Source organism: Sebastes umbrosus, chromosome 7, assembly GCF_015220745.1.
Source record: "Sebastes umbrosus isolate fSebUmb1 chromosome 7, fSebUmb1.pri, whole genome shotgun sequence".
NCBI lineage: Eukaryota > Metazoa > Chordata > Actinopteri > Perciformes > Sebastidae > Sebastes > Sebastes umbrosus.
The window spans coordinates 14519934-14792841 of NC_051275.1; the positions used below are offsets into that span (position 1 = coordinate 14519934).

Here is a 272908-nt window from a genome sequence, read left to right on the forward strand (position 1 = left end):
TTTATTTTGAAAGAGTCACTTATATTTAAATCCCGAAATACATTTGTGAATCCTTTTGTGTGCATTCATGAATACTGAGACTGATCTGACTCCATAGGTAGTTACTGTAGCTATGGCTTTGAAACTGCGGTAGCTAATTTATTTGAGAGAAAAGATATCTTTTCACCGGAGAATGATTTGGTAACAACTAGACTGAGCTAGCAGAGCTATATTTTGTGTGAAATGTTAGGAATTTCTAAAGTTTGCTCAAGACAGCACTTTATCTCTTGTACAGAGTGAACCTAGAGGAACCTTGGTTGACTGATGTTTGTATTACACATCTGTGTGTTGTGACCGTAATGATGAATGCTGACAATACATTTATTGGCTGCTGAATGATTAAGTAACAACTAGATTGTGCTGGCACATCTGTTTGTGTAAAAGATTAGGAATTTATTAAATTTGCCCCTCTCAGATGTTACAGGGGTGGGGGGGGTTCTTGCTCATTTCTCCAAAGTTGTCCACCCCAGCTTGAGGTTAACTCTTGAGAAGGAGACATGACTTAAACAAGCATGTTGGTGTTGGATATGGTTTCTCTATATACCGGTATTATGCTTTCATTGCAAAATAGGCTCTAATTTGAAATATGGTAGACTGCTCTAGCGGATAAAAAATAGTAATGTGTTTTTTTTTTTTTTTTAAGGTCGAGGTGTGCTTGCTCTGGAGGTTTTCAACAAAGGAGATTTTGTGCTTGAATACTGTGGTAAACTTGTCAAACAGGATCGTCTTCTTCATACAAAAAACTACAACGACACAGAAGCAGTGTTCCTGTTTGATTTCAAATGGAAAGGAAAATGTTGGCTGTAAGTAATAATAAATATGTCCTTGTTTGCAGGTGTAATTATAATTCCTTAAAATTGTTTTAGGAGATGAGCTTGAAATGGCCTGTTAACTTGAAAATATCCCAAATTCTAACAAACCATGCATGTGAATCACCAGCACATCAATACTTTAACGTACCTGTATATTGCTGTAAGCTACCTAAATTGCTCCCTCGGGTGTTGGATGAAACTTTCCCTTCTCTCTCTCCAATCTTTCTTTTTCCAAGTTTTGCATGATTTTCTTTTAACTATATCTTGCTGTGCTTAACACTGTCTAAACAAAGTAGGCAACTTGTATTCTTAACATTGCTATTCTTTTCTTTAAGTCTTGATGCATCTGTTGAGGACAAGTCACTGGGAAGGCTTGTGAATGACGACCACAAGAAGCCTAACTGCAAGATGAAAACTATTGATGTTGGTGGGATGCCACATCTTTGCTTGTTTGCCCTAAGAGATATTGCTCCAGGTGAAGAAATAACTTACAATTACGGGGATGCAGACTGGCCTTGGCGCAAACAGGTAAACTAACTTATCATGGATAACTGAATGTAGAGCAGTGATTTCACAAATGTTCTAGTTTTCCCTTGAAATGATGTGAGTAGCAGATTAATTTGTTTAATGTTAATAACAGTTGATTTTATCTTTTTCAGCAGGTACTGAATGAATCCAAATGAGCTGTGTCAAGATTGACATATTTCTTTTATCCTGCTTTTGTGTTTCCAGCAGAAATTGGCACCTGATATCAGCAAGCAGATTGCCAAAGATAGTGACGAATTTCAGGTAGGGGCCAGTATATAAAATACTACTTAAGCTCTTAGAGATTGGAAGGTATTTGTTCTCAGTGAAGTAAATAGTGGGTCTATGAGTAGGTATTGTTATCCAGTGTTTCAGTCCAAGTAGTCATGGTCTGTCAGGACTTCTCTTGTCCATATATAGTACCTCTTAGAATAGTTTGTGTATTTGGAACAACCCCAAAAGTATTGATAGACTGACATACTGGTGACCAAAGGTTTGACATGGATGAACGTCCCCGATTAGGATTGAGTAGCATGTGTATATGTGTCAAGAAAGACCCCAAAAGTAGTGATACACTGGCGTACTGGTGACCAAAGGTTTTATGTGGATGTCCCTGGTTAGGTATGAGTAGTTGGAATTGTTCCATAAAGTGACAAGAAGGGAGCCTCCTACATCCCCACACACTGAATCGGTTCAAATTGTAGCATGTTATTGTGTCATGACATCTGAGCTGTACAGTATCATGATTGGTTTTCATTTTATCCTATTTTTGTGTTTCCAGCAGAAAATGTCACCGGATGTCAGCGAGCAGATTGCCAAAGATAGTGACGAATTTCAGGTAGGGGCCAGTATATAAAATACTACTTAAGCTCTTAGAGATTGGAAGGTATTTGTTCTCAGTGAAGTATATAGTGGGTCTATGAGTAGGTATTGTTATCCAGTGTTTCAGTCCAAGTAGTCATGGTCTGTCAGGACTTCTCTTATCCATATATAATACCTCTTAGAATAGTTTGTGTGTTTGGAACAACCCCAAAAGTATTGATAGACTGACATACTGGTGACCAAAGGTTTGACATGGATGAACGTCCCCGATTAGGATTGAGTAGCGTGTGTATATGTGTCAAGAAAGACCCCAAAAGTAGTGATACACTGGCGTACTGGTGACCAAAGGTTTTATGTGGATGTCCCTAGTTATGGAATGAGTAGTTGGAATTGTTCCATAAAGTGACAAGAAGGGAGCCTCCTACATCCCCACACACTGAATCGGTTCAAATTGTAGCATCTTCTTGTGTCATGACATCTGAGCTGTACAGTATCATGATTGGTTTTCATTTTATCCTATTTTTGTGTTTCCAGCAGAAAATGTCACCGGATGTCAGCGAGCAGATTGCCAAAGATAGTGACGAATTTCAGGTAGGGGCCAGTATATAAAATACTACTTAAGCTCTTAGAGATTGGAAGGTATTTGTTCTCAGTGAAGTATATAGTGGGTCTATGAGTAGGTATTGTTATCCAGTGTTTCAGTCCAAGTAGTCATGGTCTGTCAGGACTTCTCTTGTCCATATATAGTACCTCTTAGAATAGTTTGTGTGTTTGGAACAATCCCAAAAGTATTGATAGACTGACATACTGGTGACCAAAGGTTTGACATGGATGAACGTCCCCGATTAGGATTGAGTAGCGTGTGTATATGTGTCAAGAAAGACCCCAAAAGTAGTGATACACTGGCGTACTGGTGACCAAAGGTTTTATGTGGATGTCCCTGGTTAGGTATGAGTAGTTGGAATTGTTCCATAAAGTGACAAGAAGGGAGCCTCCTACATCCCCACACACTGAATCGGTTCAAATTGTAGCATGTTCTTGTGTCATGACATCTGAGCTGTACAGTATCATGATTGGTTTTCATTTTATCCTATTTTTGTGTTTCCAGCAGAAAATGTCACCGGATGTCAGCGAGCAGATTGCCAAAGATAGTGACGAATTTCAGGTAGGGGCCAGTATATAAAATACTACTTAAGCTCTTAGAGATTGGAAGGTATTTGTTCTCAGTGAAGTATATAGTGGGTCTATGAGTAGGTATTGTTATCCAGTGTTTCAGTCCAAGTAGTCATGGTCTGTCAGGACTTCTCTTGTCCATATATAGTACCTCTTAGAATAGTTTGTGTGTTTGGAACAATCCCAAAAGTATTGATAGACTGACATACTGGTGACCAAAGGTTTGACATGGATGAACGTCCCCGATTAGGATTGAGTAGCGTGTGTATATGTGTCAAGAAAGACCCCAAAAGTAGTGATACACTGGCGTATTGGTGACCAAAGGTTTTATGTGGATGTCCCTGGTTAGGTATGAGTAGTTGGAATTGTTCCATAAAGTGACAAGAAGGGAGCCTCCTACATCCCCACACACTGAATCGGTTCAAATTGTAGCATCTTCTTGTGTCATGACATCTGAGCTGTACAGTATCATGATTGGTTTTCATTTTATCCTATTTTTGTGTTTCCAGCAGAAAATGTCACCGGATGTCAGCGAGCAGATTGCCAAAGATAGTGACGAATTTCAGGTAGGGGCCAGTATATAAAATACTACTTAAGCTCTTAGAGATTGGAAGGTATTTGTTCTCAGTGAAGTATATAGTGGGTCTATGAGTAGGTATTGTTATCCAGTGTTTCAATCCAAGTAGTCATGGTCTGTCAGGACTTCTCTTTGTCCATATATAGTACCTCTTAGAATAGTTTGTGTGTTTGGAACAACCCCAAAAGTATTGATAGACTGACATACTGGTGACCAAAGGTTTGACATGGATGAACGTCCCCGATTAGGATTGAGTAGCGTGTGTATATGTGTCAAGAAAGACCCCAAAAGTAGTGATACACTGGCGTACTGGTGACCAAAGGTTTTATGTGGATGTCCCTGGTTAGGTATGAGTAGTTGGAATTGTTCCATAAAGTGACAAGAAGGGAGCCTCCTACATCCCCACACACTGAATCGGTTCAAATTGTAGCATCTTCTTGTGTCATGACATCTGAGCTGTACAGTATCATGATTGGTTTTCATTTTATCCTAATTTTGTGTTTCCTGCAGAAAATGTCACCGGATGTCAGCGAGCAGATTGCCAAAGATAGTGACGAATTTCAGGTAGGGGCCAGTATATAAAATACTACTTAAGCTCTTAGAGATTGGAAGGTATTTGTTCTCAGTGAAGTATATAGTGGGTCTATGAGTAGGTATTGTTATCCAGTGTTTCAGTCCAAGTAGTCATGGTCTGTCAGGACTTCTCTTGTCCATATATAATACCTCTTAGAATAGTTTGTGTGTTTGGAACAACCCCAAAAGTATTGATAGACTGACATACTGGTGACCAAAGGTTTGACATGGATGAACGTCCCCGATTAGGATTGAGTAGCGTGTGTATATGTGTCAAGAAAGACCCCAAAAGTAGTGATACACTGGCGTACTGGTGACCAAAGGTTTTATGTGGATGTCCCTGGTTAGGTATGAGTAGTTGGAATTGTTCCATAAAGTGACAAGAAGGGAGCCTCCTACATCCCCACACACTGAATCGGTTCAAATTGTAGCATCTTCTTGTGTCATGACATCTGAGCTGTACAGTATCATGATTGGTTTTCATTTTATCCTATTTTTGTGTTTCCAGAAGAAAATGTCACCGGATGTCAGCGAGCAGATTGCCAAAGATAGTGACGAATTTCAGGTAGGGGCCAGTATATAAAATACTACTTAAGCTCTTAGAGATTGGAAGGTATTTGTTCTCAGTGAAGTAAATAGTGGGTCTATGAGTAGGTATTGTTATCCAGTGTTTCAGTCCAAGTAGTCATGGTCTGTCAGGACTTCTCTTGTCCATATATAGTACCTCTTAGAATAGTTTGTGTGTTTGGAACAATCCCAAAAGTATTGATAGACTGACATACTGGTGACCAAAGGTTTGACATGGATGAACGTCCCCGATTAGGATTGAGTAGCGTGTGTATATGTGTCAAGAAAGACCCCAAAAGTAGTGATACACTGGCGTACTGGTAATCAAAGGTTTTATGTGGATGTCCCTGGTTAGACATGAGTAGTTGGAATTGTTCCATAAAGTGACAAGAAGGGAGCCTCCTACATCCCCACACACTGAATCGGTTCAAATTGTAGCATCTTCTTGTGTCATGACATCTGAGCTGTACAGTATCATGATTGGTTTTCATTTTATCCTATTTTTGTGTTTCCAGCAGAAAATGTCACCGGATGTCAGCGAGCAGATTGCCAAAGATAGTGACGAATTTCAGGTAGGGGCCAGTATATAAAATACTACTTAAGCTCTTAGAGATTGGAAGGTATTTGTTCTCAGTGAAGTATATAGTGGGTCTATGAGTAGGTATTGTTATCCAGTGTTTCAGTCCAAGTAGTCATGGTCTGTCAGGACTTCTCTTGTCCATATATAGTACCTCTTAGAATAGTTTGTGTGTTTGGAACAATCCCAAAAGTATTGATAGACTGACATACTGGTGACCAAAGGTTTGACATGGATGAACGTCCCCGATTAGGATTGAGTAGCGTGTGTATATGTGTCAAGAAAGACCCCAAAAGTAGTGATACACTGGCGTATTGGTGACCAAAGGTTTTATGTGGATGTCCCTGGTTAGGTATGAGTAGTTGGAATTGTTCCATAAAGTGACAAGAAGGGAGCCTCCTACATCCCCACACACTGAATCGGTTCAAATTGTAGCATCTTCTTGTGTCATGACATCTGAGCTGTACAGTATCATGATTGGTTTTCATTTTATCCTATTTTTGTGTTTCCAGCAGAAAATGTCACCGGATGTCAGCGAGCAGATTGCCAAAGATAGTGACGAATTTCAGGTAGGGGCCAGTATATAAAATACTACTTAAGCTCTTAGAGATTGGAAGGTATTTGTTCTCAGTGAAGTATATAGTGGGTCTATGAGTAGGTATTGTTATCCAGTGTTTCAGTCCAAGTAGTCATGGTCTGTCAGGACTTCTCTTGTCCATATATAGTACCTCTTAGAATAGTTTGTGTGTTTGGAACAACCCCAAAAGTATTGATAGACTGACATACTGGTGACCAAAGGTTTGACATGGATGAACGTCCCCGATTAGGATTGAGTAGCGTGTGTATATGTGTCAAGAAAGACCCCAAAAGTAGTGATACACTGGCGTACTGGTGACCAAAGGTTTTATGTGGATGTCCCTGGTTAGGTATGAGTAGTTGGAATTGTTCCATAAAGTGACAAGAAGGGAGCCTCCTACATCCCCACACACTGAATCGGTTCAAATTGTAGCATCTTCTTGTGTCATGACATCTGAGCTGTACAGTATCATGATTGGTTTTCATTTTATCCTAATTTTGTGTTTCCTGCAGAAAATGTCACCGGATGTCAGCGAGCAGATTGCCAAAGATAGTGACGAATTTCAGGTAGGGGCCAGTATATAAAATACTACTTAAGCTCTTAGAGATTGGAAGGTATTTGTTCTCAGTGAAGTATATAGTGGGTCTATGAGTAGGTATTGTTATCCAGTGTTTCAGTCCAAGTAGTCATGGTCTGTCAGGACTTCTCTTGTCCATATATAATACCTCTTAGAATAGTTTGTGTGTTTGGAACAACCCCAAAAGTATTGATAGACTGACATACTGGTGACCAAAGGTTTGACATGGATGAACGTCCCCGATTAGGATTGAGTAGCGTGTGTATATGTGTCAAGAAAGACCCCAAAAGTAGTGATACACTGGCGTACTGGTGACCAAAGGTTTTATGTGGATGTCCCTGGTTAGGTATGAGTAGTTGGAATTGTTCCATAAAGTGACAAGAAGGGAGCCTCCTACATCCCCACACACTGAATCGGTTCAAATTGTAGCATCTTCTTGTGTCATGACATCTGAGCTGTACAGTATCATGATTGGTTTTCATTTTATCCTATTTTTGTGTTTCCAGAAGAAAATGTCACCGGATGTCAGCGAGCAGATTGCCAAAGATAGTGACGAATTTCAGGTAGGGGCCAGTATATAAAATACTACTTAAGCTCTTAGAGATTGGAAGGTATTTGTTCTCAGTGAAGTAAATAGTGGGTCTATGAGTAGGTATTGTTATCCAGTGTTTCAGTCCAAGTAGTCATGGTCTGTCAGGACTTCTCTTGTCCATATATAGTACCTCTTAGAATAGTTTGTGTGTTTGGAACAATCCCAAAAGTATTGATAGACTGACATACTGGTGACCAAAGGTTTGACATGGATGAACGTCCCCGATTAGGATTGAGTAGCGTGTGTATATGTGTCAAGAAAGACCCCAAAAGTAGTGATACACTGGCGTACTGGTAATCAAAGGTTTTATGTGGATGTCCCTGGTTAGACATGAGTAGTTGGAATTGTTCCATAAAGTGACAAGAAGGGAGCCTCCTACATCCCCACACACTGAATCGGTTCAAATTGTAGCATCTTCTTGTGTCATGACATCTGAGCTGTACAGTATCATGATTGGTTTTCATTTTATCCTATTTTTGTGTTTCCAGCAGAAAATGTCACCGGATGTCAGCGAGCAGATTGCCAAAGATAGTGACGAATTTCAGGTACGGGCCAGTATATAAAATACTACTTAAGCTCTTAGAGATTGGAAGGTATTTGTTCTCAGTGAAGTATATAGTGGGTCTATGAGTAGGTATTGTTATCCAGTGTTTCAGTCCAAGTAGTCATGGTCTGTCAGGACTTCTCTTGTCCATATATAGTACCTCTTAGAATAGTTTGTGTGTTTGGAACAACCCCAAAAGTATTGATAGACTGACATACTGGTGACCAAAGGTTTGACATGGATGAACGTCCCCGATTAGGATTGAGTAGCGTGTGTATATGTGTCAAGAAAGACCCCAAAAGTAGTGATACACTGGCGTACTGGTGACCAAAGGTTTTATGTGGATGTCCCTGGTTAGGTATGAGTAGTTGGAATTGTTCCCTAATGTGACAAGAAGGGAGCCTCCTACATCCCCACAAACTGAATCATTCAAAATTGCAGCATCTTCTTGTGCCATATATATATATATATATATATATATCTTAATTTTTTCTCTTTTAGCTGTCATCTGGTCCTTTTGATGCATCTCTCATGGCTGATGATATCAATATCTACAGCAGCACTCCAGTGGCACATAATGTAATCGCTTTATTTTATATATATATATATATATATACTATATATATAGTATATATAGTATATATATATATATATATACTATATATATTATGTAATTACACTATTGCTAATTTTTGGGCTGTGAAATGTTGCAATTCAAGGTTGAATTCACCAACTTTCTTTGCTTTAGTCATTACAGTCTCGCATGACCAAATTGAGACAGCACCATGAGGAATGCTTCAATCGTTACGAAATTGCAGAGGAGGAACGAAATGCTAAAGAAAGACAACACACCATGAATCTGTTAAAGCGTGCACAACTGGTTCAACAACTGGCAGAACTGGATGTGCATGTGAGTAATATATCATCTCGCAGAATTGAATTCTCACTCAATGCAATGCAGTCGAAGCATAAAGGTGTGTTCTTCAACTGGCGGCCTGTGGGCTAGATACCGCCCGCAATATTTTTTTTTACTTGTCTTCTGATTAATTCCCATAAACTGGAGAAAACTTTTCACCCATTATATTTAATCTGTATGCACTATTGAGACGGAGAGTGCTACAATGACTGAAGGTCAATAGTGCGCAGGGTCAGAGAAAAATGTCCTGCCTGCTGTCTCCTGCTGCGCAGGGGGCTAGCTCACAATCCACAACAAAATGTTATCTTGCTAACTTAGACATTAGTAAGAGTAAGGCAATGATGAATTAATTAATGTTTTTTTCCAAATGACCATTGGTCTAACGTTGCTATAAGTTTTGTTCTTGCTCTGGAGCCAAATATCTTGTTTTCTTTCATCGACACTTTCTTAGCTTTTGACATGCCTTTCTTTCTTTTCATCAGCTGAATTCACAATCCCCATTGGAGGCGCACTCTTGGCAGGTATGTTTACAACTTCAGACTGGGGTGAGGTTTAACACTCCATGATCATTGACACGCTCTGCGTACATCAGGCATTATAACACTGATAGGAGTGCAAGTTTTATTTATTGAAATTGAATACTGCACATAATAAGTTGGGTTTTCTTTTTAGTCACCAGTGTCATCAGATACCTCATCCCAGGATGAACCAACAATGACCAGTGACCCATTGGAAGATGGAGAGCCAGCAACAAAAACACAGGTAACACTGCAAGGCTTGCTACATTTAAACAATGGTCCATTATTTCTTTTTCAACAGTATAAGTAGATTCATTGTGGATAATATCAGTATTACCATTTGGCATCATTAATTAAACCATCATGTATCCATTCATTTTCATGATGGTCTTCAAAAATACACCCCATATATAGTTTGTTTGTTCATTTCGAGAATATTATATTATCCCTTATCATCATAATAGGGAATGGAATTTGTCAGAAATCACATCCCCAAAACATCATTATAATTTCAGATCCTTTTCAATCATACCAGTGATACTTTTTAAGCTCTATATTATCTGTATTGTTTTATATAAGGTCAAAAATGCATGTAAATGAACATATTTTTGGCAAGTTATTTGTACTGAATGGAATGCTCCTATCTTTCCTTTTTCTTTTTTCAATTTTTAGACAAGAGCTCCTCTTACATGTGCTACAACATCATCAGCTTGTCAAAGGTCTGGGAATCGTTCAGTGGATGACTTAAAAAGGGCGTCGTCAAGACAAAGACAGGTATCTTCCTGCAGTCTAATAACGGTAAGACATTCACATTTCAGTAGTCATCAACTACTCCCAAAATGTGGTTGAGTAGACAATTAATTTGGAGATATATCACATTTTTTTCACCCAATAACAATGCTCAATTCTCGTCATAAAGGTCTCAAATGCAATAAGTAATGGGTTAGGTTAGGTGGTACCAACCTTGGGGTGGATGAAATAGCAGAGTCCTGGTTTGGCTCTGAGAGGCTATTTACAAATGAGCTGTGATCTGATTGGACTAAATCCCCAGTAGGATATTTTGAGCTGGAAATACTGTTTGACTGCAGTGACAACGTGTGTGCTTTATTGCAGGGATAGGTTAGTGGGAGCCTGTTCTTCTCTAAATTCCTTTAAATTCTGTTTATTTAATGTTTCTAAATACGAGATTCAGCATCTCAGACCAAAACAAATGTGCGCCACCACCACCATGGCTCAGCGGCAGCAGTCTCTTGTTCATCCTGTACACAACATAGTACACAGTGCACCACTGGGCTGATGAACGAGTGAGAGCTACAGTTCAGCTACAGACTCTCGTTCAGTAAAACAGTAGCACAGTACAGCTAAGAGAGGTTGTCAGTCAGTGGTTGTGTACCATAGACCATAGACTATTAACATACATTTTACATTTTAGAGACTTGTCAACAACTACCCACAACACCCCCAGCTGCATACAGTATCTGCTGTAGATGCATCGCCATTGCTTTATTACTGCACTGTGCTAAAACCATAGATAAACGAGTAGTCTACAATGATAGACAGTGTCAACTTGTGGTTTTTATAGTAAACATTTCTGTGAAACCCCTAAATGACAGTAGTGTACATTTGATGTATATGTGAAGTTCTTAATTGTGTGGCTTTTCATTAAATAAACTTGGATAAATTGAACCTTATACACCATATCCCTCAGCTAACAGATAATGTTCTTATAATAAAAGTTCAATGCATCAACACAGTGCATTGTACTAAGTTAAGTAAATGATGACCTAGGTTACTAAACAGAATCTCTGACTTTTTTTCTTTTTCTTTTTTTCCAAGCCTACTTCATATAAGGAAACATCCCCTGATGAGTCCGATTACACTGACTATAGTGATCCTGACTTTGCCCCGGACTCTGAAACAGGAAGTTCCTCTGAAACAGGAAGTTCCTCTGAGCCTAATGAAGACACACCACTGTATCCAGTTGCAAAAAAGCCCCTGCCCTCTCTGCGATATCCCCTTTTATCTCTAGAAAAACAAGATATTGAAGCAGAAAGCCCAGTAAAAAGAAATACAGCAGTCAGCCCTAAGAACACAAACTTGGACACTCCAAGGAAGAAAAAGATCTCATCCCCCAGTCCACTAAAGAACAACTCAAACACTCCAAAGAAAAGCAGAATCGAACAAGTTTCTAACTCAATCCAAGTATTGCCTCACTCAAATTCTGAAACTCGTCGAGTATATAACAAGAAGAACTACTGTCTCTATTGCCTCCAGCCCAGATCAAAAATTGCACGACACCTGGAAGGTGTACATGGGAATGTACCAGATGTTGCCATAGCATTTCAATATCCAAAGAATTCGAAAGAGAGACGCAAAAGGTTAAACCTTCTCAGACACCGTGGAAACTTTGCCCACAATGCCAAAGTTGTGAGGGAGGGAGCTGGAGAGCTGCAGGCCTGCTGCAGACCACACAAGCTTAGACGTGCCATTGATTTTATTCATTGCTTTCATTGTCAAGGACTCTATGCCAAAAAGACATTGTGGAGGCACATGAAAATCTGCCCAGCGAAGACAGAAACTGGTGATGAATCCAGCTCGGCGAGGACGCGAGTTCGATCCAAATGTGCCCTTAAAACTGCCATTGTGCGTGATGTTGGCGAGGGCTTGAAGAGTGTGATTTCCTGCATGAACTTTGATGAGGTCACTCAGATTATCCAGAATGACCAACTTCTCTTGCAGTTTGGACAACACCTGTTTGATCTAAACGGGTCAAGAAAGAACAGACATGACTACATAAGGCAAAGACTTCGAGAACTTGGGCGACTACTTCTAGTGGCTCAGAAGAATACTCCTATCCGGAAGGCAGAGGAACTCATCAATCCTGCAAATTGCAATCATGTGATATCTGCAGTGAGAGAGTTGGCTGGGTACAACCCAGAGAACAACACATTCCGCACACCTTCCTTAAGCCTAAAAATTGGCAACAGTCTGGGTATAATCTCTGAGCTTATAGAAAGTGATAACTTGTCCACAGTCAACAGAGACTGGAGCCTTGTGCAATTTGCTCAAGAATTCAAAACCATTACAAAATTCAGATGGAAGGAATTAATTACAGGAGGCGCAACAACTACTCTGAGAGAGTCAAAGTGGAATGCACCACAGATTCTACCTTTCACTGAAGACGTCAAACGTTTGGACTCTCACATGGAAAATGTTAAACTCATTGCTGATAGAATGCTGAGACTGTGTCCCTCTGCAAACAACTATGCAACACTTGCCAAAGTGACACTTGCTCAGCTAATCGTTTTCAACAGAAGAAGAGAAGGAGAGGTGTCAAGAATGGAGTTGGCCACTTTTGAAGCAAGGAAAAAGTCCGAACTCAATGAGGACATGGCCGTATGTCTTACCCCACTTGAGAACAAGATGTGTGATTTCTTCACCAGAGTAGAAATCAGGGGAAAACGAGGAAGAGGAGTCCCTGTGCTCCTAAAACCATCAATGGTCTCAGCTATGGAGCTCCTAGCTGGCACTCGTGAGGTGTGCGGAGTCTCCAAAGAGAACATCTACATGTTCGGTAGACCAGAAGCATTATCAGCTTACAAAGGAGGAGAATGCATCAAAAAGTTTGCAAGGGAGAGTGGTGCCAAACATCCCGAGGTCTTAACCTCAACAAGGCTCCGAAAGCACATAGCAACAATGTCTCAGGTACTTAATCTTCAAGAAAATGAAGCAGACCAATTTGCAGACTTTCTGGGTCATGACATTCGCGTACACAGACAGTACTACCGCCTGCCCCAGGGAACCCTTCAGCTCGCCAAAATGAGCAAAGTGCTTTTGGCAGTGGAGAAGGGGACTCTCTCACAGTATAAAGGTCAAACCCTTGATGACATCGAGATTGACCCTGAAGGTATGGATATACTGTATGAGTGTATATTGGTATATTATAGTTCAGATGCTGGGGCAACCCATGGTTATTGTCTCATGAGAAATGCATCATCAGTACTTGTTATAGCAGTACGGTACCCTTTATGCTGTGTTTGGTAATTTAAGTCTAGACATAAAGAACCATATCAACCTAACAAACTGTACATTTGCATTTCTCCAAATTGAAACAGATTAAGTATTGTTCCCATTTTTTCCCCATAGAAGATGTTGTGTATGTTCATGTTATGTATAACATTTATATACCAAATTATTTTGATTATTGTGCAACTGCAATAATGTGGGCAATCCATTCAGAATAGACATGTTGGATTTCTACAATTGCTGGGGCTGTACCTTTTTTTCTCTTCTCATATTTTCTCTTCAGAAAAAGTTGATTCCTCACAAGATCAGGATGTGTCAAGTGATGAGGATGAGCCGGATGAGTCGTCCACTGAGGCAACAAGTGAAGACGACCATGAGGCAACAGGTGAAGATGACCATGAGGAAACAGGCGAAGACGACCATGAGGCAACAGGCGAAGATGACCATGAGGCAAAAGGCGAAGGCAGCCATGAGGCACCAGAGACTACATCTCGTCTTCCGACCACTTCTTCCAGAGCTCCTCTCAATAAAGGTAGGAAAATATTGTTTTGGCTTGGGTTAGGTCTTCTTTAACGGGAGAAAGTTGGTATCTGCGACTAGTTGCTCCCTGGTTCCTCCTGCTTGATCAACCTTTTTTTTGGGAGATACATCATTTACAGACGGTAAATATACACCTGGTCCTACACCGGAATAATACTTAGCCCTTACAGAGGCTACTAAATGATAAATGGGCATACTAAAAACATACTGATCACTAATATCTGATCACTGATATGACAGATTAGGATGAATAGGATTAATAATGTATCCTTACCTAGTGACAGTAATGTGTTCAGTACAATCCAGTTTTAGCCTAAAGAAGGGCATTATGCCAGATTCTGCACCGCAGTCATATGGATGACCTTGGTGACGTCCTTGCACTTTGAACAGTAGTGCTAAAAGGTGGTCGAGGCAGATGGCCGCCCACCCTGGTTCTGCCCAAGATTTCTACCCGTTTTTTCTTGCAACTGTTGCACCAGTGCATGCTCATGGGGGATCTGTTGTTGGGTCTCTGTAAATAATACGTATAAGTAAGTTCTAGAGCTGCTCTATATGAAAAAGGTCTTGAGACAACTTCTGTTATGATTTGACACTATATAAAAGTGAATTGAACTGAAAAAGAAAGCAGAGGTTGTGAACTTTGTTTTGGGTAGATTACAAAAAATGCTTTGAGTAATGCGATATTGACACCCCCTCTCTCTTTTCTTCACAGACAACCGAGGTAACTCCAGACGTAAGTGGGAAGACAATGAGGTACGTGCAGTTGAAAGACACATGATGCGCTTCATCCACAAATGCAAGCTACCTCAAAAGAATGACTGCATACAGTGTATCAACGCGGAACCTTATGCGCTGAAAGACAGAAACTGGACTGGAGTGAAAAATTATGTCAGAAATCGAATCACTGCCTTAAAGAGAAAGGCCTGTGCTCAGGAATAGCTATTGGTGCTTTTCAATTCAATGTCAACTTATGCATTTTGCTCATTGCTCTTGTTTAGGGTCTCCTGTTATATTGATGTTTTTCTTCTCTCCTTCAATAATGCCTATTTTAACATACTGTAGATTAAAGGGACTGTTTGTAACTTTTTAAGCATATAAATGAACAGGGTCGGGACACATGCGCGCTCGCACATGCACGCTCGCACATGCACGCTCACGTGTGGCCAGAGCCTCGTCTCCTCTGCTTGCCTTCACTCAGACACACCGCGCGCGTCCTCGTTGTCTCGCTCCATCTCTAGACGTGAATGCGCGCTCACTCCACACTGCAGAAGAGTTAGTTTAGCTCTGAGAATATCTAGTGAATGTCCAATGGACGTTTGTGCTGAAATAACTGCTGCAGCTCCTCCAGACCAACAGAGGTTTCCCGTGCCTTGTGAAGTGACGGAGTTCCGCAGATAGACATGTTATCGCCTCCGACCGGGTGCCGGTGTCTCCCTGCAGGTACAGTCGGGAGACACCGGCACCCGGTCAGGGAGGCGATAACATGTCTATCTGCGGAACTCCGTCACCGACACGCTTTTCCTGCTCAGTCTCCGGTGTCTCCCTCTGTAGAGGGAGACACCGGGGGCTGAGGCAGGAAAAGCCAACACTAGGATCAGCATTGATTCATGGAGAGACCTTCGTCTGGTCAGCTAACATTACTGCCAAGCAGCTGAAATATAGAGTGATATTGTGCTTTTAGCTGACGTGTGTCGCCTCACTGTTTTGAGCGATGCTCGTTCATGTCTATTTAGAGCGAGCAAGCGCGAGCAACAGGACGCTGACTTTAGTTGACTTAACGGACACAGGTGTCGCTGTTAACAAGCATTTATGAAAGTTACAAATAGTCCCTTTAACGGTGCAATTGGGTTCTAAATATTTTGGAATCACGTTTTCTTTGGGCGCTCTGCAGAAATGTAAGTCTGGTTGAACCATTGTTTTATCAAATCATTGTTTTGTCCGCCAGGTACTAAACAGTATATTTTTTTTCAATTTTAATTTTTGTAAAGAGGACTTACATGATGTTCATGTATTTGAGCTTTGGGTTGTTTGTACATGATGTTCATGTATTTGAGCTGTGGCATGTTTGTACATGATGTTCATGTATTGTGTTACTAAAACACAAGTTAACAGCAAACAGAAGTCTTGTTTATTTACATGCAGATTTTCATTGTGGTGCTACTATGACTGACATATTCAGTTTGCCTCTTAATCAGCTTTAATACCCAGCGTTTACTGTAGAAATTTGTTGAAACAACTGTTGTGGTTGGGCACACCTGGGTTGGCGTAACTACATAAGACATGTAGGTATGGGAAGGATTGGCCAGTACTTTAGCCATCATCCTTCTCTTTGCCAGCCGTCTTAATCAGTTTTGCAGGGATGCACTGATACCCGTAGTGTGATTGTTATTCATGATATCTGATATCAATATTATTTACAGTTGGGTTCAGAGACAATATCAGCAGGTTGCATCTGAAAGACTGAATTCCGAGCTTGCAAGAATTTAAACCCAAAATGAGAACACTGACTTGATGCTAAGTTATACATGTATTATTACAGTAAAAGCTGAGGCCTTTGGGAATTGTCTGTGGTGCCGGGAGAGGGTGTCGGCCAGGTCTGTAGCGGGAGGCGGCGGGGATACGTCCAGTCCATTTGTGTTTTAGTCAAGCCAGAGGAGGGTGTTGGACAAGTCCGTAGCATGGGTTGCAGTCTCCAAATCTGCAATTTTGACTGGTGTTTCTGATTCTGATGTCTTGACAGTAGAATCTGGATTGATGATTCAGTGTGTCAACAAGCTGTTCATCTTGGTTTATATAGTAGTGTGAAAATCCTTCCTTCCTTTTCAGCAATTTGCTGTTATAGTTGGAGGCAGCCAGAACAGTTATAAGAGGAGGAGGATAACTCTCTCTCTCACACTTTAACCATTGACATTTTCCCAAAGACAAAAGAAAAAGCAAAATCTTCCTTCAGTATGAGGTCATTTAGGGCTTACGTTGATTGAGTTTAATGTGGGTTTTTTCATGATATCTCAGGAGCTACTCAAGAACAGTGTTACTCGATCAAAGGATGGATTTCATATTCACATAACATGTTTTCCTTACTAAACATAGCTTAAAATACATGCAGATAATCACATGTGACATGTGTCCCCAATTGGAAATTAAGGCACCCAAAGGTGACTTTTATCAGTCTGTGTATTTGTGTATAGCTGAAGACCCCAAATGTGACATTTAAATTATTTGTCCCCAATCGCAAGGTAAAATAACTGATTGAACAAAAGTTCTTTTAAATTAAAATCTCAACCGATTTTAATAATCTGGGCACTCAAAAAATTACTTTGTACATTCCAGAATCTCTCTAAACCATTCAGAAAGGGGTGACCCCTTAGTGGGGGTATTAAAATGTCCGCCCCCAATTGTGACTTAAGCGTGTATGTGTGTGTGTGTGTGTGTGTGTGTGTGTGTGTGTGTGTGTGAGTGAGTGAGTGTGGGGAGGGGTTTGCAAATGGATGTAGAAGCTAGATTAATCATTCAAAACTTTATTATAAGCTCAGGGTCCAGATAAAAGAATATACATTACAAAGAATAAATTACATTAAAAAAAGCACAATAAAAAACTTGTGGTTTAAAAAGAACATAAATCTGTGTCCTATAAAGAGACAATGTTATGTTTACAACCTTATGTTTGATAAGCCCAAGACAGCAAATACAATTTTACAATAGTTAAAGCAGTTTGTAGTGTATCGACTCCTGCAACCACAAACATTTCACTTGCTCTACACCATTGAGACCTGTTCAGTAATATTCTCATAGCATCATTATAATTTACTTGAAGCCTCTGTAAGCATGCTTTTCTGTTGTTTGACCACAAGTGTGCAGTATAGAGTGGTGTACAATATGCTCTGAACAGAGACGTCTTCACTCCATCTGTCACATCCATTCCCCCTTGTCTGACACCATTGCTAACCCCACATGGGCCTGAGACCCTATTGACTCATTTTACTTGCAAAGTCTGGTGGCCAAAACCAGTTAAGTTGTCCAAAGCCAGAATTCTCACTACGTATCTGTGCAACCCTCTTTGACTGGCAGATTACATTATGGTTGTAAAAGAGAAAAAAAACACATTACAACTGATTTGGGAAATGGTTAATAACGTACATCATGATTAGATGTCTTTCCCATTATGTGTTTCTTAGTGTTCTGCTCGGGCCTGAACAAAATGATGTAACATTTTGGCAGAAAAATGCAGAAAAGAAGTCCATAACTGGAGGCCAGAATAGCAAATATCTCCACAGCCACAGTGAACTTCCCAGGAGAGCTGACATAAGCTGGGATGAAGGTGATCCAGACTGCACAGAATATCAGCATGCTGAAGGTGATGAATTTGGCTTCATTGAAATGATCAGGCAACTTTCGAGCCAAAAAAGCGAGTATAAAACATAATATAGCTAGGAGTCCAATATATCCTAACACGGCCCAGAACCCTACTGCTGAGCCAAGACTACACTCTAAGATGATTCTGTCCTTATGGAGTAACATATTATTGAAAGGAAAAGGAGGGTTTATTGTCAGCCAAAGTATGCAAATTAAAACCTGTATGAGAGTGAAAGCCAGGACACTGAGCCTCTGCTGTGCAGGCCCAAACCATTTCATCATATTACTACCTGGAAGTGTGGCCCTGAAGGCCATTAACACCACTATAGTTTTTCCTAGAACACACGAGATACAGAGGACAAAGGTGATGCCGAACGCTGTGTGCCGCAGCATGCAGGACCACTCAGAGGGCCGGCCGATGAAGGTCAGAGAGCACAGGAAACACAGAGTCAAGGAGAAGAGCAGCAGGAAGCTCAGCTCAGAGTTGTTGGCTCGTACTACGGGGGTTTCTTTGTGGCCATAGAAGATGAGCGTTGTGAGCATAGTTAGACAAACTCCCAGCAGAGAAAATAAGGCTAACAGTGTCCCCAGGATTTCATCATATGCTAAAAATCCTATTGCTTTGCGGGTGCAGGCATCCCTCTGCTCGTTGGACCAGTACTCGGATGGGCATTTCATACAGTGTATTGAATCTGCAAAATAAACAAGAATACAGAGAAATGTGGAGTAATATTGATGTTATGCTTTCAAAGGTCAAACTTTGTTCTCCCCCTTATGTCATTAAGTGTAATATATTTGATTGCATTTCAAATTAAATACTGGTACAATGTTTAATTACCTGTTAAATTACTGATCTCGCCTGCTGGACAGGGTATGCAATTATAACAGCATATTGGCTTCCCTTTCTGGAGGACCGTACGGGTTCCTGGGAGACAGCTCTCACTGCAGACTGACACAGGAACCTCCTACACACATAAACACATCAAAAAATGTAAAACTCAACATCCATATCAAAGTTTTTACAATTTTCAGTAATCAATGAACAGTTAAGACGTCCAAACGTCAGTGTCTGCTTTACCTTGGTTAGCCCATTTCCCCAGACAACTGAAATGTTATTCATGATAAACTGATGAATCTCCGGAAGAGAAGCATCATAAATGCCGACTGTCACTCCTTCCATGGTTCCTTTGTTTGTCATTTGTATATTAACAAGTTCATATCTTGCCGGTGAGTCTCCATTAATGTCAAAATAAACTCTCTCCCCTTCCTCAGTTGTGAAATTCACAGTGTTGAGATATTGCAAGACCTATAGTGAAGAAATTATACAGAGATTGAATGACAGATTCATACTGTTATCACTCTGTCACACTTTAACTGACGGTTCCTCACCTGCTGTGGTTGAATATGTTTGGTATCAGCACAGCTCCCATTTGAAAAAGGCCCTTTACCCTCCTCACATTTCATCAGGTTGTCGAGAGCATGGACCACTGCGTAAACTGACTTGTACACATTATTGGTGAATCTCAGCTCAGAAACATCAGTGAACGGTGATTCGACATTCTGCAGGCTCTCAGAGCCGCTGCATGGCTTTCTTTGTGTATTTGCAGTGTCGTTCAGAGCGCAGTGGAACACATCTTCCCAGAAATCTCTGACAAACTGACTGTCAGGAAACTGTGAGGGGTGGAGCTGCCTCAGGTGCTCCTCCAGCCCCGGGATCTCAGCTTTGCTGACAGTGAAGCCTAGCGAGCCCACCAGGATGCTGTGTCCCTCGCTGTTAGTCAGAGAGTGATCTGTGATCCAGGCGTCACTGCCAACCCACTGCAGTCCTGTAATGTTCTGTTTGTACAACTCTTTTGCCAGCAACTTAATTTCTCTGTGAGACATAAAAGCCATGATCACTTTGGAAGTGGCAAGCTTAATGATCTCTATTACTCTCTGCAGGCTATCAGCTGGATCTGATGATGAAAATGCTTCAGAGTACTCAATGCACACTCCATATTCTTGTGCAGCTTGGATGAATGCGGCTATGCCATTGAGGCCATATTCGTTATTCACAGCTAAAGCCCCAATCCATGTCCAACCAAAGTGCTTGACCAGCTTTGCCAGTGCTCTGCTCTGGTAGTAGTCACTGGGAATAGTTCTGAAAAAAGTGGGATACTCTTTCCTGTTGCTCAGACAGGCACAGGTGGAAAAATGGCTGATCTGCAGAAAAAAATGTGCAAATATCTTACTGACAGTGACAGAGCAAAATGCATAATGACATAACATTCTTGCATAATGACCATTTAGAATAAAATTGTGCAGAACATCGCAATAAACGGTAGACATTTCCAACAGCACACTTGACACAAAGTTAAATAACACTTCACACTAACTATGATGACCTTAACTTACCACAGGTATATGAAACCTTCCGACAACTTGTGCAAATGCAATAGTTGGTCTCGATCCTGAATGTCCCAAGATAGCTTGCACTGACTCAGTTTTAATGCAGTTGTCGTCACTGACTTCCCCCTTCAGTCCGCTCACCAGTGCCAGTGCAGCTCTAAGTATGTCCATAGTTCCACAGTTATCATATATCTTGTAGCCAAGTTTAACATTATGGAGCAAATCAGGATCTTTGTTGATCTCATTTATGGCAAATATCACTGCTTGAGCAAATTTGAATTCTCTGAAATTGAAGCTGGGGTGATGAAAGAGAGAATGAAATAATATACCTTTGTGTTAATGTCTCATATGCAATACAAGATACACATACACCATTTAAAACAGGCCTAACAATACAGTACATACTTTTTGCATTTCCGTACTTCTGGAAATGTCTGAAAAGTGTTAATTACATAATCCTGCCCTGTGCGAAATGAAAATATGCCCCCGATAACAAGGTCGCCATCTTGGGCCAGTTCAGGTGGTTGTGCTGAGCCTTGCAGTCGGCACACAGAGGCTCCCTTCCCCATTAGCAGAACCAAGAGGAGCAGCCTCGACAATGGCATAGCTCTGCTCTGCTCTCCAGGCCGAGCCAGTCGGCTCTGCGGCCCACGGCAGGGCTTTATACACCTTCAACAACAAGGGGGAAGTTGTCATGGTTGAACTCATGCCTCAGGAGACCAGAGGAAACCAAACAAATTCAGCCAAAGATGTTTTTGTCTGTGAAAATGGGGATTTATTCTTTGCTTACAATTTTAAAAACGATATTAAATGTTGTAAAATAAGTAAGGTATTAGGCTTTTATATTTATTTGCACTTAAAGGTTTTGTTGATTACATGTTTTTATATAGATTAATCATTTTCAAAAAATAATACATCTACAGAGCTTTTAGAAAAGTCAACTTTTCCTCAAAATAAATATTATGACAATGAATTAATCATTTTAAATTTTTTGACGGGTTCAAAATTAATGTATGCATATATCTGCGGAAGATATTTGATGTTCAGTTCCCACTTCTAACAAGGCTTATAAGCCAATAGTATAACAACGTTGGTATCACGTGGTATCTCTGTTGCAAGTAAATTGTAAATTGTAAGTTAAACAGATTAATGGCTGAGTTTGACACTGGTGTCTCCATCAGGCTGCAGAATAAGTGAATATTTACTGTGGCAACAAGTGACAACTGACGTTAGCACATATAAGCTGTCTTAGCTTCATCATCTGAACAACAATAACCTATAGAATTACAATTTGGCATATTTAAACAAAACCAACAACAACTACCAACAGCCAACAGCCATAGTCCGTACAATCTTAACTAATGTGTTGTCACCAATTAGATTGTCAAAATGAGAAAAATAATAGCTTCAATACCTGAAGAGCTACATTAAGATCTTAGCATTAGTGACGGTTGTGTCCAGTTAACTAATGTTATACAGCAACCGCTTATATGGATCAAGAAGCTTGGGACAGAATCATTTCTATACGCTGGTTAAATAATTAGCTTAGGCCTAGAGTAATCAAGTAGTCTGCCAACAGTGTTCATTTTGGGTCTTTTCATACATGACAACTTATGAAAAAACATTTTAAAACTATGTTAGACTAATGTTAACTACTTGCAGACCGATGCCCGTCTCCGTCCATGCCACTAACGGGTGAGTGAGCGAGGAGCTCCCCCGGTTTCTGTAGCTCAAACAATGTATAAAAGAAGATGCACATCAGAGGTGTTTTAGAAGTGGATGACAGACTGAACCAAAGTTGATGATTGTTGGAAAGACTAACCAAGATGGGTTTTATTTTGTTTCTGTCAAGTCTGAAAGAGCTGATCCCCGAGCTGAACTACAGCCGCGGCGGAGGGGGAGGAGTTGTGTGCGCCACCAATGTAGGCCTATAGCTACATGTTGTAAAATGACTCAACCATGAAAGATTTATCACGTGACATGACTGCTTGTCGGAGTCATTCACTCAACCATAAAATATGGTCGTGTCTAGAAGGTAACCCACAAGTTGAGAAACTTCCGTGAGATGGTTGAGGTTAGGCACTGATCTCAAATAGTTAAGGTTTGGCATTGACCTTGAATAGTTAGGGTTAGGATAGGTCGTCTGGCAGCAAGTCTTGTGAGACTTTTTGCAAATTTCAGATCAGATTTCACAATTTGCGGGTTACTTTCTAGACACGACCATAAGATATGAAGTTTGTGCAACGAACTGGCAACCATATGTTGTGAAGTGAATGCAATGGAACGGGGGAGGGAGTATGCAACATATGCATCTATATATAGTGTATTACATTGTAGTAATTATTGTAGTAGACAGTTTGATTATCTAATTAACACATGTTTATGTAGAAGTTATATGGCACTAGAATGCCTCTCAGAATTATGTTGGTGCCCCCTTTCCCATCATATTCTTTTTTGTATTCTTCTCAGGTTTCAGTAGAATAATATAACATTTTGGAATAAAAATACAAATGAGCAGTCCAAAACTGGAGGCCAGAATAGCAAATATCTCCACAGCAACACTGAACTTCCCAGGAGAGCTGACATACGCTGGGATGAAAGTGATCCAGACTGCGCAGAATATCAACATGCTGAAAGTGATAAATTTGGCTTCATTGAAATTATCAGGCAGTTTCCGAGCCAGAAAAGCAAGAATGAAACATAATATGGCCAGAAGTCCTATGTACCCAAGTACAGCCCAGAAGCCTACAGCTGAGCCCAGAGCACACTCTAAGATGATTTTGTCCTTGAATTCCTTAAAATTCTTAAATGGAAAAGGAGGAGAAATTGTTAACCAGAGGATACATATGATAACTTGTATGAGAGTGAAACCCAGGACACTGAGTTTTTGCTGTGCAGGCCCAAACCATTTCATTACATTACTACCTGGAAGTGTGGACCTAAAGGCCATTAACACCGCTATAGTTTTCCCCAGAACACAAGAGATGCAAAGGACAAAGGTGATGCCGAACGCTGTGTGTCGCAGCATGCAGGACCACTGAGAGGGCCGGCCGATGAAGGTCAGAGAGCACAGAAAACACAGAGTCAAGGAGAAGAGCAGCAGGAAGCTCAGCTCCGAGTTGTTGGCCCTGACAATTGGTGTTTTCCTGAATCTGAAGAAAATGAATGCCACAACAGCAGTGACCCATGTTCCTAATAAGGACGCTGCAGTGAGCAGCGCTCCCATGATCTCTTCATATGATAGAAACTCGGCCTCTTTCTTCACACAGGCATCTCTTCTCTCATTTGACCAGAACTCAGGGTGGCATCGCACACAGGTGATAGAATCTGAGAAATGATATTAAAGCAAGTGTTGTCATTTGTCTTTTGTTTTGTCTGTATGTTTCATCTTTTCTATGCATACACACTACATGAGTACCAGATAATAAATTGAGAGCCTTGTGGCAGTTGCATTTTATCGAGATGAAGAATCGGGATTTCATAAGATACAGTATAAAAAGGTATTATTCATACATTTTTTGTTTGTCTTGTTTCATTTCTTAATAGCTAAACATTATCTCTTTAATCTTCTGCCCGACCGTTTGTTGGAGCACATTTTGAGTCTCTATAGGCTTATGGTAAATATCAAGAATAAATACATGGAATAATATTAGTAGAAGCCTATATTGAAAAAAAAAACAATATACTGTGGGGTCCATTTAACAAGAAAATAAAATAAAAACATTAAGAAATACAAAGAGAAAATGTTTCCATTGCTTTAGTGTTAGTGAGGACATTAAAGGGTTATATATATTTTCAAATGTACATTTTCAATGCTGTTTCACAGATACAATTCCATCCACTCTAAGTGCATTCGTTGCAGTTTCAGAGAGAAAGATGTCACATTAGACCAAAATTATCTGCATACTCAGATACCACTAGGAGGAGGTGAGAAAATACTGTAGGCCTTTTTTTTTGTATTGTGAGTGAACTGATCCTCTGATGACCCTTTTTTAAATAACGTTTTACCAATATAATATTACTACACCTGTAATGTTGCTTATTTCTCCTTCTGCACATCTTAAACAGTCATAGCAGCAGACAGACTTTCCTTTCTGGAGAACCTTGCGAGTTCCTGGAGGACACTTCTCACTGCAAACTGACAAAGGCACCTGCATGAACAAAACGACTATGAGAAAAAATGTATGAGCATTCACTTTGACAAGGCGTTGTCTTTGCAAGCCTCTATTATAAATTGTATGCATCAAAATCAAACATTATTATCATACAGTAGTGTATACAATTATAACAATAGACTGTAATTAACATTTACAGTGATCACATTGCATCTTACCTGTTTTGAGGTCTGTGCCCAATTGAAAGACTTATTTTGCAGATTCAGCTGTTTGTCTGCAGGTAAAAATGCATCATGAAGACCAACTGTGACAAAGTCCACAATGCCATTTTCTGTTGGCTGCCAGTTTATAATTTCATACTTTGCTGCTGGGTCTCCATTCTCATTAAAGTAGACCTCGTCTCCTTCCTTTGTTTTGAACTGAATCTTTTGTATGTGCTGTAAAATCTAATAAGATATGCATCAATGTAGATCATTATTTGACAAACATTTTGTTGGGCTATTCAACATCACGATAGAGAGACTGCCATAATTTATTTAACAAAATGTCAACAATTGTCCTTGTTAATCTGACTTAAAAAAAAAAATCTAATTTAAGGTTGTTGGTTTTCAACTCACCGTAAATGGATCTAGCTGCACCTTGTTGTCACATGTTTCGTTACAGCTCATAATGTTATGAAGCGCGTGGGCCACAGCATACACTCCTTTATAGACATTGTTAAAGATAGGCATGAGAGACATATCTGTGAAGCTGTTTTGCACTCCAGTCAGATCTTCATGTCCAGTACATTTTCTCTGATTCCCTTCTGAAGACTTTGACTGGTTGAATTTACAGCTGAACAATGTCTCCCAAAATTCTGTGAACATTTCATTACTAGATGAACTGAGTGGCTTCACATCCAACATGAACTCTCTCATGCCACTGACATGTGCTTTGGGGATGGACAGACCTATGGCACCATCCAGAATATGATGCCTATCCATGGCTGCAATTTGAGGATCAAAGATCCAGCTCTCACTGCCTACCCACTGGTACCCAGTCAAGTTGTGGTGAGACAACTCATGTAGTAACACATCCATATCCTTGTGGGAGAGGAAAGCGACAATCACCTTGGCAGTAGAAGCCTTGATAATGTCAATTATCTGAAGTATTTTGTCTGGTGGATCTGTTCTAAAGAAAGGTACAGAGTACTCCAGACAGATACCCAGCTGATGGGCGGCTTCTGTGAAAGTGGCCATGCCATTATTGCCGTAATCATCATTTGTTCTAATAGCTCCAACCCAAGTCCAACCAAAGTGCTTAACCAACTTGGCAAGGGCTCTGCTCTGGTAGTAGTCACTGGGTATTGTTCTGAGGAAGGATGGGTACTTAGTTTTATCACTGAGACAAGCACAAGTAGCAAAGTGGCTGATCTAAAAGAAAAATAAATAAATGAGCCTATATCTCAAGATAAACATCTGAAATATAAAACATCCATACAGCCAACAACAATTATTTAAAACCTATTTTGCTATGACAAGTTGGAAGAATTAAATAATATAATAATCAAATTTTACCAATCTTACCCACCATTGGGATATGAAAAGGTCCGATGACAGTAGCTATAGCCATGCAAGGAGAGGAAGAGGTCTCTCCCATAATGGCCTGCACTTGGGCAAGTCTGGTACATGGTGCCTCGGAGGGTGCAGATGCCAGTTCATTACCATTAGCCAAGGCCAGTGCAACCCTCACACCTCTGGCAATGGAGCTACAGGTATCGTAGATCTTATAGCCCAGAGAGATGCCAGGCAGTAGGTCTGTGCTGTTATTAATCTCCTCTATGGCAAAGAGCATCGCCTGGGTAAACTGGAACCCTCTGAAATTCAAACTGGATGCATACAGTTATAAATAGTTGGCATTTGTCCATGAAATAGAAACAATAGAACATCAAATTAATACAGGGACTATTTCTTATTTCAATACTCAGTTTGACTGCCTCTTAGATATTATACATCAATATAGATTAGATACAGTATCATTTACCTGGTGCATTGCAGTGGCAGTGGTTTGTGCATGTAGGTATCTTGTCTGTTTTTCCAGCTGCTGTGTAAAGAGAAGATTCCACCCAACATAATGTCCCCATCCTTAGATAGCTGGGGGTTCTCAGGATCCCCTCTCTGCCTGCACACAGGCACCTCAGCCTGAGAGAAAGATGCCACCAGCAGCAGCTGTAAGAGTGCCCATCCCTGCTCTGGCCACCTCTGTGTGGATGGCATACCGTCTGAGAGAGCTAAACCACTGGGCGGCATCACATGTAGCTTAATGTAAATTCAAAGCTTGCACTGGTATTTATACATTTTGGAGAAGCATGGACAATAATAATAGAACAGTGATGTTTTATGTCTGTGGAGTTACATGGTGGGGCAAGAGGAGGGAGGTGCCCAAACAGAAAAAGGGTTTTGGGCCTTAGCATGAATGGCATGTATGAAAGCGTCCACTAGCAAATGTTATTGGCTGTGTTGGTCCTTGTGTGGTCCAGTTCACTGATATCTGGTCGTGTCCCTGCTCATTTAAAAAAAGCTGTTATTCAACCACTTCTCAAAAAATAAAATCTTGAACCTTCTCTACCCCCAAATCACAGGCCTATTTCCAAGTTGCCATTTATAGCCAAAGCCAGAGTCTCTAATGATATCTTGATGCATGGTGATACAGGAGAGTCTTCTGTTCTGGTACTGTTGGATCTCAGTGTATCTACAGTATATGGATCAAGAAGCTTGGGACAAAATAATTTCTATACCCTGGTTAAATAATTAGCTTAGGCCTAGAGTAATCAAGTAGGATGCTAACAGTGTTCATTTTGTGTCTTTTCATACATGACAACATATGAAAAAACATTTTAAAATTATGTTAGACTATTGTTAGTTGCATTTTTGTTCTGTTTTTTTACTTGCAGTCCGGTGCTCGTCTCTGTCCATGCCGCTACCGGGTGAGCAAGCGAAGAGCTCCCACGGTTTCTGTAACTCAAACAATGTATAAAAGAAGATGCATATCAGAGGCAATTTAGAAGTGGATGGCAGACTGAACCAAAGTTGATGATTGTTGGAAAGACTAACTAAGATGGTTTTGGTGAGTTTTATTTTGTTTCTGTCAAGTCCGGAAGCGCTGATCGCCGAGCTGAACTACAGCCACGGGGGAGGGGGAGGAGGTGTGTGCGCCACCGATGTATAGGCCTATAGCTACATTTACTCAACCATTAAAGATTTATCACGTGACATGACTGTTTGTCTGAGTCATTCCACTCAGTGTCTAGAAGGTAACCCACGAGTTGGGAAACTTCCGCGAGATGGTTAAGGTTAGGCACTGATCTCGAATAGTTAAGGTTTGGCATTGGCCTTGAATAGTTATGGTTAGTATAGGTCGTCTGGCAGCAAGTCCTGCGAGAGATTTTGCCGATTTCAGATCAGATTTCGCAATTTGCGGGTTACCTTCTAGACACGACCATAAAATATGAAGTTTGTGCAACAAATTGGCAACCATTTGTTGTGAAATAAATCAAATGGAACGGGGGAGGGAGTATGCAACACATGCATATATATATATATATATATATATATATATATATATTGTATTACATCGTATAGTCTAATTGACAGTTTGATTATCTAATTAACAAATGATTATGTAGAAGTTATATGGCACTAGAATGCCTTTCACAGAATTATTTCAGTGCCCCCTTCCCCATCATATTCTTTTTTGTATTCTTCTCAGGTTTCAGTAAAATAATATAACATTTTGGAATAAAAATACAAATGAGCAGTCCAAAACTAGAGGCCAGAATAGCAAATATCTCCACAGCAACACTGAACTTCCCAGGAGAGCTGACATACGCTGGGATGAAAGTGATCCAGACTGCGCAGAATATCAACATGCTGAAGGTGATAAATTTGGCTTCATTGAAATTATCAGGCAGTTTCCGGGCTAGAAAAGCAAGAATGAAACATAACATGGCCAGAAGTCCTATGTACCCAAGTACAGCCCAGAAGCCTACAGCTGAGCCCAGAGCACACTCTAAGATGATTTTGTCCTTGAATTCCTTAAAATTCTTAAATGGAAAAGGAGGAGAAATTGTTAACCAGAGGATACATATGATCACTTGTATGAGAGTGAAACCCAGGACACTGAGTTTTTGTTGTGCCGGGCCAAACCATTTCATCATATTACTACCTGGAAGTGTGGACCTAAAGGCCATTAAAACCGCTATAGTTTTCCCCAGAACACAAGAGATGCAGAGGACAAAGGTGATGCCGAACGCTGTGTGTCGCAGCATGCAGGACCACTCAGAGGGCCGGCCGATGAAGGTCAGAGAGCACAGGAAACACAGAGTCAAGGAGAATAGCAGCAGGAAGCTCAGCTCAGAGTTGTTGGCCCTGACAATTGGTGTTTTCCTGAATCTGAAGAAAATGAATGCCACAACAGCTGTGAGGCATGTTCCAAATAAGGACGCTGCAGTGAGCAGCGCTCCCATGATCTCTTCATATGATAGAAACTCTGCCTCTTTCTTCACACAGGCATCTCTTCTCTCATTTGACCAGAACTCAGGGTGGCATCGCACACAGGTGATAGAATCTGAGAAATAATATTAAAGCAAGTGTTGTCATTTGTCTTTTGTTTTGTCTGTATGTTTCATCTTTTCTATGCATACACACTACATGAGTACCAGATAATAAATTGAGAGCCTTATGGCAGTTGCATTTTATCGAGATGAAAGATCGGGATTTTATAAGATACAGTATAAAGAGGTATTATTCAAACATTTTTTGTTTGTCTTGCTTCATTTTTTAATAACTAAAATGATCTCTTTAATCTTCTGCCCGACCGTTTGGTGGAGCACATTTTGAGTCTCTATAGGACTATGGTATATATCTAGAATAAATACATGGATTAATATTTGTAGAAGCCTATATTGAAAAAAAACAATATACTGTGGGGTCCATTTAACAAGAAAATAAAATAAAAATATTAAGAAATACAAAGAGAAAATGTTTCCATTGCTTTGCTGTTAGTGAGGACATTTAAGTGGTTATATATATTTTCAAATGTAAATTTTTCAATGCTGCTGCACGAATACAATTCTATCCACTCTAAATGCATTTGTTGCAGTTTCAGAGAGAGAGATGTCACATGAGACCAAAATTATCTGCGTACTCAGATACCACTAGGAGGAGGTGGGAAAATACTGTAGGCCTTTTTTGTATTGTGAGTGAACTGATCCTCTGATGACCTTTTTTTAAATATCGTTTTACCAATATAATATTACTACACCTGTAATGTTGCTTATTTCTCCTTCTGCACATCTTAAACAGTCATAGCAGCAGACAGACTTTCCTTTCTGGAGAACCTTGCGAGTTCCTGGCGGACACTTCTCACTGCAAACTGACAAAGGTACCTGAATGAACAAAACAACTATGAGAAAAAAATTATGGGCATTCACTTTGACAAGGCGTTGTCTTTGCAAACCTCTATTATAAATTGTATGCATCAAAATCAAACATTATTATGATACAGTAGTGTATACAATTATAACAAATGGAGTGTAATTAACATTTACAGTGATCACATTGCATCTTACCTGTTTTGAGTTCTGTGCCCAATTGAAAGACTTATTTTGCAGATTCAGCTGTTTGTCTGCAGGTAAAGATGCATCATGAAGACCAACTGTGACAAAGTCCACAATGCTATTTTGTGTTGGCTGCCAGTTTATAATTTCATACTTTGCTGCTGGATCTCCATTCTCATTAAAGTAGACCTCGTCTCCTTCCTTTGTTTTGAACTGAATCTTTTGTATGTGCTGTAAAATCTAAGAAGATATGCATCAATGTAGATCATTATTTGACAAACATTTTGTCGGGCTATTCAACATCACGATAGAGAGACTGCCATAATTTATTTAACAAAATGTCAACAATTTTCCTTGTTAATCTGACTTAAAAAAAAATCGAATTTAAGGTTATTGGTTTTCAACTCACCGTAAATGGATCTAGCTGCACCTTGTTGTCACATGTTTTGTTACAGCTCAGAATGCTATGAAGTGCGTGGGCTACAGCATACACTCCTTTATAGACATTGTTAAAGATAGGCATGAGTGACATATCTGTGAAGCTGTTTTGCACTCCAGTCAGATCTTCATGTCCAGTACATTTTCTCTGATTCCCCACTGAAGACTTTGACTGGTTGAATTTACAGCTGAACAATGTCTCCCAAAACTCTGTGAACATTTCATTACTAGATGAACTGAGCGGCTTCACATCCAACATGAACTCTCTCATGCCACTCACATGTGCTTTGGGGATGGACAGGCCTATGGCACCGTCCAGAATGTGATGCCTATCCATGGCTGCAATTTGGGAATCAAAGATCCAGCTCTCACTGCCTACCCACTGGTACCCAGTCAAGTTGTGGTGAGACAACTCATGTAGTAACACATCCATATCCATGTGGGAGAGAAAAGCAACAATCACCTTGGCAGTGGAAGCCTTGATAATGTCAATTATCTTTTGTATTTTGTCTGGTGGATCTGTTCTAAAGAAAGGTACAGAGTACTCCAGACAGATACCCAGCTGATGGGCGGCTTCTGTGAAAGTGGCCATGCCATTATTGCCGTAATCATCATTTGTTCTAATAGCTCCAACCCAAGTCCAACCAAAGTGCTTGACCAACTGGGCAAGGGCTCTGCTCTGGTAGTAGTCACTGGGTATTGTTCTGAGGAAGGATGGGTACTTAGTTTTATCACTGAGACAAGCACACGTAGCAAAGTGGCTGATCTAAAAGAAAAAAAAAAAAGAATTAGCCTATATCTCAAGATAAACATCTGAAATATGAAACATCCATACAGCCGATTACAATTATTTAAAACCTATTTTGCTATGACAAGCTGGAAGAATTAAATAATATAATGATTACATTTTTACCAATCTTACCCACCATTGGGATATGAAAAGGTCCGATGACAGTAGCTATAGCCATGCAAGGAGAGGAAGAGGTCTCTCCCATAATGGCCTGCACTTGGGCAAGTCTGGTACATGGTGCCTCGGAGGGTGCAGATGCCACTTCATTACCATTAGCCAAGGCCAGTGCTACCCTCACACCTCTGGCAATGGAGCCACAGGTATCGTAGATCTTATAGCCCAGAGAGATGCCAGGCAGTAGGTCTGTGCTGTTATTAATCTCGTCTATGGCAAAGAGCATCGCCTGGGTAAACTGGAACCCTCTGAAATTCAAACTGGATGCATACAGTTATAAATAGTTGGCATTTGTCCGTGAAATAGAAACAATAGAACATCAAATTAATACATGGACTATTTCTTATTTCAATACTCAGTTTGACTTCCTCTTAGATATTATACATCAATATAGATTAGATACAGTATAATTTACCTGGCGCATTGAAGTGGCAGTGGTTTGTGCATGTAGGTATCTTGTCTGTTTTTCCAGCTGCTGTGTAAAGAGAAGATTCCACCCAACATAATGTCCCCATCCTTAGAAAGCTGGGGGTTCTCAGGATCCCCTCTCTGCCTGCACACAGGCTCCTCGGCCTGAGAGAAAGATGCCACCAGCAACAGCTGTAAGAGTGCCCATCCCTGCTCTGGCCACCTCTGTGTGGATGGCATACCGTCTGAGAGAGCTAAACCACTGGGTGGCATCACATGTACCTTAATGCAAATTCAAAGCTTGCACTGGTATTTATACATTTTGGAGAAGCATGGACAATAATAATAGAACAGTGATGTTTTTTGTGTGTGGAGTTACAAGGTGGGGGAAGAGGAGGGAGGTGCCCAAACAGAAAAAGGGTTTTGGGCCTTAGCAAGAATGGCATGTATGAAAGTGTCCACCAGCAAATGTTATGGACTCTGCTGTTCCTTGTGTGGTCCAGTTCACTGATATCCGGTCATGTCCATGCTCATTTAAAAAAAGCTGTTATTCAACCACTTCTCAAAAAATAAAATCTTGAACATTCTCTAACCCCAAATCACAGGCCTATTTCCAAGTTGCCATTCATAGCCAAAGCCAGAGTCTCTAATGATATCTTGATGCATGGTGATACAGGAGAGTCTTCTGTTCTGGTACTGTTAGATCTCAGTGCATCTACAGTATATGGATCGAGAAGCTTGGGACAAAATAATTTCTATACCCTGGTTAAATAATTAGCTTAGGCCTAGAGTAATCAAGTAGTCTGCTAACAGTGTTCATATTGGGTCTTTTCATACATGACAACATATGAAAAAAACATTTTAAAACTATGTTAGAGTAATGCTAGTTGCATTTTTGTTTTGTTTTTTTACTTGCAGACCAGTGCCCGTCTCCGTCCATGCCACTACCGGGTGAGCGAGCGAGGAGCTCCCCCGGTTTCTGTAGCTCAAACAATGTATAAAAGAAGATGCACATCAAAGTCGATTTAGAAGTGGATGACAGACTGAACCAAAGTTGATGATTGTTGGGAAGACTAACCAAGACGGTTTTGGTGAGTTTTCTTTTGTTTGTGTCAAATCTGGAAGAGCTGATCCCCGAGCTGAACTACAGGGAGGGTGAGGAGGTGTGTGCGCCACCAATGTAGGCCTATAGCTACATGTTGTAAAATGACTTTTACTCAACCATGAAAGATTTATCACGTGACATGACTGTTTGTCTGAGTCATTCCACTCAGTGTCTAGAAGGTAACCCACGAGTTGGGAAACTTCCGCGAGATGGTTAAGGTTAGGCACTGATCTTGAATAGTTAAGGTTTGGCATTGGCCTTGAATAGTTATGGTTAGGATAGGTCATCTGGCAGCAAGTCTTGCAAGAGTTTTTTCAGTTTCCAGATCAGATTTCGCAATTTGCGGGTAACTTCTAGACTCGACCATAATATATGAAGTTTGTGCAACGAACTGGCAACCATTTGTTGTGAAGTGAATGAAATGGAACGGGGGAGGGAGTATGCAACATATGCTTATATATATATATACATATATATATATATGTATATATATATATATGTATATATATAGTGTATTACATTGTATAGTCTAATTGACAGTTTGATTATCTAATTAACAAATGATTATGTAGCACTAGAATGCCTTTTACAGAATTATTTTGGTGCCCCCTTCCCCATCATATTCTTTTTTGTATTCTTCTCAGGTTTCAGTAAAATAATATAACATTTTGGAATAAAAATACAAATGAGCAGTCCAAAACTAGAGGCCAGAATAGCAAAAATCTCCACAGCAACACTGAATTTCCCAGGAGAACTGACATATGCTGGGATGAAAGTGATCCAGACTGCGCAGAATATCAACATGCTGAAGGTGATAAATTTGGCTTCATTGAAATTATCAGGCAGTTTCCGGGCCAGAAAAGCGAGAATGAAACATAACATTGCCAGAAGTCCTATGTACCCAAGTACAGCCCAGAAGCCTACAGCTGAGCCCAGAGCACACTCTAAGATGATTTTGTCCTTGAATTCCTTAAAATTCTTAAATGGAAAAGGAGGAGAAATTGTTAGCCAGAGGATACATATGATAACTTGTATGAGAGTGAAACCCAGGACACTGAGTTTTTGCTGTGCAGGCCCAAAACATTTCATTACATTACTACCTGGAAGTGTGGACCTAAAGGCCATTAACACCGCTATAGTTTTCCCCAGAACACAAGAGATGCAAAGGACAAAGGTGATGCCGAACGCTGTGTGTCGCAGCATGCAGGACCACTGAGAGGGCCGGCCGATGAAGGTCAGAGAGCACAGAAAACACAGAGTCAAGGAGAAGAGCAGCAGGAAGCTCAGCTCAGAGTTGTTGGCCCTGACAATTGGAGTTTTCCTGTATCTGAAGAAAATGAATGCCACAACAGCAGTGACCCATGTTCCAAATAAGGACGCTGCAGTGAGCAGCGCTCCCATGATCTCTTCATATGATAGAAACTCGGCCTCTTTTTTCACACAGGCATCTCTTCTCTCATTTGACCAGAACTCAGGGTGGCATCGCACACAGGTGATAGAATCTGAGAAATAATATTAAAGCAAGTGTTGTCATTTGTCTTTTGTTTTGTCTGTATGTTTCATCTTTTCTATGCATACATAATACATGAGTACCAGATAATGAATTGAGAGCCTTATGGCAGTTGCATGGTATCGAGATGAAGGATCGGGATTTTATAAGATACAGTATAAAGAGGTATTATTCATACATTTTTGTTTGTCTTGTTTCATTTCTTAATAACAAACATTATCTCTTTAATCTTCTGCTCGACTGTTTGCTAGAGCACATTTTGAGTCGCTATAGGCCTATGGGAAATATAAAGAATAAATACTTGAAATAATATTAGTAGAGGCCTATATTGAAAAAAAAACAATATACTGTGGTGTCCATTTAGGAAGAAAATAAAAAAAATATATTAAGAAATACAAAAATGTTTCCATTGCTTTGTTGATAGTGAGGACATTAAAGGGTTATATATATTTTCAAATGTCAATTTTCAGTGCTGCTGCACGAATACAATTCCATCCACTCTAAGTGCATTCATTGCAGTTTCAGAGAGAGAGATGTCACATGAGACCAAAATTATCTGCATACTCAGATACCACTAGGAGGAGGTGGGAAAATACTGTTAGCCTTTTTTTGCATTGTGAGTGAACTGACCCTTTGATGACCTTTTTTTTAAAAAACTTTTTACCGATATAATATAACTACACCTGTGATGTTGCTTGTTTCTCCCTCTGCACATCTTAAACAGTCATAGCAGCAGACAGGCTTTCCTTTCTGGAGAACCTTGCGAGTTCCTGGAGGACACTTCTTGCTGCAAACTGACAAAGGCACCTGCATGAACAAAACAACTATGAAAAAAATGTATGAGCATTCACTTTGACAAGGCGTTGTCTTTGCAAGCCTCTAATACATTTGATGCATCAAAACCAAACATTATTTGATACAATAGCGTATACAATTATAACAATAGACTGTAATTAACATTTACAGTGATCACATTGCATCTCACCTGTTTTGAGTTCTGTGCCCAAATTAAAGACTTATTTTGAAAATTCAGCTGTTTGTCTGCAGGTAAAGATGCATCATGAAGACCAACTGTGACAAAGTCCACAATGCCATTTTCTGTTGGCTGCCAGTTTATAATTTCATACTTTGCTGCTGGGTCTCCATTCTCATTAAAGTAGACCTCATCTCCTTCCTTTGTTTTGAACTGAATCTTTTGTATGTGCTGTAAAATCTAAGAAGATATGCATCAATGTAGATCATTATTTGACAAACATTTTGTTGGGCTATTCAACAACACGATAGAGAGACTGCCATCATTTATTTTACAAAATGTAAACAATTTTCTTTCTTAATCTGACTTAAAAAAAAAAAAAAATGTAATATAAGCTTACTGGTGTTCAACTCACTGTAAATGGATCTAGCTGCACTTTGTTGTCACATGTTTTGTTACAGCTCAGAATGCTATGAAGTGCGTGGGCCACAGCATACACTCCTTTATAGACATTGTTAAAGATAGGCATGAGTGACATATCTGTGAAGCTGTTTTGCACTCCAGTCAGATCTTCATGTCCAGTACATTTTCTCTGATTCCCTTCTGAAGACTTTGACTGGTTGAATTTACAGCTGAACAATGTCTCCCAAAACTCTGTAAACATTTCCTTACTAGATGAACTGAGCGGCTTCACATCCAACATGAACTCTCTCATGCCACTGACATGTGCTTTGGGGATGGACAGGCCTATGGCACCATCCAGAATGTGATGCCTATCCATGGCTGCAGTTTGGGAATCAAAGATCCAGCCCTCACTGCCTACCCACTGGTACCCAGTCAAGTTGTGGTGAGACAACTCATGTAGTAAAACATCCAAATCCATGTGGGAGAGGAAAGCAACTATCACCTTGGCGGTGGAAGCCTTGATAATGTCAATTATCTTTTGTATTTTGTCTGGTGGATCTGTTCTAAAGAAAGATACTGAGTATTCCAGACAGATGCCCAGCAGATGGGCGGTTTCTGTGAATGTGGCCATGCCATTATTGCCGTAATCATCATTTGTTCTAATAGCTCCAACCCAAGTCCAACCAAAGTGCTTGACCAACTGGGCCAGGGCTCTGCTCTGGTAGTAGTCACTGGGTATTGTTCTGAGGAAGGATGGGTACTTGGTTTTATCACTGAGACAAGCACAAGTAGCAAAGTGGCTGATCTAAAAGAAAAAAAATAAATTAGCCAAAGTTTCAAGATAAACATCTGAAATATAAAACATCCATACAGCCAATTACAATTATTTAAAACCCATTTTGCTATGACAAGCTGGAAGAATTAAATAATATAATAATTAAATTTTTACCAATCTTACCCACCATTGGGATATGAAAAGGTCCGATGACAGTAGCTATAGCCATGCAAGGAGAGGAAGAGGTCTCTCCCATAATGGCCTGCACTTGGGCAAGTCTGGTACATGGTGCCTCGGAGGGTGCAGATGCCAATTCATTACTATTAGCCAAGGCCAGTGCAACCCTCACACCTCTGGCAATGGAGCCACAGGCATCGTAGATCTTATAGCCCAGAGAGATGCCAGGCAGTAGGTCTGTGCTGTTATTAATCTCGTCTATGGCAAATAGCATCGCCTGGGTATACTGGAACCCTCTGAAATTCAAACTGGATGCATACAGTTATAAATAGTTGGCATTTGTCCGTGAAATAGAAACAATAGAACATCAAATTAATACAGGGACTATTTCTTATTTCAATACTCAGTTTGACTTCCTCTTAGATATTATACATCAATATAGATTAGATACAGTATAATTTACCTGGCGCATTGCAGTGGCAGTGGTTTGTGCATGTAGGTATCTTGTCTGTTTTTCCAGCTGCTGTGTAAAGAGAAGATTCCACCCAACATAATGTCTCCATCCTTAGATAGCTGGGGGTTCTCAGGATCCCCTCTCTGCCTGCACACAGGCTCCTCGGCCTGAGAGAAAGATGCCACCAGCAACAGCTGTAAGAGTGCCCATCCCTGCTCTGGCCACCTCTGTGTGGATGGCATACCGTCTGAGAGAGCTAAACCACTGGGTGGCATCACATGTACCTTAATGTAAATTCAAAGCTTGCACTGGTATTTATACATTTTGGAGCAGCATGGACAATAATAATAGAACAGTGATGTTTTATGTCTGTGGAGTTACAAGGTGGAGCAAGAGGAGGGAGGTGCCCAAACAGAAAAAGTGTTTGGGGCCTTAGCAAGAATGGCATGTATGAAAGCGTCCACTAGCAAATGTTATTGGCTCTTTTGGTCCTTGTGTGGTCCAGTTCACTGATATCTGGTCGTGTCCCTGCTCATTTAAAAAAAGCTGTTATTCAACCACTTCTCAAAAAATAAAATCTTGAACCTTCTCTACCCCCAAATCAAAGGCCTATTTCCCAGTTGCCATTCATAGCCAAAGCCAGAGCCAGAGTTTCCTATTCTGGTACCGTTGGATCTCAGTGCATCTATACGTTTCATTTAAGCCTCAACATGTAACAAAATTGCTCCTATGTTGCCATTCTTCATCCATCCACCAGATGCACTCAGATTCTCCCACCCGTCCCAGTAACCCGACTCTCACTTCTACCTGCTCACCTGTCTCCACTTTCCCTCATCAGCCCTGCAGTATATTTTCCGGCCAGTGCCTTGCTTTCTAACCATCTGAACCTGAGCCTGAACCTGAACCTGAACCTGTTCCTGAATCCGTATGCCTGCTTGTTTGCCTGTACTTCTTACCTGCACATTTCCTGTTCTTCAGTGGATTCTCAGTTCCTTCTGTTTAGATGCTGCATGCTGCCCATGCCAGTGAGCTTTTGTATTTAAGTTTGTTAAGACATCTCTGAAGTCTTCCTATCTGCCTGGACTATCTGCATTTGGTTCCTAATTGTGCTCACCTGTGTAACAGTGAAATCTGCCCACACATTCACCAGACAGTCACTAGCCCTGCCTGCCATTTTCTTGGCGTAAGTATGGAATTACCAAGGAACTTTTACTAAATAAAGACCCAAGCTTCTTGAAGTCCCTTGCTGCATCTGGAAATGGGATCCTGATTTTGTCCATGAAGTGGCATTTTTCAGGTGGTAATTTTTTGCAAGCATAGCTTCATATCCTGTTTCTCCTGAACCCATCACTCCAGCCTCCATTGCACCTCAGTTAGCTAACCTCCAGCCTGCACCCGGGGCTGCTGGACTCCAGCCTGCAACCTGGTCTGCTTGTAGATCTAGAAGATCTGGCAGGGCATCGGCGGACATGGCGGACTGAAGATCTGGCTCGGCGTCAGCAGTGATGGCCGATTGGATGACAGAGGTTTCTGGCTGGTTGTAGGCGCTGTGCAGTGGAGGCTCTGTGGTGCTGGGCAGCAGAGGCGCCAAGGAGCTGTGCAGCAAAGAAAACCAATGACTTCGGTAGCCATGGGGAACACGCCTTCTGATCTGCCTGCCTTGAGCCGGCTTTCCACCGCCTGTTTGCGCTGATCCTGTATCTGAACCCTATGAGCCTTCAATGGACCAGTTGACGAGCCACCCTGTTGTCCAGCAGCCATCTCTAATCGGGTCTCACCTTGCCATTTTCGAGGGGTATTGTGGATTCCTTAAAGAAAGGTATGGACCATGCCATCTCCATGGACTCAAGCCACAATCTTTCCATGTAGCCTAACCCCTGGCAACTGCACTAGTACCCCATGAGGTACTGGCATTTTAAACAATAATATACTTACAACTTTGTGGCAACAGTTTGGTTGAGGCCCTTCTGCCTTTCAACATGACAATGTTGTCCTACATAAAGCCAGGTGTATGAAAATGGGAGTTTGGTATAGAAGAATCGGACTGGCCTGCACAGAGCCCTGGCCTTAACCCCATTAAAAACCTTTGGGCTGAACTGAGACTGTGAGCCAGGCTGTATCACCCGACATCAGTGCCCAACTCAGTTTATTCCTATTTCTAATACACTTGTGGCTGAATAGGAGGAAATCCCTGCAGCTAGTTCAGCAATCCTGTGGACTGTCTTCATAGAAGAGTGTCGTATAGCTGCACATCATTTTGGCCATGTCATGTAGATAGATAGGTAGATCGTCTTTAATGTGATAATACACTGTTATATGGACAATAGGAACGTGTGGAGAACAGTCAAAGGCCACAGGGTTGAGTCCTTTCTTTTTGTTTTTGTTTTGATTTTCTTGATGTGAGCTAACCACTCAGCCATTGTGCCGATCCACGTGATATTTGGTGCTTTTTAATTCTTCATTAGAACTAGTTGTCCCAGTTTGCACAACTTTTTGCCTCAAATACAATAAAATGGAAGTATAATTTTGTAGATCCAGAAAAGATATATAATATTCACCTATTCTGATTGACTGGTTTAAATCATATCACTAAAACATTTCATAACATACACATTTTCATGTGCTAGTTATTGTGAAATTTTTGCAAAACTAAACTGTCTTAGTTAGGAATTGATCTGATATCTAACTGGATGTTTTCTGCAAACCATTCAGCACATCACATTAAGAGTTGATCTTCCCACAAAAAACAAAAACTTAAATTGTGTCTTTCTTTCTTATATTCATTATTGGAGATCATTGAGTTCGAAAGGCAACATCATGGTCAAAGGGCACAGTCTTGACAAAGGCCTCACAAGTTCTCCAGTAGAGATCTTAATGGGATCATGATGCAACAGACCTGATGGGAAGTTTCCAGTGTAAGCTGAGAGGACAGGTGTGGAGTGGAGCTAGGCGGGAGACACTGTGAACTCCAGAGGGAGTTTGTTAGTTTGTTAGTTTGTTAGTTCGTTAGAGAGCTTGTGAGCGGGAAGAGCCTGAGGTGTAAGTCATGGTCAGGCCTGAGGCACCTGCACTTCGCCACATGTGCTCTAATCAGCCCACAAAGGACATAACCTCTGGAGAGGTCCAAAGTGTTTCATAAACTAACAGGCATCTCTGCAAACACACAAACAACACTTTCATTTTAATTAAAGAGGGCCCAAGAGGCATATCAGCTGACTATTAAACATCCCTTTGACTGGAAAATAACAATAACACCATATTAAATATCACATGGCCCAATGCCTTGCTAAATCAGGTGTGTGTTAAATTGTTTATTTTGATTAGTTGTCAAAAGTGTAACTTTAATCCCCCTATCCACAAGCAGAAATCCCTAAAAAAGTTTTGACATGTAGGGTAAAATAATAAAAAATTAAATGAATGTGCTAAAATCATTCTTTTCCACATTTACAGAGTTGATTATTTATACAGTTAAAGCTTACTGGCTGGTACAGATATAAGATAAAATTACAAAATAAAAGAAAAATCAGCCCACATTCATGAGATGTTTAAGATGTCTGATCAGACTTTGTGTTAACAAATTTGTGATCGTATTAAACATCAAATGACGATTTGTGGGTAATACATGTTATGGAGTGCAACCTCTAAACCCATTTTGTATGATTTAAAGAACAGATTGCACAAAACAGCACACTTTTACCTTGCCTGTGTGACCTGTTAAACACTGTTTTAAAACTCTGCTGGTGGAAGTTTTCAAATAAGCCTAACCACTCATAACTGGAGTAGGCAGGCATTTAATAACTAATGTTTGTATATACAATTTAAATTTAAAAAATATAATTCAAGAATCACAATTTATATCCAAACACAGACGCATGTACTAATCAGTAGTATTAGTCATCAAAATTGAAAATTTGTATTATTAAGTTTTGAATTGTATCCCTTTTTTCCATTCTCAGCAAAAGTGGGAGTAGCTGATTCATTAATAATATGTGTGTGTAATGTACAATTAACGTACTGTAGGAGCTGTGGTTTACATCAGAATTGTTATTATTGCCAGTACAGAAGTATTGTCAGCAAATTATACCTAGAGCATCCAAAGTGAACTTTTTTTCTACACAGTTGTTAATCTATAACAATGCATATAACAACCATATTTCATAAATTATCATATGTCGTGTACAAAGAACTCTATTTGCAAAGTAACTAGTAACTACACCTGCCATGGCACAATAATTCCATACAAAAATGTCATGGCGAGACCCAATCAAGACTCACTTATCTCTGATTGGTTCGTACACTAAGAGGCCAGTGACCCCTGCCGTCAACCAAGATAATAAAATATCACATTTGACCTGGCTGGGTCGCTCTGCCCCATCAGCATTCGGGGGTGGAAAATGTCACAAGTGATAACAGTGCTGCTTTTTGTGGGGCTCCTGCTTGCATTTGGAGCAGCGGAGGAGGAAGCTCCTTTCTGTCGGATCCTGGGGAGTCTAGAGTTCCCCCTGCTGTCTAAAGAGGGACATGTCATGATCGGGGGAGTGTTTTCCATCCACAGCAAAATCACGCAACCTCTACTTTCCTTTACAGAGAAACCAACACGCCTCACATGTTCCAGGTAATTTTGAGCTTTGTACAAAAATGTTTCCTCACAAGTTCTGTCACAGTGAATACAAGTTTGTTTTTACTGTTGTTGTCTCAGTGTGAACCTCAGGGAGTTTCGATTTGCTCAGACCATGATTTTTGCAATCGAGGAAATAAATAAAAGCAAATTTCTTCTTCCCAATGTCTCGATTGGATACCGTATTTATGACAACTGTGGCTCAACATTATCCTCGATGCGTGCGGTGATGGCCCTGATGAACGGTGATGAGTGGACTTTGGGAAAGAGCTGCTCTGGTCAATCAAATGTTCATGCTATTATCGGGGAGTCTGAATCCTCTTCAACCATTGTGCTGTCACGCACTACTGGACCATTCAAAATACCAGTGGTAAGAGCATAGAAAATGTCTTTCAATGTGTATATTACATGCAAACTCTCCTTTTTCCTTTCTCCATTCTCCTTTCTCTCTCTTTATGTATGCTCAGATAAGTCATTCAGCTACTTGTGAGTGTCTAAGCAACAGGAAGGAGTATCCCTCTTTCTTCCGAACCATTGCCAGCGACCTCTACCAGAGCAGAGCCCTCGCCCAGCTGGTCAAGCACTTTGGCTGGACCTGGGTCGGGGCAGTCAACAGCGACAGCGACTACGGCAACAACGGCATGGCCATTTTCCTCGCTGCGGCCCAGGAGGAAGGAGTGTGTGTGGAGTACACGGAGAAATTTCACAGGTCAGAACCAGAAAAACTCATGAAAGTGGTAGAAGTGATCCGAAAGAGCACAGCCCGCGTCATTGTCGGCTTCCTGGCCCACGTAGAGATGAACAACCTTCTAGAGCAGTTGAGTCTGCACAACATCACAGGCCTGCAGTTTATTGGTGTGGAGGCCTGGATCACTGCTGACAGTCTTGTGACTCCCACAAGCTTTAGTGTGCTGGGAGGTGCGCTGGGATTTGCTGTGCAAAAGGCTAATATCAGTGGCATGGATGATTTTTTAATTAAAGATTTCTGGGAGACAGAGTGTAAGGAGACAAACACCACAGCACCATGCGACAAAAACAAGGATCTAATAAAGTTCAAAGATTACGATGATGATGTGGCAGAGCTGAGATACTCCAGTAACATCTACAAAGCTATCTATGCTGTGGCCCATTCTCTGCACAGCATCCTAAAATGCTCCAAAAGTCAGGGATGTGACAAGACTGCAAAGGTTACTCCCTGGCAGGTAAAAAGAGCAGATTACTAAACTGTTTATTTCTTAGCTCTGTTCATTTATATACTGACATATCATCTTATTGCTTTTTAGGTTGTGGAGTCGTTGAAGCAGGTCAATTTCACCATTAATAATGGGGACCAGGTGTGGTTTGACAGCACCGGAGCAGCTGTGGCTCGGTATGAGGTGGTGAACTGGCAGCGCGGATCAGATGACTCAGTCCAGTTTAAACCTGTCGGCTATTACGACGCCTCCCTACCTCCTGGACAGAAGTTTGTCCTCAAGACTGAAGCCATTATGTGGCCTGGAGGGAAGACAGAGGCAAATATTATGATTGATAGTAAAAATGTACATTTATGTAATGCAAGGGTTTGACATGCAAACCTAACGTCTGTCATTTTCTTTGATTCAAAGTCGCCTGTGTCAATGTGCAGTGAGAGCTGTCGTCCAGGAACATATAAAGTCCTGCAGAAAGGAAAGCCAGTATGCTGCTATGACTGTATACCCTGTGCAGAGGGAGAAATCAGCAACAGCACAGGTATATGCTGCACAGACCTGAGATATGTCAATTTGCATACATTGTTTAATTTCCACACTCTGTGTTTCATGTTAAAGCTCAATATGGTACAGTCTCGTATGTACGTTTTTAGGTTGTAAATTGATAAAATCACAATAATAGTAACGATATTTCTATTCCAGATTCTAATGACTGCAAAAAGTGTCCTGAAGAGTATTGGTCCAATCATAACAGAGATGCATGTGTACTGAAAAATGTCGAGTTCCTCTACTTCACTGAGGTTATGGGTATAATACTTGTATTTTTCACATTGTTTGGCGTGTTCCTTACTTTTATTGTGGCCACTCTATTCTTGATCAATAAGGACTCTCCCTTGGTGAAGGCCAACAACTCTGAGCTGAGCTTCCTGCTGCTCTTCTCCTTGACTCTGTGTTTCCTGTGTTCCCTGACCTTCATCGGCAGGCCCTCTGAGTGGTCCTGCATGCTGCGACACACAGCATTCGGCATCACCTTTGTCCTCTGCATTTCTTGTGTTCTGGGGAAAACAATAGTGGTGTTAATGGCCTTTAGGGCCACACTTCCAGGTAGTAATATGATGAAATGGTTTGGGCCTGCACAGCAGAGGCTTAGTGTCCTGGCTTTCACTCTCATACAGGTTTTAATTTGCATACTGTGGCTAACAATCAATCCTCCTTTTCCCATCAAAAATATGAAACACTATAAAGAGAAGATTATACTAGAGTGTGCCCTGGGATCACCTGTAGGGTTCTGGGCTGTGTTAGGATATATTGGACTCCTAGCTATATTATGTTTTATACTTGCTTTTCTGGCTCGAAAGCTGCCTGATAATTTCAATGAAGCTAAATTCATCACCTTCAGCATGCTGATATTCTGTGCAGTCTGGATCACATTTATCCCAGCGTATGTCAGCTCTCCTGGGAAGTTCACTGTGGCTGTGGAGATATTTGCTATTTTAGCCTCCAGTTATGGACTACTTCTCTGTATATTTGCACCAAAGTGCTTTATTATTGTTCTCAAACCTGAACTGAACACAAGAAAACATCTGATGGGGAAAACAGGATCCCATTAAACTTTGACTTTTTTAATTTCTTGGCTTGTTGAAAGTTAAAAAATGTTTATGTTAAAAAAAATATTTTGCATTTCATATAAAAAAACTTTTAGAAAACATGTTTTGCATTGTCTTACACTTGTTACCACTTTATTGTGCAATAAAAATTAATAAATACATAAATAATTACAATGTAATAATTTTCCATGAACTCTTGTTTATTTATTTTAATTATTAGAATAGGGCTTTCACCATTTACACTGTCATTATACAAGCATGATATTCACATATTTTATAAAAACATATGGGTGAAAAGGCTTTGTCGTTTAAAAAAAAAAAGAACCTGAACTTGACACTAACCTCTCCCACACAGAATATCCTGTCTTTAATATCCCCAAATATACAGAAGTTAATGAAATAACAAAGATCTCAATCTTAATTTAGACTCAACCAGTTACAAACATTCACTCTTTACAACCGGTCAGTGCATACAGTATAGCTCCACTGACTCAGGTTTAAATTTAAAGGCCTTGCTCAAAGGCTCATCAGTCGTTTGTGGAATTGACTGGCGACCAAAAGTCAAAAGCAAACATAAGATATATCATCAATATAATATTTACTGAAGATGTTTTCAGATTTTAATTCAGTAGCCTACACACCAGAAAAGAGTAAGCTACATTAGTACATGCTAAAAACCATTGAATCCTAACATGTTGGTGTTAACATAACATTTAGCATGTTAGCATGCTAAATAAAAGGCTTCTAATCAGTGCCACCTGCTGGACAGCTAATATATTGTAATTGTGATGAATGTATTCAAATAAGGGCAGTCAATAGATTTGAAAATGTAACCCCCATTAATCGCATGATTGTCCCTGATATATCACAAATTAATGAAACATTTTTTATCCATTCAAAATGTACTTTAATGGGAGATTTTTCAAGTATTTAATACTCTTATCAACATGGGAGTGGACAAATATGCTGCTTTATGCAAATGTATATATGTATTATTGGAAATCAATTAACAACACAAAACAATGACAAATAGTGTCCAGAAACCCTCACAGGTACTGTATTTAGCATAAAAAGTATGCTCAAATTATAACGTGTCAAACTCAAGCCCAACAGTCAACAACAGCTGTCAGTGTGTCAGTGTGCTGACTTGACTATGACTTGCACAAAACTGCATGTGATTATCATAAAGTGGGCATGTCTGTAAAGGGGAGACTCGTGGGTACCCATATAACCCATTTTCATTCACATATCTGGAGGTCAGAGGTCAAGGGACCCTTTTGAAAATGGCCATGACAGTTTTTCCTTCGACAACATTTAGCGCCAGTTTGGAGTGTTATTTTGCCTCCTTCGCGACAAGATACAATGACATGGTTGGTACCAACGGATTCCATAGTTTAGTAGTTTCAACCTTGAGTTAAAGAAATTAGTTGCGTTTAAACAAATTTGTTAAGGCGTTATTATCGCGTTAACTTTGACTGCCCCAATTAAAATAAAACTATTTCTTTATAATGTTATTCTATACATAATGTATAAATATGCATCAATATTGAATAACAAAAAACGTCAGTATTTGACGATTCTGTGAAACCCCAGATTAGGTTCAATCATTGTTTTTGTAAAAACGCAGAATCTACAGGTGTCTCCCCCCTCCCTCCACCCCCCGCTCTCTCTCTGTCCCTCTGAAGGAAGAAGGAAAGATGCTGGGTGACGTGTCATGAAAGCGTCATCAGTTACACTGTATATGTTCTAAAGCCTGAGGTGTTAATGCACAGGCTGACCGGAGTTATTAAAAAAAATTCCCGAAGCCGGATCATGATCCAGATCGCCACCACAATCTAATGGATTGTTCATTGTGCCACACCCCAACCCTCCAAAAAATTTCATTCAAATCCACACCACAAACAAACCAACAAACCAACGCCGGTGAAAATATAACCTCCTTCCTAGGCCAAGGCCTAGGAAGGAGGTAATTAAACAAACACATATGATAACACATAGGCACAGAACCACACTCCCAACACACTCACATACAACACACACACAACATATATGGTTGAGCACAGACAGGAAATTGGGTATTGTGTTGGGGAAATGTTCAGTTTGCACTGATCCACCATCTGTCTCTCTACTGATATACATCACCAAAACAATTCATACAACATATTATAAAGCTATATTCTTCATCTCCACTGAACTCTGTCAAAAGCTTTCTTCACTAACACTCTCATGAACTAATTTTTGGTATCTGGGCCTGAAACATTTAAAGTGTACTGCCCCAAAACAAACATGAAAGTGCCTAATAACATTTTTAGTTATGTTGTAACTACAAAGTTATTTAAAAAATGATTCATGTATAAAATTGAAGCACTACCTCAAATTTTGGTTTCCATATTTGTCTGAATAACAATTATTTTATAGTGTTTCTCCAAACCAATTCCTAATTATTGAGTTTGATTTCCAGCATTTCTTTTTTTCTGTTTCTCCCTTTTCATTGTTCATTGTTTCATTGCAAAAAATAATCTTCAGCTTCGAAACAAACTACTTGAAATCCTCAGTTTGCTGCTAAAGTCTGTTTCCTACTCATCACATCCCCCTACAATTTAACTTACAGTAATAATGACGTAATGGTCTTAGAAACAGAATCATCTGAAAGAACAACAAAGTGATATGACATCATTATACAGTGATTTCATAAGAGGACCATCTGCAGAAGTATAAAGCTCTGCCCATGACAGGAGACGCACCTGTTGGTCAGCGGTAGAAGAGCTCATCACAGAGTACAGGTTAGTGTGTGCCTGTTTGTACCAGATGTGTGACTGTGCCTATGTCATGTTACTGTTTGTGCTTTTTGTGGGAGCCTTTGGAGCAGAGGAAGACACGGCGCTCTGTGAGATGCTGGGAAGTCCAGAGTTTCCTCTGTTATCTAAGGAAGGAGATATCACTATTGGAGGAGTTTTCAACATCCACGATCCAATACTGCAGCCTCCGTCCTCCTTTACAGATACTCCAGAACCTCTCATATGCTCTGGGTACTATTTGTTGTCTCCTTTCTCATTTGTTTTGTTTTTTAACAGAAGAAAAGTTGAAAAGCTGTTAGTTAAAACTATTCTCACTCTTTTCAGGATAATTATGAGACAATTTCAATTTGCCCAAACAATGATGTTTGCCATCCAGGAGATCAACAATAGCAGCTCTCTGCTGCCTAATATCTCAATTGGTTATAAGGTGTTTAAAATATGTGGTTCAACACTATATTCAACGCGTGTGGTGATGGGTCTAATGAATGGGCAGGAACGGACTTTGGGTCAAAGCTGCTCAGGCCAGTCATCTGTTCATGCCATCATCGGACCCTCTGCTTCCTCCTCAACCATTGCGATGCTACAAATTGCAGGGCTTTTCCAAATACCAGTGGTAAATATGTGTCATATTTGTATTCATTTTTTGACTGATTTCACCATGTTCCTTTAAAAGGAACATGGTGTCTTCATACTAAGTTGTAAAAGGGAATCCTTTTTACAACTTAGTATGAAGGGAATATAAACAAAACCTGAAATATGGTAATGGTTCATTTCAGGGCTATAAGGTCAGAATTAAGGTTTCCAGGGTTTGCACAGATAGAGCAGATTGAGTGAAAAGTCTACCTTTTGTCAGTTATTACACTTACTCAAATGTTATAAATGTGTTGTTTTGTATTCCTCTTTTTCTTTTCTATTAGATTAGTCACTTTGCCACTTGTGCTTGTCTGAGTAACAGAAAGGAGTACCCCTCCTTCTTCAGAACCATCCCTAGTGACTACTATCAGAGCAGAGCCTTGGCAAAACTGGTAAAGCGCTTTGGCTGGACATGGGTTGGGGCAGTTAGAAGTGATAATGACTATGGTAACAACGGCATGGAAACATTTATCACAGCTGCGAGCCATGAGGGGGTCTGTATTGAGTACTCAGAGGTCATCTCAAGGAATGACCCTAGTGGGCATATTGCCAGGGTGGTCAGAGTGATCCAAAGCGGCAGTGCAAAGGTTTTAGTGACCTTCCTCAGCCAGGAGATAGACATTCTGCTGGAGGAAGCTCTGAAGCAGAACTTAACTGGGCTGCAGTGGGTAGGCAGTGAGTCCTGGATTACGTCAGGAAAAGTGGCCATTAAGAGGTACTCTGGAATCCTGACAGGGTCTCTGGGCTTCGCCATCAGAAAAGCAAAGATCCCAGGCCTGAGAGAGTTTCTTTTGCAGGTTAACCCAAGTCAAGACCCTCATAATAATCTGCTGAGGGAGTTCTGGGAAGCCACATTTGGTTGCAGTTTCCAACCCAGTCTGCATGGTCAGACCCAGTGCTCTGGTTCTGAGAGACTAGAGGACATCAACAATCCTTTCACAGATGTGTCAGAGCTAAGGATATCCAACAATGTGTATAAGGCTGTGTATGCTGTGGCTCATGCCATACATAACATGTTGAGATGTGGACAAAGTGGTGAAGCAGTGAATCAGTCCTGTATCTGGAAATATTTCTTAGAGCCAAAACAGGTTAGAGTTCGCCTTCAAGAATTAAGTAAATGATCTGAAATAATAATCCTGTACTTGTAAATTATTCACCATTGTTCTCTCTTGGTAGGTTGTGAAACACCTCCAAGATGTGAATTTCACTCTTCATTCAGGAGAAACTGTGGGTTTTGATGAAAACGGAGACCCTGCATCAACTTATGAGCTGGTGAACTGGCAGAGAAACCAAGCAGGAGATATTGTATTTGTGGCTGTAGGGAGCTACGATGCCTCACTACCGAATGGAAAGCAGTTTATCATGAAGGGAATAAACATAACATGGGCTGCCGGATCCCAAAAGGTATCAAATAAACATATTATATATGAAATAGGTTACACATTGTGGAGGTTGATTTTAAAAGTAATAAGTGCAATTCCGATCATTAAACATAGGGCAACTCTGCATCATTAAGGAAGTCATCAAAAAGTAAAAAGAAATATATATATATATATATATATATTGCAGACTGACATGCCAAGTTCCAATAGGTTCACTTCTGATGTAGATTGCTGTGTAAAATTGAGGTATAGCGCTTAAACTAGAGCTTTTAGAGACCCTAAAAAATACCCTAATGCTGATTAAATTATACCAATTAATTAAAGCTTATTAATAGATAATTCCTGATAATTACTGATATATTTGACTTCAGGACATCTCTTACAGATGTGACATGAAAGAAAAGCCATGAAAAACAGTTGAGACAATACCAAGCACCACCCACTAGCTGGAGCAAACTTTCTCAATTTGTTGCCTAGTTTGGCAGTTTGATTGGAGGTCGCGAGTTTCGCAAGCAGTGATTGGCAGCTGCTCTAGAGGCTCCTCAGCTCTGATTGGCTGTTTTCCTTCGGTGCTGTGAAATCTTGCAGATGCCATTAGGACTACAGGAGGACACAGAGAAACATGACTTTTTTTATAGATTATCTGTCTCATGCACTACTGTCAGGGTATAGTGACCGTTTTATAAAAAATAACTTTTTTTATCATATTTGCTCAAAGTTACCGACTTCAGTTTTCAGTATTCAGATTACAGGGGCAACAAACTATGAGTAACTGAGGAGTTGTGGTGTTGTTACAGAGGCCACAGTCTGTCTGCAGTGAGAGTTGTCTACCAGGTTTCCGGCAGGCTGTGATTAAAGGCAAACCCATCTGCTGTTTCTCCTGCATCGCCTGTGCTGATGGAGAGATCAGCAACTCCAGCAGTGAGTAGAGATGGAATTTATTATGTGATATTTGTACGAAATCAATGCTTTACAGTATCTTTATAAGTCACTAAATACAGCCAGTGCTTATTTTAATATGAGCTCTGCTCTCATAACTCGCAGCATGACCACATTTCAGCGTTCCATGTTTTCCATTCAGATTCTGCCAAGTGTTTGCGGTGTCCACTGGAGTACTGGTCAAATGAAGATCACAGCCAGTGTGTTCCAAAGGTGATCGAGTTCCTATCTTACGGAGAAATCATGGGCGCCCTCCTCGCTGCTTTCTCCTTGTTCGGAGCAAGTTTAACACTGGTGGTGTCATGTGTCTTCTTTCGCTTTCGTCACACACCTCTCGTCAAAGCCAGCAACTCTGAGCTGAGCTTCCTGCTGCTCTTCTCCTTGACTCTGTGTTTCCTGTGCTCTCTGACCTTCATAGGCCGGCCCTCTGAGTGGTCCTGCATGCTGCGACACACAGCATTCGGCATCACCTTTGCCCTGTGCATGTCTTGTAACTTGGCTAAAACCATGGCGGTGGTGAACGCCTTTAAGGCTAATAGGCCATCGAAGACAGTCCCTCAGTGCTCTGCTTCGCTTCAGAGAACAAGCGTTCTCAGCTTTACTTTAATGCAGGTGTTAGTTTGTGTGCTGTGGTTAACTCTTGCCCCGCCATTCCCCTACAAAAATACAGCTCATGCCACTGAAAGGATTATTCTAGAGTGTGATTTAGGTTCACCTATCGGGTTCTGGGCTGTGTTGGGGTATATAGGACTCCTGGCTGTACTCTGCTTCGTCTTCGCTTTTCTTGCTCGAAAGTTACCTGATAATTTCAATGAAGCTAAATTCATCACCTTCAGCATGCTGATATTCTGTGCAGTCTGGATCACATTTATCCCAGCGTATGTCAGCTCTCCTGGGAAGTTCACTGTGGCTGTGGAGATATTTGCTATATTAACCTCCAGTTATGGACTACTTCTCTGTATTTTTGCACAAAAGTGCTTTATTATTGTTCTCAAACCTGAACTAAACACAAAAAAACACATGATGGGGAAATCAGGACATACTTGAAATGACAATCTTTTTATTTTACGGCTTGTGGCTTGGCTTTAATTTTGAAGTGACCCCAGAATACTATTCATTAAGTTAAAAATGAAGTTAAACTCACACTTTAATTTTAGTTAATTGCATGATGCAGTTAATCCTACCAATCGGGTGCTACAATAGAAAGTTAAAAAAAGGCTTGCATTAAAATAATAATAATAATAAAAATAATAATTAGCATTTCATATAAATAAATAAAAAAATGTTGTATTATCTTACACTTGTATTGTTTCCACTTTATTGCACAAAAAACAAATTTAGAAAAAAATATAAAAACTACCCGTGACTTTCTGTCTCTTCATTTTAATTTGTATAATAGGTCCTTCACCATGTACACTGTCATCACACAAGCATTATATGCACATATTTTATAAAAACATGTGGGTGAAAAGGCTTTGTCATTATATAAAAATACTTGAATAGAACCTGAACTTGACACTAACCTCACACAGAATATCCTGTCTTTAATATCCCTAAATATAGAGTAGCTAATGAAATAACAAAGATCTTAATTCATTCAGGGAAATTCCATTGCAAACCAGGTTCTCATTTTCAGGGATGCCCCCCTGTTCACACTCAACCAGTTACAATCATTCACACTCTGAACTCTGCTAATGCATATACTGTAGCTCCACTAGAATAGCTTAAGAGTTAAAGGCATTGCTCAGGGGCACATCAGTAGTCTGTTGATTGAACCAGACACCAAAAGATATGTAATAAAATATTTGATAATTACTGAGCATGTTTTCAGTGTTTCATTCAGTAAACACCAGAAAAAGAGGAGGCTACATTAGTACTTTAACATGCATGTTAACAACCATCGACTCCTAACATGCTGGTGTTAGCATAACATTTAGCATGTTAGCATGCTGAATAACAGGCTGTTCTTCAGTGCCACTTGCTGCACAGTTAATTAATTGTAATTGTGATGAATGTATTCTAATAAAACTACTTATTTAATATGTATATATACAAATAAGCTATAGTGTATACCAGTGGAGGCTGGTCCATAGTGGCAGAGGAGGTTGCTCCTCCTCAATGTTTTGAGAGGAAAGAGGGGGAGATGAAAATATTACAAAGAGTAATTAGCTGAAATAAGGCATTACCAAATCTCGGTATCATTTCTAAAATATTTTTCTCTCTTCTTTGCAAAAAATCCATTATTTAGATTCTAATTTAAATGCCTCAACAGCGACGCCTGCAGGGCAGAGGGGAAAGGGCAGCCTGTGTGTGTGAAGTGGTTGTGGGCATCGTGGGGGCATGTCAAGCACCCTCTGTCCTCGCTTAGGTCGGGATCTCTCCTATCAACTCAATGCATTTTGTTTTTTCATGCTTGTCTGTGATTGGCCAAAATACGTAAAATTATGCTCCAAGGAAGGATAACCTCCCTTGGTTCTTTCCAATCAACAACCAACAGAATAAAACATTGACAGCAGGTTAATCCAATGATGATGTCCAAGCTTCATCTTCAATTTTCTACCACTGTGTGTGTACGTGAGTGGGACCGAGTGGGACACACTGGGAGTAAAGCGATAGATGAATACAGTAGCATATTAGCTAATGCAACAGTTAGTAACTTGTTGTAGCAGACCTGAATGACTGTAAACTAATGGAGAAGGATTTGGACTGGAGGGTGTTGCAGTAGCAGGACGGTGCCGGGGAGAGAATGGAGAGCTCCTCTCTGACGGTGCAGACCTCGGGCCCCGCTGCCTCAGCTGTCCGGGCTGGACTGACGGCGGGACTACGGTGGGACTGTCGGTGTCCCGTTCTGACGAGTGCTTCTGTAACTTACTCTGCGCACCCCTGAAACGTACTGGGTGCCGCATCACCGCTTGTTGGACTGACAGGCTTCTAGTGACAGACGCATACACAAAGTTCATCCCCTTTCAGAGACTGCAGTGATTGTTTATTAGAAATCTTGTAAGTCGTTGTTTTACTGCTTGATAAGAAAGTAGAGACGAGCCCAACCCAGCTAACTCCCCAGTAGGAAGAATATCTTTCTCACTAATATGTTTCTCACCACATCTCCAAAATAATAATAGAGTCATAACTGCCCTGTTTCAAAAAGATGTTCATATGTCATCATGGCATATTGGAATCGGTTGGTAAATGATATATAGGCCATTGGAAGAAGGTCCGGATTCTTCCACATAAATACCTAATAGTGAATAAGGATAAGAATTCAGGACTCATTTTTGGCATCTGGGTCTGAAACCTATAAAGTGCACTTCCCCAAACAAACATGAAGGATCTAATAACACTTTTAGCTCAGTAGACACCTTCATCAAAAATACATTTATTCAAGTGTTCTATTAGTATAATACGTTAAACCTTCAAATAAGAGAGTACACGTTCAGTTTATTTTTTATGTACTTATCAGAGATATACTTAACAAAAGTCTGTATAAGTATACTTGGCTCATACTGAAAAGACTACAAACAAGTCTAAGTATGCTTGGCTCATACTGAGAAGAATACAGACAAGTCTAAGTATGCTTGGCTCATAGGTCTAATTGTACTAAATCTTTTGATTGAGATATACTCAAGTGAAGTATAATTAAGTATTTTTGTTTTATAGGCCTACAGAAAGGTATACTTGGCTTGTAGTTGTGCTTAATTTTTGATGGAGTAGCATATTAAAATGTGTGAGTTGTAACTATAAAACTACTTAATATTTGGTTACCATATTTATCTGAATAGCAATTATTCTGTAGTGTTTCTCCGAATCCTCTCCTGATTATTGAGGTTGATTCCCAACTTTCTTTTCTGTTTTTCCCTTTTTATTGTTATAGATTTGGCAAATAAAATAAAATCTCCAGCTTCGGCCTGCAGCTTAAGTATGTTTCCCCCTCATCACATCCCCCTAGAATTAGACTTACACAAATAAAGACGTAATGGTCTTAAAAACAGAATGTACCATCTGAAATGAAGAACAGCAAAGCAATATGACATCATTATACAGTGATTCGATAAGAGGACCATCTGCAGAAGTATAAAAGCTCTGCCCATGACAGGAGACGCACCTGTTGGTCAGCGGTAGAATAACTCATCACAGAGTACAGGTTAGTGTGTGCCTGTATGTACCAGATGAGTGACTGTGCCTATGTCATGTTACTGTTTGTGCTTTTTGTGGGAGCCTTTGGAGCAGAGGAAGACACGGCGCTCTGTGAGATGCTGGGGAGCCCAGAGTTTCCTCTCTTATCTAAGGAAGGAGATATCACTATTGGAGGAGTTTTCACCATCCACGATCCAGTATCGAAGCCTCCTTCCTTCTTCACAGATACTCCAGAACCTCTCACATGCTCTGGGTACTGTTTGTTGTCTCCTTTCTCATTTGTTTTGTTTTTTAACAGAAGAAATGTTGAAAAACTGCTTGTTAAAACTCTTCTCACTCTTTTCAGGATAATTATGAGACAATTTCAATTTGCCCAAACAATGATTTTTGCCATCCAGGAGATCAACAATAGCAGCTCTCTGCTGCCTAATATCTCAATTGGTTATAAGGTGTTTAAAAGCTGTCGTTCAACACTGTATTCGACGCGTGTGGTGATGGGTCTAATAAATGGGCAGGAAAGGACTTTGGGTCAAACCTGCTCTGGCCAATCATCTGTTCATGCCATCATCGGAGCCTCTGATTCCTCCTCAACCATTGCGATGCTACGAATTGCAGGGCTTTTCCAAATACCAGTGGTAAATATTTGTCATAGTTCTGTTCATTTTTTGACTGATTTCACCATGCTCTTTTTTACAACTTAGTATAAAGGGACCATCAACAAAGACTGAATTCTGGTAGTATTATGGTTCATTTCAGGGCTACAATGTCAGGATTTAGGTTGCAAGGGTTTGCACAGATGCAGCAGATTGAGTCAAAAGTCTACCTTTTGTCAGTTATTACTTATACTCACATGTAATAAATGTTTTGTTTTTTTTCCCTCTTTTTCTTTTCTGCTAGATCAGTCACTTTGCCACTTGTGCTTGTCTGAGTAACAGAAAGGAGTACCCCTCCTTCTTCAGAACCATACCTAGTGACTACTATCAGAGCAGAGCTTTGGCAAAACTGGTAAAGCACTTTGGCTGGACATGGGTTGGGGCAGTTAGAAGTGATAGTGACTATGGTAACAATGGCATGGCAACATTTATCACAGCTGCAAGACAGGAGGGGGTCTGCATTGAGTACTCAGAGGTCATCTCAAGGACTGACCCCAGTGGGCATATTGCCAAGGTGGTTAGAGTGATCCAAAGCGGCAGTGCAAAGGTTTTAGTTGCTTTCCTCTCCCAGGAGATAGAAATTCTGCTTGAGGAAGCTCTGAAGCAGAACTTAACTGGGCTGCAGTGGGTGGGCAGTGAGTCCTGGATTACCTCAAGTTACCTGGCCACCAAGAGGTACTCGGGAATCCTGAGAGGGTCTCTGGGCTTCACCATCAGAAAAGCAAAAATCCCAGGCCTGAGAGAGTTTCTTTTGCAGGTTAACCCAAGTCAAGACCCTCATAATAATCTGGTGAGAGAGTTCTGGGAAATCACATTTGGTTGCAGTTTCAAACCCAGTCTGCATGGTCAGACCCAGTGCTCTGGTTCTGAGAGACTAGAGGACATCAACAATGCTTTCACAGATGTGTCAAAGCTAAGGATATCCAACAATGTGTATAAGGCTGTGTATGCTGTGGCTCATGCCATACACAACATGTTGAAATGTGGACAAAGTGGTGAAGCGGTGAAAAAGTCGTGTATCCGGAAAGATTTTTTAGAGCCAAAACAGGTTAGAGTTCACCTTCAAGAATTAAGTAAATAATCTGAAATAATAACGCTGTATTGTACGTTATTCACTATTATTCTCTTTTGGTAGGTTGTGAAACACCTCCAAGATGTGAATTTCACCCTTCAGTCAGGAGAAACTGTGGGTTTTGATGAAAACGGAGACCCTGCAGCAACTTATGAGCTGGTGAACTGGCAGAGAAACCAAGCAGGAGATATTGTGTTTGTAGCTGTAGGGAGCTACGATGCCTCACTACCGAATGGAAAGCAGTTTATCATGAATGGAATAAACACAACATGGGCTGCTGGATCCCCAAAGGTACCAAACAAACATGTTAGTTATAAAATAGGCTACACATTGTGGAGGTTCATTTTTAAAGTAGTAAGTGTGATTCCCATCATTAAACATAGAACTCTGCATCGTTTAGGAAGTCATAAAAAAGTAAAAAAATAAAAAAAAATTAAAAAAATATTGGTATTTAGCAGACTGCCATGCAAAAAGCCAAGAGTTTCACTTCTGATGTAGATTGATTTGTAAGATCGAGGTATAACGTGTAAACTAGAGCTTTTAGAGACCCTAAAACATATCCTAATGATGATTAAATTAAACCAATTAAATTAAAGCTGCTGTCAGAAACTTTGAGCAAATATGTTAAAAAGTCACTATATTCTGACAATAGTACATGAGACAGATAATCTGTGAAAATAAAATGTTCCTCTGATTCGTCCTAGTGCTTTTAATGGCATTTGCAATTTCTCAACGTGCCCGAACAACAACAACAAAACAGATCAGAACAGTCTCTGGGCAGCTATCAATCAGTGCTCGCAAAAGTCATGAACTCCGATCAAACTGTCAAACTAAGCAGCACTGGTCAAATATGAATCGAAATTTTGTTACTGTTAGGCCTATTTCTCTCCTCAAATGATTTCAGAAACATATTTTAGTGTACTGTTTAGTATGGGTGGGAAAGAAATCGATTCACCTATGAATTGCGATTTTTTTTTTACCACTTAGAAATTGATTTTTAAATTCAAGAATCTGTATATTTGCTTCATTTAAGTCTATGTTGAGGTTGAGGAAATTCCTTTTATTGTTTGTCAGAATAACGTGACGTCATATCTGTTCCGTATCCGTCAACCAAAACAAACCATAGAAATTAGAAAACGGTGGAGGGTGCGCATGGATAAGACATGCACTCTCACATTTTAAATCCAAAGTGGCAAACACTACACATACAATAAAGTAAGGAAAGACTTTGGGTTTCACACATTGCCAGGAAAAGCATAGCTAGACATCATGGCTAAAGCTGCATGCTAACTCTGTCACGGAAAGGAAACGTTAACTTATTGCGGTAACGGGCGGTCAATCCAGCTGTCTCTCCAATCTCCGTGGTCAAATCAGACAATGCTACAACGGAAGAGCATAAACTTGGCAAAGTTAGTGGAAGTACACACATGTGACCACGTCCTGTTTTCAAAATAAGGTGTTAAGAAAGGGAACTGTATATACAAAATACATATATGAAATAATTGGAAATGATTGGATTACATTATGTGTACCTTATAAATTAAAAAGAAAGACCACTAATTTGTGAGGGAAATGTCTTTATTTTTTGATTTTTGAGTTACTATACTATGACTTTTTAAAATTATTTTTCGGCATAGTATGCTATTATGCTTTTGTCGACATAATATACTATGACTTTTTTTGTTTTTTTTCGACATACTATACTGACATTTTCATGAATAAATAATCCCTGACAATTACTGATGTATTTGACATCAGGATATCTCTGACTACATACATGCTGAGAATCAAATATTTTTTACTGTATTAATTTAGAGATTTTACAAAGTAAAAGTCCCTAGAAGTGCATGATTCAACTTTTTCCCATGGTCTAGTGTCAAAAAAGTTAACAAATATCGCAATAAATCATAATATTGAATCGCAATACTTGTTATAGTTAAAAATTGCAATACATATTTAATCAGCACCCAAGTATGATAGTATTGAATTGGGAGATAGGTGTATCATCCCAGCCCTACTGTTTAGCTGTGAAATGAGAACCATGAAAGAAAAGCCATGAAAAAACAGATGAGACAATACCAAGCACCGCCCACCAGCTGGAACACACTTTCCCATTTTGTTGCCAAGTTTGGCAGTTTGATCGGAGGTCGCGAGATTTGTGAGCAGTGATTGGCAGCTGCTATAGAGACTACTCAGCTCTGATTGGCTGTCTTTCTTCGGTGTTGCGAAATCTTGCAGATGCCATTAGGGGTGCAGGAGGATACAGATTATCTGTCTCATGCACTACTGTCAGGGTATAGTGACCGTTTTATAAAAATATATATCTTTTTATCATATTTGCTCAAAGTTACCGACTTCAGTTTTCAGTATTCGGATTACAGGTGAAACAAACTACGAATAACTGATGAGTTGTGGTGTTGTTCCAGAGGCCACAGTCTGTCTGCAGTGAGAGTTGTCTGCCAGGTTTCCGGCAGGCTGTGATTAAAGGCAAACCCATCTGCTGTTTCTCCTGCATCGCCTGTGCTGATGGAGAGATCAGTAACTCCAGCAGTGAGTAGATCTGTAATTTATAATGTAATATTTGTATGAAAACAATGCTTTCCAGTATCTCTATAAATCACTTAATGCGGCCAGTGCTTATTTTAATATGACCTCTGCTCTCATAACTTGCAGCATGAACACATTTCAGCGTTCCATGTTTTCCATTCAGATTCTGCCGAGTGTTTGCGGTGTCCACTGGAGTACTGGTCAAATGAAGCTCACAGCCAGTGTGTTCCAAAGGTGATTGAGTTCCTATCTTATGGAGAAACCATGGGAGCCCTCCTCGCTGCTTTTTCATTGTTCGGAACAACTTTAACACTGGTGATATCATGTGTCTTCTTTCGCTTTCGTCACACACCTCTCGTCAAAGCCAGCAACTCTGAGCTGAGCTTCCTGCTGCTCTTCTCCTTGACTCTGTGTTTCCTGTGCTCTCTGACCTTCATAGGCCGGCCCTCTGAGTGGTCCTGCATGCTGCGACACACAGCATTCGGCATCACCTTTGCCCTGTGCATGTCTTGTATCTTGGCTAAAACCATGGCAGTGGTAAACGCCTTTAAGGCCCAAAGGCCATCGAACACAGTACCTCAGTGCTCTGCTCCACTTCAGAGAACAAGCGTTCTCATCTGTACTTTGCTGCAGGTGTTAGTTTGTGTGCTGTGGTTAACTCTTGCCCCACCATTCCCCTACAAAAATACAGCTCATGCCACTGAAAGGATTATTCTAGAGTGTGATTTAGGTTCACCTATCGGGTTCTGGGCTGTGCTGGGGTATGTAGGACTCCTGGCTGTGCTCTGCTTCGTCCTCGCTTTTCTTGCTCGAAAGCTGCCTGATAATTTCAATGAAGCTAAATTCATCACCTTCAGCATGCTGATATTCTGTGCAGTCTGGATTACATTTATCCCAGCTTATGTCAGCTCTCCTGGGAAGTTCACCGTGGCTGTGGAGATATTTGCTATATTAACCTCCAGTTATGGACTACTTCTCTGTATATTTGCACAAAAGTGCTTTATTATTGTTCTCAAACCTGAACTAAACACAAAAAAACATATGATGGGGAAACCAGGACATAAATGAAATGACTGTCTTTTTATTTTACGGCTTGTGGCTTGGCTTTAATTTTGAAGTGACCCCAGAATACTATTCATTAAGTTAAAGATAAAGTTAAACTCACATTTTGAATGTAGGTAATTCCATGATGTAGTTAATCCTACCTATCAGGTGCTACAATAGAAAGTTAAAATAATGATAATAATAACAATAATAATTAGCATTTCCTATAAATAAATGAAAACTTTTGTATTGTCTTACACTTGTATTTTTTCCACTTTATTGCACAAAAAATAAATTTAGAAAAAAATATAAAAAACTACCTGTGACTTCCTTTCTCTTTATTTTAATTTGTATAATAGGTTGTTCACCATGTACACTGTCATCACACAAACATAATATGCACATATTTTACAAAAACATGTGGGTGAAAAGGCTTTGTCATTATATAAAAATACTTGAATAGAACCTGAACTTGACACTAACCTCACACAGAATATCCGGTCTTTAATATCCCTAAATATAGAGTAGCTAATGAAATAACAAAGATCTTAATTCATTCAGGAAAATTCCATTGCAAACCAGGTTCTCATTTTTAGGGATGCCCCCCTGTTCACACTCAACCAGTTGCAATAATTCACACTCGGCTAATGCATATAACTCCACTGAAATAGGTTAAGAGTTAAATGCCTTGCTCAGGGGCATGTTAGTAGTCTGTTGATTGAACCAGCCACAAAAAGTTGCCTAAGATATATCATAAAATATTTGATAATTACTGAGCATGTTTTCAGTGTTTCATTCAGTAAACACCAGAAAAAGAGGAGGCTACATTAGTACTTTAACATGCATGTTAACAACCATCGACCTCTAACATGCTGGTTTTAACATAACATTTAGCATGTTAGCATGCTGAATAAAAGGCTGTTCTTCAGTGCCACTTGCTGCACAGTTAATTAATTGTAATTGTGATTAATGTATTCTGGTAAAACTACTTATTTAATATATACATATACAAATAAGCTAGTGTCTACCAGTGGAGGCTGGTCCATAGTGGCAGAGGAGGTTGCTCCTCCTCGATTTTTTGAGAGGAATGAGGGAGATGAAAATATTAAAAAGAGTAATTAGCTGAAATAAGTCATAACCAAATATCGGTATCATTTCTAAAATATTTTTCTCTCTTCTTTGCAAAAAATCCATTATTTAGATTATAATTAAAATGCCTCAACAGCGTGCAGGGCAGAGGGGAAAGGGCAGCCTGTGTGTGTGAAGTGGTTTTGGGCCTCGTGGGGGGATGTCAAACACCCTATGTTCTCCCTTAGGTCGGGACCTCTCCTATCGACTCAATGCATTTTGTTTTTTCATGCTTGTCTGTGATTGGCCAAAATACATAAAATGACGCTCCAAGGAAGGACAACCTCCCTTGGCTTCCTTCCAATCAACAAACAACAGAATACAAGATTGACAGCAGGTTAATCCAATGATGATGTCCAAGCTACATCTTCAATTTCAAACCGCTGTGTGTGTACATGAGTGGGAACAAGTGGGACACACTGGCAGTAATGTGATAGATGAACACAGTAGCATACTAACTAATGCAACAGTTAGCTTGTTGTAGCATCCTTAGCATAGCATAGCATAGTTATTAATTTAATTATTAATCAAAGTTACAAATTGATAGTTTTACAATATTTAATGAGACTTATCTATGAGACTACATTAATGTGCTATAATTTTTCTCTTTCTTTCAAAGAGTGGTGCCCCGAGGATGATTTAATGTACATTAAATCATATTATTCAATATAATTAATAATTATTTTGATAATTAGGGCCCGAGCACGAAAGTGCCAGGACCCAACGGTGTCCTGGCACGAAGTGCAAGGAACCTATTGTTTTTGTCAGTATTATTATTATTTATCCGCTGGTAGATCGCGTTTTTGGGACCTTAGCCATCCCCAAAAACTCACCAAAAGTGGAGTATGCGTCAGAACTGGTGGGAAATTCAATGTTCTGGAGTGACTGGGCTCGGGTTTCTCCAGGGGGCTCCATAGCGCCCCCTAACGTACGCAGTTTTTCCGAGAAAGTTTCTTCGATCTTCACGAAATTCAAGTATGTCATTGCTCACGCCCTCATACCTGGATTAAATGATTTTGAGATTTCTTCGGCCAACAGGAAGTCAGCCATGTTGGACTTCCTGCGTGATTTTAAAATTTACGAACGCATATTTGAAGACTTTAGGATGCACAAAAAATAATGAAACTTTACACGCACATCCAAACTCGTAATTAGTTTATTTTAGTGGTGAAATTTTGCTTGGGCGTCGCATGTTGGCTCTCTAGCGCCCCCTTATGTCTTTCAGATTTTGAACATACCTTTAGGTACTCGAAAACTCATGAAATTTGGCAAAATGATAGACACCTGTGAACTTTATTTAAATGTATAGCCATTAGGCTCAGTGTGTTTAGCCGGCTCTATAGCGCCCCCTAACGCGTTGAAATTTTAACTTTGTCAAAGTTGATTCGATATTCATGAAATTTGGTATGCATATCCCACTCATCATTTGAAACATATTCCTCATTGGGTTTCATTAGCTCCGCCCACCCAGAAGTCGGCCATATTGGATTCCATGTCATTTTTAGCGTTTTATAGGCCGCGTACTTTAACGAACTCCTCCTACAGATTTAATCAGATCGAGTTGAAATTTGGTCAGGACCATCTTAAGACGTTGAGGATGAAAAGTTATTAAAATCGTGAGTTTTCACTTAACGACCTAACCGTGGCGTGGCGGCCATTTTGAGCCATTCGCCATGAAATGGAAAAATTGATATCCGCGCTCTGGTTTCACCTACAAGTACAAAATTTGGTAGACAGATGTAAGATGTGGAGAGAAACAAAAAAGCCTCTCGGAGGTATGCCCAAAACTCAACAGGAAGTCAGCCATATTGAATTTTATGTGCGATTTTGCCCATTTTTCGCCCATTTCTGGGGGTTTTTGTAGGCCGCGTACTTTAACGAACTCCTCCTACAGATTTCATCAGATCAAGTTGAAATTTGGTCAGGACCATCTTAAGACCTTGAGGATGAAAAGTTATTAAAATTGTGAGTTTTCACTTAACGACATGACCGTGGCGTGGCGGCCATTTTGAGCCATTCGCCATGAAACAGACAGTTATTGTAACTCAACTGTACACAGTCCGATCTGCCCCAAATCTCTCAGGTATGATGGTGGACTAGTACTGATGACATGTATATGAAAAACTATACTCATAGCCCCGCCCCAAGACGTTAGCCCCGCCCCCTTTCATATCTCATGAACCGTTTATAGTAGAGTATTGCGGGATGTGTCATATCACTCAGCAGAGAGTGGGTTAACCCTAACTCAACTGTACATAGTTCGATCTGCCCCAAATTTCTCAGGTATGATAAGGGTCCAGTCCTGATTATATGTAAATGCAAAAATATAGTCATAGCCACGGCCCCTACACATTAGCCCCGCCCCCTTTCATAACTCATGAACCGTTTGTCGTAGAGTCTTGTGGGAGGTGTCATATCACTCAGCAGAGAGTGCCTGTTTCATTGGTGAAGGGTATGCCCGCCCCCTACACATTAGCCCCGCCCCCTTTCATAACTCATGATCCGTTTGTCGTAGAGTCTTGTGGGAGGTGTTATATCACTCAGCAGAGAGTGCCTGTTAAGTTGGTGTTGTTATCCCCGCCCCCTACACATTAGCCACGCCCCCCTTCATAACTCGTGAACCGCTTGTCGTAGAGCCTTGCGGCAGGCGTCGTTGCGCTCGTCAGAGTTTCGGTTTCACGGTGCCCGGCCGCGTCGGTCGGCGTCCCGCCAGCATCCCCGACGCGCAAGGGGCGAGGGCCCGTTCATCGCTGCTTGCAGCTTTAATTATCATTTACTTTTGATAGACATTTTAATGCATTTTGAGCATATGTACCAATGTAATTTGGTGCTCTGTTATTATTAACATATATTCATGTATTAATATTAATTTTATTAATATTGATAATTATCTTTAATATTTTTTAATAACTAGACCAGCTCCTATCTGTGTCCCCAACATTATGGTGCCCCGTGTGAGGCATGGTATTATTGTTGGCAAATTGTTCATAATTATGCAATATTAATTTTCAGCATAATTTTTGGTCAAAACCAACAATTTGGTTTCCATTTCTAAACAAACCAAAGGTGTTTACATTCTACACCACTAGTCTTCCACAGGAGTAGACGTCCAGCTGTACTTTTGAACAAGTACATTGTGTTTAGAATTATTGTTTGAGAGACTTTGATTATTAACACTTTAAGCCTTCATAGTGTTAATTTTAAGAACTTGCTTTTGCTGCTAATTCAAGTTAACCTACGCTGTAGAACTTGAAAGAATTTTGGTTCAGCATTTGAATACCAAGTATTCAGTGCAATCTAGTCATGTTGTCTTAATTTGCTGTTAATATAAGTGTTCCTTTAATGACACAGCGTGCCATCGGTCCTGTGTAACATAGAGAACTTGTACCTGGCTGTAACTGCCAAGCATTCCAGTCTGAGTTAAATTGAGCCTAAATTAGAGCCACAGTGTGCTTCCAGCCCTTTGATATAAGTTTGCACCTAGCTGTTACTTCTACATGCTCCAGCTTGAGTCACCTTTAAGAGACATCATCACAACTGTTACTGCCCTGCATCTCAGTTAGTGCATGTTGTAAGTGTAAGCAAACTTCTTTGGTAAACCTGTGTTTACTTTACTGGCCCCTTTTGTTTGATGCCCACTAGAGTCACTAGTTGGTGCTGTAGCTACCCCTCCCCCACAGGAAGCTACCCCCCATAGTGTAGGCCAGTACATTATTTAGGCTAGTGTACCTCCCAAACTACACTACAAGGTGTCTTCCAACGCAACACCATAGCCAACCACATTGTTTTTGTTTTCTACTAGACATCCTGTTTAGTTTCACCCTCCATTCCAGGTTTAACAATGGAGAACCCCTGAGTAGAGCATTTTATTTCTTCCCTAGCACAGAACCTAAACCCTGGCTGCCCTGAACTCATCAGCAGGTTGAGTTTCAGTGAGTGCAGGAAAGAAAAATAATTGCTCCTCACAGACAGGCAGAGCAGCCTTGCCATTCAGTGTAAAGCAGCCCTGGAAAAAGAGGTTGACAGCCTAAGAACGCAAAATGCTGATCTCCTCCATGAAATCTCTCTCTCTCTCACACACACACACATGCTCACACAATGTGTTTGGTTTGTTTAGTTCAGTTATTTAGTTAGATTAATATTGTGTTTTAAACCTTTATTATCTTGTAAATAAATGTTTGTGGATTATACATGCTGGTCTGTTTAATGTTGTACAAGAGTGAATAATGCCAACCTCTGCTATGTCAAGAACTCCAATGTCCTTCAACCTTTACTATCTAATTTGGTTATAGTTATTCATTTAATTACTAATCAAAGTTAGCCAAGTAGTTTTACAATATTTAATGAGTCGTATCTATAAGACTACATTAATGTGCTATCATTTTTCTCTTTCTTTCAAAGAGTGGTGCCCCGAGGATGATTTAATATACATTAAATCATATTGTTCAATATAATTAATAATTATTTTGATAATTATCATTTACTTTTGATGGACATTTTAATGTATTTTGAGCGTATGTACCAATGTAATTTGGTGCCCTGTTATTATTAACATATATTGATAATTTATTCATATTATTTTATTAATATTGATAATTATCTTTAATATTTTCTAATAACTAGACCAGCTCCTATCTGCGTTCCCAACATAGGCCATTGGAAGAAGGTCCGGATTCTTCCACATAAATACCTAATAGTGAATAAGGTTAATGAAGTAAATCACTACATGCAGAAATTAAAAAAAAGACAAAAAGGCCTTTGCAGATTTGTAATTGATCATATCTTTAAAAACATTAAAATGGGAAAGTGTGGTGTTTGGTTTCTTCAAAAAAAAAAAAACAATATTTTGTTATGATAAATTTGATATGTTTTCTTTTAATCTTTTATTCATACATATACATTTAACATTAAATACCTTATATTGTATATTTGTTTAGTGTGATATACCTCTGACTCTTTTGTTATTGTAATACTGAATGTGAATTATGTTCTTATGTTTAATAAATAAAGAAAGTAGAGATAAGTATCCAACTAGTGTAAAATAACATGATGCCATGGGTTGGTTTTCCACCCATCCTCCACAATTTTTTGAGTCACCAGCTGTCACTGGTGTATACATATGCAACTCTATCAAATAACAAGAATGTCGGTATTTGATGATTCTGTGAATCCCCAGATTAGGTTCAATCCCAAAGTTTTTAAAATTTTCGCGTCATACAATATCTGCAAAACTATGTTAAGGTTAAAGTTAAGGCAAGATCATGCTTTTGGCAACTGAATGTTGAATTATGGTTAGAGTCAAGCAGCTAAAACACTATTTGAAGTTTGGGAAATGGTAGACAGGAATCAAACTGCAGTCTCATGCCACCACCATAACCTACCACTAACTACGTCCTGCATTGTCACTTAAAATATTCACTGTACTTAATAATGAGATGTAGTAGAATCATCCGATATAGACGTAATTCTTGGAAATACTGGGCTGGCATGTTATATTTTTTCGGTATGTGTTTTTATACATTAGTACACATTGTTTAATATTACATGAACACATAATGATAACACATATACCCACAACCAGACTCCCAACACACACACACACACACACACACACACACATAAACACACACAATGTATAATGTTGAGCACATTTATAGCTCAGTAGAAACCCTTACCAAAAATACATTTATTCAAGTGTGCTATTAGTAAACTTTGTTTAACATTAAAATAAGAGAGTATACTTTACATTTACTTTATATGTACCTATCAGAGATATACTTAACAAAAGTATGCATAAGTATACTTGGCTCATACTGACAAGAATACAGAAAAGTCTAAGTAAGCTTGGCTCATAGGCCTAATTGTACTTAATGTTTTGATCGAGATATACTTGAGAAAAGTATAATTAAGTATTTTTGTCTTATAGGCCTACATAAAGGTATACTTGGCTTGTAGTTGTGCTTAATTTTTGATGGAGTAGCATATTAAAATGTGTGAGTTGTAACTATAAAACTATTTAATATTTGGTTACCATATTTATCTGAATAACAATTATTCTGTAGTGTTTCTCCGAATCCTCTCCTGATAATTGAGGTTGATTCCCAACTTTTTTTTTTTCTGTTTTTCCCTTTTCATTGTTGCAAATTTGGCAAATGAAAAAAAATCTCCAGCTTCAGTCCCCCTGATCACACGCCCCTACATTTTAACTGACAGTAATAATGACGTAATGGTCTTAGAAACAGAATGTACCATCTCATATGAAGAACAGCAAAGCAATATGACATCAATATACAGTGATTCGATAAGAGGACAATCTGCAGAAGTATAAAGCTCTGCCTATGACAGGAGAAACACCTGCTGGTCAGCAAAATAAGAGCTCATCAAAGCGAACAGGTTAGTATGTGTGCCTGTTTGTTCCAGATGTGTGACTGTGCCTATGTCATGTTATTGTTTGTGCTTTTTGTGGGAGCCTTTGGACCAGAGGAAGACACGGCGCTCTGTGAGATGCTGGGGAGCCCAGAGTTTCCTCTGTTATCTAAGGAAGGAGATATCACTATTGGAGGAGTTTTCTCTATCTACGATGCAATATCGAAGCCTCCGTCCTCCTTCACAGATACCCCAGAACGTCTCATATGCTCTGGGTACTGTTTGTTGTCTCCTTTCTCATTTGTTTTGTTTTTTAACAGAAGACAAGTCGAAAAGCTGTTGGTTAAAACTGTTCTCACTCTTTTCAGGATAAATTTGAGACAATTTCAATTTGTCCAAACAATGATTTTTGCCATCCAGGAGATCAACAATAGCAGCTCTCTGCTGCCTAATATCTCAATTGGTTATAAGGTGTTTGACAGCTGTTTTTCAACACTGTATGCAACGCGTGTGGTGATGGGTCTAATGAATGGGCAGGAAAGGACTTTGGGTCAAACCTGCTCCAGACAGTCATCTGTTCTTGCCATCATCGGAGCCTCTGAATCCTCCTCAACTATTGCATTGCTACGAATTGCAGGGGTTTTCCACATACCAGTGGTAAATGTTGTCATATTTGTATTCATTTTATGACTGATTTCACCATTTTCCTTTTTACAATTCCCTCCTTTTCTTTTCTTTTAGATCAGTCACTTTGCCACTTGTGCTTGTTTGAGTAACAGAAAGGAGTACCCCTCCTTTTTCAGAACCATCCCTAGTGACTACTATCAGAGCAGAGCTTTGGCAAAACTGGTAAAGCACTTTGGCTGGACATGGGTTGGGGCAGTTAGAAGTGACAATGACTATGGTAACAATGGCATGGAGACATTTATCACAGCTGCAAAGCAGGAGGGGGTCTGCATCGAGTACTCAGAGGCCATCTCAAGCACTGACCCCAGTGGGCATATTGCCAGGGTGGTCAGAGTGATCCAAAGCGGCAGTGCAAAGGTTTTAGTTGTCTTCCTCGCCCAGGAGATAGAAATGCTGCTTGAGGAAGCTCTGAAGCAGAACATAACTGGGCTGCAGTGGGTGGGCAGTGAGTTCTGGATTGCGGCAAGTTACCTGGCCACCAAGAGGTACTCGGGAATCCTGACAGGATCTCTGGGCTTCACCATCAGAAAAGCAAAGATCCCAGGCCTGCGAGAGTTTCTTTTGCAGGTTAACCCAAGTCAAAAACTTCATAATAATCTGCTGAGGGATTTCTGGGAAACCACATTTGGTTGCAGTTTCCAACCCAGTCTGCATGGTCAGACCCAGTGCTCTAGTTCTGAAAGACTAGAGGACATCAACAATTCTTTCACAGATGCGTCAAACCTAAGGATTTCCAACAATGTGTATAAGGCTGTGTATTCTGTGGCTCATGCCATGCATAACATGTTGAAATGTGGACAAAGTGGTGAAGCGGTGAATCAGTCCTGTATCTGGAAAGATTTTTTAGAGCCAAAAGAGGTTAGAATTTGCCTTCAACAATTAAGTACATAATTTGAAATAATAACCCTGTACTTGTAAGTTATTCACCATTGTTCTCTGTTGGTAGGTTGTGAAACACCTCCAAGATGTGAATTTCACCCTTCAGTCAGGAGAAACTGTGGGTTTTGATGAAAACGGAGACCCTGCAGCAACTTATGAGCTGGTGAACTGGCAGAGAAACCAAGCAGGAGATGTTGTGTTTGTGGCTGTAGGGAGCTACGATGCCTCACTACCGAATGGAAGGCAGTTTATCATGAACGGAATAAACACAACATGGGCTGCTGGATCCCCAAAGGTATCAAACAAACATGTTCTGTATGAAATAGGTTACACATTGTGGAGGTTCATTTTTAAAGTAATAAGTGTGATTCCCCACATTAAACATAGAACTCTGCATCGTTTAGGAAGTCATAAAAAACTATACACGTCAGAATAACGTGATGTTATATCTGTTCCGTATCCGTCAACCAAAACAAACCACATAAAGTAGAAAACGCATGGATACAACCTGCACCGTCACATTTTAAATCCAAAGTGCCAAACACTACACATATAATGAAGTAGGGAAACACTTTGGGTTTCACACATTGCCAGGAAAAGCAGAGCTAGACATCATGACTAAAGCTGCATGCTAACTCTGTCATGGAAAGAGTTATCTTATTGCAGTAACGTGCGGTCAATCCAGCTGTCACTCCCATCTCTGTGGTCAAATCAGACAATGCTACAACTGTAGAGCACAAACTTGACAAAGGTAGCGGAAGTACACACGTGTGACCCCTTCCTGTTTCAAAATAAGGTGTTAACAAAGGGAACTGTATATACAAAATGCATATATGGAATAATTGGAAATGATTGGATTACATTACATGTACCTTATAAATTAAAAAGAAATAACACTAACTTGTGAGGGAAATGTCTTTATTCTTTGATTTTTGAGTTACTGGAAAAAAAACATTTAATAAACATTTCCTGACAAGGACTGATATTTGAATTCAGGACATCTCTGACTACATACATGCTGGAAATCAAATATTGTAATGAAGAATTTAGAGATTTTTCAAAGTAAAAGTCACTAGAAGTGTATGATTCAACTTTTTCCCATGGTCTGTTTTTAAAAAAGTTATCAAAAATCGCAGTAAATGGTAATATTGAATTGTAATACTTGTAGAATCACAATAGTTTCAATATATATTCAATCAGCACCCAAGTATGATAGTATTGAATCGGGAGATAGGTGTATCATCCCAGCCCTACTGTTTAGCTGTAAAATGAGAACCATGAAAGAAAAGCCATGAAAAACAGTTGAGACAATATCAAACACCGCCCACCAGCTGGAGCAAACTTTCTCATTTTGTTGCCTTGTTTGGAAGTTTGATCGGAGGTCGCGAGTTTCACGAGAAGTGATTGGCAGCTGCTCTAGAGACTACTCAGCTCTGATTGGCTATTTTCCTTTGGTGCTGTGAAATCTTACAGATGCCATTAGGAGTACAGGAGGACACAGAGTAACATCATTTTCTTTTTTTCAGATTATCTGTCTCATGCACTACTGTCAGGGTATAGTGACCGTTTGATAAAAATAACTTTTTTTATCATATTTGCTCAAAGTTCCGACTTCAGTTTTCAGTATTCGGATTACAGATGCAACACACTATGAGTAACTTATGAGTTGTGGTGTTGTTACAGAGGCCAACGTCTGTCTGCAGTGAGAGTTGTCTGCCAGGTTTCCGGCAGGCTGTTATTAAAGGCAAACCAATCTGCTGTTTCTCCTGCATCGCCTGTGCAGATGGAGAGATCAGCAACTCCAGCAGTGAGTAGATCTGTAATTTATTATGTGATATTTTGACGAAATCAATGCTTTCCAGTATCTTTATAAGTCACTAATACAGCCAGTGCTTATTTTAATATGAACTCTGCTCTCATAACTTGCAGCTGATAGCATGAACACATTTCAGCGTTTCATGTTTTCCATTCAGATTCTGCAGAGTGTTTGCGGTGTCCACTGGAGTACTGGTCAAATGAAGATCACAGCCAGTGTGTTCCAAAGGTGATCGAGTTCCTATCTTATGGAGAAACCATGGGTGCCCTTCTCGCTGCTTTTTCATTGTTCGGAGCAGGTTTAACACTGGTGGTGTCATGTGTCTTCTTTCGCTTTCGTCACACACCTCTTGTCAAAGCCAGCAACTCTGAGCTGAGCTTTCTGCTGCTCTTCTCCTTGACTCTGTGTTTCCTGTGCTCTCTGACCTTCATAGGCCGGCCCTCTGAGTGGTCCTGCATGCTGCGACACACAGCATTCGGTATCACCTTTGCCCTGTGCATGTCTTGTAACTTGGCTAAAACCATGGCGGTGGTGAACGCCTTTAAGGCCAAAAGGCCAGCGAACACAGTTCTTCAGTGCTCTGCTCCGTTTCAGAGAACAAGTGTTCTCAGCTGTACTTTACTGCAGGTGTTAGTTTGTGTGCTGTGGTTAACTCTTGCCCCACCATTCCCCTACAAAAATACAGCTCATGCCACTGAAAAGATTATTCTAGAGTGTGATTTAGGTTCACCTATTGGGTTCTGGGCTGTGCTGGGGTATATAGGACTCCTGGCTGTGCTCTGCTTCGTTTTCGCTTTTCTGGCTCGAAAGCTGCCTGATAATTTCAATGAAGCTAAATTCATCACCTTCAGCATGCTGATATTCTGTGCAGTCTGGATCACATTTATCCCAGCGTATGTCAGCTCTCCTGGGAAGTTCACTGTGGCTGTGGAGATATTTGCTATTTTAGCCTCCAGTTATGGACTACTTCTCTGTATATTTGCACAAAAGTTCTTTATTATTGTTCTCAAACCTGAACTAAACACAAAAAAATATCTGATGGGGAAAACAGGATCCCATTAAACATAAATTAAATGACAGTCTTTTAGTTTGTTAATTCACGGCTTGTGGCTTGGCTTTAATTTTGAAGTGACCCCATAATACTATTCATTAAATCATACATATGATTTAGCTTGCTTTTTCTGTATCAAAATCCAGACAAAACCTACAAAGCAACAGTTTTTTTTTTTCAAAGTAATTTCAACATTGTTGACTGTCAGTTAAACTCCCATTTTGATTTTAGGTTATTCCATGATGTAGTTAATCCTACCTATCAGGTGTTACAATAGACAGTTAAACAAATGCTTGCATTAAATGATAATAATAATAATAATTTGCATTTCATATGAATAAAAAAAAGGCTTTGTATTGTCTTACACTTGTATTGTTACCACTTTATTGCACAACAAAATACATTTAGAAAAAATATAAAAACTATCCATGACTTCCTGTCTATTCATTTTAGTTTGTATAAAAGGTCTTTCACCATGTACACTGTCATCACACAAAAATAATATGCACATATTTTACAAAATATATGTGGGTAAAAAAACCTTGTCATTATATAAAAATACTTGAATAAAACCTGAACTCGACACTAACCTCTCCCACACAGAATATCCTGTCTTTAACATTCCCAAATATACAGTAGCTAAGAAATAATAAAGATCATAATTTATTCAGGGAAGTTCAATTGCGAACCAGGTTCTCATTTTCAGGGATACCCTGTTCACACTCAAACAGTTACAATCAATCACACCCTGAACTCAACTAATGCATATAGCTCCACTGAAATAGGTTGGGAGTTAAAGACCTTGCTCAACGGCAGATCAGTACCCTGTGGATTGAACCAGCCACCAAAAGTCGCCTAAGATATGTCATAAAATATATGATATTTACTGAGCATGTTTTCAGGGTTTCATTCAATAAACACCAGAAAAAGAGGAGCCTACATTAGTACATAAATATGCATGTCAACAACCATCGACTCCTAACATGCTGGTGTTAGCATAACATTTAGCATGTTACTATGCTGAATAAAAGGCTGTTCTTCAGTACCACCTGCTGGACAATTAATATGTTGTAATTGAAATAAAAATATTAAAATATTAATACTATTTAATTTATATATATATATATTTACCATACATATATATAGTGTATTCACATCTAACGTTAACAAATATCATGACCGTTAGTATTTAAAGATTCTGTGAAACCCCAGATTTGGTTCAATCTCATTATTTTTGAATTTTTCGCTTCATAAAATTTCTGCAAAACTATGTTAAGGTTAAAGTTAAGGAAAGATCATGCTTTTGGCAAACGAATGATGGTTAAATTATGGTTAGGGTCAAGCAACTAAAACACTGTTTGAGTTTTGGGAAAGAGTAAACTGTAACAGGATCCAATCTCCAACCCAGATTTGCTAAATGCTCTTTCACCAACATAACCTCCACACCACTAACTACGTCCTGCATTGGCACTGAACATTGTTCTTAATCGTGAGGTGTAGAAGAATCGTCCAATACAGACATAATTCTTAGGAATACTGGTGCTGACATATTATGTCTTTTTTTATAATGATTTTTTTAAACACATTGTTTAATATTAAATAAACACATATGATAACACATATGTCATCAACAACACTCCCAACACACACACACACACATAAACACACACAACGTATATGGTTGAGCACAGACAGGACTTGAAGGATTTAAATGTTCGGTTTGCACTGATCCACCACCTGTCTCTCTACTGATATACTGCACCAAAACAATTCATACAACACAAACCTATTTCTTTGGTATCTGGGCCTGAAACATTTAAAGTGTACTGCCCCAAACAAACATGAAGGGCCTAATAACATTTTTAGTTCTGTTGTAATGATATCATTATTTAAAAAAAAATATTCAACTATAAAATCAAAGCACTACCTCAAATTTTGGTTCCCATATTTGTCTGAATCACAATTATTTTATAGTGTTTTCTCCAAATCATCTCCTAATTTTTTTGTTTGATTTCCAGCTTTACTTTTTATCTGTTTCTCCATTTCATTGTTGTGGATTTGGCAAATTAAAAAAGATCACCAGCTGCAAAATACACTTCTTGATATTCTCATTTTGCAGCTAAAGTCTGTTTCCCCCTCATCACATCCCCCTAAAATGTAAATTACAGTAATATTGACATAATGGTCTTAAAAACAGAATATACCATCTCAAATGAAGAACAACAAAGTGATGTGACATCATTATTCAGTGATTCAATAAGAGGACCATCTGCAGAAGTATAAAGCTCTGCCCATGACAGGAGACACACCTGTTGGTCAGCGAAAGACAAACTCATCACAGCGTACAGGTTAGTATGTGTGCCTGTTTGTTTCAGATGTGTGACTGTGCCTATATCATGTTACTGTTTGTGCTTTTTGTGGGAGCCTTTGGACCAGAGGAAGACACGGCGCTCTGTGAGATGCTGGGGAGCCCAGAGTTTCCTCTGTTATCTAAGGAAGGAGATATCACTATTGGAGGAGTTTTTGCCATCCATAATCCAATATCGAAGCCTCCATCCTTCTTCACAGATACTCCAGAACCTCTCACATGCTCTGGGTACTGTTTGTTGTCTCCTTTCTCATTTGTTTTTGTTTTTTAACAGCAGCAAAGTCAAAAAAATTTTGGTTAAAACTCTTCTCACTCTTTCCAGGATAAATATGAGAGAATTTCAATTTGCCCAAACAATGATTTTTGCCATCCAGGAGATCAACAATAGCAGCTCTCTGCTGCCAAATATCTTAATTGGTTATAAGGTGTTTGACAACTGTGCTTCAACACTGTATTCTTCGAGTGTGGTGATGGGTCTAATAAATGGGCAGGAACGGACTTTGGGTCAAAGCTGCTCAGGCCAGTCATCTGTTCATGCCATCATCGGACCCTCTGATTCCTCCTCAACCATTGTGTTGCTACGAATTGCAGGGCTTTTCCAAATACCAGTGGTAAATATGTGTTACATTTCTATTATTTTTTTGAATCATTTCATCATGATCGTTTTTACAACTAAGTATGAAGGGACAATCAACAAAGACTAAATTATGGTAGTACTATGGTTCATTTCAAGGCTATAAGGTCAGGATTAAGGTTGCCAGAGTTTACACAGATGCAGCAGATTGAGTCAAAAGTCTACCTTTTGTCAGTTATTACTTGTACTTACATGTTATAAATGATTTTTTTTCCCCTCCTTTTTTTCATTAGATCAGTCACTTTGCCACTTGTGCTTGTCTGAGTAACAGAAAGGAGTACCCCTCCTTCTTCAGAACCATCCCTAGTGACTACTATCAGAGCAGAGCTTTGGCAAAACTGGTAAAGCACTTTGGCTGGACATGGGTTGGGGCAGTTAGAAGTGACAATGACTATGGTAGCAACGGCATGGAAACATTTATCACAGCTGCAAGCCAGGAGGGGGTCTGTATTGAGTACTCAGAAGTCATCTCAAGCACTCACCCCAGTGGGCAAATTGCCAGGGTGGTCAGAGTGATCCAAAGTGGCAGTGCAAAGGTTTTAGTTGTCTTCCTCTCCCGGGGGGTAGAATTTCTGCTTGAGGAAGCTCTGAAGCAGAACTTAACTGGGCTGCAGTGGGTGGGCAGTGAGTCCTGGATTACGGCAGGTCATCTGGCCAACAAGAGGTACTCAGGACTCCTGACAGGGTCTCTGGGCTTCACCATCAGAAAAGCAAAGATCCCAGGCCTGAAAGAATTTCTTTTGCAGGTTAACCCAAGTCAAGAACCTCATAATAATCTGCTGAGGAAGTTCTGGGAAGCCACATTTGGTTGCAGTTTCCAACCTAGTGTTAATGGTCAGACCCTGTGCTCTGGTTCTGAGAGACTAGAGGACATCAACAATGCTTTCACAGATGTGTCAAAGCTAAGGATATCCAACAATGTGTATAAGGCTGTGTATGCTGTGGCTCATGCCATGCATAACATCTTGAAATGTGGACAAAGTGAAGCAGCGAATCAGTCATGTATTCGGAAAGATTTTTTAGAGCCAAAACAGGTTAGAGGTCGCCTTCAATAATTAAGTAAAAGATCTGAAATACTAATCCCGTACTTGTAAGTTATTCACTATTGCTCTCTGTCAGTAGGTTGTGAAACACATCCAAGATGTGAATTTGACTCTTCAGTCAGGAGAAACTGGGTTTTGATGAAAACGGAGACCCTGCAGCAACTTATGAGCTGGTGAACTGGCAGAGAAACCAAGCAGGAGCTATTGTATTTGTGGCTGTAGGGAGCTATGATGCCTCACTACCAATTGGAAAACAGTTTATCATGAACGGAATAAACACAACATGGGCTGCCGGATCCCCAAAGGTATCAAACAAACATGTTAGGCATGAAATAGGTTACACATTGTGGAGGTAATTTGTTTAAGTATTAAGTGTCACATCCATAATTAAAAATAGGTCAATTTTGCATAGTTTAGGAAGTCATATAAAAGTAAAGAATTTAAAATATACACATATATGAAAATATAATGTATTTTGCAGACTGACATGCCAAATGCCAAGAGTTTCACTTCCGATGCAGATTGATGTCTAAGATCAAGGTATAAAGCTTAAACTACAGTTTTTGGAGACCCTAAAAAAGACCCTGATGCTGATAAAATTAAAGCAATTACATTAAAACTGCAGTCGTTACCTTTGAAAAAATATGATAAAAAGTTATTTTTATAAAACTGTCACTATATCCTGACAATAGTACATGAGAATATAATCTGTGAAAAAAAATATGTTCTTCTGCATCATCCTAGTGCTCCTAATGGCATTTGCAATTTTCTACCATGCCCAAACAAAAACAACCAATCAGTCGAACAGTCTCTGCTGTCAATGACTGCTCGCGAAACTTATGAACTCTGATCAAACTGTTAAACTAGGCAGCTCTGATCAAATATGAATCAATATTCTGTTACTGTAATATCTATTTCTCTCTTCAAATATTTTCAGAAAGATATTTTACTCTACTCTTTAGCTGTAAAATGAGAAAGTTGGTCAACCGGCCTCCACGAAAAAAACAGTCTAGACAAAACCAAGCACCGCCAACCATCCAGAGAGAACTTTCTCAATTTACAGCTAATCAGTACACTTTGTGTGCCCCAGTGATCCTGGGAGTTGTGTTGTCGGGGGGATTAGCACCTGGCAGGGTCTCCCAAGGCAAACTGGATGGATGGATGGATGAATAGATGGATGGATATTTGCTCAAAGTTACCGACTGTAGGTTTAAGTATTTGGATTACAGGGGCAACAAACTATAAGTAACTGATGAGTTGTAGTGTTGTTACAGAGGCCACAGTCTGTCTGCAGTGAGAGTTGTCTGCCAGGTTTCCGGCAGGCTGTGATTAAAGGCAAACCCATCTGCTGTTTCGCCTGCATCGCCTGTGCTGATGGAGAGATCAGCAACTCCAGCAGTGAGTAGATCTATAATTTTTTATGTAATATTCGCACGAAATCAATGCTTTCCAGTATCTTGATAAGTCACTACATATAGCCAGTGCTTATTTTAATATGACCTCTGCTCTCAGAACTTGCAGCATGAACACATTTCAGCGTTCCATGTTTTCCATTCAGATTCTGCCGAGTGTTTGCGGTGTCCACTGGAGTACTGGTCAAATGAAGATCACAGCCAGTGTGTTCCAAAGGTGATCGAGTTCCTATCTTACGGAGAAACCATGGGCGCCCTCCTCACTGCTTTTTCGTTGTTCGGAGCAAGTTTAACACTGGTGGTGTCATGTGTTTTCTTTCACTTTCGTCACACACCTCTTGTCAAAGCCAGCAACTCTGAGCTGAGCTTTCTGCTGCTCTTCTCCTTGACTCTGTGTTTCCTGTGCTCTCTGACATTCATCGGCCGGCCCTCTGAGTGGTCCTGCATGCTGCGACACACAGCATTCGGCATCACCTTTGCCCTGTGCATGTCTTGTGTCTTGGCTAAAACCATGGCAGTGGTAAACGCCTTTAAGGCCCAAAGGCCAGCGAACACAGTCCCTCAGTGCTCTGCTCCACTTCAGAGAACAAGCGTTCTCAGCTGTACTTTGCTGCAGGTGGTAGTTTGTGTGCTGTGGTTAACTCTTGCCCCGCCATTCCCCTACAAAAATACAGCTCATGCCACTGAAAGGATTATTCTAGAGTGTGATTTAGGTTCACCTATTGGGTTCTGGGCTGTGCTGGGGTATATAGGACTCCTGGCTGTGCTCTGCTTCGTCTTCGCTTTTCTGGCTCGAAAGTTACCTGATAATTTCAATGAAGCTAAATTCATCACCTTCAGCATGCTGATATTCTGTGCTGTCTGGATCACATTTATCCCAGCGTATGTCAGCTCTCCTGGGAAGTTCACTGTGGCTGTGGAGATATTTGCTATTCTGGCCTCCAGTTATGGACTACTTCTCTGTATATTTGCATCAAAGTGCTTTATTATTGTTCTCAAACCTGAACTGAACACTAAAAAACATCTGATGGGGAAAACATGATCCCATTAAAGATAAATGAAATGACAATCTTTTTTTTTTTTTTTTATTTCACGGCTTGTGGCTTGGCTTTAATTTTGAAGTGACCCCAGAATACTATTCATTTAAACATACATATTATTTATCTTTCTTTTTCCTGTATCAAAATCTAGAAAAGGTAAATGCTACAATACGCAGTTAAAAAAATGCTTGCATTAAAATAATAATAATTTTCATTTCATATCATTGCAAAAAATGTTAACAATATGTTTTGTGTTTTCTTACACTTGGATTGTTACCACTTTTGTGCACGATAAAAATAAATTTAAAAAGAAAAAACTATCCATGACTTCCTGTCTCTTCATTGTAATTAGCACAATAGGGCCTTCACCATGTACACTCTCATTACACAAGCATAATATGCACATATTTTACAAAAACATACAGGTTAAAAGGCTTTGTTATTATATAAAAAAAAACTTGAAGAGAACCTGAACTTGACACTAACCTCTTCCACACAGACTGTTCTGTGTTTAGTATCCCCAAATATACAGTAGCTAATGAAATTACAAAGATCTTAACCATAATTTATTCAGCTAAATTCCATTACAAACCGGGTTCTCTTTTTCAGGTATGCCCAGTTCACACTCAACCAGTTACAGACATTAGCACCTTGAACCCGACCAGTGCATATAGCTCCACTGAATCAGGATCCAAACTCCAGTATGCTGCTTGAAGAAAGGGTTGTTACATGTCCATGTAACCAACGGTTAAAAGAAATGTTATTAATTAATTAAAAAGCTGACCGGCTCAGAGGAGCGGCTTGTCACTTTAAAGAGAAAAGCTGGTCCACCTTAGAAGCCCACCTTAAGAGGCGGAGCCGGAGTTGCAGGATACAGGAAGTTGACCCCTGTCTCTCATGCTTGCTTGAGCCAAGCCCCGAGGAAGAGCGCCGGGCGTCGATCCGGATTTTCGTAGTGGCCAAACGGCGGTACTGCAACTTCCGTGTCAGTCACGTGATGCCATTGGGCCCAAAAAGACTTTTTACCATAGACTTACATTGGGAAAGAGACGTCTATAACTCAGCGGATATTTTTTTTTAGGTTAATCAACTTCCCAGTACAAACACCTAAGCACCCCTTATTTAAAAAATATTTTTTTAAAGTAGTAAAACACACTAATAGGCAATCCAGAGTTATCTCCCTTCCTCTGTTCATGTGAGTGAGACCCAGACCGAGGCTGGAGCGCAAGCCGTGACGACGGCGTGACGAGCAGACACTACTCCGCCAATCATCTCGGACGCTACTCCGCCAAGATCCGAACACTTTTCCAGACGACAGTGGAGCCATTTAGGCTTCATATACCAATGAGCAACTCTCATAGGAATGACCGGGGCCCCGCTTCCAACGCTGTATCCAGTTCTTTTAATACATCCATGGCTTGAGCGGAACGGAGGAGTTGTAGTTTCGTTGTATTTATTCACCAACAAATAAACTGTGCACACACTGCTACACCTATGTTCACAGCTATAACGTCACCAACAACCTCACACTCCCCGCCAACCCACACACACAGTCTGTCGGAAACTCGCTAAAGTTACGCAGACTCTAGCCTACGTGTGTGGCGGCGGTGAGCACGAAGCCTCCGGCAATGATAGAGCTGCTAACGTAGCACAGATACACACACTGTCGGTCACTCGCTAAAGTTAATCTGGGCAGACAAAGTATCATTACGGCGGTCAGACACACAGCTGACAACCTGCTAAACTAAACTAAATGTGCGGTGGAGACGTTTACTGGGAAAATGGCAGCATGTCTGCAACACTACATGCAACACAGTGGCTGCTTAGTTAAAGCTCCCGGACGGGGGAACTGGGGACTCAGTTGTCTGTTGTGCTCCTACACAACAGCTGGCGCACTGCTGCATGCGAGGCACAAATCTTGTCGGTTAACGGTTAATAAACGGTTAACGAGGGTCAGTTATCGGATAAGAATTTTTTTTCAAAATAGCATCCCTAGTACTACACATTGGAACTGTCCTTCACCGTGAGGTGTAGTAGAATCATCCAATATACATATAATTCTTAGGAACATTGGCCTGGAATATTATATTTTTTTTCTGTGTTGATTTATTTAATATAAGTACACATTGTTAACCCCCTTCCCCCTCCCCCATATCATTTAGTAGTAGAGACAGAGACAGTGAAGGGGCATGGGGGTTGTTTTGTTTAATATGTTAGTCTAGTCCACCTGACTCATTCATCCTTTATCTGACTGACGATTGCTTTGGATTTGTAATTGAGAGTTTTTCTCTGAGGCTGTTCTGTTTTTCCATTTTCATTGTTGTAGATTTGGCAAACAAAAAAAATTCCATCTTCAAAATAAACTTCTTGATATTCTAAGTTTGCAGCTAAAGTAGGTTTCCCCCTCATCACACCCCCCTACAATTTACCTTACAGGAATAATGACGTAAAGGTCTTAGAAACCGAATATAGAATCTCAAATGAAGAACAACAAAGCGATATGACATCACTATACAGTGATTCGATAAGAGGACCATCTGCAGAAGTATAAAGCTCTGCCCATGACAGGAGACACACCTGTTAGTCAGCGGTAGAAGAGCTCATCAAAGTGAACAGGTTAGTATGTGTGCCTTTTTGTTCCAGATATGTGACTGTGCCTATGTCATGTTACTGTTTGTGCTTTTTGTGGGGGCCTTTGGAGCAGAGGAAGACATGGTGCTCTGTGAGATGCTGGAGAGCCCAGTGTTTCCTGTGTTATCTAAGGAAGGAGATATCACTATTGGAGGAGCTTTCTCCATCCACAAACCAACATTTAAACCTCCGCCCTCCTTCACAGATGCTCCAGAACCTCTCATATGCTCTGGGTACTGTTTGTTGTCTCATTTCTCATTTGTTTTGTTTTTAACAAAAAAAAATGAAGAAAAACTTTTAGTTAAAACTGTTCTCCCTCTTTTCAGAATAAATTTGAGACAATTTCAATTTGTCCAAACAATGATTTTTGCCATCCAGGAGATCAACAATAGCAGCTCTTTGCTGCCTAATATCTCAATTGGTTATAAGATTTTTGACAGCTGTCAATCAACAGTGTATTCAACGCTTGTGGTGATGGGTCTAATAAATGGGCAGGAACGGACTTTGGGTCAAAGCTGCTCAGGCCAGTCATCTGTTCATGCCATCATCGGACCCTCTGATTCCTCCTCAACCATTGCGATGCTACGAATTGCAGGGCTTTTCCAAATACCAGTGGTAAATATGTGTCATAGCTGTATTCATTTTTTGAATAATTTTACCATGTTCCTTTTTACAACTTAGTATAAAGGGACCATCAACAAAGACTGAATTCTGGTAGTGTTATGGTTCATTTCAGGGCTACAAGGTCAGGATTAAGGTTGCCAGGGTTTGCACAGATGCAGCAGATTCAGTCAAAAGACTACCTTTTGTCAGTTATAACTTATACTCACATGTTATAAATGTTTTGCTTTTTTCCCTCTTTTTCTTTTCTGTTAGATCAGTTACTTTGCCACTTGTGCTTGTCTGAGTAACAGAAAGGAGTACCCCTCCTTCTTCAGAACCATCCCTAGTGACTACTATCAGAGCAGAGCCTTGGCAAAACTGGTAAAGCACTTTGGCTGGACATGGGTTGGGGCAGTTAGGAGTGACAATGACTATGGTAACAACGGCATGGAAACATTTATCACAGCTGCAAGCCAGGAGGGGGTCTGCATCGAGTACTCAGAGGTCATCTCAAGGACTGACCTTAGTGGGCAAATTGCCAGGGTGGTCAGAGTGATCCAAAGCGGCAATGCAAAGGTTTTAGTTGCTTTCCTTTCCGAGGAGATAGAAATGCTGCTTGAGGAAGCTGTAAAGCAGAACTTAACTGGGCTGCAGTGGGTTGGCAGTGAGTTCTGGATTACAGCAAGTTATCTGGCCAACAAGAGGTACTCAGGACTCCTGACAGGGTCTCTGGGCTTCACCATCAGAAAAGCAAAGATCCCAGGCCTGAAAGAATTTCTTTTGCAGGTTAACCCAAGTCAAGAACCTCATAATAATCTGCTGAGGAAGTTCTGGGAAGCCTCATTTGGTTGCAGTTTCCAACCTAGTGTGCATGGTCAGACCCTATGCTCTGGTTCTGAGAGACTAGAGGACATCAACAATCCTTTCACAGATTTGTCAAAGCTAAGGATATCCAACAATGTGTATAAGGCTGTGTATGCTGTGGCTCATGCCATGCATAACATCTTGAAATGTGGACAAAGTGAAAAAGTGAATCAGTCATGTATTCGGAAAGATTTTTTAGAGCCAAAACAGGTTAGAGGTCGCCTTCAATAATTAAGTAAAAGATCTGAAATACTAATCCCGTACTTGTAAGTTACTCACTATTGCTCTCTGTCAGTAGGTTGTGAAACACATCCAAGATGTGAATTTGACTCTTCAGTCAGGAGAAACTGTGGGTTTTGATGAAAACGGAGACCCTGCAGCAACTTATGAGCTGGTGAACTGGCAGAGAAACCAAGCAGGAGATATTGTGTTTGTGGCTGTAGGGAGCTATGATGCCTCACTACCAATTGGAAAGCAGCTTATCATGAACGGAATAAACACAACATGGGCTGCCGGATCCCCAAAGGTATCAAACAAACATGTTAGGCATGAAATAGGTTACACATTGTGGAGGTAATTTGTTTAAGTATTAAGTGTCACATCCATAATTAAAAATAGGTCAATTCTGCATAGTTTAGGAAGTCATATAAAAGTAAAGAATTTAAAATATACACATATATGAAAATACTGTGTATTTTGCAGACTGACATGCCAAATGCCAAGAGTTTTACTTCCGATGTAGATTGATGTCTAAGATCAAGGTATAAAGCTTAAACTACAGTTTTTGGAGACCCTAAAAAAGACCCTGATGCTGATAAAATTAAAGCAATTACATTAAAACTGCAGTCGTTACCTTTGAAAAAATATGATAAAAAGTTATTTTTATAAAACTGTCACTATATCCTGACAATAGTACATGAGAATATAATCTGTGAAAAAAAATTATGTTCTTCTGCATCATCCTAGTGCTCCTAATGGCATTTGCAATTTTCTACCATGCCCAAACAAAAACAACCAATCAGTCGAACAGTCTCTGCTGTCAATCACTGCTCGCGAAACTTATAAACTCTGATCAAATATGAATCAATATTCTGTTACTGTAATATCTATTTCTCTCTTCAAATGTTTTCAGAAAAATATTTTACTCTACTCTTTAGCTGTAAAATGAGAAAGTTGGTCAACCGGCCTCCATGAAAAAAACAGTTTAGACAAAACCAAGCACCGCCAACCAGCCAGAGAGAACTTTCTCAATTTACAGCTAAACAGTACACTTTGTGTGCCCCAGTGATCCTGGGAGTTGTGTTGTCGGGGGGATTAGCACCTGGCAGGGTCTCCCAAGGCAAACAGGATGGATGGATGGATAGATGGATGGATGGATGGATGGATGGATGGATATTTGCTCAAAGTTACCGACTGTAGGTTTAAGTATTTGGATTACAGGGGCAACAAACTATAAGTAACTGATGAGTTGTGGTGTTGTTACAGAGGCCACAGTCTGTCTGCAGTGAGAGTTGTCTGCCAGGTTTCCGGCAGGCTGTGATTAAAGGCAAACCCATCTGCTGTTTCTCCTGCATCGCCTGTGCTGATGGAGAGATCAGCAACTCCAGCAGTGAGTAGATCTGTAATTTTGTATGTAATATTCGCACAAAATCAATGCTTTCCAGTATCTTTATAAGTCACTACATATAGCCAGTGCTTATTTTAATATGACCTCTGCTCTCAGAACTTGCAGCATGAACACATTTCAGCGTTCCATGTTTTCCATTCAGATTCTGCCGAGTGTTTGCGGTGTCCACTGGAGTACTGGTCAAATGAAGATCACAGCCAGTGTGTTCCAAAGGTGATCGAGTTCCTATCTTACGGAGAAACCATGGGCGCCCTCCTCACTGCTTTTTCGTTGTTCGGAGCAAGTTTAACACTGGTGGTGTCATGTGTTTTCTTTCACTTTCGTCACACACCTCTTGTCAAAGCCAGCAACTCTGAGCTGAGCTTTCTGCTGCTCTTCTCCTTGACTCTGTGTTTCCTGTGCTCTCTGACCTTCATAGGCCGGCCCTCTGAGTGGTCCTGCATGCTGCGACACACAGCATTCGGCATCACCTTTGCCCTGTGCATGTCTTGTATCTTGGCTAAAACCATGGCAGTGGTAAACGCCTTTAAGGCCCAAAGGCCAGCGAATACAGTCCCTCAGTGCTCTGCTCCACTTCAGAGAACAAGCGTTCTCAGCTGTACTTTGCTGCAGGTGTTAGTTTGTGTGCTGTGGTTAACTCTTGCCCCGCCATTCCCCTACAAAAATACAGCTCATGCCACTGAAAGGATTATTCTAGAGTGTGATTTAGGTTCACCTATTGGGTTCTGGGCTGTGCTGGGGTATATAGGACTCCTGGCTGTGCTCTGCTTCGTCTTCGCTTTTCTGGCTCGAAAGCTGCCTGATAATTTCAATGAAGCTAAATTCATCACCTTCAGCATGCTGATATTCTGTGCAGTCTGGATCACATTTATCCCAGCGTATGTCAGCTCTCCTGGGAAGTTCACTGTGGCTGTGGAGATATTTGCTATTCTGGCCTCCAGTTATGGACTACTTCTCTGTATATTTGCATCAAAGTGCTTTATTATTGTTCTCAAACCTGAACTGAACACTAAAAAACATCTGATGGGGAAAACATGATCCCATTAAAGATAAATGAAATGACAATCTTTTTTTTTTTTTTTATTTCACGGCTTGTGGCTTGGCTTTAATTTTGAAGTGACCCCAGAATACTATTCATTTAAAAATACATATTATTTATCTTTCTTTTTCCTGTATCAAAATCTAGAAAAGGTAAATGCTACAATACGCAGTTAAAAAAATGCTTGCATTAAAATAATAATAATTTTCATTTCATATCATTGCAAAGAATGTTAACAATATGTTTTGTGTTTTCTTACACTCTGATTGTTACCACTTTTGTGCACGATAAAAATAAATTTTAAAAAGAAAAAACTATCCATGACTTCCTGTCTCGTCATTGTAATTAGCACAATAGGGCCTTCTCCATGTACACTCTCATTACACAAGCATAATATGCACATATTTTACAAAAACATACAGGTTAAAAGGCTTTGTTATTATATAAAAAAAACTTGAAGAGAACCTGAACTTGACACTAACCTCTTCCACACAGACTGTTCTGTGTTTAGTATCCCCAAATATACAGTAGCTAATGAAATTACAAAGATCTTAACCATAATTTATTCAGCTAAGTTCCATTACAAACCGGGTTCTCTTTTTCAGGTATGCCCAGTTCACACTCAACCAGTTACAGACATTAGCACCTTGAACCCGACCAGTGCATATAGCTCCACTGAATCAGTATCCAAACTCCAGTCTGCTGCTTGAAGACAGGCTTGTTACATGTCCATGTAACCAACGGTTAAAAGAAATGTTATTAATTAATTAAAAAGCTGACCGGCTCAGAGGAGCGGCTTGTCACTTTAAAGAGAAAAGCTGGTCCACCTTAGAAGCCCACCTTAAGAGGCGGAGCCGGAGTTGCAGGATAGAGGAAGTTGACCCCTGTCTCTCAAGCTTGCTTGAGCCAAGCCCCGAGGAAGAGCGCCGGGTGTCGATCCGGACTTTCGTAGTGGCCAAACGGCGGTACTGCAACTTCCGTGTCAGTCACGTGATGCCATTGGGCCCAAAAATACTTTTTACCATAGACTTACATTGGGAAAGAGACGTCTATAACTCAGCGGATATTTTTTTTTTAGGTTAATCAACTTCCCAGTACAAACACCTAAGCACCCCTTATTTAAAAAATATTTTTTTAAAGTAGTAAAACACACTAATAGGCAATCCAGAGTTATTTCCCTTCCTCTGTTCATGTGAGTGAGACCCAGACCGAGGCTGGAGCGCAAGCCGTGACGACGGCGTGACGAGCGGACACTACTCCGCCAATCATCTCGGACGCTACTCCGCCAAGATCCGAACACTTTTCCAGACGACAGTGGAGCCATTTAGGCTTCATGTACCAATGAGCAACTCTCATAGGAATGACCGGGGCCCCGCTTCCAACGCTGTATCCAGTTCTTTTAATACATCCATGGCTTGAGCGGAACGGAGGAGTTGTAGTTTCGTTGTTTTTATTCACCAACAAATAAACTGTGCACACACTGCTACACCTACGTTCACAGCTATAATGTCACCAACAACCTCACACTCCCCGCCAACCCACACACACAGTCTGTCGGAAACTCGCTAAAGTTACGCAGACTCTAGCCTACGTGTGTGGCGGCGGTGAGCACGAAGCCTCCGGCAATGATAGAGCTGCTAACGTAGCACAGATACACACACTGTTTGTCGGTCACTCGCTAAAGTTAATCTGGGCAGACAAAGTATCGTTACGGCGGTCAGACACACAGCTGACAACCTGCTAAACTAAACTAAATGTGCGGTGGAGACGTTTACTGGGAAAATGGCAGCATGTCTGCAACACTACATGCAACACAGTGGCTGCTTAGTTAAAGCTCCCGGACGGGGGAACTGGGGACTCAGTTGTCTGTTGTGCTCCTACACAACAGCTGGCGCACTGCTGCATGCGAGGCACAAATCTTGTCGGTTAACGGTTAATAAACGGTTAACGAGGGTCAGTTATCGGGTAAGAATTTTTTTTCAAAATAGCATCCCTAGTACTACACATTGGAACTGTCCTTCACCGTGAGGTGTAGTAGAATCATCCAATATACATATAATTCTTAGGAACATTGGCCTGGAATATTATATTTTTTTTCTGTGTTGATTTATTTAATATAAGTACACATTGTTAACCCCCTTCCCCCTCCCCCATATCATTTAGTAGTAGAGACAGAGACAGTGAAGGGGCATGGGGGTTGTTTTGTTTAATATGTTAGTCTAGTCCACCTGACTCATTCATCCTTTATCTGACTGACGATTGCTTTGGATTTGTAATTGAAAGTTTTCTCTGAGGCTGTTCTGTTTTTCTATTTTCATTGTTGTAGATTTGGCAAACAAAAAAAATTCCATCTTCAAAATAAACTTCTTGATATTTTAAGTTCGCAGCTAAAGTAGGTTTCCCCCTCATCACACACCCCTACAATTTACCTTGCAGGAATAATGATGTAAAGGTCTTTGAAACCGAATATACCATCTCAAATAAAGAACAACAAAGCGATATGACATCACTATACAGTGATTCGATAAGAGGACCATCTGCAGAAGTATAAAGCTCTGCCCATGACAGGAGACACACCTGTTGGTCAGCGGTAGAAGAGCTCATCAAAGTGAACAGGTTAGTATGTGTGCCTGTTTGTTCCAGATATGTGACTGTGCCTATGTCATGTTACTGTTTGTGCTTTTTGTGGGAGCCTTTGGAGCAGAGGAAGACACGGTGCTCTGTGAGATGCTGGGGAGCCCAGAGTTTCCTCTGTTATCTAAGGAAGGAGATATCACTATTGGAGGAGTTTTCTCTATCTACGATCCAATATCAAAGCCTCTGTCCTCATTCACAGATACTCCAGAACCTCTCATATGCTCTGGGTACTGTTTGTTGTCTCATTTCTCATTTGTTTTGTTTTTAACAAAAGAAATGACGAAAAACATTAAGTTAAAACTGTTCTCCCTCTTTTCAGAATAAATTTGAGACAATTTCAATTTGTCCAAACAATGATTTTTGCCATCCAGGAGATCAACAATAGCAGCTCTTTGCTGCCTAATATCTCAATTGGTTATAAGATGTTTGACAGCTGCCGTTCAACACTGTATTCAACGCTTGTGGTGATGGGTCTAATAAATGGGCAGGAACGGACTTTGGGTCAAAGCTGCTCAGGCCAGTCATCTGTTCATGCCATCATCGGACCCTCTGATTCCTCCTCAACCATTGCGATGCTACGAATTGCAGGGCTTTTCCAAATACCAGTGGTAAATATGTGTCATAGTTGTATTCATTTTTTGAATCATTTGACCATGTTCCCTTTTACAATTTAGTATAAAGGGACCATCAACAAAGACTGAAATCTGGTAGTATTATGGTTCATTTCAGGGCTATAAGGTCAGGATTAAGGTTGCCAGGGTTTGCACAGATGCAGCAGATTCAGTCAAAAGTCTACCTTTTGTCAGTTATAACTTATACTCACATGTTATAAATGTTTTGCTTTTTTCCCTCTTTTTCTTTTCTGTTAGATCAGTCACTTTGCCACTTGTGCTTGTCTGAGTAACAGAAAGGAGTACCCCTCCTTCTTCAGAACCATCCCTAGTGACTACTATCAGAGCAGAGCCTTGGCAAAACTGGTAAAGCACTTTGGCTGGACATGGGTTGGGGCAGTTAGAAGTGACAATGACTATGGTAGCAACGGCATGGAAACATTTATCACAGCTGCAAGCCAGGAGGGGGTCTGCATCGAGTACTCAGAGGTCATCTCAAGGACTGACCTCAGTGGGCAAATTGCCAGGGTGGTCAGAGTGATCCAAAGCGGCAATGCAAAGGTTTTAGTTGCTTTCCTTTCCCAGGAGATAGAAATGCTGCTTGAGGAAGCTGTAAAGCAGAACTTAACTGGGCTGCAGTGGGTTGGCAGTGAGTTCTGGATTACAGCAAGTTATCTGGCCAACAAGAGGTACTCAGGACTCCTGACAGGGTCTCTGGGCTTCACCATCAGAAAAGCAAAGATCCCAGGCCTGAAAGAATTTCTTTTGCAGGTTAACCCAAGTCAAGACCCTCATAATAATCTGCTGAGAGAGTTCTGGGAAGCCTCATTTGGTTGCAGTTTCCAACCTAGTGTGCATGGTCAGACCCAGTGCTCTGGTTCTGAGAGATTAGAGGACATCAACAATTCTTTCACAGATGTGTCAAAGCTAAGGATATCCAACAATGTGTATAAGGCTGTGTATGCTGTGGCTCATGCCATGCATAACATGTTGAAATGTGGAAAAAGTAGTGAAGCGGTGAATCAGTCGTGTATATGGAAAGATTTTTTAGAGCCAAAGCAGGTTAGAGTTTGCCTTCAACAATTAAGTAAACATTTTAAATAATAACCCTGTATTTTAAGTTATTCACCATTGTTCTCTGTTGGTAGGTTGTGAAACACCTCCAAGATGTGAATTTCACCCTTCAGTCAGGAGAAACTGTGGGTTTTGATGAAAATGGAGATCCTGCAGCAACTTATGAGCTGGTGAACTGGCAGAGAAACCAAGCAGGAGATGTTGTGTTTGTGGTTGTAGGGAGCTATGATGCCTCACTACCAAATGGAAAGCAGTTTATCATGAATGGAAAAAATACAACATGGGCTGCCGGATCCCCAAAGGTACCAAACAAACATGATATATATGAAATTGGCTACACATTGTTGAAGTTGATTTTGAAAGTAATAAGTGTGATTCCCATCATTAAACATAGAATTGTGCATCATTTAGGAAGTAATTAAAAGTTAAAAGAAAATATTACAAAAGTATGTATATTTTGCAGACTGACATGTTAAGTGCCAAGAGTTTCACTTCTGATTTAGGTTGATGTGTAAAACCGAGATATTAAGTATAAACTAGAGCTTTTATAAAAATAGCTTTTTTTTTATCATATGCTCAAAGTTACAGACTGCAGCTTTAAGTATTGGGACTACAGGGGCAACAAACTATGAGTAACTGAGGAGTTGTGGTGTTATTACAGAGGCCACAGTCTGTCTGCAGTGAGAGTTGTCTGCCAGGTTTCCGGCAGGCTGTGATTAAAGGAAAACCCATCTGCTGTTTCTCCTGCATCGCCTGTGCTGATGGAGAGATCAGCATCTCCAGCAGTGAGTAGATCTGTAATTTATTATGTAATATTTGTATGAAAAAATGCTTTTCAGTTTCACTATCAGTCACTAAATACATCCAGTACATATTTTAATATGACCTCTGCTCTCATAACTCGCATCTGACAGCATAAACACATTTCAGTATTCCCTGTTTTCCTTACAGATTCTGCTGAGTGTTCACGGTGTCCACTGGAGTACTGGTCAAATGAAGATCACAGCCAGTGTGTTCCAAAGGTGATTGAGTTCCTATCTTACGGAGAAACCATGGGCGCCCTCCTCGCTGCTTTCTCGTTATTCGGAGCAAGTTTAACACTGGTGGTGTCATGTGTCTTCTTTCACTTTCGGCATACACCTCTCGTCAAAGCCAGCAACTCTGAGCTGAGCTTCCTGCTGCTCTTCTCCTTGACTCTGTGTTTCCTGTGCTCTCTGACATTCATCGGCCGGCCCTCTGAGTGGTCCTGCATGCTGCGACACACAGCATTCGGTATCACCTTTGCCCTGTGCATGTCTTGTATCTTGGCTAAAACCATGGCAGTGGTGAACGCCTTTAAGGCTAAAAGGCCCTCAAACACAGTTCTTCAGTGCTCTGCTCCGCTTCAGAGAACAAGCGTTCTCAGCTGTACTTTACTGCAGGTTTTAGTTTGTGTGCTGTGGTTAACTCTTGCCCCACCATTCCCCTACAAAAATACAGCTCATGCCACTGAAAGGATTATTCTAGAGTGTGATTTAGGTTCACCTATTGGGTTCTGGGCTGTGCTGGGGTATATAGGACTCCTGGCTGTACTCTGCTTCGTCTTCGCTTTTCTGGCTCGAAAGTTGCCTGATAATTTCAATGAAGCTAAATTCATCACCTTCAGCATGCTGATATTCTGTGCTGTCTGGATCACATTTATCCCAGCGTATGTCAGCTCTCCTGGGAAGTTCACTGTGGCTGTGGAGATATTTGCTATTTTAGCCTCTAGTTATGGATTACTTCTCTGTATATTTGCACCAAAGTGCTTTATTATTGTTCTCAAACCTGAACTGAACACAAAAAAACATCTGATGGGGAAAACATGATCCCATTAAACATAAATGAAATGACAGTCTTTGACTTTTTTATTTCTAGACTTGTGGCTTGGCTTTAATTTTGAAGTGACCCCAGGATACTCTTCATTAAAACAACAATATTATTTGGCTTGCTCTCTCTGTATCAAAATCTAGAAAAGGTCGGTGCTACAAAACACAGTTAAAAAATGCATGCGTTAAAATAATAATAATTTGCATTTTATATCAATAACAAAAATATTAACAATAAGTTTTGTATTGTCTTACACTTGTATTGTTACCACTTTATTGCACAAAAAATACAATTAAAAAATATGTAAAAACTATCCATGACTTCCTCTCTCTTCATTTAAATTTGTGTAATAGGGCCTTCACCATGTATATTGTTATCACACAAACCTAATATGCAAATGTTTTACAAAAACATGTAGGTGAAAAGCTTAGTTATTTTATTAAAACTACTTGAATAGAACCTGAACTTGACACAAACCTCTCCCACACAGAATATCCTGTCTTTAATATCCCCAAATATACAGTAGCTAATGAAATAACAAAAATCGTAATTCATTCAGGGAATTTCCATTGCGAACCAGGTTCTCATTTTCAGGGAAGCCCTGTTCACACTCAACCAGTTACAATCATTCACACCCTGAACTCAGCTAATCCATATAGCTCCACTGAAATAGGTTGGGAGTTAAGCCCTTGCTAAACGGCAGATCAGTACCCCGTGGATTGAACCAGCCACCAAAAGTTGCCTGAGATATATCATAAAATATTTGATAATTACTGAGCATGTTTTCAGTGTTTCATTCAGTAAACACCAGAAAAAGAGGAGGCTACATTAGTACATTAACATGCATGTTAACAACCATTGACTCCTAACATGCTGATGTTAACATAACATTTAGCGTGTTAGCATGCTAAATAAAAGGATGTTCTTCAGTGCCACCTGCTGGACAGTTAATATATTGTAATTGTGATGAATGTTTTCAAATAAAACAACCTATTTAATATATACATATACCATAATGTATTCATATGTAACTGGATCAAATATCATGACCCTCAGTATTTGACGATTCTGTGAAACCCCAGATTAGGTTCAATCTCATTATTTTTTTTAATTTTCGCTATTTTGATAAATTATGGTTAGGGTCAAGAAACAAAAACACTGGTTAAGGTTTAGGAAAGAGTGAACTGTAACAGGATCCAATCTCCAACCCAGATTTGCTACATGCTCTTTCACCACCATAACCTCCACACGACTAACTACGTCCTGCATTGGCAATGAACATTGTTCTTAATCGTAAGGTGTAGAAGAATCGTTCAATACAGACGTAATTCTTAAGAATACTGATGCTGACATATTTTATTTTGTAAGGATTTTTTTAAACACATTGTTTAATGATAAATAAACACATATGATAACACATATATCGTCAACAACACTCCCAACACACACACACACACATAAACACACATAACGTATATGGTTGAGCACAGACAGGACTTGAAGGATTTAAAAGTTCGGTTTTGCACTGATCCACCACCTGTCTCTCTACTGATATACTGCACCAAAATAATTAATACAACATATTATGAAGCTATATTTTTCGTCTCCACTGAACTCTGTCAAAAGCTTTCATCACACACACTCTCATGAACTCAGATTTGGTATCTTGGCCTGAAACACTTAAAGTGTACTGCCCCAAACAAACATGAAGGCCCTAATAACATGTTTAGTTCTATTATAACAACATAATTATTTAATTGCCTGCATAACAATTATTTTATGGTGTTTCTCCAAATCATCTCCTAATTATTGAGTTTAATTTCCAGCTTTTTTTTTTCCTGTTCATCCCTTTTCATTGTTGACAAATAAAAAGTCTCCAGCTTTGAAAGAAACATAATGGTCTTAGAAACAGAATATACCATCTCAAATGAAGAACAACAAAGTTAAATGACATCATGATACAGTGATTCGATAAGAGGACCATTTGCAGAAGTATAAAGCTCTGCCCATGACAGGAGACGCACCTGTTGGTCAGCAGTAGAAGAGCTCATCACAGCGTGCAGGTTAGTGTGTGCCTGTTTGTACCAGATGTGTGACTGTGCCTATGTCATGTTACTGTTTGTGCTTTTTGTGGGGGCCTTTGGAGCAGAGGAAGACACAGCGCTTTGTGAGATGCTGGGAAGCCCAGAGTTTCCTCTGTTATCTAAGGAAGGAGATATCACTATTGGAGGAGTTTTCTCCCTCCATAATCCAATATCAAAGCCTCCGTCCTCCTTCACAGATACTCCAGAACTTCTCATATGCTCTGGGTATTTTTTGTTGTCTCCTTTCTTATTTGTTTTGTTTTTTAACAGAAGAAATGTTGAAAAGCTGTTTGTTGAAACTCTTCTCACTCTTTTCAGGATAATTATGAGACAATTTCAATATGCCCAAACAATGATTTTTGCCATCCAGGAGATCAATAATAGCAGCTCTCTGCTGCCTAATATCTCAATTGGTTATAAGGTGTTTGACAGCTGTCGTTCACCACTGTATTCAACGCGTGTGGTGATGGGTCTAATGAATGGGCAGGAAAGGACTTTGGGTCAAAGCTGCTCCGGCCAGTCATCTGTTCATGCCGTCATCGGACCATCTGATTCCTCCTCAACCATTGCGATGCTACAAATTGCAGGGGTTTTCCAGATACCAGTGGTAAATATGTGTCATATTTTTAATAATATTTTTACCATGTTCCTTTTTACAATGTAGCATAAAGGGACCATCAACAAACACTGAATTCTAGTAGTATTATGGTTCATTTCAGGGCTATAAATTCAGGATTAAGGTTGCCAGGGTTTGCACAGATGCAGCAAATTGAGTCAAAAGTCTACCTGTTGTCAGTTATTTCTTATATTATAATGTTATAAATGTGTTTTTTTTGTATCCCACCTTTTCTTTCCTATTAGATCAGTTACTATGCCACTTGTGCTTGTTTGAGTAACAGAAAGGAGTACCCCTCCTTCTTCAGAACCATCCCTAGTGACTACTATCAGAGCAGAGCCTTGGCAAAACTAGTAAAGCACTTTGGCTGGACATGGGTTGGGGCAGTTAGAAGTGACAATGACTATGGTAAAAATGGCATGGAAACATTTATCACAGCTGCAAGGCAGGAGGGGGTCTGCATTGAGTACTCAGAAGTCATCTCAAGCGCTGACTCCAGTGGGCATATTGCCAGGGTGGTCAGAGTGATCCAAAGCGGCAGTGCAAAGGTTTTAGTTGCCTTCCTCTCCCAGGAGATAGAAATTCTGCTTGAGGAAGCTCTGAAGCAGAACATAACTGGGCTGCAGTGGGTAGGCAGTGAGTCCTGGATTATGGCAAGTCGTCTGGCCACCAAGAGGTACTCGGGAATCCTGACAGGATCTCTGGGCTTCACCATCAGAAAAGCAAAGATCCCAGGCCTGCGAGAGTTTCTTTTGCAGGTTAACCCAAGTCAAGACCCTCATAATAATCTCCTGAGAGATTTCTGGGAAGCCATATTTGGTTGCAGTTTCCAACCCAGTCTGCATGGTCAGTCCCAGTGCTCTGGTTCTGAGAGACTAGAGGACATCAACACTTCTTTCACAGATGTTTCAAAGCTAAGGATATCCAACAATGTGTATAAAGCTGTGTATGCTGTGGCTCATGCCATGCATAACATGTTGACATGTGGACAAAGTGGTGAAGCGGTGAAACAGTTGTGTATATGGAAAGATGTTTTAGAGCCTAATGAGGTTAGAGGTCGCCTTCAATAATTAAGTAAAAAATCTGAAATAATAACCCTGTACTTGTAAGTTATTCACCATTGTTCTCTGTTGGTAGGTTGTGAAACACCTCCAAGATGTCAATTTTACCCTTCAGTCAGGAGAAACTGTGGGTTTTGATGAAAACGGAGACCCTGCAGCAACTTATGAGCTACTGAACTGGCAGAGAAACCAAGCAGGAGATATTGTATTTGTTGCTGTAGGGAGCTACGACGCCTCACTAGCGAATGGAAAGCAGTTTATCATGAAAGGAATAAACACAACATGGGCTGCCGGATCCCCAAAGGTATAAAATAAACATGTTAGGTATGCAATAGGTTACACAATGGCAGGGTTATTTTCAAAGTATGAAGTGCCATACCCATCATTTTAAAAATAGGTCAATTTTGCATAGTTTAGGAAGTCATATAAAGGTAGAAAAAAATTAAGATGAAAAATACACATAAATAAAAATACTGTGCATTTTGCAGACTGACTTGCCAAGTGCTAAGAGTTTCACTTCTGATTAGAGATTCACTAAAATGATACAAAAGCATATTTTTCCAAACTAAATATTGTAGTACAACTATGAGGAGACCATTGATGTGCGAAGTAATTTTGGTGGTACTGCACTGTATAACAGTGAAGTTATTGAATATTTTCATAGCATCTCTTTTTGGCATTGCACTTTGTAGATGGTCCCTGACCACTCGTCTCACAGCCGGCTGCGCATAGAGACCAATGTTATGTGTCCAGGTCGGAGGACGGCTCGTCTTGATTAAAACAAGGTTGTAGCTCGTTGTCTACCTTACTATGGTTACTATGGTGTGGGGATACTCACGAGCCCCCAGCTAAGTGCCGCCCAGCTTTCTCCCCAGAGAAAAAGAGGGCGGCTGCGAGTCTCTATTGAGGAAGTCTCTGACTGTTGTTGGTGCTTATGCACCAAACAGCAGCTCAGAGTACATGACCTTCTTGGAGTCTCTGTCTGGTGTCCTGGAAAGGGCGCCGACTGGGGACTCTATAGTTCTGCTGGGGGACTTCATTGCCCATATGGGCAACGATGGAGAAAGCTGAAGGGGGGTGACTGGGAGGAACGGCCTGCCTGATCCGAACCCGAGTGGTGTTTTATTGTTGGACTTGACTGCTGTTGTTGAATCCATGACTGCTAGTCATGGATTGACCATAACAAACACAATGTTCAAGCATAGGGTGGTTCATAAGTGTACTTGGTACCAGAACACCCTAGGCTAACGATTGATGATCGACTTAGTGGTTGTGTCATCAGATCTTATGTCTTGGACACTTGGGTGAAGAGGAGCGGAGTTGTCAACTGATCACCACCTGGTGGTGAGTTGGATCAGATAGCGGGGGAGGCTGCTGGACAGACCTGGGAAACCAAAACGTGTATTGAGGGTGAACTGAGAATGTCTGGCTGAGGCCCCTGTACGCGAGGTCTTCAACTCCCACCTCCGGAAGAATTTCTCGCACTCGATTTACAAATCTTTCTATGTTCAAATCCTCACATATGGTCATGAGCTTTGGGTAGTGGCCGAAAGAATGAGGATACAAGCGGCCAAAATAAGTTTCCTTCGTAGGGTGGCTGGGCTCAGCCTTAGAGATAGGTTGAGGATTTCAGATATCCGGAGGGAGCTCGGAGTAGAGCCGCTGCTCCTTTGCGTCGAAAGGGGCCAGCTGAGGTGGTTCAGTTATTTGATCAGGATGCCTCCTGGACACCTCCCTTTGGAGGTTTTCCGGACACGGCCAACTTGTAAGAGGCCCATGGATAGACCCAGAAAACGCTGGAGAGATTATTTATCTCGTCTAGCCTGGGAACGCTTAGGGGTCCCTGAGGAAGAGCTGGAAACGTAGCTGGGGAGACGAATGTCTGGACCTGCTTCCCCCCGCGACCCAGCCCCGGTTAAGCGGGAGAAAATGGAGGGATTGATGGATGGATGGATGGATGGATGGATGGATGGATGGATGGATATTTGCTCAAAATTACAGGCTGTAGCTTTAAGTATTTGGACAACAGGGGCAACAAACTATAAGTAACTGATGAGTTGTGGTGTTGTTACAGAGGCCACAGTCTGTCTGCAGTGAGAGTTGTCTGCCAGGTTTCCGGCAGGCTGTGATTAAAGGTAAACCCATCTGCTGTTTCTCCTGCATCGCCTGTGCTGATGGAGAAATCAGCAACTCCAGCAGTGAGTAGATCTGTAATTTATTATGTAATATTTGTACAAAAACAATGCTTTCCAGTATCTCTATAAGTCACGAAATGCAGCCAGTGCTTATTTTAATATGACCTCTGCTCTCATAACTCAGAGCTGACAGCATAAATACATTTCAGCGTTCCATGTTTTCCATTCAGATTCTGCTGAGTGTTCACGATGTCCACTGGAGTACTGGTCAAATGAAGATCACAGCCAGTGTGTTCCAAAGGTGACCGAGTTCCTATCTTACGGAGAAACCATGGGCGCCCTCCTCGCTGCTTTCTCGTTGTTCGGAGCAAGTTTGTCACTGGTGGTGTCATGCGTCTTCTTTCGCTTTCGTCACACACCTCTCGTCAAAGCCAGCAACTCTGAGCTGAGCTTCCTGCTGCTCTTCTCCTTGACTCTGTGTTTCCTGTGCTCTCTTACCTTCTTAGGCCGGCCCTCTGAGTGGTCCTGCATGCTGCGACACACAGCATTCGGCATCACCTTTGCCCTGTGCATGTCTTGCATCTTGGCTAAAACCATGGCGGTGGTGAATGCCTTTAATGCTAATAGGCCAGCGAACACAGTCCCTCAGTGCTCTGCTCCGCTTCAGAGAACAAGCGTTCTCAGCTGTACTTTGCTGCAGGTGTTAGTTTGTGTGCTGTGGTTAACTCTTGCCCCGCCATTCCCCTACAAAAATACAGCTCATGCCACTGAAAGGATTATTCTAGAGTGTGATTTAGGTTCACCTATCGGGTTCTGGGCTGTGCTGGGGTATATAGGACTCCTGGCTGTGCTGTGCTTTGTCTTCGCTTTTCTGGCTCGAAAGCTGCCTGATAATTTCAATGAAGCTAAATTCATCACCTTCAGCATGCTGATATTCTGTGCAGTCTGGATCACATTTATCCCAGCGTATGTCAGCTCTCCTGGGAAGTTCACTGTGGCTGTGGAGATATTTGCTATTTTAGCCTCCAGTTATGGACTACTTCTCTGTATATTTGCACCAAAGTGCATTATTATTGTTCTCAAACCTGAACTGAACACAAAAAAACATCTGATGGGGAGAACAGGATCCCATTAAATAAAAATGGAATGACAGTCTTTTACTTTTTTTTACTCCACGGCTTGTGGCTTGGCTTTAATTTTGAAGTTACCCTAGAATACTATTCATTAAAACATACATATTATTTAGCTTTCTTTTTTTCTGTATAAAAATCTAGACAAAAGCAACAAAGCACTTTTGTCAAACCTAATTCAACATTGTTGACTGGCAGTTAAACTAATATTTTGATTTTAGGTAATTCCATGATGTAGGGAATCCTATCTATCTTTTGCTACAATAGACAGTTGAAAAAATGCTTGGGTTAAAATAATAATAATAATAATAATAATAATAATAATAATAATAATAATAATAATTTGCAATTCATATAAATAAAAAAAAGTAATTTTAAAAAAAGAGGTTTTGTATAGGTTTATACTTGTAATGCTACCACTTTTTTTGCAAAATAAAAATACATTTAAAAAAGTAAAAACTATCGATGACTTCCTGTCTCTTCATAATAAATTAGCATAATAGGGCCATCATCATGTATGCTGTCATTACACAAGCATACTTTGCACGTATTTTACACAAACATACTGGTGAAAAGGCTTTGTTGTTATGTCAAAAAAACTTGAAGAGAACCTGAACTTGACACTTACTTTTCTCACACAGACTGTTCTGTCTTTAGCATTCCCCAATATACAGTAGCTAATGAAATAAAGATCTCAATGATAATTCATTCAGGGAAGCTCCATTGCAAACCAGGTTCTCTTTTTCAGGGATGCCCTGTTCACACTCAAAAAGTTACAGACATTCATACCTTGAACCTGACCAGTGCATGTAGCTCCACTGAATAAGGATTCAATTTAAAGGCCTTGCTCAAGGGCTCATCAGTGGTCTGTGGATTTAAATCAGCGACCAAAAGTCAGAAGCAATCATAAGCTATATCATCAATATAATATTTACTGAACATGTTTTCAGGGTTTCATTCAGTAGCCTACACAGCAGAAAAAGAGTAAGCTATATTGGACATGCTATCAACCATTTAATCCTAACATGTTGATTTTTGCATAACATTAAGCATGTTAGCATGCTAAATAAAAGGCTGTTTGTCAGTGCCACCTGCTGGACAATAAATTGTAATTGTGATGAATACATTCAATGCATATAATAAATAATAAATCCAAGGTGCTGTCCATGGTGCTGAACTGGCATATGGATTTTTAATTGAGACTTTATAATTTATATGAGTCTGTTCTGTTTTTCCACTTTTCATTGTTGTAGATTTGGCAAACGAAAAAAAAATCACCACTTTCAAAATAAACTTCTTGATATTCTCAGTTTGTAGCTAAAGTAGGTTTCCCCCTCATCACATCCCCCTACAATTTAACTTACAGTAAAATTATATAATGGTCATGAAAACAGAATGTAATATCTGAAATGAAAAACAACAAAGTTACATGACATCATTATACAGTGATTCGATAAGAGGACAACCTGCAAAAGTATAAAGCTCTGCCCATGACAGCAGACACACCTGTTGGTCAGCAATAGAAGAGCTCATCAAAGCATACAGGTTAGTGTATGTGCCTGTTTGTACCTGATGTGTGACTGTGCCTGTCATGTTACTGTTTGTGCTTTTTGTGGGAGCCTTTGGAGCAGAGGAAGACACAGCGCTTTGTGAGATGCTGGGAAGCCCAGAGTTTCCTTTGTTATCTAAGGAAGGAGATATCACTATTGGAGGAGTTTTCTCCAACTACGATGCTGTATCGAAGCCTCAGTCCTCCTTCATATATACTCCGAAACCTCTCATATGCTCTGGGTACTGTTTGTTTTCTCCTTTCTCACTTGTTTTGTTTTTTAACAGAATAAATGTCGAATAGCTGTTGGTTAAAACTGTTTTCACTCTTTTCAGGTTAAATTTTAGACAATTTCAATTTGTCCAAACAATGATTTTTGCCATCCAGGAGATCAACAATAGCAGCTCTCTGCTGCCTAATATCTCAATTGGTTATAAGGTTTTTGACAGCTGTCGTTCAACACTGTATGCAACGCGTGTTGTGATGGGTCTAATGAATGGGCAGGAAAGGACTTTGGGTCAAAGCTGCTCTGGCCAGTCATCTGTTCATGCCATCATCGGAGCATCTGATTCCGCCTCAACCATTGCGATGCTACGAATTGCAGGGGTTTTCCAAATACCAGTGGTAAATATTTGTCATATTTGTATTCATTTTTTGGCTGATTTCACCATGTCCCTTTTTACAACTACCTCCTTTTCTTTTCCGTTAGATCAGTCACTTTGCCACTTGTGCTTGTCTGAGTAACAGAAAGGAGTACCCCTCCTTCTTCAGAACCATCCCTAGTGACTACTATCAGAGCAGAGCCTTGGCAAAACTGGTAAAGCACTTTGGCTGGACATGGGTCGGGGCAGTTAGAAGTGACAATGACTATGGTAACAACGGCATGGAAACATTTATCACAGCTGCAAGCCAGGAGGGGGTCTGCATCGAGTACTCTGAGGTCATCTCAAGGACTGACTCCAGTGGGCATATTGCCAGGGTGGTCAGAGTGATCCAAAGTGGTAGTGCAAAGGTTTTAGTTGCCTTCCTCTCCCAGGAGATAGAAATGCTGCTTGAGGAAGCTCTGAAGCAGAACTTAACTGGGCTGCAGTGGGTCGGCAATGAGTTCTGGATTACCTCAAACTATCTGGCCACCAAGAGGTACTCGGAAATCCTGACAGGATCTCTGGGCTTCACCATCAGAAGAGCAAAAATCCCAGGCCTGAAAGAATTTCTTTTGCAGGTTAACCCAAGTCAAGACCCTGATAATAATGTGCTGAGGATGTTCTGGGAAGCCACATTTGGTTGCAGTTTCAAACCCAGTCTGCATGGTCAGACCCAGTGCTCTGGTTCTGAGAGACTAGAGGACATCAACAATTATTTCACAGATGTGTCAGAACTAAGGATATCCAACAATGTGTATAAGGCTGTGTATGCTGTGGCTCATGCCTTGCATAACATGTTGAAATGTGGAAAAAGTAGTGAAGCGGTGAATCAGTCGTGTATATGGAAAGATTTTTTAGAGCCAAAACAGGTTCGAGTTTGCCTTCGAGATTTAAGTAAATAATTTGAAATAATAACCCTGTACTTTAAGTTATTCACTATTATTCTCTGTTGGTAGGTTGTGAAACACCTCCAAGATGTCAATTTCACTCTTCAGTCAGGAGAAACTGTGGGTTTTGATGAAAATGGAGATCCTGCAGCAACTTATGAGCTGGTGAACTGGCATAGAAACCAAGCAGGGGATATTGTGTTTGTGGCTGTAGGGAGCTACGATGCCTCACTACTGAATGGAAAGCAGTTTATCATGAACGGAATAAACACAACATGGGCTGCCGGATCCCCAAAGGTATCAAATAAACATGTTAGGTATGAAATAGGTTACACATTGTGGAGGTTCATTCTTAAATGAATAAGTGTGATTCCCGTCATTAAACATAGAACTCTGCATCGTTTAGGAGGTCATAAAAAAGTAGAAAAAAATTAAAATTAAAAATACACATAAATACAAATACTGTGTATTTTGCAGACTGACTTGCCAAGTGCCAAGAGTTTCACTTCTGATGTAGATTGATGTGTAAGATCAAGGTATGAAGCTTAAACTAGAGCTTTTAGGGACCCTAAAATACCCTAATGCTGATTTAAATTAAACCAATTAAATTAAAGCTGCTGTCAGTAACTTTAAGCACATATGATAAAAAGTTATTTTAACAGAACTGTAACTATATTCTGACAATAGTACATGGGACAGCTAATCTGCGAAAAAAATCATGTTCCTCTGCTTCGTCCTAGTGCTTCTAATGGCATTTACAATTTCTCACCGTTCCCGAAAAACAACAACCAAACAGATCCGAACAGTCTCTGGGCAGCTATCAATCAGTGCTCGCAAAAGTCAAGAATTCCAATCAAACTGTCAAACTAAGCAGCGCTGTTTAAATGTGAATCAAAATTCTGTTACTGTAAGGCCTATTTCTCTCCTCAAATGATTTCAGAAACATATTTTAGTGTACTGTTTAGTAGGGGTGGGAAAGAAATCGATTCACCTATGTATCTCAATTTTTTTTTTTTCCTAATTTGAAATGGATTTTTTAATTTCAGAATCGATATATTTGCTTCATTTAAGTCTATGTGGAGGTTGAGGAAATTCCTGCTTTTATTGTTTATCAGAATAACGTGACGTCATATCTGTTCCGTATCCGTCAACCAAAACAAACCACAGAAATTAGAAAACGGTGGAGGGTGCGCATGGATAAGACATGCACCCTCACATTTCCAATCCAAAGTTTCAAACACTACACATACAATAAAGTATGGAAATACTTAGGGTTTCACACATTGCCAGGAAAAGCAGAGCTAGCATCATGGAAAGGAAACGTTATGTTATTGCGATAATGGGCGGTCAATCCAGCTGTCTCTCCCATCTCCGTGGTCAAATTGGCCAATGCTACAACTGTAGAGCACAAACTTGACAAAGGTAGCGGAAGTACACATGTGTGACCACGTCCTGTTTTCAAAATAAGGTGTTAAGAAAGGGAACTGTATATACAAAGTATATATATGGAATAATTGGAAATGATTGGATTACATTACATGTACCTTATAAATTAAAAGAAATACCACTAATTTGTAAGGGAAATGTCTTTATTCTTTGATTTTTGAGTTACTGGAAAAAAAAAAAAATGTAATAAATAATTCCTGACAATGACTGATATATTTGACTTCAGGACATCTCTGACTACATACATGCTGAGAATGAAATATTTTTACTGCATTAATTTAGAGATTTTCCAAAGTAAAAGTCCCTAGAATTGTATGATTCAACGTTTTCCCATGGTCTAGTGTCACAAAAGTTAAAACAAATATCGCAATAAATCGTAATATTAAATCGCAATACTTCTAGAATCACAATAGTTAAAAATTGCAATACATATTTAATCAGCACCCAAGTATGATAGTATTGAATCGGGAGATAGGTGTATCATCCCATCCCTACTGTTTAGCTGTAAAATGAGAACCATGAAAGAAAAGCCAGGAAAAACAGTTGAGACAATATCAAGCACCGCCCACCAGCTGGAGCAAACTTTCCCATTTTGTTTCCTAGTTTGGCAGTTTGATCGGAGGTCGCGAGTTTCGCGAGCAGGGATTGGCAGCTGCTCTAGAGACTACTCCACTCTGATTGGTTCTATTTCTTCGGTGCTGTGAAATCTTGCAGATGCCATTAGGAGTATAGGAGGACACAGATTATCTGTCTCATGCACTGCCGCCAGAGGATAGTGACCGTTTTATAAAAACAATATTTTTTATCATATTTGCTCAAAGTTAACGACTTCAGTTTTCAGTATTTGGACTACAGGTGCAACAAACTATGAGTAACTGAGGAGTTGTGGTGTTGTTCCAGAGGCCACAGTCTGTCTGCAGTGAGAGTTGTCTGCCAGGTTTCCGGCAGGCTGTGATTAAAGGCAAACCCATCTGCTGTTTCTCCTGCATCGCCTGTGCTGATGGAGAGATCAGTAACTCCAGCAGTGAGTAGATCTGTAATTTATTATGTAATATTCGCACGAAATCAATGCTTTCCAGTATCTTTATAAGTCACTACATATAGCCAGTGCTTATTTTAATATGACCTCTGCTCTCAGAACTTGCAGCATGAACACATTTCAGCGTTCCATGTTTTCCATTCAGATTCTGCCGAGTGTTTGCAGTGTCCACTGGAGTACTGGTCAAATGAAGATCACAGCCAGTGTGTTCCAAAGGTGATCGAGTTCCTATCTTATGGAGAAACCATGGGCGCCCTCCTCGCTGCTTTCTCCTTGTTCGGAGCAAGTTTAACACTGGTGGTGTCATGTGTCTTCTTTCACTTTCGTCACACACCTCTCGTCAAAGCCAGCAACTCTGAGCTGAGCTTCCTGCTGCTCTTCTCCTTGACTCTGTGTTTCCTGTGCTCTCTTACCTTCATAGGCCGGCCCTCTGAGTGGTCCTGCATGCTGCGACACACAGCATTCGGCATCACCTTTGCCCTGTGCATGTCTTGCATCTTGGCTAAAACCATGGCAGTGGTGAACGCCTTTAATGCTAATAGGCCATCGAACACAGTTCTTCAGTGCTCTGCTCCGCTTCAGAGAACAAGCGTTCTCAGCTGTACTTTACTGCAGGTGTTAGTTTGTGTGCTGTGGTTAGCTCTTGCCCCGCCATTCCCCTACAAAAATACAGCTCATGCCACTGAAAGGATTATTCTAGAGTGTGATTTAGGTTCACCTATCGGGTTCTGGGCTGTGTTGGGGTATATAGGACTCCTGGCTGTACTCTGCTTCGTCTTCGCTTTTCTGGCTCGAAAGTTACCTGATAATTTCAATGAAGCTAAATTTATAACGTTCAGCATGCTGATATTCTGTGCAGTCTGGATCACATTTATCCCAGCGTATGTCAGTTCTCCTGGGAAATTCACTGTGGCTGTGGAGATATTTGCTATTCTGGCCTCCAGTTATGGACTACTTCTCTGTATATTTGCACCAAAGTGCATTATTATTGTTCTCAAACCTGAACTGAACACAAAAAAACATCTGATGGGGAAAACAGGATCCCAATAAACATAAATGAAATTAATCTTTTACTGTTTTATTTCACGCCTTGTGGCTTGGCTTTAATTTTGAAGTGACCCCAGAATACTATTCATTAAAAACATCATATTATTTAGCTTGCTTTTTCTGAATCAGAATCTAGAAAAAAGCTAGGTGCTACAATAGACAGTTAAAAAATGCTTGCGTTAAAATAATAATAATTTACAATTCATATTAAAAACATATATTAAAAACATATTTTGTATTATCTTACATTTGTATTGTTACCATTTTATTTCACAAAAAATAAATACAAAAAACATATATAAACTATCCATGACTTCCTGTCTCTTCATTTTAGTTTCTATAATAGGGCCTTTACCTTGTAAACTGTCATCACACAAACATAATATGCAAATGTTTTACAAAAACATGTAGGTGAAAAGCTTAGTTATTTTATTAAAACTACTTGAATAGAACCTGAACTTGACACAAACCTCTCCCACACAGAATATCCTGTCTTTAATATCCCCAAATATACAGTAGCTAATGAAATAACAAAGATCATAATTTATTCAGGGAAGTTCAATTGCGAACCAGGGTGTCACTTTCAGGGATACCCTGTTCACACTCAAACAGTTACAATCAATCACACCCTGAACTCAGCTAATGCATATAGCTCCACTGAAATAGGTTAAGAGTTAAAGGCCTTGCTCAACGGCATATCAGTAGTCTGTTGATTGAACCAGCCACCAAAAGTCGCCTAAGATATATCATAAAATATCTGATAATTTTCAGGGTTTCATTCAGCCAACACCAGAAAAAAAGGAGGCTACATTAGTACATTTACATGCAGGTTAACAACCATTGACTCCTAACATGCTGGTGTTAGCATAACATTTAGCATGTTAGCATGCTAAATAAAAGGATGTTCTTCAGTGCCACCTGCTGGACAGTTAATATATATGTAATTGTGATGAAATGATTCAAATAAAACGACTTAATATGTACATATACAATACATACATAGTGTATACATATGTAACTCTATTAAATATCATGACCTTCAGTATTTGAAGATGCTGTGAAACCCCAGATTAGATTCAATCTCATTATTTTTGAAATTTTCACTACATAAAATTTCTGCAAAACTATGTTAAGGTTAAAGTTAAGGAAAGATCATGCTTCTGGCGAATGAATGGTGGTTAAATTATGGTTAGGGTCAAGCAACAAAAACACTGGTTAAGGTTTGGGAAAGAGTGAACTGTAACAGGATCCAAAATCCAACCCAGATTTGCTACATGCTCTTTCACCACCATAACCTCCACACCACTAACTACGTCCTGCATTGGCACTGAACATTGTTCTTAATCGTGAGGTGTAGTAGAATCGTCCAATGCAGACATAATTCTTAAGAATACTGGTGCTGACATATTTTTTTTTTGTAAGGATTTTTTTTAACAAATTGTTTAATGACAAATAAACACATATGATAACACATATATATACTGCACCAAAATAATTAATACAACATATTATGAAGCTATATTTTTCGCCTCCACTGAACTCTGTCAAAAGCTTTCGTCACACACACTCTCATGTTCTCAGATTTGGTATCTTGGCCTGAAACACTTAAAGTGTACTGCCCCAAACAAATATGAAGGCCCTAATAACATGTTTAGTTCTATTATAACTACATAATTATTTAAAAAAAAATGATTCAAGTATAAAATCAAAGCACTACCTCAAAGTTTGGTTCCCATATTTGCCTGAATAACAATTTTTTATGGTGTTTCTCCAAATCATCCCCTAATTATTGAGTTTAATTTCCATCATTTTTTTATCCTGTTTATCCCTTTTTTTGTTGACAAATAAAAAATCTCCAGCATTGAAAGAAACATAATGGTCTTAGAAACAGAATATACCATCTCAAATGAAGAACAACAAAGTTAAATGACATCATGATACAGTGATTCGATAAGAGGACCATTTGCAGAAGTATAAAGCTCTGCCCATGACAGGAGACACACCTGTTGGTCAGCGAAAGACAAACTCATCACACCGTACAGGTTAGTGTGTGTGCCTGTTTGTTCCAGATGTGTGACTGTGCCTATGTCATGTTACTGTTTGTGCTTTTTGTGGGAGCCTTTGGAGCAGAGGAAGACACACCGCTTTGTGAGATGCTGGGAAGTCCAGAGTTTCCTGTGTTATCTAAGGAAGGAGATATCACTATTGGAGGAGTTTTCTCCATCCATAGTGCAATACATCCTCCATCCTCCTTCACAGATACTCCAGAACTTCTCATATGCTCTGGGTATTTTTTGTTGTCTCCTTTCTCATTTGTTTTGTTTTTTAACAGAAGAAATGTTGAAAAGCTGTTTGTTGAAACTCTTCTCACTCTTTTCAGGATAATTGTGAGACAATTTCAATTTGCCCAAACAATGATTTTTGCCATCCAGGAGATCAACAATAGCAGCTCTCTGCTGCCTAATATCTCAATTGGTTATAAGGTGTTTGACAGCTGTTTTTCAACACTGTATTCTTCGCGTGTGGTGATGGGTCTAATAAATGGACAGGAAAGGACTTTAGGTCAAACCTGCTCTGGCCAGTCATCTGTTCATGCCATCATCGGACCATCCGATTCCTCCTCAACCATTGCGGTGCTACAAATTGCAGGGGTTTTCCAAATACCAGTGGTAAATATGACATATCTGTATTTATTTTTTGACTAATTTCACCATGTTCCATTTTACAACTTAGTATGAAGGGACCATCAACAAAGTCTGAATTATGGTATAATTATGGTTCATTTCAGGGCTATAAGGTCAGAATTAAGGTTTCCAGGGTTTGCACAGATGCAGCAGATTCAGTCAAAAGTCTAACTTTTGTCAGTTATTACTTGTATTCAAATGTTATAAATGTGTTTTATGTTATGTTTTTTATGTATCTCTCCTTTTCTTTTCTATTAGATCAGTTACTATGCGACTTGTGCTTGTCTGAGTAACAGAAAGGAGTACCCCTCCTTCTTCAGAACCATCCCTAGTGACTACTATCAGAGCAGAGCCTTGGCAAAACTGGTAAAGCACTTTGGCTGGACATGGGTTGGGGCAGTTAGAAGTGATAATGACTATGGTAACAACGGCATGGAAACATTTATCACAGCTGCAAGGCAGGAGGGGGTCTGCATCGAGTACTCAGAAGTCATCTCAAGCACTGACTCCAGTGGGCATATTGCCAGGGTGGTCAGAGTGATCCAAAGCGGCAGTGCAAAGGTTTTAGTTGCCTTCCTCTCCCAGGAGATAGAAATTCTGCTTGAGGAAGCTCTGAAGCAGAATTTAACTGGGCTGCAGTGGGTAGGCAGTGAGTCCTGGATTATGGCAAGTCGTCTGGCCACCAAGAGGTACTCAGGAATCCTGACAGGGTCTCTGGGCTTCACCATCAGAAAAGCAAAGATCCCAGGCCTGCGAGAGTTTCTTTTGCAGGTTAACCCAAGTCAAGACCCTCATAATAATCTGCTGAGAGAGTTCTGGGAAGCCACATTTGATTGCAGTTTCCAACCCAGTCTGCATGGTCAGTCCCAGTGCTCTGGTTCTGAGAGACTAGAGGACATCAACAATTTTTTCACAGATGTGTCAAAGCTAAGGATATCCAACAATGTGTATAAAGCTGTGTATGCTGTGGCTCATGCCATGCATAACATGTTGACATGTGGACAAAGTGGTGAAGCGGTGAATCAGTTGTGTATATGGAACAATTTTTTAGAGCCTAAAGAGGTTAGAGGTCGCCTTCAATATTTAAGTAAGAAATCTGAAATAATAACCCTGTACTTGTAAGTTTTTCACTATTGTTCTCTGTTGGTAGGTTGTGAAACATCTCCAAGATGTGAATTTCACCCTTCAGTCAGGAGAAACTGTGGGTTTTGATGAAAACGGAGACCCTGCAGCAACTTATGAGCTGGTGAACTGGCAGAGAAACCAAGCAGGAGATATTGTATTTGTTGCTGTAGGAAGCTACGATGCCTCACTAGCGAATGGAAAGCAGTTTATCATGAACGGAATAAACACAACATGGGCTGCCGGATCCCCAAAGGTATCAAACAAACATGTTAGTTATGCAATAGGTTACACATTGTCAGGGTTATTTTCAAAGTATGAAGTGCCATACCCATCATTTTAAAAATAGGTCAATTTTGCATAGTTTAGGAAGTCATATAAAAGTAGAACAAAATTAAAATTAAAAATACACATAAATAAAAATACTGTGCATTTTGCAGACTGACTTGCCAAGTGCTAAGAGTTTCACTTCTGATTAGAGATTCACCAAAATTATACAAAAGCATATTTTTCCGAACTAAATATTGTAGTACAACTATGAGGAGACCATTGATGTGTGAAGTAATTTTGGTGGTACTACACTGTATAACAGTGAAGTTATTGAATATTTTCATAGCATCTCTTTTTGCCGTTGCACTTTGTAGACGGTGCCTGACCACTCGTCTCACAGCCGGCTGCGCATAGAGACCAATGTTATGTGTCCAGGTCGGAGGACATCTCGTCTTGATTAAAACAAGGTTGTAGCTCATTGTCTACCTTACTATGGTTACTATGGTGTGGGGATACTCACGAGCCTCCAGCTTAGTGCTGCCCAGCTTTCTCCCCAGAGAAAAAGAGGGTCGCCTCTTTGCGGCTGCGAGTCTCTATTGAGGAAGTCTCTGATTGTTGTTGATGCTTATGCACCAAACAGCAGCTCATAGTACATGACCTTCTTGGAGTCTCTGTCTGGCTTCCTGGAAAGGGCACCGACTGGGGACTCTATAGTTCTGCTGGGGGACTTCATTGCCCATGTGGGCAACGATGGAGAAAGCTGAAGGGGGGTGACTGAGAGGAACGGCCTGCCTGATCCGAACCCGAGCGGTGCTTTCTTGTTGGACTTCCGTGCTAGTCATGGATTGACCATAACAAACACAATGTTCAAGCATAGGGTGGTTCATAAGTGTACTTGGTACCAGAACACCCTAGGCTAACGATTGATGATCGACTTAGTGGTTGTGTCATCAGATCTGATGTCTTGGACACTTGGGTGAAGAGGAGCGGAGTTGTCAACTGATCACCACCTGGTGGTGAGTTGGATCAGATAGCGGGGGAGGCTGCTGGGCAGACCTGGGAAACCAAAACGTGTATTGAGGGTGAACTGAGAATGTCTGGCTGAGGCCCCTGTACGCGAGGTCTTCAACTCCCACCTCCGGAAGAATTTCTCGCACTCGATTTACAAATCTTTCTACGTTCAAATCCTTACATATGGTCATGAGCTTTGGGTAGTGGCTGAAAGAACGCAGATATAAGCGGCCAAAATAAGTTTCCTTCGTAGGGTGGCTGGGCTCAGACTTAGAGATAGGTTGAGGATTTCAGATATCCGGAGGGAGCTCGGAGTAGAGCCGCTGCTCCTTTGCGTCGAAAGGGGCCAGCTGAGGTGGTTCAGTTATTTGATCAGGATGCCTCCTGGACACCTCCCTTTGGAGGTTTTCCGGGCACGGCCAACTTGTAAGAGGCCCCGGGATAGACCCAGAAAACGCTGGAGAGGTTATTTATCTAGTCTAGCCTGGGAACGCTTAAGGGGTCCGAGGAAGAGCTGGAAACGTAGCTGGGGAGACGAATGTCTGGACCTGCTTCCCCCCACGAGCCCGGTTAAGCGGGAGAAAATGGAGGGATTGATGGATAGATGGATGGATAGATGGATGGATATTTGCTCAAAATTGCAGGCTGTAGCTTTAAGTATTTGGACTACAGGGCAATAAACTATAAGTAACTGATGAGTTCAGTCAAGACCACTTTAGTCAAAGACACTTATTCCATTTGCAGTAATATACACATTATATTTGGCGGTATGGCTCTGTTCTGGGACCTCCCTGCCCATCCACAAGCCTACGTGGTAGCATGAGGCAAGGAGAGCACACCTCCTTGCCCTTCCATGTGCAGACATGGAAAGCCAAAGGCAGGGAGAACAGCAGCAAAGACCCCCCTGGGTGCAGAACAGAGCCGGCATAAATGACAACAGAATTGACATTGATTAAGTCATAAACAGTTAGGGGTGGGCGACACATCGAATACAGTCGATGTATCGTGGCTTGTCCCCTGCGTGGTACAGAAAATGACTACATCGCGAACATCGAACACAAATTGTCATGTAATGTTTCCAAGCCATCCCTTTTTGTATGAAAGATTAAAATTGTTCCAAAGAAACACTAATGAATATCAACAGAAGGTTTAAATGCAGACATATGCTGCAGGGACTACAAGAATCATAATATTGGTGTGATTGTATGCATCAAAGGGTTAAATTGAGCATTTATGAAGTGCTTAGAGGATATTTGAAAATATTGCGATATATATCGTGTATTGCGATATAGCCTAAAATATCGCAATATTATTCCTAGGCCATACCGCCCAGCCCTAGAAACAGTATTAAAAGCAGGTGGTGGGGTGGAGGTGGGTTGCGAGCGGCTTGTAGAGGAAGCAGCAACGGTAGGCCGGCTGAAGCAGCTTAAATAAGGCGCCCTGTATGAAATTTACCAATGAATGCATAGAGAGGAATCAGCTGATCCGTCAGCTGATGCATCAGCTGATTGGGCTGGCTTAAGATCAGCTGTTATCAGCTGATAGCCATCATATGAGCAGAGCTTGACATCATGGCCTGCCTGAACTAACGCTACGTTCGATTTGTGGTGTTGTTACAGAGGCCACAGTCTGTCTGCAGTGAGAGTTGTCTGCCAGGTTTCCGGCAGGCTGTGATTAAAGGCAAACCCATCTGCTGTTTCTCTTGCATCGCCTGTGCTGATGGAGAGATCAGCAACTCCAGCAGTGAGTAGATCTGTAATTTATTATGTAATATTTGTACAAAAACAATGCTTTTCAGTATCTCTATAAGTCACGAAATGCAGCCAGTGCTTATTTTAATATGACTTCTGCTCTCATAACTCGGAGCTGACAGCATAAATACATTTAAGCGTTCCATGTTTTCCATTCAGATTCTGCTGAGTGTTTGCGGTGTCCACTGGAGTACTGGTCAAATGAAGATCACAGCCAGTGTGTTCCAAAGGTGATCGAGTTCCTATCTTACGAAGAAACCATGGGCGCCCTCCTCGCTGCTTTCTCCTTGTTCGGAGCAAGTTTGTCACTGGTGGTGTCATGCGTCTTCTTTCGCTTTCGTCACACACCTCTCGTCAAAGCCAGCAACTCTGAGCTGAGCTTCCTGCTGCTCTTCTCCTTGACTCTGTGTTTCCTGTGCTCTCTTAGCTTCATAGGTCGGCCCTCTGAGTGGTCCTGCATGCTGCGACACACAGCATTCGGCATCACCTTTGCCCTGTGCATGTCTTGCATCTTGGCTAAAACCATGGCAGTGGTGAACGCCTTTAATGCTAATAGGCCATCGAACACAGTTCTTCAGTGCTCTGCTCCGCTTCAGAGAACAAGCGTTCTCAGCTGTACTTTACTGCAGGTGTTAGTTTGTGTGCTGTGGTTAGCTCTTGCCCCGCCATTCCCCTACAAAAATACAGCTCATGCCACTGAAAGGATTATTCTAGAGTGTGATTTAGGTTCACCTATCGGGTTCTGGGCTGTGTTGGGGTATATAGGACTCCTGGCTGTACTCTGCTTCGTCTTCGCTTTTCTGGCTCGAAAGTTACCTGATAATTTCAATGAAGCTAAATTTATAACGTTCAGCATGCTGATATTCTGTGCAGTCTGGATCACATTTATCCCAGCGTATGTCAGTTCTCCTGGGAAATTCACTGTGGCTGTGGAGATATTTGCTATTCTGGCCTCCAGTTATGGACTACTTCTCTGTATATTTGCACCAAAGTGCATTATTATTGTTCTCAAACCTGAACTGAACACAAAAAAACATCTGATGGGGAAAACAGGATCCCAATAAACATAAATGAAATTAATCTTTTACTGTTTTATTTCACGCCTTGTGGCTTGGCTTTAATTTTGAAGTGACCCCAGAATACTATTCATTAAAAACATCATATTATTTAGCTTGCTTTTTCTGAATCAGAATCTAGAAAAAAGCTAGGTGCTACAATAGACAGTTAAAAAATGCTTGCGTTAAAATAATAATAATTTACAATTCATATTAAAAACATATATTAAAAACATATTTTGTATTATCTTACATTTGTATTGTTACCATTTTATTTCACAAAAAATAAATACAAAAAACATATATAAACTATCCATGACTTCCTGTCTCTTCATTTTAGTTTCTATAATAGGGCCTTTACCTTGTAAACTGTCATCACACAAACATAATATGCAAATGTTTTACAAAAACATGTAGGTGAAAAGCTTAGTTATTTTATTAAAACTACTTGAATAGAACCTGAACTTGACACAAACCTCTCCCACACAGAATATCCTGTCTTTAATATCCCCAAATATACAGTAGCTAATGAAATAACAAAGATCATAATTTATTCAGGGAAGTTCAATTGCGAACCAGGGTGTCACTTTCAGGGATACCCTGTTCACACTCAAACAGTTACAATCAATCACACCCTGAACTCAGCTAATGCATATAGCTCCACTGAAATAGGTTAAGAGTTAAAGGCCTTGCTCAACGGCATATCAGTACCCTGTTGATTGAACCAGCCACCAAAAGTCGCCTAAGATATATCATAAAATATCTGATAATTTTCAGGGATTCATTCAGCCAACACCAGAAAAAAAGGAGGCTACATTAGTACATTTACATGCAGGTTAACAACCATTGACTCCTAACATGCTGGTGTTAGCATAACATTTAGCATGTTAGCATGCTAAATAAAAGGATGTTCTTCAGTGCCACCTGCTGGGCAGTTAATATACATGTAATTGTGATGAAATGATTCAAATAAAACGACTTAATATGTACATATACAATACATACATAGTGTATACATATGTAACTCTATTAAATATCATGACCTTCAGTATTTGAAGATGCTGTGAAACCCCAGATTAGATTCAATCTCATTATTTTTGAAATTTTCACTACATAAAATTTCTGCAAAACTATGTTAAGGTTAAAGTTAAGGAAATATCATGCTTCTGGCGAATGAATGGTGGTTAAATTATGGTTAGGGTCAAGCAACAAAAACACTGGTTAAGGTTTGGGAAAGAGTGAACTGTAACAGGATCCAAAATCCAACCCAGATTTGCTACATGCTCTTTCACCACCATAACCTCCACACCACTAACTACGTCCTGCATTGGCACTGAACATTGTTCTTAATCGTGAGGTGTAGAAGAATCGTCCAATGCAGACATAATTCTTAAGAATACTGGTGCTGACATATTTTTTTTTTGTAAGGATTTTTTTTAACAAATTGTTTAATGACAAATAAACACATATGATAACACATATATACACTGCACCAAAATAATTAATACAACATATTATGAAGCTATATTTTTCGCCTCCACTGAACTCTGTCAAAAGCTTTCGTCACACACACTCTCATGTTCTCAGATTTGGTATCTTGGCCTGAAACACTTAAAGTGTACTGCCCCAAACAAACATGAAGGCCCTAATAACATGTTTAGTTCTATTATAACTACATAATTATTTAAAAAAAAATGATTCAAGTATAAAATCAAAGCACTACCTCAAAGTTTGGTTCCCATATTTGCCTGAATAACAATTTTTTATGGTGTTTCTCCAAATCATCCCCTAATTATTGAGTTTAATTTCCATCATTTTTTTATCCTGTTTATCCCTTTTTTTGTTGACAAATAAAAAATCTCCAGCATTGAAAGAAACATAATGGTCTTAGAAACAGAATATACCATCTCAAATGAAGAACAACAAAGTTAAATGACATCATGATACAGTGATTCGATAAGAGGACCATTTGCAGAAGTATAAAGCTCTGCCCATGACAGGAGACACACCTGTTGGTCAGCGAAAGACAAACTCATCACACCGTACAGGTTAGTGTGTGTGCCTGTTTGTTCCAGATGTGTGACTGTGCCTATGTCATGTTACTGTTTGTGCTTTTTGTGGGAGCCTTTGGAGCAGAGGAAGACACACCGCTTTGTGAGATGCTGGGAAGTCCAGAGTTTCCTGTGTTATCTAAGGAAGGAGATATCACTATTGGAGGAGTTTTCTCCATCCATAGTGCAATACATCCTCCATCCTCCTTCACAGATACTCCAGAACTTCTCATATGCTCTGGGTATTTTTTGTTGTCTCCTTTCTCATTTGTTTTGTTTTTTAACAGAAGAAATGTTGAAAAGCTGTTTGTTGAAACTCTTCTCACTCTTTTCAGGATAATTGTGAGACAATTTCAATTTGCCCAAACAATGATTTTTGCCATCCAGGAGATCAACAATAGCAGCTCTCTGCTGCCTAATATCTCAATTGGTTATAAGGTGTTTGACAACTGTGTTTCAACACTGTATTCTTCGCGTGTGGTGATGGGTCTAATAAATGGACAGGAAAGGACTTTAGGTCAAACCTGCTCTGGCCAGTCATCTGTTCATGCCATCATCGGACCATCCGATTCCTCCTCAACCATTGCGGTGCTACAAATTGCAGGGGTTTTCCAAATACCAGTGGTAAATATGACATATCTGTATTTATTTTTTGACTAATTTCACCATGTTCCATTTTACAACTTAGTATGAAGGGACCATCAACAAAGTCTGAATTATGGTATAATTATGGTTCATTTCAGGGCTATAAGGTCAGAATTAAGGTTTCCAGGGTTTGCACAGATGCAGCAGATTCAGTCAAAAGTCTAACTTTTGTCAGTTATTACTTGTATTCAAATGTTATAAATGTGTTTTATGTTATGTTTTTTATGTATCTCTCCTTTTCTTTTCTATTAGATCAGTTACTATGCGACTTGTGCTTGTCTGAGTAACAGAAAGGAGTACCCCTCCTTCTTCAGAACCATCCCTAGTGACTACTATCAGAGCAGAGCCTTGGCAAAACTGGTAAAGCACTTTGGCTGGACATGGGTTGGGGCAGTTAGAAGTGATAATGACTATGGTAACAACGGCATGGAAACATTTATCACAGCTGCAAGGCAGGAGGGGGTCTGCATCGAGTACTCAGAAGTCATCTCAAGCACTGACTCCAGTGGGCATATTGCCAGGGTGGTCAGAGTGATCCAAAGCGGCAGTGCAAAGGTTTTAGTTGCCTTCCTCTCCCAGGAGATAGAAATTCTGCTTGAGGAAGCTCTGAAGCAGAATTTAACTGGGCTGCAGTGGGTGGGCAGTGAGTCCTGGATTATGGCAAGTCGTCTGGCCACCAAGAGGTACTCAGGAATCCTGACAGGGTCTCTGGGCTTCACCATCAGAAAAGCAAAGATCCCAGGCCTGCGAGAGTTTCTTTTGCAGGTTAACCCAAGTCAAGACCCTCATAATAATCTGCTGAGAGAGTTCTGGGAAGCCACATTTGATTGCAGTTTCCAACCCAGTCTGCATGGTCAGTCCCAGTGCTCTGGTTCTGAGAGACTAGAGGACATCAACAATTTTTTCACAGATGTGTCAAAGCTAAGGATATCCAACAATGTGTATAAAGCTGTGTATGCTGTGGCTCATGCCATGCATAACATGTTGACATGTGGACAAAGTGGTGAAGCGGTGAATCAGTTGTGTATATGGAACAATTTTTTAGAGCCTAAAGAGGTTAGAGGTCGCCTTCAATATTTAAGTAAGAAATCTGAAATAATAACCCTGTACTTGTAAGTTTTTCACTATTGTTCTCTGTTGGTAGGTTGTGAAACATCTCCAAGATGTGAATTTCACCCTTCAGTCAGGAGAAACTGTGGGTTTTGATGAAAACGGAGACCCTGCAGCAACTTATGAGCTGGTGAACTGGCAGAGAAACCAAGCAGGAGATATTGTATTTGTTGCTGTAGGAAGCTACGATGCCTCACTAGCGAATGGAAAGCAGTTTATCATGAACGGAATAAACACAACATGGGCTGCCGGATCCCCAAAGGTATCAAATAAACATGTTAGTTATGCAATAGGTTACACATTGTCAGGGTTATTTTCAAAGTATGAAGTGCCATACCCATCATTTTAAAAATAGGTCAATTTTGCATAGTTTAGGAAGTCATATAAAAGTAGAACAAAATTAAAATTAAAAATACACATAAATAAAAATACTGTGCATTTTGCAGACTGACTTGCCAAGTGCTAAGAGTTTCACTTCTGATTAGAGATTCACCAAAATTATACAAAAGCATATTTTTCCGAACTAAATATTGTAGTACAACTATGAGGAGACCATTGATGTGTGAAGTAATTTTGGTGGTACTACACTGTATAACAGTGAAGTTATTGAATATTTTCATAGCATCTCTTTTTGCCGTTGCACTTTGTAGACGGTGCCTGACCACTCGTCTCACAGCCGGCTGCGCATAGAGACCAATGTTATGTGTCCAGGTCGGAGGACATCTCGTCTTGATTAAAACAAGGTTGTAGCTCATTGTCTACCTTACTATGGTTACTATGGTGTGGGGATACTCACGAGCCTCCAGCTTAGTGCTGCCCAGCTTTCTCCCCAGAGAAAAAGAGGGTCGCCTCTTTGCGGCTGCGAGTCTCTATTGAGGAAGTCTCTGATTGTTGTTGATGCTTATGCACCAAACAGCAGCTCATAGTACATGACCTTCTTGGAGTCTCTGTCTGGCTTCCTGGAAAGGGCACCGACTGGGGACTCTATAGTTCTGCTGGGGGACTTCATTGCCCATGTGGGCAACGATGGAGAAAGCTGAAGGGGGGTGACTGAGAGGAACGGCCTGCCTGATCCGAACCCGAGCGGTGCTTTCTTGTTGGACTTCCGTGCTAGTCATGGATTGACCATAACAAACACAATGTTCAAGCATAGGGTGGTTCATAAGTGTACTTGGTACCAGAACACCCTAGGCTAACGATTGATGATCGACTTAGTGGTTGTGTCATCAGATCTGATGTCTTGGACACTTGGGTGAAGAGGAGCGGAGTTGTCAACTGATCACCACCTGGTGGTGAGTTGGATCAGATAGCGGGGGAGGCTGCTGGGCAGACCTGGGAAACCAAAACGTGTATTGAGGGTGAACTGAGAATGTCTGGCTGAGGCCCCTGTACGCGAGGTCTTCAACTCCCACCTCCGGAAGAATTTCTCGCACTCGATTTACAAATCTTTCTACGTTCAAATCCTTACATATGGTCATGAGCTTTGGGTAGTGGCTGAAAGAACGCAGATATAAGCGGCCAAAATAAGTTTCCTTCGTAGGGTGGCTGGGCTCAGACTTAGAGATAGGTTGAGGATTTCAGATATCCGGAGGGAGCTCGGAGTAGAGCCGCTGCTCCTTTGCGTCGAAAGGGGCCAGCTGAGGTGGTTCAGTTATTTGATCAGGATGCCTCCTGGACACCTCCCTTTGGAGGTTTTCCGGGCACGGCCAACTTGTAAGAGGCCCCGGGATAGACCCAGAAAACGCTGGAGAGGTTATTTATCTAGTCTAGCCTGGGAACGCTTAAGGGGTCCGAGGAAGAGCTGGAAACGTAGCTGGGGAGACGAATGTCTGGACCTGCTTCCCCCCACGAGCCCGGTTAAGCGGGAGAAAATGGAGGGATTGATGGATAGATGGATGGATAGATGGATGGATATTTGCTCAAAATTGCAGGCTGTAGCTTTAAGTATTTGGACTACAGGGCAATAAACTATAAGTAACTGATGAGTTCAGTCAAGACCACTTTAGTCAAAGACACTTATTCCATTTGCAGTAATATACACATTATATTTGGCGGTATGGCTCTGTTCTGGGACCTCCCTGCCCATCCACAAGCCTACGTGGTAGCATGAGGCAAGGAGAGCACACCTCCTTGCCCTTCCATGTGCAGACATGGAAAGCCAAAGGCAGGGAGAACAGCAGCAAAGACCCCCCTGGGTGCAGAACAGAGCCGGCATAAATGACAACAGAATTGACATTGATTAAGTCATAAACAGTTAGGGGTGGGCGACACATCGAATACAGTCGATGTATCGTGGCTTGTCCCCTGCGTGGTACAGAAAATGACTACATCGCGAACATCGAACACAAATTGTCATGTAATGTTTCCAAGCCATCCCTTTTTGTATGAAAGATTAAAATTGTTCCAAAGAAACACTAATGAATATCAACAGAAGGTTTAAATGCAGACATATGCTGCAGGGACTACAAGAATCATAATATTGGTGTGATTGTATGCATCAAAGGGTTAAATTGAGCATTTATGAAGTGCTTAGAGGATATTTGAAAATATTGCGATATATATCGTGTATTGCGATATAGCCTAAAATATCGCAATATTATTCCTAGGCCATACCGCCCAGCCCTAGAAACAGTATTAAAAGCAGGTGGTGGGGTGGAGGTGGGTTGCGAGCGGCTTGTAGAGGAAGCAGCAACGGTAGGCCGGCTGAAGCAGCTTAAATAAGGCGCCCTGTATGAAATTTACCAATGAATGCATAGAGAGGAATCAGCTGATCCGTCAGCTGATGCATCAGCTGATTGGGCTGGCTTAAGATCAGCTGTTATCAGCTGATAGCCATCATATGAGCAGAGCTTGACATCATGGCCTGCCTGAACTAACGCTACGTGCGATTTGTGGTGTTGTTACAGAGGCCACAGTCTGTCTGCAGTGAGAGTTGTCTGCCAGGTTTCCGGCAGGCTGTGATTAAAGGCAAACCCATCTGCTGTTTCTCCTGCATCGCCTGTGCTGATGGAGAGATCAGCAACTCCAGCAGTGAGTAGATCTGTAATTTATTATGTAATATTTGTACAAAAACAATGCTTTTCAGTATCTCTATAAGTCACGAAATGCAGCCAGTGCTTATTTTAATATGACTTCTGCTCTCATAACTCGGAGCTGACAGCATAAATACATTTAAGCGTTCCATGTTTTCCATTCAGATTCTGCTGAGTGTTTGCGGTGTCCACTGGAGTACTGGTCAAATGAAGATCACAGCCAGTGTGTTCCAAAGGTGATCGAGTTCCTATCTTACGAAGAAACCATGGGCGCCCTCCTCGCTGCTTTCTCCTTGTTCGGAGCAAGTTTGTCACTGGTGGTGTCATGCGTCTTCTTTCGCTTTCGTCACACACCTCTCGTCAAAGCCAGCAACTCTGAGCTGAGCTTCCTGCTGCTCTTCTCCTTGACTCTGTGTTTCCTGTGCTCTCTTAGCTTCATAGGTCGGCCCTCTGAGTGGTCCTGCATGCTGCGACACACAGCATTCGGCATCACCTTTGCCCTGTGCATGTCTTGCATCTTGGCTAAAACCATGGCAGTGGTGAACGCCTTTAATGCTAATAGGCCATCGAACACAGTTCTTCAGTGCTCTGCTCCGCTTCAGAGAACAAGCGTTCTCAGCTGTACTTTACTGCAGGTGTCAGTTTGTGTGCTGTGGTTAGCTCTTGCCCCGCCATTCCCCTACAAAAATACAGCTCATGCCACTGAAAGGATTATTCTAGAGTGTGATTTAGGTTCACCTATCGGGTTCTGGGCTGTGTTGGGGTATATAGGACTCCTGGCTGTACTCTGCTTCGTCTTCGCTTTTCTGGCTCGAAAGTTACCTGATAATTTCAATGAAGCTAAATTTATAACGTTCAGCATGCTGATATTCTGTGCAGTCTGGATCACATTTATCCCAGCGTATGTCAGTTCTCCTGGGAAATTCACTGTGGCTGTGGAGATATTTGCTATTCTGGCCTCCAGTTATGGACTACTTCTCTGTATATTTGCACCAAAGTGCATTATTATTGTTCTCAAACCTGAACTGAACACAAAAAAACATCTGATGGGGAAAACAGGATCCCAATAAACATAAATGAAATTAATCTTTTACTGTTTTATTTCACGCCTTGTGGCTTGGCTTTAATTTTGAAGTGACCCCAGAATACTATTCATTAAAAACATCATATTATTTAGCTTGCTTTTTCTGAATCAGAATCTAGAAAAAAGCTAGGTGCTACAATAGACAGTTAAAAAATGCTTGCGTTAAAATAATAATAATTTACAATTCATATTAAAAACATATATTAAAAACATATTTTGTATTATCTTACATTTGTATTGTTACCATTTTATTTCACAAAAAATAAATACAAAAAACATATATAAACTATCCATGACTTCCTGTCTCTTCATTTTAGTTTCTATAATAGGGCCTTTACCTTGTAAACTGTCATCACACAAACATAATATGCAAATGTTTTACAAAAACATGTAGGTGAAAAGCTTAGTTATTTTATTAAAACTACTTGAATAGAACCTGAACTTGACACAAACCTCTCCCACACAGAATATCCTGTCTTTAATATCCACAAATATACAGTAGCTAATGAAATAACAAAGATCATAATTTATTCAGGGTAGTTCAATTGCGAACCAGGGTGTCCCTTTCAGGGATACCCTGTTCACACTCAAACAGTTACAATCAATCACACCCTGAACTCAGCTAATGCATATAGCTCCACTGAAATAGGTTAAGAGTTAAAGGCCTTGCTCAACGGCATATCAGTACCCTGTTGATTGAACCAGCCACCAAAAGTCGCCTAAGATATATCATAAAATATCTGATAATTTTCAGGGATTCATTCAGCCAACACCAGAAAAAAAGGAGGCTACATTAGTACATTTACATGCAGGTTAACAACCATTGACTCCTAACATGCTGGTGTTAGCATAACATTTAGCATGTTAGCATGCTAAATAAAAGGATGTTCTTCAGTGCCACCTGCTGGGCAGTTAATATACATGTAATTGTGATGAAATGATTCAAATAAAACGACTTAATATGTACATATACAATACATACATAGTGTATACATATGTAACTCTATTAAATATCATGACCTTCAGTATTTGAAGATCCTGTGAAACCCCAGATTAGATTCAATCTCATTATTTTTGAAATTTTCACTACATAAAATTTCTGCAAAACTATGTTAAGGTTAAAGTTAAGGAAATATCATGCTTCTGGCGAATGAATGGTGGTTAAATTATGGTTAGGGTCAAGCAACAAAAACACTGGTTAAGGTTTGGGAAAGAGTGAACTGTAACAGGATCCAAAATCCAACCCAGATTTGCTACATGCTCTTTCACCACCATAACCTCTACACCACTAACTACGTCCTGCATTGGCACTGAACATTGTTCTTAATCGTGAGGTGTAGAAGAATCGTCCAATGCAGACATAATTCTTAAGAATACTGGTGCTGACATATTTTTTTTTTGTAAGGATTTTTTTTAACAAATTGTTTAATGACAAATAAACACATATGATAACACATATATATACTGCACCAAAATAATTAATACAACATATTATGAAGCTATATTTTTCGCCTCCACTGAACTCTGTCAAAAGCTTTCGTCACACACACTCTCATGTTCTCAGATTTGGTATCTTGGCCTGAAACACTTAAAGTGTACTGCCCCAAACAAACATGAAGGCCCTAATAACATGTTTAGTTCTATTATAACTACATAATTATTTAAAAAAAAATGATTCAAGTATAAAATCAAAGCACTACCTCAAAGTTTGGTTCCCATATTTGCCTGAATAACAATTTTTTATGGTGTTTCTCCAAATCATCCCCTAATTATTGAGTTTAATTTCCATCATTTTTTTATCCTGTTTATCCCTTTTTTTGTTGACAAATAAAAAATCTCCAGCATTGAAAGAAACATAATGGTCTTAGAAACAGAATATACCATCTCAAATGAAGAACAACAAAGTTAAATGACATCATGATACAGTGATTCGATAAGAGGACCATTTGCAGAAGTATAAAGCTCTGCCCATGACAGGAGACACACCTGTTGGTCAGCGAAAGACAAACTCATCACACCGTACAGGTTAGTGTGTGTGCCTGTTTGTTCCAGATGTGTGACTGTGCCTATGTCATGTTACTGTTTGTGCTTTTTGTGGGAGCCTTTGGAGCAGAGGAAGACACACCGCTTTGTGAGATGCTGGGAAGTCCAGAGTTTCCTGTGTTATCTAAGGAAGGAGATATCACTATTGGAGGAGTTTTCTCCATCCATAATGCAATACATCCTCCATCCTCCTTCACAGATACTCCAGAACTTCTCATATGCTCTGGGTATTTTTTGTTGTCTCCTTTCTCATTTGTTTTGTTTTTTAACAGAAGAAATGTTGAAAAGCTGTTTGTTGAAACTCTTCTCACTCTTTTCAGGATAATTGTGAGACAATTTCAATTTGCCCAAACAATGATTTTTGCCATCCAGGAGATCAACAATAGCAGCTCTCTGCTGCCTAATATCTCAATTGGTTATAAGGTGTTTGACAACTGTGTTTCAACACTGTATTCTTCGCGTGTGGTGATGGGTCTAATAAATGGACAGGAAAGGACTTTAGGTCAAACCTGCTCTGGCCAGTCATCTGTTCATGCCATCATCGGACCATCCGATTCCTCCTCAACCATTGCGGTGCTACAAATTGCAGGGGTTTTCCAAATACCAGTGGTAAATATGACATATCTGTATTTATTTTTTGACTAATTTCACCATGTTCCATTTTACAACTTAGTATGAAGGGACCATCAACAAAGTCTGAATTATGGTATAATTATGGTTCATTTCAGGGCTATAAGGTCAGAATTAAGGTTTCCAGGGTTTGCACAGATGCAGCAGATTCAGTCAAAAGTCTAACTTTTGTCAGTTATTACTTGTATTCAAATGTTATAAATGTGTTTTATGTTATGTTTTTTATGTATCTCTCCTTTTCTTTTCTATTAGATCAGTTACTATGCGACTTGTGCTTGTCTGAGTAACAGAAAGGAGTACCCCTCCTTCTTCAGAACCATCCCTAGTGACTACTATCAGAGCAGAGCCTTGGCAAAACTGGTAAAGCACTTTGGCTGGACATGGGTTGGGGCAGTTAGAAGTGATAATGACTATGGTAACAACGGCATGGAAACATTTATCACAGCTGCAAGGCAGGAGGGGGTCTGCATCGAGTACTCAGAAGTCATCTCAAGCACTGACTCCAGTGGGCATATTGCCAGGGTGGTCAGAGTGATCCAAAGCGGCAGTGCAAAGGTTTTAGTTGCCTTCCTCTCCCAGGAGATAGAAATTCTGCTTGAGGAAGCTCTGAAGCAGAATTTAACTGGGCTGCAGTGGGTAGGCAGTGAGTCCTGGATTATGGCAAGTCGTCTGGCCACCAAGAGGTACTCAGGAATCCTGACAGGGTCTCTGGGCTTCACCATCAGAAAAGCAAAGATCCCAGGCCTGCGAGAGTTTCTTTTGCAGGTTAACCCAAGTCAAGACCCTCATAATAATCTGCTGAGAGAGTTCTGGGAAGCCACATTTGATTGCAGTTTCCAACCCAGTCTGCATGGTCAGTCCCAGTGCTCTGGTTCTGAGAGACTAGAGGACATCAACAATTTTTTCACAGATGTGTCAAAGCTAAGGATATCCAACAATGTGTATAAAGCTGTGTATGCTGTGGCTCATGCCATGCATAACATGTTGACATGTGGACAAAGTGGTGAAGCGGTGAATCAGTTGTGTATATGGAACAATTTTTTAGAGCCTAAAGAGGTTAGAGGTCGCCTTCAATATTTAAGTAAGAAATCTGAAATAATAACCCTGTACTTGTAAGTTTTTCACTATTGTTCTCTGTTGGTAGGTTGTGAAACATCTCCAAAATGTGAATTTCACCCTTCAGTCAGGAGAAACTGTGGGTTTTGATGAAAACGGAGACCCTGCAGCAACTTATGAGCTACTGAACTGGCAGAGAAACCAAGCAGGAGATATTGTATTTGTTGCTGTAGGAAGCTACGATGCCTCACTAGCGAATGGAAAGCAGTTTATCATGAACGGAATAAACACAACATGGGCTGCCGGATCCCCAAAGGTATCAAATAAACATGTTAGTTATGCAATAGGTTACACATTGTCAGGGTTATTTTCAAAGTATGAAGTGCCATACCCATCATTTTAAAAATAGGTCAATTTTGCATAGTTTAGGAAGTCATATAAAAGTAGAACAAAATTAAAATTAAAAATACACATAAATAAAAATACTGTGCATTTTGCAGACTGACTTGCCAAGTGCTAAGAGTTTCACTTCTGATTAGAGATTCACCAAAATTATACAAAAGCATATTTTTCCGAACTAAATATTGTAGTACAACTATGAGGAGACCATTGATGTGTGAAGTAATTTTGGTGGTACTACACTGTATAACAGTGAAGTTATTGAATATTTTCATAGCATCTCTTTTTGCCGTTGCACTTTGTAGACGGTGCCTGACCACTCGTCTCACAGCCGGCTGCGCATAGAGACCAATGTTATGTGTCCAGGTCGGAGGACATCTCGTCTTGATTAAAACAAGGTTGTAGCTCATTGTCTACCTTACTATGGTTACTATGGTGTGGGGATACTCACGAGCCTCCAGCTTAGTGCTGCCCAGCTTTCTCCCCAGAGAAAAAGAGGGTCGCCTCTTTGCGGCTGCGAGTCTCTATTGAGGAAGTCTCTGATTGTTGTTGATGCTTATGCACCAAACAGCAGCTCATAGTACATGACCTTCTTGGAGTCTCTGTCTGGCTTCCTGGAAAGGGCACCGACTGGGGACTCTATAGTTCTGCTGGGGGACTTCATTGCCCATGTGGGCAACGATGGAGAAAGCTGAAGGGGGGTGACTGAGAGGAACGGCCTGCCTGATCCGAACCCGAGCGGTGCTTTCTTGTTGGACTTCCGTGCTAGTCATGGATTGACCATAACAAACACAATGTTCAAGCATAGGGTGGTTCATAAGTGTACTTGGTACCAGAACACCCTAGGCTAACGATTGATGATCGACTTAGTGGTTGTGTCATCAGATCTGATGTCTTGGACACTTGGGTGAAGAGGAGCGGAGTTGTCAACTGATCACCACCTGGTGGTGAGTTGGATCAGATAGCGGGGGAGGCTGCTGGGCAGACCTGGGAAACCAAAACGTGTATTGAGGGTGAACTGAGAATGTCTGGCTGAGGCCCCTGTACGCGAGGTCTTCAACTCCCACCTCCGGAAGAATTTCTCGCACTCGATTTACAAATCTTTCTACGTTCAAATCCTTACATATGGTCATGAGCTTTGGGTAGTGGCTGAAAGAACGCAGATATAAGCGGCCAAAATAAGTTTCCTTCGTAGGGTGGCTGGGCTCAGACTTAGAGATAGGTTGAGGATTTCAGATATCCGGAGGGAGCTCGGAGTAGAGCCGCTGCTCCTTTGCGTCGAAAGGGGCCAGCTGAGGTGGTTCAGTTATTTGATCAGGATGCCTCCTGGACACCTCCCTTTGGAGGTTTTCCGGGCACGGCCAACTTGTAAGAGGCCCCGGGATAGACCCAGAAAACGCTGGAGAGGTTATTTATCTAGTCTAGCCTGGGAACGCTTAAGGGGTCCGAGGAAGAGCTGGAAACGTAGCTGGGGAGACGAATGTCTGGACCTGCTTCCCCCCACGAGCCCGGTTAAGCGGGAGAAAATGGAGGGATTGATGGATAGATGGATGGATAGATGGATGGATATTTGCTCAAAATTGCAGGCTGTAGCTTTAAGTATTTGGACTACAGGGCAATAAACTATAAGTAACTGATGAGTTCAGTCAAGACCACTTTAGTCAAAGACACTTATTCCATTTGCAGTAATATACACATTATATTTGGCGGTATGGCTCTGTTCTGGGACCTCCCTGCCCATCCACAAGCCTACGTGGTAGCATGAGGCAAGGAGAGCACACCTCCTTGCCCTTCCATGTGCAGACATGGAAAGCCAAAGGCAGGGAGAACAGCAGCAAAGACCCCCCTGGGTGCAGAACAGAGCCGGCATAAATGACAACAGAATTAACATTGATTAAGTCATAAACAGTTAGGGGTGGGCGACACATCGAATACAGTCGATGTATCGTGGCTTGTCCCCTGCGTGGTACAGAAAATGACTACATCGCGAACATCGAACACAAATTGTCATGTAATGTTTCCAAGCCATCCCTTTTTGTATGAAAGATTAAAATTGTTCCAAAGAAACACTAATGAATATCAACAGAAGGTTTAAATGCAGACATATGCTGCAGGGACTACAAGAATCATAATATTGGTGTGATTGTATGCATCAAAGGGTTAAATTGAGCATTTATGAAGTGCTTAGAGGATATTTGAAAATATTGCGATATATATCGTGTATTGCGATATAGCCTAAAATATCGCAATATTATTCCTAGGCCATACCGCCCAGCCCTAGAAACAGTATTAAAAGCAGGTGGTGGGGTGGAGGTGGGTTGCGAGCGGCTTGTAGAGGAAGCAGCAACGGTAGGCCGGCTGAAGCAGCTTAAATAAGGCGCCCTTTATGAAATTTACCAATGAATGCATAGAGAGGAATCAGCTGATCCGTCAGCTGATGCATCAGCTGATTGGGCTGGCTTAAGATCAGCTGTTATCAGCTGATAGCCATCATATGAGCAGAGCTTGACATCATGGCCTGCCTGAACTAACGCTACGTTCGATTTGTGGTGTTGTTACAGAGGCCACAGTCTGTCTGCAGTGAGAGTTGTCTGCCAGGTTTCCGGCAGGCTGTGATTAAAGGCAAACCCATCTGCTGTTTCTCTTGCATCGCCTGTGCTGATGGAGAGATCAGCAACTCCAGCAGTGAGTAGATCTGTAATTTATTATGTAATATTTGTACAAAAACAATGCTTTTCAGTATCTCTATAAGTCACGAAATGCAGCCAGTGCTTATTTTAATATGACTTCTGCTCTCATAACTCGGAGCTGACAGCATAAATACATTTAAGCGTTCCATGTTTTCCATTCAGATTCTGCTGAGTGTTTGCGGTGTCCACTGGAGTACTGGTCAAATGAAGATCACAGCCAGTGTGTTCCAAAGGTGATCGAGTTCCTATCTTACGAAGAAACCATGGGCGCCCTCCTCGCTGCTTTCTCCTTGTTCGGAGCAAGTTTGTCACTGGTGGTGTCATGCGTCTTCTTTCGCTTTCGTCACACACCTCTCGTCAAAGCCAGCAACTCTGAGCTGAGCTTCCTGCTGCTCTTCTCCTTGACTCTGTGTTTCCTGTGCTCTCTTAGCTTCATAGGTCGGCCCTCTGAGTGGTCCTGCATGCTGCGACACACAGCATTCGGCATCACCTTTGCCCTGTGCATGTCTTGCATCTTGGCTAAAACCATGGCAGTGGTGAACGCCTTTAATGCTAATAGGCCATCGAACACAGTTCTTCAGTGCTCTGCTCCGCTTCAGAGAACAAGCGTTCTCAGCTGTACTTTACTGCAGGTGTTAGTTTGTGTGCTGTGGTTAGCTCTTGCCCCGCCATTCCCCTACAAAAATACAGCTCATGCCACTGAAAGGATTATTCTAGAGTGTGATTTAGGTTCACCTATCGGGTTCTGGGCTGTGTTGGGGTATATAGGACTCCTGGCTGTACTCTGCTTCGTCTTCGCTTTTCTGGCTCGAAAGTTACCTGATAATTTCAATGAAGCTAAATTTATAACGTTCAGCATGCTGATATTCTGTGCAGTCTGGATCACATTTATCCCAGCGTATGTCAGTTCTCCTGGGAAATTCACTGTGGCTGTGGAGATATTTGCTATTCTGGCCTCCAGTTATGGACTACTTCTCTGTATATTTGCACCAAAGTGCATTATTATTGTTCTCAAACCTGAACTGAACACAAAAAAACATCTGATGGGGAAAACAGGATCCCAATAAACATAAATGAAATTAATCTTTTACTGTTTTATTTCACGCCTTGTGGCTTGGCTTTAATTTTGAAGTGACCCCAGAATACTATTCATTAAAAACATCATATTATTTAGCTTGCTTTTTCTGAATCAGAATCTAGAAAAAAGCTAGGTGCTACAATAGACAGTTAAAAAATGCTTGCGTTAAAATAATAATAATTTACAATTCATATTAAAAACATATATTAAAAACATATTTTGTATTATCTTACATTTGTATTGTTACCATTTTATTTCACAAAAAATAAATACAAAAAACATATATAAACTATCCATGACTTCCTGTCTCTTCATTTTAGTTTCTATAATAGGGCCTTTACCTTGTAAACTGTCATCACACAAACATAATATGCAAATGTTTTACAAAAACATGTAGGTGAAAAGCTTAGTTATTTTATTAAAACTACTTGAATAGAACCTGAACTTGACACAAACCTCTCCCACACAGAATATCCTGTCTTTAATATCCCCAAATATACAGTAGCTAATGAAATAACAAAGATCATAATTTATTCAGGGAAGTTCAATTGCGAACCAGGGTGTCACTTTCAGGGATACCCTGTTCACACTCAAACAGTTACAATCAATCACACCCTGAACTCAGCTAATGCATATAGCTCCACTGAAATAGGTTAAGAGTTAAAGGCCTTGCTCAACGGCATATCAGTACCCTGTTGATTGAACCAGCCACCAAAAGTCGCCTAAGATATATCATAAAATATCTGATAATTTTCAGGGTTTCATTCAGCCAACACCAGAAAAAAAGGAGGCTACATTAGTACATTTACATGCAGATTAACAACCATTGACTCCTAACATGCTGGTGTTAGCATAACATTTAGCATGTTAGCATGCTAAATAAAAGGATGTTCTTCAGTGCCACCTGCTGGGCAGTTAATATACATGTAATTGTGATGAAATGATTCAAATAAAACGACTTAATATGTACATATACAATACATACATAGTGTATACATATGTAACTCTATTAAATATCATGACCTTCAGTATTTGAAGATGCTGTGAAACCCCAGATTAGATTCAATCTCATTATTTTTGAAATTTTCACTACATAAAATTTCTGCAAAACTATGTTAAGGTTAAGTTAAGGAAAGATCATGCTTCTGGCGAATGAATGGTGGTTAAATTATGGTTAGGGTCAAGCAACAAAAACACTGGTTAAGGTTTGGGAAAGAGTGAACTGTAACAGGATCCAAAATCCAACCCAGATTTGCTACATGCTCTTTCACCACCATAACCTCCACACCACTAACTACGTCCTGCATTGGCACTGAACATTGTTCTTAATCGTGAGGTGTAGTAGAATCGTCCAATGCAGACATAATTCTTAAGAATACTGGTGCTGACATATTTTTTTTTTGTAAGGATTTTTTTTAACAAATTGTTTAATGACAAATAAACACATATGATAACACATATATATACTGCACCAAAATAATTAATACAACATATTATGGAGCTATATTTTTCGCCTCCACTGAACTCTGTCAAAAGCTTTCGTCACACACACTCTCATGTTCTCAGATTTGGTATCTTGGCCTGAAACACTTAAAGTGTACTGCCCCAAACAAACATGAAGGCCCTAATAACATGTTTAGTTCTATTATAACTACATAATTATTTAAAAAAAAATGATTCAAGTATAAAATCAAAGCACTACCTCAAAGTTTGGTTCCCATATTTGCCTGAATAACAATTTTTTATGGTGTTTCTCCAAATCATCCCCTAATTATTGAGTTTAATTTCCATCATTTTTTTATCCTGTTTATCCCTTTTTTTGTTGACAAATAAAAAATCTCCAGCATTGAAAGAAACATAATGGTCTTAGAAACAGAATATACCATCTCAAATGAAGAACAACAAAGTTAAATGACATCATGATACAGTGATTCGATAAGAGGACCATTTGCAGAAGTATAAAGCTCTGCCCATGACAGGAGACACACCTGTTGGTCAGCGAAAGACAAACTCATCACACCGTACAGGTTAGTGTGTGTGCCTGTTTGTTCCAGATGTGTGACTGTGCCTATGTCATGTTACTGTTTGTGCTTTTTGTGGGAGCCTTTGGAGCAGAGGAAGACACACCGCTTTGTGAGATGCTGGGAAGTCCAGAGTTTCCTGTGTTATCTAAGGAAGGAGATATCACTATTGGAGGAGTTTTCTCCATCCATAATGCAATACATCCTCCATCCTCCTTCACAGATACTCCAGAACTTCTCATATGCTCTGGGTATTTTTTGTTGTCTCCTTTCTCATTTGTTTTGTTTTTTAACAGAAGAAATGTTGAAAAGCTGTTTGTTGAAACTCTTCTCACTCTTTTCAGGATAATTGTGAGACAATTTCAATTTGCCCAAACAATGATTTTTGCCATCCAGGAGATCAACAATAGCAGCTCTCTGCTGCCTAATATCTCAATTGGTTATAAGGTGTTTGACAACTGTGTTTCAACACTGTATTCTTCGCGTGTGGTGATGGGTCTAATAAATGGACAGGAAAGGACTTTAGGTCAAACCTGCTCTGGCCAGTCATCTGTTCATGCCATCATCGGACCATCCGATTCCTCCTCAACCATTGCGGTGCTACAAATTGCAGGGGTTTTCCAAATACCAGTGGTAAATATGACATATCTGTATTTATTTTTTGACTAATTTCACCATGTTCCATTTTACAACTTAGTATGAAGGGACCATCAACAAAGTCTGAATTATGGTATAATTATGGTTCATTTCAGGGCTATAAGGTCAGAATTAAGGTTTCCAGGGTTTGCACAGATGCAGCAGATTCAGTCAAAAGTCTAACTTTTGTCAGTTATTACTTGTATTCAAATGTTATAAATGTGTTTTATGTTATGTTTTTTATGTATCTCTCCTTTTCTTTTCTATTAGATCAGTTACTATGCGACTTGTGCTTGTCTGAGTAACAGAAAGGAGTACCCCTCCTTCTTCAGAACCATCCCTAGTGACTACTATCAGAGCAGAGCCTTGGCAAAACTGGTAAAGCACTTTGGCTGGACATGGGTTGGGGCAGTTAGAAGTGATAATGACTATGGTAACAACGGCATGGAAACATTTATCACAGCTGCAAGGCAGGAGGGGGTCTGCATCGAGTACTCAGAAGTCATCTCAAGCACTGACTCCAGTGGGCATATTGCCAGGGTGGTCAGAGTGATCCAAAGCGGCAGTGCAAAGGTTTTAGTTGCCTTCCTCTCCCACGGGCTGGGAATTCTGCTTGAGGAAGCTCTGAAGAACAACTTAACTGGGCTGCAGTGGGTGGGCAGCGAGTCCTGGATTACGGCAACTTACCTGGCCACCAAGAGGTACTCGGGAATCCTGACAGGATCTCTGGGCTTCACCATCAGAAAAGCAAAGATCCCGGGCCTGCGAGAGTTTCTTTTGCAAGTTAACCCAAGTCAAGACCCTCATAATAATCTGCTGAGGGAGTTCTGGGAAGCCACATTTGGTTGCAGTTTCCAACCTAGTGTGCACGGTCAGACCCAGTGCTCTGGTTCTGAGAGACTAGAGGACATCAACAATCCTTTCACAGATGTGTCAAAGCTAAGGATATCCAACAATGTGTATAAGGCTGTGTATGCTGTGGCTCATGCCATGCACAACATGTTGAAATGTGGGCAAAGAGAAGCAGTGAAACAGTTGTGTATCTGGAAAGATTTTTTAGAGCCTAAAGAGGTTAGAGGTCACCTTCAAGAATGAAGTAAATATGTTGAATAATAACCCTGTACTTTAAGTTATTCACCATTATTATCTGTTGGTAGGTTGTGAAACACCTCCAAGATGTAAATTTCACCCTTCAGTCAGGAGAAACTGTGGGTTTTGATGAAAACGGAGACCCTGCAGCAACTTATGAACTGGTGAACTGGCAGAGAAACCAAGCAGGAGAGGCTGTGTTTGTGGCTGTAGGGAGCTACGATGCCTCACTACCGAATGGAAAGCAGTTTATCATGAACGGAATAAACACAACATGGGCTGCCGGATCCCAAAAGGTATCAAACAAACATGTGAGGTATGAAATAGGTTACCACTTGTGAAGGTTGATTTAAAAACTAATGAGAGCCCCTTCTATCACTAAAAAAGGTCAATTCTGCATCGTTTAGGAAGTCATAGAAAAGCAAACAAAAATAAAATAAAAAATACACATATATAAAAATACTGTGGATTTTGCAGACTGACATGCCAAGTGCCAAGAATTTCATTTCTGATGTAGATTAATTTGTAAGATCAAGGTATAAAGCTTAAACTAGAGTTTTTAGATCCTAAAAAAGACCCTTATGCTGATTAAATTTAACCAACTAAATTAAAGCTGCAGTTGGTTACTTTTAGCAAATATGATGAAAAGTAATTTTTTCAAAACTGTCACTATATCCTGACAATAGCACATGAGACAGATAATCTATGAAAAAAACATCATCTTCCTCTGCATCGTCCTAGTGCTTCTAATGGCATTTGAAATTTTAAACCGTGCCGAAAAAAAACAACCAATTAGAGTTGAGCAGTCTCTGAGCAGCAAAACCTGTTAACTCAGATCAAACGGTCAAACTAGCATAATCAACATTATGTAACTGTAATACGTATTTCTCAGGTCAAATGTTTTCTGAAACATATTTTAGTGTACTGTTTAGCTGTAAAATGAGAAAGCTTGTGACCTGGCCATCATGAAACAATACCAATACCAAGCGCCCACCAGCCGGAGCAAACTTTCTCATTTAAGAGCTTAACAGCAAACTAAAATATCTTTCTAAAAACTTTTGAGGCAAGAAATAGGCATTGTAGTAACAAAATCTTGATTCATATTTGATCGGTGTTGCCGAGATGGGCAGTTTTATTGGAGTTCATGCATTTTGCGAGCAGTAATTTAAAGGTTCTTACAGACTCCTCAGTGATGATTGGCTGCTTTCCTTCGTTGCTGTGAAATCTTGCAAATGCCATGATGCACAGGAGGGCACAAAGTAACATTATTTTGTTCAGATTACATGTCTCATGCACTACTATCATTGTATAATGACCGTTTATGAAAATAACTTTTTTTTATCATATTCGCTTTAAGAATTTGGACTACACCGGCAACAAACTATGAGTAACTGAGGAGTTGTGGTGTTGTTACAGAGGCCACAGTCTGTCTGCAGTGAGAGTTGTCTGCCAGGTTTCCGGCAGGCTGTGATTAAAGGCAAACCCATCTGCTGTTTCTCCTGCATCGCCTGTGCTGATGGAGAGATCAGTAACTCCAGCAGTGAGTAGATCTGTAATTTACTATGTAATATTTGTACAAAATCAATGCTTTACAGTAGCTTTATAAGTCAGAAAATATAGCAAGCGCTTATTTTAACATGAGCTCTGCTCTCATAAATTGCAGCATGAAACATTTCAACGTTCCATGTTTTCAATTCAGATGCTGCCGAATGTTCGCGGTGTCCGCTGGAGTACTGGTCAAATGAAGATCACAACCAGTGTGTCCCAAAGGTGATCGAGTTCCTATCTTACGAAGAAACCATGGGCGCCCTCCTCGCTGCTTTCTCGTTGTTCGGAGCAAGTTTAACACTGGTGGTGTCATGTGTCTTCTTTCGCTTTCGTCACACACCTCTCGTCAAAGCCAGCAACTCTGAGCTGAGCTTCCTGCTGCTCTTCTCCTTGACTCTGTGTTTCCTGTGCTCTCTGACCTTCATAGGTCAGCCCTCTGAGTGGTCCTGCATGCTGCGACACACAGCATTCGGCATCACTTTTGCCCTGTGCATGTCTTGTATCTTGGCTAAAACCATGGCGGTGGTGAACGCCTTTAAGGCTAATAGGCCATCGAAGACAGTCCCTCAGTGCTCTGCTCCGCTTCAGAGAACAAGCGTTCTCAGCTTTACTTTACTACAGGTGTTAGTTTGTGTGCTGTGGTTAGCTCTTGCCCCTCCATTCCCCTACAAAAATACAGCTCATGCCACTGAAAGGATTATTCTAGAGTGTGATTTAGGTTCACCTATTGGGTTCTGGGCTGTGCTGGGGTATATAGGACTCCTGGCTGTGCTCTGCTTTGTCTTCGCTTTTCTGGCTCGAAAGCTGCCTGATAATTTCAATGAAGCTAAATTCATCACCTTCAGCATGCTGATATTCTCTGCAGTCTGGATCACATTTATCCCAGCGTATGTCAGCTCTCCTGGGAAGTTCACTGTGGCTGTGGAGATATTTGCTATTTTAGCCTCCAGTTATGGACTACTTCTCTGTATATTTGCACCAAAGTGCTTTATTATTGTTCTCAAACCTGAACTGAACACAAAAAAACATCTGATGGGGAAAACAGAATCCAATTAAACATAAATTTAATGACAGTCTTTTACTTTTTTATTTCACGAGTTGTGGCCTGGCTTTAATTTTGAAATGACCCCAGAATACTATTAATTATAACATACATATTATTTAGCTTGCTTTTTTTTAATCAAAATTCAGACACAATCTACAAAGCAACTGTGTCAACATTGTTAACTGGCAGTTAATCTCACATTTTGATTTTAGATAATTCCATGATGTTGGGAGTCCTACCTATCTGTTGCTACAATAGACAGTTAAAACATGTTTGAGTTATAATAATAATAATAATAGTAATAGTAATTTGCATTTCATATAAATATTAAAAAAAAAATGTTTTGCATTGTCTTACACTTGTATTGTTACCAATTTATTGCACAATACAAATAAATAAAATAAATGTAAAAACTATCCACGACTTCCTGTCCCTTCATTTTAATTAACATAGTCGTACAGATTATGGAGAACATTTCTTTAAATGTTGGGACTGAACCTAATCTGGGTTTTAATATAATCATATACACTATATATATATATATGCACATAACATATCAGTGAAGTTTTTTTTATTTTAATACATTCATCACAATTACAATATATTAACTATACAGCAAGTGGCACTGAATAGAAGTCTTTTATTTAGCATGCTAACATGCTAAATGTTATGCTAACACCAGCATGTTAGGATTTGATGATTGTTAACATGCACGTTAATCAACTAATGTAGCCTACTCTTTTTTGCTGGTGTTTACTGAATGAAAACCCTGAATACATGTTCAGTAAATATCATACTTAAAATATATTATGATTTCTTGTTACTTTTGGTCGCCGGTTCAATCCACAGACCACTGATGAGCCAGGCCTTTAAGATTAAACCTGATTCAGTGGAGCTATATGCACTGGCCATGTTCAAGGTTTGATGTGAATGTCTGTAACTGGTTGAGTATGAACAGGGCATCCCAGAAAAAGAGAACCCTGTTCGCAATATAACTTCCCTGAATGAATTAAGGTTAAGATCTCTGTTATTACATTAGCTACTTTATATTTGGGGATATTAAAGACAAGACCGGCTGTGTGGGATAGGTTAGTGTCAAGTGCATGTTCTTTTCAAGAGTCTTTTTCAGAAATGAAAAAACCTTTTCACTCGTATGTTTTCTGTAAAATATGTGTATAATATGCTTGTGTGAATACAGTGTACATGGTGAAGGCCCTATAATAGGAATTAAAACAAAGAGACAGGAAGTCATGGATACTTTTTTATTTGTTTTCTTTATTTTGATCATGCAAAAAAGTGGTAACAATATAATAAGATGTGTTAGATAATGCAAAACATGTTTTTAAAAGTGTTTTTATTCATATGAAATGCATATTATTATTATTATTATTATGTTAACGTATTTCTTAACTTTTTATTTTAGCAGCAGATAGGTAGGATAGGTAGGATTCACTACAAAATAGAATTGCCTAAAATTAAAATGTGAGTTTAACTGCCAGTCAGCAATGTTGAATTGACAAAAACTGCTTTGTTGCTTTTGTTTATATTTTGATACAGAGCGAAAAAAAGAATACTAAATAAAATGTATGTTTTAATTAATAGTATTCTGGGATCACTTTAAAATCAAAGCCAAGTTTGTGAAATAAAAAAGTAAAAGGCTGTTATTTCATTTATATTCAATAGCATCCTGTTTTCCCCATCAGATGTTTCTTTTTTTGTGTTCAGTTCAGGTTTGAGAACAATAATAAAGCACTTTGGTGCAAATATACTGAGAAGTAGTCCATAACTGGAGGCTAAAATAGCGGTGAAGAGGGGCAAAGAAAAAGGAGGAACAAAGAGATTCCTCTGATTTTGTCCTGGATGAATTTCACAAGTATGTGTGAATGCTACAGTAGCCAATGGCTACTGAGCTGAGTCAATGGGTCAAGGATCATATTACTGAGTTCATGTGGTCACTTGCCAGCAGTCACATTGGTGGGTCCCAACATATATTATCATGAAAAGTATTCTGGGGTCAATTCAATATTGAAACCAAGACACAACACAACACAAGACTGTTCATTTAATTTATGTTTAATGGGATCCTGTTTTCCCCATCAGATGTTTTTTTGTGTTCAGTTCAGGTTTGAGGACAATAATAAAGCACTTTGGTGCAAATATACAGAGAAGTAGTCCATAACTGGAGGCTAAAATAGCAAATATCTCCACAGCCACAGTGAACTTCCCAGGAGAGCTGACATACGCTGGGATAAATGTGATCCAGACAGCACAGAATATCAGCATGCTGAAGGTGATAAATTTAGCTTCATTGAAATTATCAGGCAGCTTTCGAGCCAGAAAAGCGAAGACGAAGCACATTACAGCCAGGAGTCCTATATACCCCAGCACAGCCCAGAACCCAATAGGTGACCCTAAATCACACTCTAGAATAATCCTTTCAGTGGCATGAGCTGTATTTTTGTAGGGGAATGGCGGGGCAAGAGTTAACCACAGAACACAAACTAACACCTGCAGTGAAGTAAAGCTGAGAACGCTTGTTCTCTGAAGCGGAGCAGAGCATTGAGGGACTTTGTTCGATGGCCTTTTAGCCTTAAAGGCGTTCACCACCGCCATGGTTTTAGCCAAGATACAAGACATGCACAGGGCAAAGGTGATGCCGAATGCTGTGTGTCGTAGCATGCAGGACCACTCAGAGGGCCGGCCTATGAAGGTCAGAGAGCACAGGAAACACAGAGTCAAGGAGAAGAGCAGCAGGAAGCTCAGCTCAGAGTTACTGGCTTTGACGAGAGGTGTGTGACGAAAGCGAAAGAAGACACATGACACCACCAGTGTTAAACTTGCTCCGAACAACGAGAAAGCAGCGAGGAGGGCGCCCATGGTTTCTCCGTAAGATAGGAACTCGATCACCTTTGGAACACACTGGCTGTGATCTTCATTTGACCAGTACTCCAGTGGACACCGTGAACACTCGGCAGAATCTGAATGGAAAACATGGAACGCTGAAATGTGTTCATGCTGTCAGCTGCGAGTTATTAGAGCAGAGCTCATATTAAAATAAGCACCTGCTGTATTTAGTGACTTATAAAGATACTCGAAAGCATTGATTTCATACACATATTATATAATAAATTATAGATCTACTCACTGCTGGAGTTACTGATCTCTCCATCAGCACAGGCGATGCAGGAGAAACAGCAGATGGGTTTGCCTTTAATCACAGCCTGCCGGAAACCTGGCAGACAACTCTCACTGCAGACAGACTGTGGCCTCTGTAACAACACCACAACTCCTCAGTTACTCATAGTTTGTTGCCCCTGTTGTCCAAATACTTAAAGCAAATATGAGCAAATATGATAAAAACAGCCAATTGGAGCTAAGGGGTCTGTAGAGCAGCTGTTAATCACTGCTTGCAAAACTCACAAACTCCGATCACACTGCCAAAAAAGGCAGCGCTGATCAAACATGAAACAAAATGATGTTACTGTAATGTCTATTTCTCGCCTCAAATGTTTTCAGAAATATATTTTAGTCTAATGTTTAGCTGAAAAATGTTTGAAAACATTTGAGGCAAGAAATAAGCACAACAGTAACACAATATTGATTCATTTTTGATCAGCGCTTCCTAGTTTGACCATTTGATCGGAGTTCACAGCTTTTGCTGCCCAGAGACTACTCAACTCTAATTGGTTGTGTTTGTTCAGGCAGGGTAGGACATTTCAAATGCCATTAGAAGCACTAGGACAATGCAGAGGAAGATAATGTTTTTTTTCATAGATTATCTGTCTCTTGTACTATTGTCAGGATATAGTGACTGTTTTGTAAAAATACATTTTCATCATATTTGCTCAAAGTTACTGGCATCAGCTTTAATTTAATTAGTTTTATATAATCAGCATTAGGGTCTTATTTATGGTTTAAAAACTCATGCTTGAGCTTTATACCTTGATCTTACACATCAATCATTTTTATATATGTGTATTTTTGTTTTGTTTTGTTTTTAACTTTTATAAGACTTCTTAAACTATGCAGAATTGACATATTTTTAATAATGGTAATCACACTTAATACTTTAATTAAAATCAACCTCCACATTATGTAGCCTATTTCATACCTAACATGTTTGTTTGATACCTTTGGGGATCCGGCAGCCCATGTTGTGTTTATTCCGTTCATAATAAACTGCTTTCCATTCGGTAGTGAGGCATCGTAGCTCCCTACAGCCACAAACACAATATCTCCTGCTTGGTTTCTCTGCCAGTTCACCAGCTCATAAGTTGCTGTAGGGTCTCCGTTGTCATCAAAACCCACAGTTTCTCCTGACTGAAGGGTGAAATTCACATCTTGGAGGTGTTTCACAACCTACCAACAGAGAATAATGGTGAATAACTTAAAATACAGGGTTATTATTTAAAATGTTTACTTAATTCTTGAAGGCGACCTCTAACCTCTTTAGGCTCTAAAAAATCTTTCCAGATACAGGACTGATTCACCGCTTCACCACTTTGTCCACATTTCAACATGTTATGCATGGCATGAGCCACAGCATACACAGCCTTATACACATTGTTGGATATCCTTAGCGCTGACACATCTGTGAAACCATTGTTGATGTCCTCTAGTCTCTCAGAACCAGAGCACTGGGTCTGACCATGCAGGCTGGGTTGGAAACTGCAACCAAATGTGGTTTCCCAGAACTCCCTCAGCAGATTATTATGAGGGTCTTGACTTGGGTTAACCTGCAAAAGAAACTCTCTCAGGCCTGGGATCTTTGCTTTTCTGATGGTGAAGCCCAGAGACCCTGTCAGGATTCCCGAGTACCTCTTGGTGGCCAGGTAAGGTGCCGTAATCCAGGATTCACTGCCCACCCACTGAAGCCCAGTTAAATTCTGCTTCAGAGCTTCCTCAAGCAGCATATCTATCTCCTGGGAGATGAAGGCAACTAAAACCTTTGCACTGCCACTTTGGATCACTCTGACCACCTTGGCAATTTGCCCACTGGAGTCAGTCCTTGAGATGACCTCTGAGTACTCGATGCAGACCCCCTCCTGCCTTGCAGCTATGATAAATGTTTCCATGCCATTGTTACCATAGTCATTATCACTTCTAACTGCCCCAACCCATGTCCAGCCAAAGTGCTTTACCAGTTTTGCCAAGGCTCTGCTCTGATAGTAGTCACTAGGGATGGTTCTGAAGAAGGAGGGGTACTCCTTTCTGTTACTCAGACAAGCACAAGTGGCAAGGTAACTGATCTAATAGGAAAGAAAAGGAGGGATGCAAAAAAACACATTTATAAAATAAGGGTATAAGAAATAATTGACAACAGGTAGACGTTTGACTCAATTTGCTGCAACTGTGCAAACCCTGGCAACCTTAATCCTGACCTTATAGCCCAGAAATGAATCATATTACCACCAGAATTCAGTGTTTGTTGATGGTCCCTTTATACTACATTGTATAAGGAACATGGTCAAAATATTATTAAAAATATGACACATATTTACCACTGGGATTTGGAAAAGCCCTGCAATTTGTAGCATCGCAATGGTTGAGGAGGAACTAGAGGGTCCGATGATGGCATGAACAGATGACTGGCCGGAGCAGCTTTGACCCAAAGTCCTTTCCTGCCCATTTATTAGACCCATCACCACACTCGAAGAAGACAGTGTTGAAGCACAGTTGTCAAACACCTTATAACCAATTGAGATATTAGGCAGCAGAGAGCTGCTATTGTTGATCTCCTGGATGGCAAAAATCATTGTTTGGGCAAATTGAAATTGTTGCATTTTCATCCTGAAAGGATAGATAACAGTTTTAACTAACAGCTTTTTGACTTAAATCAAAACCAATGAGAAAGGAGACAACAAACAGAACCTGGAGCATATGAGAGGTTCTGGAGCATCTGTGAAGAAAAGCGAAGGCTTCAACATTTCTTTTTGGATGTAGAAAACTCCTCCAATAGTGATATCTCCTTCCTTAGATAACAGAGGAAACTCTGGCCTCCCCAGCATCTCACAGAGCACCATGTCTTCCTGTGCACCAAAGGCTCCCACAGAAAACACAAACAGTAACATGACATAGGCACTGTCAAACATTTTCTACAAACAGGCACACACACTAACCTGTATGCTGTGATGAGCTCTTCTATCGCTGACCAACAGGTGTGTCTCCTGTGATGGGCAGAGCTTTATACTTCTGCAGATGGTCCTCATATCAAATCACTGTTTAATGATGTCACATCACTTTGTTGTTTTTCATTTCAGATGGTATATTCTTTTTCTAAGACTGTTATGTTATTATTCTTGTAAGTTAAATTGTAGGGGGGGGTGATGAGGGGGAAACATACTTTAGCTGCAAACTGAGAATATCAACAAGTTTGTTTCAAAGATGGATTTTTTTTATTTGCCAAATCTACAACAATGAAAAATGTAAAACAGAACAGACACAGATAAAAAGTCTGAATTAAAGCTGCGAGCAGCGATGAACGGGCCCTCTCCCCTCCTGGCGCGTCGGGGGTACTGGCGGGATGCCGGACAACATACCTGTATATTTCAGTGACCATCGGACACTGCATGCACAAGTTAGACGTTATTTCCTGCGTGTACTGAGTGGGACAGGAAATGACGTATTGCAATTTTTCACCTTTTCCTGTGTCCACTATGAGGCGCTAGTGAACACAGTTAAACATTCATCATGTTGATCATCATCAAGTGTAGACCACACAATGTAAATTTCATATGAATCAGATTATATTTTTCACATATCGCTGACTTCCTGTTGCCAGTAGGTAGGGCTGTGACTATGAATCAATATTGCCATGTAAATGTCCTCAGGCCTGAACTCTTATGAAGTAGATCAAGTTTGGGGCAGATTGGACCAAGTACAGTCAACAACAGTTTGTCTTTCAATGGCGAATCATGTAAATTCTCCTCTCTTCTATGGGACATCTACTGTAGACTTGCTATCCCCCCTTAAACACCCCCTGGACACCTCTAATGAAGACAAAAACAGGTCTATTGTGGGTCTCACAGAGGTAATCAGTCTCATTTGATCTCAGCTTTTCTCTGGTTTAAGTGCATCGACAAACATCACATTTACTCCAAAAGTGATACTACAAAATGTCATTTTAGAAAGTCATATGTATGTACTATATTATTCATATATTAAAATGTTTTGGTGTACCTAACATGTAATCAAACTAATATCAAGACTCAACAGTTGGTTCCATGCAAGGTTTTAAATGTAAATAATCTGCATGTCTTTTAAACAGGTTTCACTATAGACTTGGTACCATACATATGTATATCAGCTGCTTGATTAGACTGTAAATGCCAGATTGACGATAATGACCCACCTATGGCCCATTAACTGGTGCAAAAATGTGTAAATGAGCTCTGATGTACAGTACCAACACTGGTTTGATGACAATGACCCACCTATGGCCCATTAACTGGTGCAAGAATGTGTAAATGAGCTCTGATGTAAAGTACCAACACTGGTTTGATGACAATGACCCACCTATGGCCCATTAACTGGTGCAAGAATGTGTAAATGAGCTCTGATTTAAAGTACAAACACTGGTACTGATTCAGCTATTTTACCCCTAAACAGTTAAAAGTATATTTGTGTCAGTATATTTGTGAAATGACAATAAAAGTTTTCATCTATGTGCTTTTTGAAATGTGTCACATAGTTTTTTTCTGTTTGCCACATTGTGTTGCTGAACACTACAATACTGGAACAATAGGATACCTTGAACACAAGTACAAATATTATAAAACAGATACTGTGGGGGATTGTCACAATACATGTATTTTATTAAGATCCAAGAGATTTTTTATATAGTTTATTTAGCTTGATTATTAGGAGAATTTTCTTAATACATAAATGAGCACTTCTTTCTGAAATAGCTTGTGGTTCCATGAACACGAACTACTTAAAAACCAAATTCACCATTTCTGGATTACACCTTTTTTATTAACAATATTCATATTGTTTCCATAATATTTATTATGATTTTGTAAATAACTAAATCTTAAACTTACATGATATTCATTATGGTTATGTAAATATCTAAAAACATAATTTAAATAAGTTTCATTGTAGTTTGGTCATAAATTGAAAACACGAAGTGCAAGGAAACCTATTGTTTTTCTAAGTATTATTATTATTTTTCTGCTGCGAGATCGCATTTTTGGGACCTTTCCCATCCCCAAAAACTCACCAAAAGTGGAATATGCATCAGAAGTCGCGAAAATTGCAAATTTCTGTAATGACTGGGCTCGGGTGTCTCCAGCAGGGCTCCATAGCGCCCCCTAATGATGGCAGGTTGTCAGAAAAAGTTACTCCGATCTTCACGAAATTCAAGTATGTCATTGCTCACGCCCTCATACCCGGATTAAATATTTTCGAGATTTTTTCGGCCAACAGGAAGTCAGCCATGTTGGACTTCCTGCGTGATTTTAAAATTTACGAACACATGTTTGAGGACTTTAGGATGCACAAAAACTCATGAAACTTTACACGCACATCCAAACTCGTAATTACTTTGATTTAGTGGTGAAACTTTGCTTGGGCGTGGCATTTTGGCTCTCTAGCGCCCCCTTATGTCTTTTAGACTTTGAACATGCCTTTGACGCCCTTGGTATACTCGAAAACTCATGAAAGTTGGCAAGCAATTAGCCTCATCTAACAACACACCTACATGCATCATTTCTCCCACTGAGTTTGAATCTGATGCTGGTGTAGTTGATGTCAGTGATGATGTCTGTGAGGAAAATAAGGTTAAACTACCTGATGACCTCATTGAAGTAGTAGGTGACAGCTGTTGTGTTGCTGTTGGATTCCCAATGACAGGCTTTCAATTGAATGTGTTATCCAAAGAAGTTTCTCAGACATTGTTTAATCAGTTAAATGTTGTGTTTGAGAAACAAGGTGAAGTACCCTCTGGATCATACGGTGCTTTGGGTGAGCCATGCACTACAGACAAAATTGTTAGTGATGGAAATTGTTTTTTAGGGCTCTGTCACAAGTTGTGTGTGGCAACCAGAAACCCCATCGCAAGTTTAGGCTTGCTATCTTGAAGCACATGGAGGGAAACAAATTGTTGTTTGGTAGTTTGATAAGAAGGGACTACAGCTCGTTGACAGATTATATCAACAAGTCCAGAATGAATTTTGTTGGTAGCTGGGCAACTGAGGTGGAAATCCAGGCTGCAGCAAACCTTCTGGGTGTAGATATCTACACACACTCTAGTGGCAAGTGGTTGAAATACAGATGTATGGGCAAGCAAGTTTCTGAGCAGGGAATTTACTTACTGCATCATAATCAGAATTATTATGAATCAGTCGTGTGTGTAAAACACCATTCAGGTTGCTATAATCTGTGTATGATTCAAGAACAGCTTAATACAAAGCAAATGCAAACCAGGAGTGATAGAAGCAGTTGTATTGAAATGATTGACCTGAGTGAATCTGAAGATTCAGTTGCTGATCAGGGCAGTGGAATGTCATCAAAACATAAGAATGTTAATGATTCAGATGAATGCAATGACAGACAGAAAGAGTATTCATTCAGATAAAAAGACATCTACTTCTGCCCAGCGATCAAAGTATATGATTACAAAGAAATGTTTGACTTTAAAGATGCAATATAGACGTGATCCATCTAACAAAGTGAAGCGACAAAGGGCATGTAGTAAAAGATATTATGATAATGAGGAATACGGTTTGAAGTTGAGGGAAAACAGTATACAGAAACATGCTATTGATGAGAACCACAGGTTGTCTGCTCGCAAAGCCAGCATTAACAAATATGCTGTAGATGAGAACCACAGGTCGTCTCTTCGTAAAGCCAGCATTAACAAATATGCTGTAGATGAGCAACACAAATTGTCACTGAAAACAGCTAACAGGCGGAAATCGATTGAAATGAAAGAGAGAAAGAAAAGCTTTGACTTTGTGTTGAGACAGTTACAGGAAAAGGTAAGAAGTGGACCGGACTATGTATGTTAGGTTGCTTTTCAAGCACCACGTACAAATTTGTAACAAGAATAGTTACTTGCAGCAGAAGGAGAGTTCTTTGGTAGCCAAGAAGTGGAAGATTTTTGTGCTAAGTGTGCTAATTGTGAGGTACCTTGCAAGTGGTTAGAATCATCAAAAGGTTAGTTATGGAATTGTTATTGTTGCAATGTTAAGTTGCGTCAAGGTGAAATGCCAGCAGAGAGCATTGTTAATAACTTGCATTTGTATCCTATTTCTCCAGAGCTGAGTTGTCTTAATAGTTTAGAACAGCATTTGATTGCATTACACATTCCTTTTATGAAGATGTTGGCCTTGCCTAAAGGTGCACAAAACGGCATTCATGGACCACTTGTCACTTGTCACTTGTCACTTGTGTTCCATCCAATATTGTTAGCTCACGGTTGTTTTACCAAGAACTGACACAGATGTATCTGTCTTGCGTGTGAAGTTGAAACGCAAATTGACATATAAAGGACACTACGAATATCAATATGTCAATATAGATCATGTTAGACAAGCTGTGCTGTACTTACAGAAAACCAATCCATATTATGCAATTCAATAATGATTGGCTGAATGATTTTGAACAAGGCAACGATGAAGCTATGCATGTGGATGCGGAAGGGGAGGCAAGTGCTGAAGCAGACAATTTACATGATCGCCAATCACATGGCATTTTCATGGATACATGCCTTCAGCCAATAGACTTAAGGCAGGAGATATTAGATCGCTTTGACAACAATTTAAATGTTGCACCTGCTGAGGGTAACAACACTGTTCAAGTCCTCCAAGATAAAACTAATGAGGCAAAAAGTTTCCCAACTTTATTCCCAATCGGAAGTCCAACATATCATGACTTCCGTAACAATAGATTGACTTTGTCACGCTATGTTAATAATAGCATCTTGAATGCTGATGGCAGGTTTGCTACAAATTTGGAATATATTTTCTACGCCCAATACATGAGTGAAGTGGATCAGGTTTCATCCAACATTTCAATAGCTTTATGCAAGGGGCATAATTGAAATAATACATCTAAAATCTCAGCTGACATGCTGAATAACAACCAGTCTTTGCAACGTTTCTTTCAGAATGATGAGGGGGATATAGGTTTATGAAGCCAATTCGAGGCACCCCTGCTTTTTGGTCTGGGATCCAAAAGGATTTGTTTGCAATGGTTAGACAGATTGGTCTGCCTACTTTCTTCTGTTCTTTCTCATCAGCTGACATGAGATGGGGAAATTTGTTAAGTTGTATGTTGCATCAAGACGGTAGAAGTGAGAATCCTGAAGATATAGACTGGGCAGCCAAATGTGATCTTTTGCGACGCAACCCTGTTACTGCTGCTCGCATGTTTGACTATAGATGGCATACCTTTTTGAAGGATGTCATATATTCACTTAGTCAACCAATAGGGAAAGTAGTAGATTATTTCTATCGTTTTGAGCTTCAGCAGAGAGGGAGTCCTCACGTTCACGCAATTTTCTGGATAGAAAACAGCCCTCAAGCAAAATTTCACCACTAAATCAAAGTAATTACTAGTTTAGATGTGCGTGTAAAGTTTCATGAGTTTTTGTGCATTCTAAAGTCCTCAAACATGTATTCGTACATTTTAAAATCACGCAGGAAGTCCAAGATAGCTGACGTCCTGTTGGCCAAAAAAATCTCAAAAATATTTAATCCGGGTTTGAGGATGTGAACAATAACATACTAGAATTTAGTGAAGATCGAAGAAACTTTCTCTGAAAAACTGCCTACATTAGGGGGCGCTATCGTGCCCGCTGGTGACACCCGAGCCCAATCACTCCAGAATATTGAATTTCGCGCCACTTCTGACGCATATTCCACTTTTGGTGAGTTTTTGGGGATGGAAAAGGTCCCAAAAAGGCAATCTCCGGGTAGAAAAATAATAATAATACCTAGAAAAACAATAGGTTTCCTATCACTTCGTGCCAGGACACCGTTGGGGTCCTGGCACTTTCGTGCTTGGGCCCTAATTACAAATCCATCTGCTAGTTCAGCACCATGGACAGTGTAATGGATTTACCAATACACAGTACAGTTAGGCTACTGATATTCAGAGCCATGGTTGGGGCCATCGATTCTAACAATCTTTAGTCAGATAAAATATCAATGAGTCAGGTGTCCTCTAACCTCTTTTGGCTCTAAAAAATCTTTCCAGATACACAACTGTTTCACTGCTTCTCTTTGCCCACATTTCAACATGTTGTGCATGGCATGAGCCACAGCATACACAGCCTTATACACATTGTTGGATATCCTTAACTTTGACACATCTGTGAAAGGATTGTTGATGTCCTCTAGTCTCTCAGAACCAGAGCACTGTGTCTGACCATGCACACTAGGTTGGAAACTGCAACCAAATCTGCCTTCCCAGAACCCCCTCAGCAGATTATTATGAGGTTCTTGACTTAGGTTAACTTGCAAAAGAAACTCTCGCAGTCCCGGGATCTTTGCCTGAAGAAGGAGGGGTACTCCTTTCTGTTACTCAGACAAGCACAAGTGGTATAGTGACTGATCTAATGAAAAGAAAAGGAGGAATACAAAAAAACACATTTATAACATTTGAGTACAAGTAATAACTGACAAAAGGTAGACTTTTGACTCAATCTGCATTATCTGTGCAAACCCTGGAAACTTAATTCTGACCTTATAGCCCTGAATTGAACCATAACACTACCAGAATGCATTCTTTGTCGATGGTCCCTTCATACTAAGTTGTAAAAAGGAACATGGTGAAATCAGTCAAAAAAAATAATACAAATATGACACATATTTACCACTGGTATTTGGAAAAGCCCTGCAATTTGTAGCATCGCAATGGTTGAGGAGGAACCAGAGGGTCCGATGATGGCATGAACAGATGACTGGCCGGAGCAGGTTTGACCCAAAGTCCTTTCCTGCCCATTTATTAGACCCATCACCACACTCGAAGAATACAGTGTTGAAGCACAGTTGTCAAACACCTTATAACCAATTGAGATATTAGGCAGCAGAGAGCTGCTATTGTTGATCTCCTGGATGGCAAAAATCATTGTTTGGGCAAAGTGAAATGCTCGCATATTCATCCTGAAAACGAGAAAGAACAGTTTTAACTAACAGCTTTTAGACTTTTCTTTTGTTAAAAACAAAAAAAAATGAGAAATGAGACAACAAACAGTACCCAGAGCATATGAGAGGTTCTGGAGCATCTGTGAAGGAGGGCGAAGGGTTAAATGTTGGTTGGTGGATGTAGAAAGCTCCTCCAATAGTGATATCTCCTTCCTTAGATAACACAGGAAACACTGGGCTCCCCAGCATCTCACAGAGCGCCGTGTCTTCCTCTGCTCCAAAGGCCCCCACAAAAAGCACAAACTGTAACATGACATAGGCACAGTCACACATCTGGAACAAACAGGCACACACTAACATGTATACGCTGTGATGAGTTCTTCTATCACTGACCAACAGGTGTGACTCCTGTCATGGGCAGAGCTTTATACTTCTGCAGATGGTCCTCTTATCGAATCACTGTATAATGATGTCATATCATTTTGTTGTTTTTCATTTGAGATGGTATATTTTGTTTCAAACACCATTATGTTTCTTTCAAAGCTGGAGATTTTTTATTTGCCAAATCTACGTCAATGAAAAGGGAGAAACAGAAAAAAAGAAACACTGGAAATCAAACTCAATAATTGGGAGTTGATTTGGAGAAACACCATAAAATAATTGTTATTCAGGCAAATATGGGAAACAAAATTTGAGGCAGTGCTTTGATTTTATACTTGAATATTTTTTTTTAAATAATTATATAATTACAACAGAACTAAAAATGTTGTTAGGCTCTTCATGTTTGTTTGGGGCAGTACACCTTAAATGTTTCAGGCCCAGACAAATAATGCATTCTAGTAGTATTATGGTTCAATTCAGGGCTATAAGGTCAGAATTAAGGTTTCCAGGATTCGAACAGATGCAGCAGATTGAGTCAAAAGTCTACCTTTTGTCAGTTATTTTCTTGTACTCAAATGTTATAAATGTGTTTTTTTGTATTCCTCCTTTTCTTTTGTATTAGATCAGTCACTATGCCACTTGTGCTTGTCTGAGTAACAGAAGGAGTACCCCTCCTTCTTCAGAACCATCCCTAGTGACTACTATCAGAGCAGAGCCTTGGCAAAATTGGTAAAGCACTTTGGCTGGACATGGGTTGGGGCAGTTAGAAGTGACAATGACTATGGTAACAATGGCATGGAAACATTTATCAAAGCTGCAAGCCAGGAGGGGGTCTGCATCGAGTACTCAGAAGTCATCTCAAGCACTTACCCCAGTGGGCAAATTGCCAAGGTGGTCAGAGTGATCCAAAGCGGCAGTGCAAAGGTTTTAGTTGCCTTCCTCTCCCACGGGCTGGGAATTCTGCTTGAGGAAGCTCTGAAGAACAACTTAACTGGGCTGCAGTGGGTGGGCAGCGAGTCCTGGATTACGGCAACTTACCTGGCCACCAAGAGGTACTCAGGAATCCTGACAGGATCTCTGGGCTTCACCATCAGAAAAGCAAAGATCCCGGGCCTGCGAGAGTTTCTTTTGCAAGTTAACCCAAGTCAAGACCCTCATAATAATCTGCTGAGGGAGTTCTGGGAAGCCACATTTGGTTGCAGTTTCCAACCTAGTGTGCACGGTCAGACCCAGTGCTCTGGTTCTGAGAAACTAGAGGACATCAACAATCCTTTCACAGATGTGTCAAAGCTAAGGATATCCAACAATGTGTATAAGGCTGTGTATGCTGTGGCTCATGCCATGCACAACATGTTGAAATGTGGGCAAAGAGAAGCAGTGAAACAGTTGTGTATCTGGAAAGATTTTTTAGAGCCTAAAGAGGTTAGAGGTCACCTTCAAGAATGAAGTAAATATGTTGAATAATAACCCTGTACTTTAAGTTATTCACCATTATTATCTGTTGGTAGGTTGTGAAACACCTCCAAGATGTAAATTTCACCCTTCAGTCAGGAGAAACTGTGGGTTTTAATGAAAACGGAGACCCTGCAGCAACTTATGAACTGGTGAACTGGCTAGAGAAACCAAGCAGGAGAGGCTGTGTTTGTGGCTGTAGGGAGCTACGATGCCTCACTACCGAATGGAAAGCAGTTTATCATGAACGGAATAAACACAACATGGGCTGCCGGATCCCAAAAGGTATCAAACAAACATGTGAGGTATGAAATAGGTTACCACTTGTGAAGGTTGATTTAAAAAACTAATGAGAGCCCCTTCTATCACTAAAAAAGGTCAATTCTGCATCGTTTAGGAAGTCATAGAAAAGCAAACAAAAATAAAATAAAAAATACACATACATAAAAATACTGTGGATTTTGCAGACTGACATGCCAAGTGCCAAGAATTTCATTCTGATGTAGATTAATTTGTAAGATCAAGGTATAAAGCTTAAACTAGAGTTTTTAGATCCTAAAAAAGACCCTTATGCTGATTAAATTTAACCAACTAAATTAAAGCCGCAGTTGGTTACTTTTAGCAACTATGATGAAAAGTAATTTTTTCAAAACTGTCACTATATCCTGACAATAGCACATGAGACAGATAATCTATGAAAAAAACATCATCTTCCTCTGCATCGTCCTAGTGCTTCTAATGGCATTTGAAATTTTAAACCGTGCCGAAAAAAAAACAACCAATTAGAGTTGAGCAGTCTCTGAGCAGCAAAACCTGTTAACCTCAGATCAAACGGTCAAACTAGCATAATCAACATTATGTAACTGTAATACGTATTTCTCAGGTCAAATGTTTTCTGAAACATATTTTAGTGTACTGTTTAGCTGTAAAATGAGAAAGCTTGTGACCTGGCCATCATGAAACAATACCAATACCAAGCGCCCACCAGCCGGAGCAAACTTTCTCATTTAAGAGCTTACAGCAAACTAAAAATATCTTTCTAAAAACTTTTTGAGGCAAGAAATAGGCATTGTAGTAACAAAATCTTGATTCATATTTGATCGGTGTTGCCGAGATGGGCAGTTTTATTGGAGTTCATGCATTTTGCGAGCAGTAATTTAAAGTTCTTACAGACTCCTCAGTGATGATTGGCTGCTTTCCTTCGTTGCTGTGAAATCTTGCAAATGCCATGATGCACAGGAGGGCACAAAGTAACATTATTTTGTTCAGATTACATGTCTCATGCACTACTATCATTGTATAATGACCGTTTATGAAAATAACTTTTTTTATCATATTCGCTTTAAGAATTTGGACTACACCGGCAACAAACTATGAGTAACTGAGGAGTTGTGTGTTGTTACAGAGGCCACAGTCTGTCTGCAGTGAGAGTTGTCTGCCAGGTTTCCGGCAGGCTGTGATTAAAGGCAAACCCATCTGCTGTTTCTCCTGCATCGCCTGTGCTTGATGGAGAGATCAGTAACTCAGCAGTGAGTAGATCTGTAATTTACTATGTAATATTTGTACAAAATCAATGCTTTACAGTAGCTTTATAAGTCAGAAAATATAGCAAGCGCTTATTTAACATGAGCTCTGCTCTCATAAATTGCAGCATGAAACATTTCAGCGTTCCATGTTTTCAATTCAGAATGCTGCCGAATGTTCGCAGGTGTCCCGCTGGAGTACTGGTCAAATGAAGATCACAACCAGTGTGTCCAAAGGTGATCGAGTTCCTATCTTACGAAGAAACCATGGGCGCCCTCCTCGCTGCTTTCTCCTTGTTCGGAGCAAGTTGTACACTGGTGGTGTCATGTGTCTTCTTTCGCTTCGTCACACACCTCTCGTCAAAGCCAGCAACTCTGAGCTGAGCTTCCTGCTGCTCTTCTCCTTGACTCTGTGTTTCCTGTGCTCTCTGAGCCTTCATAGGTCAGGCCCTCTGAGTGGTCCTGCATGCTGCGACACACAGCATTCGGCATCACCTTTGCCCTGTGCATGTCTTGTATCTTGGCTAAAACCATGGCGGTGGTGAACGCCTTTAATGCTAATAGGCCATCGAACACAGTTCCTTCAGTGCTCTGCTCCGCTTCAGAGAACAAGCGTTCTCAGCTGTACTTTACTAGCAGGTGTTAGTTTGTGTTCTGTGGTTAGCTCTTGCCCCGCCATTCCCCTACAAAAATACAGCTCATGCCACTGAAAGGATTATTCTAGAGTGTGATTTAGGTTCACCTATCGGGTTCTGGGCTGTGCTGGGGTATATAGGACTCCTGGCTGTACTCTGCTTCGTCTTCGCTTTTCTGGCTCGAAAGTTACCTGATAATTTCAATGAAGCTAAATTATAACGTTCAGCATGCTGATATTCTGTGCAGTCTGGATCACATTTATCCCAGCGTATGTCAGTTCTCCTGGGAAATTCACTGTGGCTGTGGAGATATTTGCTATTTTAGGCCTCCAGTTATGGACTACTTCTCTGTATATTTGCACCAAAGTGCATTATTATTGTTCTCAAACCTGAACTGAACACAAAAAACATCTGATGGGGAAAACAGGATCCCAATAAACATAAATGAAATTAATCTTTTACTGTTTTATTTCACGCCTTGTGGCTTGGCTTTAATTTTGAAGTGACCCCAGAATACTATTCATTAAAAACATCATATTATTTAGCTTGCTTTTTCTGAATCAGAATCTAGAAAAAAGCTAGGTGCTACAATAGACAGTTAAAAAATGCTTGCGTTAAAATAATAATAATTTACAATTCATATTAAAAACATATATTAAAAACATATTTTGTATTATCTTACATTTGTATTGTTACCATTTTATTTCACAAAAAATAAATACAAAAAACATATATAAACTATCCATGACTTCCTGTCTCTTCATTTTAGTTTCTATAATATGGCCTTTACCTTGTAAACTGTCATCACACAAACATAATATGCAAATGTTTTACAAAAACATGTAGGTGAAAAGCTTAGTTATTTTATTAAAACTACTTGAATAGAACCTGAACTTGACACAAACCTCTCCCGACACAGAATATCCTGTCTTTAATATCCCCAAATATACAGTAGCTAATGAAATAATAAAGATCATAATTTATTCAGGGAAGTTCAATTGCGAACCAGGGTGTCACTTTCAGGGATACCCTGTTCACACTCAAACAGTTACAATCAATCACACCCTGAACTCAGCTAATGCATATAGCTCCACTGAAATAGGTTAAGAGTTAAAGGCCTTGCTCAACGGCATATCAGGTTACCTGTTGATTGAACCAGCCACCAAAAGTCGCCTAAGATATATCATAACATATATAATTACTGATAATTTTTCAGGTGTTTCATTCAGCCAACACCAGAAAAAAAGGAGGCTACATTAGTACATTACATGCATGATTAACAACCATTGACTCCTAACATGCTGGTGTTAGCATAACATTTAGCATGTTAGCATGCTAAATAAAAGGATGTTCTTCAGTGCCACCTGCTGGACAGTTAATATACATGTAATTGTGATGAAATGATTCAAATAAAACGACTTAATATGTACATATACAATACATACATAGTGTATACATATGTAACTCTATTAAATATCATGACCTTCAGTATTTGAAGATGCTGTGAAACCCCAGATTAGAGTTCAATCTCATTATTTTTGAAATTTTCACTACATAAAATTTCTGCAAAACTATGTTAAGGTTAAGTTAAGGAAAGATCATGCTTCTGGCGAATGAATGGTGGTTAAATTATGGTTAGGGTCAAGCAACAAAAACACTGGTTAAGGTTTGGGAAAGAGGTGAACTGTAACAGGATCCAAAAATCCACCCAGATTTGCTACATGCTCTTTCACCACCATAAACCTCCACACCACTAACTACGTCCTGCATTGGCACTGAACATTGTTCTAATCGTGAGGTGTAGTAGAATCGTCCAATGCAGACATAATTCTTAAGAATACTGGTGCTGACATATTTTTTTTTTGTAAGGATTTTTTTTTAACAAATTGTTTAATGACAAATAAAACACATATGATAACACATATATATACTGCACCAAAATAATTAATACAAACATATCATAAAGCTAAATTCTTCATCTCGACTGAACTCTGTCAGAAGCTTTCTTCACACACACTCTAATGTACTAATTTTTTTGGTATCTGGGCCTGAAACATTTAAAGTGTACTGCCCCAAACAAACATGAAGAGCCTAACAACATTTGTAGTTCTGTTGTAACTATATAATTATTTAAACAAATTATTCAAGTATAACATCAAAGCACTGCCTCAAATTTTTTTTCCATATTTGCCTGAATAACAATTATTTTATGGTGTTTCTCCAACTCATCTCCTAATTATTGAATTTGATTTCCAGCGTTTCTTTTTTTCTGTTTCTCCCTTTTCATTGGCATAGATTTGGCAAAAATAAAAGAATGTCCAGCTTCGAAATAAACTTATTACTGACAGTAATAATGACATAATGGTGTTCGAAAACAGAATGTACCATCTCAAATAAAAAACAACAAAGTGATATGACATCATTATACAGTGATTCGATAAGAGGACCATCTGCAGAAGTATAAAGCTCTGCCCATCACAGGAGTCACACCTGTTGGTCAGCAGTAGAAAGAGCTCATCACCACGTATACAGGTTAGTGTGTGTGCCTGTTTGTACCAGATGTGTGACTGTGCCTATGTCATGTTACAGTTTGTGCTTTTTGTGGGGGCCTTTGGAGCAGAGGAAGACACGGTGCTCTGTGAGATGCTGGGAGTGCCCAGTGTTTCCTGTGTTATCTAAGGAAGGAGATATCACTATTGGAGGAGCTTTCTCCATCCACATAACCAACATTTAACCCTCCGCCCTCCTTCACAGATGCTCCAGAACCTCTCATATGCTCTGGGTACTGTTTGTTGTCTCATTTCTCATTTGTTTTGATTTTAACAAAAGAAAGTCTAAAAGCTGTTAGTTAAAACTGTTCTCTCTCTTTTCAGGATGAATATGCGAGCATTTCACTTTGCCCAAACAATGATTTTTGCCATCCAGGAGATCAACAATAGCAGCTCTCTGCTGCCTAATATCTCAATTGGTTATAAGGTGTTTGACAAATGTGGTTCAACACAGTCTTCAACGAGTCTGGTGATGGGTCTAATAAATGGACAGGAAAGGACTTTGGGTCAAACCTGCTCTGGCCAGTCATCTGTTCATGCCATCATCGGACCCTCTGATTCATCCTCAACTATTGCGATGCTACAAATTGCAGGGGTTTTCCAAATACCAATGGTAAATATGTGTCATATTTGTTTAATTTTTTGACTGAATTTCACCATGTTCCTTTTTACAACTTAGTATGAAGGTACCATCAACAAAGTAATGCATTCTAGTAGTATTATGGTTCAATTCAGGGCTATAAGGTCAGAATTAAGGTTTCCAGGATTCGAACAGATGCAGCAGATTGAGTCAAAAGTCTACCTTTTGTCAGTTATTTTCTTGTACTCAAATGTTATAAATGTGTTTTTTTTGTATTCCTCCTTTTCTTTTGTATTAGATCAGTCACTATGCCACTTGTGCTTGTCTGAGTAACAGAAAGGAGTACCCCTCCTTCTTCAGAACCATCCCTAGTGACTACTATCAGAGCAGAGCCTTGGCAAAACTGGTAAAGCACTTTGGCTGGACATGGGTTGGGGCAGTTAGAAGTGATAATGACTATGGTAACAACGGCATGGAAACATTTATCACAGCTGCAAGGCAGGAGGGGGTCTGCATCGAGTACTCAGAAGTCATCTCAAGCACTTACTCCAGTGGGCATATTGCCAGGGTGGTCAGAGTGATCCAAAGCGGCAGTGCAAAGGTTTTAGTTGCCTTCCTCTCCCACGGGCTGGGAATTCTGCTTGAGGAAGCTCTGAAGAACAACTTAACTGGGCTGCAGTGGGTGGGCAGCGAGTCCTGGATTACGGCAACTTACCTGGCCACCAAGAGGTACTCAGGGAATCCTGACAGGATCTCTGGGCTTCACCATCAGAAAAGCAAAGATCCCGGGCCTGCGAGAGTTTCTTTTGCAAGTTAACCCAAGTCAAGACCCTCATAATAATCTGCTGAGGGAGTTCTGGGAAGCCACATTTGGTTGCAGTTTCCAACCTAGTGTGCACGGTCAGACCCAGTGCTCTGGTTCTGAGAGACTAGAGGACATCAACAATCCTTTCACAGATGTGTCAAAGCTAAGGATATCCAACAATGTGTATAAGGCTGTGTATGCTGTGGCTCATGCCATGACACAACATGTTGAAATGTGGGCAAAGAGAAGCAGTGAAACAGTTGTGTATCTGGAAAGATTTTTTAGAGCCTAAAGAGGTTAGAGGTCACCTTCAAGAATGAAGTAAATATGTTGAATAATAACCCTGTACTTTAAGTTATTCACCATTATTATCTGTTGGTAGGTTGTGAAACACCTCCAAGATGTAAATTTCACCCTTCAGTCAGGAGAAACTGTGGGTTTTGATGAAAACGGAGACCCTGCAGCAACTTATGAACTGGTGAACTGGCAGAGAAACCAAGCAGGAGAGGCTGTGTTTGTGGCTGTAGGGAGCTACGATGCCTCACTACCGAATGGAAAGCAGTTTATCATGAACGGAATAAACACAACATGGGCTGCCGGATCCCAAAAGGTATCAAACAAACATGTTAGGTATGAAATAGGTTACCACTTGTGAAGGTTGATTTAAAAACTAATGAGAGCCCCTTCTATCACTAAAAAAGGTCAATTCTGCATCGTTTAGGAAGTCATAGAAAAGCAAACAAAAATAAAATAAAAAATACACATACATAAAAATACTGTGGATTTTGCAGACTGACATGCCAAGTGCCAAGAATTTCATTTCTGATGTAGATTAATTTGTAAGATCAAGGTATAAAGCTTAAACTAGAGTTTTTAGATCCTAAAAAAGACCCTTATGCTGATTAAATTTAACCAACTAAATTAAAGCCGCAGTTGGTTACTTTTAGCAAATATGATGAAAAGTAATTTTTTCAAAACTGTCACTATATCCTGACAATAGCACATGAGACAGATAATCTATGAAAAAAACATCATCTTCCTCTGCATCGTCCTAGTGCTTCTAATGGCATTTGAAATTTTAAACCGTGCCGAAAAAAAACAACCAATTAGAGTTGAGCAGTCTCTGAGCAGCAAAACCTGTTAACTCAGATCAAACGGTCAAACTAGCATAATCAACATTATGTAACTGTAATACGTATTTCTCAGGTCAAATGTTTTCTGAAACATATTTTAGTGTACTGTTTAGCTGTAAAATGAGAAAGCTTGTGACCTGGCCATCATGAAACAATACCAATACCAAGCGCCCACCAGCCGGAGCAAACTTTCTCATTTAAGAGCTTAACAGCAAACTAAAATATCTTTCTAAAAACTTTTGAGGCAAGAAATAGGCATTGTAGTAACAAAATCTTGATTCATATTTGATCGGTGTTGCCGAGATGGGCAGTTTTATTGGAGTTCATGCATTTTGCGAGCAGTAATTTAAAGGTTCTTACAGACTCCTCAGTGATGATTGGCTGCTTTCCTTCGTTGCTGTGAAATCTTGCAAATGCCATGATGCACAGGAGGGCACAAAGTAACATTATTTTGTTCAGATTACATGTCTCATGCACTACTATCATTGTATAATGACCGTTTATGAAAATAACTTTTTTTTATCATATTCGCTTTAAGAATTTGGACTACACCGGCAACAAACTATGAGTAACTGAGGAGTTGTGGTGTTGTTACAGAGGCCACAGTCTGTCTGCAGTGAGAGTTGTCTGCCAGGTTTCCGGCAGGCTGTGATTAAAGGCAAACCCATCTGCTGTTTCTCCTGCATCGCCTGTGCTGATGGAGAGATCAGTAACTCCAGCAGTGAGTAGATCTGTAATTTACTATGTAATATTTGTACAAAATCAATGCTTTACAGTAGCTTTATAAGTCAGAAAATATAGCAAGCGCTTATTTTAACATGAGCTCTGCTCTCATAAATTGCAGCATGAAACATTTCAAGCGTTCCATGTTTTCAATTCAGATGCTGCCGAATGTTCGCGGTGTCCGCTGGAGTACTGGTCAAATGAAGATCACAACCAGTGTGTCCCAAAGGTGATCGAGTTCCTATCTTACGAAGAAACCATGGGCGCCCTCCTCGCTGCTTTCTCGTTGTTCGGAGCAAGTTTAACACTGGTGGTGTCATGTGTCTTCTTTCGCTTTCGTCACACACCTCTCGTCAAAGCCAGCAACTCTGAGCTGAGCTTCCTGCTGCTCTTCTCCTTGACTCTGTGTTTCCTGTGCTCTCTGACCTTCATAGGTCAGCCCTCTGAGTGGTCCTGCATGCTGCGACACACAGCATTCGGCATCACTTTTGCCCTGTGCATGTCTTGTATCTTGGCTAAAACCATGGCGGTGGTGAACGCCTTTAAGGCTAATAGGCCATCGAAGACAGTCCCTCAGTGCTCTGCTCCGCTTCAGAGAACAAGCGTTCTCAGCTTTACTTTACTACAGGTGTTAGTTTGTGTTCTGTGGTTAGCTCTTGCCCCTCCATTCCCCTACAAAAATACAGCTCATGCCACTGAAAGGATTATTCTAGAGTGTGATTTAGGTTCACCTATTGGGTTCTGGGCTGTGCTGGGGTATATAGGACTCCTGGCTGTGCTCTGCTTTGTCTTCGCTTTTCTGGCTCGAAAGCTGACCTGATAATTTCAATGAAGCTAAATTCATCACCTTCAGCATGCTGATATTCTCTGCAGTCTGGATCACATTTATCCCAGCGTATGTCAGCTCTCCTGGGAAGTTCACTGTGGCTGTGGAGATATTTGCTATTTTAGCCTCCAGTTATGGACTACTTCTCTGTATATTTGCACCAAAGTGCTTTATTATTGTTCTCAAACCTGAACTGAACACAAAAAAACATCTGATGGGGAAAACAGAATCCAATTAAACATAAATTTAATGACAGTCTTTTACTTTTTTATTTCACGAGTTGTGGCCTGGCTTTAATTTTGAAATGACCCCAGAATACTATTAATTATAACATACATATTATTTAGCTTGCTTTTTTTTAATCAAAATTCAGACACAATCTACAAAGCAACTGTGTCAACATTGTTAACTGGCAGTTAATCTCACATTTTGATTTTAGATAATTCCATGATGTTGGGAGTCCTACCTATCTGTTGCTACAATAGACAGTTAAAACATGTTTGAGTTATAATAATAATAATAATAGTAATAGTAATTTGCATTTCATATAAATATTAAAAAAAAAATGTTTTGCATTGTCTTACACTTGTATTGTTACCAATTTATTGCACAATACAAATAAATAAAATAAATGTAAAAACTATCCACGACTTCCTGTCCCTTCATTTTAATTAACATAGTCGTACAGATTATGGAGAACATTTCTTTAAATGTTGGGACTGAACCTAATCTGGGTTTTAATATAATCATATACACTATATATATATATGCACATAACATATCAGTGAAGTTTTTTTTATTTTAATACATTCATCACAATTACAATATATTAACTATACAGCAAGTGGCACTGAATAGAAGTCTTTTATTTAGCATGTTAGCATGCTAAATGTTATGCTAACACCAGCATGTTAGGATTTGATGATTGTTAACATGCACGTTAATCAACTAATGTAGCCTACTCTTTTTTGCTGGTGTTTACTGAATGAAAACCCTGAATACATGTTCAGTAAATATCATACTTAAAATATATTATGATTTCTTGTTACTTTTGGTCGCCGGTTCAATCCACAGACCACTGATGAGCCAGGCCTTTAAGATTAAACCTGATTCAGTGGAGCTATATGCACTGGCCATGTTCAAGGTTTGATGTGAATGTCTGTAACTGGTTGAGTATGAACAGGGCATCCCAGAAAAAGAGAACCCTGTTCGCAATATAACTTCCCTGAATGAATTAAGGTTAAGATCTCTGTTATTACATTAGCTACTTTATATTTGGGGATATTAAAGACAAGACCGGCTGTGTGGGATAGGTTAGTGTCAAGTGCATGTTCTTTTCAAGAGTCTTTTTCAGAAATGAAAAAACCTTTTCACTCGTATGTTTTCTGTAAAATATGTGTGTAATATGCTTGTGTGAATACAAGTGTACATGGTGAAGGCCCTATAATAGGAATTAAAACAAAGAGACAGGAAGTCATGGATACTTTTTTATTTGTTTTCTTTATTTTGATCATGCAAAAAAGTGGTAACAATATAATAAGATGTGTTAGATAATGCAAAACATGTTTTTAAAAGTGTTTTTATTCATATGAAATGCATATTATTATTATTATTATTATGTTAACGTATTTCTTAACTTTTTATTTTAGCAGCAGATAGGTAGGATAGGTAGGATTCACTACAAAATAGAATTGCCTAAAATTAAAATGTGAGTTTAACTGCCAGTCAGCAATGTTGAATTGACAAAAACTGCTTTGTTGCTTTTGTTTATATTTTGATACAGAGCGAAAAAAAGAATACTAAATAAATGTATGTTTTAATTAATAGTATTCTGGGATCACTTTAAAATCAAAGCCAAGTTTGTGAAATAAAAAAGTAAAAGGCTGTTATTTCATTTATATTCAATAGCATCCTGTTTTCCCCATCAGATGTTTCTTTTTTTGTGTTCAGTTCAGGTTTGAGAACAATAATAAAGCACTTTGGTGCAAATATACTGAGAAGTAGTCCATAACTGGAGGCTAAAATAGCGGTGAAGAGGGGCAAAGAAAAAGGAGGAACAAAGAGATTCCTCTGATTTTGTCCTGGATGAATTTCACAAGTATGTGTGAATGCTACAGTAGCCAATGGCTACTGAGCTGAGTCAATGGGTCAAGGATCATATTACTGAGTTCATGTGGTCACTTGCCAGCAGTCACATTGGTGGGTCCCAACATATATTATCATGAAAAGTATTCTGGGGTCAATTCAATATTGAAACCAAGACACAACACAACACAAGACTGTATTTAATTTATGTTTAATGGGATCCTGTTTTCCCCATCAGATGTTTTTTTGTGTTCAGTTCAGGTTTGAGGACAATAATAAAGCACTTTGGTGCAAATATACAGAGAAGTAGTCCATAACTGGAGGCTAAAATAGCAAATATCTCCACAGCCACAGTGAACTTCCCAGGAGAGCTGACATACGCTGGGATAAATGTGATCCAGACAGCACAGAATATCAGCATGCTGAAGGTGATAAATTTAGCTTCATTGAAATTATCAGGCAGCTTTCGAGCCAGAAAAGCGAAGACGAAGCACATTACAGCCAGGAGTCCTATATACCCCAGCACAGCCCAGAACCCAATAGGTGACCCTAAATCACACTCTAGAATAATCCTTTCAGTGGCATGAGCTGTATTTTTGTAGGGGAATGGCGGGGCAAGAGTTAACCACAGAACACAAACTAACACCTGCAGTGAAGTAAAGCTGAGAACGCTTGTTCTCTGAAGCGGAGCAGAGCATTGAGGGACTTTGTTCGATGGCCTTTTAGCCTTAAAGGCGTTCACCACCGCCATGGTTTTAGCCAAGATACAAGACATGCACAGGGCAAAGGTGATGCCGAATGCTGTGTGTCGTAGCATGCAGGACCACTCAGAGGGCCGGCCTATGAAGGTCAGAGAGCACAGGAAACACAGAGTCAAGGAGAAGAGCAGCAGGAAGCTCAGCTCAGAGTTACTGGCTTTGACGAGAGGTGTGTGACGAAAGCGAAAGAAGACACATGACACCACCAGTGTTAAACTTGCTCCGAACAACGAGAAAGCAGCGAGGAGGGCGCCCATGGTTTCTCCGTAAGATAGGAACTCGATCACCTTTGGAACACACTGGCTGTGATCTTCATTTGACCAGTACTCCAGTGGACACCGTGAACACTCGGCAGAATCTGAATGGAAAACATGGAACGCTGAAATGTGTTCATGCTGTCAGCTGCGAGTTATTAGAGCAGAGCTCATATTAAAATAAGCACCTGCTGTATTTAGTGACTTATAAAGATACTCGAAAGCATTGATTTCATACACATATTATATAATAAATTATAGATCTACTCACTGCTGGAGTTACTGATCTCTCCATCAGCACAGGCGATGCAGGAGAAACAGCAGATGGGTTTGCCTTTAATCACAGCCTGCCGGAAACCTGGCAGACAACTCTCACTGCAGACAGACTGTGGCCTCTGTAACAACACCACAACTCCTCAGTTACTCATAGTTTGTTGCCCCTGTTGTCCAAATACTTAAAGCAAATATGAGCAAATATGATAAAAACAGCCAATTGGAGCTAAGGGGTCTGTAGAGCAGCTGTTAATCACTGCTTGCAAAACTCACAAACTCCGATCACACTGCCAAAAAAGGCAGCGCTGATCAAACATGAAACAAAATGATGTTACTGTAATGTCTATTTCTCGCCTCAAATGTTTTCAGAAATATATTTTAGTCTAATGTTTAGCTGAAAAATGTTTGAAAACATTTGAGGCAAGAAATAAGCACAACAGTAACACAATATTGATTCATTTTTGATCAGCGCTTCCTAGTTTGACCATTTGATCGGAGTTCACAGCTTTTGCTGCCCAGAGACTACTCAACTCTAATTGGTTGTGTTTGTTCAGGCAGGGTAGGACATTTCAAATGCCATTAGAAGCACTAGGACAATGCAGAGGAAGATAATGTTTTTTTTCATAGATTATCTGTCTCTTGTACTATTGTCAGGATATAGTGACTGTTTTGTAAAAATACATTTTCATCATATTTGCTCAAAGTTACTGGCATCAGCTTTAATTTAATTAGTTTTATATAATCAGCATTAGGGTCTTATTTATGGTTTAAAAACTCATGCTTGAGCTTTATACCTTGATCTTACACATCAATCATTTTTATATATGTGTATTTTTGTTTTGTTTTGTTTTTAACTTTTATAAGACTTCTTAAACTATGCAGAATTGACATATTTTTAATAATGGTAATCACACTTAATACTTTAATTAAAATCAACCTCCACATTATGTAGCCTATTTCATACCTAACATGTTTGTTTGATACCTTTGGGGATCCGGCAGCCCATGTTGTGTTTATTCCGTTCATAATAAACTGCTTTCCATTCGGTAGTGAGGCATCGTAGCTCCCTACAGCCACAAACACAATATCTCCTGCTTGGTTTCTCTGCCAGTTCACCAGCTCATAAGTTGCTGTAGGGTCTCCGTTGTCATCAAAACCCACAGTTTCTCCTGACTGAAGGGTGAAATTCACATCTTGGAGGTGTTTCACAACCTACCAACAGAGAATAATGGTGAATAACTTAAAATACAGGGTTATTATTTAAAATGTTTACTTAATTCTTGAAGGCGACCTCTAACCTCTTTAGGCTCTAAAAAATCTTTCCAGATACAGGACTGATTCACCGCTTCACCACTTTGTCCACATTTCAACATGTTATGCATGGCATGAGCCACAGCATACACAGCCTTATACACATTGTTGGATATCCTTAGCGCTGACACATCTGTGAAACCATTGTTGATGTCCTCTAGTCTCTCAGAACCAGAGCACTGGGTCTGACCATGCAGGCTGGGTTGGAAACTGCAACCAAATGTGGTTTCCCAGAACTCCCTCAGCAGATTATTATGAGGGTCTTGACTTGGGTTAACCTGCAAAAGAAACTCTCTCAGGCCTGGGATCTTTGCTTTTCTGATGGTGAAGCCCAGAGACCCTGTCAGGATTCCCGAGTACCTCTTGGTGGCCAGGTAAGGTGCCGTAATCCAGGATTCACTGCCCACCCACTGAAGCCCAGTTAAATTCTGCTTCAGAGCTTCCTCAAGCAGCATATCTATCTCCTGGGAGATGAAGGCAACTAAAACCTTTGCACTGCCACTTTGGATCACTCTGACCACCTTGGCAATTTGCCCACTGGAGTCAGTCCTTGAGATGACCTCTGAGTACTCGATGCAGACCCCCTCCTGCCTTGCAGCTATGATAAATGTTTCCATGCCATTGTTACCATAGTCATTATCACTTCTAACTGCCCCAACCCATGTCCAGCCAAAGTGCTTTACCAGTTTTGCCAAGGCTCTGCTCTGATAGTAGTCACTAGGGATGGTTCTGAAGAAGGAGGGGTACTCCTTTCTGTTACTCAGACAAGCACAAGTGGCAAGGTAACTGATCTAATAGGAAAGAAAAGGAGGGATGCAAAAAAACACATTTATAAAATAAGGGTATAAGAAATAATTGACAACAGGTAGACGTTTGACTCAATTTGCTGCAACTGTGCAAACCCTGGCAACCTTAATCCTGACCTTATAGCCCAGAAATGAATCATATTACCACCAGAATTCAGTGTTTGTTGATGGTCCCTTTATACTACATTGTATAAGGAACATGGTCAAAATATTATTAAAAATATGACACATATTTACCACTGGGATTTGGAAAAGCCCTGCAATTTGTAGCATCGCAATGGTTGAGGAGGAACTAGAGGGTCCGATGATGGCATGAACAGATGACTGGCCGGAGCAGCTTTGACCCAAAGTCCTTTCCTGCCCATTTATTAGACCCATCACCACACTCGAAGAAGACAGTGTTGAAGCACAGTTGTCAAACACCTTATAACCAATTGAGATATTAGGCAGCAGAGAGCTGCTATTGTTGATCTCCTGGATGGCAAAAATCATTGTTTGGGCAAATTGAAATTGTTGCATTTTCATCCTGAAAGGATAGATAACAGTTTTAACTAACAGCTTTTTGACTTAAATCAAAACCAATGAGAAAGGAGACAACAAACAGAACCTGGAGCATATGAGAGGTTCTGGAGCATCTGTGAAGAAAAGCGAAGGCTTCAACATTTCTTTTTGGATGTAGAAAACTCCTCCAATAGTGATATCTCCTTCCTTAGATAACAGAGGAAACTCTGGCCTCCCCAGCATCTCACAGAGCACCATGTCTTCCTGTGCACCAAAGGCTCCCACAGAAAACACAAACAGTAACATGACATAGGCACTGTCAAACATTTTCTACAAACAGGCACACACACTAACCTGTATGCTGTGATGAGCTCTTCTATCGCTGACCAACAGGTGTGTCTCCTGTGATGGGCAGAGCTTTATACTTCTGCAGATGGTCCTCATATCAAATCACTGTTTAATGATGTCACATCACTTTGTTGTTTTTCATTTCAGATGGTATATTCTTTTTCTAAGACTGTTATGTTATTATTCTTGTAAGTTAAATTGTAGGGGGGGGTGATGAGGGGGAAACATACTTTAGCTGCAAACTGAGAATATCAACAAGTTTGTTTCAAAGATGGATTTTTTTTATTTGCCAAATCTACAACAATGAAAAATGTAAAACAGAACAGACACAGATAAAAAGTCTGAATTAAAGCTGCGAGCAGCGATGAACGGGCCCTCTCCCCTCCTGGCGCGTCGGGGGTACTGGCGGGATGCCGGACAACATACCTGTATATTTCAGTGACCATCGGACACTGCATGCACAAGTTAGACGTTATTTCCTGCGTGTACTGAGTGGGACAGGAAATGACGTATTGCAATTTTTCACCTTTTCCTGTGTCCACTATGAGGCGCTAGTGAACACAGTTAAACATTCATCATGTTGATCATCATCAAGTGTAGACCACACAATGTAAATTTCATATGAATCAGATTATATTTTTCACATATCGCTGACTTCCTGTTGCCAGTAGGTAGGGCTGTGACTATGAATCAATATTGCCATGTAAATGTCCTCAGGCCTGAACTCTTATGAAGTAGATCAAGTTTGGGGCAGATTGGACCAAGTACAGTCAACAACAGTTTGTCTTTCAATGGCGAATCATGTAAATTCTCCTCTCTTCTATGGGACATCTACTGTAGACTTGCTATCCCCCCTTAAACACCCCCTGGACACCTCTAATGAAGACAAAAACAGGTCTATTGTGGGTCTCACAGAGGTAATCAGTCTCATTTGATCTCAGCTTTTCTCTGGTTTAAGTGCATCGACAAACATCACATTTACTCCAAAAGTGATACTACAAAATGTCATTTTAGAAAGTCATATGTATGTACTATATTATTCATATATTAAAATGTTTTGGTGTACCTAACATGTAATCAAACTAATATCAAGACTCAACAGTTGGTTCCATGCAAGGTTTTAAATGTAAATAATCTGCATGTCTTTTAAACAGGTTTCACTATAGACTTGGTACCATACATATGTATATCAGCTGCTTGATTAGACTGTAAATGCCAGATTGACGATAATGACCCACCTATGGCCCATTAACTGGTGCAAAAATGTGTAAATGAGCTCTGATGTACAGTACCAACACTGGTTTGATGACAATGACCCACCTATGGCCCATTAACTGGTGCAAGAATGTGTAAATGAGCTCTGATGTAAAGTACCAACACTGGTTTGATGACAATGACCCACCTATGGCCCATTAACTGGTGCAAGAATGTGTAAATGAGCTCTGATTTAAAGTACAAACACTGGTACTGATTCAGCTATTTTACCCCTAAACAGTTAAAAGTATATTTGTGTCAGTATATTTGTGAAATGACAATAAAAGTTTTCATCTATGTGCTTTTTGAAATGTGTCACATAGTTTTTTTCTGTTTGCCACATTGTGTTGCTGAACACTACAATACTGGAACAATAGGATACCTTGAACACAAGTACAAATATTATAAAACAGATACTGTGGGGGATTGTCACAATACATGTATTTTATTAAGATCCAAGAGATTTTTTATATAGTTTATTTAGCTTGATTATTAGGAGAATTTTCTTAATACATAAATGAGCACTTCTTTCTGAAATAGCTTGTGGTTCCATGAACACGAACTACTTAAAAACCAAATTCACCATTTCTGGATTACACCTTTTTTATTAACAATATTCATATTGTTTCCATAATATTTATTATGATTTTGTAAATAACTAAATCTTAAACTTACATGATATTCATTATGGTTATGTAAATATCTAAAAACATAATTTAAATAAGTTTCATTGTAGTTTGGTCATAAATTGAAAACACGAAGTGCAAGGAAACCTATTGTTTTTCTAAGTATTATTATTATTTTTCTGCTGCGAGATCGCATTTTTGGGACCTTTCCCATCCCCAAAAACTCACCAAAAGTGGAATATGCATCAGAAGTCGCGAAAATTGCAAATTTCTGTAATGACTGGGCTCGGGTGTCTCCAGCAGGGCTCCATAGCGCCCCCTAATGATGGCAGGTTGTCAGAAAAAGTTACTCCGATCTTCACGAAATTCAAGTATGTCATTGCTCACGCCCTCATACCCGGATTAAATATTTTCGAGATTTTTTCGGCCAACAGGAAGTCAGCCATGTTGGACTTCCTGCGTGATTTTAAAATTTACGAACACATGTTTGAGGACTTTAGGATGCACAAAAACTCATGAAACTTTACACGCACATCCAAACTCGTAATTACTTTGATTTAGTGGTGAAACTTTGCTTGGGCGTGGCATTTTGGCTCTCTAGCGCCCCCTTATGTCTTTTAGACTTTGAACATGCCTTTGACGCCCTTGGTATACTCGAAAACTCATGAAAGTTGGCAAGCAATTAGCCTCATCTAACAACACACCTACATGCATCATTTCTCCCACTGAGTTTGAATCTGATGCTGGTGTAGTTGATGTCAGTGATGATGTCTGTGAGGAAAATAAGGTTAAACTACCTGATGACCTCATTGAAGTAGTAGGTGACAGCTGTTGTGTTGCTGTTGGATTCCCAATGACAGGCTTTCAATTGAATGTGTTATCCAAAGAAGTTTCTCAGACATTGTTTAATCAGTTAAATGTTGTGTTTGAGAAACAAGGTGAAGTACCCTCTGGATCATACGGTGCTTTGGGTGAGCCATGCACTACAGACAAAATTGTTAGTGATGGAAATTGTTTTTTAGGGCTCTGTCACAAGTTGTGTGTGGCAACCAGAAACCCCATCGCAAGTTTAGGCTTGCTATCTTGAAGCACATGGAGGGAAACAAATTGTTGTTTGGTAGTTTGATAAGAAGGGACTACAGCTCGTTGACAGATTATATCAACAAGTCCAGAATGAATTTTGTTGGTAGCTGGGCAACTGAGGTGGAAATCCAGGCTGCAGCAAACCTTCTGGGTGTAGATATCTACACACACTCTAGTGGCAAGTGGTTGAAATACAGATGTATGGGCAAGCAAGTTTCTGAGCAGGGAATTTACTTACTGCATCATAATCAGAATTATTATGAATCAGTCGTGTGTGTAAAACACCATTCAGGTTGCTATAATCTGTGTATGATTCAAGAACAGCTTAATACAAAGCAAATGCAAACCAGGAGTGATAGAAGCAGTTGTATTGAAATGATTGACCTGAGTGAATCTGAAGATTCAGTTGCTGATCAGGGCAGTGGAATGTCATCAAAACATAAGAATGTTAATGATTCAGATGAATGCAATGACAGACAGAAAGAGTATTCATTCAGATAAAAAGACATCTACTTCTGCCCAGCGATCAAAGTATATGATTACAAAGAAATGTTTGACTTTAAAGATGCAATATAGACGTGATCCATCTAACAAAGTGAAGCGACAAAGGGCATGTAGTAAAAGATATTATGATAATGAGGAATACGGTTTGAAGTTGAGGGAAAACAGTATACAGAAACATGCTATTGATGAGAACCACAGGTTGTCTGCTCGCAAAGCCAGCATTAACAAATATGCTGTAGATGAGAACCACAGGTCGTCTCTTCGTAAAGCCAGCATTAACAAATATGCTGTAGATGAGCAACACAAATTGTCACTGAAAACAGCTAACAGGCGGAAATCGATTGAAATGAAAGAGAGAAAGAAAAGCTTTGACTTTGTGTTGAGACAGTTACAGGAAAAGGTAAGAAGTGGACCGGACTATGTATGTTAGGTTGCTTTTCAAGCACCACGTACAAATTTGTAACAAGAATAGTTACTTGCAGCAGAAGGAGAGTTCTTTGGTAGCCAAGAAGTGGAAGATTTTTTGTGCTAAGTGTGCTAATTGTGAGGTACCTTGCAAGTGGTTAGAATCATCAAAAGGTTAGTTATGGAATTGTTATTGTTGCAATGTTAAGTTGCGTCAAGGTGAAATGCCAGCAGAGAGCATTGTTAATAACTTGCATTTGTATCCTATTTCTCCAGAGCTGAGTTGTCTTAATAGTTTAGAACAGCATTTGATTGCATTACACATTCCTTTTATGAAGATGTTGGCCTTGCCTAAAGGTGCACAAAACGGCATTCATGGACCACTTGTCACTTGTCACTTCTCACTTGTGTTCCATCCAATATTGTTAGCTCAACGGTTGTTTTACCAAGAACTGACACAGATGTATCTGTCTTGCGTGTGAAGTTGAAACGCAAATTGACATATAAAGGACACTACGAATATCAATATGTCAATATAGATCATGTTAGACAAGCTGTGCTGTACTTACAGAAAACCAATCCATATTATGCAATTCAATAATGATTGGCTGAATGATTTTGAACAAGGCAACGATGAAGCTATGCATGTGGATGCGGAAGGGGAGGCAAGTGCTGAAGCAGACAATTTACATGATCGCCAATCACATGGCATTTTCATGGATACATGCCTTCAGCCAATAGACTTAAGGCAGGAGATATTAGATCGCTTTGACAACAATTTAAATGTTGCACCTGCTGAGGGTAACAACACTGTTCAAGTCCTCCAAGATAAAACTAATGAGGCAAAAAGTTTCCCAACTTTATTCCCAATCGGAAGTCCAACATATCATGACTTCCGTAACAATAGATTGACTTTGTCACGCTATGTTAATAATAGCATCTTGAATGCTGATGGCAGGTTTGCTACAAATTTGGAATATATTTTCTACGCCCAATACATGAGTGAAGTGGATCAGGTTTCATCCAACATTTCAATAGCTTTATGCAAGGGGCATAATTGAAATAATACATCTAAAATCTCAGCTGACATGCTGAATAACAACCAGTCTTTGCAACGTTTCTTTCAGAATGATGAGGGGGATATAGGTTTATGAAGCCAATTCGAGGCACCCCTGCTTTTTGGTCTGGGATCCAAAAGGATTTGTTTGCAATGGTTAGACAGATTGGTCTGCCTACTTTCTTCTGTTCTTTCTCATCAGCTGACATGAGATGGGGAAATTTGTTAAGTTGTATGTTGCATCAAGACGGTAGAAGTGAGAATCCTGAAGATATAGACTGGGCAGCCAAATGTGATCTTTTGCGACGCAACCCTGTTACTGCTGCTCGCATGTTTGACTATAGATGGCATACCTTTTTGAAGGATGTCATATATTCACTTAGTCAACCAATAGGGAAAGTAGTAGATTATTTCTATCGTTTTGAGCTTCAGCAGAGAGGGAGTCCTCACGTTCACGCAATTTTCTGGATAGAAAACAGCCCTCAAGCAAAATTTCACCACTAAATCAAAGTAATTACTAGTTTAGATGTGCGTGTAAAGTTTCATGAGTTTTTGTGCATTCTAAAGTCCTCAAACATGTATTCGTACATTTTAAAATCACGCAGGAAGTCCAAGATAGCTGACTTCCTGTTGGCCAAAAAAATCTCAAAAATATTTAATCCGGGTTTGAGGATGTGAACAATAACATACTAGAATTTAGTGAAGATCGAAGAAACTTTCTCTGAAAAACTGCCTACATTAGGGGGCGCTATCGTGCCCGCTGGTGACACCCGAGCCCAATCACTCCAGAATATTGAATTTCGCGCCACTTCTGACGCATATTCCACTTTTGGTGAGTTTTTGGGGATGGAAAAGGTCCCAAAAAGGCAATCTCCGGGTAGAAAAATAATAATAATACCTAGAAAAACAATAGGTTTCCTATCACTTCGTGCCAGGACACCGTTGGGGTCCTGGCACTTTCGTGCTTGGGCCCTAATTACAAATCCATCTGCTAGTTCAGCACCATGGACAGTGTAATGGATTTACCAATACACAGTACAGTTAGGCTACTGATATTCAGAGCCATGGTTGGGGCCATCGATTCTAACAATCTTTAGTCAGATAAAAGATCAATGAGTCAGGTGTCCTTTAACCTCTTTTGGCTCTAAAAAATCTTTCCAGATACACAACTGTTTCACTGCTTCTCTTTGCCCACATTTCAACATGTTGTGCATGGCATGAGCCACAGCATACACAGCCTTATACACATTGTTGGATATCCTTAACTTTGACACATCTGTGAAAGGATTGTTGATGTCCTCTAGTCTCTCAGAACCAGAGCACTGTGTCTGACCATGCACACTAGGTTGGAAACTGCAACCAAATCTGCCTTCCCAAAACCCCCTCAGCAGATTATTATGAGGTTCTTGACTTAGGTTAACTTGCAAAAGAAACTCTCGCAGTCCCGGGATCTTTGCCTGAAGAAGGAGGGGTACTCCTTTCTGTTACTCAGACAAGCACAAGTGGTATAGTGACTGATCTAATGAAAAAGAAAAGGAGGAATACAAAAAAACACATTTATAACATTTGAGTACAAGTAATAACTGACAAAAGGTAGACTTTTGACTCAATCTGCATTATCTGTGCAAACCCTGGAAACTTAATTCTGACCTTATAGCCCTGAATTGAACCATAACACTACCAGAATGCATTCTTTGTCGATGGTCCCTTCATACTAAGTTGTAAAAAGGAACATGGTGAAATCAGTCAAAAAAAATAATACAAATATGACACATATTTACCACTGGTATTTGGAAAAGCCCTGCAATTTGTAGCATCGCAATGGTTGAGGAGGAACCAGAGGGTCCGATGATGGCATGAACAGATGACTGGCCGGAGCAGGTTTGACCCAAAGTCCTTTCCTGCCCATTTATTAGACCCATCACCACACTCGAAGAATACAGTGTTGAAGCACAGTTGTCAAACACCTTATAACCAATTGAGATATTAGGCAGCAGAGAGCTGCTATTGTTGATCTCCTGGATGGCAAAAATCATTGTTTGGGCAAAGTGAAATGCTCGCATATTCATCCTGAAAACGAGAAAGAACAGTTTTAACTAACAGCTTTTAGACTTTTCTTTTGTTAAAAACAAAAAAAAATGAGAAATGAGACAACAAACAGTACCCAGAGCATATGAGAGGTTCTGGAGCATCTGTGAAGGAGGGCGAAGGGTTAAATGTTGGTTGGTGGATGGAGAAAGCTCCTCCAATAGTGATATCTCCTTCCTTAGATAACACAGGAAACACTGGGCTCCCCAGCATCTCACAGAGCGCCGTGTCTTCCTCTGCTCCAAAGGCCCCCACAAAAAGCACAAACTGTAACATGACATAGGCACAGTCACACATCTGGAACAAACAGGCACACACTAACATGTATACGCTGTGATGAGTTCTTCTATCGCTGACCAACAGGTGTGACTCCTGTCATGGGCAGAGCTTTATACTTCTGCAGATGGTCCTCTTATCGAATCACTGTATAATGATGTCATATCATTTTGTTGTTTTTCATTTGAGATGGTATATTTTGTTTCAAACACCATTATGTTTCTTTCAAAGCTGGAGATTTTTTATTTGCCAAATCTACGTCAATGAAAAGGGAGAAACAGAAACAAAGAAACACTGGAAATCAAACTCAATAATTGGGAGTTGATTTGGAGAAACACCATAAAATAATTGTTATTCAGGCAAATATGGGAAACAAAATTTGAGGCAGTGCTTTGATTTTATACTTGAATATTTTTTTTTAAATAATTATATAATTACAACAGAACTAAAAATGTTGTTAGGCTCTTCATGTTTGTTTGGGGCAGTACACCTTAAATGTTTCAGGCCCAGACACCAAAAAATGAGTACATTAGAGTGTGTGTGAAGAAAGCTTCTGACAGAGTTCAGTCGAGATGAAGAATATAGCTTTATGATATGTTGTATGAACTATTTTGGTTAAGTATACAGTATCAGTAGAAAGACAGGTGGTGTATCAGTGCAAACAAACATTTAAATCCCCCAAGTCCTGTCTGTGTACAAACATATATGTTTTGTGTGTTTATATGTGTGTGTGTTGGGAGTGTGGTTGTGGGCATATGTTTTATCATATGTGTTTATTTATTATTAAACAATCTTTACAAAAAAAGACATAATATGTCAGCACCAGTATTCCTGATAAGATTTACATCTGTATTGGACGATTCTACTACACCTCACGATTAAGTACAATGTTCAGTGCCAATGCAGGACATAGTTAGTGGTGTGGAGGTTATGGTGGTGAAAGAGCATGTAGCAAATCTGGGTTGGAGATTGGATCCTGTTACAGTTCACTCTTTCCCAAACCTTAACCAGTGTTTTTGTTGCTTGACCCTAACCATAATTTAACCACCATTCATTCGCCAGAAGCATGATCTTTCCTTAACTTTAACCTTAACATAGTTTTGCAGAAATTTTATGTAGTGAAAATTTCAAAAATAATGAGATTGAACCTAATCTGGGGTTTCACAGCATCTTCAAATACTGAAGGTCATGATATTTAATAGAGTTACATATGCATACACTATGTATGTATTGTATATGTACATATTAAGTAGTTTTATTTGAATCATTTCATCAAAATTACATATATATTAACTGCCCAGCAGGTGGCACTGAAGAACATCCTTTTATTTAGCATGCTAACATGCTAAATGTTATGCTAACACCAGCATGTTAGGAGTCAATGGTTGTTAACCTGCATGTAAATGTACTAATGTAGCCTCCTTTTTTTCTGGAGTTGGCTGAATGAATCCCTGAAAACATGCTTAGTAATTATCAGATATTTTATGATATATCTTAGGCGATTTTTGGTGGCTGTTTCAATCAACAGACTACTGATATGCTGTTGAGCAAGGCCTTTAACTCTAAACCTATTTCAGTGGAGCTATATGCATTAGCTGAGTTCAGGGTGTGATTGATTGTAACTGTTTGAGTGTGAACAGGGTATCCCTAAAAGTGACACCCTGGTTTGCAATTGAACTCCCTGAATAAATTATGATCTTTATTATTTCATTAGCTACTGTATATTTGTGGATATTAAAGACAGGATATTCTGTGTGGGAGAGGTTTGTGTCAAGTTCAGGTTCTATTCAAGTAGTTTTAATGAAATAACTAAGCTTTTCACCTACATGTTTTTGTAAAACATTTGCATATTATGTTTGTGTGATGACAGTTTACAAGGTAAAGGCCCTATTATAGAAACTAAAATGAAGAGACAGGAAGTCATGGATAGTTTATATATTTTTTTTTTTATTTATTTATTTTTTAAATAACATGGTAACAATACAAATGTAAGATAATACAAAATATGTTTTTAATATTTTTTATTAATATGAATTGCAAATTATTATCATTTTAACGCAAGCAATTTTTAACTGTGTATTGTAGCACCTAGCTTTTTTCTAGATTTTGATTCAGAAAAAGCAAGCTAAATAATATGGTTGTTTTAATGAATAGTATTCTGGGGTCACTTTAAAATTAAAGACAAACCACAAGGCGTGAAATAAAACAGTAAAAGATTAATTTCATTTATGTTTAGTGGGATCCTGTTTTCCCCATCAGATGTTTTTTTGTGTTCAGTTCAGGTTTGAGAACAATAATAAAACACTTTGGTGCAAATATACAGAGAAGTAGTCCATAACTGGAGGCTAAAATAGCAAATATCTCCACAGCCACAGTGAACTTCCCAGGAGAGCTGACATACGCTGGGATAAATGTGATCCAGACTGCACAGAATATCAGCATGCTGAAGGTGATGAATTTAGCTTCATTGAAATTATCAGGTAACTTTCGAGCCAGAAAAGCGAAGACGAAGCAGAGCACAGCCAGGAGTCCTATATACCCCAACACAGCCCAGAACCCAATAGGTGAACCTAAATCACACTCTAGAATAATCCTTTCAGTGGCATGAGCTGTATTTTTGTAGGGGAATGGCGGGGCAAGAGTTAACCACAGCACACAAACTAACACCTGCAGTAAAGTACAGCTGAGAACGCTTGTTCTCTGAAGCGGAGCAGAGCACTGAAGAATTGTGTTCGATGGCCTTTTGGCCTTAAATGCGTTCACCACTGCCATTGTTTTAGCCAAGATACAAGACATGCACAGGGCAAAGGTGATACCGAATGCTGTGTGTCGCAGCATGCAGGACCACTCAGAGGGCCGGCCTATGAAGGTCAGAGAGCACAGGAAACACAGAGTCAAGGAGAGGAGCAGCAGGAAGCTCAGCTCAGAGTTGCTGGCTTTGACGAGAGGTGTGTGACGAAAGCGAAAGAAGACACATGACACCACCAGTGTTAAAGTTGCTCCGAACAATGAGAAAGCAGCGAGGAGGGCGCCCATGGTTTCTCCATAAGATAGGAACTCAATCACCTTTGGAACACACTGGCTGTGATCTTCATTTGACCAGTACTCCAGTGGACAACGCAAACAGTCGGCAGAATCTGAATGGAAAACATGGAACGCTGAAATGTGTTCATGCTGTCAGCTGCGAGTTATGAGAGCAGAGCTCATATTAAAATAATTACTGGCTGTGTGTAGTGACTTATAGAGATACTGGGAAGCATTGATTTCGTAAGAATATTACATTATAAATTACAGATCTACTCACTGCTGGAGTTGCTGATCTCTCCATCAGCACAGGCGATGCAGGAGAAACAGCAGATGGGTTTACCTTTAATCACAGCCTGCCGGAAACCTGGCAGACAACTCTCACTGCAGACAGACTGTGGCCTCTGTAAAAACACCACAACTCATCAGTTACTTATAGTTTGTTGCCCCTGTTGTCCAAATACTTAAAGCAAATATGAGCAAATATGATAAAAACAGCCAATTGGAGCCAAGGGGTCTGTAGAGCAGCTGTCAATCACTGCTTGCAAAACTCACAAACTCCGATCACACTGCCAAAAAAGGCAGCGCTTATCAAACATGAAACAAAATGATGTTACTGTAATGTCTATTTCTCGCCTCAAATGTTTTCAGAAATATATTTTAGTCTACTGTTTAGCTGAAAAATGTTTGAAAACATTTGAGGCGAGAAATAAGCACTACAGTAACACAATCTTGATTCATATTTGATCAGCGCTTCCTAGTTTGACCATTTGATCGGAGTTCACAGCTTTTGCTGCCCAGAGACTACTCAGCTCTAATTGGTTGTGTTTGTTCAGGCAGGGTAGGACATTTCAAATGCCATTAGAAGCACTAGGACAATGCAGAGGAAGATAATGTTTTTTTTCATAGATTATCTGTCTCTTGTACTATTGTCAGGATATAGTGACTGTTTTGTAAAAATACATTTTCATCATATTTGCTCAAAGTTACTGACAGCAGCTTTAATTCAATTAGTTTTATATAATCAGCATTAGGGTCTTATTTATGGTTTAAAAACTCTTGCTTGAGCTTTATACCTTGATCTTACACATCAATCATTTTTAAATATGTTTATTTTTTTTTTGGTTTGTTTTTTTTACATTCATAAGACTTCTTAAACTATGCAGAATTTACCTATTTTTAATAATGATAATCACACTTAATACTTTAATTAAAATCAACCTCCACATTATGTAGCCTATTTCATACCTAACATGTTTGTTTGATACCTTTGGGGATCCGGCAGCCCATGTTGTGTTTATTCCATTCATAATAAACTGCTTTCCATTCGGTAGTGAGGCATCGTAGCTCCCTACAGCCACAAACACAATATCTCCTGCTTGGTTTCTCTGCCAGTTCACCAGCTCATAAGTTGCTGTAGGGTCTCCGTTGTCATCAAAACCCACAGTTTCTCCTGACTGAAGGGTGAAATTCACATCTTGGAGGTGTTTCACAACCTACCAACAGAGAATAATGGTGAATAACTTAAAATACAGGGTTATTATTTAAAATGTTTACTTAATTCTTGAAGGCGACCTCTAACCTCTTTAGGCTCTAAAAAATCTTTCCAGATACAGGACTGATTCACCGCTTCACCACTTTTTCCACATTTCAACATGTTATGCATGGCATGAGCCACAGCATACACAGCCTTATACACATTGTTGGATATCCTTAGCGCTGACACATCTGTGAAACCATTGTTGATGTCCTCTAGTCTCTCAGAACCAGAGCACTGGGTCTGACCATGCAGGCTGGGTTGGAAACTGCAACCAAATGTGGTTTCCCAGAACTCCCTCAGCAGATTATTATGAGGGTCTTGACTTGGGTTAACCTGCAAAAGAAACTCTCTCAGGCCTGGGATCTTTGCTTTTCTGATGGTGAAGCCCAGAGACCCTGTCAGGATTCCCAAGTACCTCTTGGTGGCCAGGTAAGGTGCCGTAATCCAGGATTCACTGCCCACCCACTGAAGCCCAGTTAAATTCTGCTTCAGAGCTTCCTCAAGCAGCATATCTATCTCCTGGGAGATGAAGGCAACTAAAACCTTTGCACTGCCACTTTGGATCACTCTGACCACCCTGGCAATATGCCCACTGGAGTCAGTCCTTGAGATGACCTCTGAGTACTCGATGCAGACCCCCTCCTGCCTTGCAGCTAAGATAAATGTTTCCATGCCATTGTTACCATAGTCATTATCACTTCTAACTGCCCCAACCCATGTCCAGCCAAAGTGCTTTACCAGTTTTGCCAAGGCTCTGCTCTGATAGTAGTCACTAGGGATGGTTCTGAAGAAGGAGGGGTACTCCTTTCTGTTACTCAGACAAGCACAAGTGGCAAGGTAACTGATCTAATAGGAAAGAAAAGGTGGGATACAAAAAAACACATTTATAAAATAAGGGTATAAGAAATAATTGACAACAGGTAGACATTTGACTCAATTTGCTGCAACTGTGCAAAACCTGGCAACCTTAATCCTGACCTTATAGCCCAGAAATGAACCATAATACCACCAGAATTCAGTGTTTTGTTGATGATCCCTTTATTCTACATTGTAAAAAGGAACATGGTCAAAATATAATTAAAAATATGACACATATTTACCACTGGTATTTGGAAAAGCCCTGCAATTTGTAGCATCGCAATGGTTGAGGAGGAACCAGAGGGTCCGATGATGGCATGAACAGATGACTGGCCGGAGCAGCTTTGACCCAAAGTCCTTTCCTGCCCATTTATTAGACCCATCACCACACTCGAAGAATACAGTGTTGAAGCACAGTTGTCAAACACCTTATAACCAATTGAGATATTAGGCAGCAGAGAGCTGCTATTGTTGATCTCCTGGATGGCGAAAATCATTGTTTGGACGAAGTGAAATTGTCTCATTTTCATCCTGAAAGGATAGAGAACAGTTTTAACAAACGGCTTTCCGACTTAAATCAAAACCAATGAGAAAGGAGACAACAAACAGAACCTGGAGCATATGAGAGGTTCTGGAGCATCTGTGAAGGAAAGCGAAGGCTTCATCATTTCTTTTTGGATGTAGAAAACTCCTCCAATATTGATATCTCCTTCCTTAGACAACAGAGGAAACTCTGGCCTCCCCAGCATCTCACAGAGCACCATGTCTTCCTGTGCACCAAAAGCCCCCACAAAAAACACACACAGTAACATGACACAGGCACTGTCACACATTTTGTACAAACAGGCACACACACTAACCTGTACGCTGTGATGAGCTCTTCTATCGCTGACCAACAGGTGTGTCTCCTGTGATGGGCAGAGCTTTATACTTCTGCAGATGGTCCTCATATCGAATCACTGTTTAATGATGTCACATCACTTTGTTGTTTTTCATTTCAGATGGTACATTCTTTTTCTAAGATCATTATGTTATTATTCTTGTAAGTTAAATTGTAGGGGGGGGTAATGGGGGGGAAACATACTTTAGCTGCAAACTGAGAATATCAACAAGTTTGTTTCAAAGATGGATTTTTTTATTTGCCAACAAGTTTGTTTCAAAGATGGATTTTTTTATTTGCCAAATCTACAACAATGAAAAATGTAAAACAGAACAGACACAGATAAAAAGTCTGAATTAAAGCTGCGAGCAGCGATGAGCGGGCCCTCGCCCCTCCTGGTGCATCGGGGGTACTGGCGGGATGCCGGACAACATACCTGTACATTTCAGTGACCATCGGACACTGCATGCACAAGTTAGACGTTATTTCCTGCGTGTATTGAGTGGGACAGGAAATGACGTATTGCAATTTTTCACCTTTTCCTGTGTCCACTATGAGGCGTTAGTGAACACAGTTAAACATTCATCATGTTGATCATCATCAACTGTAGACCACACAATGTAAATTTCATATGAATCAGATTATGTTTGTCACATATCGCTGACTTCCTGTTGCCAGTAGTTGGGGCTGTGACTATGAATCAATATTGCCATGTAAATGTCCTCAGGCCTGAACTCTTATGAAGTAGATCAAGTTTGGGGCAGATTGGACCAAGTACACTCAACAACAGTTTGTCTTTCAATGGCGAATCATGTAAATTCTCCTCTCTTCTATGGGACATCTACTGTAGACCTGCTATCCCCCCTTAAACACCCCCTGGACACCTCTAATGAAGACAAAAACAGGTCTATTGTGGGTCTCACAGAGGTAATCAGTCTCATTTGATCTCAGCTTTTCTCTTGTTTTAAGTGTATCGACAAACATCACATTTACTCCAAAAGTGATACTACAAAATGTCATTTTAGAAAGTCATATGTATGTACTATATTATTCATATATTCAAATGTTTTGGTGTACCTAACATGTAATCAAACTAATATCAAGACTCAACAGTTGGTTCCATGCAAGGTTTTAAATGCAAATAATCTGCATGTCTTTTAAACAGGTTTCACTATAGACTTGGTACCGTACATATGCATATCAGCTGCTTGATTAGACTGTAAATGCCAGTTTGACGATAATGACCCACCTATGGCCCATTAACTGGTGCAAGAATGTGTAAATGAGCTCTGATGTAAAGTACCAACACTGGTTTGATGACAATGACCCACCTATGGCCCATTAACTGGTGCAAGAATGTGTAAATGAGCTCTGATGTAAAGTACCAACACTGGTTTGATGACAATGACCCACCTATGGCCCATTAACTGGTGCAAGAATGTGTAAATGAGCTCTGATTTAAAGTAAAAACACTGGTACTGATTCAGCTATTTTACCCCTAAACAGTTAAAACATGTCCAGTATATTTGTGAAATGACAATAAAAGTTTTCATCTTTGTGCATTTTGAAATGTGTCACATAGTTTTTTTCTGTTTGCCACATTGTGTTGCTGTAACTACAATACTGGAACAATAGGATACCTTGAACATAAGTACAAATATTATAAAACAGATACTGTGGGGCATTGTCACAATACATGTATTTTATTAGGATCCAAGAGATTTTTTATATAGTTTATTTAGCTTGATTATTAGGAGAATTTTCTTAATACATAAATGAGCACTTCTTTCTGAAATAGCTCGTGGGTCCATGAACACGAATTACTTAAAAACCAAATTCACCTTTTCTGGATTACACATTTTTTTGTCAACAATATTCATATTGTTTCCATAATATTTATTATGATTTTGTAAATAACTAAATCTTAAACTTGCATGATATTCATTATGGTTGTGTAAATATCTAAAAACATATAATTTAAATAAGTTTCATTGTAGTTTGGTAATAAATTGAAAACACAGTGTCAAAATATGAAATTTCTGTAATTGATGACGTTTGTTATTTTTTGAAGGTGTCAAGTACGTCTCTACTGCTGAGCATTTTCCTGTGCACAACCGTAAACTGTGGAGCCAAGACAACGTAAGTATATATGTTGTGACATGGCAAATGCATAAGTTTGATGTACACTTGTTTGTCATTGATATAAGTTCAAATCATACAGATGCATCTTGATTGTAAGATATTTGTGTTTAATTACTTTTAAATTACTTATTTTGCAGGTTCATTTGAGTGACAGTGAGGGAATGGGCGTCTTGGCGAAGCTGTTCTGGACTGCTGCTTATCTGCACCTGGAGACGACTGCGCCGAAGCCACAGGTTGCTCCCAAGACATCACCGCCTGCTAGACGATTCTCTCCAAAGGTGGTTGTAAAGTGAGAGGTCGCCGTGCCACGGCCGTGTCGAAGAAGGATATATGACTGTTAGTTACAGCAGGAAGGTAAGATGATGCACACTGTAATAAAATTATTGAGATTGTTTGGAAAAAGTGATATTTAATATGATATCTTCGTAATTGACAAAGAGAAGCTATGTGTTGAATACTAATTATGCTATTTGTCATTGCAGAGGCAGCGGTCTTGGGAACCTAAGCAGTCCCATGGAGCATCGATGAGGAGGATTGTTCAGCAACAGGTTTGTTATATTTGTATTATGCTTTAACTATTGGGATATGTTTATTGATTGATTGTTTATGGATTGCCTTTTGACAAGAGAAAATGTCAACGATAGTTTTCTGCTATTTTGTTTGAAGATGTTGAAGGAGTGTTCCATCCCACTGACACGTGTCAGGTTTAGCAATGAGATGTTGACTGCGATGGATGCCTTTGTTCCATCACATCTTCCGAGTCCCGCGGAGTGCACAACAGCTGTTCCAAAGGGACAAATGGTAATTTGCATTTATCTTTGTGTTAGTTGAGGCCCTATTTCTAAGGGTATTTTTCTTCCTGAAATACTGTAAATTAATAAACCTAGACTGTTTATATTGGTCAAATGGAATATGCCTCAAATCTTGTTTTTCTTACATTAGAAACCATGAGTGAAACATCGGCAGAAAGCAGCTTCTTCCAAGAGGAGACTGGCAGAGCCACAGGTTTGTCTTTGTTTTGAAAGCAATTTTAAACTTATTAGGAGATTTGGGTAATGGAAAGCATATATTTTGTTTATTCAACTATTTTATGGTTTAGTATATAATAGTCAATCAGTGATAAAATACATTGTTTTTAATGCAGTTCTTTCCCTGTTCTTTTTTTTTTTTATAGCTGAACGCAGCCCCCTTGGTTGAGGACGTCTCTCCGAAATCTTCACATGCCAGGGCTGTGATTGTGGGTGTGAAGGCAGAGGTTGGTGCTCTTTGTTTTTTTGTTAATGAGCCTGCTTAGCTATGTCATTGTTATTGCAGTAACAATTACAATAGAAAACCCTTCAGTGTTATAATAATATGTATAAATAGTTTTACTTTGTAATAATCGTCAAACACAGAAAAAATACATGATATTAAAGGCTGTTTCTTTCACTGCATTTTTTAAAGATGGAGGCCATCCCACCAAATGTGGATGTCTGTCCACAGGTGTCACCTTCCAAGGCTGTGCCAGTGGTTGTGGAAGCAGAGGGTCGTATGTCCCCAAGAACTGCAAAAGCTCAGAGCGATGCAAATATTAATGCTTGCATGTGTTTAGCAAAATTGCAATCGCCTATTGTTGCTGGGACTGATGTCAGAGCACCAGCATTGCACGGTGGTGTTTCAAAAGGTGTTTTAAGTGAGAAATTGCTTTTCCCTTTAACTCGCTTAAAGATTCAACTTGCTAGTGAAAATAATGTAGTACCAGATGTAGCAGGTGTTGAAAACATAAGAGCAGATAATTATCGTTGTGTTCAAGGGTCTTTCCATCAAGGAGATGTTCACTTTGGTGACAATGCAGGAAGGCAATGTGTAGCAATGTCTTTGGCAGCTATGATCATGCATGAAGAGCAAAATGTTGTGACATGGACTTCTCAACAACTGGACAAAGTTGTGGTTTCAGGGAACCATTTCTACTCTTTCTTGGACACACGAAAGATGATATCTGATAAATCAGATGATAGATATCTCATGATAACTGACTTCCCAGAAAAATGCACATTCAGAAAACGTCCATATGGCTTGCAATATGGTGAACCTGTAGCTGGAGATTTGCATGTTCAGGAAGGAAGTCTTCTCACCCAGGGATTTGTGGATAAGTGATGGCCTGAAGAAAGTATTTGCATCACACGATCGCTGTTTCTTTACAGCACATGGGAAGAGATTTTTTGTCAAGATGGACAGTATATTGTTTTTGACTCACATGCACGAAACACATACGGCATGACCATCGATTCTGGCAAAAGTAGTGTTTTCTACCGCCCCACAGTAGATGCTGTGTGTGCCCTTATCTACAGTTGGACTCCTTGCAAACAAGCAGTCACAGACATGAGGCCATTTGAAATTACAGGACTTGTATCCCATGGTGGACAGGCAGCAATTAGCCTCATCTAACAACACACCTACATGCATCATTTCTCCCACTGAGTCTGATCTGATGCTGGTGTAGTTGATGTCAGTGATGATGTATGTGAGGAAAATAGGGTTAAACTACCTAATGACCTTATTGAAGTAGTAGGTGACAGCTGTTGTGTTGCTGTTGGATTCCCAATGACAGGCTTTCAATTGAATGTGTTATCCAAAGAAGTTTCTCAGACATTGTTTAATCAGTTAAATGTTGAGTTTGAGAAACAAGGTGAAGTACCCTCTGGATCATACGGTGCTTTGGGTGAGCCATGCACTACAGACAAAATTGTTAGTGATGGAAATTGTTTTTTTAGGGCTCTGTCACAAGTGGTGTGTGGCAACCAGAAACCCCATCGCAAGTTTAGGCTTGCTATCGTGAAGCACATGGAGGGAAACAAATTGTTGTTTGGTAGTTTGATAAGAAGGGACTACAGCTCGTTGACAGATTATATCAACAAGTCCAGAATGAATTTTGTTGGTAGCTGGGCAACTGAGGTGGAAATCCAGGCTGCAGCAAACCTTCTGGGTGTAGATATCTACACACACTCTAGTGGCAAGTGGTTGAAATACAGATGTATGGGCAAGCAAGTTTCTGAGCAGGGAATTTACTTACTGCATCATAATCAGAATTATTATGAATCAGTTGTGTGTGTAAAACACCATTCAGGTTGCTATAATCTGTGTACGATTCAAGAACAGCTTAATACAAAGCAAATGCAAACCAGGAGTGATAGAAGCAGTTATATTGAAATGATTGACCTGAGTGAATCTGACGATTCAGTTGCTGATCAGGGCAGTGGAATGTCATCAAAACATAAGAATGTTGCTGATTCAGATGAATGCAATGACAGACAGAAAGAGTATTCATTCAGATAAAAAGACATCTACTTCTGCCCAGCGATCAAAGTATATGATTACAAAGAAATGTTTGACTTTAAAGATGCAATATAGACGTGATCCATCTAACAAAGTGAAGCGACAAAGGGCATGTAGTAAAAGATATTATGATAATGAGGAATACGGTTTGAAGTTGAGGGAAAACAGTATACAGAAACATGCTATTGATGAGAACCACAGGTTGTCTGCTCGCAAAGCCAGCATTAACAAATATGCTGTAGATGAGAACCACAGGTCGTCTCTTCGTAAAGCCAGCATTAACAAATATGCTGTAGATGAGCAACACACATTGTCACTGAAAACAGCTAACAGGCGGAAATTGATTGAAATGAAAGAGAGAAAGAAAAGCTTTGACTTTGTGTTGAGACAGTTACAGGAAAAGGTAAGAAGTGGACCGGACTATGTATGTTAGGTTGCTTTTCAAGCACCACGTACAAATTTGTAACAAGAATAGTTACTTGCAGCAGAAGGAGAGTTCTTTGGTAGCCAAGAAGTGGAAGATTTTTTGTGCTAAGTGTGCTAATTGTGAGGTACCTTGCAAGTGGTTAGAATCATCAAAAGGTTAGTTATGGAATTGTCATTGTTGCAATGTTAAGTTGCGTCGAGGTGAAATGCCAGCAGAGAGCATTGTTAATAACTTGCATTTGTATCCTATTTCTCCAGAGCTGAGTTGTCTTAATAGTTTAGAACAGCATTTGATTGCATTACACATTCCTTTTATGAAGATGTTGGCCTTGCCTAAAGGTGCACAAAACGGCATTCATGGACCACTTGTCACTTGTCACTTGTCACTTGTGTTCCATCCAATATTGTTAGCTCAACGGTTGTTTTACCAAGAACTGACGCAGATGTATCTGTCTTGCGTGTGAAGTTGAAACGCAAATTGACATATAAAGGACACTACGAATATCAATATGTCAATATAGATCATGTTAGACAAGCTGTGCTGTACTTACAGAAAACCAATCCATATTATGCAATTCAATAATGATTGGCTAAATGATTTTGAACAAGGCAACGATGAAGCTATGCATGTGGATGCGGAAGGGGAGGCAAGTGCTGAAGCAGACAATTTACATGATCGCCAATCACATGGCATGTTCATGGATACATGCCTTCAGCCAATAGACTTAGGGCAGGAGATATTAGATCACTTTGACAACAATTTAAATGTTGCACCTGCTGAGGGTAACAACACTGTTCAAGTCCTCCAAGATAAAACTAATGAGGCAAAAAGTTTCCCAACTTTATTCCCAATCGGAAGTCCAACATATCATGACTTCCGTAACAATAGATTGACTTTGTCACGCTATGTTAATAATAGCATCTTGAATGCTGATGGCAGGTTTGCTACAAATTTGGAATATATTTTCTACGCCCAATACATGAGTGAAGTGGATCAGGTTTCATCCAACATTTCAATAGCTTTATGCAAGGGGCATAATTGGAATAATACATCTAAAATCTCAGTTGACATGCTGAATAACAACCAGTCTTTGCAAAGTTTCTTTCAGAATGATGAGGGGGATATAGGTTTATGAAGCCAATTCGAGGCACCCCTGCTTTTTGGTCTGGGATCCAAAAGGATTTGTTTGCAATGGTTAGACAGATTGGTCTGCCTACTTTCTTCTGTTCTTTCTCATCAGCTGACATGAGATGGGGAAATTTGTTAAGTTGTATGTTGCATCAAGAGGGTAGAAGTGAGAATCCTGAAGATATAGACTGGGCAGCCAAATGTGATCTTTTGCGACGCAACCCTGTTACTGCTGCTCGCATGTTTGACTATAGATAGCATTCCTTTTTGAAGGATGTCATATATTCACTTAGTCAACCAATAGGGAAAGTAGTAGATTATTTCTATCGTTTTGAGCTTCAGCAGAGAGGGAGTCCTCACATTCACGCAATTTTCTGGATAGAAAACAGCCCTCAAGCAAAATTTCACCACTAAATCAAAGTAATTACTAGTTTAGATGTGCGTGTAAAGTTTCAGGAGTTTTTGTGCATTCTAAAGTCCTCAAACATGTGTTCGTACATTTTAAAATCACGCAGGAAGTCCAAGATAGCTGACTTCCTGTTGGCCAAAAAAATCTCAAAAATATTTAATCCGGGTTTGAGGATGTGAACAATGACATACTAGAATTTAGTGAAGATCGAAAAAACTTTCTCTGAAAAACTGCCTACATTAGGGGGCGCTATCGTGCCCGCTGGTGACACCCGAGCCCAATCACTCCAGAATATTGAATTTCGCGCCACTTCTGACGCATATTCCACTTTTGGTGAGTTTTTGGGGATGGAAAAGGTCCCAAAAAGGCAATCTCTGGGTAGAAAAATAATAATAATACCTAGAAAAACAATAGGTTTCCTATCACTTCGTGCCAGGACACCGTTGGGGTCCTGGCACTTTCGTGCTTGGGCCCTAATTACAAATCCATCTGCTAGTTCAGCACCATGGACAGTGTAATGGATTTACCAATACACAGTACAGTTAGGCTACTGATATTCAGAGCCATGGTTGGGGCCATCGATTCTAACAATCTTTAGTCAGATAAAAGATCAATGAGTCAGGTGTCCTCTAACCTCTTTTGGCTCTAAAAAATCTTTCCAGATACACAACTGTTTCACTGCTTCTCTTTGCCCACATTTCAACATGTTGTGCATGGCATGAGCCACAGCATACACAGCCTTATACACATTGTTGGATATCCTTAACTTTGACACATCTGTGAAAGGATTGTTGATGTCCTCTAGTCTCTCAGAACCAGAGCACTGTGTCTGACCATGCACACTAGGTTGGAAACTGCAACCAAATGTGCCTTCCCAGAACCCCCTCAGCAGATTATTATGAGGTTCTTGACTTGGGTTAACTTGCAAAAGAAACTCTCGCAGTCCCGGGATCTTTGCCTGAAGAAGGAGGGGTACTCCTTTCTGTTACTCAGACAAGCACAAGTGGCATAGTGACTGATCTAATGAAAAAGAAAAGGAGGAATACAAAAAAACACATTTATAACATTTGAGTACAAGTAATAACTGACAAAAGGTAGACTTTTGACTCAATCTGCATTATCTGTGCAAACCCTGGAAACTTAATTCTGACCTTATAGCCCTGAATTGAACCATAACACTACCAGAATGCATTCTTTGTTGATGGTCCCTTCATACTAAGTTGTAAAAAGGAACATGGTGAAATCAGTCAAAAAAATAATACAAATATGACACATATTTACCACTGGTATTTGGAAAAGCCCTGCAATTTGTAGCATCGCAATGGTTGAGGAGGGACCAGAGGGTCCGATGATGGCATGAACAGATGACTGGCCAGAGCAGGTTTGACCCAAAGTCCTTTCCTGCCCATTTATTAGACCCATCACCACACTCGAAGAATACAGTGTTGAAGCACAGTTGTCAAACACCTTATAACCAATTGAGATAATAGGCAGCAGAGAGCTGCTATTGTTGATCTCCTGGATGGCGAAAATCATTGTTTGGACAAAGTGAAATTGTCTCATTTTCATCCTGAAAGGAGAGAGAACAGTTTTAACAAACGGCTTTTCGACTTAAATCAAACCAATGAGAAAGGAGACAACAAACAGAACCTGGAGCATATGAGAGGTTCTGGAGCATCTGTGAAGGAAAGCGAAGGCTTCAACATTTCTTTTTGGATGTAGAAAACTCCTCCAATAGTGATAGATAACAGAGGAAACTCTGGCCTCCCCAGCATCTCACAGAGCACCAAGTCTTCCTGTGCTCCAAAGGCTCCCACAAAAAACACAAACAGTAATGTGACATAGGCACAGTCACACATTTTGTACAAACAGGCACACACACTAACCTGTATGCTGTGATGAGCTCTTCTATCGCTGACCAACAGGTGTGTCTCCTGTGATGGGCAGAGCTTTATACTTCTGCAGATGGTCCTCTTATCGAATCACTGTTTAATGATGTCACATCACTTTGTTGTTTTTCATTTCAGATGGTATATTCTTTTTCTAAGACCATTATGTTATTATTCTTGTAAGTTAAATTGTAGGGGGGTGTGATGAGGGGGAAACATACTTTAGCTGCAAACTGAGAATATCAGTAAGTTTTTTTTATTTGCCAAATCTACAACAATGAAAAATGTAAAACAGAACAGACACAGATAAAAAGTCTGAATTACAAATCCATCTGCTAGTTCAGTACCATGGCCAGCGTAATGGATTTACCAATACACAGTACAGTTAGGCTACTGATATTTCAGAGCCATGGTTGGGGCTGTAGGGATTTGGCTGTAACAGGTTTGGTTATTAGCAAATTAATTAATAAATACTAATATAATTATTAATATTAATAAAGATTATCAATAAACATTAATAAAAAACGGGGCACCACCCTGGAATCAGGGACCAATAACCAAAACGTTAATATAGTCTCATTATATATGCTAAACTATCAATTTGGAACGTTGATTAATTATTAAATTAATAACTATAACCCAAATAGATAGTAAAGGTTGAAGGATATCGGAGTTCTTTACATAGCAGAGGTTGGCATTATTCACTCTTGTACAACATTAAAGAGACCAGCATGTATATTCCACAAACATTTATTTACAAGATAATAAAGGTGTAAAACACAATATTAATCTAACTAAATAACTAAACTAAACAAATTAAACAAAGTGTGTGTGTGTGTGTGTGTGTGTGTGAGAGAGAGAGAAAGCGAGAGAGAGAGGGGGGGGGGGGGGGGGACAAGATGGCTTCTTGTCTCAAGAGGTCTGCCTACAGACAATAGGGCGAGCACTGTAAAACTACAAAGATGGCGGAATCAAAGATGGCCGCCATCATGTCACCACATGACCTCTTTGTTCTTCGGAACACATGTGCTCAGGAAGGACAGAGAGGGGGGTGATGTGGGGTTAAGATCATCTGAAGCTGTATGTTTATGTTTAACGAATTCACAGTTTATGTATGTGATCTTAATGTATGTTAGATATGCAGTGGGTTAGAAAAGATGGTTAGTTTGCACGCAAGACCTTGTCTATGTGAAGCATAAACTAAACATATCAGATGTGGTGAAGCCACCTACCCAAATATCAAATAAAAATAAATCACCACAGTCAAACTCAATGAATAACATTAAACCAAATCAATACAAGTACATCCAAGAAATCAAAGTTGAACAGTCTTGCTCAGCCATGTGCAATTGCTAATGCTAAGGTAAGCCCAGTACGTTACCAATCCATGGAAGAAAAGGGTTTGTAATTCCATGTGTTGAAGTTGTGGTTCCAAGTCAAAGATGTCGTCTTTGCTGTGCAGATTAGAGGAAGCTGATCTGCAATACTTCTTCTCAGCAGCTTGATAGCTTGGTGCTAAATTCCTTGCGGTTGCTGCTTGAAGTTAGTTGGTCAAAGGCAGGCTCTCGCGTCATCTGCGTTTTTTTGGTTCCTTGTGTTCTTATGGCTGTTTCCTAACAGGCCATTGATCAGAAGCAGAGCTGCTTTGCAGCTTCTGGAGAGCAGCAGCTCACCTCAAGCAGGTCAGTTTGGGTGAGAAAGGAGATGAAGAAAGAGCAAAAACAGATGGAATAAAAAGATTCCTCTGGTTTTGTTCTGGGTGATTTTCACACCTCTGTGTGAAATGCTACAGTAGCCAATGGCAGCTGAGCTGAGTCCAGGGTCAAGGACCATGTTACTGAGTTCATGTGGTCACTTGTCACCAGCCATTTTGTTGGGTCCCTACAGGGCCATCGATTCTAACAATCTTTAGTCATATAAAAAATCAATGAGTCAGGTGTACTAAAGATGTTTTTTAAAGTTGTTGTTTTTTTTCATATGAAATGCAAATAATTATAATTATTACTATTTCAACGCAAGTATTTTCAACTACGAATTGTAGCACCAGATAGGTAGGATTCCCTACATCATGGAAATACCTGAAATAAAAATGTGAGTTTAGCTGCCAGTCAACAATGTTGAATTGACTTTAAAAAAAAAAAAAACATTACAGCTGCTTTGTTGCTTTTGTTTTTATTTTGATACAGAAAGAAAGCTAAATAATACGTATGTTATCACAATAAGTATTCTGGGGTCATTTCAAAATTGAAACCAAGCCACAAGTTGTGAAATAAAAAAGTAAAAGACTGTTATATAATTTATGTTTATTGAGATCGTGTTTTCCCCATCAGATGTTTTTTTGTGTTCAGTTCAGGTTTGAGAACAATAATAAAGCACTTTGGTGCAAATATACAGAGAAGTAGTCCATAACTGGAGGCTAAAATAGCAAATATCTCCACAGCCACAGTGAACTTCCCAGGAGAGCTGACATATGCTGGGATAAATGTGATCCAGACTGCACAGAATATCAGCATGCTGAAAGTGATGAATTTAGCTTCATTGAAATTATCAGGTAACTTTCGAGCCAGAAAAGCGAAGACGAAGCAGAGTACAGCCAGGAGTCCTATATACCCCAGCACAGCCCAGAACCCAATAGGTGAACCTAAATCACACTCTAGAATAATCCTTTCAGTGGCATGAGCTGTATTTTTGTAGGGGAATGGCGGGGCAAGAGTTAACCACAGCACACAAACTGACACCTGCAGTAAAGTACAGCTGAGAACGCTTGTTCTCTGAAGCGGAGCAGAGCACTGAGGGACTGTGTTCGATGGCCTTTTAGCCTTAAAGGCGTTCACCACTGCCATGGTTTTAGCCAAGATACAAGACATGCACAGGGCAAAGGTGATGCCGAATGCTGTGTGTCGCAGCATGCAGGACCACTCAGAGGGCCGGCCTATGAAGGTCAGAGAGCACAGGAAACACAGAGTCAAGGAGAAGAGCAGCAGGAAGCTCAGCTCAGAGTTACTGGCTTTGACGAGAGGTGTGTGACGAAAGCGAAAGAAGACACATGAAACCACCAGTGTTAAACTTGCTCCGAACAACGAGAAAGCAGCGAGGAGGGCGCCCATGGTTTCTCCGTAAGATAGGAACTCGATCACCTTTGGAACACACTGGCTGTGATCTTCATTTGACCAGTACTCCAGTGGACACTGTGAACACTCGGCAGAATCTGAATGGAAAACATGAAACGCTGAAATGTGTTCATGCTGTCAGCTGCGAGTTATTAGAGCAGAGCTCATATTAAAATAAGCACCTGCTGTATTTAGTGACTTATAAAGATACTGGAAAGCATTGATTTCATACAAATATTACATAATAAATTACAGATCTACTCACTGCTGGAGTTGCTGATCTCTCCATCAGCACAGGCGATGCAGGAGAAACAGCAGATGGGTTTGCCTTTAATCACAGCCTGCCGGAAACCTGGCAGACAACTCTCACTGCAGACAGACTGTGGCCTCTGTAACAACACCACAACTCCTCAGTTACTCATAGTTTGTTGCCCCTGTTGTCCAAATACTTAAAGCAAATATGAGCAAATATGATAAAAACAGCCAATTGGAGCTAAGGGGTCTGTAGAGCAGCTGTTAATCACTGCTTGCAAAACTCACAAACTCCGATCACACTGCCAAAAAAGGCAGCGCTGATCAAACATGAAACAAAATGATGTTACTGTAATGTCTATTTCTCACCTCAAATGTTTTCAGAAATATATTTTAGTCTACTGTTTAGCTGAAAAATGTTTGAAAATATTTGAGGCGAGAAATAAGCACTAAAGTAACACAATCTTGATTCATATTTGATCAGCGCTTCCTAGTTTGACCATTTGATCGGAGTTCACAGCTTTTGCAGCCCAGAGACTGCTCAGCTCTAATTGGTTGTGTTTGTTCAGGCAGGGTAGGACATTTCAAATGCCATTAGAAGCACTAGGACAATGCAGAGGAAGATGATGTTTTTTTTCATAGATTATCTGTCTCTTGTACTATTGTCAGGATATAGTGACTGTTTTGTAAAAATACATTTTCATCATATTTGCTATAAAGTTACTGACAGCAGTTTTAATTTAATAGGTTTTATTTAATCAACATTAGGGTCTTATTTATGGTTTAAAAACTCTTGCTTGAGTTTTATACCTTGATCTTGCACATCAATCTACTTCAAAAGTAAAAATCTTGGGAATTTGCATGTCAGTCTGCCAAATATACAGTGTTTTTATATATGTGTGTTTGTTTTTGGTTTGTTTTTTTACTTTTATAAGACTTCCTAAACTATGCAGAATTGACCTATTTTTAATAATGGTAATCACACTTAATACTTTAATTAAAATCAACCTCCACATTATGTAGCCTATTTCATACCTAACATGTTTGTTTGATACCTTTGGGGATCCGGCAGCCCATGTTGTGTTTATTCCGTTTATGATAAACTGCTTTCCATTCGGTAGTGAGGCATCGTAGCTCCCTACAGCAACAAACACAATATCTCCTGCTTGGTTTCTCTGCCAGTTCACTAGTTCATAAGTTGCTGTAGGGTCTCCGTTTTCATCAAAACCCACAGTTTCTCCTGACTGAAGGGTGAAATTCACATCTTGGAGGTGTTTCACAACCTACCAACAGAGAATAATGGTGAATAACTTAAAGTACAGGGTTATTATTTAAAATTTTTACTTAAGTCTTGAAGGTGACCTCTAACCTCTTTTGGCTCTAAAAAATCTTTCCAGATACAGGACTGATTCACCGCTTCACCACTTTGTCCACATTTCAACATGTTATGCAAGGCATGAGCCACAGCATACACAGCCTTATACACATTGTTGGATATCCTTAGCGCTGACACATCCGTGAAACCATTGTTGATGTCCTCTAGTCTCTCAGAACCAGAGCACTGGGTCTGACCATGCGGGCTGGGTTGGAAACTGCAACCAAATGTTGCTTCCCAGAACTCCCTCAGCAGATTATTATGAGGGTCTTGACTTGGGTTAACCTGCAAAAGAAACTCTCTCAGGCCTGGGATCTTTGCTTTTCTGATGGTGAAGCCCAGAGACCCTGTCAGGATTCCCGAGTACCTCTTGGTGGCCAGGTAAGGTGCCGTAATCCAGGATTCACTGCCCACCCACTGCAGCCCAGTTAAGTTCTGCTTCAGAGCTTCCTCAAACAGCATATCTATATCCTGGGAGATGAAGGCAACTAAAACCTTTGCACTGCCACTTTGGATCACTCTGACCACCCTGGCAATATGCCCACTGGAGTCAGTCCTTGAGATGACCTCTGAGTACTCGATGCAGACCCCCTCCTGCCTTGCAGCTGTGATAAATGTTTCCATGCCATTGTTACCATAGTCATTGTCACTTCTAACTGCCCCAACCCATGTCCAGCCAAAGTGCTTTACCAGTTTTGCCAAGGCTCTGCTCTGATAGTAGTCACTAGGGATGGTTCTGAAGAAGGAGGGGTACTCCTTTCTGTTACTCAGACAAGCACAAGTGGCATAGTAACTGATCTAATAGGAAAGAAAAGGTGGGATACAACAAAACACATTTAGAACATTTGAGTACAAGTAATAACTGACAACAGATAGACTTTCGACTCAATTTGCTGTTTCTGTGCAAACCCTGGCAACCTTAATCCTCACCTTATAGCCCAGAAATGAACCATAATACCACCAGAATTCAGTGTTTTGTTGATGGTCCCTTCATACTACATTGTAAAAAAGAACATGGTCAAAATGTTATTAAAAATATGACACATATTTACCACTGGTATTTGGAAAAGCCCTGCGATTTGTAGCATCGCAATGGTTGAGGAGGAATCAGAGGGTCCGATGATGGCATGAACAGATGACTGACCGGAGCAGCTTTGACCCAAAGTCCTTTCCTGCCCATTTATTAGACCCATCACCACACGTGAAGAATACAGTGTTGAAGCACAGTTGTCAAACACCTTATAACCAATTGAGATATTAGGCAGCAGAGAGCTGCTATTGTTGATCTCCTGGATGGCAAAAATCATTGTTTGGACGAAGTGAAATTGTCTCATTTTAATCCTGAAAAGAGAGAGAACAGTTTTAACTAACAACTTTTCGACTTAAATCAAAACCAATGAGAAAGAAGACAACGAACAGTACCCGGAGCATATGAGAGCTTCTGGAGCATCTGTGAAGGAAAGTGAAGGCTTCATCATTTCTTTTTGGATGTAGAAAACTCCTCCAATAGTGATATCTCCTTCCTTAGACAACAGAGGAAACTCTGGCCTCCCCAGCATCTCACAGAGCACCAAGTCTTCCTGTGCTCCAAAGGCTCCCCCAAAAAACACAAACAGTAACATGACATAGGCACAGTCACACATCTAGTACAAACAGGCACACACACTAACCTGTACGCTGTGATGAGCTCTTCTATCGTTGACCAACAGGTGTGTCTCCTGAGATGGGCAGAGCTTTATACTTCTGCAGATGGTCCTCTTATCGAATCACTGTTTAATGATGTCACATCACTTTGTTGTTTTTCATTTCAGATGGTATATTATTTTTCTAAGACCATTATGTTATTATTCTTGTAAGTTAAATTGTAGGGGGGTGTGATCAGGGGGAAACATACTTTAGCTGCAAACTGAGAATATCAACAAGTTTGTTTCAAAGATGGATTTTTTTTATTTGCCAAATCTATAACAATGAAAAATGTAAAACAGAACAGACACAGATAAAAAGTCTGAATTACAAATCCATCTGCTAGTTCAGCACCATGGACAGCGTAATGGATTTACCAATACACAGTACAGTTAGGCTACTGATATTCAGAGCCATGGTTGGGGCCATCGATTCTAACAATCTTTAGTCAGATAAAAGATCAATGAGTCAGGTGTCCTAAATATGTTTTTTTAAAGTTGTTGTTTTTTTACATATGAAATGCAAATTATTATTATTATTATTATTATTTCAACGCAAGTATTTTCAACTGTCTATTGTAGCACAAGATAGGTAGGATTCCCTACATCATGGAAATACCTGAAATCAAAATGTCAGTTTAACTGCCAGTCAACAATGTTGAATTGACTTTGAAAAAAAAAAACATTACAGCTGCTTTGTTTTTTTTTTTTATTTTTTGATACAGAAAAAAAGAAAGCTAAATAATATGTATGTGAGGGAATTTGGTAGGAACAGGTTTGGTTATTAGCAAATTCATTAATGATAATAATAGAATTATTAGTATTAATAAAAATGATCAATAAACATTAATAATAAACGGGGCACCACCCTAGAATCAGGGACCAATAACCAAAACGTTAAAATAATCTCATTAAATTTACTAAACTATCCATTTGGAACTTTGACTAATAATTAAATTAATAACTATAACCAAAATAGATAGTAAAGGTTGAAAGATATTGGAGTTCTTGACATAGCAGAGGTTGGTATTATTCACTCTTGTACATCATTAAACAGACCAGCATGTATATTCCACAAACATTTATTTGCAAGATAATAAAGGTGTAAAACACAATAATAATCTAACTAAATAACTAAACTAAACAATCCAAACACAGTGTGAGAGAGAGAGAGAGAGAGAGAGAGAGAGAGAGAGAGAGAGAGACAAGATGGCTGACTACTTGTCTCAAGATGTCTGCATGTGCCTACAGACAAAATGGCGAGCACTGTAAAACTACAAAGATGGCGGGATCAAAGATGGCCGCCAACATACTACTATATGGCCTCTTTATTCTTCGGAGCACATGTGCTCAGGAAGGACAAAGGGGGTGTGATGTGGGGGTTGAGATTATCTGAATGTGTATGTTTATGTTTAACACTAATTCACAGTTTATGTATGTGATCTTAATGTGTGTCAGATAATGCAGTGGGTTAGAAAAATAGTTAGTTTGCATGCAAGACCGTGTCTATGTGAAGCATAGACTAAACATATCAGATGTGGCAATGCCAGCTACCCAATTACCTTAACTACAAATAACATCACAACAGTCAAACTCAATGAATAACTTTAAACATATCAATATAGGTACATTTCAGAAATCAAAGTTGAACAGTCTTGCTCAGCCGTGTGCAATTACTAATGCTAAGATAAGCCCAATATGTTACCAATTCATGGAAGAAAAGGTTGGTAATTCCATGTGTTGAAGTTGTGGTTCCAAGTCAAAGATGTTGTCTTTACTGTGCTCAAATCAAGTTGTGCAGATTGGAGGAAGCTGGTCGCTCCAGTACTTTCTTCCCAGCAGCTTGATAGCTTGGTGCTAACTTCCTTGCTGTTGTTGCTTGAAGTTCTGAGAGGAGCTGCTTCTACAGCTTCTGGTCTGGAGAGCAGCAGCTCACCTCTAGCAGGGCCAAAGGGTGAGAAGGGGGTGAAGAAAGAGGAGGAACAAAGGGATTACTCTGGTTTTGTCCTGGGTGAATTTCACAAATATGTGTGAATGCTACAGTAGCCAATGGCTACTGAGCTGAGTCCATGGGTCAAGGATCATGTTACTGAGTTCATTTGGTCATTTGCCAGCAGTCACATTGGTGGGTCCCAACATATGTTATTATGAAAAGTATTCTGGGGTCATTTCAAAATTAAAGCCAAGCCACAACTTGTGAATTAAAAAAGTAAAAGACTCTCACTTAATTTTGTTTAATGGGATCATGTTTTCCCCATCAGATGTTTTTTTGTGTTCAGTTCAGGTTTGAGAACAATAATAAAGCACTTTAGTGCAAATATACAGAGAAGTAGTCCATAACTGGAGGCTAAAATAGCAAATATCTCCACAGCCACAGTGAACTTCCCAGGAGAGCTGACATATGCTGGGATAAATGTGATCCAGACTGCACAGAATATCAGCATGCTGAAGGTGATGAATTTAGCTTCATTGAAATTATCAGGCAGCTTTCGAGCCAGAAAAGCGAAGACGAAGCAGAGCACAGCCAGGAGTCCTATATACCCCAGCACAGCCCAGAACCCAATAGGTGAACCTAAATCACACTCTAGAATAATCCTTTCAGTGGCATGAGCTGTATTTTTGTAGGGGAATGGTGGGGCAAGAGTTAACCACAGCACACAAACTAACACCTGCAGTAAAGTACAGCTGAGAACGCTTGTTCTCTGAAACGGAGCAGAGCACTGAGGGACTGTGTTCGATGGCCTTTTAGCCTTAAAGGCGTTCACCACTGCCATGGTTTTAGCCAAGATACAAGACATACACAGGGCAAAGGTGATGCCGAATGCTGTGTGTCGCAGCATGCAGGACCACTCAGAGGGCCGGCCTATGAAGGTCAGAGAGCACAGGAAACACAGAGTCAAGGAGAAGAGCAGCAGGAAGCTCAGCTCAGAGTTGCTGGCTTTGACGAGAGGTGTGTGACGAAAGTGAAAGAAGACACATGACACCACCAGTGTTAAACTTGCTCCGAACAACGAGAAAGCAGCGAGGAGGGCGCCCATGGTTTCTCCGTAAGATAGGAACTCGATCACCTTTGGAACACACTGGCTGTGATCTTCATTTGACCAGTACTCCAGTGGACATCGTAAACACTCGGCAGAATCTGAATGGAAAACATGTAACGCTGAAATGTGTTCATGCTGTCAGCTGCGAGTTATTAGAGCAGAGCTCATATTAAAATAAGCACCTGCTGTATTTAGTGACTTATAAAGAAACTGGAAAGCATTGATTTCATAAAAATATTACATAATAAATTACAGATCTACTCACTGCTGGAGTTACTGGTCTCTCCATCAGCACAGGCAATGCAGGAGAAACAGCAGATGGGTTTGCCTTTAATCACAGCCTGCCGGAAACCTGGCAGACAACTCTCACTGCAGACAGACTGTGGCCTCTGTAACAACACCACAACTCCTCAGTTACTCATAGTTTGTTGCCCCTGTTGTCCAATTACTTAAAGCAAATAATGAGCAAATATGATAAAAACAGCCAATTGGAGCCAAGGGGTCTGTAGAGCAGCTGTCAATCACTGCTTGCAAAACTCACAAACTCCGATCACACTGCCAAAAAAGGCAGCGCTGATCAAACATGAAATAAAATGATGTTACTGTAATGTCTATTTCTTGCCTCAAATGTTTTCAGAAATATATTTTAGTCTACTGTTTAGCTGAAAAATGTTTGAAAACATTTGAGGCGAGAAATAAGCACAACAGTAACACAATATTGATTAATTTTTGATCAGCGCTTCCTAGTTTTACAATTTGTTCGGAGTTCACAGCTTTTGCTGCCCAGAGACTGCTCAACTCTAATTGGTTGTGTTTGTTCAGGCAGGGTAGGACATTTCAAATGCCATTAGAAGCACTAGGACAATACAGAGGAAGATGATGTTTTTTTAATAGATTATCTGTCTCTTGTACTATTGTCAGGATATAGTGACTGTTTTGTAAAAATACATTTTCATCATATTTGCTCAAAGTTACTGAGAGCAGCTTTAATTTATTTGGTTTAATTTTATCAGCATTACGGTCTTATTCATGGTTTAAAAAGTATTGCTTGAGCTTTATACCTTGATCTTACATATCAATCATTTTTATATATGTGTATTTTTGTTTTGTTTTGTTTTTAACTTTTATAAGACTTCCTAAACTATGCAGAATTGAACTATTTTTAATAATGGTAATCACACTTAATACTTTAATTAAAATCAACCTCCACATTATGTAGCCTATTTCATACCTAACATGTTTGTTTGATACCTTTGGGGATCCGGCAGCCCATGTTGTGTTTATTCCGTTCATGATAAACTGTCTTCCTTTCGGAAATGAGGCATCATAGCTCCCTACAGCCACAAACACAATATCTCCTGCTTGGTTTCTCTGCCAGTTCACCAGCTCATAAGTTGCTGTAGGGTCTCCGTTTTCATCAAAACCCACAGTTTCTCCTGACTGAAGGGTGAAATTCACATCTTGGAGGTGTTTCACAACCTACCAACAGAGAATTATGGTGAATAACTTAAAATACAGGGTTATTATTTAAAATGTTTACTTAATTCTTGAAGGGGACCTCTAACCTCTTTTGGCTCTAAAAAATCTTTCCAGATACAGGACTGATTCACCGCTTCACCATTTTGTCCACATTTCAACATGTTATGCAAGGCATGAGCCGCAGCATACACAGCCTTATACACATTGTTGGATATCCTTAGCGCTGACACATCTGTGAAACCATTGTTGATGTCCTCTAGTCTCTCAGAACCAGAGCACTGGGTCTGACCATGCGGGCTGGGTTGGAAACTGCAACCAAATGTTGCTTCCCAGAACTCTCTCAGCAGATTATTATGAGGGTCTTGACTTGGGTTAACCTCCAAAAGAAATTCTCTCAGGCCTGGGATCTTTGCTTTTCTGATGGTGAAGCCCAGAGACCCTGTCAGGATTCCCGAGTACCTCTTGGTGGCCAGGTAAGGTGCCGTAATCCAGGATTCACTGCCCACCCACTGCAGCCCTGTTAAGTTCTGCTTCAGAGCTTCCTCAAACAGCATATCTATATCCTGGGAGATGAAGGCAACTAAAACCTTTGCACTGCCACTTTGGATCACTCTGACCACCCTGGCAATATGCCCACTGGAGTCAGTCCTTGAGATGACCTCTGAGTACTCGATGCAGACCCCCTCCTGCATTGCAGCTGTGATAAATGTGTCCATGCCATTGTTACCATAGTCATTGTCACTTCTAACTGCCCCAACCCATGTCCAGCCAAAGTGCTTTACCAGTTTTGCCAAGGCTCTGCTCTGATAGTAGTCACTAGGGATGGTTCTGAAGAAGGAGGGGTACTCCTTTCTGTTACTCAGACAAGCACAAGTGGCAAGGTAACTGATCTAATAGGAAAGAAAAGGTGGGATACAAAAAAACACATTTATAACATTAAAGTATAAGAAATAACTGACAACAGGTAGAATTTTGATTCAATTTGCTGCATCTGTGCAAACCCTGACAACCTTAATCCTGACCTTATAGCTCAGAAATGAACCATAATACCACCAGAATTCAGTGTTTGTTGATGGCCCCTTCATACTACATTGTAAAAAGGAACATGTTCAAAATGTTATTAAAAATATGAGACATATTTACTACTGGTATTTGGAAAAGCCCTGCAATTTGTAGCATCGCAATGGTTGAGGAGGAATCAGAGGGTCCGATGATTGCATGAACAGATGACTGGCCGGAGCAGCTTTGACCCAAAGTCCTTTCCTGTCCATTTATTAAACCCATCAATACACGCGAAGAATACAGTGTTGAAGCACAGTTGTCAAACACCTTATAACCAATTGAGATATTAGGCAGCAGAGAGCTGCTATTGTTGATCTCCTGGATGGCAAAAATCATTGTTTGGGCATATTGAAATTGTCTCAATTTTAACCTGAAAGGAGAGAGAACAGTTTTAACTAACAGCTTTTCGACTTAAATCAAAATCAATGACAAAGGAGACAACAAACAGTACCTGGAGCATATGAGAGGTTCTGGAGCATCTGTGAAGGAAAGCGAAGGCTTCAACATTTCTTTTCGGATGTAGAAAATTCCTCCAATAGTAATATCTCCTTCCTTAGACAACAGAGGAAACTCTGGCCTCCCCAGCGTCTCACAGAGCACCATGTCTTCCTCTGCTCCAAAGGCTCCCACAAAAAACACAAACAGTAACATGACATAGGCACAGTCATACATTTGGTACAAACAGGCACACATACTAACCTGTACGCTGTGATGAGCTCTTCTATTGCTGACCAACAGGTGCGTCTCCTGCTATGGGCAGAGCTTTATACTTCTGCAGATGGTCCTCTTATCGAATCACTGTTTAATGATGTGACTTCACTTTGTTGTTTTTCATTTCAGATGGTATATTCTTTTTCTAAGACCATTATGTTATTATTCTTGCAAGTTAAATTGTAGGGGGGGGTGATCAGGGGGAAACATACTTTAGCTGCAAACTGAGAATATCAACAAGTTTGTTTCAAAGATGGATTTTTTTTATTTGCCAAATATACAACAATGAAAAATGTAAAACAGAACAGACACAGATAAAAAGTCTGAATTACAAATCCATCTGCTAGTTCAGCACCATGGACAGCGTAATGGATTTACCGATACACAGTACAGTTAGGCTACTGATATTCAGAGCCATGGTCGGGGCCATCGATTCTAACAATCTTTAGTCAGATAAAAGATCAATAAGTCAGATGTACTAAAGATGATTTTTAAAGTTTTTTTTTTTTTCATATGAAATGCTAATAATTATTTGTATTACTATTTCAATGCAAGTATTTTCAACTACGGATTGTAGCACCAGATAGGTAGGATTCCCGACATCATGGAAATACCTGTAATCAAAATGTGAGTTTAGCTGCCAGTCAACAATGTTGAATTGACTTTAAAAAAAAAAAAAAATTACAGCTGCTTTGTTGCTTTTGTTTATATTTTGATACAGAAAAAAAGAAAGGTAAATAATACGTATGTTATCACATTAAGTATTCTGGGGTCACTTCAAAATTGTAACCGAGCCACAAGTCGTGAAATAAAAAGTAAAAGACTGTCATTTAATTTATGTTTAATGGGATCCTGTTTTCCCCATCAGATGTTTTTTTGTGTTCAGTTCAGGTTTGAGAACAATAATAAAACACTTCGGTGCAAATATACAGAGAAGTAGTCCATAACTGGAGGCTAAAATAGCAAATATCTCCACAGCCACAGTGAACTTCCCCGGAGAGCTGACATACGCTGGGATAAATGTGATCCAGACTGCACAGAATATCAGCATGCTGAAAGTGATGAATTTAGCTTCATTGAAATTATCAGGTAACTTTCGAGCCAGAAAAGCAAAGACGAAGCAGAGTACAGCCAGGAGTCCTATATACCCCAGCACAGCCCAGAACCCAATAGCTGAACCTAAATCACACTCTAGAATAATCCTTTCAGTGGCATGAGCTGTATTTTTGTAAGGGAATGGCGGGGCAAGAGTTAACCACAGAACACAAACTAATACCTGCAGTAAAGTGCAGCTGAGAACGCTTGTTCTCTGAAGTGGAGCAGAGCACTGAAGAACTGTGTTCGATGGCCTATTAGCCTTAAAGGCGTTCACCACCGCCATGGTTTTAGCCAAGATACAAGACATGCACAGGGCAAAGGTGATGCCGAATGCTGTGTGTCGCAGCATGCAGGACCACTCAGAGGGCCGGCCGATGAATGTCAGAGAGCACAGGAAACACAGAGTCAAGGAGAAGAGCAGCAGGAAGCTCAGCTCAGAGTTGCTGGCTTTGACGAGAGGTGTGTGACGAAAGCGAAAGAAGACACATGAAACCACCAGTGTTAAACTTGCTCCGAACAACGAGAAAGCAGCGAGGAGGGCGCCCATGGTTTCTCCGTAAGATAGGAACTCGATCACCTTCGGAACACACTGGCTGTGATCTTCATTTGACCAGTACTCCAGTGGACATCGTGAACACTCAGCAGAATCTGAATGATAACATGGAACAATGAAATGTGTTCATGCTGTCAGCTGCAAGTTATTAGAGCAGAGCTCATATTAAAATAAGCACCTGCTGTATTAAGTGACTCATAAAGATACTGGAAAGCATTGATTTCATACAAATATTATATAAAAAATTACAGATCTACTCACTGCTGGAGTTGCTGATCTCTCCATCAGCACAGGCGATGCAGGAGAAACAGCAGATGGGTTTGCCTTTAATCACAGCCTGCCGGAAACCTGGCAGACAACTCTCACTGCAGACAGACTGTGGCCTCTGTAACAACACCACAACTCATCAGTTACTCATAGTTTGTTGCCCCTGTAGTCCAAATACTTAAAGGTACAGTTGGTAACTTTGAACAAATATGATAAAAAAAGATTTATATAAAGATGACTATACGCTGACAGAAGTTCATGAGACAGATAATTTGAAAAAAATCATATTACTCTGTGTGCTGCGGTGCTTATGATTTTTCTAGATTTCAAAGTACTGAAGGAAAACAGCCAATCAGAGACGAGGACTCTCTAGAGTATGTTTTTTCATCAGCGCTGCCTAGTTTGACTGTTTGATCAAAGTTCGCGAGTTTCGCGAGCAGTGACTGACAGCTGCTCTAGAGACTCCTCGGCTCTGATTGGTTGTGTTTTTTAGGGCACAGTAGGAAATTTCAAATGCTTTTAGAGGCATTAGGACTATGCAGAAGAAGATGAATTTTTTTCACAAATAATCTGTCTCATGTATTATTGTCTAGATATAGTGACCGTATTATGAAAATAACTTTTTATCATATTTGCTGAAAGTTACTGACAGCAGCTTTAATTTAATTGGTTTGATTTAATCAGCATTAGGGTCTTTTCTAGGGTTCCTAAAAACTAGTTTAAGCTTCATACCTTGATCTTGGACATCAATATACATCAGAAGTAAAACTCTGTGCACTTGGCATGTCATGTTTTTACTTTTATATGACTTCCTAAACAATGCAGAATGTACCTATTTTTAATGATGGGAATCACAGATAATACTTTTAAAATCAACCTCCATAATGTGTAGCCTATTTCATACCTAACATGTTTGTTTGGTACCTTTGGGGATCCGGCAGCCCATGTTGTGTTTATTCCGTTCATGATAAACTGCTTTCCATTCGGTAGTGAGGCATCGTAGCTCCCTACAGCCACAAACACAGTATCTCCTGCTTGGTTTCTTTGCCAGTTCAACAGCTCATAAGTTGCTGCAGGGTCTCCGTTTTCATCAAAACCCACAGTTTCTCCTGACTGAAGGGTGAAATTCACATCTTGGAGGTGTTTCACAATCTACCAACAGAGAATAATGGTGAATAACTTAAAATACAGGGTTTTTATTTAAAATGTTTACTTAATTCTTGAAGGGGACCTCTAACCTCTTTTGGCTCTAAAAAATCTTTCCAGATACAGGACTGATTCACCGCTTCACCACTTTGTCCACATTTCAACATGTTATGCATGGCATGAGCCACAGCATACACAGCCTTATACACATTGTTGGATATCCTTAGTTCTGACACATCTGTGAAAGGATTGTTGATGTCCTCTAGTCTTTCAGAACCAGAGCACTGGGTCTGACCATGCAGACTGGGTTGGAAACTGCAACCAAATGTGGCTTCCCAGAACTCTCTCACCAGATTATTATGAGGGTCTTGACTTGGGTTAACCTGCAAAAGAAATTCTCTCAGGCCTGGGATCTTTGTTTTTCGGATGGTGAAGCCCAGAGATCCTGTCAGGATTCCCGAGTACCTCTTGGTGGCCAGATGACTTGCCGTAATCCAAGACTCACTGCCCACCCACTGCAGCCCAGTTAAGTTCTGCTTCAGAGCTTCCTCAAGCAGCATTTCTATCTCCTGGGAGAGGAAGGCAACTAAAACCTTTGCACTGCCGCTTTGGATCACTCTGACCACCCTGGCAATATGCCCACTGGAGTCAGTCCTTGAGATGACCTCTGAGTACTCGATGCAGACCCCCTCCTGCCTTGCAGCTGTGATAAATGTTTCCATGCCATTGTTACCATAGTCATTGTCACTTCTAACTGCCCCAACCCATGTCCAGCCAAAGTGCTTTACCAGTTTTGCCAAGGCTCTGCTCTGATAGTAGTCACTAGGGATGGTTCTGAAGAAGGAGGGGTACTCCTTTCTGTTACTCAAACAAGCACAAGTGGCATAGTAACTGATCTAATAGGAAAGAAAAGGTGGGATACAAAACAAACACATTTATAACATTATAATATAAGAAATAACTGACAACAGGTAGACTTTTGACTCAATTTGCTGCATCTGTGCAAACCCTGGCAACCTTAATCCTGAACTTATAGCCCTGAAATGAACCATAATACCACCAGAATTCAGTGTTTGTTGATGATCCCTTTATGCTACATTGTAAAAATGAACATGGTAAAAATATTATTAAAAATATGACACATATTTACCATTGGTATTTGGAAAAGCCCTGCAATTTGTTGCATCCCAATGGATGAGGAGGAATCGGAGGGTCCGATGATGGCATGAACAGATGACTGGCCAGAGCAGCTTTGACCCAAAGTCCTTTCCTGCCCATTTATTAGACCCATCACAACACTCGTTGAAAACAGTGTTGAAGCACAGTTGTCAAACACCTTATAACCAATTGAGATATTAGGCAGCAGAGAGCTGCTATTGTTGATCTCCTGGATGGCAAAAATCATTGTTTGGGCAAAGTGAAATTGTATCATATTCATCCTGAAGAGAGAGAGAACAGTTTTAACTAAGAACTTTTCGACTTAAATCAAAACCAATAACAAAGAAGACAACAAATAGTACCCGGAGCATATGAGAGGTTCTGGAGCATTTGTGAAAGAAAGCGAAGTCTTCAACATTTCTTTTTGGATGTAGAAAACTCCTCCAATAGTGATATCTCCTTCCTTAGATAACAGAGGAAACTCTGGGCTTCCCAGCATCTCACAGAGCACCATGTCTTCCTCTGCTCCAAAGGCTCCCACAAAAAACACAAACAGTAACATGACATAGGCACAGTCACACATCTGGTACAAACAGGCACACACACTAACCTGTACGCTGTGATGAGCTCTTCTATCACTGACCAACAGGTGCGTCTCCTGTGATGGGCAGAGCTTTATACTTCTGCAGATGGTCCTCTTATCGAATCACTGTATAATGATGTCATATTACTTTGTTGTTCTTCATTTCAGATGGTATATTTTTTTTTGTAACACCATTATGTTATTATTCTTCTAAGTTAAATTGTAGGGGGGTGTGATCAGGGGGAAACATACTTTAGCTGGAAAGAGAAAATATGAACAAGTTTGTTTCAAAGATGGATTTTTTTTATTTGCCAAATCTATAACAATGAAAAAGGTAAAACAGAACAGACACAGATAAAAAGTCTGAATTACAAATCCATCTGCAAGTTCAGCACCATGGACCGCGTCATGGATTTACCAATACACAGTACAGTTAGGCTACTGATATTTCAGAGCCATGGTCGGGGCCACCGATTCTAACAATCTTTAGTCAGATAAAAGATCAATGAGTCAGGTGTGCTAAAGATGTTTTTTAAAGTTGTTGTTTTTTTTCACATGAAATGCAAATTCATCATCCATCATCTGCAACAGCTTATCCCATTAGGGGTCGCGGAGGGTCAACAATGTTGAATTGACTTCGAAAAAGAAAAAACATTACAGCTGCTTTGTTGCTTTTTTTATATTTTGATACAGAAAAAAGAAAGCTAAATAATATATATGTTATCATGAAAGGTATTCTGGGGTCACTTCCAAATTGAAACCAAGCCACAAGTCTAGAAATAAAAAAGTCAAAGACTGTTATTTAATTCATGTTTAATGGGATCCTGTTTTCCCCATCAGATGTTTTTTTTGTGTTCAATTCAGGTTTGAGAACAATAATAAAGCACTTTGGTGCAAATATACAGAGAAGTAGTCCATAACTGGAGGCTAAAATAGCAAATATCTCCACAGCCACAGTGAACTTCCCAGGAGAGCTGACATACGCTGGGATAAATGTGATCCAGACTGCACAGAATATCAGCATGCTGAAGGTGATGAATTTGGCTTCATTGAAATTATCAGGCAGCTTTCGAGCCAGAAAAGTGAAGACGAAGCAGAGTACAGCCAGGAGTCCTATATACCCCAGCACAGCCCAGAACCCGATAGGTGAACCTAAATCACACTCTAGAATAATCCTTTCAGTGGCATGAGCTGTATTTTTGTAGGGGAATGGCGGGGCAAGAGTTAACCACAGCACACAAACTAACACCTGCAGTAAAGTACAGCTGAGAACGCTTGTTCTCTGAAGCGGAGCAGAGCACTGAAGAACTGTGTTCGATGGCCTATTAGCATTAAAGGCGTTCACCACTGCCATGGTTTTAGCCAATATACAAGACATGCACAGGACAAAGGTGATGCCGAATGCTGTGTGTCGTAGCATGCAGGACCACTCAGAGGGCCGGCCTATGAAGGTCAGAGAGCACAGGAAACAAAGAGTCAAGGAGAAGAGCAGCAGGAAGCTCAGCTCAGAGTTACTGGCTTTGATGAGCGGTGTGTGACGAAAGCGAAAGAAGACACATGATATCCCCAGTGTTAAACTTGCTCCGACCAATGAGAAAGCAGCGAGGAGGGCGCCCATGGTTTCTCCGTAAGATAGGAACTCGATCACCTTTGGAACACACTGGCTGTGATCTTCATTTGACCAGTACTCCAGTGGACACCGTGAACACTCGGCAGAATCTGAATGGAAAACATGGAACGCTGAAATGTGTTCATGCTGTCAGCTGCGAGTTATTAGAGCAGAGCTCATATTAAAATAAGCACCTGCTGTATTTAGTGACTTATAAAGATACTGGAAAGCATTGATTTCGTAAGAATATTACATTATAAATTACAGATCTACTCACTGCTGGAGTTGCTGATCTCTCCATCAGCACAGGCGATGCAGGAGAAACAGCAGATGGGTTTGCCTTTAATCACAGCCTGCCGGAAACCTGGCAGACAACTCTCACTGCAGACAGACTGTGGCCTCTGTAACAACACCACAACTCATCAGTTACTCATAGTTTGTTGCCTTGTAGTCTAAATACTTAAAATTACAGTCTGTAACTTTGAGAAAATATGATAAAAAAAAGTTTTATATAACGGTGACTATACACTGACAGAGGTGCATGAGACAGATAATCTGAAAAGAAAAAATATTCATATTACTTTGTGTACTGCTCTGCTTATGATTTTTCTAGATTTCAAAGCACTGAAGGAAGACAGCCAATCAGAGCCGAGGAGTCTCTTGAGTATGTTTGATCAGCGCTGCCTAGTTTGGCTGTTTGATCGGAGTTCGCGAATTTCGCGAGCAGTGACTGACAGCGGCTCTAGAGACTCCTTGGCTCTGATTGGTTGTGTTTTTTTTGGGCACGGTAGGAAATTTCAAATGCTATTAGAGGCACTAGGACTATGCAGAAGAAGAATCATTTTTTTCACAAATAATCTGTCTCATGTATTATTGTCAGGATATAGTGACAGTATTATAAAATTAACTTTTTATCATATTTGCTGAAAGTTACTGACAGCAGCTTTAATTTAATTGGTTTCATTTTATCAGCATTAGGGTCTTTTCTAGGGTTCCTAAAAACTAGTTTAAGCTTTATACCTTGATCTTGGACATCAATATACATCAGAAGTAAAACTCTGTGCACTTGGCATGTCATGTTTTTACTTTTATATGACTTCCTAAACAATGCAGAATGTACCTATTTTTAATGATGGGAATCACAGATAATACTTTTAAAATCAACCTCCATAATGTGTAGCCTATTTCATACGTAACATGTTTGTTTGGTACCTTTGGGGATCCGGCAGCCCATGTTGTGTTTATTCCGTTCATGATAAACTGCTTTCCATTCGGTAGTGAGGCATCGTAGCTCCCTACAGCCACAAACACAGTATCTCCTGCTTGGTTTCTTTGCCAGTTCAACAGCTCATAAGTTGCTGCAGGGTCTCCGTTTTCATCAAAACCCACAGTTTCTCCTGACTGAAGGGTGAAATTCACATCTTGGAGGTGTTTCACAACCTACCAAAAGAGAATAATGGTGAATAACTTAAAGTACAGGGTTTTTATTTAAAATGTTTACTTAATTCTTGAAGGGGACCTCTAACCTCTTTTGGCTCTAAAAAATCTTTCCAGATACAGGACTGATTCACCGCTTCACCACTTTGTCCACATTTCAACATGTTATGCAAGGCATGAGCCACAGCATACACAGCCTTATACACATTGTTGGATATCCTTAGTTCTGACACATCTGTGAAAGGATTGTTGATGTCCTCTAGTCTTTCAGAACCAGAGCACTGGGCCTGACCATGCAGACTGGGTTGGAAACTGCAACCAAATGTGGCTTCCCAGAACTCTCTCACCAGATTATTATGAGGGTCTTGACTTGGGTTAACCTGCAAAAGAAATTCTCTCAGGCCTGGGATCTTTGCTTTTCGAAGGGTGAAGCCCAGAGATCCTGTCAGGATTCCCGAGTACCCCTTGGTGGCCAGAGGACTTTCCGTAATCCAAGACTCACTGCCCACCCACTGCAGCCCAGTTAAGTTCTGCTTCAGAACATGGTAAAAATATTATTAAAAATATGACACATATTTACCATTGGTATTTGGAAAAGCCCTGCAATTTGTTGCATCCCAATGGATGAGGAGGAATCGGAGGGTCCGATGATGGCATGAACAGATGACTGGCCAGAGCAGGTTTGACCCAAAGTCCTTTCCTGCCCATTTATTAGACCCATCACCACACTCGAAGAATACAGTGTTGAAGCACAGTTGTCAAACACCTTATAACCAATTGAGATATTAGGCAGCAGAGAGCTGCTATTGTTGATCTCCTGTATGGCAAAAATCATTGTTTGGACGAAGTGAAATTGTCTCATTTTCATCCTGAAAGGAGAGAGAACAGTTTTAACTAACGGCTTTTCGACTTAAATCAAAACCAATGAGAAAGGAGACAACAAACAGAACCTGGAGCATATGAGAGGTTCTGGAGCATCTGTGAAGGAAAGCGAAGGCTTCATCATTTCTTTTTGGATGTAGAAAACTCCTCCAATAGTGATATCTCCTTCCTTAGACAACAGAGGAAACTCTGGCCTCCCCAGCATCTCACAGAGCACCATGTCTTCCTCTGCTCCAAAGGCTCCCACAAAAAACACAAACAGAAACATGACATAGGCACAATGACACATTTTGTACAAACAGGCACACACACTAACCTGTATGCTGTGATGAGCTCTTCTATCGCTGACCAACAGGTGTGTCTCCTGTGATGGGCAGAGCTTTATACTTCTGCAGATGGTCCTCATATCGAATCACTGTTTAATGATGTCACATCACTTTGTTGTTTTTCATTTCAGATGGTATATTATTTTTCTAAGACCATTATGTTATTATTCTTGTAAGTTAAATTGTAGGGGGGTGTGATGACGGGGAAACATACTTTAGCTGCAAACTGAGAATTTCAACAAGTTTGTTTCAAAGATGGATTTTTTTTATTTGCCAAATCTTCAACAATGAAAAATGTAAAACAGAACAGACACAGATAAAAAATCTGAATTAAAGCTGCGAGCAGCGATGAGCGGGCCCTCGCCCCTCCTGGTGCATCGGGGGTACTGGCGGGATGCCGGACAACATACCTGTACATTTCAGTGACCATCGGACACTGCATGCACAAGTTAGACGTTATTTCCTGTGTGTACTGAGTGGGACAGGAAATTACGTATTGCAATTTTTCACCTTTTCCTGTGTCCACTATGAGGCGCTAGTGAACACAGTTAAACATTCATCATGTTGATCATTATCAAGTGTAGACCACACAATGTAAATTTCATATGAATCAGATTATGTTTTTCACATATCGCTGACTTCCTGTTGCCAGTAGGTAGGGCTGTGACTATGAATCAATATTGCCATGTAAATGTCCTCAGGCCTGAACTCTTATGAAGTAGATCAAGTTTGGGGCAGATTGGACCAAGTACAGTCAACAACAGTTTGTCTTTCAATGGCGAATCATGTAAATTCTCCGCTCTTCTATGGAACATCTACTGTAGACCTGCTATCCCCCCTTAAAGACCCCCTGGACACCCCTAATGAAGACAAAAACAGGTCTATTGTGGGTCTCACAGAGGTAATCAGTCTCATTTGATCTCAGCTTTTCTCTGGTTTAAGTGCATCGACAAACATCACATTTACTCCAAAAGTTATACTACAAAATGTAATTTTAGAAAGTCATATGTATGTACTATATTATTCATATATTAAAATGTTTTGGTGTACCTAACATGTAATCAAACTAATATCAAGACTCAACAATTGGTTCCATGCAAGGTTTTAAATGTAAATAATCTGCATGTCTTTTAAACAGGTTTCACTATAGACTTGGTACCATACATATGCATATCAGCTGCTTGATTAGACTGTAAATGCCAGTTTGACGATAATGACCCACCTATGGCCCATTAACTGGTGCAAAAATGTGTAAATGAGCTCTGATGTAAAGTACCAACACTGGTTTGATGACAATGACCCACCTATGGCCCATTAACTGGTGCAAGAATGTGTAAATGAGCTCTGATGTAAAAGTACCAACACTGGTTTGATGACAATGACCCACCTATGGCCCATTAACTGGTGCAAGAATGTGTAAATGAGCTCTGATTTAAAGTACCAACACTGGTACTGATTCAGCTATTTTACCATTAAACAGTTAAAACATGTCCAGTATATTTGTGAAATGACAATAAAAGTTTTCATCTTTGTGCATTTTGAAATGTGTCACATAGTTTTTCTGTTTGCCACATTGTGTTGCTGAACACTACAATACTGGAACAATAGGATACCTTGAACACAAGTACAAATATTATAAAACAGTTACTGTGGGGCATTGTCACAATACATGTATTTTATTAGGATCCAAGAGATTTTTTATATAGTTTATTTAGCTTGATTATTATGAGAATTTTCTTAATACATAAATGAGCACTTCTTTCTGAAGTAGCTCGTGGGTCCATGAAAAACTTTTACCTTTTCCAGGGTTTTTGTAAAACATTACTTTAGCCTGTTTGTATAATATGAGAAACCCTCTGTTACAGATTGCTTGGTTATATGTGTTATATATATATATATATATATATATGGAAAAGTTAGAAGGAAAATTTTTGTTTCATCATTGGAGGTTACAAGATTCATATTTCTTAATATGTTCTTAGTATTTTTATCACGGATTAACCCACAAGAAAAGATTATATTCGTTTTAAATTGTATTTTTATGTAGAGTTTTTCCCAGACAGTGTTTTGTTTCGTTGGTGCCTTGTTGTTGGTGTCTTCCACAGAACCCCACCTGTGTTGTGATTAGTTCCTTGTTTTTAGACACGCCCACAGAAACCCACATGTTGGCCCATATATTCGAGATTCTCTCAGCAGGAACCCACTTTCTTGATTTTTAACGAGAGAGTACAATCTGCTTTGAGGACCCTCATAGGATTCTACGAAGTTTGATCTCCAAACCAGTTAATTTTGGTGTGAAGGTGAGTTTTTTTGTATTTAATTTAATATCCATTTAGCCTACTTATAAAACAGCATCTGGTCAATAATGTTGCAGTGGGTGATTGTTTTTCGGTTTATGAAGTGGTTTTAAGTCAAATCGAGGTGAAATGCCAGCAGAGAGCATTGTTAACAACTTGCATTTGTATCCTATTCCTCCAGAGCTGAGTTGTCTTAATAGTTTAGAACAGCATTTGATTACATTACACATTCCTTTTATGAAGATGTTGGCCTTGGATATAGCATTCAATAATGATTGGCTAAATGATTTTGAACAAGGCAACGATGAAGCTATGCATGTGGATGTGGAAGGGGAGGCAAGTGCTGAAGCAGACAATTTACATTATCGCCAATCACATGGCATGTTCATGGATACATGCCTTCAGCCAATAGACTTAGGGCAGGAGATATTAGATCACTTTGACAAAAATTTAAATGTTGCACCTGCTGAGGGTGCAACCCCCTGTTCAAGTCCTCCAAGATAAAACTAATGAGGCAAAAAGTTTCCCAACTTTATTCCCAATCGGAAGTCATGATATGTTGGACTTCCGAGTAACAATAGATTGACTTTGTCACGCTATGTTAATAATAGCATCTTGAATGCTGATGGCAGGTTTGCTACAAATTTTGAATATATTTTCTATGCCCAATACATGAGTGAAGTGGATCAGGTTTCATCCAACATTTCAATAGCTTTATGCAAGGGGCATGATTGGAATAATACATCTAAAATCTCAGCTGACATGCTGAATAACAACCAGTCTTTGCAACGTTTCTTTCAGAATGATGAGGGATATAGGTTTATGAAGCCAATTCGAGGCACCCCTGCTTTTTGGTCTGGGATCCAAAAGGATTTGTTTGCAATGGTTAGACAGATTGGTCTGCCTACTTTCTTCTGTTCTTTCTCATCAGCTGACATGACATAGGGAAATTTGTTAAGTTGTATGTTGCATCAAGAGGGTAGAAGTGAGAATCCTGAAGATTTAGACTGGGCAGCCAAATGTGATCTTTTGCGACGCAACCCTGTTACTGCTGCTCGCATGTTTGACTACAGATGGCATACCTTTTTGAAGGATGTCATATTTTCACCCAGTCAACCAATAGGGAAAGTAGTAGATTATTTCTATCGTGTTGAGGTTCAGCAGAGAGGGAGTCCTCACATTCACGCAATTTTCTGGATAGAAAACAGCCCTCAAGTTGATAGACAGAGTGATGAGCATGTAGTTACATTTGTTGACAAATATATCACATGTGAACTACCACATGATGATGAGGAACTTCTTGAAATAGTCTCAACTGTACAAATGGAAAAGGAGACATTCAAAGACGTGCAGGAAGAAGAATACGGTATGCCGATTCAATTTCCCAAGACCACCTAGTGAGCGCACATTTATTCCCAGAGTCAGTAATGCAGATGTTGCAGGGAAAACTTGTGATTGTACAGACAATACATGTTCTTGTTCTGTAAAACATGAGAAATTGACAGATAAATTGACCAAAGAACAGGCTAGTAAAATAATGTCTTCAGTTAAATGGGCATTAACAGATGAAAAATCTGCCTTTACTTCAGTGACACAGTTGTTTGACAGTCTAGGTATTGACCAACACAAGTTTGAATCAGCATGTGAATGCGTAGTTAAGAAATCTGAAGTTGTGTTGAAACGTCAAGTTAACGATGTGTGGGTAAATCCATACAACAAAGATCTGCTTAAGGCTTGGAATGCAAACATGGACATACAATATATTGTAGACGCATATGCCTGCATTGTGTACATTATTTCATACATATCCAAAGCTGAACGTCAGATGGGATTATTGTTAAGTAATGCTCAGAATGAGGCTAAGCAAGGTAATACAGATGCCAAAGCCACTTTGAAAAAGTTGGGCAGTGTGTATTTACACAACCGCGATGTGTGTGCACAAGAGGCAGTATATAGGGTAACAAATATGCATCTCAAGGAATGTTCTCGTAAGGTTATGTTTATACCTACATTCTACACGTTTGAGTTTGCCTCTGAAGGTACAGACACAGGACCTCAGTGAGCAGGATATGTGGATGACGAGTCATGTTGATCGTTATAAAGCCAGGCCAGAGGAGAACATCTTCAATGAGATGTGTTTAGCTACATTTGTGTCAGAATATCGAGTTTTAGCCAAGACAGAGAAGGCGACAGCAAAAATAAAATTGGGGAAAGATTTAGGTTTTGTTAGGAAGAGAACGAGGACACAGCCAGCAGTTGTGCGATATGCACGCTTCAAACCAGACTCCGACTCTGAGAAATACTTCCAAAGCATTTTGCAACTTTTCCTACCTTATTGTTTGGATGTTGATTTGAAACCAACAGCCTATCAAAATTTTGAACAATATTATCATAATGGTCAGTGTACATTTAATGGCATTGTTCAAAATGCTAAGGCTGCAGTTGATGTCAACAGGCAAAAGTATGAAAAGGAAGGCGAATACATTGTTCATGCTGAGAATGTATTCAATGGCACAGGTGGTCTTGAAGATGCATGGTGTGAAATGTGTCCTGAGCAACAGCTAGAGCAGTTAGAATGTGAACAGGAAATTCGAGAGCAACCAAAAGTGGATAATGAACATGTTGATGTTGAAGCCAGAACCTTTCCCTGTATTTATTACAGGAGGTGCTGGGACAGGCAAGACACATCTGATTAAGGCCATTCACTATGAAGCAACTAGGTTGCTGTCACAAGTAGCAAGTGCACCAGACAGAGTCACTATGTTGTTGACTGCTCCAACTGGGATTGCTGCATTTAATTTAGGAGCTGGCACAATCCACAGCACTTTCTCTATAGGAATAGATGTCAAACTACCATACACACCTTTAGGGGAGGAAAAAGTCAATACCATATGTGCTTCTTTATCTGATTTGCAGATATTGGTAATTGACGAGATTTCCATGGTAGACCATAACTTGCTGGCTTATGTTCATGGTAGACTTAGACAGATTAAGCAGACTGGTGACCATTCACCTTTTGGTAAGGTATGCATAATAGCAGTAGGAGACTTCTTCCAACTGAGCCCAGTAAGGGGAAAGCCAATGTATTTGGAGAATACTCCAATTGATTTGTGGAATGGCAATTTTGCAGTTGTCGAATTGACAACTATTGTTCGTCAGCAAAATTCTACCTTCGCAGAACTTCTCAACAGGTTGCGTACACATGCTAAGGGCACACCGCTTCAAGCTAGTGATGTTGACTTGCTGAAAAAATGTGAAACTGGGGAAGGCTCTTCTGCATTGCTTATTTTTCCCACAAAAAGTGGATGAGCACAATGTTAAACAGTTGACTGTGTGCTGCCCAGACTTCATTTGTCTAGAGGCTCAGGACTTTGAGAAAAATAAATCAACAGGACGTCTAGAGCTGAAAACGGGGCACTTCTCAAAGGTGTACAATTCTTGTTTACCCCAAAAATTTATGTTAGGAAAGGGTGCCTGTGTGATGTTGGTGAAGAACATTGATGTGTCTGATGGATTGGTTAATGGAGTTTGTGGAGTTGTAGTCGACCTTGTCACAAATGTTAATAATACCGTTGCCAGCACTGTGTTAGTGCACTTTGATGAGGAAAATGTAGGAAGAAAAAGAAGGCAGAGTAGACAATTACCTAGTGAAAATAGGTTTGCTACTCCAATTTATATGGAGGCAGACAGGGTTAACAGTAAGAGAGGATCACGTAGGCAATTCCCATTAAAATTAGCATGGGCTTGCACAGTACACAAAGTGCAGGGTTTAACTGTTGAGGAAGCTGTAGTTTCGCTTAAGAAGATTTGTGCTGCAGGTCAGGCATATGTTGCTTTAAGCCGTGTCAAAAGACTAACTGGGCTGACCATCCACAATTTTGCAGAGAAAGCAATTTACTGCAAAGAAAACATCCACAGTTCCATTATACAAATGCCAAAATTGGTATCCTCTGCTAATACGCTAGCAAACAACAGTCAATTATTCACAGCATTCCTAGTCAATGTGCAAAGTTTACGTGGACATTTGCCTGACTTAAGAGTTTCAGTCCAGCCATATAGTGTCAGTTGTATAGCAGTCACAAAAACTTGGCTACCTGCAAGTGTACCAAATAACCATACTGTTATTGAAAATTATAATTTCCATAGCGCTCCACGTTGCTATGCATACAACACAGACAACACTACTTTGAAATCATTCAAAGACATGCAACATGGAGGTGTTGGCATTTATTGTCAGGAACATTTGGAGTACCAAATCATGGATACACCAAATGTTGATCTAGAATGCATATGCTGTCATTTCATTAGAGAAGACATGATTGTAGCGGTACTTTACCGGCCACCCACATATCCACTATCTTTATTCAAAAAGAATGTGAAACAGCTGAGCAACATTATTGCTTCGACATCAGACAATATTGTAATTTTGGGAGACTTCAACCACAACGAGCTGAAGTCATTGTCAGTGTCAACTTTAGTGGCAAGTTTAGGATACATGCAGACAGTAACAGAACCCACTACAGAAAGTGGAACAATGATTGATCATGTCTACATAAAACACACAAGCCAATATAATAGTAACACACAGGTTGTGCCTGTTTATTTTAGTACACATGAAGCCATTCATTGTACATTCAACAAAAAAGAGAAAGACATGCCTGACCGTCTGGTTTTCTAATCAGCAACTTCTTAATGCGATAACATAATGTACATGTTTTTGGTTATGTATTGACGGCTGAGATAGGGAGAGGTGACATGCAAATGTTATCTTGATCCCTATTGAGTTGATACATGACTGTTGTCTGGATTTTTAATCCGCAACTTCTTAAAGCAATAACATAAGGTACAATAACTTGGGTTATGTATTGACGGTTGAGATAGGGAGAGGTAATTTTGCTTATGTATTGACGGTTGAAATAGGGAGAGGTGACATGCAAATGTTGCCTTCATCCCTGTCGAGTTGATGCATAACTGTTGTCTGGATTTCTAATCCGCCACATATTATAGCAATAACAAAATGTACAATAACTTGGGTTATGTAACAATATAACAAATACAGCTAGTCGAACTACAATCACATGGTGTAAGTATTCTAACAAATTAACACAACATCTACTTTATGTATTGTTCTGCATTACAATAGCTTGTCTATAAGTCAAATTATATCCAATCCCATGCCTATTGTGCATTCATTCTAAAAAGTATTCTAAAAATGCTAAACATTGATAATGTAATGCAGGTTTTGCTTTTTCTAACAATTTAGCCACAAAAAGAAAAGACACTGGTGATGGACTCTCTGTTTACAGGGATGGGGTTCGACTCCCTGCAGTGTCCTTGTTTATTGTTAAGGCTCATCCTACACTTCCCAAACATATGTGTCACATACAAGTATCTTCTTGTTGACAACTGTCAACAGTATAACTCACAATTTACAAACATATGTCCACAGGCATGGATTCTTATTAAGCATGTGAATGAAGTTATTGCACAAACTAATTTCCAATAACAACCACTCTAATCTACCTTGGTGTCATGGCTAGCTACCACTACATGTTAGACATGTAACTATAGTACAATCATTCCTTACATTCACACATGTAAATATTGTACAGCATTTTCATGTCTGTTTCAATACTTGTTTCCAGATATTACCCAATTTCAACTTCTTATCAGAAATCCTATATCTCTGTCTTGACCAAAATGACAATTTCATGAAGCACTCTGACGTGCTGCTCTGGATCCCGTTGCAACACAATGCTGTACAGTCAGTTTACAGACAGTCCAATAGTTTGCCTTATCACCATAACTCAATAATGGTACTTATACGTCTTCAGGCCGGGACTCATGTAAAACATGTCAAATTTGATGAAGATTGGACATAGTTGATGCATAGTCAATTTACAACAACTTCCTGTTTCCTGTAGAGGGGGCTATGACTTTCACTCATAATGGCACATATATGTCTTCAGGCCTGGACTATTATCCAGCTTGTGAAATTTGGGGCAGATCGGACTATGTAAAGTCAAGTAACAACAGCCTCCTGTGTCATGGCGACTCATCGAAATTCGCCATGCCACCACGGCGATGCCGTTCAATAGAAACTCCCGATTTTCGAAAGGAAGCATCATCGAGGTCTTAAGGCTTTTCTGACCTAATTTGAGGTAGATGTGAATCATTTTTGATGCAGAGAACATCAACGTCTAAAACATGATATTTCCTGTTACCACTAGGTGGCGCTATGACTGCGAGCCAAAATTTGCATGTGGATGTCGTCACACAGGGACTTTTATCTCGCATGAGAAATTTGGAGCAGATTGGTTACTATACGCCAAAGTTACAACAACTTCCTGTTTTTTGGGGAAAGGCGCATTTTCGCCGCCCTACCACAGCAACATAGTTCAATAAGTTTTTGATCTTTGAATAGATTTTCATCACAAAGGTCTTAAGATACTACTGACCAAATTTCAAGTTGATCGGGTTAAATATCTAGGAGGAGTTCGTTAAAGTACAGCGCCTGGATATGGTAACAAAATGACCTAATATTCAAGATGGCCGACTTCCGGTTGGGCGGAGCTAATGAAACTCAATGAGGAATATGTCTGAAATAATGAGGAGGATTATGCCTACAAAATTTGGGGCAGATCAGACAATGTAAAATCAATTTACAAGAATTTCCTGTTTCCTGTAGGGGCGCTATGACTTTCACTCATAATGGCACATATATGTCTTTAGGCCTGGACTATTATCCAGCTTGTGAAATTTGGGGCAGATCAGACTATGTAAAGTCAAGTAACAACAGCCTCCTGTGTCATGGCGACTAATCGAAATTCACGTACGACATCACCGTTTGAGCGATCAAAACTTCCTTCGCAGATTAGCATCACAGTAGTTTGAGGGTTATACCACCCAAATTTCACGCGAATCTGATGAACTCTCTAGGAGAAGTTTGTAAAAGTATGCAAAAAATAAATGAAAAACGCACATATTCTAAGATGGCCGACTTCCGGGTGGGCGGAGCTAATGAAACCCGATGACGAATATGTTAGCAATAATGAGCAGGATGTACCTAACAAATTTCATGAATATAGGATCACCTTTGACCAAACTACGACCTTCCACGCATTAGGGGCGCTATAGAGCCCACTAAACACGCTGAATTAAATCGCAGGTGTCCATCTTTTTGACAACTTTCATGAGTTTTCGAGTATACCAAGGGCATCATAGGCATGTTCAAAGGATAAAAGACATAAGGGGGCGCTAGAGAGCCAAAATGCCACGCCCCAGCAACATTTTACCACTAAATCAAAGTAATTACTAGTTTAGATGTGCGTGTAAAGTGTCATGAGTTTTTGTGCATCCTAAAGTCCTCAAACATGTGTTCATAAATTTTAAAATCACGCAGGAAGTCCAAGATAGCTGACTTCCTGTTGGCCGAAAAAATAATACGGGTTTGAGGATGTGAACAATGACATACTAGAATTTAGTGAAGATCAAAAAAACTTTCCCTGAAAAACTGCCTACATTAGGGGGCGCTACCTCGCCCGCTGGTGACACCCAAGCCCAATCACTCCAGAATATTGAATTTCGCGCCACTTCTGACGCATATTCCACTTTTAGTGACTTTTTGGGGATGGGTAAGGTCCCAAAAAGGCAATCTCCGGGCAGAAAAATAATAATAATACCAAGATAAACAATAGGTTTCCTTGCACTTCGTGCTCGGGCCCTAATTACAAATCCATCTGCTAGTTCAGCACCAGGGACAGCGTAATGGATTTACCAATACACAGTACAGTTAGGCTACTGATATTCAGAGCCATGGTTGGGGCCATCGATTCTTACAATCTTTAGTCAGATAAAAGATCAATGAGTCAGGTGTACTAAAGATGTTTTTTAAAGTTGTTGTTTTTTTTCATATGAAATGCAAATAATTATTATTATTACTATTTCAACGCAAGTATTTTCAACTACGGATTGTAGCACCAGATAGGTAGGATTCCCTACATCATGGAAATACCTGAAATCAAAATGTGAGTTTAGCTGCCAGTCAACAATGTTGAATTGACTTAGAAAAAAAAAAAAACATTACAGCTGCTTTGTTGCTTTTGTTTATATTTTGATAAAGAAAAAAGAAAGCTAAATAATACGTATGTTATCACATTAAGTATTCTGGGGTCACTTCAAAATTGAAACCAAGCCAAAAGTCATGAAATAAAAAAGTAAAAGACTGTCATTTAATTTATGTTTAATGGGATCATGTTTTCCCCATCAGATGTTTTTTTGTGTTCAGTTCAGGTTTGAGAACAATAATAAAGCACTTTGGTGCAAATATACAGAGAAGTAGTCCATAACTGGAGGCTAAAATAGCAAATATCTCCACAGCCACAGTGAACTTCCCAGGAGAGCTGACATATGCTGGGATAAATGTGATCCAGACTGCACAGAATATCAGCATGCTGAAGGTGATGAATTTAGCTTCATTGAAATTATCAGGCAGCTTTCGAGCCAGAAAAGCGAAGACGAAGCAGAGCACAGCCAGGAGTCCTATATACCCCAGCACAGCCCAGAACCCAATAGGTGAACCTAAATCACACTCTAGAATAATCCTTTCAGTGGCATGAGCTGTATTTTTGTAGGGGAATGGCGGGGCAAGAGTTAACCACAGCACACAAACTAACACCTGCAGTAAAGTAAAGCTGAGAACGCTTGTTCTCTGAAGCGGAGCAGAGCACTGAGGGACTGTGTTTGAGGGCCTTTTAGCCTTAAAGGCGTTCACCACTGCCATGGTTTTAGCCAAGATACAAGACATGCACAGGGCAAAGGTGATGCCGAATGCTGTGTGTCGCAGCATGCAGGACCACTCAGAGGGCCGGCCTATGAAGGTCAGAGAGCATAGGAAACACAGAGTCAAGGAGAAGAGCAGCAGGAAGCTCAGCTCAGAGTTACTGGCTTTGACGAGAGGTGTGTGACGAAAGTGAAAGAAGACACATGACACCACCAGTGTTAAACTTGCTCCGAACAACGAGAAAGCAGCGAGGAGGGCGCCCATGGTTTCTCCATAAGATAGGAACTCGATCACCTTTGGAACACACTGGCTGTGATCTTCATTTGACCAGTACTCCAGTGGACACTCTGAACACTCGGCAGAATCTGAATGGAAAACATGCAACGCTGAAATGTGTTCATGCTGTCAGCTGCGAGTTATTAGAGCAGAGCTCATATTAAAATAAGTACCTGCTGTATTTCGTGACTTTTAAAGATACTCGAAAGCATTGATTTCATACAAATATTACATAATAAATTACAGATCTACTCACTGCTGGAGTTACTGATCTCCCCATCAGCACAGGCGATGCAGGAGAAACAGCAGATGGGTTTGCCTTTAATCACAGCCTGCCGGAAACCTGGCAGACAACTCTCACTGCAGACAGACTGTGGCCTCTGTAACAACACCACAACTCCTCAGTTACTCATAGTTTGTTGCCCCTGTTATCCAATTACTTAAAGCAAATAATGAGCAAATATGATAAAAACAGTCAATTGGAGACAAGGGGTCTATAGATCAGCTGTCAATCGCTGCTTGCAAAACTCACAAACTCCGATCACACTGCCAAAAAAGGCAGCGCTGATCAAACATGAAACAAAATGATGTTACTGTAATGTCTATTTCTTGCCTCAAATGTTTTCAGAAATATATTTTAGTCTACTGTTTAGCTGAAAAATGTTTGAAAACATTTGAGGCGAGAAATAAGCACAACAGTAACACAATCTTGATTCATTTTTGATCAGCGCTTCCTAGTTTTACCATTTGTTCGGAGTTCACAGCTTTTGCTGCCCAGAGACTGCTCAACTCTAATTGGTTGTGTTTGTTCAGGCAGGGTAGGACATTTCAAATGCCATTAGAAGCACTAGGACAATACAGAGGAAGATGATGTTTTTTTAATAGATTATCTGTCTCTTGTACTATTGTCAGGATATAGTGACTGTTTTGTAAAAATACATTTTCATCATATTTGCTCAAAGTTACTGAGAGCAGCTTTAATTTATTTGGTTAATTTTATCAGCATTACGGTCTTATTCATGGTTTAAAAAGTATTGCTTGAGCTTTATACCTTGATCTTGCATATCAATCATTTTTATATATGTGTATTTTTGTTTTGTTTTGTTTTTAACTTTTATAAGACTTCCTAAACTATACAGAATTGAACTATTTTTAATAATGGTAATCACACTTAATACTTTAATTAAAATCAAACTCCACATTATGTAGCCTATTTCATACCTAACATGTTTGTTTGATACCTTTGGGGATCCGGCAGCCCATGTTGTGTTTATTCCGTTCATGATAAACTGTCTTCCTTTCGGAAATGAGGCATCGTAGCTCCCTACAGCCACAAACACAATATCTCCTGCTTGGTTTCTCTGCCAGTTCACCAGTTCATAAGTTGCTGTAGGGTCTCCGTTTTCATCAAAACCCACAGTTTCTCCTGACTGAAGGGTGAAATTCACATTTTGGAGGTGTTTCACAACCTACCAACAGAGAATAATGGTGAATAACTTAAAGTACAGGGTTATTATTTTAAATGTTTACTTAAGTCTTGAAGGCGACCTCTAACCTCTTTTGGCTCTAAAAAATCTTTCCAGATACAGGACTGATTCACCGCTTCACCACTTTGTCCACATTTCAACATGTTATGCAAGGCATGAGCCACAGCATACACAGCCTTATACACATTGTTGGATATCCTTAGTTCTGACACATCTGTGAAAGGATTGTTGATGTCCTCTAGTCTTTCAGAACCAGAGCACTGGGTCTGACCATGCAGACTGGGTTGGAAACTGCAACCAAATGTGGCTTCCCAGAACTCTCTCACCAGATTATTATGAGGGTCTTGACTTGGGTTAACCTGCAAAAGAAATTCTCTCAGGCCTGGGATCTTTGTTTTTCGGATGGTGAAGCCCAGAGATCCTGTCAGGATTCCCGAGTACCTCTTGGTGGCCAGATGACTTGCCGTAATCCAGGACTCACTGCCCACCCACTGCAGCCCAGTTAAGTTCTGCTTCAGAGCTTCCTCAAGCAGCATTTTTGTCTCCTGGGAGAGGAAGGCAACTAAAACCTTTGCACTGCCGCTTTGGATCACTCTGACCACCCTGGCAATATGCCCACTGGAGTCAGTCCTTGAGATGACCTCTGAGTACTCGATGCAGACCCCCTCCTGTCTTGCAGCTGTGATAAATGTGTCCATGCCACTGTTACCATAGTCATTGTCACTTCTAACTGCCCCAACCCATGTCCAGCCAAAGTGCTTTACCAGTTTTGCCAAGGCTCTGCTCTGATAGTAGTCACTAGGGATGGTTCTGAAGAAGGAGGGGTACTCCTTTCTGTTACTCAAACAAGCACAAGTGGCATAGTAACTGATCTAATAGGAAAGAAAAGGTGGGATACAAAAAAAACACATTTATAACATTATAATATAAGAAATAACTGACAACAGGTAGACTTTTGACTCAATTTGCTGCATCTGTGCAAACCCTGGCAACCTTAATCCTGAACTTATAGCCCTGAAATGAACCATAATACCACCAGAATTCAGTGTTTGTTGATGGTCCCTTTATGCTACATTGTAAAAAGGAACATGGTAAAAATATTATTAAAAATATGACACATATTTACCATTGGTATTTGGAAAAGCCCTGCAATTTGTTGCATCCCAATGGATGAGGAGGAATCGGAGGGTCCGATGATGGCATGAACAGATGACTGGCCAGAGCAGCTTTGACCCAAAGTCCTTTCCTGCCCATTTATTAGACCCATCACAACACTCGTTGAAAACAGTGTTGAAGCACAGTTGCCAAACACCTTATAACCAATTGAGATATTAGGCAGCAGAGAGCTGCTATTGTTGATCTCCTGGATGGCAAAAATCATTGTTTGGGCAAAGTGAAATTGTATCATATTCATCCTGAAGAGAGAGAGAACAGTTTTAACTAAGAACTTTTCGACTTAAATCAAAACCAATAACAAAGAAGACAACAAATAGTACCCGGAGCATATGAGAGGTTCTGGAGCATTTGTGAAAGAAAGCGAAGTCTTCAACATTTCTTTTTGGATGTAGAAAACTCCTCCAATAGTGATATCTCCTTCCTTAGATAACAGAGGAAACTCTGGGCTTCCCAGCATCTCACAGAGCACCATGTCTTCCTCTGCTCCAAAGGCCCCCACAAAAAGCACAAACAGTAACATGACATAGGCACAGTCACACATCTGGTACAAACAGGCACACACACTAACCTGTACGCTGTGATGAGCTCTTCTATCGCTGACCAACAGGTGCGTCTCCTGTGATGGGCAGAGCTTTATACTTCTGCAGATGGTCCTCTTGTCGAATCACTGTTTAATGATGTGACATCACTTTGTTGTTCTTCATTTCAGATGGTATATTTTTTTTCTAAGACCATTATGTTATTATTCTTGTAAGTTAAATTGTAGGGGGGTGTGATGAGGGGGAAACATACTTTAGCTGGAAACTGAGAATATCAGCAAGTTTGTTTCAAAGATGGATTTTTTTATTTGCCAAATCTATAACAATGAAAAAGGTAAAACAGAACAGACACAGATAAAAAGTCTGAATTACAAATCCATCTGCAAGTTCAGCACCATGGACCGCGTCATGGATTTACCAATACACAGTACAGTTAGGCTACTGATATTTCAGACCCATGGTCGGGGCCACCGATTCTAACAATCTTTAGTCAGATAAAAGTTCAATGAGTCAGGTGTATTAAAGATATTTTTTAAAGTTGTTGTTTTTTTTCATGTGAAATGCAAATTCATCATCCATCATCTGCAACAGCTTATCCCATTAGGGGTCGCGGAGTGTCAACAATGTTGAATTGACTTCGAAAAAGAAAAAACATTACAGCTGCTTTGTTGCTTTTTTTATATTTTGATACAGAAAAAAAGAAAGCTAAATAATACATATGTTGTCATGAAAAGTATTCTGGGGTCACTTCCAAATTGAAACCAAGCCACAAGTCATGAAATAAAAAAGTAAAAGACTGTCATTTAATTTATGTTTAATGGGATCCTGTTTTCCCCATCAGATGTTTTTTTGTGTTCAATTCAGGTTTGAGAACAATAATAAAGCACTTTGGTGCAAATATACAGAGAAGTAGTCCATAACTGGAGGCTAAAATAGCAAATATCTCCACAGCCACAGTGAACTTCCCAGGAGAGCTGACATATGCTGGGATAAATGTGATCCAGACTGCACAGAATATCAGCATGCTGAAGGTGATGAATTTGGCTTCATTGAAATTATCAGGCAGCTTTCGAGCCAGAAAAGCGAAGACGAAGCAGAGCACAGCCAGGAGTCCTATATACCCCAGCACAGCCCAGAACCCAATAGGTGAACCTAAATCACACTCTAGAATAATCCTTTCAGTGGCATGAGCTGTATTTTTGTAGGGGAATGGCGGGGCAAGAGTTAACCACAGCACACAAACTAACACCTGCAGTAAAGTAAAGCTGAGAACGCTTGTTCTCTGAAGCGGAGCAGAGCACTGAGGGACTGTGTTTGAGGGCCTTTTAGCCTTAAAGGCGTTCACCACTGCCATGGTTTTAGCCAAGATACAAGACATGCACAGGGCAAAGGTGATGCCGAATGCTGTGTGTCGCAGCATGCAGGACCACTCAGAGGGCCGGCCTATGAAGGTCAGAGAGCACAGGAAACACAGAGTCAAGGAGAAGAGCAGCAGGAAGCTCAGCTCAGAGTTACTGGCTTTGACGAGAGGTGTGTGACGAAAGTGAAAGAAGACACATGACACCACCAGTGTTAAACTTGCTCCGACCAACGAGAAAGCAGCGAGGAGGGCGCCCATGGTTTCTCCATAAGATAGGAACTCGATCACCTTTGGAACACACTGGCTGTGATCTTCATTTGACCAGTACTCCAGTGGACACTCTGAACACTCGGCAGAATCTGAATGGAAAACATGCAACGCTGAAATGTGTTCATGCTGTCAGCTGCGAGTTATTAGACCAGAGCTCATATTAAAATAAGCACCTGCTGTATTTCGTGACTTTTAAAGATACTCGAAAGCATTGATTTCATACAAATATTACATAATAAATTACAGATCTACTCACTGCTGGAGTTACTGATCTCCCCATCAGCACAGGCAATGCAGGAGAAACAGCAGATGGGTTTGCCTTTAATCACAGCCTGCCGGAAACCTGGCAGACAACTCTCACTGCAGACAGACTGTGGCCTCTGTAACAACACCACAACTCCTCAGTTACTCATAGTTTGTTGCCCCTGTTATCCAATTACTTAAAGCAAATAATGAGCAAATATGATAAAAACAGTCAATTGGAGACAAGGGGTCTATAGATCAGCTGTCAATCACTGCTTGCAAAACTCACAAACTCCGATCACACTGCCAAAAAAGGCAGCGCTGATCAAACATGAAACAAAATGATGTTACTGTAATGTCTATTTCTTGCCTCAAATGTTTTCAGAAATATATTTTAGTCTACTGTTTAGCTGAAAAATGTTTGAAAACATTTGAGGCGAGAAATAAGCACAACAGTAACACAATCTTGATTCATTTTTGATCAGCGCTTCCTAGTTTTACCATTTGTTCGGAGTTCACAGCTTTTGCTGCCCAGAGACTGCTCAACTCTAATTGGTTGTGTTTGTTCAGGCAGGGTAGGACATTTCAAATGCCATTAGAAGCACTAGGACAATACAGAGGAAGATGATGTTTTTTTAATAGATTATCTGTCTCTTGTACTATTGTCAGGATATAGTGACTGTTTTGTAAAAATACATTTTCATCATATTTGCTCAAAGTTACTGAGAGCAGCTTTAATTTATTTGGTTTAATTTTGTCAGCATTACGGTCTTATTCATGGTTTAAAAAGTATTGCTTGAGCTTTATACCTTGATCTTGCATATCAATCATTTTTATATATGTGTATTTTTGTTTTGTTTTGTTTTTAACTTTTATAAGACTTCCTAAACTATGCAGAATTGAATTATTTTTAATAATGGTAATCACACTTAATACTTTAATTAAAATCAAACTCCACATTATGTAGCCTATTTCATACCTAACATGTTTGTTTGATACCTTTGGGGATCCGGCAGCCCATGTTGTGTTTATTCCGTTCATGATAAACTGTCTTCCTTTCGGAAATGAGGCATCGTAGCTCCCTACAGCCACAAACACAACATCTCCTGCTTGGTTTCTCTGCCAGTTCACCAGTTCATAAGTTGCTGTAGGGTCTCCGTTTTCATCAAAACCCACAGTTTCTCCTGACTGAAGGGTGAAATTCACATTTTGGAGGTGTTTCACAACCTACCAACAGAGAATAATGGTGAATAACTTAAAGTACAGGGTTATTATTTTAAATGTTTACTTAAGTCTTGAAGGCGACCTCTAACCTCTTTTGGCTCTAAAAAATCTTTCCAGATACAGGACTGATTCACCGCTTCACCACTTTGTCCACATTTCAACATGTTATGCAAGGCATGAGCCACAGCATACACAGCCTTATACACATTGTTGGATATCCTTAGTTCTGACACATCTGTGAAAGGATTGTTGATGTCCTCTAGTCTTTCAGAACCAGAGCACTGGGTCTGACCATGCAGACTGGGTTGGAAACTGCAACCAAATGTGGCTTCCCAGAACTCTCTCACCAGATTATTATGAGGGTCTTGACTTGGGTTAACCTGCAAAAGAAATTCTCTCAGGCCTGGGATCTTTGTTTTTCGGATGGTGAAGCCCAGAGATCCTGTCAGGATTCCCGAGTACCTCTTGGTGGCCAGATGACTTGCCGTAATCCAGGACTCACTGCCCACCCACTGCAGCCCAGTTAAGTTCTGCTTCAGAGCTTCCTCAAGCAGCATTTTTGTCTCCTGGGAGAGGAAGGCAACTAAAACCTTTGCACTGCCGCTTTGGATCACTCTGACCACCCTGGCAATATGCCCACTGGAGTCAGTCCTTGAGATGACCTCTGAGTACTCGATGCAGACCCCCTCCTGTCTTGCAGCTGTGATAAATGTGTCCATGCCACTGTTACCATAGTCATTGTCACTTCTAACTGCCCCAACCCATGTCCAGCCAAAGTGCTTTACCAGTTTTGCCAAGGCTCTGCTCTGATAGTAGTCACTAGGGATGGTTCTGAAGAAGGAGGGGTACTCCTTTCTGTTACTCAAACAAGCACAAGTGGCATAGTAACTGATCTAATAGGAAAGAAAAGGTGGGATACAAAAAAAACACATTTATAACATTATAATATAAGAAATAACTGACAACAGGTAGACTTTTGACTCAATTTGCTGCATCTGTGCAAACCCTGGCAACCTTAATCCTGAACTTATAGCCATGAAATGAACCATAATACCACCAGAATTCAGTGTTTGTTGATGGTCCCTTTATGCTACATTGTAAAAAGGAACATGGTAAAAATATTATTAAAAATATGACACATATTTACCATTGGTATTTGGAAAAGCCCTGCAATTTGTTGCATCCCAATGGATGAGGAGGAATCGGAGGGTCCGATGATGGCATGAACAGATGACTGGCCAGAGCAGCTTTGACCCAAAGTCCTTTCCTGCCCATTTATTAGACCCATCACAACACTCGTTGAAAACAGTGTTGAAGCACAGTTGCCAAACACCTTATAACCAATTGAGATATTAGGCAGCAGAGAGCTGCTATTGTTGATCTCCTGGATGGCAAAAATCATTGTTTGGGCAAAGTGAAATTGTATCATATTCATCCTGAAGAGAGAGAGAACAGTTTTAACTAAGAACTTTTCGACTTAAATCAAAACCAATAACAAAGAAGACAACAAATAGTACCCGGAGCATATGAGAGGTTCTGGAGCATTTGTGAAAGAAAGCGAAGTCTTCAACATTTCTTTTTGGATGTAGAAAACTCCTCCAATAGTGATATCTCCTTCCTTAGATAACAGAGGAAACTCTGGGCTTCCCAGCATCTCACAGAGCACCATGTCTTCCTCTGCTCCAAAGGCCCCCACAAAAAGCACAAACAGTAACATGACATAGGCACAGTCACACATCTGGTACAAACAGGCACACACACTAACCTGTACGCTGTGATGAGCTCTTCTATCGCTGACCAACAGGTGCGTCTCCTGTGATGGGCAGAGCTTTATACTTCTGCAGATGGTCCTCTTGTCGAATCACTGTTTAATGATGTGACATCACTTTGTTGTTCTTCATTTCAGATGGTATATTTTTTTTCTAAGACCATTATGTTATTATTCTTGTAAGTTAAATTGTAGGGGGGTGTGATGAGGGGGAAACATACTTTAGCTGGAAACTGAGAATATCAGCAAGTTTGTTTCAAAGATGGATTTTTTTATTTGCCAAATCTATAACAATGAAAAATGTAAAACAGAACAGACACAGATAAAAAGTCTGAATTACAAATCCATCTGCAAGTTCAGCACCATGGACCGCGTCATGGATTTACCAATACACAGTACAGTTAGGCTACTGATATTTCAGACCCATGGTCGGGGCCACCGATTCTAACAATCTTTAGTCAGATAAAAGTTCAATGAGTCAGATGTACTAAAGATATTTTTAAAGTTGTTGTTTTTTTTTCATATGAAATGCAAATTCATAATCCATCATCTGCAACAGCTTATCCCATTAGGGGTCGCGGAGTGTCAACAATGTTGAATTGACTTCGAAAAAGAAAAAACATTACAGCTGCTTTGTTGCTTTTTTTATATTTTGATACAGAAAAAAAGAAAGCTAAATAATACATATATTATCATGAAAAGTATTCTGGGGTCACTTCCAAATTGAAACCAAGCCACAAGTCTAGAAATAAAAAAGTCAAAGACTGTCATTTAATTTATGTTTAATGGGATCCTGTTTTCCCCATCAGATGTTTTTTTGTGTTCAATTCAGGTTTGAGAACAATAATAAAGCACTTTGGTGCAAATATACAGAGAAGTAGTCCATAACTGGAGGCTAAAATAGCAAATATCTCCACAGCCACAGTGAACTTCCCCGGAGAGCTGACATACGCTGGGATAAATGTGATCCAGACTGCACAGAATATCAGCATGCTGAAGGTGATGAATTTAGCTTCATTGAAATTATCAGGTAACTTTCGAGCCAGAAAAGCGAAGACGAAGCAGAGCACAGCCAGGAGTCCTATATACCCCAGCACAGCCCAGAACCCGATAGGTGAACCTAAATCACACTCTAGAATAATCCTTTCAGTGGCATGAGCTGTATTTTTGTAGGGGAATGGCGGGGCAAGAGTTAACCACAGCACACAAACTAACACCTGCAGTAAAGTACAGCTGAGAACGCTTGTTCTCTGAAGCGGAGCAGAGCACTGAAGAACTGTGTTCGATGGCCTATTAGCATTAAAGGCGTTCACCACTGCCATGGTTTTAGCCAAGATACAAGACATGCACAGGACAAAGGTGATGCCGAATGCTGTGTGTCGTAGCATGCAGGACCACTCAGAGGGCCGGCCGATGAAGGTCAGAGAGCATAGGAAACAAAGAGTCAAGGAGAAGAGCAGCAAGAAGCTCAGCTCAGAGTTACTGGCTTTGATGAGCGGTGTGTGACGAAAGCGAAAGAAGACACATGATATCCCCAGTGTTAAACTTGCTCCGACCAATGAGAAAGCAGCGAGGAGGGCGCCCATGGTTTCTCCGTAAGATAGGAACTCGATCACCTTTGGAACACACTGGCTGTGATCTTCATTTGACCAGTACTCCAGTGGACACCGTGAACACTCGGCAGAATCTGAATGGAAAACATGGAACGCTGAAATGTGTTCATGCTGTCAGCTGCGAGTTATTAGAGCAGAGCTCATATTAAAATAAGCACCTGCTATATTAAGTGACTTATAAAGATACTGGAAAGCATTGATTTCATACAAATATTTCATAATAAATTACAGATCTACTCACTGCTGGAGTTACTGATCTCTCCATCAGCACAGGCGATGCAGGAGAAACAGCAGATGGGTTTGCCTTTAATCACAGCCTGCCGGAAACCTGGCAGACAACTCTCACTGCAGACAGACTGTGGCCTCTGTAACAACACCACAACTCATCAGTTACTCATAGTTTGTTGCCTTGTAGTCTAAATACTTAAAATTACAGTCTGTAACTTTGAGAAAATATGATAAAAAAAAGTTTTATATAACAGTGACTATACACTGACAGAGGTGCATGAGATAGATAATCTGAAAAGAAAAAATATTCATATTACTTTGTGTACTGCTCTGCTTATGATTTTTCTAGATTTCAAAGCACTGAAGGAAGACAGCCAATCAGAGCCGAGGAGTCTTTAGAATATGTTTGATCAACGCTGCCTAGTTTGACTGTTTAATCGGAGTTCACGAATTTCGCGAGCAGTGACTGACAGCGGCTCTAGAGACTCCTTGGCTCTGATTGGTTGTGTTTATTTGGGCACGGTAGGAAATTTCAAATGCTATTAGAGGCACTATGATGACGCAGAAGAAGAATCATTTTTTTCACAAATAATCTGTCTCATGTATTATTGTCAGGATATAGTGACAGTATTATAAAATTAACTTTTTATCATATTTGCTGAAAGTTACTGACAGCAGCTTTAATTTAATTGGTTTGATTTAATCAGCATTAGGGTCTTTTCTAGGGTTCCTAAAAACTAGTTTAAGCTTTATACCTTGATCTTGGACATCAATATACATCAGAAGTAAAACTCTGTGCACTTGGCTTGTCATGTTTTTACTTTTATATGACTTCCTAAACAATGCAGAATGTACCTATTTTTAATGATGGGAATCACAGATAATACTTTTAAAATCAACCTCCACAATGTGTAGCCTATTTCATACCTAACATGTTTGTTTGGTACCTTTGGGGATCCGGCAGCCCATGTTGTGTTTATTCCGTTCATGATAAACTGCTTTCCATTCGGTAGTGAGGCATCGTAGCTCCCTACAGCCACAAACACAACATCTCCTGCTTGGTTTCTTTGCCAGTTCAACAGCTCATAAGTTGCTGCAGGGTCTCCGTTTTCATCAAAACCCACAGTTTCTCCTGACTGAAGGGTGAAATTCACATCTTGGAGGTGTTTCACAACCTACCAAAAGAGAATAATGGTGAATAATTTAAAGTACAGGGTTTTTATTTAAATTATTTACTTAATTCTTGAAGGGGACCTCTAACCTCTTTTGGCTCTAAAAAATCTTTCCAGATACAGGACTGATTCACCGCTTCACCACTTTGTCCACATTTCAACATGTTATGCAAGGCATGAGCCACAGCATACACAGCCTTATACACATTGTTGGATATCCTTAGTTCTGACACATCTGTGAAAGGATTGTTGATGTCCTCTAGTCTTTCAGAACCAGAGCACTGGGCCTGACCATGCAGACTGGGTTGGAAACTGCAACCAAATGTGGCTTCCCAGAACTCTCTCACCAGATTATTATGAGGGTCTTGACTTGGGTTAACCTGCAAAAGAAATTCTCTCAGGCCTGGGATCTTTGCTTTTCGGAGGGTGAAACCCAGAGATCCTGTCAGGATTCCCGAGTACCCCTTGGTGGCCAGAGGACTTTCCGTAATCCAAGACTCACTGCCCACCCACTGCAGCCCAGTTAAGTTCTGCTTCAGAGCTTCCTCAAGCAGCATTTCTATCTCCTGGGAGAGGAAGGCAACTAAAACCTTTGCACTGCCGCTTTGGATCACTCTGACCACCCTGGCAATATGCCCACTGGAGTCAGTGCTTGAGATGACCTCTGAGTACTCGATGCACACCCCCTCTTGCCTTGCAGCTGTGATAAATGTTTCCATGCCATTGTTACCATAGTCATTGTCACTTCTAACTGCCCCAACCCATGTCCAGCCAAAGTGCTTTACCAGTTTTGCCAGGGCTCTGCTCTGATAGTAGTCACTAGGGATGGTTCTGAAGAAGGAGGGGTACTCCTTTCTGTTACTCAAACAAGCACAAGTGGCATAGTAACTGATCTAATAGGAAAGAAAAGGTGGGATACAAAACAAACACATTTATAACATTATAATATAAGAAATAACTGACAACAGGTAGACTTTTGACTCAATTTGCTGCATCTGTGCAAACCCTGGCAACCTTAATCCTGAACTTATAGCCATGAAATGAACCATAATACCACCAGAATTCAGTGTTTGTTGATGGTCCCTTTATGCTACATTGTAAAAAAGGAACATGGTAAAAATATTATTAAAAATATGACACATATTTACCATTGGTATTTGGAAAACCCCTGCAATTTGTTGCATCCCAATGGATGAGGAGGAATCGGAGGGTCCGATGATGGCATGAACAGATGACTGGCCAGAGCAGGTTTGACCCAAAGTCCTTTCCTGCCCATTTATTAGACCCATCACAACACTCGTTGAAAACAGTGTTGAAGCACAGTTGTCAAACACCTTATAACCAATTGAGATATTAGGCAGCAGAGAGCTGCTATTGTTGATCTCCTGGATGGCAAAAATCATTGTTTGGGCAAAGTGAAATTGTATCATATTCATCCTGAAGAGAGAGAGAACAGTTTTAACTAAGAACTTTTCGACTTAAATCAAAACCAATAACAAAGAAGACAACAAATAGTACCCGGAGCATATGAAAGGTTCTGGAGCATTTGTGAAAGAAAGCGAAGTCTTCAACATTTCTTTTTGGATGTAGAAAACTCCTCCAATAGTGATATCTCCTTCCTTAGATAACAGAGGAAACTCTCGGCTACCCAGCATCTCACAGAGCACCATGTCTTCCTCTGCTCCAAAGGCTCCCACAAAAAGCACAAACAGTAACATGACATAGGCACAGTCACACATCTGGTACAAACAGGCACACACACTAACCTGTACGCTGTGATGAGCTCTTCTATCGCTGACCAACAGGTGCGTCTCCTGTGATGGGCAGAGCTTTATACTTCTGCAGATTGTCCTCTTATCGAATCACTCTATAATGATGTCATATCACTTTGTTGTTCTTGATTTGAGATGGTACAATCTGTTTCTAAGACCATTATGTAAATATTACTGTAAGTTAAATCATACTTAAGCTGCAGACTGAGGATATCAACAAGTTTGTTTCAAATCACGAGAATTTTTCTATTTCGCCAAATCTACAACAAGAGCTGTGTATATTTCAACTATACCTTATATGTATTTGTACATATCAAAGAAGTAGTTTTATTTGGATACATTCATCACAATTACAATATATTAACTGTCCAGCAAGTGGCTCTGAATAGCAGTGTTTTATTTAGCATACTAACATGCTAAATGTTATGCTAACACCAGCACGATAGGTTTCGATGGTTGTTAGCATGCATGTCAATGTACTAATGTAGCCTTCGTTTTGCTGGTGTGTACTAAATGAAACCCTGAAAACATGTTTAGTATATATACATATATATATTCATGATATATCGTATGCTTTCTTGTGACTTTTGGTCGCTGGTTCAATCGACAGACCACCGATGAGCCCTTAAGCAAGGTCTTTAAGATTAAAGGTTAAATTCAGTGGAGCTATATCCACTAGTCGGGTTCAAGGTGTGAATATTTGTAACTGTTTGAGTGTGAACATGGCATTCCTGAAAAAGAGAACCCGGTTCAGGTTATTTTCAAGTGTTTTTTTTTCATATTAACAATGCCTTTTCACCTTTTTGTTTTTTGTAAATGTTGATATTGTTCTCTTGTGATGACAGTGTACATGGTGAGGGCCCTATTGTTCTCATTAAAATGAAGAGACAGGAAGTCATGAATAGTTTTTACATTCTTTTACTTATTTTTATTGAAATAAAATAAAGTGGTAACAATACAAGTGTAAGATATTTGTAAGCGCCATTTACTAGTGCCAAGCTTATGTTTATTGTGTTGATAATATTATTTGCTGAAGTTCAGTGAGAAATATATGTCAGTTAAATATGAGAGAATATTATGACTATATATGGTGATTCCTTCCTGTATGTTTACCACTGTGAATTTGAGTTTAGTCCTGTGAGGCTTCCGTACACACGTGACTTAGGGACAGGAAGTGAACTTTTATTGTGAAATGACTTTTATTGTGAAAAGGTTCAGTTGTAAATAAAATGAGTTACCGGCGGAGCAACACGGTTGTTTTACCGTTGCCGTTGGCGTTGCTACCGGGCCGACTCAACGCGTAAAACATTGTGATGTCGTCCTTGAAGTGTGGTTAATGACAGAAAGTAAGTTAAGACGAAGATAGAAGTATGAAGACTAAAGATAGCCACTACATTAAGTAAAACAACCAGCTCACGAGGAGCAGGCCTACTGCTGCGTCGCCATGACGACAAAAGAACTGAACAGAAGGAATAAACTACGGTTTCAGATAAGTGCCCAAAGTTATAAGAAGACATAAGGAAACTGTCTGAAGACAGCATGGACACAGATATGCTGCAGAAATGTCCCGAAAATGAATAAACATATGATACTCAACTTCTAAAGAAAATGAGACAGCAAGGATGTTTTGGTCTTAAGAAGATGACATTTGTGAAGAAAGCCTGCTGTGCTTTGTGTCATAGACCATTTCTCATGAACACTTGTTGAGCTAGAAGTTGTGTAAACAGCTAAGATGGCGGACGACGACAGACAGAATTCGACGTCGAGAGCCCAGAGCTGCAGCGGCAGGTCTGGCCACAAGAGGGCACCAAAATACACCGAAAGAGGTTTGGAAGATCGACTGACCAGGCATATAAATGCAAGGAGATCTAAACTGTCACAGTTAACATCAAAAACAAATAAGATTAATGGACTAATGAAAGATAATGAGAGTCCAGAAATTGTTGATGAACATTTGTGTGAATGCTCAAAACTACTAAAGGAGTTTATTGATGCAAATGAGGATGTACTGTTGCTGTTACCTGAAGAAGAAAAGGATGCTGACCAAAGGCTTTGGTACAAGCCAAAAGAGGAACAATTCAGTAATTTCATGAATGAAGTTGAAAAATGGATTTCTACAACGAGGGAGCAACATCAAGAAGATGTGAATCCAGATGATAGTGTATCTGTAACTGATACACCAGCAAAAAAGAAATCTGGGTCATATGTTGCACGAAGCACAGTTACCAGCAGCTCATCAAGATCATCCAGAGTCTCCTCCATATCATCTGTACGACATAAGGAACAAGCAGAACGTGCCGCTTTACTTGCACGTGCAGCATCCCTGAAACAGAGACAAGCATTAGACATCGAAGAATGCAAGTTAAAGGCAAAAATGGAACATGAAGAATGCAAGTTAAAGGCAAAAAGGGAACAGCTTGATATCGACACAGCTATTGCTGCCTCTACAGCCAAAATAAAGGCGTTGGAAAATTGTGAGTATGAGAGCTGTAATGGTGATGTAATTGATCACCGCGATGCAAGCTTAGTGGTCAATCAGCAGCTAAGCAGCCAAGAGCCAGAAATACGTTATGAACATAACGAGCAGTCAAATGCAAATGACTATCAAATGAAACAAGAAGATGACATACAGCAAAATGATTACAATGGAAATGCAATCAACCTATGTGAAGTGATGTTGAAACAAAATGACATCACTGAGATGTTAGTCAAACAACAGAGACTGTCACATCTGCCCCAAAGAGATGTTCCAGTTTTCAGTGGTGATCCACTTGAGTTAAGATCATTCTTAAGGGCTTTTGACCATACTATTCATGACAAAGCTGATAGTGATGGTGACAGGTTATATTACCTTGAACAGTTTACCAGAGGTGAACCCAGAGACTTGGTCAGAAGTTGTCAGCACATGAGTCCTCATCAAAGCTACATCGAGGCAAGGAAATTGCTGACATATCACTATGGTAACGAACTGAAAATTGCATCTGCATACATAAACAGGGCCCTCAACTGGCCGCAAATTAAACCACATGACGCTAAGGCTCTTCATAGTTACTCCCTGTTTCTCACAGGTTGTAACAATGCAATGTAAGACATTGACCAGCTTCAAGACATGGAGAATCCTACTAACATCAGAGTCATTGTCTCTAAGCTACCATACAAAATGAGAGAAATGTGGAGAGTTTCTGCCTTCGACATTCAAGAGAAAAGTGGAAAAAGAGCAAAGTTTCCAGATTTGATCAGATTCATAAACAGGCAAGCTAAAATAGCTGCAGATCCTGTGTTTGGGGACATAAAGAGTGCTGAAGATAAGGGAAAACCTTATGCAAATGTGAGAATGAATCAAGCACCTAGGCCAAAGGGGACTGCATTTGCCACAAGTGTAGCACCAGCATCAAATGAAAGTTCATCTGAAAACAGTAAAGATTTCTCATGTTACACCAGTAATGCCTTCCACAAGCCATGTGTATACTGTGGAAAACAACATGCCTTGGCAGAATGCCACAAAATCAGAAACCAGCCTTACAAGGAAAGAATACAGTTTCTCAAAGTAAAGGGTCTATGCTTTGCATGTTTGACACCAGGACATTTGAGTAAAGACTGTAAGAAAAGAGCTACATGTGAGCACTGCTCTAAGAGACATCCAAGCATGCTTCATTTCACAAGGGAAGATAAGGAAGCATTTGAGAGCAGACAGAAAAGCACCACTGAAAATACTACGACTAATGAATCAACACACATTTCAGGTGGAACTTGTGGAGCCACCGGGGCCGGAAAGGACAGTCGTGTTCTGTCAATTGTGCCAGTGTGTGTCAAGTTAAAGAAAAGCAACAAGATAATTGAGACCTATGCATTCATGGATAATGGAAGCCAAGCCACATTCTGCTCTGAGAAGCTGATGAGACAGCTTGAGACTGAAGGCAAGAAAACTCAAATTCTGCTTCGCACAATGGGTCAGGAAAAGTTGGAGTCAAGCTACCATCTTTCAGGATTAGAGGTGTGTGGTTTGAAAGAGAACATTTATGTTGACTTACCTGACATTTACACCCACAAAGACATTCCAGTGTCCAAAGACAACATTCCAATGCAGGAAGATTTGGAACAGTGGCCACACCTTCAGAGAATCGAGCTGCCACACATAGATGCAGACATTGGACTGTTGATAGGATGTGATGCTTACAAGGCTATGGAGCCATGGGAGGTCATTCACAGTGAGGATGACGGTCCATATGCAGTTCGCACAATCCTAGGATGGGTCATCAACGGTCCTCTCAGGAGAGATGATTGTACTACGCCACCTGAAAGTGGACTAAGTGTTTCTGTAAATCGCATCTCTATTGCAAGGGTAGAAGACATGCTGATGCAACAATTCAACCACGATTTTCCAGAAAAGGCAAGTGAAGAAAAACAGGAAATGTCACAAGAAGACATTCAGTTTATGGACTCTGTCAATGAAACAGTTAAAGTGGTTGATGGACACTACAGTATACGTCTTCCTTTAAGAAACAAGGCTGTCAAAATGCCCAACAACCGCAGTGTAGTTGTGCAGAGAACAGAAAACCTGAAAAGGAAACTTACCAAAAACAAGGAGTTTCACAGAGAATATCAAAGCTTCATGTCTGACCTGTTGATTAAAGGTTACGCAGTTCCAGTACCAAATGAAGAGACTGTGTCTGAAGATGAGAGAGTTTGGTACATACCTCATCATGGGGTGTACCACCCACAAAAACGGAAGCTCCGTGTAGTTTTTGACTGTGCAGTAACATATCAAGGCAAGTCATTAAATGGAGAACTTTTGCAAGGTCCAGATTTAACAAACTCAGTTGTTGGAGTGTTGACACGATTCAGACATGACCACATTGCCTTAATGTCAGACATAGAGGCTATGTATCACCAAGTGAGAGTACCACCAGAGGACAGTGACCTTCTGCGTTTCCTATGGTGGCCGAATGGAGACTTGAACGAACCTCTGCAAGAATACAAGATGGTTGTGCACTTGTTTGGGGCGACTTCCTCCCCCAGCTGTGCCAACTTTGCACTGAGGAGGACAGCTGAAGATGCTAAAGACAAAATGCCACCTGCTGCAGTTAAAGCAGTTCTGAACAATTTTTATGTAGATGATTGTCTACAGTCAGTATCAGATGAAACCCAAGCGTGTGCTATGGTCAAGGACTTAACAGCACTGTGTGAGAGTGGAGGATTCCATTTAACAAAGTGGATGAGCAATAGCAGAGCCGTCCTTGCCACTATACCTGAAACAGAAAGGGCAAAGGAGGTTAAGGATTTGGATCTCAGTCATGATGTGTTACCTGATGAAAGAGTCTTAGGAGTAAACTGGTGCACAGAGTCAGATGTATTCAAGATCAGGATAAATGCAAAACATACGCCACAGACAAGACGTGGTATCCTCTCATTTGTGAGTGCTATATATGATCCATTAGGATTTCTGTCACCAGTCATCCTTCCAGCAAAAATGATCCTGCAGGAGCTATGTGGTAGGAAAGTCTCCTGGGATGAGGATATCCCTGCTGAATTGGCTCAAAGGTCACAAAGGTGGCTTTCTGACCTCACAAAGCTTCATGGTTTCACTGTGGATAGATGCCTGAAACCAACTGGATTTGGAAAAATCACATCAGCACAGTTGCATCACTTCGCTGATGCGAGTGAAAAAGGCTACGGAGTTGTTACCTACCTTCGCATAACAAATGGAAAAGGAGAAACTCACTGTTCATTCATCATCAGCAAGTCGAGAGTGTCACCGCTGAAACAAACAACGATTCCGAGGCTGGAATTAACAGCAGCTGCAGTTGCTGTAAAAATGGACCGGCTCATGAGAAAGGAGCTGCAAATGCCGCTGGAAGAATCAGTGCTTTGGTCTGATAGTACTACTGTGTTAAGGTACATTGCCAATAAAAATGTCAGGTACAAAACATTTGTAGCAAACAGAGTGTCACTCATCAGCGACAATACTAAACCAAGTCAGTGGATGTATGTTAATTCAGAGTTGAATCCCGCTGATTATACATCAAGAGGAATGAATGCAGACACATTCACAAGATGTCAAACCTGGATTGCTGGGCCACAGTTTTTGACAAAGGACAAGGAACATTGGCCAGTTTCACCAGACATGAGAGAAATACACACAGATGATGTTGAAGTTAAAGGAGCAATGTGTGTGAATGCCACAGATGTGCATGAAAACCCACTTAACAAGCTGATTTGTCACTATTCAGAGTGGCACTGTCTAAAAAAGGCAGTTTCCTGGATGATGAGATTCAAACAACTGCTTCATAAGCTGAGCACACATCGTAAGTTTCTCATCTCACAGGCAAGTGACACTTGGAGTCATGAGAAGAAAACTGAGATGGTTACAAGCAAAATACACAAGTTCAGATCAACCATGAAGGGATCTCTGCTCACTGCTGAAGATGTTGCAATGGGAGAAATTGAGATTATCAAGTTTTGTCAAAGTCAAGGCTTTGGTGATGAGCTTATTTCTCTTCAGAAAGGTGATAAGCTTAAAGGGAGCAGTCACATAGTCAAGCTTGATCCTGTTCTTCAAAATGGGATTTTAAGAGTTGGAGGGAGGTTGCATCAGTCTGCATTGCCAGAAGATGCTAAGCATCCTGTGATTCTTCCTAAAGGTCATCATGTTTCCACTTTGATTCTCAGACATATTCACCAAGAAACAGGACATGGTGGAAGGAATTATACACTATCCAGACTGAGAGAGAGATTCTGGATTCCACAAGCAGACTCTGCCATTAGGAAAATACTGTCTAAGTGTGTTACATGCAAAAAGATCTCAGCAAAACCTGGTGAACAGAGAATGGCAAATCTGCCACAAGATCGTTTGATACCTGACAAGCCCCCATTCACTAATGTGGGAATAGACTTTTTTGGACCCTTTGAGGTCAAGCGTGGGCGAAGTAGAGTCAAGAGGTATGGTGTATTGTTCACATGTCTTACTGTTAGAGCAATTCACATAGAAGTTGCCCATTCACTCGACACTGACTCATGCATAAATGCATTTAGGAGATTTATTGCTAGGAGAGGTCAAGTGTCTGTTATGAGATCAGATAATGGCACAAACCTGGTGGGAGCAGAGAAAGAAATGCGTGAAGCAATTAAAGGTTGGAATCAATCAAAAATCTCAGACATGCTCATCCAGAAAGGCATTACCTGGATATTCAACCCACCAGCAGGTTCACATTTTGGTGGCGTTTGGGAGAGGCAGATACGATCTGTAAGGAAAATTCTTAACCAGACTCTGAAACAGCAGCCCCTCGACGATGAATGCCTCCAGACATTGTTATGTGAAGTTGAGGCAATTATCAATAGCAGGCCAATAACAAGAGTCTCAAATGATCCAGATGATCTAGAAGCGCTGACACCAAACCACATACTTCTTCTTAAAAGACAACCAGTGCTACCACCTGGAGTATTTCAAAAGGAAGATCTGTATGTCAAGAGGAGGTGGAAACAGGTACAGTACCTGTCTGACATCTTTTGGAAGCGTTGGACAAAGGAGTACTTGCCGCTTTTGCAAGAAAGACAGAAGTGGTTAGTACCCAGGAGAAATCTGAAACCAGGAGATGTCGTCCTCATAGTTGATGACAGTGCACCAAGAAGCTCCTGGTTGATGGCAAAAGTTGAAAGGACAATATCTGATTCAAACGGACTTGTCAGACGTGTTTTTGTGAAAACTAAAACTAGTCTTTTGGAAAGGCCAACAGATAAGTTATGTCTGTTGCTTGAAATGGATGACCAAGTGTAGATGTTTATATTTCATGTATGATATAATTGTGCTTAAAGCATGAGATTTATGCTACATACTACATTTGAGTAAATTTTGTATTCAAACTAAATGTGTATTTGAAATGTACTGTTTAGGAAATGAATATAAGTTCATGTTTAAATAAGTCAGTCATATAAATCCTGAGTTTTAAGTTACATGACGCTTTAATGTGTTAATGTGTAATTGTTATGCCTCAGCAGTAACAATTAGGGGCCGGAATGTAAGCGCCATTTACTAGTGCCAAGCTTATGTTTATTGTGTTGATAATATTATTTGCTGAAGTTCAGTGAGAAATATATGTCAGTTAAATATGAGAGAATATTATGACTATATATGGTGATTCCTTCCTGTATGTTTACCACTGTGAATTTGAGTTTAGTCCTGTGAGGCTTCCGTACACACGTGACTTAGGGACAGGAAGTGAACTTTTATTGTGAAATGACTTTTATTGTGAAAAGGTTCAGTTGTAAATAAAATGAGTTACCGGCGGAGCAACACGGTTGTTTTACCGTTGCCGTTGGCGTTGCTACCGGGCCGACTCAACGCGTAAAACATTGTGATGTCGTCTTTGAAGTGTGGTTAATGACAGAAAGTAAGTTAAGACGAAGATAGAAGTATGAAGACTAAAGATAGCCACTACAATATTACAGAACATGATTTAAAAAAAAATTGTATATATTAAATGCAAATTAACATGTGGGGACGCACAAAAAAGCTTCTTGGAGGTATACCCAAACTCAAAAGGAAGTCAGCCATTTTGAATTCACTGTACCATTTTTGCCCATTTTTGCCCATTTTTAGCGTTTTATAGGCCGTGTAACAAACTCCTCCATTAATTAATCAGATTGATCAGAAATTTGGTCAGAACCATCTAAAGACCTTAAGGATGAAAAGTTATTAAAATCTTGAGTTTTCATTGAACGAATTTGCTGTGGTGTGGCGGCCAATTTGGGCCATTCGCCATGAAACAGGAAGTTATTGTAACTCCACTGTACATAGTCCAATCTGACTAGATTTCCGGTTGCCTGTCTTTCTGTGTGCTGCTGTGTTCTGTAGCTGCTCTAGCACATCCAGGGCAATATAGTCATATACTCTTCATTACAGCGGATAATTACCCGCTACATTTATATCTACACTAGTTCTGCTTAAGCACTCATAACTCACTCCTCTTTAGAGACTTAACCACACATATTCAGCTCGGCTAACGCTAGCTGGGCTATCGTATCGTAGCATAACAGTAGCTTAGCAGTAGCTTAGCCGTTAGCGATGGCTTCTCCTCTCTCCTGCTCTCCTGTTCTCTCTCCCTCTCCTGCTCTCCCCTGCTCTCCTGTTCTCTCTCCCTCTCCTGCTCTCCCCTGCTCTCCTGTTCTCTCTCCCTCTCCTGCTCTCCCCTGCTCTCCTGTTCTCTCTCCCTCTCCTGCTCTCCCCTGCTCTCCTGTTCTCTCTCCTTCTCCTGCTCTCCCCTGCTCTGTGTGTCTTATGTTTAGTTATTCCTCTGCCTCCTTTAGAGATAATGGTACATGTATTAGGTGTAGTGCATTCGCTGCATTGGAGGCGAGGGTTAGCGAGTTAGAAGCCCGGTTCTGCACTTTAGCTTTAGCTTCTTCTGTAGTTAGCCAGCCCCTAGCCGGTGCAGACCGGCCAAGCTTAGCTTCTGCTAGCCGCCCCCCGGCAACCCCCGAGCAGCCGGGAGGCTGGGTGACTGTCCGAAGGACGCATAGTCGTACCCTGAAGCCCACGGTTAACCACCAACCACTTCACGTTTCTAACAGATATTCCCCTCTCAGCGACACACCCGCTGAGAAACCAACTCTGGTTATCGGCAGCTCCATTTTGCGGAACGTGAAGTTAGCGAAGTCAGCTGCCATAGTTAATTGCATCCCGGGGGCCAGAGCAGGCGACATTGAATCTGTTTTGAAACTGCTGGCTAAGGATAAACGTAAATACAGTAAGATTGTTATTCACGTCGGCGGTAATGACACCCGGTTACGTCGATCGGAGGTCACTAAAGTTAATGTCCAATCGGTGTGTGCATATGCAAAAACAATGTCAGACTCCGTAGTTGTCTCTGGTCCCCTCCCCAATTTGACCAGTGACGACATGTATAGCCGCATGAAGTCATTCCACAGCTGGCTGTCGAGGTGGTGTCCAGCAAACGATGTGGGCTTCATTGACAATTGGAACCCTTTCTGGGGAATTCCTGGTCTGATTAGGAGAGACGGCATTCATCCTACTTTGGATGGTGCGGCTCTCTTATTCAGAAATCTGACCAAGATTGTTGGTGGAACAAATCCATGACAAACCAGGGGTCATTCCAGGACGCAGAGCTATAGTCTTACACACTTCTCTGCGCTTCCATTAGAGCAGTTACCCACCCATAGCTTAACCCCAAACCTAACTGAGACTGTGTCTGCCCCACCTAAATTAATTAAATCAAAAGTAAACAGAAGAGGAGTTAAACATAATAATCTAATAAAATCTAACACTAGCACTGCAATAAAGCAACAAAACAGGATAATTAAATGTGGACTCTTAAATATTAGATCTCTGTCATCTAAAGCTCTACTAGTAAATGATTTAATATCAGATAATCACATTGATTTATTTTGTCTTACTGAAACCTGGCTGTGTCAGGAAGAATATGTCAGCCTAAACAAATCCACTCCCCCGAGTCATATTAATACTCACATTCCTCGAGACACCGGCCGAGGAGGTGGAGTTGCAGCCATCTTCGACTCAAGCCTATTAATAAACCCTAAAACTAAACTAAATTATAACTCATTTGAAAGCCTTGTTCTTAGTCTTTCACACCCAACCTGGGAAGCACTACAGCCAATTTTATTTGTTATAGTGTACCGCGCTCCAGGCCCATATTCTGAATTTCTATCTGAATTCTCAGAGTTTCTATCAAGCTTAGTCCTGAAAACAGATAAAGTCATTATAGTAGGTGATTTTAATATTCATGTGGACGTTGATAATGATAGCCTCAGTACTGCGTTTATCTCTTTATTAGATTCAATTGGTTTCTCGCAGAACGTGCATAAACCCACTCACCGCTTTAACCACACCCTCGACCTTGTTATGTCATATGGCGTTGAAATTGAACATTTAATTGTTTTTCCACAGAACTCTCTTTTATCAGACCATTATTTAATCACTTTTGAATTCTTATTACTAGACTATACACCATCAGACAAAAGTGTGTACACTAGATGTCTATCCGATAGTGTTGTAGCTAAATTTAAGGAAGCGATTCCATCAGCATTAAATTCAATACCATGTCTCAATATAACAGAGGACTCGTATGTTAATTTTAGCCCTACCCAAATTGATCATCTTGTAGATAGTGCTACAGACTCACTGCGAGTCACACTTGATTCTGTTGCCCCTCTAAAAAAGAAGTTAGTAAAACAAAGGAAGTCAGCTCCATGGTATAACCCTCAAACACGCAAATTAAAGCAAGCATCGAGGAAACTGGAAAGGATATGGCGTTCCACCAAACAGGAAGAATCTCATTTAGTCTGGCAAGATAGTCTTAAAACAAATAGGAAGGCTCTCTGTGATGCCAGAGCAGCCCATTACTCATCATTAATAGAGAAAAATAAGAACAACCCTAGGTTTCTATTCAGCACTGTAGCCAGGCTGACAGAAAGTCACAGCTCTATTGAGCCATGTATTCCTACAACCCTCAGTAGTAGTGACTTCATGAGTTTCTTTAATGATAAAATCATAACTATTAGAGACAAAATTAATCACCTCCTACCGTCAACTGGTACCAATTTATCCTCAAACTTAGGAACCTTAGAAACAGCTGTACAACCTGATATATATTTAGACTGCTTTTCTCCTATCGATCTCCACAAATTAACCTCACTGATCTCCTCATCTAAATCATCTACCTGTCTCTTAGACCCTATTCCAACTAGACTGCTTAAAGAAGTTTTACCTCTAGTTAGCACCTCTTTACTGGATATGATCAATGTGTCTTTACTAACAGGCTATGTACCACAGTCCTTTAAAGTAGCTGTAATTAAACCTCTTCTTAAAAAGCCCACTCTTGATCCAGAGGTCCTAGCCAACTATAGACCTGTATCTAACCTTCCCTTTACCTCCAAAATACTCGAGAAAGTAGTTGCCAGTCAGCTGTGTGACTTTCTACAGAACAATCATTTATTCGAAGATTATCAGTCAGGATTTAGAGTGCACCATAGCACAGAGACAGCACTAGTGAAAATTACAAATGACCTTCTAATGGCATCGGACAAAGGACTTGTCTCTGTACTTGTCTTGCTAGATCTCAGTGCTGCTTTCGACACCATTGACCATGACATCCTATTACAAAGACTGGAACATTTAATTGGCATTAAAGGAACTGCACTAAGTTGGTTTAAGTCCTATTTATCAGATCGATCTCAGTTTGTACATGTCAACGATGAGTCCTCCATGTACGCCAAAGTTAGTCACGGAGTTCCACAGGGTTCTGTACTTGGACCAATTCTATTTACCTTATATATGCTTCCCTTAGGCAATGTTATTAGAAAACACTCCATAAACTTTCATTGTTATGCAGATGATACCCAATTATATCTATCGATCAAGCCAGACGAAACAAACCAGTTAACTAAACTTCAAGCATGCCTTAAGGACATAAAAACCTGGATGACCTGCAATTTCCTGATGTTAAACTCAGACAAAACTGAAGTTATTGTACTAGGCCCTGAGCACCTCCGAAACAAATTATCTAATGATATAGTTACTTTAGATGGCATTGCCCTGGCCTCCAGCACCACCGTAAGGAATCTGGGAGTTGTCTTCGACCAGGATATGTCCTTTAACTTTCACATAAAACAAACCTCACGGACTGCCTTCTTTCATCTACGTAACATTGCGAAGATCAGGCACATCCTGTGTCAAAATGATGCAGAAAAATTAGTCCATGCATTTGTTACCTCTAGACTCGATTACTGCAATTCCTTATTATCAGGCTGCTCCAATAAGTCTCTTAAGACTCTCCAGTTGATCCAGAATGCTGCAGCACATGTACTGACTAGAACTAGAAAAAGAGATCATATTACGCCTGTATTAGCTTCTCTGCACTGGCTGCCTGTAAAATCCAGAATAGATTTTAAAATCGTCCTCCTCACCTACAAAGCGCTAAACGGTCAGGCCCCATCATATCTTAAAGAGCTCATAGTACCCTACTACCCCACTAGAGCACTGCGCTCACAGAATGCAGGGTTACTTGAGGTTCCTAGAGTCTCCAAACGTAGAATGGGAGCCAGAGCCTTCAGCTATCAAGCTCCTCTTCTCTGGAACCCAGTTTCAGTCCGGGAGGCAGACACCGTCTCTACATTTAAGAGTAGGCTAAAGACTTTCCTCTTTGATAACGCTTATACTTAAGCTGCTATAGGCATAGACTGCCGGGGGACTTCCTATGACACACTGTCATAAGGAACTTCCTATGACACACTGAGCTCCCCTCTCCTTCTGTATATACTCATGTCCCATGTCCATGTTGTTACTAACTTCATTCCTTCCCGGGAGTCCTTGTGCCTCCTTGTCTCGCAGCTAACCGTGGAGCGGGGTCACACCTGGAGTGAGGTCATACCTGGAGCGGGATCACACCGGGAGCGAGGTTATACCTGGAGCATGGGTACACTTGGAGCAGGGTTTCACCTGGATCTTGGTGGTCTCCGGTATTGTGGCTGCATCTGCTGCCGCGTCGGTGCCTGCTTGACACCAACTGCTACCATCCCTAATTAACTACGTCTGTACGAGGGACTACCAATGCTAACGAGGGATTTCCAACACCTAGTGACAATGTGGCAGCCTGGAGAATAACACTTCTCAATCACTGCCAAAGACATCAAGAGCTCCCAGCAAGCATGCTGATGCTGCAGGAACCAATGCACGGGCATCGATCGCAGGGACGTCCCACACCAATACACATGGACGTACTGAGGAGAGATGCTGGACAGTGCTGGCTTTCCGATAGTTGTATTATCACTCTTTCCATCCACCACTATTGGTTTTGTGTTATCAGCCCTACTTGTATTAGCTATTACAGCTGCTAGACTGCTATTGTGGCTGCTTCTATAGCTCTCTCTCTCTATCTCTTTCTCTCTCTCTCTCTCTCTCTCTCTCACTCTCTCTCTATCTATCTATCCCCCCAGCCGGTCTCGGCAGATGGCCGCCCGCCCTGCGCCCGGTTCTGCTCCAGGTTTCTTCCCAGTAATCGGGGAGTTTTTCCTGGCCATAGTGCGCTTGGTGGATCCTGTTGGGTCTCAAAACTATGGTGTACGGTCATAGACCTGCTCTATATATAAAGCGTCTTGAGATAACTTCTGTTGTGATTTGACGCTATACAAAAATAAATTGATTTGATTTGATTTGATCTGCTCCAAATTTCACAGCCATGATAATGGTCCAGGCCTGCCGTCATTCACATGCCAATATAAACTCAGAGCCTCGCCCCTACACATAAGTTCCGCCCCATTCCATAACTCATGAACCATTTGTCATAGACTCTTGTGGGAGGAATCATTGCATGCAGCAGATCCATTGGTATGGTTATTCTCGCCCCCTACACATAGCAACGCCCCCGTTCATAACTCTTGAACCGTTTGTCGTAGACTTTTGTCTGAGTCGTGAGAGGCATCATTGGACTCACTACGGAGATCCTCTTTCATTAATGACGGTGTTCCCCGCCCCGAACACTTTAGCCCCGTCCCTTTTCAGAATCCATGAACGTTTGGTCGCAGACTCTAGTTGCAGGCATCATTGCACTCAGCATAGTTCCAGGTTCATTGTGCCCGGCCGCGTCAATCGGTGTCCCGCCAGTACCCCAGACGCACGCGAAGGTGCGAGGGCCCAATCATCGCTGCAAGTATTTTTCGCCGAAAGTATGTTTTAACTGTCTATTGAAGCACCCAATAGGTAGGATTCCCTACATCATGGAATTACCTAAAATCAAAATGTGAGTTTAACTGCCAGTCAACAATGTTGAGTTGACTTTGGAAAGAATATATAGTTGCTTTGTAGCATTTATTTAGATTTTGATACAGAGAAAAAAGAAAGCTATATTATATGTATTTTTAAGTGAAAATGATTCTGGGGTCACTTCAAAATTAAAGCCAAACCACAAGCCATGAAATAAAATAGTAAAATGCTGTCATTTCATTTATGTTTAATGAGATCCTGTTTTCCCCATGAGATGTATTTTTGTGTTGAGTTCAGGTTTGAGAACAATAATAAAGCACTTTGGTGCAAAGAGAAGTAGTCCATAACTGGAGGCCAGAATGGGAAATATCTCCACAGCCACAGTGAACTTCCCAGGAGAGCTGCTGGGCATGCTCTAGTATAATCTTCTCTTTATAGTGTTTCATGTTTTTGATGGAAAAGGAGGGTTGATTGTCAGCCAACGTATGCAAATTACAACCTGTATGAGAGTGAAAGTCAGGACACTGAGCCTCTGCTGTGCAGGCCCGGACCATTTCATCACATTACACACTACACATTACTACATTACTACCTGGAAGTGTAGCCCTGAAGGCCATTAACACCACTATCATTTTCCCCAGAGCACAAGAGATGCAGAGGACAAAGGTGATGCTGAACGCTGTGTGTCGCAGCATGCAGGACCACTCAGAAGGCCGGCCGATGAAGGTCAGAGAGCACAGGAAACACAGAGTCAGGGAGAAGAGCAGCAGGAAGCTCAGCCCAGAGTTGATGGCCCTCTCAAATGGAGAGTCCATAATGATCAAAAATAGAGTGGCCACAATTAAAGTGAGGAACACGCCAAACAAAGTGAAAATTACTATTTTTTATAAGTATTATACCCATAACCTCAGTGAAGCAGAGGAACTCAACATTTTTCAGTACACATACATCTCTGTTATGATTGGACCAATACTCTTCAGGACACTTTTGCAGTCATAATAATCTTTAATAGAAATATTGTCACTGTTATTGTAATTGTATCAGTTCACAACCTAAAAACGTAAATAAGAGACTGTACCATAGCGAGCTTTAATATATAACATAGAGTGTGTAGTAAACAATATATGGAAATTGGCTCATCTCAGGTCTGTGGAGCACATACCTCTGCACAGGGTATACAGTCATAGCAGCAGACCGACTTTCCTTTCTGCAGGACTTTATAAGTTCCTTGACGACAGCGCTCACTGCACATTGACACAGGCGAATTTGAATCAAAGAAAATGTTTTTCATTGTCAAATTGCATGTCAAACCCTTGAATTACATAAATGTACATGTTACTGTCAATTATGATATTTGCCTCTGTCTTCCCTCCAGGCCTCATTATTGCTTCAGTTTTGAGGACAAACTTCTGTCCAGGAGGTAGGGAGGCGTCATAATAGCCAACAGGTTTAAACTGGACTGAGTCATCTGATCCGCGCTGCCAGTTCACCACCTCGTACCGAGCCACAGCTGCTCCGGTGCTGTTTCTATTATTTTACCCTACATGTCACATAATTTTTAGGGAATTCTGCATTTGGATGATGGAATTAAAGTTACACTTTTGACAACTGATCAAAATAAACAATTTAACACACACCTGATTTTGCGAGGCATTGGGCCATGTGATATTTAATATGGTGTTATTGTTATTTTCCAGTCAGAGGGATGTTTAATAGTCAGCTGATATGCCTCAGAGGCCTTCTTTAATTAAAAATGAAATTGTTGTTTGTGTGTTTGCAGAGATGCCTGTTAGTTTATGAAAAAACTTTGGACCTCTCCAGAGGTTATGTCCTTTGGGGGTTGATTGGAGCACATGTGGTGAAGTGCATGTGCCTCTGGCCTGACCATGACTTACACCTCAGGCTCTTCCCGCTCACAAGCACTCTAACGAACTAACAAACTCCCTCCAGAGTTCACAGTGTCTCCAGCCTACATCCACTCCATACCTGTCCTCAAGGCTTACACTGGAAACTTCCCGTCAGGGCTGTTTCATCATGATCCCCTTAAGATTGCTACTGGAGAACTTGTGAGGCCTTTGTACAAGACAGTGCCCTTTGTCCATGATGTTGCCTGTTGAACTCACCAAACTTCAATAATGAATAAAATAAATAAAGACATTCATTTAAGTTCATATGCTTTTGTTTTAAAAATATTGAAAGGGGATTCAACACTTATTGTGGTTTGCTGAATGGTTTACAGACAACATCCATATTTCAATTCCTGTAATAGACAGTTTAGATTTGACACTCACTTCACTTTCTGTTTTCCATATAACATTGTATTAGCACATTAACGATGATATATCTATCTATCTATCTATCTATCTATCTATCTACATGATATGACCAGAATGATGTGGTTACCCAAACTTTACATCCCTGTATAATTGTTGAACATATCGCACTAAAATTATGGGTATAATATGCAGCTCTACGACACTCTCCTTTGAAGACTGTCCACAGGATTTTTAAATTTGACTGCTGAAATTTCCTCCCATTCAGCCACAATTGTCTTAGAATTAGGAATAAATTAATTTACGCACTGATGTCGGGTGATACAGCCTGGATCACAGTCTGTGTTTCAGTTTAACCTAAAGGTTTTTGATGGGGTGAAGACCAGGGCTCTGTGGAGGCTAATCCAATTTGTCCATACCAAACTCCCATTTTCATGGACCTGGCTGTATGCAGGACAACATTGTCAAGTTGAAAGGCACGGAAGGGCTAACTAGTGCCGCAAAGTTGGAAGTATACTATTGTCTAAAACAGTGATTCCCAGTACCTCGTGGGTAACTACTGCAGTTGCCAGGGGGTAGGCTACATGGAAAGATTGTGGCTTGGGTCCATGGAGATAGCATGGTCCATACCTTCTTCTAGGGACCCCCGAAAATGGCAAGGTGAGATCCGATGAGAGATGGCCGCCGTACAACTGGGTGGCTCCTCAACAGGTGCATTAAAGGCTCATAGTTGTCAGGACATACAGGATCAGGGCAGACAGGCGGCGGACTACCCAGCTCAGGGCAGGCAGATCAGAAGGCATGGTCCCCCTGGCTATCAACCCCCTGGTTCCTCTGCTACTCAGCACCACAGAGCCTGCGCTGCCCAATGCCGTTGACCACCTGCCACGAATCTCTATCATCCAATTAGCCATCACCGCTGACGCTGAGCCAGATCTTCAGTCCGCTGTCTCCGCCGATGCCCTGCCAGATCTTCAGGCAGGCCAGATTACAGGCTGGAGGTTAGCTAAGTGAGTTGCAAAAGAGGCTGGAGTGATGGGTTCAGGAGAAACCGGATCTGGAACTGTGCTTGCAAAAAAAATGTCACCTGACAAATGCTACTTCATGGATGAATTTGGGGTCCCATTTCCAGAAGCAGGAGGGGATTTCAAGAAACCTGGGTATTCATTTGGTAAAGGGTCCTTGGTAATTCCATACTCATACCAAGAAAATGGCAGGCAAGGCTGGTGACTGCTTGGTGTCAATCATAGAGAGCACACAATGACCAACAGACCCCATGACATTTGGTGGTGGAAGCTTTCATACTTGCCATTCTTGCTAAGGCCCCAAACACTTTTTCTGTTTGGGCACCTCCCTCCTCTTGCCCCACCTTGTAACTCCACAGACATAAAACCTCACTTTCTATTATTATTGTCAAAGCTGCTCCAACATGTATAAATACCAGTGCAAGCTTTGAATTTACATTGAGGTACATGTGATGCCCCCCAGTGGTTTAGCTCTCTCAGACAGTATGCCATCCACAGAGAGGTGGCCAGAGCAGGGATGGGCACTCTTACAGCTGTTGCTGGTGGCATCTTTCTCTCAGGCCGAGGAGCCTGTGTGCAGGCAGAGAGGGAATCCTGAGAACCCCCAGCTTTCTAAGGATGGGGACATTATGTTGGGGGGAATCTTCTCTTTACACAGCAGCTGGAAAGACAGACAAGATACCTACATGCACAAACCACTGCCACTGCAATGCATAAGGTCAATTAGAAATCTATTTAGACTTAAAATATGTAAGAGAACGTTTGAAACTGATTATTTAGAATGATGAATATTCCCTGTTGTGTGTATTAATACCATCAAATATTTCCATTTACTATGCTATTGTTTCTATTTCACAGACAAATGTCAATTATTTATAATTGTATGCATCTAGTTTGAATTTCAGAGAGTTCCAGTTTACCCAGGCGATGCTCTTTGCCATAGAGGAGATTAATAACAGCACAGACCTACTGCCTGGTATCTCTCTGGGCTATAAGATCTACGATACCTGTGGCTCCGTGGCCAAAAGTGTGAGGGTTGCACTGGCCTTGGCTAATGGTAATGAAGTGGCATCTGCACCCTCCGAGGCACCATGTACAAGACTTGCCCAAGTGCAGGCCGTTATGGGAGAAACCTCTTCCTCTCCTTGCATGGTTATAGCTACTGTCATCGGACCTTTTCATATCCCAATGGTGGGTATTATTAATCTTTACTTCTTCCAGCATGTCATAGCAAAATGGGTTTTAAATAATTTGAGTTGGCTGTATGAATGTTTTATATTTCACATCTTTATCTTGAAATTTAGGTTAATTTCTTTTTTTTTTCTTTTAGATCAGCCACTTTGCTACTTGTGCTTGTCTCAGTGACAAAACAAAGTACCCATCCTTCCTCAGAACAATACCCAGTGACTACTACCAGAGCAGAGCCCTGGCCCAGTTGGTCAAACACTTTGGTTGGACTTGGGTTGGAGCTATTAGAACAAATGCTGATTACGGCAATAATGGCATGGCCACATTCATAGAAACCGCCCATCAGCTGGGCATCTGTCTGGAGTACTCTGTACCTTTCTTTCGAACGGATCCACCAGAAAAAATACAAAAGACAATTGACATTATCAAGGCTTCCACTGCCAAGGTGATTGTCGCTTTCCTCTCCCACATGGATATGGATGTGTTACTACATGAGTTGTCTCACCACAACTTGACTGGGTACCAGTGGGTAGGCAGTGAGGCCTGGATCTTTGATCCCCAAATTGCAGCCATGGATAGGCATCACATTCTGGACGGTGCCATAGGCCTGTCCATCCCCAAAGCACATGTGAGTGGCATGAGAGAGTTCATGTTGGATGTGAAGCCACTCAGTTCATCTAGTAATGAAATGTTCACAGAGTTTTGGGAGACATTGTTCAGCTGTAAATTCAACCAGTCAAAGTCTTCAGAAGGGAATCAGAGAGAATGTACTGGACATGAAGATCTGACTGGAGTGCAAAACAGCTTCACAGATATGTCGCTCATGCCTATCTTTAACAATATCTATAAAGGAGTGTATGCTGTAGCCCACGCGCTTCACAACTTTCTGAGCTGTAACAAAACATGTGACAACAAGGTGCAGCTAGATCCATTTACGGTGAGTTTTTTGAGTCACATTAACAAGGTAAATTGTTCAAATTTGGAAAAATAAACTGTTGCAGTCTGTTGAACCAATAGGCCTATAAAATGTTTGTTAGATAATAATTGACATTGATTTATAATGTATTAATTCAATTTACATTGACTTAGATTTTACAGCACATAAAAAAGATTCAGTTCAAAACAAAGGAAGGAGATGAGGTCTACTTTAATGAAAATGGAGACCCAGCAGCAAAGTATGAAATTATAAACTGGCAGCCAACAGAAAATGGCATTGTGGACTTTGTCACAGTTGGTCTTTATGATGCATCTTTACCTGCAGAAAAACAGCTGAATCTGCAAAATAAGCCTTTAATTTGGGCACAGAATTCAAAACAGGTAAGATGCAATGTCATCACTGTAACTGTTAATTACAGTCTATGTTATAATAAAAGGGCGTAAGAAGTACTGCAGTGAAAATAGTAATACCACAATCTTACGTCAGTAAAAGTATAAATGTATTAGAATTAAAATATAAAGTACCAAAGTTAAAAGTACTCATTATGCTGAATAATATATATATATATATATATATATAATATTATTGGATTATAATTATTGATGCATTAATGTGTTCATCACTATAATGTTGAGGCATTAAAGGTGGAGCTCATTTAAATTACTTAATATACTGCAGGGTAAACTGTGAATTTACCCCAGGGATCAATAAAGTTTTATCTTAATATATTATTACAACATAATTTATATGTTGATAATATTTAATATTATTAATCTGCAAAGTAACTAATATTGTCAAATAAATGTAGTGGAGTAAAAAGTACAATACTTTCCTCTGAGATGTAGTGGAGTAGAAGTATAAAGTAATAAAAAATGGTATGCTCAAGTAAAGTACAAATACCTCGAAATTGTACTTCAGTACAGTACTTGAGTAAATTTGCTTACTTACTTTCCATCACTAGTTATAAGCGTATATGTGATAGTTATTGTGACATAATACTGTTTGGTTTTGTTGCATCAAATTTACAATAGAGGTTTGCAAAGACAAGGCCATGTCAAACTGAATGCCCATACATTTTTCTGATAGTAGTTTTTGTTCATGCAGGTGCCTTTGTCAGTTTGCAGCGAGAAGTGTCCTCTAGGAACTCGCAAGGTTCTCCAGAAAGGAAAGCCTGTCTGCTGCTATGACTGTTTAAGATGTGCAGAGGGAGAAATAAGCAACATTACAGGTGTAGTAATATTATATCGGTAAAAAAGTTATTTAAAAAAAAGAAAGGTCATTAAAGGGTCAGCTCGCTCATATTACAAAAAAGTCTACAGTATTTTCTCAATTCCTAGTGGTATCTGAGCATGCAGATAGTTTTGGTCTCATGTGACATCTCTCTCTCTCTCTCTCTGAAATGAATGCATTAAGTGTGGATTTTGTGGTGTTTGTACAGCTGCATTGGAAAATGAAATTTGAAAATATATATTACCCTTCAATGTCATCACTTAGAAAAAAAATAATGGATACAAAAATATCTTTGCATTTGTATGTCCTTGGAGCAACAATAAAAATAATTAATGTAGGCCCTTACCAAATGATTGAGATGTTGCTTCATGGTCAAATAAAAATATAAACTATGTGCTCTTATTATACTAGTAATAGGTCAGTATAGCAACATATGTATGTTTGTTGCCATAGAATTAGTAGTATTAACAGTACTAATATTATTCTCCATGTATTTATTCTAGATATTTAACACAAACTTATTTACAGTAGGCTACTTTGAAAATATGTCAGAAATTATTAGAAATCATGCAGATATATTTTTCTTCACCAAATATATCTTGAAATAAAATTAAATATATCATATTAACAAATGCTATCAACAGCAGTGATTGTTAATAATATGTTTTTTTTCAGGAACATTTTTAAGTTATTATCTTAACATCACTTCTTTCACCAGTTAAGGACAATTCAACTGTTTGGTAGAACATTTTCGACAGTAAAACATAAATAAATATATATATATATATATATATATATATATATATATATACCTGTTTTTTTATTTAGTAGAAAATGGTAAATTTGATTCGATCAGCAAGTTATATGATTCTGTTCAATAAGGCCTCTGAAACTATGATGTTGAAAAAAATATGCCTGCCTTTGACAATTAGACCAGTAAGTCTGACATGACTTTTTTTGTTGTAAACTTCCTGTAAGAAAGCGGACAGAAAAGGCATGCTATTTAAAGACACAGTGATATCTAGTGGATTTTTTTAGCATTAACATACCTTAACCGAGTCGTGGAGATGGCTCAGTCAGGTTGAGTTAAGTTCAACACATTGAATTCAAAATATGCTCTACCAGTCAAGCAGAACATTAAAGAGTAAGAAATTAAACAAGACAAAGAAACATGTATGAATAATAGCTCTTTATACTGTATCTTGTACTTACATACTATACTTTAACCATGCAACTGTCATAAGGCTGTCAATTTATTAACTGGTACTCATGTAGTGTGTATGTATTGAAATGTACTGAAGAAGAATTGCACCTGCTTTAATATTATTTTTCAGATTCTATCACCTGTGTGCGATGCCACCCTGAGTTCTGGTCAAATGAGAGAAGAGATGCCTGTGTGAAGAAAGAGGCAGAGTTTCTATCATATGAAGAGATCATGGGAGCGCTGCTCACTGCAGCGTCCTTATTTGGAACATGCGCCACTGCTGTTGTGGCATTCATTTTCTTCAGATACAGAAAAACTCCTATTGTCAGGGCCAACAACTCTGAGCTGAGCTTCCTGCTGCTATTCTCCTTGACTCTGTGTTTCCTGTGCTCTCTGACCTTCATCGGCCGGCCCTCTGAGTGGTCCTGCATGCTGCGACACACAGCGTTCGGCATCACCTTTGTCCTTTGCATCTCTTGTGTTCTGGGGAAAACTATAGTGGTGTTAATGGCCTTCAGGGCCACACTTCCAGGTAGTAATATGATGAAATGGTTTGGGCCTGTACAGCAGAGGCTCAGTGTTCTGGCTTTCACTCTCATACAAGTTATCATATGTATCCTCTGGTTAACAATTTCTCCTCCTTTTCCATTTAAGAATTTTAAGGAATTCAAGGACAAAATCATCTTAGAGTGTGCTCTGGGCTCAGCTATAGGCTTCTGGGCTGTACTTGGGTACATAGGACTTCTGGCCATGTTATGTTTCATTCTTGCTTTTCTGGCCCGGAAACTGCCTGATAATTTCAATGAAGCCAAATTTATCACTTTCAGCATGTTGATATTCTGCGCAGTCTGGATCACTTTCATCCCAGCGTATGTCAGCTCTCCTGGGAAGTTCAGTGTTGCTGTGGAAATATTTGCTATTCTGGCCTCCAGTTTTGGACTGCTCATTTGTATTTTTATTCCAAAATGTTATATTATTCTACTGAAACCTGAGAAGAATACAAAAAAGAATATGATGGGGAAGGGGGCACCAAAATAATTCTGTAAAAGGCATTGTAGTACCAATATAATTTTTACATAATTATTTGTTAATCTGACTGTTAATTAGTCTATCGTCATTCGTTATTGACATTATTTTATATATTTTTATATATATATATATATATATATATACATATACGTATATACTGTATATTCATTCAGCCACTAGATGTTGCATTCTCCCTCCCTCATCCCATTGCATTCACTTGACAATGGTTGCCAGTTTGTTGCACAACCTGCATATTGTATGGATGTGTCTAAAAGGTAACTCACAAATTGCTAAATCTGATCTGAAATCAGCAAGAATTTGCAAAAACTCTCGCAAGACTCGCAGCCAGATGACCTTTACTAACCATAAGCATTCAAGATCAGTGCCTAACCTTAACCAACTCGCAAGAGTTTCCAAATGCGTGTGTTACTTTCTAGACATGACCATATTTTATGGTCGAGTGGAATGACTCAGACAGACAGACATATAACGTGGTGAATCTTTTGTGGTAGAGAAGTCATTTTTCAACATGTAGCTAAAGGCCTACATCAGGTGTCTGTGTGTGTGTGTGTGTGTGTGTGTGTGTGTGTGTGTGTGTGGGTGTGTGTGTGTGTGTGTGTGTGTGTGTGTGTGCGTGTGTGTGTTTGTGTATGTGTGTGTGTGTGTTTTTGTGTGGGTGTGTGTGTGTGTGTTCTTGTACAGCTATCTTGGTGGGGACCAATTTGAGTTTTAGACCTTCAGAGTGAGGACATTTTTGAAAAATTAGGACATTTTGCCAGGTCCTCAACTTCAAACAGACATTCAAAGGCCTGTTTGAGGGTTCAGACTTGGTTTTAAGTTTTAGTCTTAGAGTTAGGTTTAGGTTAAGGTTAAGGTAAGAGTAAAGGTTGGGGTCAGGCATTTACTTGTGATGGTTAAGGTCAGGGTAAGTGGCTTGGGAATGCATTATGTCCATCAGTGTCCTCGCAAAGAAAAAAGTACACTTTGTGTGTGTGTGTGTGTGTGTGTGTGTGTGTGTGTGCGTGTGCATGTATGTGTATGTGTGTGTGTGTGTGTGTGTGTGTGTGTGTGTGCGTGCGTGCGTGCGTGCGTGCGTGCATGTGTGTGCTTGTGCGTGTGCGTGTTTGTGTGTGAGCGTGTGTGTGTGTGTGAGCGTGTGTGCTTGTACAGCTGTCTTTGTGGGGACCAATATAAGTTTTAGACCTTCAGAGTGAGGACATTTTTGAAAAATGTGGATATTTTGGACGGTCCTCACCTTCAAGCAGACCTTCAAAGGCCTGTTTGAGGGTTAAGACTTGGTTTTAAGTTTTAGTCTTAGAGTTAGGTTTAGGTTAAGGTTAAGGTAAGAGTAAAGGTTGGGGTCAGGCATTTACTTGTGATGGTTAAGGTCAGGGTAAGTGGCTTGGGAATGCATTATGTCCATCAGTGTCCTCACAAAGAAAAAAGTACACTTTGTGTGTGTGTGTGTGTGTGTGTGCGTGCGTGTGCGCGTGTGTGTGTGTGTGTGTGTATCTATGGTGCGGCGCATACACCCCATCCCCGCTGCCGTAGTTTCAGCTGGGGGATAAGCTGTTCCAAACTCAACAGAAACTAAATAAAAGTCACTAAAACCGTCTTGGTTATTCTTTTCAACAATCACCTACTCTGTTTCAGTCTGCCACCCATTTCTAAATCCCCTCTGCTTACCCAGTGGCATGGATTCAGACAGGCACCGATCAGCATGTGTTGCCGGCACTACCGTGCCAAGGAGCCAGTTGGACAAGTTTCACTTTGGGAGCATGACATGACCAGGAATTCCCTTACCAAACAGAAGTTTATTCAAGTGTGCTATTAGTATATTTCATTTAAACTTAAAATAAGAGAGTATACTTTAAGTTGACTTTTTATATACTTATCAGAAAAATACTTAACAAAAGTATACATAAGTATACTTGGCTCATCCTGACAAGTATACAGAAAAGTCTAAGCATGCTTGGCTTATAGGCCTACTTGTACTTAATCTTTTGATCGGGATACTGTATACTTTAGAAAATTATAATTAAGTATTCTTGCCTTATAGGCCTACAGAAAGGTATACTTGGCTTGAAGTTGTGCTTAACTTTCTGTTAGAGTAGCTTATTCAAGTGTGTCAGTTGTAACTACAGAATTATTTTAAAAATGATTCAAATATAAAATCAAAGCACTAACACAAATTTGGGTAACCATATTTGTCTGAATAACAATTATTCTCCAAATCCTCTCCTGAATATTGAGTTTGATTCCCAGCTTTTCTTTTTTCCTTTTTTCTCTTTTCATTGTTGTAGATTTGGCAAATAAAAAAAAATCTCCAGCTTCAAACAAACTTCTTGATATCCTCAGTTTGCAGCAAAAATATGTTTCAATGTCTCCTTTTTCATTTGTTTTGTAACTTCACAGAAGAAAAGTCACAAAGATGTTAGTTTAAACTGTTCTCACTATTTTTATAGAATAAATATGCGGGCATTTAACTTCTCTGCTGCCTAATATCTCAATTGGTTATAAGGTATTTTACAAATGTGGTTCAACACAGTCTTCAACGAGTGTGGTGATGGGTCTAATGAATGGACAGGAAAGGACTTTGGGTCAAACCTGTTCTGGCCAGTCATCTGTTCATGCCATCATCGGACCATCCGATTCCTCCTCAACCATTGCGATGCTACGAATTGCAGGGGTTTTCCAAATACCAATGGTAAATATTTGTCATATTGGTATTATTTTTTTGACTGATTTCACCATGTTCCTTTTTACAACGTAGTGGGTTCAGGGTGTGAATATTTGTAACTGGTTGAGTGTGAACAGGTGATTCCTGAAAAAAAGAACCCGGTTCAGGTTATTTTCAAGTGTTTTTTTTTGTTCATTTGACGAATCCTTTTTACCTATATGTTTTTTGTAAATGTTGATATTATTCTCTTGTGATGACAGTGTACATGGTGAGGGCCCTATTGTCCTTATTAAAATGAAGAGACAGGAAGTCATGAATAGTTTTTACATTATTTTTCTTTTCTTTTACATTTTTATTGAAATAAAATAAAGTGGTAACAATACAAGTGTAAGATAATACAGGACATGATTTTTAAACGTTTTTTTTTTATATATGAAATGCAAATTAACATGTGGGGACGCAAAAAAAACCTTCGTGGAGGTATGCCCAAACCCAAAAGGATGTCAGCCATTTTTAATTCAATGTACCATTTTTGCCCATTTTTAGCATTTTATATGCCCTGTAACAAACTCCTCGTACAGATGAATTAATTAATTAATTAATCAGATTTGAAATTTGGTCAGGACCATCTAAAGACCTTAAGGATGAAAAGTTATTAAAACCCTGAGTTTTCATTAAACGACCCGCCTTGGTGTGGCGGCCATTTTGGTCCATTCACCATGAAACAGGAAGTTGCTCTAACTCCACTGTACATAGTCCAATCTGCTCCAAATGTCTCAGCCATGATAACGGTCCTCTCCTGACGTCATTCACATGCCAATACAAACTCAGAGCCCCGCCCCTACACGTAAGTTCCGCCCTATTCCATAACTCATAAACTGTTTGTCATAGACTCTTGTGGGAGGTATTATTGCTCGCAGCAGATAGTTCCTGTTTCATGATACGGTTATTCCCGGCCCCTACACATCGATGTCCCGCCAGTAATCCAGACGCGCAAGCTGGTGCGAGGGCCCAGTCATCATTGCTTGCGGCTTTAATTATTATTATTTTAACGCAAGTATTTTTTAACTGTCTATTGAAGCACCCAACAGGTAGGATTCCCTATATCATGGAATTACCTAAAATCATAATGTGAGTTTAACTGCCAGTCAACAATGTTGAGTTGACTTTGAAAAGAATATATAGTTGCTTTGTAGCTTTTATTTAGATTTTGATACAGAGAAAAAAGAAAGATATATATTATGCATTTTTAAGTGAATAATATTCTGGGGTCACTTCCGTGAGACGTATTTTTCTTTCGATTTCAGGTATGAGAACAATTATAAAGCACTTTGGTGCAGATACAGTATACAGAGAAATAACCCATAACTGGAGGCCAGAATGGGAAATATCTCCACAGCCAAAGTGAACTTCCTAGGAGAGCTGACATACGTTTGGATGAATGTGATCCAGACTGCACAGAAGTGTGGCCCTGAAGGCCATTAACACCACTATCTTTATCCCCAGACCACAAGAGATGCAGAGGACAAAGGTGATGCTGAACGCTGTGTGTCGCAGCATGCAGGACCACTCAGAGGGCCTGCCGATGAAGGTCAGAGAACACAGGAAACACAGAGTCAAGGAGAAGAGCAGCAGGAAGCTCAGCTCTGACTTCAGTGAAGTAGAGGAACTCAACATGTTTCAGTACACATACATCTCTGTTATGATTGGACCAATACTCTTCAGGACACTTTTTGCAGTCATAAGAATCTGTAATAGAAATATTGTCACGGTTATTGTAATTTTATCAGTTTACAACCTAAAAACGTAATTAAGAGACTGTACCATAGCGAGCTTTAACATATAACATAGAGTGTGTAAAGTAAACAATGTATGCAAATTGGCTCATCTCAGGTCTGTGGAGCATATACCTCTGCATATGGTATAGAGTCATAGCAGCAGGCCGGCTTTCCTTTCTGCAGGACTTTATAAGTTCCTGGATGACAGCTCTCACTGCACATTGACACAGGTGACTTTGAATCAAATAAAATGTTTTTCATTGTCAAATTGTATGTCAAACCCTTGAATTACATAAATGTACACGTTACTGTCAATTATGATATTTGCCTCTGTCTTTCCTCCAGGCCTCATTATGGCTTCAGTTTTGAGGACAAACATTCATAATAGCCAACAGGTTTAAACTGGACTGAGTCATCTGATCCACGCTGCCAGTTCACTACTTCGTAACGAGCCACAGCTGCTCCGGTGCTGTTTCTATTATTTTACCCTACATGTTACATCATTTTTAGGGAATTCTGCATTTGGATGATGGAATTAAAGTTACACTTTTGACAGCTGATCAAAATAAACAATTTAACACACACCTGATTTTGCGAGGCATTGGGCCATGTGATATTTAATTTGGTGTTATTGTTATTTTCCAGTCAAAGGGATGTTTAATAGTCAGCTGATATGCCTCATAGGCCTTCTTTAATTAAAATGAACTTGTTGTTTGTGTGTTTGCAGAGATGCCTGTTAGTTTATGGAACACTTTGGACCTCTCCAGAGGTTATGTCCTTTGGGGGTTGATTGGAGCACATGTGGTGAAGTGCGTGTGCCTCAGGCCTGACCATGACTTACACCTCAGGCTCTTCCCGCTCACAAGCATTCTAACGAACTAACAATCCCCCTCCAGAGTTCACAGTGTCTCCAGCCTACATCCACTCCATACCTGTCCTCAAGGCTTACACTGGAAACTTCCCGTCAGGGCTGTTTCATCATGATCCCCTTAAGATTGCTACTGGAGAACTTGTGAGGCCTTTGTACAAGACAGTGCCCTTTGACCATGATGTTGCCTGTTGAACTCACCAAACTTCAATAATGAATAAAATAAATAAAGACATACATTTAAGTTTATATGCTTTTTTTAAAATATTGAAAGGGGATTCAAAACTTATTGTGGTGTGCTAAATGGTTTACAGAAAACATCCAGATGTCAATTCCTAAAGTAGACAGTTTAGATTTGACAGTAACTTCACAACAAAAAGCACATGACAAAGGTATGTTATTAAATATTTTACAATATTTTTATTGTGAGAAAATGTGACTATTGATATGTAATAAGATATATTTCCTGGATCTACAAAATTATATTTCAATTCTGAAAGACAAAAACATTTTATTCCATTTTGGGGCTAAAAGGTGTGCAAACAGGAATGACTAGTTCTATTGAATACTTACAATTAAAAGCACTATTATCACGTCGATTGGCATAATGGCTGAGTGGTTAGCTCACATTAAGACAATCAAAACAAGAACAAATTGAAGAAAGGACCCAACCATGCATTGACTGTTCGCCACATGTTCCTGTTTTACATATAAGATTGTGTTTGCACATTATAACGGTTGAACATATTGCACTAAAATTATGGGTATTAATATGCAGCTCTACGACACTCTTTGAAGACTGTCCATAGCATTTCTAAACTTGGCTGCTGAAATTTCCTCCCACTCAACCACAAGTGTCTTAGAATTAGGAATAAATTAAGTTGGGCACTGATGTCAGGTGATAAAGCCTGGATCACAGTCTGTGTTTCAGTTTAACCCAAAGGATTTTTGATGGGGTTAAGACCAGGGCTCTGTGGAGGCCAGTCCGATTCTTCCATACCAAACTCCCATTTCCATGGACCTGGCCGTATGCAGGACAACATTGTCATGTTGAAGGGTACGGAAGGGCTAACTAGTGCCACAAAGTTGGAAGTATACTATTGTCTAAAACAGTGATTCCCAGTACCTCGTGGTTAACTACTGCAGTTGTCAGGGGGTAGGCTACATGGAGAGATTGTGGCTTGGGTCCATGGAGATAGCATGGTCCATACCTTCTTTTAGGGACCCCCGAAAATGGCAAGGTGAGACCCAATGAGAGATGGCCGCCGTACAACAGGGTGGCTCCTCAACAGGTCCATTAAAGGCTCATAGTGTTCAGGACGTACAGGATCAGGACATACAGGATCAGGGCAGACAGGCTGGTTTTCTTTGCTGCGCAGCTACTTGGTGCCTCGGTTGCCCAGCACCACAGAGCCTGCGCTGCCCTGTGCCATAGACCACCTGCCAAAAATCTCTGTCATCCAATTGGCCATCACCACTGACGCCGAGCCAGATCTTCAGTTCGCTGTCTCCGCCGATGCCCTGCCAGATCTTCAGGCAGGCCAGATTGCAGGCTGGAGGTTAGCTAAGTGAGTTGCAGAAGAGGCTGGAGTGATGGGTTCAGGAGAAACCGGATCTGAAACTGTGCTTGCAAAAAAATGTCACCTGAAGAATGTTACTTCATGGATAAATTTGGGGTCCCATTTCCAGAAGCAGGGGGGGATTTCAAGAAGCCTGTGTATTCATTTGGTAAGGGTTTGTTGGTAATTCCATACTCATACCAAGAAAATGGCAGGCAAGGCTGGTGACTGCTTGGTGTCAATCATAGAGAGCACACAAGGACCAACAGAGCCCATAACATTTACTGGTAGACGCTTTCATACATGCCATTCTTGCTAAGGCCCCAAACACTTTTTCTGTTTGGGCACCTCCCTCCTCTTGCCCAACCTTGTAACTCCACAGACATAAAACCACACTTTCTATTATTATTGTCAAAGCTGCTCCAACATGTATAAATACCAGTGCAAGCTTTGAATTTACATTAAGGTACATGTGATGCCACGCAGTGGTTTAGCTCTCTCAGACGGTATGCCATCCACACAGAGGTGGCCAGAGCAGGGATGGGCACTCTTACAGCTGTTGCTGGTGGCATCTTTCTCTCAGGCCGAGGAGCCTGTGTGCAGGCAGAGAGGGGATCCTGAGAACCCCCAGCTTTCTAAGGATGGGGACATTATGTTGGGGGGAATCTTCTCTTTACACAGCAGCTGGAAAGACAGACAAGATACCTACATGCACAAACCACTGCCACTGCAATGCATAAGGTCAATTATAAATCTATTTAGACTTAAAATATGTAAGAGAAAGTTTGAAACTGATTATTTAAAATGATAAATATTCCCTGTTGTGTGTATTAATACCATCAAATATTTCCATTTACTATGCTATTGTTTCTATTTCACAGACAAATGTCAATTATTTATGATTGTATGCATCTAGTTTGAATTTCAGAGAGTTCCAGTTTACCCAGGCGATGCTCTTTGCCATAGAGGAGATTAATAACAGCACAGACCTACTGCCTGGTATCTCTCTGGGCTATAAGATCTACGATACCTGTGGCTCCGTGGCCAAAAGTGTGAGGGTTGCACTGGCCTTGGCTAATGGTAATGAATTGGCATCTGCACCCTCCGAGGCACCATGTACCAGACTTGCCCAAGTGCAGGCCGTTATGGGAGAAACCTCTTCCTCTCCTTGCATGGCTATAGCTACTGTCATCGGACCCTTTCATATCCCAATGGTGGGTATTATTAATCTTTACTTCTTCCAGCATGTCATAGCAAAATGGGTTTTAAATAATTGGAGTTGGCTGTATGAATGTTTTATATTTCACATCTTTATCTTGAAATTTAGGTTAATTTCTTTTTTTTTTCTTTTAGATCAGCCACTTTGCTACTTGTGCTTGTCTCAGTGACAAAACCAAGTACCCGTCCTTCCTCAGAACAATACCCAGTGACTACTACCAGAGCAGAGCCCTGGCCCAGTTGGTCAAACACTTTGGTTGGACTTGGGTTGGAGCTATTAGAACAAATGCTGATTACGGCAATAATGGCATGGCCACATTCATAGAAACCGCCCATCAGCTGGGCATCTGTCTGGAGTACTCTGTACCTTTCTTTCGAACGGATCCACCAGAAAAAATACAAAAGACAATTGACATTATCAAGGCTTCCACTGCAAAGGTGATTGTCGCTTTCCTCTCCCACATGGATATGGATGTGTTACTACATGAGTTGTCTCACCACAACTTGACTGGGTACCAGTGGGTAGGCAGTGAGAGCTGGATCTTTGATCCCCAAATTGCAGCCATGGATAGGCATCACATTCTGGACGGTGCCATAGGCCTGTCCATCCCCAAAGCACATGTGAGTGGCATGAGAGAGTTCATGTTGGATGTGAAGCCACTCAGTTCATCTAGTAATGAAATGTTCACAGAGTTTTGGGAGACATTGTTCAGCTGTAAATTCAACCAGTCAAAGTCTTCAGAAGGGAATCAGAGAAAATGTACTGGACATGAAGATCTGACTGGAGTGCAAAACAGCTTCACAGATATGTCGCTCATGCCTATCTTTAACAATATCTATAAAGGAGTGTATGCTGTAGCCCACGCGCTTCACAACTTTCTGAGCTGTAACAAAACATGTGACAACAAGGTGCAGCTAGATCCATTTACGGTGAGTTTTTTGAGTCACATTAACAAGGAAAATTGTTTAAATTTGGAAAAATAAACTGTTGCAGTCTGTTGAACCAATAGGCCTACAAAATGTTTGTTAGATAATAATTGACATTGATTTATAATGTATTAATTCAATTTACATTGACTTAGATTTTACAGCACATAAAAAAGATTCAGTTCAAAACAAAGGAAGGAGATGAGGTCTACTTTAATGAAAATGGAGACCCAGCAGCAAAGTATGAAATTATAAACTGGCAGCCAACAGAAAATGGCATTGTGGACTTTGTCACAGTTGGTCTTTATGATGCATCTTTACCTGCAGAAAAACAGCTGAATCTGCAAAATAAGCCTTTAATTTGGGCACAGAATTCAAAACAGGTAAGATGCAATGTGATGTTATAATAAAAGGGCGGAAGAAGTACTGCAGTGAAAATAGTAATACCACAGTGTGTAAATACTCTGTAAGTCCAGAATCTTACGTCAGTAAAAGTATAAATGTATTAGAATAAAAATATAAAGTACCAAAGTTAAAAGTACTCATTAGGCTGAATAATATATATATATATATATATATATATATATATTATTGGATTATAATTATTGATGCATTAATGTGTTCATCACTATAATGTTGCGGCATTAAAGGTGGAGCTCATTTAAATTACTTTATATACTGCAGGGTAAATTGTGAATTTACCCCAGGGATCAATAAAGTTTTATCTTAATATATTATTACAACGTAATTTATATGTTGATAATATTTAATATTATTAATCTGCAAAGTAACTAATATTGTCAAATAAATGTAGTGGAGTAAAAAGTACAATACTTTCCTCTGAGATGTAGTGGAGTAGATGTATAAAGTAATAAAAAATGGTATACTCAAGTAAAGTACAAATACCTCGAAATTGTACTTCAGTACAGTACTTGAGTAAATTTGCTTACTTACTTTCCATCACTAGTTATAAGCGTATATGTGATAGTTATTGTGACATAATACTGTTTGGTTTTGTTGCATCAAATTTACAATAGAGGTTTGCAAAGACAAGGCCTTGTCAAACTGAATGCCCATACATTTTTCTCATAGTAGTTTTTGTCCATGCAGGTGCCTTTGTCAGTTTGCAGCGAGAAGTGTCCTCTAGGAACTCGCAAGGTTCTCCAGAAAGGAAAGCCTGTCTGCTGCTATGACTGTTTAAGATGTGCAGAGGGAGAAATAAGCAACATTACAGGTGTAGTAATATTATATCGGTAAAAAAGTTATTTAAAAAAAGAAAGGTCATTAAAGGGTCAGCTCGCTCATATTACAAAAAAGTCTACAGTATTTTCTCAATTCCTAGTGGTATCTGAGCATGCAGATAGTTTTGGTCTCATGTGACATCTCTCTCTCTCTCTCTCTGAAATGAATGCATTAAGTGTGGATTTTGTGGTGTTTGTACAGCTGCATTGGAAAATGAAATTTGAAAATATATATTACCCTTCAATGTCATCACTTAGAAAAAAAGTAATGGATACAAAAATATCTTTGCATTTGTATGTCCTTGGAGCAACAATAAAAATAATTAATGTAGGCCCTTACCAAATGATTGAGATGTTGCTTCATGGTAAAATAAAAATACAAACTATGTGCTCTTATTATGCTAGTAATAGGTCAGTATAGCAACATATGTCTGTTTGTTGGCACAGAATTAGTAGTATTAACAGTACTAATATTATTCTCCATGTATTTATTCTAGATATTTAACACAAACCTATTTACAGTAGGCTACTTTGAAAATATGTCAGAAATTATTAGAAATCATGCAGATATATTTTTCTTCACCAAATATATCATGGAATAAAATTAAATATATCATTTTAACAAATGCTATCAACAGCAGTGATTGTTAATAATATTTTTTTTTTCAGGAAAATGTTTAATTTATTATCTTAACATCACTTCTTTCACCAGTTAAGGACAATTCAACTTTTTGGTAGAACATTTTCGACAGTAAAACATAAATAAATATATATATATATACTATATATACCTGTTTTTTTATTTAGTAGAAAATGGTAAATTTGATTCGATCAGCAAGTTATATGATTCTGTTCAATAAGGCCTCTGAAACTATGATGTTGAAAAAAATATGCCTGCCTTTGACAATTAGACCAGTAAGTCTGGCATGACTTTTTTTGTTGTAAACTTCCTGTAAGAAAGCGGACTGAAAAGGCATGCTATTTAAAGACACAGTGACATCTTGTGGATTTTTTTAGCATCAACATACCTTAACCGAGTCGTGGAGATGGCTCAGTCAGTTAAGTTAAGTTCAACACATTGAATTCATAATATGCTCTACCAGTCGAGCAGAACATTAAAGAGGAAGAAATTAAACAAGACAAAGAAAAATGTATGAATAATAGCTCTTTATACTGTATCTTGTACTTACATACTATACTTTAACCATGCAACTGTCATAAGGCTGTCAATTTATTATCTGGTACTCATGTATTGAAATGTACTGAAGAAGAATTGCACCTGCTTTAATATTATTTTTCAGATTCTATCACCTGTGTGCGATGCCACCCTGAGTTCTGGTCAAATGAGAGAAGAGATGCATGTGTGAAGAAAGAGGCAGAGTTTCTATCGTATGAAGAGATCATGGGAGCGCTGCTCACTGCAGCGTCCTTATTTGGAACATGGCTCACAGCTGTTGTGGCATTCATTTTCTTCAGATACAGAAAAACTCCTATTGTCAGGGCCAACAACTCTGAACTGAGCTTCCTGCTGCTCTTCTCCTTGACTCTGTGTTTCCTGTGCTCTCTGACCTTCATCGGCCGGCCCTCTGAGTGGTCCTGCATGCTGCGACACACAGCGTTCGGCATCACCTTTGTCCTTTGCATCTCTTGTGTTCTGGGGAAAACTATAGCGGTTTTAATGGCCTTCAGGGCCACACTTCCAGGTAGTAATATGATTAAATGGTTTGGGCCTGCACAGCAGAGGCTCAGTGTTCTGGCTTTCACTCTCATACAAGTTATCATATGTATCCTCTGGTTAACAATTTCTCCTCCTTTTCCATTTAAGAATTTTAAGGAATTCAAGGACAAAATCATCTTAGAGTGTGCTCTGGGCTCAGCTATAGGCTTCTGGGCTGTACTTGGGTACATAGGACTTCTGGCCATGTTATGTTTCATTCTTGCTTTTCTGGCCCGGAAACTGCCTGATAATTTCAATGAAGCCAAATTTATCACTTTCAGCATGTTGATATTCTGCGCAGTCTGGATCACTTTCATCCCAGCGTATGTCAGCTCTCCTGGGAAGTTCAGTGTTGCTGTGGAAATATTTGCTATTCTGGCCTCCAGTTTTGGACTGCTCATTTGTATTTTTATTCCAAAATGTTATATTATTCTACTGAAACCTGAGAAGAATACAAAAAAGAATATGATGGGGAAGGGGGCACCAAAATAATTCTGTAAAAGGCATTGTAGTACCAATATAATTTTTACATAATCATTTGTTAATCAGACTGTCAATTAGTCTATCGTCATTCGTTATTGCCATTATTTTATATATATATATATATATATATATATATACTGTATATTCATTCAGCCACTAGATGTTGCATTCTCCCTCCCTCATCCCATTGCATTCACTTGACAATGGTTGCCAGTTTGTTGCACAACCTGCATATTGTATGGATGTGTCTAAAAGGTAACTCACAAATTGCTAAATCTGATCTGAAATCAGCAAGAATTTGCAAAAACTCTCGCAAGACTCGCAGCCAGATGACCTTTACTAACCATAAGCATTCAAGATCAGTGCCTAACCTTAACCAACTCGCAAGAGTTTCCAAATGCGTGTGTTACTTTCTAGACATGACCATATTTTATGTCATCAGGTGTCTGTGTGTGTGTGTGTGTGTGTGTGTGTGTGTGTGTGTGTGTGCGTGTGTGTGCGTGTGTGTGTGCATGTGCATGTTTGTGTGTGTGTGTGTGTGTGTGTGTGTGTGTGTGTGTGTGTGTGTGGGTGGGTGCGTGTGTGCGTGCGTGCGTGCGTGCGTGCGTGTGTGTGTGCGTGCGTGCGTGTGTGTGCTTGTGCGTGTGCATGTTTGTGTGTGAGCGTGTGTGTGTGTGTGTGTGAGCGTGTGTGCTTGTACAGCTGTCTTTGTGGGGACCAATATAAGTTTTAGACCTTCAGAGTGAGGCCATTTTTGAAAAATTAAGACATTTTGGACAGTCCTCATCTTCAAACAGACCTTCAAAGGCCTGTTTGAGGGTTCAGACTTGGTTTTAAGTTTTAGTCTTAGAGTTAGGCTTAGGTTAAGGTTAAGGTAAGAGTAAAGGTTGGGGTCAGGCATTTACTTGTGATGGTTAAGGTCAGGGTAAGTGGCTTGGGAATGCATTATGTCCATCAGTGTCCTCACAAAGAAAAAAGTACACTTTGTGTGTGTGTGTGTGTGTGTGTGTGTGCGTGTGCGTGTGTGCACGTGTGTGTGTGTGTGTGTGTATCTATGGCGCGGCGCATACACCCTGTCCCCCGCTGCCGTAGTTTCAGCTGGTGGATAAGCTGTTCCAAACTCAACAGAAACTAAATAAAAGTCACTAAAACCATCTTGGTTATTCTTTTCAACAATCACCTACTCTGTTTCAGTCTGCCACCCATTTCTAAATCCCCTCTGCTTACCCAGTGGCATGGATTCAGACGGGCACCAATCTGCATGTGTTGCCGGCACTACGGTGCCAAGGAGCCAGTTGGACAAGTTTCACTTTGGGAGCATGACATGACCAGGAATTCCCTTACCAAACAGAAGTTTATTCAAGTGTGCTATTAGTATATTTCATTTAAACTTAAAATAAGAGAGTATACTTTAAGTTTACTTTTTATATACTTATCAGAAAAATACTTAACAAAAGTATACATAAGTACACTTGGCTCATCCTGACAAGTATACAGAAAAGTCTAAGCATGCTTGGCTTATAGGCCTACTTGTACTTAATCTTTTGATCGGGATACTGTATACTTTAGAAAATTATAATTAAGTATTCTTGCCTTATAGGCCTACAGAAAGGTATACTTGGCTTGAAGTTGTGCTTAACTTTCTGATAGAGTAGCTTATTCAAGTGTGTCAGTTGTAACTACAGAATTATTTTAAAAATGATTCAAATATAAAATCAAAGCACTAACACAAATTTGGGTTACCATATTTGTCTGAATAACAATTATTCTATAGTGTTTCTCCAAATCCTCTCCTGAATATTGAGTTTGATTCCCAGCTTTTCTTTTTTCCTTTTTTCTCTTTTCATTGTTGTAGATTTGGCAAATAAAAAAAAATCTCCAGCTTCAAACAAACTTCTTGATATCCTCAGTTTGCAGCAAAAATATGTTTCAATGTCTCCTTTTTCATTTGTTTTGTAACTTCACAGAAGAAAAGTCACAAAGATGTTAGTTTAAACTGTTCTCACTATTTTTATAGAATAAATATGCGGGCATTTAACTTCTCTGCTGCCTAATATCTCAATTGGTTATAAGGTATTTTACAAATGTGGTTCAACACAGTCTTCAACGAGTGTGGTGATGGGTCTAATGAATGGACAGGAAAGGACTTTGGGTCAAACCTGTTCTGGCCAGTCATCTGTTCATGCCATCATCGGACCATCCGATTCCTCCTCAACCATTGCGATGCTACGAATTGCAGGGGTTTTCCAAATACCAATGGTAAATATTTGTCATATTGGTATTATTTTTTTGACTGATTTCACCATGTTCCTTTTTACAACGTAGTGGGTTCAGGGTGTGAATATTTGTAACTGGTTGAGTGTGAACAGGTGATTCCTGAAAAAAAGAACCCGGTTCAGGTTATTTTCAAGTGTTTTTTTTTGTTCATTTGACGAATCCTTTTTACCTATATGTTTTTTGTAAATGTTGATATTATTCTCTTGTGATGACAGTGTACATGGTGAGGGCCCTATTGTCCTTATTAAAATGAAGAGACAGGAAGTCATGAATAGTTTTTACATTATTTTTCTTTTCTTTTACATTTTTATTGAAATAAAATAAAGTGGTAACAATACAAGTGTAAG

At 40.0% G+C, this 272908-nt stretch overlaps 31 protein-coding genes, 2 long non-coding RNA genes and 2 pseudogenes across 33 annotated transcripts; 21 read left to right on the forward strand and 14 right to left on the reverse strand.

The window, feature by feature from the left end:
- Positions 1 to 12728: 12728 nt before the first annotated feature.
- On the forward strand, positions 12729 to 14894 carry LOC119491587. Its single transcript, XM_037775728.1, has 3 exons — positions 12729 to 13296; positions 13699 to 13947; positions 14668 to 14894. Exons 1-3 carry the CDS (start codon positions 12729 to 12731, stop codon positions 14892 to 14894), a joined length of 1044 nt encoding a protein of 347 aa, XP_037631656.1.
- A 3186-nt stretch (positions 14895 to 18080) lies between these two features.
- On the reverse strand, positions 18081 to 21265 carry LOC119491588 (extracellular calcium-sensing receptor-like). Its single transcript, XM_037775730.1, has 6 exons — positions 21102 to 21265; positions 20703 to 20991; positions 19698 to 20510; positions 19387 to 19614; positions 19168 to 19273; positions 18081 to 19000 (listed from the first exon to the last, which is right to left on the reverse strand). Exons 1-6 carry the CDS (start codon positions 21263 to 21265, stop codon positions 18081 to 18083), a joined length of 2520 nt encoding a protein of 839 aa, XP_037631658.1.
- A 1850-nt stretch (positions 21266 to 23115) lies between these two features.
- LOC119491589 (extracellular calcium-sensing receptor-like) lies at positions 23116 to 26937 on the reverse strand. The gene is made up of 6 exons (XM_037775731.1): positions 26834 to 26937; positions 26381 to 26678; positions 25429 to 26223; positions 25030 to 25257; positions 24724 to 24847; positions 23116 to 24023 (listed from the first exon to the last, which is right to left on the reverse strand). Exons 1-6 carry the CDS (start codon positions 26920 to 26922, stop codon positions 23116 to 23118), a joined length of 2442 nt encoding a protein of 813 aa, XP_037631659.1. The 5' UTR covers positions 26923 to 26937.
- A 1571-nt stretch (positions 26938 to 28508) lies between these two features.
- On the reverse strand, positions 28509 to 32328 carry LOC119491659 (extracellular calcium-sensing receptor-like). The gene is made up of 6 exons (XM_037775820.1): positions 32225 to 32328; positions 31772 to 32069; positions 30817 to 31611; positions 30420 to 30647; positions 30113 to 30236; positions 28509 to 29416 (listed from the first exon to the last, which is right to left on the reverse strand). Exons 1-6 carry the CDS (start codon positions 32311 to 32313, stop codon positions 28509 to 28511), a joined length of 2442 nt encoding a protein of 813 aa, XP_037631748.1. The 5' UTR covers positions 32314 to 32328.
- Positions 32329 to 33916: 1588 nt separating this feature from the next.
- Positions 33917 to 37729, reverse strand: LOC119490988 (extracellular calcium-sensing receptor-like). The gene is made up of 6 exons (XM_037774540.1): positions 37626 to 37729; positions 37173 to 37470; positions 36221 to 37015; positions 35818 to 36045; positions 35516 to 35639; positions 33917 to 34824 (listed from the first exon to the last, which is right to left on the reverse strand). The coding sequence occupies exons 1-6, from the start codon at positions 37712 to 37714 to the stop codon at positions 33917 to 33919; spliced, it is 2442 nt and encodes an 813-aa protein (XP_037630468.1). The 5' UTR covers positions 37715 to 37729.
- Positions 37730 to 42127: 4398 nt separating this feature from the next.
- LOC119490989 (extracellular calcium-sensing receptor-like) lies at positions 42128 to 45031 on the forward strand. The gene is made up of 6 exons (XM_037774541.1): positions 42128 to 42231; positions 42316 to 42604; positions 42702 to 43436; positions 43518 to 43745; positions 43839 to 43962; positions 44124 to 45031. Exons 1-6 carry the CDS (start codon positions 42143 to 42145, stop codon positions 45029 to 45031), a joined length of 2373 nt encoding a protein of 790 aa, XP_037630469.1. The 5' UTR covers positions 42128 to 42142.
- A 2826-nt stretch (positions 45032 to 47857) lies between these two features.
- On the forward strand, positions 47858 to 51827 carry LOC119491590 (extracellular calcium-sensing receptor-like). The gene is made up of 6 exons (XM_037775732.1): positions 47858 to 48057; positions 48151 to 48439; positions 48744 to 49547; positions 49636 to 49863; positions 50639 to 50762; positions 50923 to 51827. The coding sequence occupies exons 1-6, from the start codon at positions 47858 to 47860 to the stop codon at positions 51825 to 51827; spliced, it is 2550 nt and encodes an 849-aa protein (XP_037631660.1).
- Positions 51828 to 54967: 3140 nt separating this feature from the next.
- On the forward strand, positions 54968 to 60414 carry LOC119491758 (extracellular calcium-sensing receptor-like). The gene is made up of 6 exons (XM_037775967.1): positions 54968 to 55167; positions 55261 to 55549; positions 55812 to 56615; positions 56703 to 56930; positions 59066 to 59189; positions 59350 to 60414. The coding sequence occupies exons 1-6, from the start codon at positions 54968 to 54970 to the stop codon at positions 60252 to 60254; spliced, it is 2550 nt and encodes an 849-aa protein (XP_037631895.1). The 3' UTR covers positions 60255 to 60414.
- Positions 60415 to 67847: 7433 nt separating this feature from the next.
- On the forward strand, positions 67848 to 72168 carry LOC119490880 (extracellular calcium-sensing receptor-like). The gene is made up of 6 exons (XM_037774405.1): positions 67848 to 67999; positions 68093 to 68381; positions 68466 to 69269; positions 69358 to 69585; positions 70974 to 71097; positions 71264 to 72168. Exons 1-6 carry the CDS (start codon positions 67863 to 67865, stop codon positions 72166 to 72168), a joined length of 2487 nt encoding a protein of 828 aa, XP_037630333.1. The 5' UTR covers positions 67848 to 67862.
- A 2433-nt stretch (positions 72169 to 74601) lies between these two features.
- On the forward strand, positions 74602 to 78656 carry LOC119490882 (extracellular calcium-sensing receptor-like). The gene is given in 7 exon segments (XM_037774407.1): positions 74602 to 74753; positions 74848 to 75136; positions 75393 to 76193; positions 76282 to 76325; positions 76327 to 76507; positions 77477 to 77600; positions 77761 to 78656. Coding segments are annotated over 7 exon segments (2472 nt in total). The 5' UTR covers positions 74602 to 74616.
- Positions 78657 to 81351: 2695 nt separating this feature from the next.
- Positions 81352 to 85494, forward strand: LOC119490879 (extracellular calcium-sensing receptor-like). The gene is made up of 6 exons (XM_037774404.1): positions 81352 to 81518; positions 81612 to 81900; positions 82162 to 82962; positions 83051 to 83278; positions 84238 to 84361; positions 84522 to 85494. Exons 1-6 carry the CDS (start codon positions 81367 to 81369, stop codon positions 85415 to 85417), a joined length of 2490 nt encoding a protein of 829 aa, XP_037630332.1. The 5' UTR covers positions 81352 to 81366; the 3' UTR covers positions 85418 to 85494.
- Positions 85495 to 88130: 2636 nt separating this feature from the next.
- Positions 88131 to 91820, forward strand: LOC119490881 (extracellular calcium-sensing receptor-like). Its single transcript, XM_037774406.1, has 6 exons — positions 88131 to 88282; positions 88375 to 88663; positions 88925 to 89728; positions 89815 to 90042; positions 90402 to 90525; positions 90692 to 91820. Exons 1-6 carry the CDS (start codon positions 88146 to 88148, stop codon positions 91585 to 91587), a joined length of 2478 nt encoding a protein of 825 aa, XP_037630334.1. The 5' UTR covers positions 88131 to 88145; the 3' UTR covers positions 91588 to 91820.
- A 1856-nt stretch (positions 91821 to 93676) lies between these two features.
- LOC119491592 (extracellular calcium-sensing receptor-like) lies at positions 93677 to 98619 on the forward strand. Its single transcript, XM_037775740.1, has 6 exons — positions 93677 to 93897; positions 93991 to 94279; positions 94534 to 95337; positions 95426 to 95653; positions 97424 to 97547; positions 97715 to 98619. The coding sequence occupies exons 1-6, from the start codon at positions 93677 to 93679 to the stop codon at positions 98617 to 98619; spliced, it is 2571 nt and encodes an 856-aa protein (XP_037631668.1).
- Positions 98620 to 100205: 1586 nt separating this feature from the next.
- On the forward strand, positions 100206 to 105425 carry LOC119491910 (extracellular calcium-sensing receptor-like). The gene is made up of 6 exons (XM_037776177.1): positions 100206 to 100405; positions 100499 to 100787; positions 100873 to 101676; positions 101764 to 101991; positions 104041 to 104164; positions 104325 to 105425. Exons 1-6 carry the CDS (start codon positions 100206 to 100208, stop codon positions 105227 to 105229), a joined length of 2550 nt encoding a protein of 849 aa, XP_037632105.1. The 3' UTR covers positions 105230 to 105425.
- Positions 105426 to 107364: 1939 nt separating this feature from the next.
- Positions 107365 to 113324, forward strand: LOC119491727 (extracellular calcium-sensing receptor-like). Its single transcript, XM_037775928.1, has 6 exons — positions 107365 to 107513; positions 107607 to 107895; positions 108169 to 108972; positions 109061 to 109288; positions 111933 to 112056; positions 112224 to 113324. Exons 1-6 carry the CDS (start codon positions 107380 to 107382, stop codon positions 113126 to 113128), a joined length of 2484 nt encoding a protein of 827 aa, XP_037631856.1. The 5' UTR covers positions 107365 to 107379; the 3' UTR covers positions 113129 to 113324.
- Positions 113325 to 115263: 1939 nt separating this feature from the next.
- LOC119491803 (extracellular calcium-sensing receptor-like) lies at positions 115264 to 121223 on the forward strand. Its single transcript, XM_037776023.1, has 6 exons — positions 115264 to 115412; positions 115506 to 115794; positions 116068 to 116871; positions 116960 to 117187; positions 119832 to 119955; positions 120123 to 121223. Exons 1-6 carry the CDS (start codon positions 115279 to 115281, stop codon positions 121025 to 121027), a joined length of 2484 nt encoding a protein of 827 aa, XP_037631951.1. The 5' UTR covers positions 115264 to 115278; the 3' UTR covers positions 121028 to 121223.
- Positions 121224 to 123162: 1939 nt separating this feature from the next.
- LOC119491789 (extracellular calcium-sensing receptor-like) lies at positions 123163 to 129122 on the forward strand. Its single transcript, XM_037776011.1, has 6 exons — positions 123163 to 123311; positions 123405 to 123693; positions 123967 to 124770; positions 124859 to 125086; positions 127731 to 127854; positions 128022 to 129122. Exons 1-6 carry the CDS (start codon positions 123178 to 123180, stop codon positions 128924 to 128926), a joined length of 2484 nt encoding a protein of 827 aa, XP_037631939.1. The 5' UTR covers positions 123163 to 123177; the 3' UTR covers positions 128927 to 129122.
- Positions 129123 to 131012: 1890 nt separating this feature from the next.
- LOC119491593 (extracellular calcium-sensing receptor-like) lies at positions 131013 to 135401 on the forward strand. Its single transcript, XM_037775741.1, has 6 exons — positions 131013 to 131209; positions 131303 to 131591; positions 131865 to 132665; positions 132752 to 132979; positions 134100 to 134223; positions 134383 to 135401. The coding sequence occupies exons 1-6, from the start codon at positions 131013 to 131015 to the stop codon at positions 135285 to 135287; spliced, it is 2544 nt and encodes an 847-aa protein (XP_037631669.1). The 3' UTR covers positions 135288 to 135401.
- A 1948-nt stretch (positions 135402 to 137349) lies between these two features.
- On the reverse strand, positions 137350 to 148631 carry LOC119491715 (extracellular calcium-sensing receptor-like). The gene is made up of 6 exons (XM_037775914.1): positions 148480 to 148631; positions 148097 to 148385; positions 139722 to 140525; positions 139408 to 139635; positions 138422 to 138545; positions 137350 to 138254 (listed from the first exon to the last, which is right to left on the reverse strand). The coding sequence occupies exons 1-6, from the start codon at positions 148614 to 148616 to the stop codon at positions 137350 to 137352; spliced, it is 2487 nt and encodes an 828-aa protein (XP_037631842.1). The 5' UTR covers positions 148617 to 148631.
- Positions 148632 to 149543: 912 nt separating this feature from the next.
- On the forward strand, positions 149544 to 151707 carry LOC119491594 (annotated as a pseudogene).
- Positions 151708 to 154917: 3210 nt separating this feature from the next.
- Positions 154918 to 159326, forward strand: LOC119491597 (annotated as a pseudogene).
- Positions 159327 to 161270: 1944 nt separating this feature from the next.
- LOC119491721 (extracellular calcium-sensing receptor-like) lies at positions 161271 to 165268 on the reverse strand. Its single transcript, XM_037775921.1, has 6 exons — positions 165069 to 165268; positions 164699 to 164987; positions 163643 to 164446; positions 163329 to 163556; positions 162343 to 162466; positions 161271 to 162175 (listed from the first exon to the last, which is right to left on the reverse strand). Exons 1-6 carry the CDS (start codon positions 165266 to 165268, stop codon positions 161271 to 161273), a joined length of 2550 nt encoding a protein of 849 aa, XP_037631849.1.
- Positions 165269 to 174708: 9440 nt separating this feature from the next.
- On the reverse strand, positions 174709 to 178804 carry LOC119491726 (extracellular calcium-sensing receptor-like). The gene is made up of 6 exons (XM_037775927.1): positions 178638 to 178804; positions 178268 to 178556; positions 177210 to 178013; positions 176896 to 177123; positions 175908 to 176031; positions 174709 to 175740 (listed from the first exon to the last, which is right to left on the reverse strand). The coding sequence occupies exons 1-6, from the start codon at positions 178787 to 178789 to the stop codon at positions 174836 to 174838; spliced, it is 2502 nt and encodes an 833-aa protein (XP_037631855.1). The 5' UTR covers positions 178790 to 178804; the 3' UTR covers positions 174709 to 174835.
- Positions 178805 to 181718: 2914 nt separating this feature from the next.
- On the forward strand, positions 181719 to 182302 carry LOC119491227. The gene is made up of 3 exons (XR_005207565.1): positions 181719 to 181848; positions 181990 to 182052; positions 182222 to 182302. It is a non-coding gene; the product is annotated as an uncharacterized LOC119491227 (long non-coding RNA).
- Positions 182303 to 190229: 7927 nt separating this feature from the next.
- LOC119491761 (extracellular calcium-sensing receptor-like) lies at positions 190230 to 194526 on the reverse strand. Its single transcript, XM_037775973.1, has 6 exons — positions 194375 to 194526; positions 194005 to 194293; positions 192947 to 193750; positions 192633 to 192860; positions 191591 to 191714; positions 190230 to 191423 (listed from the first exon to the last, which is right to left on the reverse strand). The coding sequence occupies exons 1-6, from the start codon at positions 194509 to 194511 to the stop codon at positions 190519 to 190521; spliced, it is 2487 nt and encodes an 828-aa protein (XP_037631901.1). The 5' UTR covers positions 194512 to 194526; the 3' UTR covers positions 190230 to 190518.
- A 2351-nt stretch (positions 194527 to 196877) lies between these two features.
- LOC119491615 (extracellular calcium-sensing receptor-like) lies at positions 196878 to 200867 on the reverse strand. The gene is made up of 6 exons (XM_037775761.1): positions 200668 to 200867; positions 200298 to 200586; positions 199241 to 200044; positions 198927 to 199154; positions 197941 to 198064; positions 196878 to 197773 (listed from the first exon to the last, which is right to left on the reverse strand). The coding sequence occupies exons 1-6, from the start codon at positions 200865 to 200867 to the stop codon at positions 196878 to 196880; spliced, it is 2541 nt and encodes an 846-aa protein (XP_037631689.1).
- An 877-nt stretch (positions 200868 to 201744) lies between these two features.
- Positions 201745 to 205678, reverse strand: LOC119491614 (extracellular calcium-sensing receptor-like). Its single transcript, XM_037775760.1, has 6 exons — positions 205512 to 205678; positions 205142 to 205430; positions 204084 to 204887; positions 203770 to 203997; positions 202840 to 202963; positions 201745 to 202673 (listed from the first exon to the last, which is right to left on the reverse strand). Exons 1-6 carry the CDS (start codon positions 205661 to 205663, stop codon positions 201769 to 201771), a joined length of 2502 nt encoding a protein of 833 aa, XP_037631688.1. The 5' UTR covers positions 205664 to 205678; the 3' UTR covers positions 201745 to 201768.
- A 307-nt stretch (positions 205679 to 205985) lies between these two features.
- Positions 205986 to 210066, reverse strand: LOC119491599 (extracellular calcium-sensing receptor-like). Its single transcript, XM_037775743.1, has 7 exons — positions 210048 to 210066; positions 209729 to 209900; positions 209503 to 209647; positions 208868 to 209311; positions 208554 to 208781; positions 207619 to 207742; positions 205986 to 207451 (listed from the first exon to the last, which is right to left on the reverse strand). The coding sequence occupies exons 1-7, from the start codon at positions 210064 to 210066 to the stop codon at positions 206535 to 206537; spliced, it is 2049 nt and encodes a 682-aa protein (XP_037631671.1). The 3' UTR covers positions 205986 to 206534.
- A 10394-nt stretch (positions 210067 to 220460) lies between these two features.
- On the reverse strand, positions 220461 to 224491 carry LOC119491707 (extracellular calcium-sensing receptor-like). The gene is made up of 6 exons (XM_037775906.1): positions 224325 to 224491; positions 223955 to 224243; positions 222897 to 223700; positions 222583 to 222810; positions 221598 to 221721; positions 220461 to 221430 (listed from the first exon to the last, which is right to left on the reverse strand). Exons 1-6 carry the CDS (start codon positions 224474 to 224476, stop codon positions 220535 to 220537), a joined length of 2493 nt encoding a protein of 830 aa, XP_037631834.1. The 5' UTR covers positions 224477 to 224491; the 3' UTR covers positions 220461 to 220534.
- A 684-nt stretch (positions 224492 to 225175) lies between these two features.
- LOC119491716 (extracellular calcium-sensing receptor-like) lies at positions 225176 to 229324 on the reverse strand. The gene is made up of 6 exons (XM_037775915.1): positions 229158 to 229324; positions 228788 to 229076; positions 227730 to 228533; positions 227416 to 227643; positions 226430 to 226553; positions 225176 to 226262 (listed from the first exon to the last, which is right to left on the reverse strand). The coding sequence occupies exons 1-6, from the start codon at positions 229307 to 229309 to the stop codon at positions 225358 to 225360; spliced, it is 2502 nt and encodes an 833-aa protein (XP_037631843.1). The 5' UTR covers positions 229310 to 229324; the 3' UTR covers positions 225176 to 225357.
- Positions 229325 to 229910: 586 nt separating this feature from the next.
- On the reverse strand, positions 229911 to 234106 carry LOC119491788 (extracellular calcium-sensing receptor-like). Its single transcript, XM_037776009.1, has 6 exons — positions 233940 to 234106; positions 233570 to 233858; positions 232511 to 233314; positions 232197 to 232424; positions 231263 to 231386; positions 229911 to 231095 (listed from the first exon to the last, which is right to left on the reverse strand). The coding sequence occupies exons 1-6, from the start codon at positions 234089 to 234091 to the stop codon at positions 230191 to 230193; spliced, it is 2502 nt and encodes an 833-aa protein (XP_037631937.1). The 5' UTR covers positions 234092 to 234106; the 3' UTR covers positions 229911 to 230190.
- A 6483-nt stretch (positions 234107 to 240589) lies between these two features.
- On the forward strand, positions 240590 to 242635 carry LOC119491753. Its single transcript, XM_037775961.1, has 2 exons — positions 240590 to 241809; positions 241850 to 242635. Exons 1-2 carry the CDS (start codon positions 240591 to 240593, stop codon positions 241891 to 241893), a joined length of 1263 nt encoding a protein of 420 aa, XP_037631889.1. The 5' UTR covers position 240590; the 3' UTR covers positions 241894 to 242635.
- Positions 242636 to 249920: 7285 nt separating this feature from the next.
- On the forward strand, positions 249921 to 258786 carry LOC119491750 (extracellular calcium-sensing receptor-like). Its single transcript, XM_037775959.1, has 7 exons — positions 249921 to 250289; positions 252786 to 252943; positions 253119 to 253416; positions 253556 to 254350; positions 254503 to 254730; positions 255455 to 255578; positions 256915 to 258786. The coding sequence occupies exons 1-7, from the start codon at positions 250254 to 250256 to the stop codon at positions 257820 to 257822; spliced, it is 2547 nt and encodes an 848-aa protein (XP_037631887.1). The 5' UTR covers positions 249921 to 250253; the 3' UTR covers positions 257823 to 258786.
- A 988-nt stretch (positions 258787 to 259774) lies between these two features.
- On the forward strand, positions 259775 to 263390 carry LOC119491754. Its single transcript, XR_005207649.1, has 2 exons — positions 259775 to 262501; positions 262617 to 263390. It is a non-coding gene; the product is annotated as an uncharacterized LOC119491754 (long non-coding RNA).
- Positions 263391 to 265648: 2258 nt separating this feature from the next.
- LOC119491752 (extracellular calcium-sensing receptor-like) lies at positions 265649 to 270323 on the forward strand. The gene is given in 7 exon segments (XM_037775960.1): positions 265649 to 265912; positions 266052 to 266846; positions 266999 to 267226; positions 267954 to 268077; positions 269386 to 269799; positions 269802 to 269847; positions 269849 to 270323. Coding segments are annotated over 7 exon segments (2316 nt in total). The 3' UTR covers positions 270294 to 270323.
- Positions 270324 to 272908: the final 2585 nt, after the last annotated feature.

Bases quoted from the DNA above. Each gene is read 5' to 3' on its own strand.
- LOC119491614 (XM_037775760.1), bottom strand. From the start codon at position 205,663: ATGGTGCTCTGTGAGATGCTGGGAAGCCCAGAGTTTCCTCTGTTATCT. The intron at 203,998-204,083 runs GTTAGAGGTCCC...CTCTGTTGGTAG, and splicing joins ATTTTTTAGAGCCAAAAGAG to ATTGTGAAACACCTCCAAGA. The intron at 202,674-202,839 runs GTGAGTAGATCT...GTTATCATTCAG, and splicing joins AGAGATCAGCAACTCCAGCA to ATTCTGCTGAGTGTTCACGA.
- LOC119491707 (XM_037775906.1), bottom strand. From the start codon at position 224,476: ATGGTGCTCTGTGAGATGCTGGGAAGCCCAGAGTTTCCTCTGTTATCT. The intron at 223,701-223,954 runs GTAAATATGTGT...CTTTCCTATTAG, and splicing joins GGCTTTTCCAAATACCAATG to ATCAGTTACTATGCCACTTG. The intron at 221,431-221,597 runs GTGAGTAGATCT...TTTTCCATTCAG, and splicing joins GGAGATCAGTAACTCCAGCA to ATTCTGCCGAGTGTTCAGAG.
- LOC119491716 (XM_037775915.1), bottom strand. From the start codon at position 229,309: ATGGTGCTCTGTGAGATGCTGGGAAGCCCAGAGTTTCCTCTGTTATCT. The intron at 229,077-229,157 runs GTACTATTTGTT...CTCTCTCTTCAG, and splicing joins GAACCTCTCATATGCTCCGG to GATGAATATGATACAATTTC. The intron at 226,263-226,429 runs GTGAGTAGATCT...TTTTCCATTCAG, and splicing joins GGAGATCAGTAACTCCAGCA to ATTCTGCCGAGTGTTCAGAG.
- LOC119490879 (XM_037774404.1), top strand. From the start codon at position 81,367: ATGGTGCTCTGTGAGATGCTGGAGAGCCCAGTGTTTCCTGTGTTATCT. The intron at 81,519-81,611 runs GTACTGTTTGTT...CCCTCTTTTCAG, and splicing joins GAACCTCTCATATGCTCTGG to AATAAATTTGAGACAATTTC. The intron at 83,279-84,237 runs GTATCAAACAAA...GTGTTGTTACAG, and splicing joins GGGCTGCCGGATCCCCAAAG to AGGCCACAGTCTGTCTGCAG.
- LOC119491715 (XM_037775914.1), bottom strand. From the start codon at position 148,616: ATGCTGGGGAGCCCAGTGTTTCCTGTGTTATCTAAGGAAGGAGATATC. The intron at 148,386-148,479 runs GTACTGTTTGTT...TCTCGTTTTCAG, and splicing joins GAACCTCTCATATGCTCTGG to GATGAATATGCGAGCATTTC. The intron at 138,255-138,421 runs GTGAGTAGATCT...TTTTCCATTCAG, and splicing joins AGAGATCAGTAACTCCAGCA to ATTCTGCCGAGTGTTCACGG.
- LOC119490881 (XM_037774406.1), top strand. From the start codon at position 88,146: ATGCTGGGGAGCCCAGAGTTTCCTCTGTTATCTAAGGAAGGAGATATC. The intron at 90,043-90,401 runs GTACCAAACAAA...GTGTTATTACAG, and splicing joins GGGCTGCCGGATCCCCAAAG to AGGCCACAGTCTGTCTGCAG. The intron at 90,526-90,691 runs GTGAGTAGATCT...TTTTCCTTACAG, and splicing joins AGAGATCAGCATCTCCAGCA to ATTCTGCTGAGTGTTCACGG.
- LOC119491659 (XM_037775820.1), bottom strand. From the start codon at position 32,313: ATGTTGGGTGGAATCTTCTCTTTACACAGCAGCTGGAAAAACAGACAA. The intron at 32,070-32,224 runs GTAAATTATACT...GTATGCATCCAG, and splicing joins CTGCCACTTCAATGCGCCAG to TTTGAATTTCAGAGGGTTCC. The intron at 31,612-31,771 runs GTGGGTAAGATT...TTTTTCTTTTAG, and splicing joins GACCTTTTCATATCCCAATG to ATCAGCCACTTTGCTACGTG.
- LOC119490988 (XM_037774540.1), bottom strand. From the start codon at position 37,714: ATGTTGGGTGGAATCTTCTCTTTACACAGCAGCTGGAAAAACAGACAA. The intron at 37,471-37,625 runs GTAAATTATACT...GTATGCATCCAG, and splicing joins CTGCCACTGCAATGCGCCAG to TTTGAATTTCAGAGGGTTCC. The intron at 35,640-35,817 runs GTGAGATGCAAT...TTGTTCATGCAG, and splicing joins GGGCACAGAACTCAAAACAG to GTGCCTTTGTCAGTTTGCAG.
- LOC119490880 (XM_037774405.1), top strand. From the start codon at position 67,863: ATGCTGGGGAGCCCAGAGTTTCCTCTGTTATCTAAGGAAGGAGATATC. The intron at 68,000-68,092 runs GTACTGTTTGTT...CACTCTTTTCAG, and splicing joins GAACGTCTCATATGCTCTGG to GATAAATTTGAGACAATTTC. The intron at 69,270-69,357 runs GTTAGAATTTGC...CTCTGTTGGTAG, and splicing joins ATTTTTTAGAGCCAAAAGAG to GTTGTGAAACACCTCCAAGA.
- LOC119491753 (XM_037775961.1), top strand. From the start codon at position 240,591: ATGAAGGGATCTCTGCTCACTGCTGAAGATGTTGCAATGGGAGAAATT. The intron at 241,810-241,849 runs GTGCACCAAGAA...AAAAGTTGAAAG, and splicing joins CGTCCTCATAGTTGATGACA to GACAATATCTGATTCAAACG.
- LOC119491758 (XM_037775967.1), top strand. From the start codon at position 54,968: ATGTTACTGTTTGTGCTTTTTGTGGGAGCCTTTGGAGCAGAGGAAGAC. The intron at 55,168-55,260 runs GTACTGTTTGTT...CACTCTTTTCAG, and splicing joins GAACCTCTCACATGCTCTGG to GATAATTATGAGACAATTTC. The intron at 56,616-56,702 runs GTTAGAGTTCAC...CTCTTTTGGTAG, and splicing joins ATTTTTTAGAGCCAAAACAG to GTTGTGAAACACCTCCAAGA.
- LOC119491727 (XM_037775928.1), top strand. From the start codon at position 107,380: ATGCTGGGAAGTCCAGAGTTTCCTGTGTTATCTAAGGAAGGAGATATC. The intron at 107,514-107,606 runs GTATTTTTTGTT...CACTCTTTTCAG, and splicing joins GAACTTCTCATATGCTCTGG to GATAATTGTGAGACAATTTC. The intron at 107,896-108,168 runs GTAAATATGACA...CTTTTCTATTAG, and splicing joins GGGTTTTCCAAATACCAGTG to ATCAGTTACTATGCGACTTG.
- LOC119491599 (XM_037775743.1), bottom strand. The intron at 209,648-209,728 runs GTTCTGTTTGTT...CTCTCCTTTCAG, and splicing joins GAACCTCTCATATGCTCCAG to GATGAAAATGAGACAATTTC. The intron at 209,312-209,502 runs GTGATGGGTCTA...CATGTTCTGAAG, and splicing joins CACTGTATTCTTCGAGTGTG to CAGAACTTAACTGGGCTGCA.
- LOC119491592 (XM_037775740.1), top strand. From the start codon at position 93,677: ATGTGTGACTGTGCCTATGTCATGTTACTGTTTGTGCTTTTTGTGGGG. The intron at 93,898-93,990 runs GTATTTTTTGTT...CACTCTTTTCAG, and splicing joins GAACTTCTCATATGCTCTGG to GATAATTATGAGACAATTTC. The intron at 95,338-95,425 runs GTTAGAGGTCGC...CTCTGTTGGTAG, and splicing joins ATGTTTTAGAGCCTAATGAG to GTTGTGAAACACCTCCAAGA.
- LOC119491910 (XM_037776177.1), top strand. From the start codon at position 100,206: ATGTTACTGTTTGTGCTTTTTGTGGGAGCCTTTGGAGCAGAGGAAGAC. The intron at 101,677-101,763 runs GTTCGAGTTTGC...CTCTGTTGGTAG, and splicing joins ATTTTTTAGAGCCAAAACAG to GTTGTGAAACACCTCCAAGA. The intron at 101,992-104,040 runs GTATCAAATAAA...GTGTTGTTCCAG, and splicing joins GGGCTGCCGGATCCCCAAAG to AGGCCACAGTCTGTCTGCAG.
- LOC119491750 (XM_037775959.1), top strand. From the start codon at position 250,254: ATGTACATGTTACTGTCAATTATGATATTTGCCTCT. The intron at 250,290-252,785 runs GTCTTCCCTCCA...TCTTTCTCTCAG, and splicing joins CAATTATGATATTTGCCTCT to GCCGAGGAGCCTGTGTGCAG. The intron at 252,944-253,118 runs GTCAATTAGAAA...GTATGCATCTAG, and splicing joins CTGCCACTGCAATGCATAAG to TTTGAATTTCAGAGAGTTCC.
- LOC119491789 (XM_037776011.1), top strand. From the start codon at position 123,178: ATGCTGGGAAGTCCAGAGTTTCCTGTGTTATCTAAGGAAGGAGATATC. The intron at 125,087-127,730 runs GTATCAAATAAA...GTGTTGTTACAG, and splicing joins GGGCTGCCGGATCCCCAAAG to AGGCCACAGTCTGTCTGCAG. The intron at 127,855-128,021 runs GTGAGTAGATCT...TTTTCCATTCAG, and splicing joins AGAGATCAGCAACTCCAGCA to ATTCTGCTGAGTGTTTGCGG.
- LOC119491589 (XM_037775731.1), bottom strand. From the start codon at position 26,922: ATGTTGGGTGGAATCTTCTCTTTACACAGCAGCTGGAAAAACAGACAA. The intron at 26,679-26,833 runs GTAAATGATACT...GTATGCATCCAG, and splicing joins CTGCCACTGCAATGCACCAG to TTTGAATTTCAGAGGGTTCC. The intron at 25,258-25,428 runs GTGAGTTGAAAA...ATATCTTATTAG, and splicing joins TGCAGCTAGATCCATTTACG to ATTTTACAGCACATACAAAA.
- LOC119491588 (XM_037775730.1), bottom strand. From the start codon at position 21,265: ATGGGGAAGGGAGCCTCTGTGTGCCGACTGCAAGGCTCAGCACAACCA. The intron at 20,511-20,702 runs GTAAGTTAAGGT...TTTTTTCTGCAG, and splicing joins GAAGGTTTCATATACCTGTG to ATCAGCCATTTTTCCACCTG. The intron at 19,274-19,386 runs GTAAAGCAGACA...TTATGTGTGTAG, and splicing joins GGGGAAATGGGCTAACCAAG to GAGGTTCCTGTGTCAGTCTG.
- LOC119491803 (XM_037776023.1), top strand. From the start codon at position 115,279: ATGCTGGGAAGTCCAGAGTTTCCTGTGTTATCTAAGGAAGGAGATATC. The intron at 115,795-116,067 runs GTAAATATGACA...CTTTTCTATTAG, and splicing joins GGGTTTTCCAAATACCAGTG to ATCAGTTACTATGCGACTTG. The intron at 119,956-120,122 runs GTGAGTAGATCT...TTTTCCATTCAG, and splicing joins AGAGATCAGCAACTCCAGCA to ATTCTGCTGAGTGTTTGCGG.
- LOC119491726 (XM_037775927.1), bottom strand. From the start codon at position 178,789: ATGGTGCTCTGTGAGATGCTGGGGAGGCCAGAGTTTCCTCTGTTGTCT. The intron at 178,014-178,267 runs GTAAATATGTGT...CTTTCCTATTAG, and splicing joins GGCTTTTCCAAATACCAGTG to ATCAGTTACCTTGCCACTTG. The intron at 176,032-176,895 runs GTATCAAACAAA...GTGTTTTTACAG, and splicing joins GGGCTGCCGGATCCCCAAAG to AGGCCACAGTCTGTCTGCAG.
- LOC119491593 (XM_037775741.1), top strand. From the start codon at position 131,013: ATGTTACTGTTTGTGCTTTTTGTGGGAGCCTTTGGAGCAGAGGAAGAC. The intron at 131,210-131,302 runs GTATTTTTTGTT...CACTCTTTTCAG, and splicing joins GAACTTCTCATATGCTCTGG to GATAATTGTGAGACAATTTC. The intron at 132,666-132,751 runs GTTAGAGGTCAC...ATCTGTTGGTAG, and splicing joins ATTTTTTAGAGCCTAAAGAG to GTTGTGAAACACCTCCAAGA.
- LOC119491590 (XM_037775732.1), top strand. From the start codon at position 47,858: ATGTTACTGTTTGTGCTTTTTGTGGGAGCCTTTGGAGCAGAGGAAGAC. The intron at 49,864-50,638 runs GTATCAAATAAA...GTGTTGTTACAG, and splicing joins GGGCTGCCGGATCCCAAAAG to AGGCCACAGTCTGTCTGCAG. The intron at 50,763-50,922 runs GTGAGTAGAGAT...TTTTCCATTCAG, and splicing joins AGAGATCAGCAACTCCAGCA to ATTCTGCCAAGTGTTTGCGG.
- LOC119491615 (XM_037775761.1), bottom strand. From the start codon at position 200,867: ATGTTACTGTTTGTGTTTTTTGTGGGAGCCTTTGGAGCAGAGGAAGAC. The intron at 200,045-200,297 runs GTAAATATGTCT...CTTTCCTATTAG, and splicing joins GGCTTTTCCAAATACCAGTA to ATCAGTTACCTTGCCACTTG. The intron at 197,774-197,940 runs GTGAGTAGATCT...TTTTCCATTCAG, and splicing joins AGAGACCAGTAACTCCAGCA to ATTCTGCCGAGTGTTTACGA.
- LOC119491788 (XM_037776009.1), bottom strand. From the start codon at position 234,091: ATGGTGCTCTGTGAGATGCTGGGTAGCCGAGAGTTTCCTCTGTTATCT. The intron at 233,315-233,569 runs GTAAATATGTGT...CTTTCCTATTAG, and splicing joins GGGTTTTCCAAATACCAATG to ATCAGTTACTATGCCACTTG. The intron at 231,387-232,196 runs GTACCAAACAAA...GTGTTGTTACAG, and splicing joins GGGCTGCCGGATCCCCAAAG to AGGCCACAGTCTGTCTGCAG.
- LOC119491721 (XM_037775921.1), bottom strand. From the start codon at position 165,268: ATGTTACTGTTTGTGTTTTCTGTGGGAGCCTTTGGTGCACAGGAAGAC. The intron at 162,467-163,328 runs GTATCAAACAAA...GTGTTGTTACAG, and splicing joins GGGCTGCCGGATCCCCAAAG to AGGCCACAGTCTGTCTGCAG. The intron at 162,176-162,342 runs GTGAGTAGATCT...TTTTCCATTCAG, and splicing joins AGAGATCAGTAACTCCAGCA to ATTCTGCCGAGTGTTCACGG.
- LOC119491587 (XM_037775728.1), top strand. From the start codon at position 12,729: ATGGAGTTGGCCACTTTTGAAGCAAGGAAAAAGTCCGAACTCAATGAG. The intron at 13,297-13,698 runs GTATGGATATAC...TTTTCTCTTCAG, and splicing joins CATCGAGATTGACCCTGAAG to AAAAAGTTGATTCCTCACAA. The intron at 13,948-14,667 runs GTAGGAAAATAT...TTTTCTTCACAG, and splicing joins CAGAGCTCCTCTCAATAAAG to ACAACCGAGGTAACTCCAGA.
- LOC119491761 (XM_037775973.1), bottom strand. From the start codon at position 194,511: ATGCTGGGGAGGCCAGAGTTTCCTCTGTTGTCTAAGGAAGGAGATATC. The intron at 193,751-194,004 runs GTAAATATGTGT...CTTTCCTATTAG, and splicing joins GGCTTTTCCAAATACCAGTG to ATCAGTTACTATGCCACTTG. The intron at 191,715-192,632 runs GTATCAAACAAA...GTGTTGTTACAG, and splicing joins GGGCTGCCGGATCCCCAAAG to AGGCCACAGTCTGTCTGCAG.
- LOC119490989 (XM_037774541.1), top strand. From the start codon at position 42,143: ATGATCGGGGGAGTGTTTTCCATCCACAGCAAAATCACGCAACCTCTA. The intron at 43,437-43,517 runs GTAAAAAGAGCA...ATTGCTTTTTAG, and splicing joins CAAAGGTTACTCCCTGGCAG to GTTGTGGAGTCGTTGAAGCA. The intron at 43,963-44,123 runs GTATATGCTGCA...TTTCTATTCCAG, and splicing joins AGAAATCAGCAACAGCACAG to ATTCTAATGACTGCAAAAAG.